The 288,358-nt window shown below is 31.8% G+C and overlaps 3 protein-coding genes across 3 annotated transcripts; all 3 read left to right on the top strand.

The window, feature by feature from the left end:
- Positions 1 to 70,080: 70,080 nt before the first annotated feature.
- LOC129221000 (neuronal acetylcholine receptor subunit alpha-7-like) lies at positions 70,081 to 211,212 on the top strand. Its single transcript, XM_054855436.1, has 9 exons — positions 70,081 to 70,140; positions 96,410 to 96,454; positions 98,632 to 98,676; positions 104,443 to 104,552; positions 138,379 to 138,635; positions 144,830 to 145,024; positions 148,975 to 149,061; positions 177,010 to 177,119; positions 210,640 to 211,212. The coding sequence occupies exons 1-9, from the start codon at positions 70,081 to 70,083 to the stop codon at positions 211,210 to 211,212; spliced, it is 1,482 nt and encodes a 493-aa protein (XP_054711411.1).
- Positions 211,213 to 239,938: 28,726 nt separating this feature from the next.
- On the top strand, positions 239,939 to 240,460 carry LOC129220999 (acetylcholine receptor subunit alpha-type acr-16-like). The gene has a single exon (XM_054855435.1). It carries the CDS (start codon positions 239,939 to 239,941, stop codon positions 240,458 to 240,460), a length of 522 nt encoding a protein of 173 aa, XP_054711410.1.
- Positions 240,461 to 264,182: 23,722 nt separating this feature from the next.
- LOC129220998 (acetylcholine receptor subunit alpha-type acr-16-like) lies at positions 264,183 to 269,860 on the top strand. Its single transcript, XM_054855434.1, has 2 exons — positions 264,183 to 264,303; positions 269,535 to 269,860. The coding sequence occupies exons 1-2, from the start codon at positions 264,183 to 264,185 to the stop codon at positions 269,858 to 269,860; spliced, it is 447 nt and encodes a 148-aa protein (XP_054711409.1).
- Positions 269,861 to 288,358: the final 18,498 nt, after the last annotated feature.

The raw sequence follows: 288,358 nt of genomic DNA, 5'->3' as shown, positions 1-288,358 counted from the left end.
CTTTTACGTGTTCACTTTTCATAGTTATAAGAAAATTTAAACGATTTTTAACTTCGCGCTACGCATAAGCTCAGCTGGAATTAGGGATTGAGTGTTTGGTTGTTTAAGTCCATATATAGATATAAACTGTCGTATTAAAATTCGGAATTTTTGTTAAAACCAGAGGTTTTGTTTGTTCACCCTCAAAAACCATTGTCGCAGAATCCATAGGAGTTTCTTCGTAGCTCTAGCTATTGCCTTTTGCTTCTATTTTGTACCAGTGGGGGAGAAGGGGGTGATGAGATAAGGATCGAAATTTTTAAAATGATATATTTACATTTAAATTTTGAGCAGTTTCTATTAAATAAATGTTTTTGGTTAGTGCAAACACCTTGCAGATCGTTTACAAAATGACTAAAAGAGAGTTTAAGTGGTCTCTTAAATTATCTGGAATTTTTCGCAGATAAAGATTATACAACACACTTAAAGCTTTTACGGCCTTCGTTATAATTTTTATTAATTATAAAACAAATGACATCGGTTATGCAAATGTGATCATTTTTTTCTATTGTAAAAATAACTTGTATTTTATTTAACTAAAATGGCAAACTTTTTATTTTGACAATTTTGCATTAATATTGCGATTTTGCTTAAAATTACTGGCGTGGATCCTATTAGCGGGAGAAGATGTGGTGGAATGGTTAAACGGGATAAAATGGGTCAAATTTAAAACATTTATTACAACAGAAAAATATAGTTACATTTTTAGTGAAAACAATCCAGATGTATTTACTTTTGGTTTAATTTAATTTTTGCTCAAGAAAATAATCAACGGTTGTAATTGCTTTCGTGCTATTTTTTATAACAGAGAGATAAAATCGGTATTTACTGCAATTTCTAAAACTACTTTTAGAATTTTCATACATTATACGCATTGTTTTTGAACTTTTTTTTCCGTGAGACAATGCCATTTATTTCAATTAAAAAAAAAATGAGAATGTTTTCGTTAGATATGAAATATATTCAAGATATTAAAGTTGGAGGGAGGAAACAGGTTAGCTTACTGATAAGATTTTTTTTTTTGGAATTTAGCTGCTTTTATTCTATCAATAAACGTCTAAAAAAACGGAATAGTGAACACAAAACTCGTTTAAGGATTCTTTATGCAGGAAGAAAATTTCAGCGCAGAAACTTCAGTTCCAGTAAGACAGAACTTCTACGCCTGTATGGTTTACAAATTCAAGTACTCCATTTAGAAGGCATACTCCAGTATCAAGATACTGGTACTTCAGTATCACTGTACTCCCTACCCACATATGTTCAAGGTACTCAAGTATCAAGGTACTCACCAGAAGTAAACGCAACTAGATGTCTTCATTTCGAACAATCCGCCACGACTTTCGCTAGTGGCAGCTGTGGCAATGATAACGATTTGTGAAAATTGCTAAGATGCCACTAGGAAGAGTCGTGGTGGTATGCCACAGGGATGGAATATCACCTTTCCAAAGAGGTACTTCATCAATCTTCGTACAAAGCCAGCAACAATCGATCCTTTTTACGGAATAAAGTTAGCGTCTAATTATGTGGTGGTGCATATCAAAGAAAAGTTTTCCGTTTTTAGACTAGTGATCCTTTTCCTTACTGTGTATTACATGCAACAATAAAGATTTTGTAATGTTTAATTGTGATTTAATGTGTGGCTTAACTTAATTTTCGTCTGTTGATTATTATTATTTACTCACGGAGCGCATAGTACGGTTTATGTTTTGAAAATAAAGTGATGCCAAGTGATACATGTTAAACACTCAGGCCTATATAACAGAGGAAAAAATTGATATAATGAGTAATGAAATTGGTCCCAAAATATACACATTACAATAAGGACATCCACTATAATATTAAAATCTGTTCGCGTCTGTCTGTCTGTCTGTCTGAAGATCTATCTTCTCGAGAACCTCTGCGAATCGAGAGTCAAATGAGATACCGATCAATTCGAAATTTTCCAAAGAAAACAATAGGACCAATCTCGTAATTGTGCGACTTTAATTAGCGGAGATATTAATTAAAACGTTAATTGACATAACGTTATTCAGGAATTTTTATTTCTTTCCTGTTGCCATTTTGCATATGCGTGAGCAAGTAAAATTCTAATAATTCTTTTAAAAGAGATTTTTTGGCTGCTGTCCAAATCTTAAAACAACGTTTCCATCTAGAATTTTTATTTTAAATTAGTTTAAAATTGGTTGCACTATTCGGACATAGCCTTTATTTTATCGTCTGTCTTTTTTTTAATTTTTACATTCAACGTTCTTAACTTTTTTCAGCATAGGAAAGTTGTTTCTTTAGCTATCTTTATTGATTGAAGTGTAAGTTTATCATTCGCCGGCTTCATAGTTTGGTACATTTAGGAGATGTGACTAATTATGTTTATTTTATTGGACCTTTTCCCGTCACATGGGTGAGTTTTCGAATTGTAATAACTCTCTTTTTCCTTCCTGTTTCTATTTTTGAAATACAGTTTGTATCGTTAAAAGAACATGTTAAATTAAGATTGTTTGGATTTCTTTAAGTGAAACAGAGTTGAACAAAAATATTGTTTTTAAGGATTTTAACTAAAGCTTAATTCGAATCTGATGACTTGGTATTATATTAATGCTGATTGGTATTTATTAAGTCTTGGTGCTTTAGTTTCAAGTAAGCAACCAAAAAGTATGTGTCATTTTATGTAAAAAGCTGATCTTAATTGTACATACAAATGTTTCAGGTATAGTCTATCAGATTTCATTCAGTTTAAAGTGAGCACAAATTATAATTGATAATGCATATATTTTCTTCTTTTGTGCTAACTGAAAATACTCATAACTTGCATTATTGATAACTATGATTAACTTTAAAGAGATTTTTGCCAAAAATATGCTCTACTGGTGTTCTGCAAACCTTGCATTACGCGTATTTATTTACTCCTTAGCGCTTTAGAAACTGATGTCAGAGTAATACAAAAACATCAATTGGACATCACTAACAGTTTTTAAGTAGCCCGTGCAACGCCGGGCACGCAGCTAGTAAGTCACTAAAAATTGACTTTCAAAAATGGACAGCAGTTAATGACGTAAGCCAACGATCCCTTATAATTCTTTAATAAAAAAAAGACTATTAATCCTTAATAATTCCCATTTGAATAAGGATCACTGTTCCAGAATAAAGAAAACATTCATTGGAAGTTCTAATCTCTGTCACTATGTACTCGGCACCAGGGGCGGATCCAGAATTTTTTGAAAGGGGGGTCAAGTTTCAATGGTCTGCTTGTTATTCCGTTTAAAAAATCAGTTAAACAGGGGTGTCAGTCCCCCCCCCCAAGGGTGATGAAATACTCCCTCATAGGTTACGACCCCGCCCCCCCACCAGACAATTAGATCAAAACCCTTTCAAATTATCTCCTGCCCCTAAATTTTTCAATGGCGTAACCTGTGACATGGATCATATTCCCCCAAATTTTCACTAAAAGTCATATTTCATTGGCAGACAGACTGGTCACGTTACCATATTAAATAGTTGAATACATTTACATAAATATTTTATAGCACACAAAACGTTGTGGTTTGAAGTGGAAGAGTGTTCTGAAAAAACTTTAAGCTCATTAGAGGTGATTGTTTTTTTTTTGAAAATGAACAAAAAAAACTCATAATAGCAGTAGCCCAGTAAACGAATTCAGTCATATCCATTGGATTATGACGTATTGGGAAAAAAACGTTAGAGAATGAAGCAAAAAAGGGAAAACATTAATTCCAGATACTATTTTTTTGGATCTAAAAGTTTGAAGTTCGAATAATAATCATGAAAAAACTCTTGTCACAGGGGGGTCAGCTGACCCTTTGACCCTCCCCTGAATCCACCCCTGCTCGGCACTGAGTGGCAATACCGATTGTTTCACGGGTGAAAACTGAGCAATACAAAGTAACTGAGTTTAAGTGACGTATGAGTAACATTTTCACTTGACAAAATAAAAAGTAATATACTTAAAAAATTCCGATGGAAAAGTGACATTTATCTCGAAATAAGTCCAACATACCCTACACATCCTCATCAGAACAAGGACAACACTTTCCAAAGAAGGTGCACTTTCACCCCTTATACAAATTAGACACTACTCACCATCATTAACGTGAGCACAACAGTCTGCAAAAATCTTTAATAAAGTGAGAAAAACAATGCCTAAATATCGTCAACGATGCCGTTGAAAAATACTTACTTACGGTTGAAATACCTTTAGAATTCCGATTAGAATGAAGAAAATAGTCCCCAAAACTTTGAAACCAAAAACAGGAACTTCTTTAGAAAAAGAAAATATCCTAAAATGTTTTTATTAGAAAAAGGTCATTGTGCCTCAAAATTCCTTATTAGAATAAAGATAACAGTTTTCAAGTACCGGCAATCATCCCTTAAAATTATCTATGCGGACAAGGCAAAAGTTGGGAGAAAAAAAACACTTACAGAATAAGGTAAACTTTGAAATTAACATCAACGGTCCCTCTTAAAACGGTCAATAGAATTGGAGCAACGTCAACAAAAAATGCCCTTGTGAGTAAGGAAAATAATATGTATGTATCATTCTAAAGTAATCTAATAAGCAAAGAAAATATTTAAAACAACTAAAATTATTGCATATCAGTTCTGGTTTCATAGAAGAAAATTGTTCGTACGTATTAGTTCTGGTTTCACAGAAGCAAGATGTTCGTGGATATTAATTTACAAATCACAGAAACAAAATATTCGTGCATATTAATTAAGGATTCACAGTAACAAAATATTCGTGCATATTAATTAAGGTTTCACAGTAACAAAATATTTGTGCATATTAATTAAGGTTTCACAGTAACAAAATATTCGTGCATATTAATTAAGGTTTCACAGTAACAAAATATTTGTGCATATTAATTAAGGTTTCACAGTAACAAAATGTTCGTGCAATTCAAGTTCCACAAAAATAAAATATTTGTGCAAAGAAATTTAGATTTCACAAAAAGAGAAGGTTTGGACATAACTGACCACTTCAACAATTGATGAGTACTGGTTATTAACTTATTATTTTAAATTTCTACTGATATTTTATTTTAGTAGCATTTTACATTTCCAAATTTCAGGCAGTGAGAAACAAAGGAATGTAAGTGGCAAAATTAAAAATTTGGAGATAATCAGTACACATGGTAGGTGAACCTCTCCTCTATCTTGGGGCAAGAGATAGCACTAGTAGCCCTGGTAGTTGCTGCTATGCAGCATGATTTAGAAAAAAAAATTCAATGAAAGCCTACCTAGGGTTGAAAATATTGTTTCCTTGCTTATTCCAAAGCGCTATTATCATTAAAATTGACGTAAAAAGGTAGTCATGTGATACACACATCAGCTAGTTTCTCACTGCCTAGTTTGTAGTTGTTAAATCAAACATATAGCTATTCCAGAACTTGCCGGAAAATAGAAACAATTTCTAGTACGATGTGAGAAAACTAATGCAGGTACTGGGTTAGAAAATATGTACTCCTATCTTTTAAGAAATATGTGACAATTTTTCTCTTGAGCAATTTTTTAGGAAGTGCGGACGCAACATTTCGACGCTACTTCAATAATTAAATCTTAAACCGTAGTCGGAAAATTATTCTAATTCATCGAAAGCTTTCTTCACTGAACATAATTTAAACATATCAATGCGTCTACGCGAAGCATTTGAGCCTAATTTGCATATAAATAAGTTTATAACTCAATTTTAGTTCAATTTTGTTCTTATGGCTGCATGAAGTCAGCAAATCAGCAATAAATTTTTGTCGCTTACATTGTACGTGACACGCGTTTTGTTCATAATCAAGTTGCCTGAGTTTATTATTTTTTAAAATGCATAACAGAATACACTAAAAAATAGTTTTATGTTATGTGCAATCATTATAGGAAACCAAGGGCCTTAATTTCTATATTTTAAGCTGTGCCATACATATTTTAAGAGTTCTGAAAAAGCAAGTCAACAAGAAGTTTTTCTTAGTCTTTCGAGATTTGTCGGAACTTGTATGTGTGTGTACTTATTTGGAGCTCAACGCCAAATGCTTTTTTATGTACGATATGCGATTACGGTGGCGTTGAGTAACTTGTTTTTACTCTTCAGAATAAACTACAACACCTAAAGCGGCTTTGTTTTCTGACTTCATTGCTTCCAGTAAGTACTGAAAAGAACATGTGTGGAAACTTAATGGTGCATTTATAGTATAATGCATAACACTTCTAAGACTATTTTAAGAAACTATAACCGACTGTAAAGAAATATCTATGCGTTGAAAAAACATGTAAATACCACTTAAAAACATGTGTAGGGGAATGTGGGGCAAAGTGAAATGGTGAAGTGTTTTCTCTATTTTAAGAACCATCATTCCGGCAATATGTTAACTATGTTCTTAATCATATCTTTGATTCCCGTCATAAAATAAACTATTCTAACTGTCAAGATATATACAATTGTACAGTCGTTTTCAAAATTCTGTACACATAGTGTACTATTTTATGATTTCTCAAAAAAAAAAAAAAGGTGTAAAATGATAAATGTTTTCTTTACTATAATTTTAAATAGTAATTGAGAACTACTGCCATTCAATGCAGAACTTATTTGGTTACTGTTAGATATTATTTGGTTTTAAAAGCTTAATACAATTTTGCACGTCCACATGAGGCAAATTAAATGGGTTAACGTGTGGACTAGTTCATTTCATTTTCTTATTCATTCATTTATTACATCACTAGCCGCCTGTGGCGACCAGCTGGTTCGCCTTCTTACGCCATTCACTTGTCTGTGCAAGCAGCCACCTACGGCGGCTGTTTGGCTAACTTGTCATTTACCTTTTTACTTCAAGTTTGCCGCCTTCGGCGGCTGTTTAAATAAATTTGGCAGCAGTATTAATCAATCCATCACTTTTTTTTTTTGTGCCATTCACATTTTTACGCCAAGATTGCCGTCTTTCGCAGCTATCTACCTCTCCGATCTATCTCTAAATTTTCTTATCCATCTCTATTTATTTTAACCTCCCCGCTCATTTCCTAATAAAAACAAATATCACTCAAAAAACCGCTTTTTCTAAAATATTTAAGCAGAGCAAAAAAAAAGTTATCTTCAGAATTCCTCGTAGTGTGCAAAAAGTAGCGTTTGACAAAGATAAAAAATCTCGCTGTTTTTATTGAATTAAATGCGCACAACTATGAAATGTTACGTAATATTGATCCAGCAAAAGGTCCAGCTTGGGGTGGGGGGAATCGAAAAAGAAATAAATGCAATCCCAAAATGAAACAAAAAAAGGAAAGAAAAAAAGCAAGCGCTGCCCGAAAAATATGTGGTTATCACGTTATAAAATGTCGAAATTCGCTATATAGTAAAAAAAAAAAAAGGTTAACTTTGGTGGCGATTAAGATGCCATCGTAAATATCGAATCGAAATCCAAGTAGTGATGTCAGAGGCAAAAAAGATTGAAAAATGCTTTTTTCGACCAATGCGTGAAAAGACGTAATGTGTTCAGTATTAAAAAAATTGTAAAAAAAAAAAAAAAAACTATTGTGAATTTTTAAGAACTTTTTTTTTCTGAAGAGGACGAAATGTTTTTACTATTACCAACATAAATTTTAGAAATGAGGCTTTGATACTTCTCGCAGGATGATATTAGAAAAAACAAAACCCAGAAAAAAATGCAAATTAAAGATTTTTTCAAAAATTCATAAAAAAATACAAAAATTGCTCAATTTTCAAAATTTTTTCGTTCATCATATTTAGGATTAAATTTTCTACTTTATAGTACAAAAAATATTTGTGTGGTGCGATTGGTTCGGGGTCTGTGAGGTAAAAAGTGCAAAAAAACACATAAAACATTAAATAACTTTTTTCTAATTAAAATATCAAAAATCGAAGCCCGAGGTGCACATCTTCGGCAAAAACTGTATCTGTATACCAAATTTCAGCTTTCTAGGCCTTACCGTTTTGCCGGGAAGCGCGCCACACACACACACAAACATCTTATTTTATTATATGTATATATTTACGTTTTCCTTCATTAGTTTATATACATTCCTTTATTTATTAATAAACTTAAATTAATAAATAAATAATTCATTTACTTTTTTATTTCACTATTTTTTGCACTCACTTACATTTTCTCACATAGTAATTAATTAATTTATTTTAATAATTGTTTTTTTTATTTGATCATTAAAGCATTCTTTTGCTGCAAAAAAAATAAATAAGCAAAGACAAAAGATTTCATTGGAAAAGTGTTTTTATTTTGCAATTAACCTCATGTATGTTTAAGCTAAAAATTTTCCACTTCTAAAAAATTTTGTGTTAAGCAACGACATGGAGCAGTACAAACAAAGAACAAAATATTGGATTAAATGCGAAGTTATTAAATGAACCATTCATCACCGTAACTTACCTTATAAAAAACAAACTAGATGTTTGAAAAAAGAGTCTTGTTTCATCACAAGAAAAAATGTTTTGCCCTTGCATTTGTATTTCTGTTAGGAGGAAAATTTTTTAAAGCGTTTATATCTTTTTAAACATAAAATATGAATACTTTCTGTGCTGTTACAATTTGAATTTTGTGCAAACAGATTCAGATTTCCTTTTCTTCCTTATAGCTAGTGCTACAGAAAATAGGTTTCTAAATAGGGTATGTTTGTAAATAGGGTATGTTTCTAAATAGACGCTTTTCAACTGTTGTAAGAATAAGTACAGTTACTTTGTAAAGTCTTAACGTTTTCTTTAGAAAAGTAGAAACTAGGCTTGTTTCAAAAGCACTTATAGTACAAAAGCAAATAACCCAGTATTTACCAAATCCTTCTTCAGAGAATTAAAACTTTATTACCTAGAATTCCCTACATTTGACTATGGAAATAACAAATTCAACAGAGATTGTTATTAAGAATTAAATGCTTAAATAAATGCTCCCGCAGCTATTTTCTAATTAAAGATGAAAATTATATTCGACAAAATGGTTGCTAAGCCTCAGATTTGGAAAGGGTTGCATATTTCGCATAAATTGAATTTCTATAATATGCGTCGGAGTTAAGAAGATTTCAGAAATTGTTTTTCAATATAGTAAATGATGTTTCAGAATGATCCTGATTGAATCAAAATGAAGGTATTTATAATTAACGTTCCTAATTTGAAAATAACATCAAACTATACTTAGGTGAGTTGTGTTTTTTCCCCTGATTTTACTTAGAACTAAAAGCAATAGTAAATACCGAAAGTAGCTTTTTATACTTCTTATTTTGCTGCTTTCCTGATAATTAGATTATTAAATTGCCAAAAGGATTTCATTTAATATTTGGCCTGAAAACATAAGCAGAAACATAATGAGCTCTATTTGTGTCCGATATTTAACTGCAATAGGTACAACTGATGCTGTTTTGCAAAATATGAAAAAACAAAATTTAGCTCTTGCCTCCTTAACGATAGAATATTAGTTGAAAGTTTTAAAAAAATCATGGCTTGCTCAACATATTTCACTTATTAATTATATTATTATTATTATTTAAATACTATTTTTGTTTTTATATGAAAATTATTATATTAATATTATTATTATTTATAATATTATTGTAATTTTTAATATTCTTCTTTTATTTTTATCGTTATCATAATAATTATTATTATTCCCAGGTTTATTTTGTTGTGAAACAGAAGAAAATTAGGAGAAAAATTTCAGAACATGTCAATAGAACCATTAAAACATTTAGATGATATAGTCCAGAAATATCGTTATTCATGGGTTCCCTGGATATTTTGTTTTTATTACCAAAAAAAATTTTTTTTTTATTTAAATGCAAACTTATCAAAAACACTGGTACAATTTCAAACACAAATTTATAAATTGTACCTTTATTTTTTAAAATAATGTCTTTTTGTTACATCTTATTGAACTACCTTGTTTTTTCTTCTTGTTTTGGACAAAAAATGCTTCTTGAGCTGTCATTCAGCGAATATGGCGCATCAATCATTGGATGTAATTATATATTCATAACCACGGGCAAAGTGTCCAAGTTAACTAAGTAATGATTAGATATTGTATTTGCAGCAATCCATGCAGATTACTCAATCATGCGTGCCAGTTATTCTACATACGTTAAACATTCAAGCTTGGAAGCATACGTAGTCATCTTTAATAAATGTCATTTGGAGCTACACAGTTGTCAATGGAACCGTTAAGCACGACTCCCGGTGACGCTTCATATATTCTTGGAAATGAAGATGGATGCTTGATTTGATGATAATACTAGACATCTATAGATTTATTAAATTACTAGTGGTACCCGCACGACTTTGCCCGTAATAGAAAAATTAAAAGATCTTTTTGTTCGCCTGTATATTTACAAATAATGTATGGTGAATCTTCTCGCCAATTGGCTTGTACCCATGTTACGGTTCCACGTTATGATAATTTCGTATCTCGCCCATTAGCTTGTGTCCATGTTACGGTTCCACGTCATGATAATTTCGAAATTTACTCGTCCGTCGTATGATAATTTGGTTCTTAAAATTGGAATAGAAAAAGAACCACATCGAATTTTCGAAAAATCGCTTCGAGATGCGCACTCCCATGCTACAAACTAACTTTGTGCCAAATTTCATGAAAATCGGACGAACGGCCTAGGCGCTGTGCGCGACACAGAGATCCAGACATCCTCAGGACATCCAGAAAGAGAGACTATCAGCTTTATTATTAGTAAAGATTTTCAAGCTGCGAATGATTTTTAAAAACAGATCAATTAGACGTTATTTGGGATGATTTTACATAATGAAAACTGTTTAAAAGGAGTTTAGTATTGATTGATAGTTAATTATTATTTATATTGCTACTTTCAATTGTATCTGTTATTATTACTTTTGTTATTTGTATCAGTATTGTCATACAGGTACTTTTTTTTTTATTAAATACGTCATCCTTTTGTACACATTCAACAATGTTAAATTTCACAAATTATGGGATGACGTCATACAGGTACTACCTTACTGTAAAAGTTAAAAAAAAGGAAATTACCGATTTGCCTTTTCAAATTATAAGCATCTAATACAAATATTTTTATATCTACAACAGAAGTTATTGCATAATTTTGGAGCAAAATGGTTTCAAAATTCTTATGTAGGGGATTGTTGTGCAAAGTGAAATAAGATAACTTCATTTTTTTTCCAAATGAACAAATTGGAAATTAGTTCTAAAAACTACGGTACATAAAGAAAGAACAATAAATTTTATATTAAAACTTTCATAGAACATTTTTTTTAGCAGTAAATTTGTACCTCCAAAAAAAGACGAAAATTTTGCACTTCAGGCAGCAAATTGTAAAATAAGTCGTTTTCCGATAAAATATTTTTTGCTCGATTGTTATGAAAATTTTTGATCAAATGAATGTGAAAAGAATGAATGAATAAATGAAAAAGAAAGAAACATTAGACGAATAAATTAATCTTTACTAATAATAAAGCTGAAAGTCCTCTGTCGGGATCTCTCTCTCTCTTTTGTCTGTAAGGATCTCTGTGACGCGCATAGCACCTAGACAGATCGGCCAATTTTCATGAAATTTGGCACAAAGTTAGTTTTTAGCATAGGGTGCGCACCTCGAAGCGATTTTTCGAAAAATCGATGTGGTTATTTTTCTATTCCATTTTTAAGAACAAAATTATCATAAGATGGACGAGTAAATTACGAAATTATCATAACGTGGAATGGTAACATGGGAACAAGCCAATTGGCGAGAAAATTCACCATACATTATTTGTAAATATACAGGTGAACCAAATGACCTTTTAATTTTCTATTACGGGCAAAGCCGTGCGGGTACCACTAGTAAATAAATAAGTTAATACTTGAGAAAATTAAATGAATGGATACAATACTGAATGAATAAGAAAATAAATGAATGAATAAATAAATAAATAAATAAGGGAATTATTTAATGAAGGAATGTGAATGAAAAAATTAATTAATGCATACGTAAGTGATGTGATAAAAGATGGAAAAGGCAAATGAAATGAAATATTTTACTTTGTCTCACATGCACTTCACAAATTGTATAAAACACCAAATAAAAATACGCTTAATACTGCGTGGATAATTAGTAGGTTCAAATTAATATTTTAAATGTTAATAACAAGAACTTTATCATTTAATGATAAAGAAAATAATTTTTACTTTCAAAATATTACAATATGAGTATCCATATTTTATAAGTGAACTGAACTATTCAAGTTGTATGATATCCTGAATTGAATGCATGAAACGCATAAAATGTCTCAAATATAGAAGAATGAAGTGTTAATAAACATTCAAGTACAATTTTGTTTTAAAAAATGCATAACGTTGTTGAAATGTTGTAGCTTTTAGCACATGGCAGTAATAATATCTTATATAATTAAAAACTATAGTATATGCACCTATGTATGTATGTATGTCCGAGTTACTTCTCCCGAACGCCAGTAAACTGACAATCAAACCAGGTATCGATGGATTCGTAATCTTCCCGTCTTTATGTTTGACTATTTAACCTAATCCTTCGATAATAATTAGCGGAGATATCAATTAAAAACTATATATATTAATTATGCTACTTAGATTTCGACATAAAATCCCTATTTTTCGAAGGCTTTCCTCTATTCAAATTATTATTCAGCGCTTCAGCTCAACTTTCCGTAACAATGCTTTTACTCGAATTCGCAACTCCAGCGCTCGAATACGCTACCTTGCGGAGGTTTACAAAACTGCCGACAAAACTAAAACATTGCGTTCCATGTGTTCATTTTGGGCAAAACAAACAGTTTGTTATGTGTATTTTTTTTATTTGCGTAATTCATCATTTGGAATCGTCAACCGCAACAGCGTAACATCAAAAATATCTGATATAAACTGTGAGTACACATTTTATTTATCTTGTTCTGAGTGAATTTGAATAAATATCAGTTTTTCAATTCGATGAAAAAAAAACGAACTTAACAACATTGACTGGACACTTTTCCTTAACCTAATTCCACATAAATAATTTAAATAACCTTTGTTACTACAGTATGCTACTGAAATAGACAGTATGCAAATAAATTTTCTTGAAAATATTTATCGCAGAACAGATTGAAAAATCCAGAAAGAACGTTAAGAATTTGAACAATAAAAAATAAAAGTTCGCCGAAAATCTGTTTATAGGGTTATGGTTTTAAAATTGTGTGAAAGAATAATGTATCTTGATAAGATTTTGCATATCAGTTAAATCATTTCCATGACGAATGAATTAAATGCATGATGATTTCTTTTGATAACTAATCATATAGTCATAGAAATAAATTATCTAGTGTTAAACGTTACTCTTGACAGTCTGTCACGTATGTGCACTATGTGACAAAAATGTCAACAAATGCCGGAAATGTCACGAAACTGAACTTAATATGTACTAATGTAAAGAAAAAACGGTACAAAATGAAAATGCCGTTCGAAGCGAACCAAAAATTTATGAATTCCGAATTCAACATCGTGAAAATGGCTGCTTCAGAACAACTTACAGTGTGTTCTGCATAATTTTTTACTTTCGTAATACTTTTTGATTTCTAATCTCTTTCTACATGGGTCAGAATAACCAAAAGACTTTGAAAAATCTTTTCAAATGAATAAAAAACAAAAAATCATACATGCGAACAAAAATATCTATCATTTCCTAAGTTTAGAAGCAATTTATATGTTACAGCGTGCGTTTGTTTTAGTTTTTTCATCGGCCATCGGACTGTGGCTGCAGCGCCCCCTATAGTTTGTTGGAGTTGCGAATTAGTATCGTGAAGGAAATCATTGAGAAGAAAGATCTGTTGCTGATTTTTCTCGAATATGATCAAATAAAATTCTGGGTTTTGTTTCGAGGCTTTTCCTTTAATCGGGAGATTTAAAATGTTTCCTTTTTGGTTATTTTTTCAAGAATCTGCCACAAAATTTTACTAATTTTATTTATTTATTTATTTATTTTATTTTAATTTAATTTTTTTTTGGTTCAAGCGTGATTGTTCAATACGCGTCGCTTGACATAGCTTTTATTTTCGAGGTAGACCGTGCAAAGCCGAGTGACGCAGCCAGTTGTGTATTATTTGATGATATGATTGTTATATGTTCTTTAGAAAAGAAATTTGAGAACCTTTACGATTCTGTGTTAGTTATTTAGGGGGGTGGAAGTAAAAATGTGCAGCAACCCTGTAATGAACACGTACAACCAGTAGCTGAAATGCAACATTTTGTAGTCATTCTGATTTTGAAATTGCCTGGAATAGTACTCTATTATTGATCCAGACGGAAAAAAAGAACCTGGTCCTCAAAAATTCTTTACCTATCTGTTTACAACAGTTCTGCTTTTTTTTAAAAAGTAAATAAATAAAGGAAAAAGTAATATCAAATACAGAACAAATAAATAAACAAAAGTAAAATATTTTGTACGATATTGTTTACGCTAATTTGGCAATACATTTCCTATTTTTTAGGGATTTTTCTCAAACGTTAATTTGCAAAAGCACAAAAATAATAACTTGTATTCATGTTTAAATTGTTGTGTGTAAATCATAGAAAAATTTTACGATTATCTTTTGTAGTAGGTCTTTATTACCAACTAAAACGTTTGAAAAAACTATACACCGGTCTGCAATACTTGTCAAATACTTGTTTGGCAAATTCTATGGGTTAATGGGACAGAAAAGATTGAAAAACGCTGGTATAGACGGAAACTACTACCATGCATCAAAAAATTTGTTTTGATTTGTTAAGTTTAATTGAGATCTTTAAAAACTAATTAACGAGCACATTTATTTCGAGTGCAATCATTTTATGCCGGATTTTTATACTTTAAAGTGTCTGATTGCGTTCGAAGACCTTTTTTTTTTTAAAAATAATGTTATTTTTAGCTACATATGTTTCAAAACTATGAAAAAATGTAAAAAACAAGCTTTCAAAATATTGTTTTTTTTTAATGGAGAAATTTGAAGAAAAATACCAAAAAAACGTGTCTTACGGTAACAGCTATGGACAACATGTGGTTCTAATCACACATAAATCCTTGTAGTAATACATTTGTATGACATTAATGTGTGTATTGCTTTTAAAGGTTTCTTATTTAAAAAAAAAATCTGAAACAGAGCCAAACAAAATCCTATACTGGTATTTTTTCCTAAACATACTCCTATGTTTAAACTTATCCGCAAGAACATATTACTTAATAATGAAATTCAGCTTAGTTTTTAGAGGAAAACATCAAGAATATTACAGAAAATTATCTCAGAAAATTTCACATCAATACTCGAATAACTTTTTGAGATATCATTCTAACAGTAGACAGCTTTCTTCAAAAAATATCGTTCTTCAGAAAATGCGTTTAAATGCAACTTCCGGTCTTGAGTTCAGTGTACGACTCTGTAATAATATAGCTATAACTCCAGTTGCAATTCACGTAGAGTAAAAACAAAGACAGTTTTGGAAAGGTAATGAATTATACCACAAAATGGAATCATAAAACAAATTACGAATATTTCATCACAAATGTCGATTTTAACGCAGTCGGAAATATAAAATCTTTATTTTTAAACATTATCTAGCTGTGCACTATATAATAATTCACATTAAGTTTTAAGAATTCATAATTGTCATAAATTTAAATCCACTTCTTTCAATATTCAATTTTATAAGCTATCTATATTGTGAATACTTACTATGCGAAAACTCAGTTCGAAACCAAACGTTAAAAAAGATAATAAATAAAATATGTCTGTCTAAAATGTGGAAAAATACATTGAAATTTTAATTTTTATAAATTAAAATTTTAACTTTTTCTCATGATTAATAATTTTTCGACAAAAGCGTAATGAAAAGCTCATTTTTGCAAGTAAACTATTCTAAAGACAGAAGCAGACATTATAGTCACATCTGACTTAATCCAACCGATTTATAAAAGTACTAGTGTTACCCGCACGGCTTTGCCCGTAATAGAAAAAATAAAAGGTCTTTTGGCTCGCCTGTATATTTACAAATAATGTATGGTGAATGTTCTCGCCAGTTGACTTGTGCCCACGTTACGGTTCCACGTTATGATAATTTCGTATCATGCCAATTGGCTTGTGCCCATGTTACAGTTCCACGTTATGATAATTTCGTAATTTATTCGTCCATCTTATGATATTTTTTTTCTTAAAATTGGAATAGAAAAAGAACAAAATCGAATTTTCGAAAAATCGCTTCGAGGTGCACACCCCCATGCTACATACTAACTTTGTGCCAAATTTCATGAAAATCGGCCGAACGGTCTAGGCGCTATGCGCGTCACAGACATCCTACAGACATCCTACAGATATCCTACAGACATCCAGACATCCTCCGGACAGAGAGACTTTCAGCTTTATTATTAGTAAAGAAGATAAACAATTTTTCCCCACTGAACTGTGCCTTATTACGTTAAAGTCGCATTTTCTTTCAATTAAAGAATCAAGAGAAACGATATTCAGACAATGTTTAAATTAAATACTGACAACTGACAAACGGTTTATTATTTTTCTCTTTTTTCGTTATTTTTGTTTTAATCTAACAAGCGGAATACATTTTTGTTGCTGATATTTTCAAACATTGTCTGCTTCCTGAAATGTGCCGACATTCATTTAACGCTAGAGAAATAATCTTACTGACACATTTTAAGTTGAATTTTGAAATACTAAGTTACGCTGTGCCATTAGATATTTGGACATAACTGATCTTTTCTTAAAGTCGGGTTTCGCTTCCGACTTAAAATCTTTTTAAAAAATCATGGAGTTTTGATATTCTTTCACCAGGGTTAAAAATAAATATAACTTAAAGTGAATTTTATTTTATGATTAACATTTTTCTTCCATCAGAAACAAACTCGGTATTTTAAGTCAAATAAGAAAATACAATGCAAGAGGTTGATAGAAATCCGATCAAAATGTCATGACGCTGAAATAATTTAGGTTTTCTTTTCATTGCAACGAGAGTAACGCATTTATTTTAGAAATTAAACATTTTGATATCAAACTTGCAATAGTGCCTTACAAATAGTGATGGCCAAATTATTAGACTAAAGAGTTGTTTTTTTTTTGTACACTATTTGTACTAAAATATTATTTATTTTACTGTTAAAGTACAATACATACTGTACACTGATTATTACGTTATTTTAGCATAATTTAATGTCTGCAGGTGGCAGCAATGTCTGCTTTGTTTATCTACTTACCATGAACATAACCTCAATCAGCTTAAACAGTTCACTAGTTCTTTTTATTAGTGTGTTCTGTTACATTTTAAGTTAGTTTTAGGTAATTAGTGAGTATGTGTATGTTAGTATAAATAATAGTGAGTATAAACACTTTTTTACCTCATTTTTTAAAAAGGTTAGAAATGGTGTAAACCTTGTGAAAAGTATGCCAAAAAGACTTTAAATGCTCATCAAGAACAAGGGAATGCATACTAAATGTTAGATAATTATTTCACTGTTCGTTAATGTGTCTATAGTTATGTAATCAATAAAGAATTTGCTTTTAAAACAGTCTTAGTCTAATAATTTGGCCAGCACTGCACAGTGTTTTTTATTATTTACCGTAAGTAAAATTTCTTAAAGACTTAGAGAAAAAACTAACAAATATCTGAAAAAAAGAGTTAAATTGTATTTTTCCCTGCTGTGTGTTTTTTTTTTTTTTCTTTTTCTTTTTTTTAATGTTAATTTCTTGCATAGACGACAAAAAAGAAAATAATTTGAAGCTAAGTGCCAGTAAAATGAAAATCCAATTCAAAGTAACTATCATTCTAACTTCCAGTTACCATCCTTTCCTTCTAATCAAAAACCACTTCCACAAGCAAATAGATTCCTTACGGCGCATTATCTCCCCCTGATACTCTTGCATACGGGATATCCGGGAAGCAGCCCTGATGGAGAACACTTAGCTGATCACCTTTCATGTACGCAAACACTGCTAAACACACATTATACCAAACTATACAATTCATTGTATTACTGGCATGAACACTCCCGAGATATGGCTTTCGGATGGTGAGTTTAAAGGGATGTGGAGTGCTCTATAGGTGAATAGATACAGACAGTACGCATGCAATTTGGAAATGGGAGTCGGGTTGTTTGCCTATGCATTGTTCAACAAATACAATCTGACTTCTAGATAACAGAATTACGAAATTTATCGTCAGATTTAGATAAACTGAAGATTTGTTCAAAGGTGATGTTCATCAACTACGAAGGTAGAAAGTTCTTGAAAAGTTCAATGTCTGCCATGTTAAGTATAAATTATATCAACTATTTAATTTAAAATATCTGTTGTTGATTTTTTTTTGTAAAATCTATTATAAATTATATACGATTTTAAATACTAGTTACATTTAATAATAGAAGCGGGTATGGTACATCGTATAAAACAGTAAAAGGTTATTTTCTTCTTGTAATTACCAGTCCCATTTTTTTTATTAAAAAGTTATAGCTCACCAAATATAGCAATTAGTGTATGTAATGTCTTAACAACAAAGGCCTTGGCTAATAACACTGTATAGTTAAGTTGATCTCTAAGTAGGAGAATGTGAAGCGAAGTGAAATAGTTAAGGCAAGAACCTTTTCCAAAATGAGCAAATTGGATGCTTGTTTTGAACTTAGAGTACACAAAAAAGAAAAATTGTTTTATTATTTTTAATTTAAAGCTTTGTATTATTTTTTGGCAGTAAATTTGAACATTTAAAAAATGTGCTAATGGCCAAGTAAATAAACAAATGACTGAATAAATAAATAAATATTGAGATAAAAACCGAATTAATAAAAAAATAGTTGTTATAAGAGAGAAAAAACATGTAAATAAAATAGTGCGTGAATAAGAATATAAGTTAATGAGTAAATAAATAAATTAATTAATTAAGTATGCAAAATAATTAGCGATTTAATAAATAAATGTATAAGTAAAGGAACTGAAACTTTTCACTTTGACCAGAGTGCAGTTGACAAATGGTATTAAACATTTAAAATCAAAGCGTGCATTAATAGCAACTAAATAAGTAGTGCACTAAATAGCAGTAAACCGCAATTATGGTTTTAAATGTTATAGCAATGACTTTAGCATTTTATAATTACAAAAAATATTTTTAATACATAACGATGCAATAAAAATATGTAAAATCTACCAAGAATTTGTCTCTCATTTAAAATCTGTGCCAAATATTCCGATGCGTATTTATATACATATATATTTCTGATTTTCTAGCAGCAGTTTGATGTTACATCATTTACCGGTGGGCTTAAAGCAGACAGTGACGAGAATATGTGAGACTAAAATTAAACATAAAATCATGACACAGTACACCCGAACAGTCACGCCAGAGAGACTTAGTCTACAGCTTGCAGTTTTGACATCTTCCCCCTTTTGTATATATATCCTGGTAGGACTGGACAGATTTGAAGATTTTCAGATTCCGTAATCGAGTTAGTTTTGCAAAGAGCACAGGTCGGGATTGGAACACTTTTTAGTTTAAAAAGGTGTTTCGCCTAGCGATCATGTCATGTTTGCAATAGAAAATTTTTAACTTTAATGTATTGTACTATAATTAATATTGCACTTCTTCCTTAAGGAATGATTTTTTAAAAATATTTTTGTGTTTAAAAAAATAAAGAAAAAAATATGTGACTATTTTTAGTTACACATAAAGTTTTCTGCAGTTATTAAATCTTCTCTTTGAGGGAAAAAAAACAAATATTTACTTGCTTAGCTTCCAGAAATAGTGCCATCGAAATGTAGAAAAATAAAACTGTAATCATCCAAAGTACCTACAAAATGTGCCTACAATTTAATTATGACTTCAATCAATCAATCCAACCAAGAATTTCACTGTTACTTAAAATTAGCACTAAATTATCCTATACAAATTTATGAATTAAAAAGGAATCTTGAAAATCGGTTCACTAGGTGAGACTCTGTGAGTGGACAAACAAAAAAAAAACTATAACGCTACATCAATACTGTTTTTAAGAATTAATTTTTGTTTTTTCTGTACCGGATAAAACTAAACAACGATGATATTATTTCAATACACAAGCCAAAAGCTAATGTCTACAGTTTTTAAGTCTTTTATTTTGAGGAAAATAATAAATGGCTAATTGGTAAGTTACGCATCCAGAAATAGTGTCATGGAAATATATAGCATAAAACACTGAGCATTTAATGTACCTGCGATTTTTTTTAACTCAGGCAAGTATCTACAGTTTTCAAATCTACCGTTTCGAAGAAAACAAAATGTTACAACTTGGTCAGCTATGTATCCAGAATTAATGCCAACTAAATGTTAAAAAAAACGAGCTGACGTGTGCATCACATGACTTCCTTTTACTCGATTTAATGTCATTTTCTCATTATTGGCAGTTTTGATGTGATTCAATAGTTTACTCTCTAAATATCACCAACAGAGGCCAAATTGAAACCAGATTTAAAAAAAGAATAATAAATAAAAAATATTTTTAAAAAATCCCCAAATTTGTCGCCAAGTTGGCGACAAAACTTGGCGACCAAAAGACTGGCGATATATCACCAAGTGTCCGCCAAATTATAACACCACTTGAGTTTACATCGAAATTAACAATGATCTCCCCCCAAAAAGGGTCAAAAGACCCCCTTTGGAGCATCCGAATGCAACCAAAAAAAGAGATGCACAACTAGACCCCACTAGAAGTCTACGTACCAAATTTCAACTTTCTAGGACATACCGTTCTTGAGTTATGCGACATACATACGCACGTAAGCACATACGCACATACAGACGTCACGAGAAAATTCGTTGTAATTAACTCGGGAATCGTCAAAATGGATATTTCGCGTGTCTATAAGTTCTTGGGCACTTATCCACGTCTGGTCGAGTCGAAAAAAAAAAAAACTCGATATTCATTCGGGGGTGAGCAAAATGGAAATTAAGGTCGATTTTTGAGTGAAAATTTTATCGTGAATACAATACTTCCTGTTTTTGTAAAAGTGCTTGAGCATTCAATGCCTTATGCTGACGGAATAATAACAATTGCAGATGGAATGCCCCATATGAATTCTATCAAGTTCACAGACGTGATTGGAACGAGAAATGTACCCCTTAAATAAGTTAGCCTTTCCCTCCACCCCGCATAGCACTGCTGAGCCCAAGGATCAGTAATTTACACGGTCCACCTTATGCAATTCACGCTGTTCACCCTCTCCCAGTGGTAAACATACCTAAATAAGCACCTTGCGTGACTCTACTAATATCAGTCAAGCGACAAGCGGCAGTCCGTTTGTTCGAGTGCGGACTAAACTATGATTAGATAAACTGCAGTGGGTAGCTGGAGTTGTTATGAATTCCCTTTCGTACTATTTTCTAATTTGCATGGTGAAGATGTTACCACATAGGGTTTTCTTTTTGAATGTTGCGTACTCTCTTAACGCTTTCAGCAGATAATTTCACTTGAAGTGTATTTATTGTCTTTAATAAAAAAAAAATCATTTACTGGTTAAATTTATGCAACATTCGTGTATTTTTTCAGCAAGTGAAAAACTTGTTGAATGTTGATTTAATGTGTCAAGTACTTGGATTATAAACCAATTTATTCCATGATAAGTATTTTTTTAGGATGAATCTAACTGTTCCCACTTACTGAGGAAACAGTGAAACAAAATTGCATTTCGTTCTTATTCTTCTTCTCATTTGTGTAAACTGGTAGTTTTTTTTTTTCTAGATCCACTTTTATAATACCTATTACAGTTACAAATGTGGTACCATTTGCAAAAAATGATTTCTATGTTTATAAAAATCAAAACTATAATTTGAATTATTGCGTCTCATTGTACCCACTCTTTCCCTATTACATTAAGCGGGACACTATTTAAACCGATATTCTAATAAACGGACTCAACTGTACCAGCATATGCCCCCAGGAGAGAAAGAGGGGTTAAAGGGAACGGAGTATCATGCCAACAAAAACATACATTATGCCCATCTCATAAAAATCTACATCCAATGTATTTAAACATGGTTATTGAGTAAATTAATCTTATTTTCTGAATATTTTCTTCTTGTTAGATATTTTCTTTCCAAGGTATTAAGCAGTCTTTCACGCTTTATTTTTTTATTCACTTAAAGGCTCGAAAGTTAAATTGAAAACGTAGTCACTAAGTTGCTTCTATTTAAATAGGAAATTTGAAAATAAACATGTAAATAAGTATGGGTTGAATTTAATGTGTGTGTGTGTTTCTTACAAAGTCTTCAAATCTGAGTTTTCGTCAATCAATTTTGATATTTCAAATTAAGTTCGTATCACAATCGTCTCATTCGAATGCTTAAAGTGTTCAACGGCACTCTTGTGCTCCATCTTAATTCAGTTCGGATCTAGGAATTAAGGTAGAACATTAAAGTTGGTTTCCTGTTTAAAAAATGTAGTTTTGTAAACTCGCTTTTTAAATAACTCGTAAATTAAATTCAACCTGCACAACGTTTTTCTTCAGCTAAAATTAACACAGTCACTAGATTTCATATTTCGCCTTCCAGTGAATTTTCTTTAAACTGTTGATTAACAGCATGGTTATGAGTTCGCATGTGAACATGCAATTTTTAACCTTTACATTAACTCATATAAAAGTATAAAAGAATTCTATCACTATGGCCTACATCAAACTTACCATTTTATCCATTATGATATACTAGTGGCACCCGCACGGCTTCGCCCGTAATAGAAAAATTAAAGGTCTTTTGGTTCGCTCGTATATTTACAAATAATGTATGGTGAATTTTCTCGCCAATTGGCTTGTACCGACGTTACAGTTCCACGTTATGATAATTTCGTATCTCGCCAATTGGCTTGTGCCCATGTTACGGTTCCACGTTAGGATAATTTCGTAATTTATGATAGTTTTTTTTTTCTTAAAATTGGAATAAAAAAAGAACCACTTCGAATTTTCGAAAAATCGCTTCGAGGTGCACACCCCCATGCTACATACTAACTTCGTGCCAAATTTCATGAAAATCGGCCGAACGGTTTAGGCGCTATGCGCGTCACAGACATCCTACAGACATCCTACAGATATCCTACAGACATCCAGACATCCTCCGGACAGAGAGACATTCAGCTTTATTATTAGTAAAGAAGCCGAAGTAATCAAAGAGTATTTACGCGGCGTATAATGTTATCGGAAGAAGTATAATAAAACAAAAATCTCTCTTTGACAGACAATAAACAGCCTCTTATCAAAGAGTATATGAATATATTTATCATCATACAATGAGCTTAGCTCGTCTTTATCTATTTGTTTTAGTAATAATAAGACTTTTCTTTCTTCCAGTCATATCTTTAATAAATAAGAAATCGATCATACGTGTCCAGACGTTATCCTTATTCTTAACGGATGTTTATCTTAAGAAATGTATTTCCAGAGTAAGAGAAGGTGTTTTTGATGCTTCTCAAATACATTTTTCATGCATTTAATTAGATAATTCTCTGTTTAAATTTATTTTGAGCAATAATGTATCTTTAGGCAGAGTATAATTTTGTCTTTATTAACGTCTTGCGAAAATCTTAGTTGATTTTTATTACTTCCTTTTACAAAAAAGGAAGTATTGTATTCGCGAAAAGAATTTCACTCAAAAATCGATCTTGATTTCCATTTTACTCACCCCGAATGAATATTGAGTTTTTTTTTTTTTTTTTTTTCGACTAGACCAGACGTGGATAAGTGCCTAAGAACGTACAAACACTCGAAATATCATTTTGACATTCCCGAGTTAATTACAACGACTTTTCTCGCGACGTCCTTATGTACGTATGTACGTATGTATGTCGCATAACTCAAGAACTGTAAGTCCTAGAAAGTTGAAATTTGGTACGTAGACTCCTAGTGGGGTCTAGTTGTGCACCTCCTCTTTTGGTTGCACTCGCGTGTTTCTAATGGGGTATTTTGCCCCTTTTTGGGGGGAAATCATTGTTAATTTTGATGTAAACTCAAGTTCTGTTATAATTTGGCGGACGCTTGCCGATATAACGCCAGTTTTTGGTCGCCAAGTTTTGTCGCCAACTTGGCGACAAATTTGATGGATATTTTTTTTTTTTTTTTTTAAATCTGTTTCAATTTGGCCACTGTTGGTGATATTTAGAGAGTAAACTATTGAATCACATTAAAATTGCCAATAATGGGAAATGACATTAAATTGGAGTAAAAGGAAGTCATGTGATGCACACATCAGCTCGTTTTAAAATAAAATGTAGCCACCAGTTTATCTTTAGGCAAAGTAAAATTTGATCTTAATTATCATCTTTAGAAAATAAAAGTTTATTTTATATGTATTTAGCTGTTTCGATGTTTTCAGATTTTTAAACAAAGAAAGTCATACCTTAAGAATAAGTCTTTCTTAATTAAATTAACACAAATATAAATCTCGTATAGGTTTAAAAATAAAATTTTAAAATGTACCAAAATTTTAAAAGAAGTAATTTTCTTTAAAGTTTGATTTTTAAGTAAAATTTAGGTTCATACCATATAGATAGGTCACGCAAAAATACTTGGAAGTATATGAAAATATTTGGAAAAACAATTGCACAATTTCTAAGAACAAAAAGGCAAAAAAAGTTGGCTGCTGACAAGATTCTCGTACGGAACTTTTACGGTTTTGCAATAACAGAAAAACAGTAAGTATGGTAATAAATAAGGTATCATGCATAACACGAATTTTTTTTTTCAGAAAATAGAAAATTTTAAAGGTTAAATGTCCTTTAACCCCTAAGGGAAAATTTAAAAAAAAATCCGATCTTCTTTAAAACCTCATCAATACAAATTATATTTAGATGTAAATAAATAGATTTAACTGATAATTTAAAAAAGGCAAACTAAAATAAAGTTGTACAACACAAAATATTCAAACGGAAGTTAATTCATTTGGAAAAATTATCTGAGAAAGGTGTCACCTGTTTTTTTCACATGTATTTTTTTTTTTTTTTTAAGATTAAGCTGGGCATGTTGCTGAATGTCTTACTTGATGTAATGTAAAAAGTTGTGACTGAAATTTAACATCAAATTTTATTATGGGGAAAAGTTTACCTGTAATGAACACTTGACACAAATTAAAACAAAAAAAATCACCGCACCCAGAAGCAAACATTCGATTGCTTTGAAATATTGTAGGCATGAGTGTTTTGACCAGATATGCAAATGATTAAAATTTGGTGTCCAATGAAAGAGCGCATCCGGCAGATCTATATAAAGAGCAGTTTTTCAACAGTTGTTAAAACTTTAGGTTTGATTGCGATTCATATTACCTTTCAAGAACTTAAAAATGCCTCGCCGCGTGGTTCGTGTTCATTACGAGCAACTGTCAGAGTTTGAAAGAGTTCGTATCATTGTATTGAAAGAGGCCTGTTAGTCAAATCGGAGAATCGCTCGTCTTTTGAGCTGAAGCGATGCGGCGATTCGAAGATGCTGGGAAGGATGGTTGGAAAATGGCAGAGTTCAGCGTCAGGATGGTAGCGCTCGACCTTGGGCCACAACAGATCGTGATGACAGAGTGATTGTCCGATCAGCCGTCACAGCGCTTTCTTCATCTCTATGAAGACTATCAGACGTTCAACCCAAACACCAGTGTTCATCTTGACCATTTTCAGACGGTTGAGACAGCGAAATCTACGTTCGCGCCGACCGTTACGCCACCTGCCACTGATGCCTACCACACTGCCAAGCCAGATTACAGTGGTGCATGGCTCGATCAGGTTGGAATTATACCGACTGGGGAGGTATAGTCTTTAGCTACGAATCCCGCTTTCAACTGTGTCATGTCGATCATCGAAGACGTGTTTGGAGACATCCAGGGCAGAGGGGGATCCTGGCTTCCCTTTTGCACGCCACACTGGCCCTAACAAGGCATTATGGTCTGTGGTACCATTTCCTTTGATAGCAGGACCTCCTTCATGGCAATTAGAGGCACACTTACTGCAAAGCGGTACGTCGACGATATCCTAAGACCTGTTTTCCTGCCGTTCCTTTTGCGGCACCCTCGGCTGGTTTTCAGCAAGACAATGCCAAATAAAATACGGCACGTGTTGCTATGAACTGTCTGCCAGCTTGTCAAACTCTTTCGTTGCCTGCTAGATCGACAGATCTCTCTCCCATCAAGCATGTCTGGGGTATGATGGGAAGGCGATTGCATCTGGCAAGGAATGTTGATAACCTCGTCCGACAATTGGAGCGAATTTGGCCGGAAATACCGCAGGACATCTTCCGGGAGCTTTATCGGTCTTTGCCAAGTCATGCTTCAGCTTATATCCAGGCTAGAGGCGGGTCAACACTTTATTGAACTTGTTACTGTAACTCTGACGAATTATTCAGTTGCTCTGAGAATTTGATCATTTACTATTCTGTGCATTGTCTACCTATCCACCAATTTTCGTCTCAATCAGACCACTACTTCTTGTTGCGTCGATTGTTTTGTTATAGAGTGTATTACAAAAAATGTCTTTTAATGTCCTAAAATATCTCTTTCTCTTCAAATAAAGTCAAATTAATCAATGAGGAATGTTTGAAAAATATAATACTTATATCCTAATTTAGTCATGCTATTTTAGTCGTCTTTTAAGTAAAAAGGGAAAAGGCAATTATTATATTATTAAAATACAATTATTTTCTCTCTTGCGTAAATTTTCTGCATTTAAAGGTCGTTTGAGGCAGTGAGAAGCGAAGGGTTTTATATGGACGTTTTAAAGCTTCGAGTGAAACGCTTTTAAAGTTCAGATCCTAGGCAGGCTTCCGTTCATTTTTTTTTCTTTAAATCAATCTGTCAAGCAGCACCTTCTAGGGCTACTATTACTATGTCTTGACGCGAGCCAGAGGAGAGGTTCATCTGCCATTTGCACTGACTTTCTCCAAATTTTCAATTTTGGTATTTACATCCCTATGCAGCTCACTCCTTCATTTAATAAAGTATCGGTACTGTAGCACTCCCAATATCGATGCAGTACTAAATAGCATTCCTTGTTGTTTCATCCCCTTCCTACATTTTTATATGCCTTAAAAATAAAAATATTTTTTTTTGTCGTAGAGTAAATTTTTAATGCAATTATTGTCGTCTAGTGTTATTGTCGTAGAGCAAATTATTGAAGCGATTACTAAAGCAAATTGTGATTTAAAAAAAAGATATGCTATTTTTTCAAAGAAGTTTTGATGTAATTCAAAAATGCTTTTACATGTAACTTTTGCTTATTGCTCACTTTGAGAAAAGGAGAAACTTTGATCTGTCATTGAAAAACGTATTTTAAGCTTCTCTTTGAAAAAGCTCTACTGTGTGGCTTGACATAAATTTTAACAAATGTACTCCTCTCTTTGATTGTCCTAAACTCCGTTACTTACCAAGCGACGCCAAATTAAAACTTGAATGACAAACTTTGCATGTCCTCGCCAACTCCAGAGTCCCTCATTTCAACCATCCTCACGCTAATCACAGACATCATTTTTCGTTCAGCCTTCAGGACGAGTCCTCTGCATTAAAGTGGACACTCTAATGAGGACGGCGAGAAAAGCCAACTGGAATAATGACCAAAATGAAGGATCCATTTTGATCTTGACAATGAGAGATAGGAACTATCGCTCTATTATGGCCGGTGGGGGGAGTATGAGGATTGCCGGGCGAATAACATGCAATTAATTACTGTTACTTTGATGAATGACTACGGCGGTGAACGAGTAGATCAAACGAGCCAAATTGTGATTTGTTGTCGCTACTGGGATGAGTAATTGATATGAAAGGCAGTCATGTTGTTGAATAATTCAAAAGTAGGGTTTTTGAAGGAGCTAAGGCTAGATTTATCTAGCGTATAAAAGTGAAAATTGCAACAGAAAGTACAAAAAGAAAATTGCTTCTACAAGGAGAACATTGCCGCTTTAATAAAATGTATAAATTACTTGCTATGATCTATTCAATAGGCCTTATGAATTGTATGCCTCCTTTTATTATTATGGGACTAATACTATTTGTATGAACTAGTATTGTTTTCATAAGTATTAAGCGAAATTTGTTTTGAAAATATTGCTACTACGAGATACATTGTTTTATAAATATAGACCAATGTAATTGATATGAAAGGCAGCCAGGCTGTTTAACACTTCAATTGTAGGGGTTTTGAAAGTGCTGGACTTATTACTGTTAGCGTAATAAAAGTGAAAATTGCTCCAGAAAGTATAAGGGGGAAATTGCTCATACGAGGAGAGCATTGCTGCTGTAATAAAATGTATAAATTATATTTATTATGCTCTATTTAATAGGGCCATTCCACCGTGACATACGGGACAAAATGACGCTTAAATTACATTAACATTTTGTCATATCTTTTAATATTTTATTTGAACAGGGGTAAGCAAATTTCTTTGAATTTGAATTTGATACAAAAGATACTCCTGGCACAGTTATATTTTTATTAAACATTTTTTTACTTAAAAATTTAATTCATTTGCATGCGTTACGTGCGGGACACCCAAAGTCAATCTCTTGAAACTAGCTGTATGAATTAGTTGATATTTTTGCTCTATTACAAGTGTTGAAATAAGTTGTATATTTTGCGAGTAGAGGCTCCAATGAATAGGAAACTTATGTCATTTGTTAAGAAACAATAGTTTAAATCATTGAAAAAATAATGCATTATGCCGTCCACAAAAAAGTAGTCATTTTGTCCCGCACGTGACGGTTCATACATTTTATCAAAAAGTAAGTATTTAAATAAGTAATGGTGAAGTATTTTGCTTGAGGAATCACACACTCATTTGTAATTTATTAAGCAATAAAATGTTTATCATATTCCTTTTAATTTTTAATGAAATATATGAGGCGTCACTTGCGGGACAAAATGACCATTTTCCGTGGAATGGCCCAATATTGCTTATGAGTAGAATGTTTCCTTTTATTTTTAAGGGACTAATACTAATTGTATGAACTAGCATTGTTTTCGTTAGCATTTAGTGATATTTGTTTCGAAAATATTGCTACTACGAAATAGATATATTTTTTATGAGTTTACAAACCAATCATTCCTTTTTCAAATGAAAATGTAACAAAAAAAGTAATTAAGGTTAATTTGGTGAATGACTCATTACAATATATCAAACGAATACGTAACTCATAAAGAAAGGTAATACAGCAAAGTATGTGTAAAACTATTTTTACTTCCTTTTACAAAAAAGGAAGTATTGTATTCGCGAAAAAAATTTCACTCAAAAATCGGCCTTAACTTCCACTTTGCTCACCCCCAAATGAATGTTTGAGTTTTGTTGAGTGTACAGACATCCGAAATATCCATTTTGACGATCCTCGAGTTAATTACAACGAGTTTTATCGTGACGTCTGTATGTACGTATGTATGTGCGTATGTGTGTATGTTTGTCGCATAACTCAAGAATGGAATGCGTTAAATTTATAACGTAAAGTTGAAATTTATTACGTAGGCTCCTAGTGGGGTCTAGTTGGGCACCTTCCTTTTTGGTTGCATTCGGATGCTCCAAAGGGGGTCTTTTGCCCCTTTTGGGGGGTGGGTGGGATCATTGTTAATTTCGATGTAAACTCAAGTGATGTTATATTTTGGCGGACACTTGGTGAAATATCGCCAGTCTTTTGATCGCCAAGTTTTTTTCCCCAATTTGGCGACAAGTTTGGCGATTTTTAAATCTGGTTTCAATTTCGCCACTGTTGGTGATATTTAGAAAGTAAACTATTGAATCACATTAAAACTGCCAATAATGAGAAAATGACATTGAATTGGAGTAAAAAGAAGTCATGTGAAGCACACATCAGCTCGTTTTATCATATATAGATTAACACGCCATTGTTTTATAAGGGCGAATAGGAAAACATATTTTTATTCAAGCTGAATTTTAAACTAAAAGATTAACTGCACTTTTTAATTCAAATTATAAGGAAGTTTTAAAAATACATTTTTTCCCCTTAGAAATTAAGCTGAAAGATCAACAACGCACGTAAAGCACACGTCCCTTGATTTAGACTTTTTCCAACAAAGAAGCAAGAGTAAACGCCGTAAGCATTTATTTGGACAGTTGTCTTTTAAAAATAAAAGGCGTTTCTCATAAAGTATTCTTAGTTGACTGAGATTCCTTATCGTAAGTCAATGTCTGGCCTTCCTCCAGGTTTCTTTAGACTTTGTTAAATAAACTAAGTTCTTGCTTTTACATTTTTTTTATTTCCAACTTTTACACGAATATTTTGCATACTTTGAAACCATCTCATGTTTTTAATGGTTTACAGCTAACGGGAATATTAATCTTCAGGAGAAGGAAGTTATTAAAACTTTTCGACAAAATAGTTGTTTTTTTTCCTCTTTTAGCTTCTTGTAATTAATGATATAGCTAGCTAGCATGAGATTTTATAATTAAGTTACATATATTAATAGATAACAAACGTAGCTTTTTGCGATTGGGATGCTGAAAAGTTTTTTTTTTTTTTTTAAGTATTATTTAGAGTAGTAAGTATTATTTAAAGTAAAAAGTATTTTTTTAAAAAAGTATTTTTTTAAAAAAGTATTTTTTTAAAAAAGTATTTTTTAAGTTAGCTGTTATGTGTAAAACGAATTAAAAACATAGGTTTTTCAATGAAAACTAGTTACTTGCTTAAGAAACAATATTTATACATTGAAGAAACAGAAAAATTCAGAAATGCATTCCATTTTCCCATAACTCGAAGTAAAAGCTTTCAAAAGGGGGAGAGCCCTTCAAGTACTAATAGCTGCATACACAATAAAAATAACAATTTCAGTAATGACGAAAAAGCATTCAAACATGAACATATCGCGAGTTAAAATGGCTCCGACTACGTGGAATTCAAATTTGAAACAGTCAAGTACTCATTAAATACTCAAATCAACATGTGTGCTAATTTTTGAGGTATTTCTGCTCATTTTTGAATATGTAATAATTTCAGATCTAAGTATTATGTACTCATTTTTGAGTATGAAATAATTCCGCACACTATTTGAAAACATGGGCACTCATATTTGAAACAAAAGGTTTCAAGAAAATTTGAAAGCATGAATGTACTTATTTTTGAAAACTTCATTTTTCTCAGTGTAGTAATCCATAAAAATAACCATCCTGAAAACATTTTTAAATTGCTCAGATTATCACTAAAGCTGTACGTTTTTCTTGCGCAAACGTTTTCTAATGAAACGATGAAAAATAGCTCGTTGTAAATTTACAATTAAAAAAAAAGGAAAAAACGTCAAGAACTCCAATGTTCGAATTAATACGTGTCCAAACATTTTAGAGACTTATTTCGTCAGATAACTGCATATTCTTCTGGAATTAACAAATAATGTATGGAGTTTATGGAGGGGAAAAATTGAAATTACGAGTCTATGTATGGTAAGTGATAAGTTTAAAGTACAATACGGTAGATTGCAGAATTCGCATCAGCTGTTATTTTCCCAATCTTAATATATTTTTGTCTTCTTAAATAATCAAAAAAAAAAATAATAATAATCAAATGCGTTTCTTATAACTATTAGCTAGCTTAAAATTAGGTTAAAAGTTTTCTTTAAAAAAATCTATTGATTTCCTAGTCATGTGAATTGTAATTATAGATTTCTTTGTTTTGCCAAGTTTCTCAAAAAGTTACGGATCATTGAGAAATCTAAATAAAGGTAGTAACCTAAACCGTTTTATACGAAAACAGACAAGTCTTTAAGTGTATTGGTAGTCAGTAAAAAGTATATCCGATTTAACAATATAACAATTTAAGTCACAGTCCGCTGGATAATTACGAATAAAATTATCGGCTGCAGAAATTAATTCGCGTGAAAGATCTCATTGATAAGAAGTTAGCTGATGCCATTTTTCTTAAGTTTGAACAAATAAATTCTTTCTTTATTGTTTTACGGCTTTTCATGCAACGGGGGGATTTAAAACTTTTTCTATTTGATATTTTTAGCGACTGATTGATCTTGCAAACTGCGTGAGTACAAAATTTGAGTATAGTCACGGCTTCACTTGATACCTGGACCGATTATTATGAAAATTGCTATATATATATATATATATATATATATATATATATATATATATATATATATATATATATATATATATATATATATATATATATATATATGTATTTTTCCACGGAGAAGGTGCATAATATGCTCATTGAAGCCACTCGCCACCAGGTGGCACTGCAGAGTAGCAACTTCTGCCCCGTTCAACCGATTGTCATGAAAATCAGTATAATGATGTATTTTTTGTTAGCGTAGCAACGCGCATCGGGTACAGCTAGTACATATATATATTTATTTATTTATTTATTTATATTTAAGAATAATTTTAGTAGTAATGCTGATATATGTTTCATTTCTTCCATATACTTAGTATTTTTTAAGATTAGTTAATATAAAATTCCACTTAGCACGTAACTTTTCGTTTTTTTTTCAAATTACTTAGAAATATTTCATTGACGGAAAAAAAAATCAATAAATCTCAATAATTTGAACGTTTTCCTTATTAAAGTTGAAGTGTAAGAAAAATCGCTCTGCTACATAAACATGTCCGTCATCAATCATCCCACTCTACTTAAAAAAGCTTTTAAACATAAAATTCTTTTATTTAATTTTAAAGCTTTTTTGTCTTATTTCTAATGGAAAAAGAAAATACTGAAAGGAAAAGTCATTGTTTCGAAGAAAAATCAATTATTCAAGGGAAAATGGTTCCTTTTTTTCAAAGGAAAATATCGACCAAAAAACTGAAAAATCTTTGCATAAACTTTCCTAAAAATAAAAACAAGTTTTAACTGATTACATGAAGTAGAAGTAAAAATAACACGTAAAAACGTTTCGAAAATTTCGAAAGGAAAAAAATGCAATTCAACATATTTAAAGAGTCAAATATGTTGTGAAACAAATATAAAATTTAAATGAAAAAAAGTATATTTTTGCTAAAGATTCTTGTAGAATAATTTTTTTCTCAGCAAATTATTTTATTCATTAAAATATGTTTCGTTTTATTTTTATTATCATTAAGAACTTTTTATTTGTGAATTTTAATTAGTAATCGGACAATAATGCTTCCGTTAACTGCCATCAGTGTGCATTTTGTCACAAGAAAAATAATGGTTTTCTTAGGTGCTATAGGTATCGGAGATTTAAAAAATAAATAAATAAATAAAAATTAATTTGACTTTTGACATCTGGAATTCAAATTATGTTTTTCGCAATCACGAGTGTGTGTGTGTATATGTAGGCATGTGTGTTTGTGTCTGTGTGCAGGTATGAGTGTGTGGGTAGTTGTGTGAATGAGTATTTGTGGTAGGGGGGGAAGTGTATGTGTGTAGGCATATGTGTTTGGGTCTGTGTGCAGGCATTAGTGTGTGGGTAGTTATGTGTAGGTGTGTGTGTATGTGTAGGTGTCTGTATGTATGCGTGTTTGAGTGTGTGTATGTGTCTGTGTGTAGGTGTATGTATGTGTGTGTATGTGTTTGTTTGTACGTGTGTGTATGTATGCGTGCAAGTGGAGGATATGGACGCAACCTGGAGACGGTTTTCGCTATAGGAGCAGCATCGTGAGGAGCCGGTCGACGGTGATGCTGCAGAGGGTGTTGGCGGGAAATTAAAATGATAGCACATCAAAACAGTCAAATGAAAGCAATAAGCAATCGTGATTGCTCGAAAAAAAAACATTCACCTTCATTGCTACAAATGATTTGTTGTCAAAACAAGAAAAAAATATCAATCAAAAGAAGAATATATTATTTAAGACTTAGAAAACAGTAATTTTAAATATTTTTGTATATGCAAAAGTTTGCAAAAATAATAATTATTATTTTATTACTAAGAATATTTTTGATTAATTTTCAATCAGTAATTGAAGAATAATGCTTCCGTTAACTGGCATCATAGTACATTTTATCATTGTGAAAAAATATAACTTCTTATATGCTACGTCCATTGCCGTACAAAATAAATAACCTTAAATCTTTATTTCTATGTCTAGATAAACTGTCAAACTAATATGATATCGAAACAGGGATGACATACCAATTGAAAGAAGATATTGTATAAGACTCAGAAGAATAAAAAAAATTGATATTCAAAAGATTACAAAGATTATTATTATCTTGACAATTCGTAACTAAATTTGAATCAGTAATTGTATTATAATGCTTATGATAACTGGCATCAGAATGCATTTTATCATTGAGAAAAAAGGGAAACTTCTTATATGTTACGTTCTTTGCTACTGGAGACATAAAATGACCTTAAATCTTCATTGCTCTAGATGAACTGCCAAGGTAATATGATCTCAAAACAAAGGTATTGTTTAAGACTCAGAAAAAATATACTTTTTAATGCTTTTTGTGTGAAAAGGATTGTAAATATTACTTTTTTGTAATTAAGAACAATTTTAGCCAAATTTAATCAGCAATCGTATTATGATGATTATATTCACTGGCAAAAGAATACATCTTATCGTTGTGAAAAAATGAAATTTCTTATTCTCTACGTCCATTGAAACCATAGACGTGAACTAACCTTAAAACTTCTTTGGCTTAGATGAACTGAAAATCTAGTATAATATCAAAACAAGAATAAAATAGCAATTTAAAAGAAGATTTGCAAGATTTGGAAAAAAATACCTTTTATATGCATATGATTGCAACGATAGTTATTATTAAGAACATTTTTCAATCAGTAAACGTATTATAATGCTTATGTTAACTGGCATCAGAATGCATTTTATCATTATGAAAAAAAAAAGAAACTTCTTATATGCTACGTCCATGCCATTAGAGACATAAAATGACCTTAAACCTTCATTGCCTCAGATGAACTGCCAATTAATCGTCAATTATCCAATTCCAACTTCGCTCCCAAAGTTTGAAAAGAGGATGCGGAGAAATGAGTCGAGGTGCGAAACACGCTTATCAAATGAACTCGAAATTTGCGTTTGAGAAGATGTGCCGCAAAACTCGATTTTTCGTTTCCTCCGAATAACGATCGGTCTCTGACCGGTTATTACCGGTTTGCAGCGATCATGTGATTTATGACTTGGGGGCATATCTCTGTGTTCTTGGAAAGGGCCATGGCGGAGGAGTCGTAACCTGACTGCAGGATTGCATAATAAATGGGAATTTTGCCGGTCCAACGGAAATTTTCTGCCGCAAAGGATTCGGAAATGCATTATTAAATGCGAGGATGGGGGGGGGGGGCTGCTCTTTTGAACAATTGAGATTAGTTAATTCCCCCGCTGTTTGGGATCATTCTCTGGAACGTAACAGGATGAGGGAAAAGTGATAGTTGGGTAAGACTGGAATTAATGTTTTGAACTATGGTTTCATGTATGGATTAATATAACCCGCTAATGACCTAACAGTTAATGAATTGGGCACCACAGCTTAAAATCTACTGGTTATTCAAAAGTAGTAATGAAAAAAAGCAAATTTTTAAATTTAGTAACTTATTTTTACACAAATGTATCTAAAATGATAGATGGGCAAGACTGGAATTAATGTTTTAAACTATGGTTTCATGTATGGATTAATATTATCCCGTAATGATCTAACAGTTACTGCATTGAGCACCCCAGCTCAAAATGTACCGGTTATTCAAGAATAGCAATGAAAAAAAAGCAATATTTTTAAATGTAGTAACTATTTTTTTCACAAATGTATTTAAAGTAAATTTACAAACTGTATATAGTAGAACCTCTTTAACCCAAGTTCATGAAATCCGAAACCTGGTAGCTGGGCAAGACTGGAATTATGAGCACCACAGCTTAAAATCCATCGGTTATTCAATATTAGCAATGAAAAAAAAAATTATTTTTAAATGTAGTAATTCTTTTTTATCCAAATGTATCTGAGTAAATTTACAAACTGTATATAGTAGAATCTCTTAAATTCGAGACTGGAATTAATGTTTTAAACTATGGTTTTATGTATGGATTAATATTACCCGGTAATGATCTAACAGCTAATGAATTGAGCACCACAACTTAAAATGTACCATTCAAGAGTAGCATTGGTAAAATTCTAGCAATATTTTTAAATACAGTGATTCTTTTTTTACCCAAATGCATCCAAAATAAACCTTTATTATGTATACAGCAGAACTTCTTTGATCCGAGCCCGTGTAATCCGAAACCTTGTAATCTGAAGCTCCACTAATCCGAACACAGCCGAAATGAAACGCAGATACAGTAAATAAAAATAATAAAGAATGCCCAGTAGTATAGAATTGTAGGGTAGACCGAAACACGTTTACGCACTGCCCTTTTTTCAAAGCGAATTATTAACTGGAAAGCCAACAGTCATAACATATTGATGCTGCTCTCTAGCACATATTCTCACAAGTTTTTGCGCATCAGTCGAGCTTCGGTTTAGCATGTAGAAATAATAATCTGTTTTCTACCAAGTTAAGTAAGTTTTGTGTTAACGTTTTAAAACTTATTGTGAATAAAAATTACTTAGTTAAGAAAGAACAGATATATAAAAAATAACAGAATTTTATCCTTTATTGAGAATTGTACTTGTATGAACTGAAATGTTATTATTTTTTTCATGATAAAAATAAATCCAAACTTGGCGATGGGGCAAGTTTACGCGTTGACGTCAGAGCACCTTTACGCATGTTCTTACGGTGCCTTACTTTTAAACGCCCTAACGCTTTCTTCGCTTCGAAATGTCTCAATCCTTTCTATTTTGTTTCAGGCTATTTAGTCTTGAAAATCACCATTTGTATTTTAATTGAGATACGAATTCGTATTTTATAGGTTACAACCATGTAGTGGTGTCTTCATACTCATTCAGATCTTATTTTATATCCTATTCAGTCTGTAATTAAATTGCTTCATTTTAACGACGGTAAGACATTATGTTCTAAACACTAACAGAATCACGTTAGGTGTCAAAAAAATATGCTTTAACGTGTCTTGTATCCGGGGCAAGTTTACGCAATTGACTTGGACTCAAAAATAATTTGTTTAACGGTTAAAAGCAAACTGAGCAGCGACTGAATAAACCAATTTTGACTCCATTTATTGTTGCATAAAATCGCCATGTCTAAAATTTCCTAAGTTTAAACATAAAAATTAGAAAATTCGTTGAAAAAAATCCGCGCAAACGTGCCCCGATCTTCCCTACTGTACTGAAAAAAAATATTTATACTAATAATTTTTTCTGCTGTACTATTGTTGTCTTTTTCTGCATACTATTAATAAAACATCCAAATGTTACACTGCAAAGCTTTTTTTTTCATGCTTGTGATTCTTTTTAAACCACATTTCAGCTGTTATGTGCAGAATATGTGAAAAGCGTAATAAGTTTCGTAATCCAATCCCACTTCCCCCTTCCCAGTCCTAATTAATTCGGATTAAATGGGTTCTACTATAAACAACATCTATAATATGTGGTCATCATTATGATAAAAAAACTTGCGAAACTTTTTTGGAATCATATTAACAAAGTTTAAGGTTCCAGTACTCGAAATATCTGAAAAAGAGATTAAAAAAATATGTCGTGAGTACAGGAGGAAAACTCTACAAAAATTACTTAATACTGAAAAATTAACTTTTTTTCTTTCTTTCTTTCTTTTATGTGTGGCTGGCTCTCTTGCTTAAAGAAATCATTATTTCTGTAAAATATTTTGCTATGTCTTTTAAATTGCTTTATATAAATGTTCCCCGTAAACTCGTTTTAACTCCGAAAACTTTAGGCGAAACTAGAAAAGTTTGCATCGTTTTTTAAAAATATAGTTTATTTTTCTTTCCTAGCCATAAGAAAATTGACTTTATTTGTTTCCTTGTGATGTATGACGACTCTTTACATTTTTGTTTTTTAATTTTAGCTATACATATATTATTTGCTATTACGTAGTAATTTTCCAAGAGGACTCAAACTTAGTCAAAACTCCTTACTTAAAGAAGATCGGGATAGAGGTAGGAGTATCTGTGAAAATTCTTGATTAGGTACGTTTCCTACCACATTTTACAGTGACACGCTCAATCAAACCCTCTCAGAGAGAGAAAATAATTTTCCATCAAAGGGTGATTAATATTAAATTGGAGCATGTGAGACAATAAATTAGGTCACTAATTAAAATCATTAAAAAATTATGACCGATCTTGTTTTAAACTAAGCCAAATGCTCAGCTGATTGCATTACACATTTTCGTTATGATATAAACTCACTATAATAGTTTTCGCCTTTTTTTTTTTTTTACTTTTCTAAGTCTTTAAATATATATTCGCATTTTCTCAGTCGTAATCTATATCATATTTATTTTTTATTTATTTTCTTATTTATTAGAAGAGTCATAATTTCATAGTGCAATGTAAATTAATTTATCGTTTCTAATTTATAGTACATCATCACTTTTCATATGACTAACGCATAAAATATTGCATAGGGTAGCGATACACAAATTTTACAAATTGCTATGCAGTAGGTCATTCGAAGCTAAATCTTTTTTATCAAAAATATGTGCTCCCTCCTCAGTTGAATTTGCAAATAAATGTTTTGTATTGTTCTAAAATTCTACATGCTTGTTAAAGGTATCCTGGTTTGAATACAAATAGGAAATAAAGCTCCACAATTTAGGAAAAGATTGTTTTCCGTTTCTATTTGTTTCGGCAATACTATTTATTTTCGACAGCTAATGAGACCATGGCACGGAAAAAGGGACATTTTGTCTCGCACGTGACCTCTCATATATTTTATTATAAATAAAAATTTGAAAGGATGATGATGGTGTGTATGTGTGTGATGATGATGAACGATGTGTGAACGAAATTTTTGCATAATTAATTACACACACTTATATATCTTTTGAGAAAAACAATTGTTCATCACCCTTTAAAATTATTACTTTTAAATACAACATGGCGGTTTTATCGTGGAATGACCCGAATGAGATTTTTGGAATGAATGTTGAAATTTGTTTCTACTAATTGACTCGCACGGTTTCTGCAGAAATTAATTCGCGGTTTCTTTACTAAGTTAACAAACAAATCCTTTTCTCGCGTTCTTTCAATTTATTTTGACAAATCCGCTGTCAACATATTATTTAATCTTTTTTTTTAAATTGAAAATATTTGTAGTTTACCTTTTATTTTACACTGATAATGAGGCCATTCCACGAAAAAAGATAAATTTGACCTCGCACGTAACAATTCATATATTTTATTAAAAATTAAAACGGGTAATGGAGGAAACTTTTGCGTAATTAATGACACATACGTTTTGATCTTTTACGAAAAACCAATTGTTCATCACCTTTTGAAATTATTACTTTTATATAATACTAGCAGTACGCGCACAGCGATGCCTGTGCTAAAAATTTAAAGAAAATCCGTTGTCTTAAAGAAAAACAAATTACGTCAAAATTACGTTATGCAGTGAAATTACTGCTATTCACGTCGTTACATTTGCAGTAGCTTTCAAGTGTAAAAAAATACCATAATTCATCGCCAAATTCGCCAAGCGACATTTTAATTAAAAATAAAATCAATTAACGTACGCACAATGAGTTTAAAATAAAGTAATAGCAGTAAAGTATTCATAAGCAACATAGGCAACTTCCCCCAAAATGTTTAAAAAGAAAGTAATTGAAAAATTGTCTGGAAAATGGACCTAGTGTTATAGTTGTAAATTGTCTGGAAAGTGAACCTAGTGTTATAGCAATTTCTCGAAAGAGAAGCCTTGAAAATTGGCTCAATTAGAATCTCTTATACCTCCTGTTTTAATTAATTGAGAAAAATGGAACACATATCATCTTGTTTAGGAAGGAAAACCCTTTCCAACGATACATAATGTTTGGGGATGGGGGGATTTTTTACCCCTTTATTAGCCGAAATTTATCTTAATTAGTTAATTAGAAAAAAACTAATTCAAAATTTAGAATTTCGGCTTCGAAGTGCACGGGCCCGGGATGCGTTCGAATTTTTGTGCAGAGTTTCAGGGCTGTAGGTGCTGTGGGGTCTTATGGCCATCGAGTACAAACAAAGAAACACCGTCTCCATAATATATATAGATCATAGTCACATGTGAAACAACATGGCGGTTTTATCGTGGTTATTACCCAAATGAGGATCTAGAAATAAAATACCATTTGTTTTCACTAATTGACTCCGAACGATTTCTACAGAAACTAATTCATCACCTATCCTTTACTAAATTAACATCCAAATCTTTTTACTTGCGTTTTTTCAATTGAGTGTGACAAATCCGCTTTCAATAAATTATTTTATCTTTTTCTCACTAAAAGGATATGTAGTTCACATTTCCGTTTCTGCGAAAAAAACAACTGATCTTAAGCTCTACTGCTACTACCAAGTATTTATCAGCAATTTAACTGGGCTTGTTAAATGTCGATCACGTGTTTTTCTCTCATGGTCACAAGACCTAATCGCATGTCACAGCCACCTGGTGGTGACATTAAGAGATGATGAATGGACGTTCCGCGCATTTTATTTCGCTTTTTTCTTGCATACTTTTCTTTATCTTTGCACTGCAGTTACTTTTTTTTCCAAACACACACCGTCTGGCTTCTTTCATACTACCAAGCTAAGTTATTTCACAACTTTTTTCCTCCTAAAGGATTATTATTTTCATCTCCCTTATCCATGAGTAGAATTGCTTTGTGTGTCGAACAAAAATGGTAATGGAAATTTTTCGTTGGCATTCTTTTGTCGTGAGAAATATTTTTGGTCCATTGAACCTGCCTACTGCTTAAAAAAGGAAACGCAAAAGCATGTTGAATATGTAATAAAATATTGGTACATACGTATTGAGATAAGAAAACTAAAAATTAATTTTTTTTGTTGGCTGATATGGTTGAAGAATTGTTTATGCTGCATTAAAAGTAGTTTTTGCTTTACTTGCTTAAAACAAATTTAAGTATTTTTTTCTTCTGATGCTTAAATTTTACTTTCAAAAATTTAAATTGTTGACTATAAAGTATTGCGTTTATCGTTGTGTATATGAATATACATTTAATGTATGATGGGTAATTGACAAGGGCACCGTATGCAAAATTTTAAAGGGGGGGGGCTCAAATATTTTCCCCTTGGTTTGGCAGAATATTTTCCCCATGGAAACCGATCTCAATACACATTAGAGATGTTAAAATTTGACATTTTTAGTAGCTTATTCATTAATGGCTGAAAAGAAATTTTTATACATTTTTGCAAAGAAAAAATCACAAAAGCAAGAAATTCTCATTTCTAAGGGGGGAGGCTTGAGCCCCCACTTGCCCCCCTATATGGCGCCCATGGTAATTGACATAATAAATTCCTCGTAAAAGACATTTAATGCTTTATTAATGCATCATTAAAATGAGTGTTTGATTGATGTATTTGAAAACAATGCAACTGTTTCCTTCCAATACTTAAAAGCTTAAAATCTTCTAAGTAAAATTTAACAAAAAAGAACTGTTCAGAAACAACAAAAATTTTGAATGGATACTTATTTCGGCTAATATTTCATTACATTTTAAATTTCTTGAAAAGAACCAGGACAGAAGCAAATGATTTAGTGTTTCCTGGAGAATATTGCCGAAGTATAACATAGTAAATTAGTCAGACTTGTGAATTAAGTTAATTATCTGCGAAAAGAGAACAAAGGATAGCGATTTGCTAAGTCAAATCTTTTCGCGGGTTAAGAGACATTCCCTGCGCTCGAATTCATTAGGCTTCAGAATTCCCTATAGAAATAGTTAAAGCATGAGCCAAAATAATGCATGCCCCATTTAAAACTAAGCAGTTTGTTACTGAAGCATGTTTGCGCCTTAAGGGAGCAAACTTGAATGGTAGTGGGGATATTCTTCCGAAACACAATTTGTTTATAGCAACACTGATAATCCTAAAATAAAGGCTCTAGTCTTACATGATTTAAAAACTGACATATGTACCTATGTCCGAGTTACTTCTCCAGAACGCCAGTAAACTGACCATCAAACTAGGTATCGAACGATTTATCGATGGATTCCTAATTTTCCCGTCTTTATGTTTGGCTATTTAACCTAGTCCTCCGATAATAATTAGCGGAGATATCAATTAAAAACTATTAATCATGACACTTAGATTTCGGCATAAAATCCCTAAAAATGTTTTTATTAAATTTTGTAGCGTGAAGAAAATTATTGAGAAGAAAGATCTGTTGCCTTTTTTTTTCGAATCTGAACAAATAAAATTCTGGGCTTTGTTTTGAGGCTTTTCCTGGAATAATGAGATTTAAAATGTTTCCTTTTTAATTATTTTCCCCTAAATTTTCCGTTTTTTTTCCCAAGCCTGATTGTTTAAAAAGCGTCACTTGACATAACTTTTATTTTTGAGGTAGACCGTGCAAAGCCGGGCAACGCAGCTAGTATGATAATATTATGCGATGAAACTTAGAATATAAATGACTATTTTTTTTAATGAAAATGAAACTTTAAGACTTGATGTAAAAGTTGTGGAGAAGGGATTGATAAAATAATATTTATTATATACAATGTGTAATTTTCATCCCTAAATGTAATAAATCACCGATAAAATAGGTACTTTGTTATACAAGTATAGATTTTCGGACGAACCATTCATCTTTATTTATTAATCTAGGAAATTACGTGAATGCCTAGCGTCAAAACACGTGCCTTAAAAAGAATCTTAATTTGTTCCTTTTTTGTTTTATTTATTTATGTATACATTTTATTTGTTTTATTTTTATTTGTTTTATTTTTTATTTAATTTTATTTTCTTTTATTAATACATTTTATTTTTATTATCTATTTATCTATTTTGCTAACGTAGAAAATCGTAGATAAATAAATGAAAATAATTTATAATCGTTAAATATTTAAAGTCAGATATTTTTTAAAAAGGGTTTTCTTATTTTATGTCAAGAAGCACATAGGGTTCAACTTCAACAAACAAAATTCTAATAGTTTAAATATTAGATAGAATACGTCATCTTGGCATTATTAGGGCTCATGTAAAACGCGTTGACAGTAACACTATGTAAATTTTAAAAAGATTAAAAGCTAGATTTTAACAAATGGTATTTATTGCGCTTGTGTTGTGAATTGTATACCTTACGACAGAAAAGATAGCCCAGATTACAGAAACGCCCCCCGCAGTCATAAAACATGTTATAGTTGTATGTTGGTTCCTATGACGCAAGGTAAACGTATAGGATATAACAATACCTGAGCACACTGGTCAATGTATTTACACGAGTAACTTAAAGATATTTTTGATCTTAAGGCTTCAAGTAGCCGCCTGAAAGCTCATCTAAAGCAGACTTATTAGCAGATATTAAGCAGCTTGTTAAATCATCCAGAAACTTAGCTTCTAAGAAGTACTAGGTTTTTCTACTGTTTTTTTATGACTTTTTCAGACTGATGAGCACAAAACAAATGAGAAACAGCGGTCTGACCTTCCGGTGGTACCTTTTAGCTTTACACCCATTTCATCTCCTCTTTTTGAGAGGAAGTCGTACCATGCTTGCGGATTTCTCGCTAGTTGGATGAACTATGTTTAGCTACCAGTGAGAAGATACTCTTAGCTTCTGTATTAGTTCACTTTTAGCTTTGTTATGGCTACTTCAGACTGATGACCCTAAATCAAGGCGAAACTGAAAAATCTGGATACCGTAACAAGCTGTTTTGTTTTTGTTTGCAATATTGCCTTGATGTTATTTTTTATAAAGAGGCAGGTTGCCTTATATACGCGTTAACAGGTATTTTTCTAAAATATTATTATAGCATACGATATTGCTTAAAGCCCTTATAGTTCATTTCTATGAACTGAACTTATAGTCTCAATGATGAGCTAAAATTATGTATATACAAAAACTGTATCCATAATGCATTTCTTATACAAATAGTTAGTTAGTGTTCTTCTTTTGAATTGCGTGTTTCTATGCGTATAACATAGACATAGAGAGTATTAAGGAATAACAGTAATTTAACTCATGGAGCATTATTTAGGTTCCGGTATTAACTTCACAAGCAAAAGTATTACGCATTCCAAATTGTTTTGAATATGAAAATAATGAAGTTTAGCGAAATTATAATGATGCTGCAGTTAGACGGAGGGGGCCTGTGTGGCCCCTCGCATAGTTTGTTGTTTAATAACTCGGATAATGTCTAACGGAACGTAATGTAACTTCCTGACTTTTCATTATATGACACTATTTGAATGCTTGTTTAATCATTTTATCACACGCCTCATAGTACTGTAAATATTGATCCTTATACCTAGAAAGACGGGAGGAGCCACAGGGGCCCCTAAGCTTTTTTTACAATTAAAACAATTTTTTTTTCCTTTCTCCTAATTGTTCTAGCATAAAAAAAGGCCATTCTCTCTAGTTTAACCTGTAACTTTCGCTTTATACAGCCAGTTGGATATCCAAATGCTATAAACAGTACTGACTGCTTACCAGTCTAATGGTAGCCATTGCTCTTGACAAGAAAAACTGATCCAAGCTTTTAGCCAGTATAGAGAGAAACACTACAAATAATTGCATACTAAGCTTTTATTTAGTCATGAAAGAAGGTGCATTGGGCATGTGGACACACTCAGGAAGAATTTTTAAAATAATTCACCCCAAAAATGGGTAGGGGCCACACTGGTCCCTTCAGTCTTTCTAGGTATACAGAAAATGTCAGTCGTTCTAGTGTTAATATTTGAGATTCCTATTTCTACTTATGCTAATAAAGAATAGGCAGTCTCTTATATAAATTGGAAAAAGAAAGAAAATATATATATAAAACTCGTGCAACGCAAAAAAGCAACGTAAAGGAGCTTTTTTTTTAATTCGGAAAAATAAAAAATAAATAAATAAACGTATTTGATAAAATATAGTAAAGTTGATGTCAATATTTACTACACTATTAACCGAAGCATGTCGTAGACTAATCATGACATAGTATTTAAAGTGAAATGCTAAGAATTCATCATCCTCTCCATATTTTCATTCCTCCAAAACCAAATACTTATTTTTCGCAGTAAATGTTTCATTAGCAGCTGTTTACATTTCTTTTAACGCTGCTTCAAAAAAATTTACATAACAAAAAACGTGTATGTTTTAGAGAGAGAAAAAACTTATAATAGCACATATAGCTTCAACGACAAAAACGGAGCCCGCAATTAACAATGCGTTTCCGAACAATGCAATAACCTTTTCAAGCAACGACGAGCAGACGATGAATAAAATTAACTCTTCTGAACACATCATTAAATCCTACCCAGACAAGCATTACCGCTCTAAATTATGAGACATATGTTGCCTTGAGATATGGACATTTAATACGGTATATTTTATTTAATTAACATCACATTCGAGAACTGAGGCAGGAACAGGTAGACTGGATACTTAAAGAACCTCCCAAAAAATGCAAAAGGAAGAAAAACCATTGAAAACCCTGGGAGAGAATACTAATTAACTGAAGCATGAAATTAGTTTTTTGAATGCGAATAAATTGCGGTTTATTCATGGATTCCTTTATTTTACGAAGGCTTTTCCACCTTCAACATTTTTAAAGAACTATGTATGAAACTAGGCATTAAAATCGGGAATCATCTAAGAAGAAAATTTCCTGCCACTACCTGGATGGTTTTAGTGCGATAATTAGTGGTTTTATGAGTTTTTTCGTTCGGTGCCCCGAAGGATGTATTTCATGTGGAAAGTGCTAATGAGAAACGATATTTATTCTAAAGGGAATAAAAGAAAAGTTTTGTTGGTTGAGTGTTCACTTTTGGGGTAAAATTTTGAAAAATAATTTTTAATGCAATTTCTTTAATAGTTAATGCAGTGTTTGAGAATTATTTGTTTCATCAATGAATGAATATCATGCATTGATTAACTCAACATGAAAAAATATTTCACTTTGAATAGGGTTTTACGTATTTCAAATGTACACTCTTAATTCAAAAGAGCGAAAAAATAACTCTTAAAAAGAGTGAAATCTATTGCGGGTGCATTCATTCTTTCTGAGTGCTAGCTTTATCGAAAAAAGACGCTTTACGAAAAAACCAAGACTAAAACTTTTCTTTATTCGCGTGAATTTCCAAAACACTCCGTTGATGAGCGAAATATAAAAACATTCTTTAAAAGAAGGACTCAAAAACATTTTCATTTGTTCGATTCTGTCACGTGATTTTGTTTAGGGAGAATCTTCTTTACCTTCACGTTAGGCTTACCCAACGTTGGTCGCGAGTAACAAGTGGATGTCGCATTCTAAATGTCTTCATTTAATGAATTTAAACAATATTTGTTGCCGAATGAGGTTTCTGAAGGAAGTGCACAAAAACTGCATGGTAAGTGCGAAGAATTTTCTTTTTTATTAAAACTTGTAACTGTTAATATTTCTTGAACTGCTCGTATATCATTACAAATCATCCACGTGCAATGTTACGGCGAACTTTTTATAACTTTTTCTTCCGAATGAATGAAACTTTCATCAACAATTTTATTTCGATCATCGAATCAAAAATATGACATTTGAAACAGTCGTTACCTTCTTTGGTGAGTGTGTACTGTATATATATTTTAGGCAGGTGTTACAGACCCGACCATGCGCAAATCTATAGGTCGGATACCGAATCCGCTCCCGATGGTCGGAGCTCCAACCACTGAGTATATTTTAAATTAATCAAACATTGTTTTTGTGTATATTAAACTTTAGAGTATCATAAACTTTGTATAATACACTCATTCATATGTGTAACGGGCCATTCATTAATTCAGGGTCCTGAGGGGGAGGGGGTGGAAAATTCTCTACATACCCTTGCTTGGAGGGGGGAGGGTAGATCCATTCTTACGTAATATTTTCCAAGCCGATATTTTATATTAGAAATCCGCGGTCAAGTGGTTTGGCAAATATTATATTTCATTTGCTTCAGGAAGGTTAATTATTATCGCATCATATACAAAAATTATTTGTCAAAAAACATTCGGTCTAGATTCCTTAAAAAAATTTTTAAAAAATGATAGTTAATTTAAGAACGATCCCAGTGATGTAATATTTGTTATTTTATTATTGTGAAGAAAAAAAGAATCTTACCTAAGATGGGGGGGGGGGGAGTCTTACATACCCTTACATAGGGGGAAGGGAAGGTCAAAAATTGCCAAAATTGTCCTTACGTAATTAATGAATGGCCTCGAAGAAACAAAATTGAATTCAAACGTATCTTGTCACAATTTATGAGTGACTTTTTAAATTAATTTGAACTGATGTAACTTTTAAAACATTATTAATGTTAAAAGGCACACCGAGAATATCAATATAGAGTTTCAAAATTTTAAATCTATTTATTTGGAACTGTGTGGGTTTTTTAGTTTTATTTCAATCTTTAGATTCGGAAATGTACGTAATATTGCACGTGGGTGATTTGTAACGATGTACCAGTAGTTCAAGAAATATTACCAGTTAAAGTTTTAATAAAAAAGAAAATTCTTCGTATTTGCCATACAGTTCTTGTGCATCCTCTTCGAAAACACTAAAAACATTTTTTTTTTTTTTTTTCATTTTTTAAATTAAAAAACTATTTTTTTTTTTCAAATGAAATAAGTTTTAAAAACAGTTTTAAATTCAAATACACAGCATAAGCACATGAAAACACGTTTAAAAAACAATTTCACCAAAGGAAAGTGAAATGATTTTACCTATTTTATTCTAAAAAAAGAGTGAAATAGCGGCTTTCCAAAACAGAAAGCAACCACTCATTTAGGATATTAATTTAGTCTTAAAAAGAGTGAAAAACACTTATCAAAAGGGAGTGAAATAAGCTTATCCAAAAGGAGTGAAAATAACCGCTCCGCAAAAGGAATGAAATTCACTCCTATAAGGAAAGTGCGTTTTCGACACTGGAAAAGAGTGAAAATTTACTCAGTCTGAGTTTAAATCGCTGGAATTTTTTAAGAGAGTATTTTTAATGTTCAAAAAACCTTCTGCAACTACGATACATAAACATGTGATCAAAGATTTAAATGTTGGGACAACTAATAGCTAACGGGACAAATTCTGTCTTTTGAACTTGTAAAGTCTACATCTTATCATGTTTTTTATTTATTTTATTTGTTTTTTTATTTTCTTTTTTATTAAGTATTGCAAACAAAGTCTCTAGTGATAAGTTAAAATTTTCAATTATAAATTTTTGACAGCAATTTGACTTATATTGCTAAAATACAGTTTGTCTCAATGGTCACGACTCTGGGTCGATTGGGGGAAGTGAAAAAAACTACTGCACATGAAATCAATGATAAATATATTGCTTCACAAAAGTAAGTTATTATGATAATTTGGAATACAATCTCACATAATTTTTAAAAATATTTTCTAAAAAAATAATTAAATTTGCATCGCATTGTGTGACGTGGTCAATGTCTGATGGTGTAATCCCTGTTTCCACGATATTCGCTTTATGATTTATAACAACGAATCTGGTAGTCTAGCAGTTTTCATTCAAACTGTTCGGCTTTGTCTATTGAAACGACACGTTTCTGTACTCAACAGTTGTTAATCCATGCCGACTTCGGAAGGCAATAATTAATTATTATGCAAAAGACATTTCTTGTTCAGATGTAAATACCTGACTTAAAGCCCATTGACGGTTCAAAATAAGTTTTCCCATCAGCAGAATTTCTCATAACAGCAGCTATTTATCTATACAATGCTGACTTTTTTACTATATTTTTCAGTACCAACTCTTATAAGGATATTGTCATCCAATATAATTTTGATTGCTTCTTTCATTACAATATCAGATACATTTTTCCTATTAGTTTCTTTAACTTAAGGCATATAAATAACTGTCATCTCTTATTTATGATCAAAATAGGATAACAATTTCAACATCAATCAAAAATTAAGGCACTTATAATGTTCTTTCGAAAGACAAATAAATTCAGTTACATATCAGATGTTATATATCCAGTTATTTTAGTTAGAGGACTAATGGGACACGTCTCGTACGTAAAGTCCCATTAGTATCATGCCATTTTTCCTAAATAGTATTAGGCTTAATTTGCCGTTAATTTTTCACAAATAACGCAAAATGAGAACTGTAACAGAAAAACATGAAATAAAACTCCAAAATAGCATGCTATGAAAAAAATATATGATTACAGCTGACAGAAGCAGCTATTAAAAAAAAAAAAACCTGATAAAAACGTTACTTTCATGCTGGAACAAGTTCTCTCTCAAGCTGTCCAAACAGCTAATGAAAACGAAATGAATCAAGTGCCAAGTAATAACGATTTTTCAACAGATAAATTGAATTATTTCTTGAGGAAAACTCGCTTGTCAGGTTAGTCCCATGTCACATTAGTCCCCAATCTCTCCAATATATAAGGTCAGTAAGAATCGTTAAGTTTACTATTCTCACTTAGAATTTGTGTTTAACGCACGAATAAACACTCTGTATTTAATGTAGACGTAAACAAAATATGACCACCGTATATGAGAATAGGAATTTCTTAGAAACAAATGTGTAACTGTAACTCAAACAAAGAAATGGACACCATTCATTCGTAGGCTGCAGCGCATTCAACTCTGGATCCATTCGCAGTTGTCTTGATATCTGCTAATGGATATATATATATATATATATATATTGCAGAGTGTACTTTTACATTGTTATATAGAGTTTCGCAATCATAAAATGTACGTCTAAGGGTTTGTTGGTCTATCCATAATATAACTTTAATGGGAATAACAATTTTTGAGCAAACCATTGTTTTTTTTTTTTTTTTTTTTTTTTTACCAAAAAAAAAACACATGTGTAAACTGTAACTCCAACAAAAGTAAGGACACCGTTCATTCGCAGGCTGCAGAGCATTCAACTCTGCATCCATGTGGAGCTGCTCATATTGCAAGGCTAGACACAAAATGAGTAAATAATAGACTGAACTTGCGATTGTTTTGTTTTTTGTTATTTGTTCCCTTCGCTGTTTCTTATTTTGTTTATAGTTGTCTTGATATCTGCTATTGGAAGTGTATATATATATATTATATATATATATATATATATATATATATATATATATATATATATATATATATATATATATATATATATATATATATATATATATATTATTGCAGTGTAATTTTCAGATTGGAAAAGTTCTGTCATACCCCCTACGTTTCATTTAAGTCTTTTTTTTTGCGTTCCTCTTTTACGATAATCCTCTTTTCTACAGTAATATTTTTAAGGCAAAGAAAATTGATTTTTTTCACTAAAGCATCATACCTGATACTATATCCTACACGACGTTGTTTTAGAGACACATTTATCGCACAGCACACAAGGGAGTATGAGTACAATTTTGTACGCAAATGATACGAAACCTTGAATTAAAGATTTTTACCTGTTTTTCATTAAAAATTTCAACGAATGAATACAGGCATAAAAAAGCTTACTGTAATACAAAAATATCACTAAAGACAAAAAGAAGTTAAAAAATCATTGAATTAAAAATATATTGAAAAATAAAATAAAAATTAAATTAGTTTCGCGGTCAGGGGGAGGGGGGAATGTACGTCTAGGGGGTTTGTCGGTCTATCCTTCTAATAACTTTGGTAGAAATAACAATTTTCGAGCAAATCATTTTTTTTTTTTTACCAAAAAAAAAAAAAAAGGTTTCTGTCAATTCTTTCCATCTTTCTTTGCGATTCTGTTTTTGTTTTCCATGTTAAAAATGTCTTAATATTATTTTTCATAGTGCAAAAAATATATTTTAATGTTTGATTTTTTTAGGTTAATGATAAAGAAACATACAACTACAATGAAATGACATGACGAAATAGAAAATTCTAAACAAAATTGTTCAAAGCTAAGTTACTTGCATTAAAAATAAATTCTTAAACATTTCCTTATTTTCCATGAACGTGCATACAATTAGTCTTTTGTTTGCAGAAAGTGAGGCAGAAGAGAAAAATACAGGCTTCTAATCTGTCATTAAAATATTTTCCTTCTTCATTCGTTAAACTTTACTAGTTTATAAATGAAATTTATTTTGAAATATTTTTAAAACTTAGTGTATTTTAATTCATTTTAGTATTTATTTTGGAGGAAACATTTTTTAACAATGTTAATTACCTAAAATTAAAATTTATGCTGTTAAAAGCTTTCAAATGATCAAAACTGTCGTTCTTACAATAATTTCCGCTTAAAAATGAAAGTTTCTCTTTTTGGGAACTTTTTTTTCTTTCAAATTTTCTTACGTTTCTTATTTCTGCGTCATATATTCGCAATGAATGTTTATTAATTAATTTAATTTTTAGCTCTTCAAATACCACATTCTTCTTCAAGTAGAAGTTGTGCATCTATAATCGGTGCTTTATGCACTGATGTTATTCCCGTATACGATTTGTCTCCATAGTTTCTTGGTTTATGTTTTGTGTAGCGTTTTGTGGAGCCATAAGTTCCTTACTATTTAATCAAACTTCATAAGAATGACAACATTTTTGACAGATTTTTTACCCAGTATCAGTTAAAAATAAACAAATAATTTAAACTTCTGTTTTTTTCTTTTTGAAAAATAACCCTTAAAATACAGGATTTTTGAATTCCCCCTGTCCACATATCCTTCTCTTATCGAGAAACATCGAAGTCGAACCATTTGATGTTTTTATTATTTTATCTATATTCAAAGGCAGATGAAGAGAGGGAGAAAATTTGGCAGTAGTGTGCTTGCGCGCAAATACTTTGAAAGGGTCGGCTAGTTAGAAACAAGGTATTACCAAGAAAACATTTTTTTTTCTGCTGCACAAAATTGTGAAATTTCACCTAAACACGTCAGAAACCAGCATGAATACATTTTTTTTTTTTTTTTGAATTTATTAAGTGCAATCTTTTAGCATGTTTCACAAATTCTTAGTGCTTTTTTTTTTCTCTTTTTTCTTTTTTTTTCAATAGAAACAGTTTACGCACAACTTTTTTTTTTTTTTTGTTATTTGAATTTTGAGCGCAGAACAAATACAAGAAATTTCCTCGTTAAATTTAGCATTTAGACAGTAAAAAATAATATATTTAAATATTTTTGCTAGTTTAATGCATTTCTTAAAATTACTACCATTAATTTCAAAATTAGAGTCGTTGTTACAGACATAACGTATAATGTTTTAAATTACTTAAGAGCCATTGTCTGTTGGCAGACAAAGCTCATATTTTGCATAAACATTTCATTCATGATAAGGAACAACATATGTGAAAATAAGAAAAAATAAAAATGTCAACAATCACAAAAGCTGTAAAGTGCCTGATTCTTAGCCACAGACAGTGGCTCTTAAAGAAAACCTTTTAAGTTCCTTTGTACTCGATTTAGATCATATATGTTCTAGTGTGTGGGGGGAGGGGTGGGGGGTGTGTATGTTTATACCTATACGAGTGTATTTTTCATTATAATCTAAACCTTTTTTTTTATGTAACTTATTTTTGAACTTTTTTGCTTTTAGCACTGTTTTTGCAATTTCATCTTGATCTTGTTTTTATTTTACTTTTTACAAATACCCTTCTTGATTATTTTTATAAATTTATTTTTCTTATAGTTATTCTTATTTTATTGCTTATTTATTTGCCTTACTGCAATATAATCGGAAGCAATGATATGTTTTTCAAATATATTGCTTTTGTTTGAACTCTCTGCTCGCTTACAGAGTCCAACAAGTGAAGACATTTTCAGTTTGATCAATTGAACTTCCCTTTCCGCTCAGGCTTTAACATTAATAAGTGCATCATTGATTTAATTAATAACTTCGCAAGAATACTAATGAACTTCTTTAAATTGTTTAATTAAAGTAATTAAAAACAAACATAATATTTCTCCAGTGTAACAAACACATTTACTTTATCTGAATATTTTATTGCTGGTATAACGAGTCATCTCGTATTTCTAGCAGTTCGCTTCTAGATAAGAGTTAATAGGAGTCTGTATCGATTTTTGCGTGGAAAAAAGAGGATAGTAACAAAGTGCTCAAATATTAGAGCCGGAGAAGATTCTTTTAATGTCATGGTTAAATATCATGATTGAAACCATGTTTGAGGATAAAGAAGGAGGAATTGTTTATCTTGAGAGAGAAATCACCTTATGGGATATCAAATCACAAGATCTATGAATTTTTCTAAGGGATCAGTGTATTGTTAGTTGGAATTGTAAAACCGCATTTATACATGCATTTCGTTTTTCTTAAATCAAAAATGTAGGTTAATTGATTTCAACTCGAGCAGCGTTTAAAAAGATAAATTAGTAATATAAAATTATAAATGTAATAGGTCGTTTTTATTTTTTATTCATATATATAAATACTAGGATTCTATATTACGATATTTCTAAACATAATTTTATTCTACCGCAATAAAAATAGTTGAAATTGCTATTAAATCCGAAATATTAATTACAAAGTTTTTTGTTTTCACGCTTTCACATTTTCATTTTGCTAAGAAAATTAACTTGCGTTCATGACATATTGCTTCTGATTAAGGCTAATGAAAAGTTTTCATTTTAAATGATAACGACTACACAAATTCTACAAAGATTCATTTATAATTTCTCAGGTGCTTTATATTTTATCTCTGCACATTTATTTAAAAGCTTCCAGAACTTCGTCTCTTAAACTGCAAAAAAAAAAAAAAAAAAAAAAAAAAAAAAAACCTAGCATGCATACCTACAGACATACAAGTACATACATACACAATGTATACGGAATAATCAAAGCAATTAACGGCATGCAGTGAAGAGTTAAAAAAACTAAAATTGTTACAAAATCGTAAAATATACGAATTACATTGAATTTCATAAGATGTAAAATACCAACAAGTAGCGTATTATATTTCAAATACCATTTTGAAATTTTACGTATAATTGTCAAATATCGAGTAATGCGAAATAAAAGAAATCAGACTGAATATCATATCTATCAATGTATTTTTTTATTGTCAGATTTCTGTTTATCACTGAGTTCATTTGCTTCCAAAGAAAGATATTTTTAGGCCACGAATCGATGCAGTTTCAAATGGGGAGTCGTAAAAGACTTTCAGACAAAGAACATGATAATAAAAGAAAGTAAAAACAAAGCAAAGAAGAACATTACTCTTTGGCAAAATTTGCTGCTGCTGTGGGACTCCACCATTTAATTAAGATGTGGTGAAGAGTTTCAAATAAAATTCACTGTCTTACTTAAAGCTTTTATGTCTCTTTTTATCTTTTTCAGTATTTCTTCTTTTTCGTTTGTGAAAATGTAGTTGTGGTAGCGTTTTTATGTATTTTGTGATATTGTTTGAATAAAGGGAAATCTTCTGAGGATTCAATTTTATTTGTTTATTTATTCATTAGTTTTATTTATTTGTTTTCTTTTGACAGTGAAAAACCTTTATTTTATTGCAATGGCTCGTTCAAATTATTCTGCAAATTTTCGCGAAAGAGAAAAAGTAATGGAGACAAAAGGAAAAACATAAATATATGTAAATTTGTACAACTAAAAAAAAATTATTTTGAAAATCCAAAAAATTAAAAAAAAAAATTATCAGTGTATTAAAATAGTTTTATTTCTGCGGAATAAGCTCAAATGCATAACGCGTTACGGTAAATTCGCAATGACACTACTGCGAAAACAGGAAAGAATACGTTAAAGTTTGAAAATAATAAAATAAATACCAGTATAATGTATGGAGACTTTTGGCATCATTCCGCATTGAAATCTCTACTAATAATAAAGCAAAAAATTTTGGATATCTGTCAGTTACGCGAGTAAGACGAATGTTGTTTGGTTGATTTTCATGCAATTTAACGCAAAATAAGTTTGCAGCATGGGGGTGAGAGCGGTTTTTTGCTTATTTTTTCCATAATATTTATGATGTGAAGGAAGCCAGTTTCGTGCACATTTTTAAATTTTAATTCATTCGAAAGCTTGGAATTTTTTGTTTAGATAAATTTTGTTCGAAGTTTCCACCATTATTAGTAGAACAATGAGAATTGTGTTTGGAAAACCTGAATTCAAGGCTTACCTCAAGCAAGCCAAACGATTCTAAATGATTGAGTTTATGAACAAAATTAAAAGTCAAAGATAAATAAACTGAAATACTTTTATTGAAAATAAAAGTCGTCTGCTCATTCCCTTCAATTTTCTTGGTTTAATTCGGAACTCCAGCGCTCGAATACGCTACCTTGCGGTGATTTACAAAACTGCCGACAAAACTAAAACATTGCCACGTTGCGTTCCATGTGTGTCTGTTGACGTAAACACAGGCAGTTTGTTCTGAGTATTTACTAACGCAATCGATGTGTCTTAGTTTGCTTTCAGCTAGAGAAATTAATTCGTCCCTTAGTAGTATTCTCGAGCTTCTCAAAATAATGTTAGTTTTCCTTATTTCTTTCAAAAAAGTATTAAATGGTGGAAGCGTAAACAAGAAAACTCTGGATTAACAAAATTGGATAACGTTATACCAGGTAAAATTTTTTGTTGTTTTGTATGAATTTGTAAGAATATGAGTTTTTTTTAATTTTAAATTAATTTAACTAATCATATTTTACAGCAGCATTTAGTTGGAATGGACAGTATGCAAAATATTTTCTTGAATTTATTATCGTAGAACAAAATGAAAAATGTTTAACCGAGAATGAATTTATTCCTTTTATTCTCAGCTGAAAGGTTTCGCCAAATTTGTTTAGGGTTATAGTTTTAGTATTGTACGAGCAAAGTAGCCTTGGCGAGATTTCGCGTTTTTAGTTAAACCATTTTTAATTTTTATCATGAGTGGAATAAAATGATAGTAAGATTACAGAATTCGATAAGTAAAAAGAAATAATGGTCAATCAACTGAAAAGAAAACTACCACCATATATAAACTGTGAGTACACATTTTATTTATTTTGTTCTGAGTGAATTTGAAAAAATATCAGTTTTTCAATTCGATGAGAAAAAAAACGAACTTAACAACATTGACCGGACACTTTTCCTTAACCTAATTCCACATAAATGATTTAAATAACCTTTGTTACTACAGTAGCCTACTGAAATAGACAGTATGCAAATAAATTTTCTTGAAAATATTTATCGCAGAACAGATTGAAAAATCCAGAAAGAACGTTAAGAATTTGAACAATAAAAAATAAAAGTTCGCCAAAAATCTGTTTATAGGGTTATGGTTTTAAAATTGTGTGAAAGAATAATGTATCTTGACAAGATTTCGCATATCAGGTAAATCATTTCCATGACGAATGAATTAAATGCATGATTTCTTTGGATATCCAATCATATAGTCATAGAAATAAATTATCTAGTGTTAAACGTTACTCTTGACAGTCTGCCACGTATGTGCACTATGTGACAAAAATGTCAACAAATGCTGGAAATGTCACGAAACTGAACTTAATATGTACTAATGTATAGAAAAAACGGTACAAAATGAAAATGCCGTTCGAAGCGAACCAAAAATTTATGAATTCCGAATTCAACATCGTGAAAATGGCTGCTTCAGAACAACTTACTGTGTGTTCTGCCTTAATTGTTTACTTTCGTAATCCTTTTTTTTTCTAATCTCTTTCTATATGGGTCAGAATAACCAAGAGACTTTGAAAAATCTTTTCAAATGAATAAAGCGAAAAAATCATACATACGAACAAAAATCACAACACTTTTAGCATTTTCTTCGTTACCACATGCGTTTGTTTCAGTTTTTAGTCGGCCACTAGACAGTGACTGCAGTGCCCCCTATAGTTCGTTGGAGTTGCGAATTACGTTTATTAAATCATTAAAATAAATTATGCCTTATAAACGCATTTGAAATATTGTTTTTAAAATGTTAAATTTCGTAAAAACCTATAAATTCGCTTTGTAAGCAAGATAGTTTTTATTTTTTTGCGAGGCTTCTGCTTAATTCTTTAAGCAACGAAATGTGCTATTTTTTTTCCTTCAGTTGTCTAATTTTCATACTAATGAAATATAGTAGAATTATATGATTGCTGGGGAATTCTTTGTGTGGTATTGGTTTACTACTGTTGCTTCTGATTTATAATGTTAATATTTCTTTTAAAAAAAAACTAGTAGTTTGTATTTCCAGGAATAAATGTCCATTTTGTCTTTGGTTTGAAGTTTGTACAAGTTAAGGTTTCGTGCTTGAATTATTATTAATTGAACGCATTATCAATATCCAATATTGTATTTCCTTTTAACCGAGCTTTTCTAATGAATTTAAATTCAATACGCAAAACAAACCGCTTTGAAATTAAAAAAATCTAAAATTATACTTTTTTTTGCCCCGATGATGGAACATTTTTTATTTTCATTTGTAGTAAAATTGCGAAAGTAATGAAACGGCAGTGATGTCTTGAATAGGGAGCATTTGACGACAACTTAGAGACATCTAAAAATATTTGAAGCCGAAAATGGTGCCTCAAATACAGTGACAAGCGCATATGAGTATATGCAATTATGATTTTGTTTTGTTTTGTTTGCAGTTTTCTCTTAAAAAATATAACTGTTGACGAAATAGAAGCTAATCGACTGGTAGTCATAGGTAGCAAACTTCCAAGTCTGCCTAATATATGTAGATATCTTGGAAAACAAGATTAATGAATGTATAACAGAAGTTACTAGTAAATATACAAGCGAAGCAAATGACTTTTTAATTTTCTAAAACGGTCAAAGCCACGCGAGTACGACTACTGCAGTAATAATGTAATTCGTGACTTGATCGGCATTGAAAAAGACAAGCAAAAAAACGTTTCTGGACGTTAGGAGAGGTTTTTCAAAGTAATTTAAATCAATTCATTACTTTCTCTTACCTAATTTTTTTTTCTCGAAAAAAGTTATAACAAATCTGAGCATCAAAAAATGCTTTAAATACACTAGATAAATTTTGTGCTAGGAGTTGTTAGGGAAATTCAAAAAAAAAAATTTCATTTTCAACAAACACTTAAATGACCTCTACTTTAAAAACATTGTAGTACTCTCACTCATCTTTCAGTGCAAAGCTATTGAAACAATAGAACGTGTACTTCAACATCAAAACTTTTATACAAAAAACAATTGAAGAAAACATCGGAAAATAAATTTTTACGACAGAGTTCTTTTGTCTGTAATATATACCACAATGCAAATAGCGGATATATATTCCATGTTATCACTAACATACCTCTTCCGGAATCTATGCAGGAACAAAAATAAAAACTACTAAAAATGAACGTTCCACAAAAAAATGACACCTCAACAGCACCCCTTATCACATTGTCATAAGTGATATCTTCTTTAATGGGGAAGATAACAGGAGTGGACGACGACATAAAAAGAAAATATCAGATAAAATTCTTCCAACTTTTTTTCCTTCCATCGCCAAGAATGAGTATGACGGTAGCACCCCTAATTCGTGGCCGCCGTTAAAAAATCGCCCGTAAAAAAAATCTCCCGCATGTAAAGAAAAGGTGAGGGTAGTGAAGATGCTGATTGGCTGCCCGGGAATCTCCAGGATCGATATATCCACTAACTTACCACGCTGCAGATAGTTTTGGAGGGAAGGAAGCGCTTAGATCAGTTGTGAACGTTAATAGAAATGGTAATGAGTAGCAATCGCGAGACGATGTTAGCTGTGGGAGACGAAGAGGTTGTGGGAGGCAGGATTTTTATTTTTTGGTACCTTTTTCATGGATGTTTTAGTTTTCTTTTGTTCGCTTATATTCTTTGTCATTTTTCTCCTTTCCTTCTTGCAGCTCTTGATAATTTGATCGTATATTTTAATGAAAAGAAGCTGGAAGTTGATTCAATTTTCTTTTCCTTGTTACATTCTTTCCACGAGCTAAGCCAGTGAGAAGTTAATTAGCCCTGCTCCTGATTTGCGTGATATCTGTAGGAAAATATTTGCTGTTCAAGGGGACAGTTTTTAGATGATTTCAGGAAAAAAAAACTTATGAAATATTTGAATGAAAATATTTGAATTCTGTACTGCTGTGGAGAGATAAAGCGCAGTATCTGCAGAAACGAGTTTTTGAGATGGTTGAAGAATCGCGTTTTGGATTTCCCACTAGAATTACTGAAATGCTAGAGTTTGACGTTTCTCGGTGCTGTATTTTCAGTGGAATACCCATGAGCAAGCTTGAATAAAAAACTATGCTGCCATGGGCAGAATTGGGCAGTAACTGCAATTTTTTCATTTGTCTTTTTTTTCATATACTATGTGTTAGCTTTGTTGCACAAGCTTGCCTATTTCTTTTCTGTTGGAAAAATGTTTTTTTCAAAAAAATCCAACATTTTCCTATTGTTCGTATTAAATTGAAAACGCTTTTCTTTATATATTCCTAAAATTCATTCCATCAAACACTGCCGTCTACTAACCGCGGCAGTGTAGTTAAAAATATGAAAGAAATTACCAAAAAATAAATAAAACAGGAAAAAAATGCGGATACTGCGCTTTTACCTTTCCACGGCAATAGTTAAAAGTTAACCGTTAATACTTTTATACCATATTCATGAATTCAAAAATGTACTATATACTAGATTGACTGTTAAAATTATATTTAAAAACAACGAGGAAAGTATCAAGTCTTACTTTACGTTTGTGCGTTTTGAAAAATGGAAACGAATGGATATTATTAGAAAGCAAACACAAATTGATTTACTCGTTCAACTCAGAAATTTACTACAGGGAAAAATAAATTTCATTAACATTATAAATGAGTTATAAGATAAAAAGTTATTAATTTTATTTGCAACAGTTAAATACTCGAATATTTAAAGATTGAACAGTTGTTAAGTGCCAATGCAGTCTCATTTTAATTGTTTGGTATTAACTCTAAAATATCACTCATTCAATCTGTAGCTTATTTGAACATTGACTCAATCTTCATAACGGAGTGGAATGAATAAAATATGGCACTTGGCGTAAGATCATGAATAAGTATTTTTAAAACTGAGTGATGTAAGAGCAGTTAAAATATATAACGCGTGAAAAAATACATAGGACTAGAATGAAGCACTAAGCAAATAACTAAGATCATTGGTTAACATCTGAGAGAGTAACAAATAGTAAACATGAAAACGCTTGCTACAGATGCTCAACTATGCTAGAGTTAGGCATCTCATTAAGAGCTGTGATTGGTCTCAATCCGATTTTTAGTTCGGATAAGCATTAAATATTTTACCTTATATGCTAATGTCTCCTTAAAAATTCAGAAATATACGCGTAAATAATAAAACTAACGCTCCATTTATAAAAGTATTCTTTGTCGAAAGCATTGTAAAATGCAGTTCCCTTGGTAAATAGCCGCCTTTTAGTTATGATTTTAAGTTGTCTTAAACTTCTCCACGCACTATTATATTGATATACAGATATTTTAGCTGTTCAAAATAAAAACAAATAGTACGGGATAATTAGGTATGCTGACTGAGATCTGTTGAACAAGGAAAGGTTCATTCAATTGAGCTGTTTCCTGAAAAGTTACGTGAAGGATGGCAGATAGACACCTATTTCCCCATTTTATAATATTTCTTTATTTTCTCCTTAAAAATCCATTTAAATATTTATTTTTTTTCTTTGTTTTTGTAATAATTTTACCATGCATTCAACCAGCCTTCATTGCTTTTATATTTTTACTTTTACAAAAAAGTAGACTAAAAGCTGAAAACATAACACTTTGGAAAATAACTTGACTTGTGTATTGAACAAATTTATTATTTTCTGAAACAACTATATTTGCCAATCAGTATGCGATCACATTTCCAAGTAAACTACTCCAATCCTTAAATTGGAGAATTCCTTGCGGAAGACACATTTGTCAAGCGAGTCTTCCTTCTGACCTTCATATGTTCTTGTTGCCCTATACCAGGTTCACTCTTGAGTTCGTCATCATCAATCATCCCTGAAGATATATCGCAACGGAAAGAAATATTTCATGCTTATTAAAAGCTCTAATGTCTAACTATAAATCTTTCGCTAAAGATGGCTTGCTCAAAAGATAGAGAATGTGTTCCCGAAGAGGAAAAAGTTAATGCATCCTTCATTGTTCTTTGACAAAAACGAAAATTGTACCCTTTCGGAAAATTTAGTTTTTTTCCCGAGTTTTTCAGATTTTATAAAATGTTAATAACATATGTTGGTTTCCTGAGTAATGACAGCATTTTAAGAATTACTGCTGGCTTTTTACTCCCGTTATTTTCACTAATGGAAAAGAAGATATGAGGCGGCGAGAAGCAAAGGGATGCAAGTGGACATTTTCAAGTTTTGAGTAAAACGCGTTTAAAGATTAGCTCCTAGGTAGGCTTTCTTTGATTTGTTTTTTCTAAATCATGTTGTATAGCAGCAACTACCAGGGCTACTAGTACCATCTCTTGCCCCAAGACAGAGGAGAAGTTCACCTACCATGTGTACCGGTTATCTCCAAATTTTTAATTTTGCCACTTACATGCCTTTGCTTCTCACTGCTTCATATGACATGTAAACAAGTCACAATTTTGTAATGTTGGCTTCTTAAGCGAATTTAGGTGCATCAAGGGCTAATGATCAAAAATTTGTAATTCCAAAACATTCAAGATTTAGGTATTCGTACTAGTTTTACAACAACAATTATGTTATCATGTTGGAAGTTTAACTAAATATTTTTTTACTTTTTAGTAGGACTTTTAATTTCTATTTACCGATCGAATACGGTGCAAATCCTTTCCTCTTTCATGACTATGCTTCATCAAAAAACACTGCGACTTTTAATCAGATTTTACTTAATCAACAAGTATATTTGAACTAATACTTCACATGCGCTGGTAACACTGTTGTACTAGTAAAAGAGTTTTCTTTTTATCATGCCAACTCTTTATATTTTTTTATAAAAAATTATGTGACGGAAATCTAACTAGTATCATTTTATAGTGAAATATTAGCTATTTGTGCACTTTGCAAGTTAAGTATCTGTAGAAAATAAATATTTGAATCATTATTTTTTGCCAGCTAGTCAGCGCAAAGTATTTGTCCGCTACAGAGGAAATTCAAAAACCCGGTTTTTAAAGTATTTTTTTCAATTACAGCAGAAACATGACTTATTTGTTTATTTTTCGCTCACAGCAGAGAAACAATCTTTAAAATGATATCTTACTTTTAAACTTTGATGGAGCATCACTAAAGCTTTGGAGTACCCACAAAAAACACCTTTGAGAAAACCTATGTGTGCTGTATACTAAAGCAATGCGCAATAAAGCAACAACATAAATTGAAATCAATGTCTCTATTCTGTTAAAATATGTTTTAAAGATATACTACGATCTACTATTCTAAAATTAATATCTTGTTTCCTGATTTTAACAAAAAACAAATCTGTAGCTCATAATCCTGGAATGTTTATATTCTACAACGCATGGAAATTTGCATCAGAATTCTGCTGAGAAAAATAAGTGGTTAAAATGAAATCCGTTGGTCTATGGGGGGGGGGGGGATTCGAGTTTATGATCTTAACATTATTATCATGACGAACGCTCTAACCAAATAAGTCGCTGGGTCTCCCTTTCAGGTGGTGATGCATTGAAGCAATGCGTAAGAAAAAACAAACTAAATCGGGGGGGGGGGGGTTTCGACAAAACAACTAAATTGTTTACTGTTTCTTTATTTTTCGCCCGAAGTGGTGAAAAAATCTTTAAAATGATTCCTTACTTGTCAAGTTTGATAAAGTACTGAGGGAGTTATGGCATTGTCACTAAGAACACCTCGAAGAAATAATTATTTATGAACACAGTGCCGCCGTTTATAGGAATCACATTTGATCTAAACAGTTTTCTTTACTAATAATAAAGCTCAAAGTCTCTCTGTCAGTATGTCTGGATGTCTGTGACGCGTATAGCGCCTAGACCGTACGGCGGATTTTCGTGAATTTTGGCAAAATTAGTTTGTAGCACGGGGATGTGCACCTCGAAGCGATTTTTCGAAAATTCGATTTTGTTATTTTTCTATTCCAATTTTAAGAATATTTTCCCCGAGTAAAATTAACATAAGATGGACGAGTAAATTACCAAGTTATCGTAACGCGGAACCGTAACATGGGCAAGTCAATTGGCGAGAAATACACCATACATTATTTGTAAATATACAGGCGAACCAAAAGACCTTTTAATTTTCCACTACGGGCAAAGCCGTGCGGGTACCACTAGTTATTCCATAAAGCGGCTGATTCAACAAAGCTGGATTTTGTTCTGCTTTTGACCCTTTAAATCATTAAAACGGTTCATTCAATTAACCACTGATTCAATTAACCGGTGTCCATTGTATAATTTTAACTAAAAATAGCTTCCTCATTTTTCTCAGAATTCCATCGTTTTCAGTTTACTCATTTGATCTCTTCAAATGCGTCCAGCAAACAGGTTTCGTTTTTAATCACGTGCGACTTTTTCGCTACAGTATTAGAAGGTTAATTCTACGGGTAACAGATTGAATTTTTTTTCAAGCAAAACAGCGTGTATTTTGCAATATTTAAAGCAAAATATAAAAGTAAAAAAAATATTTTCTCCTTGATTATTGTGATTTTTTAGCTAAGTTTAATGGTATAATTAAATTTTCAAAACACATTTTGGATGATTAAAAAAAAAATCAAATGCTTGGTAACTGACTGACATATTACGCTTTTAAAATGTCAGTCAGTTACCGTGTTTTTAACAAATTTTAAAAAACCATTCAAAATGTGTTTCGAGAATTCAATTGAACCATTAAATTCAGCTTAAAAAATAAAATAATCTATGATATAAGAATATTTGCACAACGTATATTTTGCATTGCACGTTACGAAATTCTTAACTGTTTTGCTTTAAAAATGTCAGTCAGTTACCCGTGGAATTGCCCAGCAATAATATTCAAATCTCAAAATTATTTAGTTTTTGTTTTTCTGTATTAGTAAATTCAATAGTATTTTAAAAATACGTTCACAGTTCCGAAGTATATATATAAATCTCTTTTAAACAAATTATTTACATTTTTGAAAAGACGTCCAGATTTCTTTTTTAGAACATAACAAATTATAGTAATAAAAATTTCAACTGCTAAGCTTTTTTCTCTCTCAATCTGAAAGTATTTTCTCATTTTCGCAAAATATCTCATTTTTAGTTTTCTCTCCGCTCCTCGGATGCGTCCACGTACCAACTTTGCGTAATGTGTGAACTCGTTTTGACAGCTGTGTTGATAAATTTTGTCCATGTTTCGAATAAAAATTCCTCCGGAAAAGTCCAAGGAGAGAAAGTTTTGCGGTGATGAATGGCAACCCTTCAACACAATGACCATTTCAAATCGAGGCCCATAATCAATCAATACTCAGTTCCCTCTCCTGTGCCAAACTTTATTCTACTTTTCGCGCCTGAAATCTGTCTCCATCCGGGTAGTCCTGCTTTTGTGGGACCCAGCATGGGGTAGAATTAATTATCATTTTCGTCATAAGCTGTCACCGACACTCAACGCTCATAAATTCCTCTGCATCTAGCATCAGAAATTATTTTTCTGTTGCCATTACGAATGAGAAATTCTGAAAAAAAATTATAATGCTATCTTTCTCAAGTTTTGCTGCAATGATAAATATTTTAGGGAAGTAATTACTTTTGAATACGTACATGACATTGCTCCCATTTGATACATACTGTCAAAGATGATAGGAATAGAATATTTTTCAAAAAAAGAAACATTTTTGTTACAAAAAGAATAAAACATGTTTTTAGTTAATTTTCATCAGACACTTTGTTAAACATTATTGCGGCTTTTTAATATATTACTTCTTGTTGAAATAATTTAAAATTTTAGCCTGAAAAGAAAAATCAAAGCAAGATAAAGCTCCAATTTACAAAACTTTCAAAACATTTTTTTTTAAATGTTAGCGTAACTGTTATTGTTATCACTGTTGTTATTATTATCTTAACAATACTTATTTAGTATTGCTATTTTTCTTCTTTTCACTATTTGGTGCTTTTGCAAACTCTTTTTCGTTTCTTTTTTTTTTTTTTTTTTTGAGACTTTCAATTCTGATGATTTTAGATGTATTGCTCTTTTTTTCCTTGTAACATTGAATTATTGAGTGCAAAGTACGTCCTGGAATCTTTTTAATCTGCAAGTCCTTAAAAATGGCATTATTATGTAAATATAATAATTTCCCTCTTTTGCATTTCTTTCTTTTTTTTCCATACAGAAAACCATTCATATATGTCCTGACCTTGCGACGTAAAGCAAAGTATTTTTGTTTTAATACTAGGTACAGCAATATTGCATTCTGTGGAGAGGTAACATAATTTACTGAGCCAGGGGATCTTGTTCCTAAATAAACGATCAAATTTTCAAAAGCCTATCTAGCTTTGCTCTTTGAATTCAGTCACTTTGCATTTTGACCTTACAACAGTACAGAATTACTTTTCGCTGTCATGTTTTTTTGTTTTGAAGGAAATCAGGTACGTCAAATCTTTCTTAAAGTACAGAACATAAACTTGTTTATTTGTAAAATCTGTCATATTTTTCTTCATGATTATGCATGGAAATGAGTGCATTATAAAAAATAATCATTAAAAGACTGAATTCAATGAATGCAAATGTTAAAAATTGCAATATTTCTTTTTTACGAATACTTTTTTTCATCGTTGAGCATTTGTAGGAAATTGCACATCGTAGGGGTTTTTATCTATTACATAGGCTAGAAAATGTACTCGTTCTAGTCGACCTGAGCCAAAAAAAAGAAAAGATATTTAGTTTTGAAAAGCTGTTTAGTTTTATTTTTCAGGGGTTAAACCAAAACTGAATAATGTTACCGCGGATATAAACATACAAAAAAAAAAAAAAAAAAAAAAACTGGTGTCAGTTGAAAACTGCAGTATAAATCGTCAACAGCAGAAATCAACTCATATGCAGATGAACAAAAAACAAACGTTAACACAAAACAAAAGCACATCCGAACATACTTTTAGAGTAAAAAATTATGTAGTTGCATACAAACTACTAGAAACATTCGATAATCCGTTGTTTTAATATTTAAATAAAAGAATCTACTAGTAATAAACACTGATTGGTAGAGTTCAAAAAACTCATTATTAAATGTTAGAAACATTATGTTTTGTTGAGTAATATTTATGTTGAATAATTTTTATGAATGATATTTTTTAATACACAAACTCATTCTTCCTAATTAGTTGAAAAAGAAAGATGTGTAATTTGACGAAAATTTAATAAATAGAAAGACGCGGAAACATCAAGTGCTAAGAAAAATTTAGAGTTATTATCTGGAGAGTATAAAAAACAGCACGTAAATTTAGAAGTAATGCTAGTCTTCTTAATGAATGTGTAGAATACCTTAACAAATATTGCAATTATATTTTTCAAAAAATATCCTGCTTCATAATCGCGATTGGTAAAACTTGAGTACACTGTAAGAAACTTTCAGTGCATTTGCGTGTCTAGTTAATTTTTGTAGCTAAGAATTGTTATTTTGACTATTACTCATGTGAATGTAAGATGTACCAAGTAAAAAATTAAAAACTTCTGTATTTTTACAATTAATTAGTGACTATTAGGGTTTCTGATACATATTTTTAAATACGTAGCTTAGCACTCAATGCCGCCAAATTTTATATCTGTTCAGTCAAACTAGAAGTTAAAATCGCAAAGCGTCATGAAGCTTTGATTTTTAATATGTTGTTTGGATCAGTTAAGGTAGTGGGAGTCCCAGTTTGCAGTTTTGAAAAACCTGTGCGTGCTGCATTACACGTAAAAAACTACAAAGTCTACGGATATTTTTTAGTTCTCACCATAAAAGCCACTAAACAATGTATTTTTTTTAAATCAGCTGCTGATTACGAATTTAAAGGACATTTAATTTTCAAAAAATAAATAAATAAATAAGTTCAACTGGTATTCTGAGCGATAATTAGTTCTTGAAATACTGCTCTTCAAAGGTTGGTCATTTTTTCTAAAAAAGGAACATTTTATGCCTAAGCATTCTTTTCCGGTCAAACACGGACACATAGTCCTATTTTAGAAAAAAAAACTGATTATAATGAGGTCGTTTCCAAAATTTTAAAAGTATTTTTTTCTGAAAGAGCATGCTTAAAAACATAGGATCTGACCATTTTTTAAATAATTTATTTAAGTTTAATATTTTTAAAAAGTTACTTAAATCGGTGAGCTTTCACTGTTTACATTTCTTGCCGATGACATCACAAATGATGAAATGCCATTCAATGTTGCCATTCACAGAACAAAATATTGAATTCGCATCTTTACTCACGTGCATTGGCAACGATATGTTAGATAACAAGCGGAGAGCGCAATTTTAATTCGATGCTTTATTATCATAACGTGGAAACGTAGTAGAAAGATGCGGCGAAGTGCATAATTCGTGACGTCATCAAGAACACGCCTTGTTTGAAAAATCGGACATTTTAAAAATTAAATTTAAAAAAACTGTTGGGAAAATGAAAGTATTTTCTTGGTCCATTTTATTAGTTTTTCTCATTCTATCCATTTCAATGACTAAAAGTAGTACTTTTGACTGAAGGAAAACACTCGATTCTAATGAAATAAATTTAATTGACTTTCGTTTAAGAACAAAATGAAGTCTTTAGGTGCCGCCTTTTTTTTGTAATAGCAATGAAACAAATAATCGGAAGATTAGTTTTTCCTCATTTCTTCAAAAAACAATCTCATGATATTGTGAGAGTCTTTGAAGAAAGTAAAAAGAAGGCAAATGATATGAAAAGACGAACATGTGCGCTTTCGTACGTTATCCGCGTTAGGAAAACCCACCGGCTATGTAAATTTTTACTAATAATAAAGCTGAAAGTATCTCTGTCTGGATTTGTGTCTGGATGGTTGTGACGCGCACGGCGCCTAGACCTTTCGGCCGATTTTCATGAAATTTGGCATAAAGTTAGTTTGTAGCATGGGGGTGTGCACCTCGAAGTGATTTTTCGAAGATTCGATTTTTTTCCTTTTCTATTCCAATTTTAAGAACATTTTACCGAGCAAATTATCACAAAGTGGAAGAGTAATTTACGAAATTATCATAATGTGGAACCGTATCATGGGTGAATCATTTAACATCTAGCAAATTGGCGAGAAATTCATCATCCATTATTTGTAAATATACAGACGAACCAAATGACTTTTTAATTTTCAACTACGGGCAAAGCCGTGCGGGTACCACTAGTAAATAATATTATCGGTTGTTTGTTGACAGCCCTATGTAGGGAAAGCAAGTATTCCTTCCCCTACGTAATTCTGAAGAATTTTCGGCCGACTTTAGTTTTATGACTTGAATGTTACCAAATGAAATGCATTTTGTGTAGGGAAAATTTTTGAAGAAAATACTTTCAGGTTCAAAGCAAATTACATATCCGGAGCTTAAGGGAAACCTGGACAAAATAAGAGAAATCAAAGTGATTTCGGAAATGTAAGCTATATTTACATGTAAATTTTATCAGTAAAACAAGCCTTACAAATTTGCTCACCTCAATATGTTGGTTTTTAAAGTGTTTTTGATGGGTACGGTAGCACTCCCGAAGTAAAGAAAAGGAAGGTAGTGTTTGGTCAATTATTTTTTTCATCCTTATACATAGAACTTCAAAGATGTAGTATCAAGTATTTTCAAATGGCAGGTATGCTCCATGAAATTATATTTATAAAAACAGTAAAAATATATATATATATATATATATATATATATATATATATATATATTAATTTGAATTTTTGGCACCTTGAATTCAAATTATGTTTTTCGCAATCACGAGCGTGTATGTGTATGAATGCGCGTGTGTATTTGTGTAGGCGCATGTGTGTGGGTGCGTGTGTATGTGTGTATGTATGCATGTGTGTGCGTGTTGTGTATGCAGTGCTGTGTGTGTGCGCGCGTGTGTGTGTGCAGGCTTTCGTGTGTGTGTCTGTGTGCAGGCATGAGTATGTGTGTGTAGGAGTGTGTTTGTGTCTGTGCGCAGGCATGAGTGTGTGTATGTGTGTGTATGCGTGTGTGTGTAGGATATGGACGCAACCTGGAGACGGTTTTCGCAAAAGGAGCAGCATCGTGAGGCCGGTCGACGCGACGGCGGTGCTGGCAGAGGGTGCTGGCGGGAAAATAAAATGATAGCACATCAAAACAGTCAAGTAAGAACAATAAGCAATCGTGATAGCTCAAAAAAAAAACATTCAACAATAAATGCTATATTGACTGCAAAAATGTTCTATATTCTCTGAAAGAAAAAACTGTGGCCATCAACAAGATTAATCAATTTTCCTTTGGAAGTTTTGCACATCTGAGATAGTAATGTAGCAAAATTTGGGAAATAACACAAAGCAATAAATTAATCCGAATATCTTAACCCCTTCAGACCTGGTGTCCGGTATACCGGACAACCACTTTAAACAGCTGCTAATCATTTAATAATTGATTTCATTAGTTGATTTTTTTTGTAGATGACTCTTTACATTCTGCTTATTATAATCTGTGAAATAATTTTTCGTTTTGGGATTGACAACACTGATATATAAGGATTTAGAGGTAGAGAGTGGCTCATTTTTCCAACCATGGATATTCCTCTGAAAAGCGAGATTTTTTCCTGATTTTTTAAAAAATATATAATCTTTAATTACTCGTTTCAAACGCTTATATTATGTATTATAATTGTTTGTAGAACATTTTATAATGAAGTTTGTTCGGTATTTTATCGTTTTTGTTTATGAAACATTAATTTCAAAAATATATGTCCGGAATATTGGACGTGCCATAACTCTTTTAATTTTTCTCCTACAAACTCAAAATTTTGTCTATAAGATACCTTTTACCATAGTACACTGTGTACCAAATATCAACATTTTTGGTCAAATATTTCATAATTCCGACTGAAGGGGTTGAAGGTAGATTTTAATTATAAAGCAAGCAAAAGTACGGATAATTAAAACACATAAACAGCATATGCATGCTATTCTCCAACTCCTTTAAGTATACCAAACACACAGATTCGTAAGAAAATTATGTATGCTCTCTACGTTTAATAGCCGACCCATTGCCCCACGAGGTTACATTCATTACTCAGTAGCCCCCAGAGCTCAGAATATCATTGTCTTTCCTCACCAAAATGCCATTTGAAGATCCAGAACAGGGATTTTTCCTTACCGTCACTGTTTCTTCAGAAGATGTAAGACCCGCTTTGTGTTTTGTTTTTTTTTTTTCTTATTTCCATCTTCTTTTCTCCAACCTGTCTTTTGTGATTTCCCAGGGGCTTACGCGTGAAAAGACGAAGAAATATGTTGCATAGCATGAGTTTTCTATTGTCATGTCAATTCATCAAGAACTGCATGGTTTTCATTTTTCATCTTATCTTTTGTTCGAATGAAAGATTCAAGCATTTTCCAACTTCATTCTTTATCTTTCATGAAGCCAACGTTATGTATTTTTTGTAGCTAAAAATTAATGACAGTAGCAGCTAAAGGTCAAATTTCATATTCAATCAAAAGTTAAAGAAAATTGAAAATGATATGTTGCGATTTTTAACTTTTTAAGAAATATTGTACGTATACGTGTGCGCCAAGTTAAGAAATAAATTTATAAATTATTGAATGCAAAACTTTTTTTCATGATTTTTTTTTCCAAGCTTTTGTGATCTCAGAATCTCAACATCATAAACAAATAATAAAACGAATAAATGTTTATTAAAAATGGAAAGTATTTTGACACTTATGTATTTTTCAAATAAATCTGCAAATATTTCTACTGTCACGCTTCTACTTTTATTCAATATTACAATTTTTTCTAGATTGAATTTTGTAATTGGACTATGTACCTTAATGTTTCAGATTTTCTGTACCTTTGCATCTTTAATGGACACTACACTTGATCCAATATACATAAAATCTACCAAACCGATTAACACAAAGCTAGACATAAAAATAATTTTAGTCTGCATTTAAAAGTTTAACTTAATACAAGTTTCTATACATTACCTCAAACCGTAATCGAAGAATAATTGTTACCGTAGCAACAACCATTCATGGTAAAATTACTCTTTGGTGGTAATGTAGTTGAAATTAAGAATAACAAATATAAATCACATATTGTACAAATGTCCAATTATTGTTTTCAAAAAGAACAGAAAATATAACATCAATAGGAGGTTTGCAGAATGTAAGCAGAAAGCAATTTTTGCAGAAATGTTCATCGTTAAAAATACGTTTTTTTTTTCTTAAATTTATAGTTAGAACTATTATGTTTGTGATCTTCTTTATTGTTTTAACTACTCTAAATTTTCAGTTTCTCATATTATACAGAATTGCATTTAAATAAATCAAAATCATTGCACTATTCTATACTTGTATTAGAAGTGATGATACAAGCATTAGACTCGAGTTTTTTGTATTATACATCATTTCGTGATCTAGTTCATTTGTTTGTTTTTTAAGAGACGTAAAAAGAAACATTCTTGAAAACAATCTTGTGCTGCCAACATTCAACGACAAAAGTATGGGAATATTCTAAAATTATGACAAACTTTGAAAAATTCCATACGAAACTTAATTATTATTTTTATGAGCCAGAAAAAAGTTTTAATGCGGTCATGCAGATTTTTTGCTTTGTAAGGATTGTTAAATTGCTCCTGCGACCGCTGTCTGTTATTGATGGTGCCAGTACTGCAGTTGAGAATGTCTGGCTTGGTACATCACTTATAGTGTGCTGATCTTCAACTTATTATTTTAGCTGTTTTAACCGTCTTCAAAAAGGAAGCGTTATCAGTCCATAGCGTTTGCTTTACGTTTTTTATATATTTTTTGTTTAACTCATAGCGTCTCGTTTTTATTATTCTTTTTTTTATTAATAAGGCGTTGAGTAACTTAGGTCCCATGCTTTTGATTGACCATACTTGAGGTAGTGAGAAGCAAAGGGATGTAAGTGGATATTTTCAAGTTTTGAATAAAACGTGTTAAAGATAATTTCCTAGGTAGGCTTTCATTGAAAAGTTACTCTAAATTATGCTGTACAGCAGCACATACCAGGGTTATTAGTGCTATCTCTTGTCCCAAGACAGAGGAGTGGTTCATTAATTACTTGTAGAGGTTATCTCCAAATTATTAAATTTGGCACTTACATCCTTTTACATCTTTCTGTCTCATTTGTTCCTATAGAAAACGATTTATGGACAAAAAAAGTCAATTTCATGTAATTCTACTATTAAACAAATACATATATTACCAATAGGTAAAGAAAGTGGTAGCCAGAAAACTATGATAGTAATGGTAATCAAAATGAAAACTTAGAATGAAGGCTTCTCTGAAGTAAACATGAAATTCATTCATTGTGGTCGCTCTTGTGGTCTTTTTATCTTCATTTATGTAAATAACTAACAAAAATACCCGGCGTTGCCTGGGTCAGTAATAATTGTGAGAAACAATCCCTACTTTCTTTTGTTTTATGTTTTAACTGAAAGAGCTCAAAACACACCGCTTTGACGTGATTCAAAATCGAGCTTTTTCCTTACCCATAAAAGTAAAATAGCAATAAGTAAAAAGAACGAACGAGTATTCATTTAGAAACGAAAGCACGAATTGAAGCATTTGAAGAATTTCCAAAATATGAACTAACAAAAACAAAGATCACTAAAAAACCGTGCGCTTTATTTAATTAAATAGTACACGCACACGAAAAGAAAAAAAAAGCTCTCTACTATGTTTCCCTAAGTGTGAAAAAAGTAGAGTTTCCAAATTTTTTTTAAACTCATGTTTGGAGAAGCCTTGATTCAAAATTTTCATTATGATTATTTTTAATATTGCTGTTGTAAGGCAACAAATTTTCGTAGCAATGGGTTTTATATTTAATCATTTAATCATTCATTTTAAATTACATGACATTTACTGTTTTCCATCATAGTTTCCATCCACTAAGTTTTTCAGGAATAAATTAAAGCCTAAGTTGTTCCCTAATATTATAGCTATCTGTGGTGAAAAAATGGTTAAAATCGGTCCATTAGTTTTGAAAAAATGGCATACAGAAGTAGCCATTTATGTATAAAGATTGATGCTGGTCAAATAGTAGACACAGGATTTTTATCTAGAGTTACGTGACACGTATTGTTGTGAAATATAAATTCGATTGGGAAACTGTTGATATTTAAATGGTTTAGTTAAGATTTTCACACAAATAAATCCCATTGAAGGATTGGGTTTTAAATCCAGTCACTAAAAATTTTAGACACTTCGATAGCTTTTCTTTATCGAGCGTTTGTATGAGAAAATAAGGTGATTTTTTGCGGTGGAAAAATCATTTTATTTCTGAAATCATTCACACAGAAAAGTATGAAATTACACATCGTTTTTCCTATCGTTTTTGCGCCGACTTCAAAAATTATGTTAAACAGAACAAAGGTATTTTTTTACTTTTCCATGCAATTTCAAGGAACAGCTTTTAAGTCTGTTCTGTTTTTTTTTTCCTTTTTTTTTAAAAAATCTAGTCATTTCGCACTGCTTTTCTCTATACATTTTTATGGTAATTTTACATCCTTCCTTTTCTATTTTTATATTTCCACTATTCCACTACCGATGAATCCAGTTATATATAGATAGATAGATAGATAGATATTAGAGGTTTTGATTATATATTCATTTATTTCGGAAGATATGATAGTATGATTATGCTAAATATTGTTTTCGTAATTTTAAAATAATCTCTCTTTTGGTTTCTCTTTAATACATAAGCACAATAAGTTCCCAGTATTCAAATATTTTAACTGGGTCCGGGACACATATTAAAAAAAAAAACATATTAAACAGCTTAGAGTTTTGATATTTTTTTTTTTTTTTTTTTGCCCCATTACTTAATAAGCAAAATCATGATAAAAATTTCTAAAAAAAATTTATATAAAGTTAATTTCTTTTTTGAAAAAAAAAGGTTGCTTTAAATCTATAAAACTCAAAATATTCTTGGTCAATTTTCAATTTTTTTTCAAATAATTATGCACAAATATCAAAGTTTAAATTTATAATCGGCGATTTAAAAAATATTAATTCAATAAAAATAAGAAAAAAATCGAAGTAAAATTCGAAAATACGTTTTTTCTTTTAAATTGTATTTTTTGCAGAAAACGGTTTTTTTTTCCCCTCCCTTCAAACTGTCCAAGCAAAAATTGAAGTAAACTTTTTGAAAAAAATGTGTTCCAAATATCATTACTTTATCAGCTCTAGACTTATAAGAGTTTCAGTGCAAAAAATCGGGAAAAATTGCATCGTCGAGAAAAACGCGTTTAAGGTTTCAAATTTTAATATAATATTAGTTAAATACATTTAACTTAATTAATTATATCTTTCGTTCTAATTAAGATAGAAACAAGATTCAAACATCGTTTTAAGAAGAAAACAACGGAGAAATTTTTTTAAATGTTAAAAAAAATTGCAAAATTTGACGATTTTTTTTGTCCCGGACTCCCTTAAGGGGAACATTTTTTGGTCTTAAGAATTTTATAGTGCATATAAGGTCAGATTATTATTCCTATAAATACTGCTTTGGGTGGCAACACTCAGTTATTAAAGCATTAAAAGGACTGTTCGCACTTAATGGACATTTGTATTTCGTATTCGTTCTATCTTAAAAATATGCTTTTCTATATTAGTTGCTCTCGTTCTATGGTTTAATTTCATTACATTTCACTTTAATTTATTAATTTCTATCTTTAAAATATGCTTTTCTATATTAGTTGCTCTCGTTCTATGGTTTAATTTCATTACATTTCACTTTAATTTATTAATTTCTATCTTAAAATTATGTTTTTCTAGATCAGTAGCTGTCGTTCTACGGGTATATATTTAAGTTCTTCATTTTATTTCAATTTTATTTTATTAATACCTATCTCAAAATTCTGTTTTTCTAGATCAGTAGCTATTGTTCTACGGGTAATGTTTAAGTTATTCATTACATTTCACTTTAATTTTATCAATATCTATCTTAAAATTCTGTTTTTCTATATTAGTTGCTCTCGTTCTATGGTTTAATTTCATTACATTTCACTTTTATTTTATCAATTTCTATCTTAAAATTATGTTTTTCTAGATCAGTAGCTGTCGCTCTACGGGTAATGTTTAAGTTCTTCAATCCATTTCACTTTTATTTTATCAATATCTAATATGCATTACCATTTTCAATACCAATGAGAAAGTCATACACTTCCTTCATTAATATTTCGTTCCGGTAAGCCTTCTGTCATATCTGTTCTCACATTCAGCTGCAAAACCTGGAAGGCGTGTGGGGCTCGATGGCCCATGAACAAATTGGTTCAGCGGAAATTTCCACAAGGGACTGAGATTCGCTCGGAAATGGAATTCACATTAGAGCAAGCCGATTCCTCCTGATAATTGAACCGCTGACGCTGTATTTAGTTAGTAACTTCGTAATGAGATTGAAACGAGTTTCAGCCGGTTTACGGTAGATCGAAAACTTGTCGGTGTTGCCTTGTCTGTAGAATCCTCTATTGTGTGGACCGACCTGACAACCGGTCAGCCTCCTAGGAAAAGCTGATTTCGTTACGGAGGTAAGCCTTGAACATTAAAATATCAAAGATCTAAACGTGTTAAAATTATGCATTCACAGTAAAATGTTTTCACTTATGTCATGCTTTTGCTAAAAGGAAAATGTGTGGCGAAATATATATATTTTTTTAATTTCTTTTAGTCTGTAAATAGCGATTTAAAGGTCAAAATAGTTAAAATCATTTAGCATTTCTAACGGTGCCTCCCCAGTTTCGCGTCATTTAATCCCCCCCCCCCCGTTTTTCAGTTTTAAGCATAACTTGTGATGTATTCAAGTTGGGATAAAATTTGAGATGTCGGTGAAACCGGGGATCCACCTTTCTAACCTTTGCAATTGTCGGTATGTTTAATAAAAATTGAACTAATAATAACAAAGAAAAGTTTTTAACTGCTTCCCTTGTTAATAAGAATGCGGGCTTCTGAAATATAAAGTATACAAAAGTCATTTTCCCTTAAAATTTGTTCCTTTTTTTCGCGCTTTTTTTTATATTAAAAACAATTTTTAAAATGATTCTTTTTTTTTTTACTGTGACGCCAAACACTATTGCATTTTACCAAAACGGCACATATTTTTTTCATAATTTTGATTACTTTTTTTTAAGGTTGAGACATGGCTAAATTCTTTTTATGATGCTTTGAGCATCCCTCTTTTCCATTCATGTACTCGTGTCTAATATTATCTGCAAGCTGCATGATTTATGTTTTGTAAGTAAGAATACTTTGTGCAGTGAAATGGGAAATACCATGCATTATAAAATGTTTAGTAAAATCTCGTTACAACTAACTCCAAGGGACCTCAATGTTTCTTTTTCTAACGGAATTACGTGGGCAGATAAACCGGTGCTCACTTTTTGCTAGGCAAAGAAGGTAAGTATAATCTGGGGTATTTAAAACTTCGACAAAAAGTTTTAATTTGCGGGGTTTTTTTTAAATACGCTTTTATTAGCTTCACTTGTATGTTTGTGAGTATTTCTCTTTTGGACTAAGAGCTAGTTGCTTATTACTGTGATTACGTTCCACCACTTTATGAGCGTTCGTGGCCGAGAGGTTTTAGGCGCTTTCGTAGTAAAAAGAGCAAAAAAGTAAAAAATAGAATAATAGTTTAAAAAACTAAAAACACACGCTTTAATAGTAAAAGGAACTAAAAAGTTAAAAATAATCTTTGGATGACAAGTATATAAAGCAATTGACCAAACACTTAATTTTACTGTAATAGAAAACAGCGTGGGGGGCTTCTTATCAGTTGTCTTAAATTTCTTCCACTTTTTATCCATGTAAAAATGTAAATAAGCAGCCCCCACGCTTTTTTCTATTACAGTAAAATGAAGTGTTTGGTCAATTACTTTATATACTTGTCATCCAAAGATTATTTTTAAAGTTTTAGTTCCTTTTTGCTACTTAAGCGTGTTTTTTTTTTTTTTTTTTTTAGTTTTTTAAACTATTATTTTATTTATAGAAATGATCTATAAATGCTTCGATGATTGTGACTGATTTTTCATGTCTGCAGTGCTTAATTTCAATAAATGCAATTCTCATTTTGTAAACTAGCTTCGCTACGTTTTAGTTACTTAGTTGAAGCACAGCTTTTTCTCTCTTTACAGTTGTTCTGAAATCAAAATGATGTATAACCACGATATATTTTTTGAGTAGTGAACTTTTGCTCTAGTTCAAGCTTTTGAGCTTTAGCTTTTTTACACCCTTTTACGTTCACCTTAAGTAGTTCTTACGTTTTAGACAACGTTCTGCCGATATTTGTGTTGACCCTCTGATACCAAAAAAGGCAGTGGAAACTTTTTTTAATGGGGAAACCATTTAAATACAACCGAAAAAAGTATTATTCCCCTTTTCGCAAACAATTTCAGTTTTGATCAATCCTGAAAATCTTTCGTAGAAAGAAATCAGCGACATGACTAAAGAACAATTGATTGAAACGTAACTTTTTTTTTCCATAACTTTGTGCGCTGCGACTCATAAAATAGTATATCCCGGGGGCGAGAATGGTTGTCTACGGCTGATTTAGGTGTTTTAAAGCCAGATAAGTAACAATTTTAAAAAAAATAGCAGATCCGAATGCAGCAGCTAGTGTTTAATAAATTTATTCATTATTTTTGTAAAATCTCTACGCGAGTCTGCCAAACCATTCATGCTTTATTTTTCACATTTTTTAAAAATTTAGCAAGTTACAATAACAAGTTAAAATAATATATATTTTTATGAAATACCATGCTCACACTAACCCCATTGATAGCATGTAGCAAACATATGAAACTCTGGACATAAAAAACAAATGTTTCCCCGTCTAACTTCATGTAAGATTAAAAGCTCGTTTTTAAAAAAACTATTTTATTATTTTACGCCCTTATGAATGCTTCCAAACGGTTAAAAATATTACATTTCCTGACTTTAATTTTCAACTGGTTAACTAATCGTCTTTTTCAAAGCTTATTTTTTTCTCCTTTCCAGATGACGTTGCATAAAACTTACCCATAATTCACAAATATAGTTATGTTCAATTAAAGACGCGTGAATGTAAATATCCAACCAACAAAAACAAGAGAGGAAAAAAAGAATGATGGACTGAAAAAATCTGCAAGGGTTCCCTTCTAAAATTTACAAATGAAAGTACGAAGCAAAAAATCTTTAAAGATCTTGTACCGTGAGAATATTTTAAGAATTTATACCAACTAAAGTCTCAAGAGGACACGGAATAATAAGTTACTTAAAAATCCTAGTTTTATTTAAGTCATTTGGGAGCAAGTGAGGGTGCAGATTTTCCTTTGCTTAATTAGTCTTATGTTTGCTTTCACGAACCATCGGTTTGTAAAAGAAAATGAGTTTTTTTTTTCTCCAGGCTGTTTTTGAAAGGAAGGACTTAAACGAGCTAAAATTGTTAAAAAATAAGAATGAAATTTGATCGTTATTATTATTTTTTCACTTTCTTATTTTCTTGTTGCTTACGCCTTTTATGTTAATTAAATGCTTTTTTTTCAGTTTAAATGTTAATTCACTTTGAAAAAACTAGTTTTAGGGGCCCTGTCTCATGCTTTCACTCACATTTTTACCGACTTCAAAACGCATCCGTTTATGATCTTGAACAGGCGCTTTCTTCAAGTATATTTCGTGTACGCCCGAACGACTTTCACAGCAGAAACAGATATGTGACCCCCCCCCCTCCCTCCCCCCCACACACAAGAACCCGAATATTATTTTTTTTTAATGTATTGCTATGAAAATTTCACTTTTATTCAGTCCTGCAGGTCGTAAAACAAGGGTGAGTTCAAAAATGAGGGAGTGAGAAGTAACGGAATGGTATCGTAATGTAACCGTATGGCAACAGAATTTCAGATTGTAGCTAGGAGTGAATTTATAAGTTTTTCTAACTCTCAGTTTACAGCAGCAGTTACCGTCAGGGGCGATCCAATCTCAAATTTTTTGAGTGGTTGGAAATACTCAATTTGTCAAATAAATCTTCAAATTTGTTCAAATGATGATAATTTTGCCGAATAAGGAATATTTTGGAAGGTCACCGAAGCCTCCCGTGACCTCACATCGAGGTGTCTCTGATTACTAGAAACAATCTGGTCACGAGTTCATAGAGCAAATATTTTCTACCTCACGTTGCTTCACGCCTTTTGGCTAGCAGAACTTGTAAAATTCTCCGTTTCCCAATGCAGCCCCCGCCCCTCCAATGGATCCTGGTCATCTCCTCCTTTCTCCTGGGCCTCAAAAAGGGAGATCGGAACTCAACTTTTCTTCCTGCCTTGACATATTTGACCTTATGGAGCTAGTCTAGCTTGTTGACGAGACCAGTTAGGATAGGAAACAACAAGTACGACAGTAACAATATGTCCCACTAACTCTCGTCTCCTGCTAACAGATAAGCTTTAGTTCTACCATTTTGCGCTCGTTATCTTTATTTTTAAAATTTTGACAACAACGCCCCTTTGTTTTTAAACGCTTCGATATCGTGATTAATTTTTTTAATGTGTAATCTTTCAAGCAACGACCGCGACGACTTTTTTTTTTGCTTCAGTGTGACCGTTGCAGAAGAATTTTGAGTTCCACTGTTTGTCAACGTGCAGCCGTGCATGTACAGCATGCACTGTAAAAAAAAAAATATGTATGGTTGGCAGTATTATTAGGTGTAACGTTACACGTATTCTGGAGTGGGTAGTATGATTGTTTTGAAAACTTGTTGGAGGAACCAAGCACATGGTTTGTGTAAAGTCCCAGCTGCAGTCAGAAGAGTTCAAAGCGCATGCGTAAAGATAAGCATTGGCGCTAAGATGGGTAACTTTTATAAGTGAAACGAAAACCGGTCTTTGTGGCCTAGCGGTAAAAACTTTGCGACCTGTCCGTGAGACTTATGTTGTGTGTTCGGACGCCACTCAGATTATTTTCTCTCTTAGTGCAATGCAAATGTTTACGTATATAAATATATCTATATATATTTGGTGTATATTGGTCGTGAAAAAAGCATGAACTTGATAAATATTGAATTAGCGAATGATTGAATGCAAAAGCTGTAAATAATACAAAAACCAAGGGGATTCTAGCTTGTTATGCTGCTATAATGAAATTTCAAGCATTGTAACCTACTAATTTATTATTTTTATTTTAAATTTAAAACGTATAGAAAGAAAGTATTACTTGATCATTTCGTATAGCTGGATAATTTAAACTATCGAGTAGTTAACTTGCAGTCTAAGTCTACTAGTAATTAAAAAGGAATATCCGCTCAAAAAAGTCAGATGAAATCTTAATTTTTGCTAATGTGTAATCTTTGAAGCAATTTCTCTCTAAGCATACATAAAATTCTGGTGTAACCTTACGCGGAAATTAGTAAGACGTTAAGCTATAGTTACATTACCATGGTTTAACCTTTCACAAGCGATGTGTAACTTTACACCAGTTATATTGGTTAAGTTATTCCAGAGCATTGATGGCATCTATGCTGCCACCAATTTTATGAAGTAAGGTTACACAATTGTTTTTTACGTAGTCCCTATACAGTGGCGGTCCACTCATCGGAGTTCCATAAACCTAATTATGACTGCATTGTCTAACTTTGTTTTAACTGACTAAACATATTTTGACCGATCATATAGTAGTTGGTAGTGATAAAGTCAATATTTTCTGCTCCTTACACCTTATAAAAAAAACGAAAAAAAAAAAGAAAGGAAGGAAGAAAGAGAGAAAAAAGAGCTAAGATAGTTCCAAATATTTTTTATTCAAATATTTTCGATATTATAGACGGACATATAGTCCCTTGAGTGCATGATGGAACATTCTTCACCGACTTTAAAATTTCAGCTTCGAAAGATACGTCTAGAAATTTTCAAAACAAATTAATACTTCCTTGTGTCTCGAATGTTTCAAAGCTTAAAACGTAGATTACTGTACCAAGTAGCAATTGTATCTGCGAAATCTGGGACATCATCCAAAAACAGGATAATTAAATAATAACTGCTTAAGCAGTTGAGCCAAACTGGACTTGTTCCAGGAACACATTTGTTACATCAAGCTTTTTAATAATTTACTGTTACTCCTACCTTTTTGGAGATAGTTTAGACACATTTGTAAGACTTTTTTTTACTATTAAAATGTTTGTATTCAGAATTCAATGTGGTAAAAAGGCACCAAAAACAAAACAAACAATTATATTCAAGTTAATGTTTAAATACTTATGCCCGTTATTTCTATTTCTTTAGATTTACACTATTATCAATGAAGCATTTTAATGTTACATTTTAACCTTATGGAAAAATAACCTTATTTAAAGTTTTAATTATTTCTTTCATCAAATTTATCAGTTTTTATTTTTTTGTTTTAAGAAAAAGTAAGAAAGACAAATAAGAAAAAAAAATTATTATAATGTGACGACAAGTGATTAGCCAAAATTCAGTCTTTCTGTCTCCAAAACGTTTTTTAATAAGCAAAATTTCTTTTTTTTTCTAGTCACAATCTTTATTTACATTGAGAAATTTAAACTACAATAAACTGCCGATTATCCGCGGAGCGGATTATCTGCGAGTCAATCGACAGTCAGAGTTATGTACTTTCGCAGCAAATACCAATAGCTGTATTTTTTTTTGTCAAAAAATTGTAACTATAAACCCAGTTGTTTTTGCTTTATTTATTATTGTGTTTTCTTCAACGTACAATCGTACATGTACTTGATATTTATTGATGTTAAGTTCTGCTGTGCAAAAATACAAAACGTTTTTACTGTTTGTGGAAAGTATTATGCATCAATACAGCAAAGTTTTTAAGGGAGGACAATTTTTACCTTATTTGTCCCTCATTTTAGCCTTTTTGCGGTTTATTCGCGATTTTTATTATCCGTGGCACTTGCGCCACTCAATTCCACGGATAATCGGGAGTGTACTGTAGCACGACATAAATTTGAAAATCCATCTCTAGTATTGTGAGGCTCTGAGAAGTTGAGCTCCGACTCTTACATTCCTTACCCCTGTTCCGGAAGAAAAGGAAGGTTAATTGGCATTGAGTTGAGTTGAGGAACTTTCGAGTTTCTCAACTCAACTCTCAATTTTCAGAGTAGTAATTTCAAAAACATTACTACTCAACAGAGTAGTAATATTTTTGAAAACTACTACTCAACAGAGTAGTAGTTTTCAAAAATATTCCAACTAAAATTCGAGCCGACAATACGTCTATTTTTCACTAAACTCTCCTAAAACAGGTAAACATAGTCAAGGGCACAGCTCAACTAATCAGAGCTGCACTATACAACTTTTTGTCAAGTTAATTTAAATATACCACTACTGTTTTTTGCTTAAATTTCTAACCCAGAAAGCGTTTTAACACAAAAGTATTCTTTAAATATCCAAATAAATAAAATTTTGAGGAGGATAAACGTGAAATACAGGGAGGATGATAAAGGGTTAATTATTTACATAGTGCCAATTACATTTCGGTTTAATTTGACGTTTGAGTCCTTTCATCATTCTGAAAAACGCTTAACTCATTTGAAATCATCCTGACCGATTTTCAAAGGCTGGATCTAAATTCTAGAAATTTTGGAGTAATTTCTAATGCAAAAGGTTCCGCAGCACTTTTTTTTTTACTTCCTTTTACAAAAAAGGAAGTATTGTATTCGCGAAAAAATTTTCACTCAAAAATCAGCCTTAATTTCCATTTTGCTCACCCCCGAATGAATATTGAGTTTATTTTTCACCCCGACCACACGTGGATATAGGCCTAAGAACGTACAAACATCCGAAATATCCATTTTGACGATCCCCGAGTTAATTACAACGAGTTTTCTCGTGACTTCTGTATGTACGTATGTATGTGCGTAAGTGTGTATGTATGTCGCATAACTCAAGAACGGAATGTCCTAGAAAGTTGAAATTTGGTACTTTGACTTCTAATGTGGTCTAATTGTGCACCTCCCTTTTTGGTTGCATTCGGATGCTCCAAAGGGGGTCTTTTGTCCCTTTTTAAGGGGAAATCATTGTTAATTTCGATGTAAACTCAAGTGGTGTTCAAATTTGGCGGACACTTGGCGATATATCTCCAATCTTTTGGTCGCCAAGTTTTGGCGTTTTTTTTTAAATTTTAAATTTGATTTTAATTTGGCCACTGTTGGTGATATTTAGAGAGTAAACAATTGAATCACATTAAAATTGCCAATGATGGGGAAATGACATTAAATTGGAGTAAAAGGAAGTCATGTGATGCACACATCAGCTCGTTTTTTTTTTTTTTTTTTTTTTTTTTGAATCTTTTGGAGTCCAAATTTGGCGCCCTCTTGCGGGACCCAGTCCGCCCCTGTTTCAGTCGGTGTACTTGGCATAGAAGCTTCAAAACAATTTTACTTAGTTAAAAGAATCCTTCCTTCCATTGTTGAAAAACGTCAAAGTATCCAAAGGATTATCTTCTCACAAAATAGGCAATTGGTTTTAAAATTTCGTTAAAAAAAGAAAAACATTATGTTTCGTTTTTCACTTTCTTGCTATCTTTTTGTTTTACTGCAACTTAAGTCCCCCGTATTACCAAGTTTAATCCTATTTGGTCAGTACCTCCTCTATAATGGTCTAGTTTCCTCTCTCTCTATATGTATTTTTTAAATATTAGTTTGGTTAACAATTTGGATATCTCCAATAACCAAGCAATATGCTCTACCATCCACTAAAACTAAAAAGGTAAAAAATGTTTTTCAAGCCTCAAAAAGAATATCCGACTGGTCTCGTAGGATTTCGAACGCTGCATCAGATCATCCTCAAGGGAAGGAGGAAGATAAAATATTGGAGTGATGTATAAACACGAGAACGTAGAATACAGCTGGAACGAAACAAAAGCCATTTTCTAAAAGATGGGAGCTGCAATGTAAATGGAAAAGATAAAATGTTGCTGTACGGAAACGTTTTAACGTGCTGTATGTGTAAGGATGCTTCTCCGAAAAAGTTCTCTTTTGATGGTACTCCCCGGGGAATATATATTTTCTTATTTGTGACTGACGATGTTCCCGAATGAAATGGTTTTATCAGTTGATTGGTTCGGAGGAGAATAAAACTTGTGTATACAAGCTGAATTAATTTGAAATGTTGGCATTAACTTCGGCAAATAATTTTCCACTCACGGGAAGAAAAGGGATTGTTTAAGTACTATCAACTTGGCAAATAACGCTTCGATTGGTTTTAACTCCGCATTCTCATTAATTGCTTAATGGGAAAATCTAGTGAATTTTAAGCATTTTAAATTCTTTAACTGAAACGTTTTGAAGCAGTTTACGGCAGCGGGGAAATTATTATGAGGCTAAAATGTAGGTACCTGAAACAATAACCTGTCTTTCCCTCTTACTTAAGTTTGATGCTTGATTTAGTCGTAAAATTGGAAATTTAAGTGACACAATAATTTTAAATACTATCGCAATCACGATTGGGCCAAAGTTTTCATAATTTCGTGTTAAAAGATTTAGAAAAAAAGCATACAGGATGTTCCGTTTTAACCTGCAAGACCTTTATTTTCGCAACCGTTAGTCCTAGATGTATACTTCCTATTACAAAAATATTCAAAATCAGATGTAGAGTTAAGATACTGAACGTTTGAAGCAAAAATAAAAATCAGTCAAAAAAAACTTTTTATGCGGGCCCCAGGTCCCCTAACTCATATTAAGAGAAATAATCTCCATTGAAAACTATTAATGACGTAAAAGATTTGACAATTGTGTGACCAAAACTCAAAGAGATATTCCATTTCAAAGTTTTAAGGCAGGCCGATTTGAACTTATCGCCCTTTCAGAAGAATGGCAGGCCGTCTAAGTAAGAAAAATAAGATCTTCATAAGTTTCATTGCAATTAAAAAAAATAATAATAATAATTTGAATTTTGACATCTTGAATTCAAATTATGTTTTTCGCAACCACGAGTGTGTGTACGTAGGCGTGTGTGTTTGTGTGTGGGGGTATGTGTGTTTGTGTGTAGGGGGTATGTGTATGTGTGTGTACGCATGTGTGTAGGCATATGTGTTTGTGTCTGTTTTCAGGCATGAATGTGTGGGTAGTTGTGTGCATGTGTTTGTATATGTGTGTTTGTGTGCGTGCGTGTGTGTGTAGTTGTGTATGTATGCGCGTGTGTGTAGGACATGGATGCAACCTGGAGACGGCTTTCGCTACAGGAACAGCATCGTGAGGACCCGGTCGACGGTGATGCTGCAGAGGGTGGCGGTGGGAAAATAAAATCAAAGGACATCAAAACAGTCAAGTGAGAACAATAAGCAATCGTGATTCCGCAAAAAAAAAAATGCAAATGTTATGCCGTGACACGTAAAAACACACTACAAAACCTCGAACAATTTGTAAACCACTCTATGCACACATTTCATTTTAAACACTTGTTAACTGCTATATTTTCCCCCAAAAGGTGTTATTGACGGTGAGTGAAAAATGGTCTAAGTCACAAAGCGCTACGTGTCATATCTCGGTAAATATTGGCCGTACTAATTTCAAACTTTTTATGTTGGAATTATTTTTCAATGGAGATTATTTCCTCAAGTATAAGTTAGGGGAACTAGGACCCGTATAAAAAAATAAAATTTGTATTTTTTGAGTTATTTTTATTTTCACTTAAAACTTTCAGTACTTAAACTCGGCACCTGATTTTGAACATTTTTGCAATTGGAAGTATACATCTAGGACTAACGGTTGCGAAAATAAGGGTCTTGCAGGTTAAAACGGAACAACACCCTGTATAAGTCATTCCACGTCAACTGACCTGATCATTTAAATAGTCTCCACTTGACCGTCAGCCAATTGGAGGAAATTTTTCAGAGATGCAGAGATGTCTTTAAAATAATGGGGTTTTAAGCTTCTGAGATCCAAATCCTGAAGATCTAGGATCTCCCACAAAAGTGCACCAAAATGGCGGATCAGTAACGTTATACGAATTGCCATGTTTAGGACAGAGTTGCCGAAACTTTATCACATGACTGGAAGCATGGGATTTCGTTAGCTAAAAGTACATTTAGCTCTGAATAGGTTCTAGTATTTTCACTTTCTTTTATATTAATAAAACCATTGGTTTCACGCAAATTTTCGAATTTTGCTGAATTTGAATTATTCAACAACATACTAGCATTTAGCATACTAGTTTTCTAGTATGTTGCACAGCTCAGTACTAGTACTAAAATTTAGCATACTAGTCGCATGCAAGAGATAAAATTAGAAACTGTGTGAAATTTATTGGACCTTGATTGGAAAATAAAAAAAAATCGAAATAAATGCAGATCCACTACAAAATCAGCTTTACCCAAGTAATTTGTATCTGTAAATAATTAGATAATGGAGTTAATTTTAAAAAGGAAATGAAAATAAAGTCTTCTATTCGTATAAAGACGTTTATCAAATGAAAAAAGTCGTTTGAAAAAAATAGGTAGGCAGAGCGTGATTTTTTTTTCTTTTTCCTTGATCTGGTTTATTATACGAAACGCTTCATATAAAAAAATTAATAGACGACATTATGAACTTTTTTGGGTAGACATAGTAGACACCAGAAAACAACGCGTACGTGTGTTTGTTTAAACAACAAATAAAATAAACAATAATGCTAAATTTTAAAGCATATTCGAGTTCTTTTTTTGGAATGTTACCACCCCATCTCAACGAATGACATTTCTCTAAAGATTCTGACGGTGGAATGTTTTCCTAAATTCTTTTATGAGGTACTTTTAGTTTAAAATATTAGCCGTTTCGTTGCGCCCATTTTTTTTTTCACTCAACAGCCACAAGGCTCTACCGCCCCCAAAGTCATTCAAACCCAAGTGAGTTTATCAGCAAAAAAATTTCATTTCGGTAATGGTGTTTGGGGAACGATGAAAGTTTATTTCCGGGACGTTCTATTTCCCATGTTTGGAAACTTTTCCTTTCACCCTGTTCACCCATCCGACCCTCACTGATATCCAAGGAGACATTAATTCAGAGGGCGGCTTTTTCAATCGCCTGAAAATTAAATTTATCTCTAAAAACTCTGCTTTAAAACTTTATGATGTTTTTAACGATACTTTCAAAGAAAACGTGTGTTTTAATCAAACAAGAGTTTATGGGTAGTGCACAGTCAAGCGCCTGAATAAATTATGCATAGCAATGTTAAACGTGTGACAAACTGGGTACATTTATAAAAGAAAAAGAAGAAAATTAAAAACTAAAGCGTGTGATTTTGAATTGAATTATAAAGTAGGAGTTTCAACTTCTTTGCTGATATAGGGCCATTAAACCGTCACGTGCGGGGCAATCATACGCTAAAATTTCACCAATATTTTATCGTATTTCTTAATATTCTTTACTAATAATAAAGCAGAAAGTCTCTCTGTCGGGGTCTCTGTATGTCAGGGTCTCTCTCTGTCCGGATCTCTGTCTGTCAGGATCTCTGTGACGCGCATAGCGCCTAGACCGTTCGGCCGATTTTCATGAAATTTGGCACAAAGTTAGTTTGTAGCATGGGGGAGTGCACCTCGAAGCGATTTTTCAAAAATTCGATGTGGTTCTTTTTCTATTCCAATTTTAAAAACAAAATTATCATAAGACGAACGAGTAAATTACGAAATTATCATAACGTGGAACCGTAACACGGGCACAAGCCAATTGGCGAGATGCGAAATTATCATAACGTGGAACCGTAACATGGGTACAAGCCAATTGGCGAGAAAATTCACCATACATTATTTGTAAATATACAGGCGAACCAAAAGACCTTTTAATTTTTCTATTACGGGCGAAGCCGTGCGTGTACCAGTAGTTTTAAATAAACAGGGATAAGCATTTTTCAATCTTTATATTTGATACAAAGATACTCATGACGCAGTTATATTATTATTAATTATTTTTTTTATAAATGTATTTAGTTTGCGCACGTCATGTGTGGGACATTCTAAGTCCTCCTCTTGTAACTTGCTGTATGAATTAGTTAGTATTTGTGCTTTATTAATATAGTAATGTAAAAATAATTTGCATAGTTTGAGAGAAAAGTTCCAATGCAAAGGAAACACATCTTATTTGTTAAGAAGCAATAGTTTAAATCATTGAAAAAAAAAAAAACATGTATAGGGCCGTTCCACAGAAAACTAGTCACTTGGTCCGCACGTGACGGTTCATATGTTTCATTAAAAAGTAATGACTTTAAAAGTAATGACGAAATCTTTTACTAAAAGAATCGGAAATACGTTTGTAATTTGTTATGAAAAAAATATTTTGTTCACACACGCATCACTCTTTCAAATTATTATTTTTAATAAAATATATCAGGCATCACGTGCGGAACATATTTACCATTCCCATGGAATAGCTCTATATGGTATCCATACAATATTTGTAAAGTAGAAGAAAATAGTATTGTATTGGAGAAAATTTTCGAATTTTCAACTTATAGTGATTTTTACGTTTGATGGTTCACTGAATCCATTTTGGCCTTTTAACAGTGTCTCTCCGTGCTGCGTATTTACGCAAGTTTGTGTGTGTGTGTGTGTGTGTGTGTGTGTGTGTGTGTAACCGACGTTTGTAGCCATTCTTTCGCAAAAACTACTCCATAAAAATAGAAAAAAAAATGCATACACGTTCCCTCTCCGATATGAATTAGCACTGATTAGTTTTTGCAGCAATTTCTTCAAGCCGTTAGTCGACTGAAGATTTTCTTCGTTATGTACGGCGGCTATATCTCAAGAAATAGTGTACAGATTTAGAGAAAAATTGGCCGTTTATTAGACTTCAGAGATTGTTATATACAGCTAAGTGAGGATGGGGGGAGGGGTCTGTCAAACGGTGTTTCTTTACTTGTCACGTTTTTTTTTTTTTTTCAGGAAGTAAAGAAAGGATTCAAATAAAATTTGGTATTTTCGTAGGCATCGGTAATGATAGGTGCTTATTTGCATTAATCACCAAAGTGTTTAATGAGGGATGAAGCTTTCGAGCGTTTTTTCTCGTTCCTAGTGACTACGATTTCTCAAGTATGGCGTACACGTTAACAGACACGTGTGCTAATTGATTTTTCGAACAAATTGCACAAAGGGGTTAATTTCTCCTTGGTTTGGTAGAACTCTAATCAGTCTTAGTTGAATTAACAATACAACACTGAACATTTCAGTTTACAATTTCCTCAAGATATATCAAGCCATATCAAGGCCAAGAGATATGAGTCAAGCAAGATATTAAAATGTTAGGAATTATGCAAGGATTTCGTGAATAGTCGTCTTATTAGGACGTAAATTACGGTAACTACTATACAAAGTTCCAAGTAGAGTTCTTTTAGAGGTTTTCGTTATACTTCCTCCACATATAGAATATTGGTGCCAACCAAAAGACCGAATTTTTATGAGTATTATGGAACACTTTTAGACCTCAGGAGAAAATTTTAAAGTGCATTTTAAGCTTTTAATCAGATTAGTTTTGATTTTCTTGTTTACAAATGACTAGACCCCCCATCGGATAAAGCTCAATAATTTAAAGTTTTCCTCTAGGGTCGTATTATATTTCCTTACAAATAAATTAGTGATTAATGTTAGTATATAAACACAACCATTAAAAGAATAATCAATTTTTCCTATTGATTCTGCTCTTACAACTAGCAAAACTTTGTAGTTGTGATTGTACGTAATATCCAAACATTTGTACGAAATAGTTAGAAGAAAGGTTCGTGCCGGCCATAGAACACTAGTTTTTAGTGTTACCTAATAGTGTAATGCATATTATTTTTTTTAAAGCAATAACTCGTTTCAATAAACTGAAAATCATTTTGCCTGCATTTGTATCATTACAGCCTGAGTAAAAACTTTAAGGCCAGTATAATTTTCTTTGAAAAAAGGAAAATGAAATTAAAGGGATTTTAATATTATTGTATTATTAATTATTAACGTTCATAGGTAAGAAATACCGCAACATACAGGATTTGTAAAGCATGCAATAACCAGAAAAGAAATGGTTTATTCAAAGTTTGCATTTCAGCTTGAGTGAAAACTTTAAGGCCACTAGTATTTTTAAAAACTGCAAGTACTTATACAGTAATAAATGGCACCTCAGTTAACAAGATTGTGGAAACCCTTCAACTTGCAGTTTTGTGATTAATTTCTTCAAAGTTTTTGTCCTAATTGTGACGATATCGTAAGGTAAAAAGTTAACTGTTCAAGAAAGAGGGCAGATTGAAGCTTTTTCTTCAACAAGGATAAGTAGGCGTACTATAGCAAAAAAATAGGAAGATCGAAGACTGAAGTCAACATTTTTGTTTGATTTAAACACAAGGGTAAAAAGAAAACCCGGGAAAACTTAAAGCTTTGTCCTCGCGTCATGAAAGAAGAGTTTGGAAATTAATACATTGCCTGAAAAGTACTCAACTAGGAAACTTATTCAGACGACAGGTTTAAATGTTTGTCAAAAACGATATGTAAACACAATTAAAAGGTGTGGCAATTTTATTAATGCTGCAAAATTGCTTAATCTCATTTATTGAAAATGCACAATATAGAGCGTTTCAACTTTAGCTAGGAAATCATGACCTGGGATAACCAATGAATACAAATAATTTTTTCTAACGAAAGAAGTGGAGTTTGGACGGATCAAACGGACGGAAGTACTATTGGCATGATTTACGAAAAGAAAAATAAATATTCTACAAGCGCCAAATAGATGGAGGCTCTGTCACAACTTGAGAGTGCTTTGCTTACAATGGTGTGTGCTCAGTTGCGTTTGTTTCAGGTAAAATGAACTCACAACCATATCAAAATGTCCTCCCAAGTCATCTTCTACCAAATGCTGAATTTATTGCTAGAGAAAATTAAAAATATCAGCAAAACAATGCGTCTATCCATTCGAGTAACAGTGCAAAAAATAGGCTCCAAGTAAACAATGTTGAAACTTTAAACTGACCATCTAAGTCTCCAGATCTTAACCCAATAGAGAACTTATTGGGTGACTTAGCAAGAAGAGTTTAAGCAAAAGAGAGACATTTTACTTCATGAATAGAGCTGAAATCTACCATCGAAGATGAATGGTAAAAAATACATCCCGAATTTTATCAAAAACTAGCTTCATTCATGAAAACAAGAATATTTGATGTAATTTAAAGGAATGGCTCCCACACAAGCTTATAAATATTTGAATTTTTGTCCTCATATGCTTTTTTCTATGTTGTTCTTAAAGATTTTACTCAGGTTCAAATATTGATCTGTAATATTTTCTGATAATGAAACACTTACAATTACATTTTTTTTGTCTTTTTTACTTGTATTTAAGGTTAATAATTATCACTCATATGATTTTTTGATCCTAAGATTAAGGTATGTCCAATTTCTCAAAAAAGTGCACGGGACTTAAAGTTTTTACTCAGACTGTAATAGAAAAATTTCAGTTACTCAAAAAAACAATAAATCTGAGGCTAATTTACAGCCAATCGTGTACAATTAAAGCTAAAGTTGAATCAATACATTTGTGTGTAAAAAGTAAAATAAGAAATAACAGCGTTAAATAGAACAAATTGCAGTTTTTTGCAGACACGTGTTTCGTCGTTACAAGGAAGGCCAATTCAAAAGAAATGAGCTTTTGGATGAAAATATATCCAACGAAAGTGATCCGATAAAACCGTCGGATGAAAAGACATCCGACAAAGCTTTTGTCGGATGTTGTTTCATTCGTAAGCTCATTTCTTTTGCATTGGCATTCCTTCTAACGCTGAAACACGTTTCTGGAGTAATCTACAATTTTTGCTTTTCGACGTTGTTATTTCTTACCTTACATATAAAGTTTACTCCTATTTTCACAAAAAGTAATTTTCTTAGCCTAATTACAATTTAGTGAAAAATTCGACTTATCTTTTTATTCGTGATATATCTGCTATAAACACAATTTCCTTTGTCTTGTCCTAAATAATCATCGATTGTCAAAAAAATAAATTTCATTCTCCAATGATATCGTTCGAAGCTGTCACCAAAGCAGCAAAAAGCTGAGGAGAGAATGTAGTGCAACGGAAGAAATAAATGGCGGTTAAGAAGGAATAAGAATAAAAGATGGAGGGACGAAAAAGAGAGATGAGCAAATTTTACCCTTTCCTTAACTCAGCACAGTCATTTTTTCAGTCATCAATCAAGAGCCCATGAGACTTGGGAAGCAGAAAAGGATAGAAAGGACAGAAAAAGATAGGAAGAAAAAAATGAATTCCATTTTTACAGTTACATTAAAGTAATAGTCCACAAGAATGAACCTATATTGATTCATCATATTAGAACATTCGTTTCGCATTCTGAATTAATGTCACTGTAAGAGAGGGTGGTTCTGAATAATTGAGTTAAAAAGCAATACCTCTCATACTATTTTTCCCGTTCGCGAAGATTTTCCGATACTCAGAAAATGTGGAAAAGAAAAGTAGAGGAATAGTCATAAGTTTAGTTCGACACAAATTAAACTAACATCATAAATTATTGTCATTATTGTGCTGTTAGTATTTCTGTTATTTCTTTTCCATTTCTGTTGTTTTGTTCAAACTGAGGACACGAAGCTAATGTAGACAATTTTTCGAAGTAAACTTTGTTGTGGAGGTTCTTTGAAAATTTTTTAAATAAAATGCGTAAAATGAGTTGTTTCAAGCTATAAGTTTCGTTTGATCATAGGTTCCGTTAAACTGTTGTCTAAAATTGTTATTTCGTATAATTATAATATTTTCAGCATTTTTACTAGTTTCCTAACAACAGAGTACGTGAGGTATATTCAGAACTTTTTCTAACGTAAAACAAGTAATATATCAAAGTCTACAAAAAATGGACTTTTAAGAGTTCGTTTTTTAATAACCATTCAACATCTTGCTAGCTATTTCATTTAATATTAGGGTCTAATTTACTTTTTTTTACAAATAATTTCTATTTAGTTCATTGAAAAAACACATTCCAATAGAAATATTTACTTTTGCTTGTTTTTTTTTTCTCGTAACGCTGACAAAGTTTTTTTCAACAGACCCCAAAAACTATAAATTAAACAAATTTCTACAAAGAAAAAGCATATCTACTTTGCGTAGCACACAAATAAGTTATTTCGAATCGTAATAATTGTAGAAGATTGAAAAATTAAGACTGTCTTAATATTACTTTTCTTTTTCTATGTGAAAAATAAGTCAAAAATTGTTTGCTTGCGAAATAAATTTTAAATATAACAGTGTTAGTACATTTAGTGTTGAAAACTTACACTATTTTCAGATAGCTCTTGAATAAGCTTTTAAAAATCTCCATAAAAATAAAATCAAGAAATGTTTAAAACGCATCAGCTATTAAGTACAAAATATTTTGATCGAGGTAAGATATAAATGTGAAGTTACGTCCATTTAATGCCGAAAATATTCTTCATAAATAAACTTTTCAACGATTTGGAATGTTTTAATGCTTTTTCACTACCGATTTTCAAGGGGTTTTTTTTATGATACTCGAAGTAAATGAAAACAGTTTACTTGTAGTGATAAAATATCAAATAAAACGGTTAAAAAATAAATTATTTAGTTTTTTTAACATCAATAGAAAAACTGTCTAAGATAGGTATTTAAATGATTAATCTAAACTTTTCATAACACAGAAATATCCTAAAATTGCGGTGTATAAAACGTGTTCTATGATTTTAAATCACGAATAGCAACTGAAATTTACTTTATGAATGACTAACATGCAAACAATAAAAATATAACCAGTGGTGTTTCCATTGGGTATAACTCCATATATGCCGTATGCCCTCTAACATTTTTAGACGTATAGCGTATACCCTTAAACTTCAATATTTTTCATATTATAACGTATTATGTATATACTCGCATGCACATATTGTGCGTAATGGATTACTGGGAGCAAACCCTCAAAAAAATTGATGGGAACATCATTGAATATAAATCATTTTAAAACTTGTATTCATAGAAAAAAACGAGCTAATGTGTGCATAACATGACTTCCTTTTACGCCAATTTAATGTCATTTTCTCATTATTGGCAGTTTTAATGTAATTCAATAATTTACTCTCTTGATATCACCAGTGGACAAATTGAAACCAGATTTTTAAAAAAAATCGCCAAATTTGTCGCCAAGTTGGCGACAAAACTTGGTGACCAAAAGACTGGCGATATATCGCCTAGTGTCCGCCAAATTATAACACCACTTGAGTTTACATAAAAATTAACAATGATTCCCCCCCAAAAAGGAGCAAAAGACACCCTTTGGAACATCCGAATGCAACCAAAAAAGAAGGTGCACAACTAGACCCCACTAGGAGTCTACGTACCAAATTTCAACTTTCTAGGACATTCCGTTCTTGAGTTATGCGACATACATACATACATACGGACGTCACGAGAAAAGCCGTTGTAATTAACTCGAGGATCGTCAAAATGGATATTTCGGGTGTCTCTACGTTCTTAGGCATATATCCACGTGTGGTCGGGTTGAAAAATAAACTCAAAATTCATTCGGAGATGAGCAAAATGGAAATTAAGGCCGATTTTTGAATAAAAAATTTTTACGACTACAATACTTCCTTTTTTGCAAAAGGAAGTAAAAAATCCATAAAGATACCTGAGGTATTAAAATTCGTCATAAATAATTACGGTAGTGTAGAGGATTAATATTGGATATGAAGGATAGCAGATGTTGGTACAGATTTAAAGGGAAAACAATGCAGTATTTATTTTGTTGTCCATTGCATCATAACAGTTATGTTCAATTCTGCAGTGATGGGCATATATGTCCTTCTATGAAGCTACAAAATTTTCAACACTTTAGAGTATTTAGAAGTAAGCAAGAAGAAATTAGCTTGCAAGATTTTTTTTGTGGAATATAAATACAAAAAGTCTCCTTGTATAGAAAACATTTTTAAAAAATCATGATAAACTTTGACATTGTGTACATGAAAGTTTTCCTGTTTTCCTTTTTCTTTTTCTTTCTTTCTTTTTTTTTTTTTTTTTTTTTGAATAATAGCATATGTCAAATCGCTTATGCCATAATAATAGCATATGAGGCAATCAGTAAAAACATTTAGCAACTACTTCACTTTAAGTTTAATATTGTTAACGAAACAAAGAAAGTTAAGAGTACTTATAGCGTATTTTTGGTACTATACTTGCTCAAAGCATTAAAAATTGATTATCTTATATAAATGATTTGTAATATCTTCTATTGTTTATTAATATTCATGTGTGGTATTATTGATGATTTTATACCAATTCTTCAATTAAGGTACATGCTTCTATTTCCATTGATAAAAAATAAATAAATGAAACATCATTAGAGCTGCTTTGTTCTAAAATATAAATAAAATGAAAAATAAACAAAGTAAATCCAGTTGAAACTGAATTCAAACATTTCTTGACATTTTTTTTTATTTTATTCACGTTGTTTCATCATTTTAATAAACATATAATTTGTTTTGTTTGTTGAGAAAAATATATTTGAGTTTCACTATTGCTTACTTTACTGTGTGATGAGGAAAATGGGTTTAACTTTTTCCAATGCTTGTTTTTCTGTGTTTTGAGTTATTGAAAATGTCGATGTTATTATTATTGCCTTCTAAACTATTTTCCAAGTAATTTTGAATGACTTTTTTTTTCAATCAAAATTATTTGTGCCATGTATTTTATGTTGTGGTTAAAATTTGCTGAATTATTGTAGTACGAATCAAATGAGTATTTCATTTCAATTATTATGTTTATAGTTCTATGATTTTTTTTTTTACAATTCATTAATTTCTTTTTTTAAACTAGTTATTTCGCTTTTTTGTTTATTTTTGTTCAATTAAACTAATACTTATTTTATTATATTTTTTTCTTCAGTTTAGTTTTAATGATCATTAAAAGAAAATAAAACTTAGCTACTTTGTTGAAAGTCATTCAGAGAAAAGAAATGCTGACTTTTCAGATTTAATAAAGAGTTGGATTTTAAATTTTTCCTCTTAATTTTAATCTTTACCCCCTTTTTTCCCTTAAATTTGTATTTTTTCAAATTTTATATTTTTTGTATATTTAATGTGTCGTGTGAGTTTCTTTAAAAAATATATTTTTTTCTGTATCCATAGTATACTTGATGATTTAAAGACTTATTGTTCCTAAAAATTTTATATTTATCTCCCGTGGTAAGAACTTTGTATAAAAGAAACTAAATAAATAAGTAAATTATAAAATAACAGAAAATTAGTGTTCTTACTCTAAGATCGTTCCTTCTTTAAAAGTATCCAATATTTTTAAGACATTTATTTTGAAAAATACCCTTAAGTAGTTGAAATATCTTTTTGTAACTTTTTTGGATAATGAGAAGAGAACGGAAGACAGTTTTTTTGTTCTATTTTGCAGCAAAGAAGAAAAAAATTGCACATATCTTTTTTTCTTCTTCTTTGAATGTTTTTGATACTTTTTTCTTGTTTTCTCTTTGCACCTTCAGGATGAAAAGAATCAAATTATAGTGACAAACGTTTGGTTAAATCTGGTAAGTGGTTTCATTTTAAAAAGTGAAAACACAAAAAAAATAAAAAATAAAAAAGGCGACAGAATTCTTAGCAAAAAGCGAAAGAACCAAACCTGATCCCGAAACGCTCTCACTATTATATGTATGCAGAGTGGGCGAAGGAGATTATGTAAACATTTTTGTTTTATGTTACTTTAATAAACTTTTATTTGATGTAGATAAGTGTTATTTTTACTATGTGTTAAAAGTTTTTAAAAATAGAAACTAGAGTTTGGTCACGGCATATATACCTGAGATGCTACGTTGAGTGTTTTACAAAACAAAATCAATAGATGAGAAATATAATAATAGTGACACTTATGCTGGCAAGATATTAAGCAACATTACATCACGGTGTTTAACATTTTGAAAGTTTCTCAATTGGTGTCAAATAATAATAATGTATTAAGGGACACAATTTTGCACATATCTACTAGGGAATATAAGAAAAATAATAATAATGGTTAACTACTAAACAATAGTAATTCCAAAACTACTAAAAATAGTAATTGTAAAACTAATAAATAACAGTAATTCTAAAATTAATAAATTATAGTAGTTCCAAAACTACTACATAATAGTAATTCTAAAACTACTAAATAATAGTAATTCTAAAACTACTAAATAATAGTAATTCTAAAACTACCAAATAAATAGTAATTCTAAAACTACTAAATGACTAGTAATTCTAAAACTACCAAATAAATAGTAATTCTAAAACTACTAAATGACTAGTAATTCTAAAACTACTAAATAACAGTAATTCTAAAACTAGCAAATAACAGTAATTCTAAAACTAGTAAATAATAGTAATTCAAAAACTACTAAATAAATAGTAATTCTAAAACTACTAAATATTAGTAATTCTAAGTTTACTAAATGAAAAGTAATGAAAATCTGCTAAAGAAACCTATACTATTAACTGCTGAATAAATTGATAAAATTAGTTTGTTTGCTAAAGGAATACTTAAATACAAAACCAAAATGTAAACAACAACTGGATTATAAATACAAAATGATGTTTTAAAAGAGAGAGGAAAGCAGTCATTCCTGATATCATTTGCTTAAAAAATGCTGCATATAATGAAAAAAAAAATGTAGCGCAATATAATCAGTTTGAAAGTAGAATAATAATCACAAATTTTAGAAAAATATGATAACTTTGTCCTTTTTGCAAGATTTAATCACGGGGAATTACAGAGATGTGTTCAATTAGCTAAAAAATCACTCATATTTAAAACATTTGCCGTACTAAACAGTTTTCCTTTCTTTTGTTTTTTAGTTACTTTTTTAAGTGATTGTATCGCAATCCTTAAATTAGAACCATATGTTTCTGAAGTGCAAACCTATATTTCAAGCATTTTATGAGAATTTTTCATTACAATGGATATTTTTCCCTGAAAATATTTAAGGGGCTAGAAAATCTTATACACTCCAAAAACAACTTTTTAACCAAAAATTATATCTTATCTAAAATAAAATTAAAAAAAAAAAAAAAATTAACTATCATGCTCTTCGATCTTCTAAAACATTATTTATATCTTTGGCAAAATGTAACAGACATATTTACTTGAATTTGAACTTTTATTAACACAATGTAGTTATATTAATAGAAGATTTATAACTTAATAATTATCCTCATCATTTTTCATAATTTTCGTGGAATGTACAACGCCAGTGTTTTAAATTACCAAAATGTTAAGAAAACTGATAAATACCGAGATAAACTATTTCAGAATCTACTGTAATGATCAAATAAATAACGAAACACGACTCGTTTCAATAAAAAGATATGTTTCTATTTTTAAAAATCCACCAATAGCAGAGTCTTTTAAAATCAGTTTCGAGAAACAATTCTAAAATCATGTATTGTCGAGTGACGTATCTGAAATTCCGAGTAGTATATGATATTACTTCCGCATTTTTTCCAATAAAATAGTCTCCTCCATCGACTCTGCTAGTCTATAGAACCAGCTGTTACTTTAGTTATCTCCTATTGAGAACCCAATTCTCCACTTCCCCCTGTTTATTTATAATTTTTTGCGTTCCTTATTTTCAGGCCTGCACAAGAGCAACTGTGTGCTTGATACAAAAAAAAAGTTTGTGTGTTTGGAATGATTCTCTTCTTTATATTCTTTTTTTCGTTTCCCCTCTTATAGGACGAAAAGAACCAACAAATAATTTCAAATATCTGGTTAAAATTGGTAAGTTTGAAATAATGGATACAACAGCTCAATTGGAGGATAAACTACGTTGAAAGTATCATTTTACTGCCAAGCAAATGATGAGTAGTTACTTAGAGTTTGAACATTTCATGACAACTACTTCATTTAAAAAGTGTCAAAAAAAATGTCAACTTATTTTATCCTCTTTGCTAAGCATAATCCGGCCCTATCGTTATCAACTGCATGGTGGCATCCTAGTTTATTTTAGCCTTTTGCAAACCAGCTAAAGTAAAAAAAAAAAGTATCTTGACAGTAAAACTACAGGGATTCACGAAATACTAGGCATGGTTGCATGTTAGGGCTAAATGCAGATACGAACCGCTCAAAGGATGCTATGTAGATGATGAAGAACTTGACACTAGAGTACTTGAAAATAATAAAGCATTATTATAGAAGCGTAGTACGAAAATTTTGCATGATTAAAGCATAAGAAAGATGTAGTTATCGAGTTAGTTACTTAAAAACTGCATGAGAGTAAAAAAATAAGTTCAACTTCCATAAATGTTCCAGCATTATTTGAGGAAAAAAGAAAATGATTAAAACAAAAAATCCGTAATGCTTTTAATAGCTAATGTGACAAAATTTCGATTTTCTTATACATCATTTAATGGATGTATTTGCGCTCTCCGATAAATTACTGAAAGCTCATTCCTGATTTAAAACAACTTGGAATGGCCCAAAATTGTAATGAAAATTACTTGTAAAACTTTGAAATCAATATGTAGTATCCTTACTTCTGGGGAACTTCTTCCTAAAACTTCTTAAAATAATAATCCTCAAACAAGGTACGGAAATGATCTTATAAATAAATATGCTAGGCAAAAAATGAAATAAACTATGCAAGTAAAAAAAAATTACACTTATGGTTAGTGCATTTAGTATTGCCTTTTTAAAATAATGTGATCAATAAAATAGCACACTTTTTCGTTAACTGCAAAATAGCAACCAACTAGCATTAAACGTTATATTTGAGAAATTGTAGAAAAAGCTTTTATAGTGCTTTTTTACGTAATGAGATGTTGAACACTAAAAAAAGTCCCCCCCCCCGCCAATAAAAAAAATTATAATAATTATATGGGTCAAATAAACAGCAGTACAGCACCTACACCGTGCGTGCTTTTAAGTTCCACATGTAATGAATCAAGATACAGATTTTTCACAAAATTAATTTTTGCTAAATTTCTATTTAGTTTTATGATGCTAAACCCCCAATATCTTATACTGCATCAAAAAATGCGATTAATATCAATGAAAATTTCAGAAGACATTTTGAAGATTAAAATCTAAAAGGATCTCTTGATTACAAAAGGTTACGAAATTTTAAGTTTTATACTTCATAAACATTTCAGGGTTCAAAACAAATAATATTCATTGTTCAAATTTACATTGATAAACATACGACGAAATGAAGTGCTTTAAATACGTAGCCAAAAGAGCCAGATAAAGTATATCTTTGTAATCTATTATGTTTCATCAATTTTTAGTAGAAATTTAGTAGCCTTAGAAATAGTTTCAGTAGATAGAAGGTTAGAATAACGATATAAAAACAAAGTGCTGGTTTTCCAAGATCACACTGAAACTGCATGTCCCATTCATTTGCATAAAAGCAGGATAAGAAAGGTTTTTTTTTTGGAAAATATATTTTTTTAGCATTAACAAAGGAATCATGATTTATTCTGTTATGAAATTCGTGATTGGAAATGTAACTTATTTATATTTAGTTACAAAACAGTAAAACATATAGAAGTGGAAAATATTATTTCTATGTAAATTTAATTCACAAATAATAAAATACCTTAATAGGTAAGCAGATATATTTCTGTATCACTTTTTTATGAATTCAAATTTTATAGGTTGATTTATATGCCCATTTAAAATAAAAACATTGTAAAAAAAATCGACTTAGTTAATAAAATAATATTTGCTTTTTTTTAGATGGCTCCGTTCCACATATTAGCGAAGAAACGAAGACTGAAAATCAATGCCGTTTCAAAAAACAAAAGAGCTTTGCATAAAAGTTTATAGAGATGCCGTTTTTAATTGAAAATAGCAGTTTTTAATTGAAATCAGGAAGTTCAGTGAATTAATATGTAATATGGAAATAGATTTTCCAAAGTAAATAACTTTAAAAAAATTCTTTCAAACCCACTAAAACTCTTAACATTGAAAACACCAGAAAAAAACTAAATAAAAAAGATGAAAAGACAATTTTTTTAAGGAAAAACATTTCAATATTAGATACTACTTAAAATTCACTCTAGCGATCGCCCACACAAAATCGAAGCAACTTTATGAGCGAAAAACTATTATTTTGTCATGAACATTTTTTTTCTAGTGAATTGCTATATTTTCTATTTATGAATTGAAAATTGTTGAGGAAATATGCAAATGTGCGAAGTATGTTTTCTTTTCAGTTAGCATTAATATAAATTTTAAAAAAATATTTTTACCTTATCTTTTACAAAACAAAAAAAATAAAAAATAGAAAAAACCGAAGACGTCAACAGACAGAAGATTTGACAGTTAAATTATTGGCATTGAAAAACTAGATTTAAAAAATGTTTTTCGCACTAACTTAATCCTAATAAATGGTTTACCCACGAGTTAATGTGTTTTGCAAACTTACAAACATAGATAAACACCTAGGTCGGATGTCACTCATAATTATATTTAAAAAATCACGTACTCCATATAGACATTTAGGAGATGCAATATTGAAAATTTGTTAAAGGCTGTGGAAAAAATGTATTGTTCAAATTTATTCCTAATAAATAGTTAACATGTGCAATACATGTGTTTTGCAAACTTACAAGCATAGCTAGAGACCTCGGTAGGATTTCACTCAAAATTAAGTTTACAAAATTAGTATAATATGTAGACAAAAATTGAAAGTAAATTTATTAAAGAAAGGCAATTTTTAATTACTAATAAAGGCTGAGAAAAAAAATATATTGCTCAATGCTTTATCGTTGTCATCAAAATACAAAACCAAGAAATAGGGCAATAAAGTAATTTCAATAGCACATTAAAAATAAGCTAGGCATACATTAACTTAAAGCAAATCTAAATCTTAACTGATCTTGCCACTTTGATGGAGTCCTACCTGTCACCTCATCATTTCTTTATCGCACTATGTCGTCTGCCTTGCCGCACATTTTATATCTCTTCACTGCTCCACCCTCAGCATGCTCACTTCAGTTTACTGCTCTGCATGTCCTGCTCGAACTACTCATTCATTCTTTTTCTCGCTCGCTTTTTCTCACTTTTGCTCTCTTCTCGACCCACCATGCATGACATGTCTGCCTTTACAACTCCCGGTCATCTTCACCAATTTTACATCATGTATTTTTGACATCAGACTATCTTGTATTGTTGAAGTGCTTATTTGTGTTGCAGAGCTCATCTAAAACGATTTTTTTTTTTAAATTAAGTCTAAAGATTTGAGCATTGAATTTACACATAGAAATAATAAGTATAAATATTATGCACGTATAGAAAAGTAGAAAAATAATGTGCATACATAAATATTAATAAATATCATGCACTTATAGAGAAGTAATTCACATATAGCGCAGAAATGTACATATAAAAATAAATATAATGTTCTTATATGGAGGTGGGGGGGTAGTAAATATTTTTAGTTTTTTTTTAAATTTAAATAATACATTTTAAAATTAACAAAAGCTTTTAAAGTGTAGTCATAATGAAACCTTTTTTGAATTTATTATGAAAAAAAGAGGGAAATATATGAAAAAAAAAGCTGATGCGTAATTTTAAACACTATATTTTTATTGGAATTCTACTTGACTGATTTTAAATTTTTTTAACACAATAAAGTTTCTCCATTACCAGAATATGAATTGTTTTCGATGAGTCCTGCAGATGTAACTTGTGTGTACACCCATTCATAATCACTATCATAAAAATTGTAAAAAAAAAAGAAAGTTTTATGACTTAAAATCGGGTTTTCTAAAAACAATGTCGTCGATTTACACTGATTCTATTTCAAAAGCAAATTACCCCCCCCCCCCCAAGCTACATAGTTTCTTTGTTAATTAAATTTTGAACAAAATACCTAAATTAGAGTCAGTCAATTAGATTAGTAAAAGTAGCTATGAACAACGTTTTATAATCAATATCTTTTTTCTAAAAAATGGTAATGTAACTATGTAAAGAGTAATTTAGCTATGCAGATATGTTTCAGTTTAAAATACAATTTATGATAAAAGCTCTCGAAGTTCCTATTAGATGTAAATTGTAAATGAATTTACTGTTAAGTACTAGCAAAGTGTGAAACTTCTAGTATTTTCTACAAAAATAAACATTTAAGAAGAAAATTAATAGTTAAATCCAATTTCAGTGACATAGTGATTTTGAATGAGTGTTTATTGTATAACATACGTACACTTTTTCCATATTAACTTAATTATTCAAACAATGTTAATTTCATAAATCCCGATAATTTCCAATTTCTTCTAAAAACATAGTAAACTTTAAAAAGAATTAAAAACGAATAAATCTAAATATTTATCTCTAATTATTATTAATTATTTTAAAGTAATTATTATGACCAGAATCTATTTTGCAATCTTTCGCTAGTTAACAGTTGCTGTATGGATAAAATTTAATTAACAAAGATTAACAAAGATTATATTTTATTAACAAAGATTAATCGCTATTATAAAGTTCCATAATTAAAAATCATAATCCCAAAAATTCATGATTAATAAAACAGTTTAAAAAACATTTAAGTAATGTTATAATTGATGTTTTATGCAATTTAGAAGTATATTCCCAAACATTCATATTGAGATCGAAATAAGATTTTAGTACGTGTTTCTTTTTGAATAATTCAGCCTCAAATTTTGTATTAATCTCCTTGGTTTCACACACAATCCTTTACATTTTAATACGGATTTGAAGGCAAATTTTCATTTTTTTTGTCATGTCGTGCAATTGTGAGCATACAATTTTTTTGGAATTTTGAATAATTCTTCGTTTTTAAAAATAAAACAAGCAAATAAGCAAGTGGAGCATTTACGTGTTTCATACTCATTCTACCTTTTACTCTTTTATGTTAAGATAGACTGGGTATGGTAATGTACATTTAAATCAATACGTTGAGTAAAATACATATTAAAGTATAATTTGCAAGGATACTCCCTATTTCTCCCCTGTCTTCAGCTATTTGGGTCTCCTTAGCTTCATGCTTATTCCTCTGAAGCTGTTATGTAAAACAGAATCTCATTATATTCCCTTAACTTTTTTTATTTGTTGCAAAAACTTGACTCTTTGCAAGTTTTTTCTGCTCTCGGAGAAACTTAAATCATTTAGTAATACGCTTTAATTTACCATTCTCTAAATATGACTTACGTGAACATAACAAAGCATTAAGTAGAAGTAACTGTTACATAAACACTAGTTGTAAAGCATCTTATTTTCAAAATTTTACAGAATATGTCCATTTAAAATGCTATTGCACAAGAAAGTTCAACTATGTTCAATTATTTGGTAATTTCGTGTTCTGAAATTTCATTTGATCGCTCACTTAATACTAAAGAAAAGTTACCGTGTTCTGATTAATTTCAACTGACTTCTTTACATTTCTTTCAATGAAAAACACAGCAACATGTAGAAGGAAAATCTTATTTCGATCTCCCGTTAAAGACCTTCTATTTGGCCCTTTTTGACCAAAACCACTTTGATCAGAGCGAGCTGGCTCATTTTTTCTCTTATGTGACACAGGAGTGGGTGGATGTCAACCTCAGGTGGAACGCCTCAGAGTTCGGGGGCATACAAGACCTCAGAATACCTCCGCACAAAATTTGGAAACCAGACGTCCTTATGTACAATAGGTAAGTGCCAACTCTCTAGTTTGTTTCCTTCTGATATTTACCTCAGTAAAAACATTTGGTCAATAAGAAGATGTTATAAAATTACAACTAATAGTTTTTCTTTTTTTATTTGCGAATAAGATTGTTTATTTAAGTGCTTCAACAAAACTGGGATCAACTGGAAACAATTCCACTGTCAAGTTTGATGTTTTGAGCAAAAAAAACTTTAAAACAGCGGAACCATTTAACTTATAAGGTTTTCCATATATGTATTCATTGAAGAACACATAATAAAACTCAAAAAAGAATTCACACTTTTAAAAGATGGTCTTTTCAGGTAATAACTCATTACTTGAATAGAATGTTGGAAAATTTGAACAATGAGGGATAAAGACTGGGGCAATTCCAGCTAGAAAAAAACGTATTTGTAAAAATTATCAAGCCACTCTGTTACTATTGGCAGAACAAAACGAACGTCAAGAAAAATGTCTTTTGGTTTTTCAAAATGTATTAATATTTTTTTCGACTGAAATGAATCGACACAGGATATTGCCTCGTGGGGTAGTTTCAAACCATGTAGTAGAAGAAATGGTAAAAAAATATTCACAATACCTAAGAAAACAGTGTAACTTTTAATATTTCCCTTAAACTGTTTTAAAAAATTCCCGATTATTGAAGAAGACACTTCACTTGATAGGCACATTCCATTTCTACTAAAGTAAAATTAAAGATCGAATCGATAACTATTCCAAACTCAAATACTTCCTTAAATGGAGGTTTACTGTCGATTTTAGATCTTTTTTATTGCTATAATCTTTATTCATCATTTCCCATCCTTACGACATGTCGGGACTGCGACCATTCATAACCCATGGACAGTATACAAATAATTCTACATGAATAGATCCTCCTTCACTCCAGAGGACAATGCACAGTTCTGTCCCCTCCTTTCGAACAGATACTGGCAAAAAGAAACAAAAAAAAAGTCTTCTTCCAACAAATATCAAGTTATTGATTAAAATTTCTTTTGAATCACTACGATAACCCATCTGGCGTACCCTATAAGAAAAAGATATTTTACACCCGAAACTTCTCCTCTTATCAGGTTTGTATTACGCTCTTAATCGCTACGCAGCTCAAGTTTTCTTCCGTTTCTTTTATCGCTTCGTCAAACTCCATTTATTTTGAGCTTTCGCCCACCTTTTTTTATTTCTTTTCGATGCGTATTTCTTCCCATTTTTTGCCCCTTATTTTTCAATCTACCGCTCATAGAATTTTTTGATGACAAGGCGAATTTCGTTTTTTTTTTACTTATATCTTTAAAAGCTATTTGGCTCCAGTTCTTCATCTTCGTATATGATTTTTTTTAACAGTTTGAAGTATATTCTGTTTTGAAATAGCTTTGAAGTTATTGTTTCATCTTTAAAAATGTTAGAAAGAAAGGAATATACAAACTTCATGCCAGAAAAGTAATATGTATGCTGTGAGTTGGCAAAAATACAAATTTTTCTTTGAAATAAAATAAGAAATATATCTTAAAATGTTACTTCATTTTTCCTTTCTCAAACAGCTCTACCATCGTCAAACTTATTGGTTGCAATTACATGTTGCATACGTGTGTAGTTTTAGCACACGAAATGAAGATATTTAAAGTTTTGAGCCGTCACAAATCATGCAAATAACTTGTTAGATGATGATTGTTAGTTTCCTTCAGATTAATTTGTGTCGACACTCAATACATACGCAGCTTTTTAAAATAAAAGTATTATTGCTTCCTTTCTGTTTTTCAAAAAATAAATAAATGAATACATAAAAATATAATTAAAAATAATTTCAAAAATATAATGTACATTCTAACCTTCTGGAAAATTATTTTATGAAGCATTTGAAAATAAAAGAAATAAAAATATTATTCCAAATTACATCAAATAATTTAATTACATTAAATTATTGTTAATTTACAATTAACAATAGTTCCTTATTTAAAAATTTTGGAAATTAATAAAATATGTGATTATTTTTAACTCATAGTTTAATTTTCAAGAAATAGTAGATTTTGCAATATTTTCTAAACAATCATGCCATTGAGCTATCTCTAAATATTTCAGTACATTGTTCAAACTTTTCATGTATCTTTTTAAAAGCAAAATATCCAAATAAAAGGGTGAGACATGCAAAACGTGGGAAAAAAATCACAGGTTTTAAGTTTTACCCTAATGCGCATGTATAAATAACGAAGGAATATAATCCAAGAAGTAGTAAAACAATTTTATCAAATCCTAAATGAACGGGTAATTTTTTCATAGCAAAAATTTCTTTGGTTGCTTTTTTTTTTTTTTGTATTGTATTGCTCTCATATTTTCTGAAATTCGTCTATGCGTGGTTATTTTTCTAAATTTTGCATTTCAATTAAATTACTTTTCCTTAAGTGTATTTCCTTTTTTTTACAAAGGTATTTCTTTCAATTAAAAATACATTTTTGATTCTGCATTTCTTTTCGTTGCATTCTTAAGTGTGAGGATACCAAGAGTGGTTGTGTAAATTTGAGAAAAATAGGCTTATTTATTAGAAATATCTTTCTGAAAAGTTTCTTCAAAAGGAATCGTGGGCTCAGCCAATGCACCAACTTCGCTCGAAGATTATTAACTTCTTAGTTTATTTCCAAAATTTGAAATAAACTGTATTAACTTAAGTTTATAATTAAATAAACTTTGTTAACTAACATTTTTTGCACAAATTTTCTTAATGTAAAATATGTGTGCAGGTGTTTCTTTTCTTTTTCTTTTAAGCAGTTCTTTAAAAGGATATTTTATTAACGAATTTCTATGCCGTTCGCTCTCTAAAACAATAAAAACATTCCTAGACCATTGACAGATCTTGAATTCTAGTAAAATAAGGCTAAAGTCTACAATTTTCCTTCTTGGCCTGCTAATGAAAAAACGTAAATAAATTTCTTAATCCAGTTAATTCTTCTGCATCGTTCTTTGTTATGCCTTATAACAGTTGAACCAAACACGAAAAAATCTCTATTTAAAACAAAACTGACGAAATTAATAATATGTAGTAAAAAAATTACTGATTATTTTCCCTTATCCATAAGTTTTATGTTTTTCTTTTTATATTAACACATAGCAATTCCATTTCAGCCGTGTGATGGAAAACAAAATATCAAGTTTATTCCCCCCCCCCCAAAAAAAAAGCATACCTAACAACCAATAGTCTCTGATTTTCCCCCCGAAAGAAGCTTTTCGAATTACGTTTCGTCCTGGAATGTTGATTGCTTATAAATCGTTAAATCGATACTTTCGAGCTATTATCTCCAGTACAGATTATATCAAGCACTAAGCCCCTGCGTTCCCGCTGTTAAAGATGTAGTAGAATCTTTGGTACACTTGTTTTGATTGAGCTTACTTGTTGAAAAATATTTTTCAATGCTCCTTTTTTTCTTATTTTGTTATATTTTCGGCATATAAACCAGCGGGGAAAAAAACGAAACAAAAAATGAATGAAACAAGGAAACTTATGGCATGATATTTTTTAATGATGTAATACTTTCCTCCATAAAACCAGTTTATCGTCTAATATTGGTTTCTTACAAACTTATTTCTCAGCAGATAAAACCAACACCGGAGAAAACAACTCTTTGTGAGAAAAAAAATGGTTTAGAAGAACAAAAGTGTTAAAGGATCAGAATGAATAATTTACTCAAATAATTTGGTATTCAATATGACGTTGTAGGAAATTAATTAGGCAGCTTCATTTTTAAGTTTTATAAAAGTTATATATAATTGTATTAAATTATAAAACTTAAACATAGTTAGATTAAATTATGAAAATTAATTATATTAAGTTATAAAAATATCTATAATTATATTAAATTATAAAAATATATACATATAATTATATTAAATATATACATATAATTATTCACAGGTTCTATTCCCGGGTTGGGCATGGTTGACTCAGCCGTTCATCCCTTCAGTTGGTCGAAAAAATGAGTACCAAATGAACACTGGGGGGTCCGCGTTAGGTTGACCACCTAACCGGAACATCTGCCTTGCACCCCAGAGTCCCTGGTGGGGAAAACTGAGTTTACTGGCACAGTAAACCTTGGCCCTCACGGGCTGTCGTACCACAGAGTTTGGTTTTATATTAAGTTGTAAAAAATATGTATAAAAAACATATATAGTTATAAATGTTTAAAACTAGCATTTTTCCGATAAATAGTAATCAACAAGTGTTATAACGCACAAAATTAGCAGATTACTTATTTTGTGCTTTATAATGCTGTTGATTACTATTTACTTTTCTGAACAAAGGTATCTATTTATTTCTTATTTTTCGCATGTTCGTTAAGAGAAAAAACTAAATAAAATGCTTGTAAAAAATATAATTAGAGAATAACCTTTGAAGAAGTTCACAAGTTCACATGTTTTCCTAGTCGTCAAATGCAGACACAAAATCACATTTAAGTAGGAAGGTACAGTATCTTACACCAGCTCAAATAACACCTAAAAATCCTTGAAAGAAAGTATGTTTAATTTTTCCAAGATTTCCTTACCATTAGTTACTATTAATAATGTCGTAGAAAAATTTTACTTTAAATCTCTGGTTTATTATGACGTAGACACAAGTTTTTATTATTATTATTTTCTTTTTAATTATTTATTTATTTATTGATTGATTGATTTATTCATTTATTTATTTTTAGAAACGCTACGGCTGCAAGATTATGTTAAATTTTAAACCGTAGAGTTAAAAAAAAAAAAGACAGAGAGAATAGTGGAATTGAAACAGAATTATTTTATACACAATGACGCAATTCATCAATTATTCTAGTCATTGTAGAAGAAATTGTTTTTCTCTTCTCAGTTGGCCAAACCATCAAAATGCAAATTGCCTGCCTTACCTCAAAAGCAGGACATCCAACTTTTTATTTTTATTTTTTGTAGTAAACTCAATTCCTAGATTTATTATGATAATATATGTTATACTACAACGCTAGAAAGCAGTAAGAGCACTAAAATAAGAAGAAACTATAAGTAGATTCCCAGTGTTTCTACGTACTTAAAGAGCTTAAATGCTCGTTTTCTCGAAATTAGCAGTTTGGGATATACGGTAATGGCACCAGTAACAGACAATGGTCCAATAACACACAGACGTAGGTCTGGATTTAAATAATAAGAATTTTAGGCGGGTAAAACTGATGTTGCTGCGACTCATGAATACGGGGCAACCATCTAGTGTTATCAGAGTGAATTTTATGAACCAGTTGGTATTTACAAGGCAGTGAGTTGTGGAAGGCTATGAACAGTCACCACGAGTTCTGCCGGTGTTTCATGTTCATTTGAATTTTATAAAGTTTTTCATCTAAAAATAAAGATATTTTGCACATTTTGAAGAGAAAATAGAGGAATTCTGTCCATTACTCATCCTATCTGTTACTGGGTATCATCGTAATTGTCGGTGTCTGTTACTGGGGGGTCAGACCTTTTTTTTTCGAATTTGAGCAAATAAAAATAGAATTAACTAATTCATAGGATCCAGAAGCAGCCAAACGTTTGATGAGATGTAGTTGCATGAAAGAAAAAAAGTCTAAATACATTGAAAGGTTCAGAAAATTGAGTTAACCTGAGAACGATGTCCTTAAGCATGTTTGTTACATGTGCCATTAACCTAATGCTTTTTTGCTTTGATCGGTACCATACGTTTTCAAAACTACGAAGATTAAAATGAAGTGTATTTTCTTAATTATCTAAAGCAATGTAGGCTAAATTTTCTCATGTTTTTATCGTTAGAAAAAGAATGCTTTTTAGAATTCTGACTTAATAGTATTTAAATTCGGTTTCAAAATAGCGTTTTTTTTTTTAAACGTTCAATTCTTTGAACCTATAAAGGAGGTAGACGAAGTTTTAGTTCGAAATTTTAGTGTAGTCTATGATTTTAGAAGATAATGAAACAGATAAAAAGAGACAAAGAAAAAAAGATTACATTCATATAGGTTCTTCATTGGTTTATAATTTCCTCATCGATGTTTGGTTAATCCGCTATTTTCATTTTTTAAGCTGCCTGCTTATCTTTTTATCCATAAGTTCATTTCTTTTGCATTAAAAAATCGTTTTTTGTGACGCTGAAACTCGTGTCTGTTGTAATTAGCAATTTGTGGTATTTGACGTTATTTCTTATTTTCCTTTTTATGCACAAAGTTATTTATTTAACTTCTTAAAAGACGCGTGCTGCATTTCTTTCGGACGTTTTTGCAAATGACGCTGATTCGATAAAATTGCTTAAACGAGTTTAAGCATAGAAGTAGAACTATCAAGACATATAATACACTATTTTTATGAAGTATTTCATTCCTTTAAAAAACCAATCACTTTTTTTTCCTTATCCCTTGTTTGTAAATATGTATTTTTTTTTTCATACTTAAAAGATTCTTTGAATTTCTCACACCCTCCTACTTTTTCTTGTATATTCTCAATGAATTTTCCAGAATTTCAAGTTAAAAATATTTGTTTAGCGACTGATTATGTTTCGTTATTTTTCACAAAAATCTTTTCAAAGTAAAGTAATTAATTTTTCCCTTTATATAGAAGGAAACGTCATTAGAAGCCTACATAATGCCCAGAAAAAATATCAAGAGCAACTATGACGAAAAGGGTGGGATTTTTATCCATCCTATATTTATTTTTTTGTAAAACGGGGTGTAATAAAGCGATGAAGCATCTTACACCATTTGCCATAATAAGTCCTGAAATTTTTACTGCTCTTTAATCTATGTGGTAAATATTTAAGCTTCTCGTATTCAAACTATTTAATGTATTTCATATTTTTATTTACAAAAATTTGCACGGAAAAAAACGAAAAAAGTCTTTTTATTTGGAAATTTATTTTGCATAAAATAAAAAAATAGCATACCATAGCAAACATAAATGGAAAAGCACGAAATTGGACGAGAATCTTTGACGTAAATAATTATCAAAAGTGGTAAGAGAAAGTTGTAGAGAAAAGTGGTTTTCTATGAAACAAGATACCGTATAAAGTATTTCAATTAATGAAATTTTCAGAAGAGAAAAATAAATTTAAATTTCTTGTAAAGTAATTTCCTTTGAGTTTTCAAGAGAAAAAATACTCAATGACATTTTCCGATTCATCGCTAAAAGATGCATGACTGTCAACTAACAAAACCTAAGAAACACAATCATAGCAGGATCCCAGGTTCGCTTACCTTTGTAATTGATTCATATCCTGCATCTTTAAGGGTCATTTCACAGTTTTTTTTACAATTATGTGTAGAATTCGTAATGAAACTTTTTTGCTATAACTTACTAATTAATTGTTTGATTAGCACATTATTTAATATTTAGATTTTCCTACCAACACACAAACTCAAATTAAAATAATGTACTAATCAAACGGTAAATTAAAGAGCTGTGGCAAGAAAAAAAGGATTCATGTTGCGGACTCGACATTTGTCCCAAATACTGTGAAACGACCCTTTAACGATTAGATCGAGCTGATAAGAGTGAAGCTATTCAAAGTTATCTTTGAGTTAATGATTTTTAAAGTGCAAAAAAATTCTACATTGAAATTAAAAAAAATATATGTATATTGTTTTTTTAATTAAAAATAAGCATAAAAATTAACCTGAATTATTCAAGACGAGCCTTTATTATTTAAGACTAATATCGGTAGGCTCCTTTCTTCTGACTACAGAATGAAATCTTATTTTTTTATTAAAAGCGGGAAATCATATCCTTTTCAGCCGAGTTAGGGTATAAGCTACTAATTTTCTTGTAAAAACACTGATAGTTAATTTTAAAAAACTCATCTTAACTTAAGTGATGAATGTTTCATGACGCTTTGCAGACACACCAATCAAGATTATTTTCCGTTAAAAAATCTTAAACACACAACTAAATAAATAAGTAAGAACTCGATTATTGTCATGCCTACCCAATCAACGTCGGGGAATGTAAAAACTAAAACATTAAATTTAGAACCCTTTTCACTCTAACAAAAGAATAACATTTAAAGCAACAGATTTAAAAGGTATTTGAGAAAAAGACTTTACTTAAGTCCTTTACATCAAAAGCTTTATCAAACTTTAATAAACATGTGCGTTCTAAACACTTACTTTTTTTAACAAAACGATTTAATGCTCAAAAACTTTGCAAGTATTCGACGTTCTTTTTCTTCGTTTCAAGTACATAAAATATGCAGCTTCAATTCAAAACAATTTCTTTTTAATGATGAAAGTTACTGAAATATTCGTTTCTGATGTTTTAACGAAAATGGCGCTAACTTGTTCATTTTGCACTTAAAAATCTGCATTCTTGCCAAAAAGGCAATTAGTAAAGGAAGTTTTCTTTTTACGAAATTTTAGATGCTTGAAAGTGGATGCAAAATATTTAGTCTGAAAGCATTAAAGTGTTTGTTTATATGGATTCTTTAAAAGAGATAAAACTAAATATTTAAATAGCATTTTATGAATCTCTAGGCCACATTTGCGCATTTACATACATCCTATTATTATTTTCAACACATTGATATCCCTCTTCTTTTACATTTAAGATATGTTTTTTTACTGGTGAACAACTTTTGTAATATTTTGAAAAGCAAAAGAAAACAGTCAGTACTTTTGACAAGGAAACAAATTAAGTCAATAGACTGTTTCGTAAAAAACATTAATAACTAGATGGGGGTTTTTCATATTTATGCTGGTATAAAAATATCGATACGTATTATTTCATTCTAAAACTTTAAAATTATTACAAATCGAGCCAAAATATTTTAATTTTGTCTGTAATTAATAATCTTGAAAACTTTAACAAATGTTTGAAAAGGTATGGTGTAGAGCGCACAAAAGTCATTTATCAAATAGAAATAATAAGAAGGAAACAGGAGGTAAATTGATTTAAATATTTTTGCGAATTTATAATAAAAAAACTGCACCTACTGTGGTATCATGCAGTATTTTCCTACTATTTAAAACTTTATGTACAAAGAATATCCCTGAATAAAATGAACTCATGTTGCACATTTTATGTGTTAAAATTTGCGTGAGAAAAATGAGTATTTTTGGACGAATGTATTACCGATCTCGGTTCAAAATAAAATATTCATCCTTAAACTAGTCCTTAAGAAAGATTACTTTTATCACCGAACAAACTATTTTTGAACAAATCCCGTTGGTATGGAGTGATACACAAAAACACCCCAAAAATAAGCAAGTTTTATCCTTGGAAAAAAATCGTTGGAGACCTTTAAAATAAGTTTCTAAGAGGATTTATGAAAATTAAAATTCTTTTTGGAGTTACAGTTAATTTTGTTGAAATAAACGCTTTTGCTGAAATGAGACTGCAAACTTTAAAAGCGTTTTTCTTGAAAATACTTATTTTGATACGGTTGACAAGATATTTCAACGTGAAATACACCGCCAGCTCAGTCATTTCCAAATGAGGACTGCAGTTTCGTGCTTATTAGCACTCATCAGCCCGGCATAGGAAAGTGACTGATCTGGAGATGGAAAACCTCTTAAGGAAGCCAAGCGTGCGAAACAAACTGGTAGCTAATATAGAATTAGCAGACCAGACGAGTGACCGAAGCAATGGTTGTATTTCACGTATTTCTGCTTTAGCCCTGGCTAATTGGGCGGTAATTTACTGAATATACCTTGCCTCGCGTTCAATCTTCGAGTTGAACCGAACCATTGCTTCGGTCACTCGTCTGGTCTGCTAATTCTATATTAGCTACCAGTTTGTTTCGCGCTCTTGGCTTCCTTAAGAGGTTTTCCATCTCCAGCTCAGTCACTTTCCTATGCCGGGCTGATGAGTGCTAATAAGCACGAAACTGCAGTCCTCGGCTGGAAATGACTGAGCTGGCGGTGTATTTCACGTATTTCTGCTTTAGCCCTGGCTAATTGGGCGGTAATTTACTGAAAGATATTTCAAGTTCTAATACACCGATGTACTTGAAATTTGGTACAGACTTTCTTAGTACTATCAAAACTGTCCCCACGTAAAGGTTTTTGAAGTTTTTTAATTTTTATTATTTAAAAAAAAAATACCAAAATTCAAAACAGGAGCCAAAAAATGAACTTTTTTTTCAAAAAGACGCCATTTTGCGAAAAAGAAAAATTTTCAAATCGGCTACGTCCAGACAATTAATTCTACATCCTTTTTTAATAAGAATCAACCTTGACTTTATGTTCCAGATCACCTGGAGGATTGGAATCACGTCAACCAGGAGACCCCCTCCCCCCTTTGTTTTAGAGTCCTCACTTTGCCAGCCTCCTCCAACTACAATTTTGATTTTTTTTCAACTATTATGCATTTTTATACTTTTAAAGTATTGACAAAGTCTTGATAAAAATGGATAGTGAAATTAGCTGCTGTTTTTTGTTCTATTACGCCTGTAAAATCACCTTAAAATTTAGCCTCTAGACTAGAATACCCCCTTAAATCAATACAAAAATCTTATCTATAACAAACAATTTGCAACAAACAAAGATGATAAAAACCAAAATCCAGGTATCAGTAAAGTTACTGCATAAAACATGAATATTTTCTAATTATGTTTTAAAACTACTTTCATAAATAATGATGCACTCTAGAGAAGCTTATTTAGAAAAACAGCAATCGTATTTTTTACACCATATTTATTGCTCTCTATTGTTCTCCAAACTAACAAATGAATCCCTAATAATACTTAATCCACAAGAGAAATAGTTGCAGCTGCACATGAACGTTGAAATTTATTTCAGTAATTTACCAGTGAAAAACTAATGACTACGTATATAAACTTAAGGAAACTTATAGATAGTTTTGTTGCCAAGAGCTAAAATTTCACTCCGTTTTAAAGAACGTTATTATTCGCTAAAATTATATTTTTTCTAATTTTGTAATTTCCATTAATTTCACATTTTTATTTACTATTTCTTAAATTTTAGCACTACTTCAACAATAAATTTTATTGTCAGAAAAGATATTCCACACACTTAAATGGATATCGTTTTGAGTCATTTTTACGGTGTGGAACTCCGCGCTGATAACACTAACCTGAAAAATTCACGTCGTCTCATGGGTTCTAACTTTTAATAACTTATCCCTACGCATCATTTATAGCTAATTCTAACTCTCCTCCGCATTGATAACACTAACCTGCAAAAGTCATGTCGTCTATTGGTTTCTAACTTCTGGTAGTTAATCCTTACCCATCATTAATGGCTAATTCTAACTCCACTCCACATTGATAACACTTACCTACAAAATTTATGCTTTATCATGGTTTCTAACTTTTTAAAATTGATCCTTACGCATCCTTCAGGGCTGATTCCAAGACTAACTTTCATTTTTGCTTTTTTTAAACCATTTCAAGGCTTTAGAATCGTTACTTCGGAAATTTGTTTAAATTCCAAAAAAAAAAAATACTCTTTTAAAGTTTATTTTTGTGTACCATGCATTTTGTTTACCATGTATTATTATATTAATGCAGATGCGGATTCAAATAACAGAGGTCTTAACTGTTATCAAAGATTTTCTCGAAACGAGCCAGAATTTCATTTCAGTGTGCTTTTTGATTCATTAACTGGATTAATTTCAATAGAGTACCTCATCGTTCAAGGAAATGTTTCCTAGTTTTTCTTACTATAGTTTACTTCCTCACTAGTTCTTATTGTAAAACGTAAAATAATTAAGCTTTTTCCAAACAGTAGTATGATTTTATGCATAACAACAGCATTCAGACTAAAGAAATGGAAGAAGGATCGATCACTGCTGGGCATTTTTGGCCACAATTACCGAAGTTAAGGCGAAGCATTGTACATAAATATTCAGTAAGTTACCGCCCTATAGCCAGGGCTAAGGCAGAAATACATGAAATACACCGCCAGCTCAGTCACTTCCAGCTGAGGGCTGCAGTTTCGTGCTTATTAGCACCTATCAGCCCGGCATAGGAGTGACTGAGCTAGAGGTGGAAAACCTCCTTGGGAAGATAAGAGTGCCAAACAAACTGGAAGCTAATACAGAATTAGCACAGACAAGACGAGTGACCGAAGCAATGGTTGGGTTCAACATGGTTGGGTTCCTTCAATCTTCGAGTTGAACCGAACCATTGCTTCGGTCACTCGTCTTGTCTGTGCTAATTCTGTATTAGCTACCAGTTTGTTTGGCACTCTTGGCTTCCCAGTCACTTTTATGCCGGGCTGATGAGTGCTAATAAGCACGAAACTGCATTCCTCAGCTAGAATTGACTGAGCTGGCGGTGTATTTAATGTATTGTATATAAATCTCTTATAAAATATTTGATTTTCTGCTGTGCATTTAAGCAAATAAAGTTTAATTTTCAGATGAAAGGAAAAAACACTATATTTTTCTTTTGGATGTTGTTTGTAAAACTAAAACAAGGCTTCCAATCCGTAAAGCATATAACTACTGTAGTTTGCCCAAGAAATGGGGTGAGACGTGAGGGCGTACTGTTCCCCGAGATACTTGATTTTTTATTATGAGCGTAGAGCAAATTTAATCTAGATTAGTTTTAAATAGTTTCTATATTTTTTTTTAATGTGCTTGCTAAGTATTCTGAAACATTTTTAGCTTAACAAAAATCTGCCGATCATGACATCTATCCTAAAAAAAGGGGAATTTTCCCAAATAGTTTCCTCGACTTTAACACAGGAGTCGTAAAACACAAAGCAAAACACAATTGCTGCAAAGTAGCTTCGACACATGAAGAACAATTGTCAATGTTCATCATACTTACGTCATCAAGGAGCAGATATATAGAGGTGGGGGGGGGGACTTTTTGAGTTCACGAATTATTTCACAAATTAATTAAGTAAACTTTTATTAACTCATAAGTGCATTTAGAAGCTTTTTGGGGACATGTTTAGAAGAAAACGAGTGGTAAATGAGCCCCCCGCCTCATCTTTTGACTAGTTACTTATTTAGATAACATAATGAATAGTAGTATAAGCCAAAAAATGAGTAAATTATAAGAAAACAACAATTTAAGTCAATTATAAAGTTACGATTATTGTTTGTATTTTTTTTAAATTAGCATTCGGTTAAATTCCCTAACCTGACAAAAGAAAAGTGCAAGATATTTCCAGATTTAATACAAAAATGTAGGTAATACAATTATCAAAGCCTAAAAACTCAACCGTCTCAGGTTGTACTTCTTAAAGAAGGGAATTGGTACAAACCAAAAATATACTTCTGATTTATCTCAGTTTTCTTCTAAAGCAAAAACCATTGACAGTGAACTCTCGCACATAAGAAAAGCATTTTTTTTTTTTTTTCAGAATTTTCAGAAGCATAAACTTGATCTTCAATTTCACTTAATAGTAGGGTAAGGTGGGGACAAAAAACAACCAACTAGAATAGCGTCAACAATTATGTTTTAATCAACTTATTTTTGGCGTGAATACAAACTATAGCAATATCTCATTAAATCAAGAAAAAAAAATATTTTCATTTAATTAAAAACTGAAGCTAAAAATTAAAATGCCTTTTTATACTCTGTATGAAACTTAGAAAAATCTTTACATAATAAAATATTCTTTTTACCATGTAGTGTTTTTTTTTTTTTTTTTGAGCAATCACGATTGCTTATTGATCTCACTTGACGGTTTTGAATTCCTATGGTTTTATTTTCCCACCGCCTCCCTCTGCCAGCACCACCGTTGGCGGGCGTCACGATGCTGCTCGTCTAGCAAAAACCGTCTCCACGTTGCGTCAATGTCCTACACTTACACGCATACATACACGCACCTACACACACACACACACACGCATACATACAGACACGTACACACAATTACCCAAACAGTCATACCCTCACACAAACACAAACGCCTACACACACATACCCTCCCCCTATACACAAACACACATACACACACATGCCTACACACACATACACATACCCCCCACACACAAACAAACATAACCCGTCTCCCACAAACACACACGCCTACATACACGCACACTCGTGATTGCGAAAAACATAATTTGAATTCAAGATGTCAAAGTTCAAATTATTATTATTTTTTTTTTTTTTTGTGACTTTTCAGTGCATACGGAACAGGATACGAGACTTGATAAGTTGACAGTCAGCAGAGTTATACATGTTGGAAAAAACATTTTCGTAATGACAACACAATTACTGTACTCTTGAAACTGACACAGTAGAGGTAACACCTGTAGTTGGTATATTCGTAATGTTTCATATGAATTTTTTTTTTCTTTTCAATATGATGCTTGTCCTGCATTTTCTAATGGTGTACATAGGCTGTAGGCCTGTAAGGGCACATGTGATAAATTAAACTTTTTTTTAATTACTCTTTTTTTTAATCTCAAAAAACTCTGGGATACAAAAAAAAGACTATTCAATCATGGAAGCATTTTTTCGCCGAAAAATTCATAACATTTTTGGAAAAATAAAGAAATGGAAAAAAAAATTATATTCACATATGACCACCCCCCCTCCCTTCCCCTACTTATATAGCGGTTTCCTCTGCATTTCGCTTTTACAAAATCTAGCTAGCAAATGAAAAGTTTGCAGTGGCATTTTGCATAACCAGCTGCGCAGTTTTCAAAAGAATGAAATGTGCATTGGTTATCATAAATTAAGGAAAAATCACAAAAATAGCAATAACTCTCCCAAAAATAAACCAAACCGTGTAAAATTTGAATAAGTTGCTGAGTAAGAATTGCTCAATAAAAGTGCAATATGCAAATTAGTGGCACTGAAATTGGAGTGCGTCATCTGTGAGGAGCATAAGAAGTCCACGTTTGAGAGCAAGCCTATAAACTGCGCTATGATACTGCCATAAGAAATCCGAGATAGCCATTTTGTAACAATGACTTCCAGGCAGTATTTGCCTGCAGAACTACGATGGAGAGCCATCAGGAGACTAGAGGCCGGGCAAAGTGAAACAGAAGTAACCAGATCGCTAAATGTGAGTCCTTTTGTGTTACACAGACTTTGGAGCCAATTTCAAACGATAGATTCAAACGACAGGCATCCAGGAGGTTCAGCCAAGGATGGCCAACGGCTACGACGAGCGCCGATGACCGATTTTTGAGGTTATGTGCAGGCAGGAATAGAGCCGCTACTCTGACTTATTTCAGATCCTCCCTTGCTGCAGCCACCGGAAGGTTGGTGTTAACGTCAATTGTACGTAGAAGGCTTCCCGAAGGTGGTCTGTATGCGAGGCGACCAGCCATTTGTGTGCCACTCACACCTAAGCATATAAACAGCCGTTTACAGTAGACACGACAACATATCCACTGGACGCCTGATCAATGGAGGGCTTTTCTCTTTATGGATGAGTCTAGGTTTAGTCTAGGAAGCGATAAGAAGCGTTATTTGGTACGGAGATAACCTGGAACCCATTATCATTCGTCAAACGTTCGCGAAAGAGAAAGATACAAAGGAGGCAGTGTCTGTGTTTGGGATGGCATCTCTTTAGGTGGACGCACAGACATCCATGTCTTTTAAGGGATACCGTGAATGCTCAGGTTTATGGAGATGACATCCTTGATGCAAAGCATCACCTATTGCCCATATGCCGGGGCAATAGGTGATGCTTTCCTGTTACAGGACGATATCGCAAGATCACACAGAGTTCGCATTGTAGGTGATTATATTCAACATCAACAGGCTACAATTCTCCGCATGTAGTGGCCAGCTCGATCCCCGGACTTGAATCCTATCGAGCACATTTGGGATGCTTTTGGGAGACGTCTAGCTCCTCTCAATCCGTCCCCTCAGACCCCCCTTACCGCGCTAGATACTGCTTTGCAAGAGCAATGGCTGCCGCTTCCTGTGGAACCGATAGACCACATAATTGGCAGCATCACACATCGCTGTATGTGCTGTATTGCTTCTAGAGGGGAACATATTCCATATATAAGGTACTTTTCTTATAGCAAACTGACACTTTCGATTTGTTCATTTTAGAGATGTGTTAATTTATATACCGCCATAATTGTCTGCTAATTTCTTTTTATTTTATTTTATATCTTACTATGTGCTGCATATTGTGGGTAGGTTTCAAAAAATTCTGCATGTGACTTTTTGAGTAATCGTCACTTTTGTGATTTTTTCTTAATTTATGATAATCAGTGTATATATATATATATATTTTAACTGCATAACGCATTGAAAATCCGTATCATGGTAGTATGTTTGACCAAAGAAATAAAACACAACTACACAAACACACTAACACAAACTACCATGGGGGTGTTTCCTTCAGTCCAAAATACTACTTTTAGCCTCTGAGCATGATGAAACACGCCAGAAAATACTTTTATTTTCCCAACGTTTAATTTTTAATTTTTTTTTTTAATGTCAGAATTCTGAAACAAAATGTTTCATTTTGTGACGTCACAAGTGAGGAAAGCCATCTTGAATCGGAGCGCGTGGTTGTCTTTTCTGGCAAGATATCGCCGTTTAGTGATTTTTTTTTCAGTGCGAGAAATTGTTAGCAGAACCAAAATTATTAAATAAATGAAATATTCATTTGGCGAAGTTTGGCAATGTCTTGAAACTTTATTCTGGTAATCTCAGCGACTCGCTCACTTTCTGACGTCAGCAGCGAAAATGGAAACAACATCTCAACGTCTTTTAAGATTATTTTTTTACGAGAAAAAATAAGTCGAAATTACCAAAAAAAGAAACACACCCCATGTTTTTGACCATGCTCTTTCAGAAAATAAAAAAATATTTTTTTAAAATGGAAAAAACCCAATCATGTATTGATTCAAAATCCTACACCCACTTCATAATTCTACTAGATTACAAATAGCTCATACAACCGTTTAATCAAGGAAGGCAAAATTAAAAGAAAAAATGCTTTGTACGAAACTACTTATTTTTCCACGAGCGTCGAACTAAATAACTCATACGAAAGCAGATCAGTAGCAAAGCTTTAAAAAAACCGAAAAAAGCGTGTTTATAAAGGTTGCGTACATTCAAAAGAAAAGAAACTCTCTGGCACGAAGTCATTCACAAAAACTGACATACTTCATTTTTTTCCAAGCCTAAGTAATTATATGCATTTAACACAACATGATAGTTCATTTATTACCTTTTGATTTATGCCTAAACAATAGCCCTGCATAATTGTGTTTGACGATTGTTAAACGACGCCTTTAGAGAAAAAAATATATATTTGGCGGATACGTGTGCTTTTGAAATATGATTAATTTATGCAATTATACTGCTCAAGCATCTACAGCTCGGAGATTTAAAAAAAAAAAGATGTTTCCTCGTATAAAAACGTGCAAATTAATGTGTTCAGAAAGCAAACAATTATTCCAAAAATTAATGAACTAGTATTTCACGTATGATATAATTTAAACACAAAACTTTTCCTTTCTAAAGTAATATATATTTATGGTTAATGTGAAATTTAATTCACAGCTGCTCAAAACACATTCCATATATATATATATATATATATATATATATATATATATATATATATATATATATGGGAAAGCGGACACACGTAAGCATGGTATTAATTTACTAAGATAACTTCTAGCCTAAAATCAGTAAAATCAAATCGGTAATGTCAGTATCAGTCCTAACTCCTGATCAAAATGTTAGAGCGATGAAGCCATTTCATGTTACTGTGGTGAGAACTACTTTGCTGTAGTAAATGTTGTTCATACATTTGTCATCTTCAGGTGAGCAAGTAATTTAAGCTAGCTAATTAGTTAAATTAAATTATTGCAAACCGTTTTATGAACATTCAAGTAAATTTGTGACAATGTTCAAATGTTTTTATTAGATTAAGAATTCCTTATTTTTACAAGTTAGTTCCAAAAGGTACATAGATGATAGGGCACTTGTGAACCCAACCTCTAGGAGCACATGTTAACAGTTGTTATATCCTCTCCTAAATATTAATATTATTTATAATTAATAGTTTCCTATTTTATTTTCTAAATTTATTGTTTATTAGTCTGTTATTATTATTAGTAAACTCCCAATTATCCGCGTTCGGATTATCCGCGGGTATTTTCACATTTCCGTCAACAAAGACAATTCCGTTGTGACGTCAATCCGTAGTGCAGTGCTATCGATTTTAGTTTAAAATAAGGGTCAGTTAAGTGATCAAGGACCCTTAACCTTTAAAATGTTCGATTTTCTGGAAAAAATATATGTTATGCCTAATTTAATTTTAAACAATTTTATACCTTATTTATCACCATACGCAAAAAACCTTTCAAGTTATCGAAAAAATATGTATACTTTCCCCATAGCGATTTATGTTAACAGCTGTTTAAGCCTCTTTTTCTCAGATTGAGTTTTCTCAGGTTTCTCGTTTTGCGTGCATAATATCTCAGAAAGTTTCTTGTATATTTCCGTAAAACTTTTTGTGCATGTTTGTTCGGTTTATTTTTATGATCTGAACCTAAATTTGTTTTTTTTTAATTAATTATTTATTTATTTATTTGAAATTTTATAAGTTAATATCAAAATTTTGGATGATTTTTTTTAATATTAACTTTTATTTTGAGTTAAAATGTAAGTTCAGATTATAAAAATAAATCAGACAAACATGCATGAAAAGTTTTACAGAAATGCATAAGAAACTTTCTAAGATACATATCACACACGCAAAACGAGAAACCGGCACTTGAGAAAAAGAGGCTTAACAGCTGCTGTAAACATTGGGGTCTATATGGGGAAAATTTATGCATTTTTACGATAACTTGAAAAGTTGTTTGCGTATTGTAATAAATAAGGTATCAAATTGCTCAGAATTAAATTATTCATGACAGATAATTTTTCCAGAAAATTGAAAATTTTGAAGGTTAAGGGTCCTAGACCCCTTAAATTTTTAGCTTCACATGCTCACTTTTGCCTGAAAACTGTTTGAAGTAATGAGCTTTTGCTTTTACATACATTTTTTTTACATTCAATATTGTTACAAATTTTGTAAATTAGTAATTGTTTTTATGATTGATTTGTTGTAATCTGGCTAATTTTGGCGTTTATCCTATTAATTTTCATCTAAAATTATCGTAGTAACCTAACCTGTAAATAGTTTCTCGTAATGAACATACAACCCTCTCACATTCGAATGACGTATATGATCCACTGATAAGATCTGTGAATGGAAAAAAAACAAAACATCGAGGAAGAAATAGATTTTCGTGAAACGCGGCGAATCGCGTAAAAATTTCTCTTGGTTTATAAATCGCCGTGCGTCCTGTGAATGAAGAGAGATAGTTTGGTTTTAATCGACTCAGATGTTGTGCTGGAGAGCTTGCATAAGTTCAGTTATTGCAGCTCCTTTCCGCTGTGTTTTTGCATATTTTGACGTAAATATGTGTGCTACCGTTGAGTTTACGGTGTTAATTAATATTTGCCTAATTGCTATGGTTAATTTAGCAGTTGTTTAGTACATTGCTTGTACATAGTTATTAATAAATCTCCTGTGTTTTCTCAAGAGCTGTATCGTCATTAAAGAATTTCTTGAAAGGGCCGAACTGGTAACAATATTATCGTTTTTAGCTGCAATTTTTTAGCTATTGTATACACTAGCATCGTTTTTAACCTATTATTCGGATAATCCGCGGTATTCGCTTATCCGCGGTTACCATGCCACCCTATTTCGCAGATAATCGGGAGTTTACTGTATTATTAAATTTATTTATTGTTTCAATATTCTTCTTCTTTTTCTGTTACTAAATAATTGGTCAATAATTTTATGTTGTATAACTTACATGTTATAAAAACACACGCAATATTTTCATTCAATTAAAAACTAAACTTTAAAACCGTTTCAAAATACATTTTTTTTTTTCGGTATGAAGTTTTAAAGCAATATAGAATAAGAACAATATTTACGCAATAAAATGTCTTTTGTACTACATATGTAGTCTTACAAGATTTTTTTTCTTCCCCATCCAATGATCGAAACTCTTTACGAAACGTTCAAATTTGACACTGAGCAGAATTATATGTTTTGGAAAAAAAAATATTATCCTAATGACACAATTGCTGGACGATTTAAACTGACACAATATAAATAGGCGTCAAACCCTTCAATTTAAGTGTTAGAGTAAAGGTGCCATAATTTATTCCCCCTAAGCTTTCTATTTTTTGTTTGAAAAGTATTGCACACTACAAGGAAAAACTAACTACAGTAGCAAGTAATATGAAAATAGCAATTAAATCAAATTATACATTTAAAATATTTAAACACCTAGACTTAAAATAATGAAATGACGAGTACAAAATATCTTAAACTGATTTCGTTTGCATTGAAAAGGGCGTTCCTCGTAACGCCAAAACACGTGTCTGCAGTAATCAGCAAGTGCACTATTTCATGTTGTTAGTTCTTATTTTTCTAGGCATCAGTATGTTTCATTTTACATTAGATTCCATAGAAACTTTCGAATTTTACGTCTTACGTCAAAATGTTTGCTGAAATAAAATCCTCAAAAATAAGCTGTGTAAATTCCACCATCTTAATGTTACAAAATACTAAAATGAATGGAAATTTATTCGATTCTAAAACTTCTCCAATAATAAGCTAGTTGGAGAAATATGCATCAAAACTGTAAAAAAAAAAATGTGTAACGGTTTTTTATACAATCGGTAGCAGCATAGCTGTCTCCACTGGTCTGGAGTCATCCCTTGTGGAAAGTTACACCGTGGCAATCTGGAGCAAAGGAAAGTCAGAGGGGACATGGTTCATTTATTTAAATTTATCAAAATGAAAGATGTCAATGGATTAAGTTTTTGCACGGAAAGTAGGACGAGGGGTCACCGTTTTAAGCAATTTAAATCTCACGCTAACTTGGATATCAGGAAAAACTACTACTTTTGTAGGGTCGTGGGCACTTGGAGCAGCTTATCGGAAGAGGCGGTCACGAACAAGAGGATGGATAGCTTTAAGAGGGCCATTGCTCTTCATTGAAGACTAGTTAATTGACTAGGACCAGCCTAGCTGGGCCCAGAGCCTGTTGCTGGTCGTCACATTTGTATTTGTATATTTCTGCGTAAGGTTGCACCAAAATTTTATGTATGCTTACAGATAAATTGTTTGAAGGGTTACACATTGGCTTTCTTCCGACTTTCTTGAACGGGTACTCATTTTTAATTGTAATTAGACTTATACTTTGAATTAACTATTTGAAGATTTAAATAATCCAGATATAAATAAATAATCTTATTTTTTTCTGTAATTTTTAAATTTAAAGTACAAAAAAAAAAAAAAAAAAACAGTTGGTTAAAATACTTCAAACTAAAAAACCCTTGTTATTTGTCTCCTTTAGAGCTTTTGCTTTTAATCAATCTTTCGCTGAATATTCATTCATTTCATGCTTTTTTACAATCAATTAACATCACTTATTTATTTATGTTATTATACAACAAGACATTTTCATTGCACTGTGAGAGGAAATAACACACAGGACACCCGATTGGTGTCCGAACCCACCACTCAAAACTCACATTCAGGTCGCAAAGCAAGAGTTCTCACTGCTCGGTCACAAAGGCTGGTTTTCGTTTCGCTAACAAGAGCTTACCAGCTCTGTGCCGATGCTAATCTTTACGCATGCGCTTTGAATTCTAGTGAAACCTTAGTGCATGGTTCCTCCAACAATTTCAGTTCTTAAAACACTAATATTTCTCCCTTCAGAACTCGTGTAACGTTACACCTACTGATACTGGTAACCTTACAGACTTTTTTTTTTACATTGAACAGCTACTAAAACTTAATAAATGTAATTTGCTTCAGTTGTTTATTTACCATGGTGCAGTTACTGTTATTTAACGTTTTTCTTACTTTAAATAAAATACAATCTAAAAATGTTAATCATTTCAATGCCATTTATAATTGGGAATTAAAATGCCTCTCGCCTTATCTCAACTATTTGCTTAAAATATGCTTGACAAAATTCCAGATTTAGAATGTCCTGCCGATCATAAAGCATTAATTCATGACTTCCAATTAACAAACGAAAGCATCACTGCATTTGCTTGCAATCTGCAGCTCTCACATATGACGAAGTGATTAGCAGTCGCGTTTATTAAGCTTTAAATTAATGATTCTGATAATACAGAGTGCACATGTAATGAGACTCATCACGACTTTGTTATACGAAGTTCATTTTGCTATTGTACTTATTAAGACAAAGCTTGAAAGACTATTTAATGGTTAAAGTTAGAAATTAAACTTTATTGAAGACCATATTTTTAGAACTAAAATATTTGTAATACATTAGCCTAAAATGCATTGTCATCTAAGAAAACTATAAAAAAAAAAAAGAAAGGTAATACATTTTTCAGCTTTTTTTTTTTAACATTCATTAGCATTTTTTATTAGGATTAGCTGGAGACATAAACAAGAGAAGAACAGGTAATTACTGACAAAAAAGAAACTCTAAAAATAGCTTCAAAAAGTTCTTGTGTGCGTATAAACAGTTGACAGTTGACCTAATGACAGTTCATTACGAAACTATGTTGGTAGAAATGTAAAATTATTATAATAAACTAAGTTTTACACATTATCACCCTTAAAATTCATCTCTAAACTTTATTTTAACTCTCTTTTAATATTTTCTATTTATGTGTTATCCCTTAACTTTCTTTAAACTTCAATTTTTTTTCTGCTTCGAGTGATAAGTATATAAAGTGTCATGCTGAAATTATGTCTAAAATGTTTAAAAAGTATGAGAATGATAACCTATAAGTTCGTGACACTAAAATTTAAAAAACAAAAAAAAAAGAGTTTTGCTCTAAGTTAATTCAAGCAAGAATCAGTGGATCATAATAAGTTAGGTCGAGTTGATAATATTAAGCCTAAATGGCATGTAAACGGGAGCGAATACAATTCATCAGAAACGTATCAAGAGTGTTTCATAGTGGTATAGATCAAAATTCCTCCATTCGGAATATTTAAATTATCTTACCAAATATTTCCCTTTGTTGCTTAATGGAGATATAATTGACTTCCTAATTTTAATTTAAATCAATTGGTAAAAATGATTATGTGTGATTAATGTCAGTTTCAAATAATAATCGCAATTTATTTATCTGAAGAAAAACATATGGATCATCATAGTTTAGGTTAGGTTTATATTATTTAAAAAAACTTTTGGCATTACTACTGTGTTTTTTTTTAGCTAGCTCTCATCTCATATCTGAAACCAAATACTTTCAATACAGTATTTATTAAAACAGGATTTATACTAATAAAAACATTATACTTGAAAATGAAGTTCTTTAAACAATTTAATTAACAAAGCAGAGCTTTAAAAAAGTGATCGATCTTATATGTCGCATTTACATACCTCCAAAAAATAGAAAATGCTCCCTACTCTTCCGAAAGTTTTTTTTTTTTTGGTGAAACATGCAACACCAAAAACGAAAAGTAAAATCAGGGTACGGAAAACAATATTGGTAAAACAGAATATTAAAGTTAAACAAAGCCAAATAAATTTCAGCAGACCCGATTACTGAATCACAATACTATGTAAAAAAAAATATGTACAATGGAAACGAAATGTCAATTTTTTACGTTTTTATTTATTTATTATTATTTTTTTTTAATAAGTAATATTACAAATGCTTATATTACAACACGGCTACAGGAAAATTGACCCCGATACCTTTGCATTCATTCTTATGCAAAATAACTCTATGAATCTAAATTTTACTCCTGTTTACCACACCTCTCATTTTTTTAAAATACTTCCCTTACGAATGGCTCCCTTTACGCTAATTTAGAGGCGTGACTTTGATTTGGAGAAGAAAGGAGTACTATTTTAATCGTTAAATTTGTTTGAAGCTAAGTAGGCGAATCGGGGAAAAGTTTTTTTTTTTTTCATTAATGTATTTTTCAAATTTTATAAAAAACAATATTTTTCCTTTTCTTTCACAGTTATTTCACATTTTTCTACTGTAAGAACCAGAATATCGACAACATTCGTGTGAGCACTATATTCGAAATAATGTTCACAAAATAACAATGATGGAAAAAAAAATATTGAAACGTCACACTACGAGTGGGAGCCTTTTTATCAGAACTGCAATCAAGAATCATGCCATAACAGTTATATTTATTCAGGTTACGAGCGCGCAGGTTATATTATATAATCAATCAAAATTTGTAATAAGCTACTAAAAAAATACTTTCATGGCACAAGTTCTCAATCTTTATATATTAATAGGCAAGCCGTTTTCTTTCGGTACCAATTTCTCCTCTGTTTGATAACCGATTTCCTTCATTCTTTTTTTGTTCGGTAGCTATTGCCGAGTTTCAGTGTCATCAATAAAAATTTTTGAAATCGAACGCTCACTAGCGGAGATATCAATAAAAAACGCATTTTCGTCCTAAATGGCTCTTTCTACGAGAACGGATGGTCCAATTTTTTTCGAATTTGATATGGTTGGAAAGGTCTTTAAAAAATACTCCTAACGCAAAAATTGTCAAAGCGCCCAAGGTCCAATAACCTAAATCCACTAGAAAAAAAATTATAAGCGTTTTTTAGTTAGCGAAACTCAAAAATTTTAATTTGATCTCTTTTCCATTGTTGAAATGCATTGTTGGAAACGTGAAACATTAAGTTTTAATTCATTTTTTAAACCGCTTTTTCTGCACGAAAAATGCATTTTAATGGTTCGAGCTTGGTATGGTTGTAAAGATCGCGAAAAATGCTTTAAAACACGTTTTACCCGATTTACCGCGCGAAAATAGAAACCTGCTAAATTGGCTAGAAACAGCGCTAGAAGCAATTAAAAGTTAGTGAAAATTCATTTTTATTTGCTTTTTCACGCGACATAGTTAGCGTGAAGAAATTGCTGGATAATGTTGTGGTGTTGCCAATTCTCACTTGAGCATAAGGAAATGAAATACTCGCATTTGTTTCTATTATTGAGGCTTTTTGGGTAACTACGGGCATTTAAAATATTTTCATTTTGATTATGTTTTCGCGGTTTTAATATTTTAATAAATTATTTTACGGAGCGAGGGACGACTTTCAGTTCCAGCTCCCAATAATACCTGCATTTGCTATCACCGCAAACAGATCTCAAGGTGAAACTTTTGATAAAATTAGCGTATTATTACGACGTATAGTGCTTTCGCATGGACTATTATATGTTGCCGTGAGTAGAGTTCGTTCATTTGACTGTTGGAAATTTTATATTTAACGGCAAGATCATGCCTACTTTTACGAAAAATATTGTTTGTACAGAAGTTTTACGTATTAAGGGAGTTTTGCGGCATCACTTTATTTAGAACAACTTCCATAATTGTGAAATTGGCGAACTTCATCTATTTTGGCACCAATGCCAGGACGAGAAATATTTTACTTACGCATTCGTAAAAAACGAGTACAGAAATGTCTATTTGCAAGGAACTGACTACGAATGAAGTCCCTCTTTAAGGTGGGGTTCATTAAATTGTAACCGTTCGTGGAGGAAATAAATGACAATAGGAACATACAATGGGGAGAATGGGACATCAAGCTTTTTTTTTATAAGAACGTTTATGAAAAACAGTGTGAGATGTGGCAAAGGGAAGAGGGGTTATGGTGAAATGTGAAACTTTGCGACAAAAGGGAGAGAGATCAAATGTTTTGAAAAGCGTATTTGTCAGTTTTCCCCTAAACCGTAAACAAATCACAAATACGATTTTTTTTTAAAAATTACACTATTATTGCGACCTCCAGTGTTTTTGAATGGACAATTTTTAATGTAGCAAGTAGGATCGTTCATTTGACTGTTTGGAATTTAATAATTCTAACGGCAGAGGTCAAGGCAACTTACTTAATAGTATTAAACTTATTAAAAGAAACATTGTTCATGCAGAAGGTTTACGTATAATCTGAGTTTTTCAGGATCATTTCATTCGGGAAGATTTCGACTGTTGTTAAATTGGCTGACGCTCTTCATCTATTTGCGTCAAATTTTTGGCACCAATTGCAGCTTGAGAAATGTTTTTAATTTGCATACAAAAACAGAGAGTAGGGAAATGTATATTTGCATACGGTTGCCACAAAATAGGGGCTGTCCACGAATAAAGTCCCGGTTTAAGGTGGGGTTCACAAATAGTATAACAGTTTGTGACAAGGGAGAGGAAACACATGACAAGAGGGGCATACAATGGGGTGAACGTGACAACGAGCCTTTTTTCAATAGGAACGTTTATGAAAAACAGCGTGACATGTGACAAAGGGAAGAGGGGGTATAGTGAAGTGCAAAACATTGTGACAAAGGGGGGGGAGGTCGAAAATGTTGAAAAGTGTGACATCAGTTATGCACCGCCCTTAAACATAAACAAATGACAAAGTCGACCTTTTTTAAAAATTGTGCTATTATTACGACCCAGTGTTTTTGAATGGACAGTTTAATGTTGACACGAGTGGAGTTCGTTCATTTGATGTTTGGAAATTTATATTTCTAATGACGAAGAAACAACTCTTACTCAATAATAGTATACGTTTTATAAGTAACACTGTTCACACAGAAGTTTTACGTATAAATTTAGTTTTGATGCTTCATTTCCATACAGGAAGATTTCGAAAGTTGGATAATTGGTGATTTTTATTCATTGGCGTCAATTTTTTTGTTTCAATGTTTTTCCTTCGCATGCGTAAACAAAGAGTAGGGAGATATTTATTTGCATAGGGTTATCACAAAGAAACATGATATCCAAAATAAAATTATTCAAGCCAGCAATTTATCGACCACACCAATTTCTCAACGGGGTTGTTTCCTTCAATCAAAAGTACTACTTTTAGTCATTGAAATAGATAGAATAAGAAAAAAAAAATGTTGAGCCAGAAAAATCTTTTATTTTCTCAACAGTTGTTTGTTTAAAACTTTTTTGAATGTCCGATTTTAGAAATAAGGCGCGGTCTTTATGACGTTATAAGTGATGTACTTTGGCGCGCGTTTTCAGGTTATGATAATTTGCGCTTTGCGCTAATGGCATCAGTGAGTGGCATTTTATCGCTTTTGATGCCGGAAAATTAACTTCAATCTGCGCACCGATTAAAATAGTTGTTAAAAATATAAAATTTATTAAATTATTTTTAAAAAATGAATAAAACCCTTGTTTTTAAGCATCCTCTTTCAGTAAAAAATATTTGAAAATTTCGGAAACGACCCCATTCCCTAAATATCCCCTTTCATCCATTTACTTTGAGATTAACAGATAAAAAGCAAAATTGGAATAAATTATTACTGTTTGTTATTTTGTGTAGATATAAAAATTGTATGTTTTTAGATATGCAGTAAACATGAGTAAGAGTAGAACTAAAAATGTTGTAATAGTTAAATTCATACAAGTTTTCTCAAATATTCATTTATGAATATGGTCGAATTTCAACCACTGGGCGAAAACTAGTACATATTATCGCATAAAAATTTTAGAAGTTACAATCTTGAAAATATTATTGTATTAAGGTGAAAAAAAATAAATTTCTGCGGGAAGAAGCGTGTTCTCTCTTGTAAACCCCGAAATCTTACAAAAGCCTGGATAACGGTGGCACTTTTCCGTAATAGATATGTCACGTCTCATTTTCATTATTTTTTAGCTTGTGGTCGGAACGAAATGCCTAGTAGTGCTCAGGCCCGACGAGAGGCCATGTCCGCCTTTTCGGTAACTAGGGGACCGTTGGCACTACTGACGCAAAAAAGGGGGGGGGAAGAAGGGGGGGAAGAGGACTTAAAATAAGCGAAAACATTAAGATAAAGTTTGTTGTTTTGGTATTTAGTGTTACGGAACTCAAAATAGAGTTAAATAATTTCTAGTACGCAGTTTTGATTTTTTTTTTCTTTCCTTGTGTGTTTTTTTTTTTCCTTTTTTCTATTGGGGGGGGGGAGCTGCAACATAACTGACAAGGTCCCACATTGTTTCTAGTCGGCCCTGGTAGTGTTCTCTGATATCCCTGTCAAAATCAATATCGTTAAAATTCAAAATTTAATATTTATTTTTTAAATAAAGCAGTCTTTCAAATGAGACTAATAGTTGCATTAAAGTAGAAAAAATATCCCCCAAAAATTGAACTAGGCCGTTAAATATAAAATATTTAGATGTCCCAGAAGATTGTTACTAATGGATCTGTTGATCTGTTTGATCCTTGATGAAATTATGATTTATTGAGAAGTTTGGAATAAATGTTAATTATTCAAAACTTGCAACTTCAATTACATTAACAAAATATGTTACATCTGGTGTATTATATGTAACTGTTAGGGGGGAACTGTTTTATCCTTGAAATTTCAGGGAGACGTTCACAAGCCCCACGAACTGAGAGTTTGGGAGAGGTGGCAGATTAATAAAACACTATTCTCGCTTATTTCTTGCTATAAATGCGTCATTATATCCGCAGCCTTTCTTGTCAAGGTCAAGCTTATGTGATGCTGCTTGATACTTTTTCTAAGAATAGTTCATATTTCGCCAATAATATTCAATAATTTATGCCCTTACTAAAAAGATTTTTCCTTAAGACAGTTTTAAAAAAATCTTTTATCTTAACAATGCTTGTTGCACAAAGTACTAGATGATTCACAAATCTGTCATTATTTCTCTGAAATTTATACATCATACTGATTCAATAGCGTAAGTTCAACAGCATAAGAAATAACTTTTGAAATGGCGTATCGGCCAAAATATTTCATACCGATCGTTTTCACTTCGAGGATCATTTTTCAGTAAAACTAATGTGAAAACATCGGAAGAGTACTGCTGCTCGTTTGTTGCAGAAACTATTTCAGAGTTAAAGAGGAAATAAAGCACTCAATAAAAGTACTTTATTGCATATAATACATTATATTTTATATTATAGTGAAGCATAACATTTCTAACATTAGGTAGTAAATTAACGGGTTAAAATAATATCTGGTATCCTTCTAAATCAATCACGGATATAAAAAATATTGAAAAGGAAAAAAACAATTCACTCGCTTTAGTCTTTAATCTTTAATATATTTTCGAACATAATTTGAATACTACAAGTTGTTTCACTTAACATCTGAGATGCATAGAGCAGAGCTTCCATTACTACCATTATTATTTTTTCAATCTGAACTTAATTTCTTAAGCGGCGCTTACCCAAGTGAAGCTGATACAATGACACCATTTCGTAGTAAACAATGAGAAAACAAATTGTTTTTTTTTTACTCTTTACGGAAGAAAATCCCCCAAATCACTCTTTGTTACTTCTCTAGTCCTTTAGAATAAACTAAAAAAAAAAAAACTCCCCTCACCTTCAGATTATAGAAGTTAATGAAAATTAGAAGAAGGACATGTCGCCAAAAAACGATGTTTGATTTGGGGAAACGGGAGCCATTTAGATTCAACACATCATATTTTATACGATTCAACAAAATGGTGTCGGGATGCGGTTTTTTCTTATTTTTCTTGCTACGCTTTATAATTTATAACAGCTTAAATAGCAGAATTGTTAAATTACAAAACCATAGTCGGTTACATAATTACAATATGTTCTACAATTCAAAGAACGGAGAGTTTATCATTGTTTGTTAGCATAGTTTTTTTTTTTTTTTTTTTTTTGCTCTTGCATTTTTATAACCTTTAAGGACATATATTTAAATTTTCGTATTTTAAATTAAATGGTCAATTTTGATACACTTACTGAATTTACAGCATCTTATTCTTAATAAAAATAAATAATTCTAATTTTAAATTAAATTTTGAAGATAGCGTCCTCCAAAATTTTGAAAACAAAATATGAGTTTTAATTTACGTATTTTATGAATATATGCAAAAAAAAAAGTGGAACCATGCATAGATTAGCAGCTGCAGAAAATAATGTGAGAAAATGCTTCGAAATTTCGTTTCAAAATGTTAACTCATGTTTTACACAAAACACTGAAACACTTTTACCGATCAAAATTATCGGTTTTTTATATTATTACTGCAATAATTCCAATCCAAAGCCACTTTCTGTGCAAACATTTAACTGATAAATATTTTTGGAGCATTCCTGTGCAAACCATATCGTTTCAATGTAAATAGCTCAGTAACTACAAAATCTTTAAAAGTCTACTGACTTCTGTATCACTTCGTATACTACAAAGTTTCAATCATTGTATTGAACCATGGGGCTAGAAAGAAAGAAAGAAACGCTCTATGTGTAGACTGCAACTATTTAAGTTTTACTTTTACACTTTTTTACTGGTGATTCAAGAAATGCTTTATATTTTTAATTAATATTTTTTATCTAACAATTATAAACATAAGTTAATGCTGAAATTGGGGTTATTGCATTTACTTAATCAAATCTATAAATTTCAATCATTTTATCGAACCATGGCTATTTGCGATCGGCCTGCGATATCCATGATCGAACTAACACAAGAAGGAAATAAACACTCATTTGTAAACTGCTACTGTTTAAGTTTTACTTTTACACTTTTTTACTTGAGTTTCAAGAAATGCTCCATAAATTTAATTAATATTTTTATCTAACAATTATAAACTTTAGTCAATGCTGAAATTGTGGTTATTACATTTACTTAATCAAATCTATAAATTTCAATCATTTTATCGAACCACGGCTATCTGCGATCGACATGCGATAGCCATGATCGAACTAACACAAGAAAGAAAAAAATAAACGATCTATTTATAGACTGCAAGTATTTAAGTTTTACTTTTATACTTTTTTACTTGTGTTCCAAGAAATGATTTATAATTTTTATAAATATTTTTTCATGTAACAATTACAAACTTAAGTTAATGCTGAAATCGTAGTTATTACATTTTCTTAAAATACTCTGACAAAAAGGAAAAAGAAAGTAGTTTTAAAATAACCCTAAATGGCAGCAAAACTTTTTGAAGATTTTCCACTTACTATGTCTCACAAGCATCCTCCCACACAAGCTCACTTACCGAATACGTATTATGCTGGGAAGTACGAAGAGTTTCAAAATCTTAAACTGTTAGGAGATTTTTATGGGTTGAAGTAATATTTCTCGCAAAACTATTTAAAGCGGAAAAAATTTTGTAAAAGATTCTGAATAAATTAACAAAAAAGTTTAAAACTAACTCAACGGCGCAGAATAACTAACCTTTGACACATTTTCCACTAACTATATTTTACGAAAATTCTTTAAAAGGCTCGTTTAAGGAATAGTTATTGTGTTAAAAAGTGCTAGGAATTAGAAGTTCTAAATTGTTTTTAGATTTTTATGCTCAAAGGTAATATTGCTTAGAAGAAAATTAATTTAATGAGGATTTAAATCTGTATTTTTAAAAATAGCTTTGTTTTATTAACATTGGAACATATTTAAATGATTGTTTTTACCCCTATATAGCTAAATACTCCGAATAAATCCAACCTCTTACAAATATTAAAATGTCGATATAATTACATTACTTTTTCACTATCAAACTATTAGTTTATTCCCAGTTCCGCCGATATTTCAAAATTTCTTCCCCTTTTACATTTCAAAAGGTATGATTGAAACTGAAAAACCGGGGGAGGGGGGATATTTGTTTCGACGAAACTGGAGAACTACCGAAACATTGATAACAAAAAAAATAGGAAAACAATATTTAAAATATTTGAACTAAAATAACTTTTAATCGTCAACTTTGTTTATTTAAATTCATATTTTCATATCACTAACATATTTCAAAGCTAAACCAATGTTAAATCTAAGTTTTTGAAAAATATTATACGTATAAGCATTTTATTCATGTTTATAAACCCCTTAAAAAGTCTTCTTTTTTAAAAAGAAAACAGCTAGAAGATTCTGCAAGTACACGTAAAATAATCAAAAAACAAAAGGAAATTCTCTGAAATATTTTTTAAAAGCATTTTAATAATGCGTCCGAAATTACGAAATTTAATTAGTGCAATTTGCATGTAATTAAATGCGCTGATAATTTAGTTTTTGTCCTTCAAATTAAGTGTAAACTTCTTACTAAATTAAGCAAACCTTTCAAAAAACAGGAGAATATATTTTGGGTTAACAATGTAAAAACAACCACTAATTATCATTGTTTGCTAATATAATCGATTTTTCTGCACGTGTTTTTTTTTTTTTTTTTTTTTTTTTCATATAATTTCACAGACTAAAACTTTAACATTAGTATTATTATAAAGATGATCAATGTTGACACCTTTTTTAGATTCCCTGCAGCTTCTTATTAAGTAAAATGTAAAGAAGTATCTTACGTTACAATTTGTTTTAAGATTTTTTTTTTTTTTTTTTGTAAACCAGTGATTTTTTGTTTTACTTTGGTAAAAAATATGTTTAGTTAGAGAATAAAGCAGTTTTTAAGAAACATGCTATTTATATTTTTGTTAATTCAAAATTTCCATACTCTAAGCATTTGGATTATGCTCTTTTGCATTGTTGGGATACCATATGAAATGAAAACAACTCGGTAAAGTGCTTCTAATAAACGTAGAGCATAATCGTAAACACACAAAGGAGTACAAAAAATATATATATGTTTTACAAGTTCTTACAAAACAGAAACAGTGTGCGAAATCTTTTTTTCAAATGACTCTTCTCATTTTTTGCAAATATTTTTTTTTTTACACCTACTTAAAACCATGATTGAAACCAACGAAAATTAAGCAAAAGCACTCTCAGGAAAGTGTAAAATATAGCTATTTTGACGGTTACAATAAAGCCTCTTCCCCAATTTAAAAAAAAAAAAAAAAACTCAGCACGCAACAGGAAAGTCGTACAAGAACTGAACAGCATCGCGTGGACACCGGTGTTTGTACCAAATGGGTCAACCAATAGGAATTCACGACGAGAAACGACAACAAAACAATCAACTAGCTACAAGTCAACCCCGAGGCGTGCAACAAGGGGATAGACAACCAATCAGAAGCCAAGAAACAAAAAGAGTGAGAAAACGAACAAACCGAGAAAGCAAATTATAAACATTGCTTCTAAACACTTGGAAAAAATGGAGTTCAGGAAAAATCATTGACTAGAGAATGAGAATTTTTTCAACCGCAGTAAGCTTCCCAAAAACCGAGGTCATAGACAGAAGAACGCTTAACAAATAATTCAGGCAGATGAAAAATAAAAGCAGTGCCCAGAAGTCCAACAGTGCTGAGTGGTGGATGATCGAGCAAGTTCCTTATGTTTAACATAATTGTCATGCTCTTTCAGACGGTGCTTGAGAGCACGTTTGGTCTGACCAACGTAACCACGTCCGCATTTGCAGAAGGTACTATAAAAAAATCTAGTTGCTATGGCAATCAATGAGATACTTCAACTTTGTAAACTTAACCCGAGAGAGATCGCGGACCTAATAGTGGCAAAAGAGATCGCGCCGGGTGACTGAGGTACTCCAATCAGTTTTATTAATAATGTTCTATTAATCACCATTCTCTATATTTTCATAATCTGCAGGTTTACATTTTTACGCCATTATTAAGAGCGCAAAGTAAATAAGCAAATGTAAATGCAAAAAGAGATCTAGAGAACGTAAAATTGATGAATAAGGTGATTAGAATGAGAAATTTCGAAGCAGGAACAGTCGCGAGGAGAGATTGAGTTGATTGATCGCGCAGAATTAAAATAAAAGTGATAATAACACTTCGCCTATCAAGAGGACTGTTAGATAGGGGGATACTGAAAGGGTGATTGACTACAGATAAATATTTACTCTTCGACAGGTATCTGGATAAGAATGGATTTGACTGTGTGCCCTGCGAGATCTCTCTCGGGTTAGTCATATTTACAGGAGAAAAAACCAAGTTCTTTTGTAAAGCGTAACATTATTATAATGCTAGCAATGTGTAAGAGACTTTCGGTACACGAGTGGCGTAAGTTACTGACATTTTTCATTCCTGTCTCTTTACAGCGCCGACGAAAAGATCGACAGTACTTTCCCAACGAATGTCGTAGTGAGGAACAACGGTAGCTGCACCTACATCCCGCCCGGCATCTTCAAGAGTACGTGTAAAATCGACATCACATGGTTCCCCTTCGACGATCAGAAGTGCGAAATGAAATTCGGTTCGTGGACCTACGACGGCTTCCAGCTTGACCTTAGACTAGCTAGCGAAGAAGGAGGGGACCTGTCCACGTACATCACCAATGGCGAGTGGATCCTGATTGGTAAGTTCTACAGTTGGTAATTCCCTTAGGGGGGTTCCCCCTATACCCTTATCTATGTATTTTTCATTCAAAGGGGTCCGAGACACAAAACTCTTAAAATTTTGCTTTTTTTTTTTTTTTTATTGATTTATTTTTTTTATTTTAATGATCCAAAAAAAAAAATCCGTTTTTTACTGCTTAAAAGGACGTTGGAATCTTGTCTCTATCTTAATTAGAACGAAAGATATAATTATTTTTGTTGCATGCATTTAACTAATATACTTAACGTTACAACTTTAAACGCATTTTTCTCCATGATGCAATTTTGCATTCAAACTCTTATAAGTCAAAAACTGATATAGTAAAGAAATTTGAAGCATATCTTTTTCAAACAGTTTATACTTTAATTTTTATTCGGCAAATTTGAAAAAAAAAAAAAAAAAACGTTTTCTGCAAAATATATGATTTTTTATACCGTAAAATGAGGGAACATTGCTCCAAAATTTTTTTACTGATTTTCGAGAACTTCAGTGACAAAGTGGCTGAAAATATGGAATTTCTTTCAACTAGGTAGAAGATAACAGTAAACAGGTGGGCAAGTCGCCAATTCAAAACCAAAAATCAGTAAAAAAACTTATACACTTTTTGGAGCAATGTTATCTCTACAGGAGCAATGTTCCCCCATTTTACGGTATCTTCGAATTTTTCGAAATTTTTCTTCAACTATTTTCTATTTTTTATAAAATTAATATTTTTTAAATCGCCGAACAAAAATTAAAACCTGAATATTTGTGCATATTTTTTTTAAAGAAAACTGAATAGTGACCAAGAATATTTTGAGTTATAGCGACTTAAAGCAACCCCATTTTTAAAAAAAATTAAATTTAAATAAAAAAATAATATTTATGTAATGATTTTGTTTATTAAATTGATGGTGAATCAGTGAAAAAAAAATTCAAAACTGTAAACTATTTAATAAAACTTTTATTTTTTTCAAAATGTGTCCCGAACCCCTTAAACAAATAAAGGAGCATTTTATTTATTTACAGTGGCTCCCAAAAGTCTTCGTACACCTACGACTTTTAACGAAATAGTCCCCAATCAATTAGTTAGAATTAATGTTTCGGAACAAGTATTTAATTATAAGATCAATGATCAATTTTTAACAAAACTACATGAAAAGTTTTTAAAAAATATTAAAACTTATTTTTTTTAAAATCAAAAACCAAAAAGTGCCGGAAATTTTATCTCACAAAAGTCTTCGTACACTTTATAAAATGTCAATATATTATTGAATAATCTAACTTTTGATTAAGTTATTAATTAGTAGAATATCATACAGTATTCATAACACCTTTTAAACGTCTGGGAATAGATTTCATTCTTTTTCTTTCTTTTTTTTTGCGTAATTTCTGAGTAAGTGTTCTACCACACTTCGAGTCTTACTGTTTCTAGCTCTATTTTCGTTTTAAAGCCCTATTTTCGTAATCTAGCCTCCAGATATCTCTAAATACGTTACATTAAGTTAAAATCTGGAGATTTAGGGGGTATTTTCTAAACTTTAGGACACTTTTCGTGGCATTAGACGCAAATGTTGAAAACCGTGTGCTTCTTATCTTTATTTTGATAAAAAACAAAAGTTGTTTCAATAACCAAATTTTTGGCTAAGAGTTCAAAATTGGTTTTTAAAATATTTAAAGGAACAGCATGATTCATTATTTCATCAAAAAATTACAAACTACCAAGTCCTGATGCTGATATGCACCCTCACACTAGAACACCTCCACCGTCCTGATTAACTGAACCAAATAAGTTCTTAAGATTAAGTGCCTAATTTTTTCTTTTACTTACAGTTATACAACAATTTAACCAAAAATGTTGAATTAATTTTTATCTGTAAGTAAGACGTGATTCTAAAACGTTTTTAGCTTATTTATAATTGATTTTGCGACGAAAAGCGTAAGCTTTCTGTTTTTCGCACGACCAAGAAAATTTCTGCGGGAAGAGGTCCCATTTAATCCAGCTAATCAGAGAACTTGGTGAACAATTTTAGGTGAAAATTAAATGTAATATGTTTCATTTAACTCTGCAGAAACGTTTACAGCACTCAAATGTGTATTTTTCATAAATTTTTTAACTTTAAATCTCCGATCACGCTTTATCAACTTTGCCGGTTGACCTTTTCTTACCTTGTTTTCGGTCTGATTCCTTTCTTTAAAGCATTTTATCAAGCACTTTACTATACAAACAAATAAATTAGCTAATTTAGAGACATTTCAAACCAATTTACCACTACTGTGGGGAAAAAAATTCAAATTTTGAATGGTGTTTGCGGTTTTTTACGAATACCAGCCATTTTACACTAATAAGCACAATATTAAGGAATAAATAAACAAAAAATTAAAGCCAAATGACTTAAAAGGGTCAACACAATGCAAAAATATTAATAAAATGGCATATGATAATTTTAATTATGAATTTATTCGAAAATATTTGAGTGTACGATGACTTTTGTGGCGTGTTATTTCTCTGTATCTTCGTTTTCTGATCCATTTCAAAAAGAAGATCCGTGAATATTTTGAAAAAACCAATGGGTTGTATTTAGAATGACATAGGAATGATGTGAAAAAATATTGGACTTCATATTCGAATTCAGTTTTGAGTTATTTACTAAAAAATTTCAAAGTGTACGGACACTTTTGGGAGCCACTGTATTCATTTTGCTTTTTAATACTTGTTGTCCTTGACCAAAAATGATGCTGCTCTAATTTTCCAAATTTCCATGACGACGAGAATAGGCTAACTGTTTTAATATGTATTAAGAGGACAAATTGTCGTCCTCATGGTTACAAATCATTTGCGTTCATTCAAGACTTTTTTTTAACGTTTCATTTATTTTTTAATTTAACAGATCTGCATACAAAGTGCAAAAACAGTTAAGTTGCATATTATGTACAACTTTAATCTAACTATAACGCTTAAACTAATTTAAATTTTAAAGTGCAGCACAGGCCAATAAAGTGTACTCCAAGCGAACGCATTGTTAGCTTTTGTGATAGGTCAATTTTTCAAAAAGGATTTAAAAAAATACATAAAAAAGAATCAATGACAAGGATATGAAATCATGGAAAAGCAAATTTACTTTTCCTAGTAAATGAAACGAAACATAGAAGTTTAATCCAAGAGGATTTTGTTCGTTGCGTTCAATAACGCTCGTTTTGTTTGTCATAGACATGGAGAGCTGAAATGAGGAGAGGAGGGGGGAAAAAAACATTTTTTCAGTCTTCAATAACAGTAGACGATAAACATTGAGTCGAAGAATAACTGATGATTGTTGAGCAGAAATTCCAATAGAGGCTAGAGGAAAAAAAGCTGCAACGAACAAAGGAAGTTTATTTTCCCAAGAGAGGAAGTAAATTTATTTACGTTGCTGAAGAAAGTGAAGGCAGATTTTTATTTCGATAACACCTCAGATTCGCAGCAAGGTAAATTCAAGAAGCGATAATCAATAAAGAGGATGATGGAATTTTTTATTTAAATTAAATATTCACTTAGATGGAGATTCCCGACGTTTGAGCTATTTGAATTGTTTTGTAAAATAGTTTTAACTATTTGATCTTTGTTTTATAAACCAAAAACGAAAAAGAAATGCAAATATTCAGATGTTGGACCGGTGCTGGTATTTGCGAAATAAATCGCACCTGCTTAGTTAAGGGTTCACAGTACCTTTTGAACATTTTTTTTTAATTCATGTAAATTTTGTTTTTCATTGAAAACATATCAAGCACACTCCTTTCGCAATCAATAATTTATCTTCAAAATCTTAAAATATTGACCACATTTTTAAAAAATTCAAAAAATTAAGGAACATTTCAATTTTTTAAAAATTCTTAAGGCTTTTTTTGTTTTTGCACTTATTTAAAAAAATATTTTTGCTAAGTAATCACAATAACCATCTCTAAAAAACTACGTTCATTTGCTTTCATATGTATTAGAAACTTTTCTGTGATTAACTATGTAAAAAAATCATAGTTTCCCTTTTTAAATTTTGTTTTTAAAGATATAACGTGCTCTAAACTTTTGAGTTATTTATGAAATGCTTATCCAATGCAGTTTTGTTAAATATATTATCCTGACTGCAAAAAGTATTACTTTAAAGCTGTATCTTTAATAGAAAAAAAATCCTTAGGGATTCTAATGACATGAAAACACTAAAAAAAACGATCACGGAGAAAAAGCCATTTAAAGTTTTTATTTTGCATAAGAACACATAGTGAGCATGACCTAAAACTACTCATAACTTTTTAAATATTTGTACTAAAGCGATGAAACTTTTTCCCTGTGTTTGGAATAATTTGTAGTTTTGAAATAAGCATTTTTTTTTTTTTTTTTTTTTTTTTTTTTTTTTTTTTTGATTGTTTGATCATTTTTGAGATACTGTAACCCCTTAAATATTTCATTCTTTAGAAAAAACTGCGAAGACTCATGAACGTTTTTTTAACTCATTACTTTTTGCATTGAAAAAGGCGGTCCCTGTAACGCCGAAACACGTGTCTGCTGTAATTTGCAATTTGTGCTTTTTTTTGACGTTGGTATATTGCATGTAAAGTAAAGAAAAAACAGACAGCCCGGTTATCACATCCAAAGACTGCAGTTTCGTTCTTATTAAAACTCATCAGTCTGGAATAGTGAATAGCCGAACTGGAGGCAGGTGTCATAACATTGAGGCTGAGAGTGCCAATGAAGAAAAAGAAATGAAGCAATGAGATGACTTTTGCCTTCAGCTCGGCTATTCACTATTCCAGACTGATGAGCTCTAGAACGAAATTGCAGTCTCTGGATATGCTAACCGAGCTGTCTGGTATATTGCATGTAGTTCTGCCTTAACCCTGGCTTAGTAACTTACCCTGGTGGTAACTTACTGCTAAATATTCAAATTTTTTTAGGCAGCAGATGATAATAAACAGCAATTGTTAATGTTCCTTCAGTTTCAAAAATATGCACAATGGTCTAATAAAAAATGCGTGCATGCGTGAAACTTAGTTTTATGAACATTTATTATTTACCAGTAATTAACCGTAATCCAAGTCATTTACTTGATTTTCATTCTCTAAATTCGAGGTTTATGAAGTAAAAAAAAAAAAAAAAAAAAAACATGCCGATATTTTTGAAGTAACTAGACGAATATTACGTATTATACAACTCATGCAGGAAAAGATGTCGTTTTTATTTTTAACTCTATACTTTAACTATATTGAATCCTAGGACTTTAAATTACGAAGTCTTTAAAAATGTTAATAGTCTTTGTTAAGTGGTCTCAAGAGATGACACCTTTTATTATGATATAATTAAGGACCCACAAATTGTATGTAACACTGAATATGTTTATTTTATGTGATCAGCAAATTAATATTAAAAACAGCTTTTTTAAAAAATGTGTATTGTATTATGAAATAATTAAGAATATAATACTTATATTGTTTTAACAACTTTTTTTTTTTAATTTAATGCGATCACCTAATTACTATTAAAAGCAGCTCTTGTCCAAAAAGGGTTGCTAATGAAAACTAAATTGAGATAATATAAATATAGTTTTTTACTTTTTACACGAATAACTATAATCACTTATAATAATAACTAGTTTTGGTGATAAAATTCAATAATACCTCTATTCCAAGAACAGCTTTATAAATTCGTGTTTCTGTTATAGGTGTAATTTATGTTTCTTAAAAAAAACACTGATAAACATTCATCCTAAATTTACTATAATCTTTCTTAATAGAAATAATACCTGTTTAAGTCATCCAAGGGTGATAGTGGACTCAAGTAAAATTTCTTTAAGATGTGAATTTTTTGAATAGCGTGAACTTTTTGAAAACTATGAGGAAGCTTCACTCCCTCCCCCCCCCCCCTCCCGAAAAACTCTTCAAATATGCATACAAAAATCATTGCAATATTTGAAGGGGGAAAAAACGTTTTAAAGGGTTTTTAAAAATAATTTTCCAGTTTTAAAATGTGTTTTCAGCCCAAAATTTTCAGAAATTTCGGATCACAAGCACACTTGTTACCTCATGTCTCATGTATGTTTAATACCAATAACTGCAGAGTTGAATTGCTAACCTACCGTACTTTTTTTCTCGATCAGTAGACACTCTCTTGCCGATCTTTGTTTGCGGAAACTCAGGAGCACATAAAAGGTTTTTTTTTTCTTCCAGGCCTTCCAGGAGTGAGAAACGAGATTTTTTATGCGTGTTGTCCGGAGCCTTACGTCGACATCACCTTCACAATCCATATTCGGAGGCGAACCCTCTACTATGGATTTAATCTCATCATCCCCTGTGTTCTCATCTCCTCCATGACCCTTCTAGGCTTCACCTTGCCGCCGGATTCGGGAGAAAAACTAACCCTCGGTTTGTTTCCTTCTCCTTTTATTTTCATTCTCCGTGTGCACTTTATTATTTCTTTTATGCGCAGCATTTCAATTCTGTGTGATACAATTGACGGGAAACAAGGATTTTAAAATTTCTGAAACAAATTACGTGTTTGTATAAGTGTGTTTGGATGTAATTATTTGATTCATGAACTATATACAGCTAATTATGCATTAGTAAATTTTAACAATCGGGGAAATTTTGATTGTTAATATTTTTTTTTAACTGAATCAAGATGAAACAGTTTTTTTTAAGGAGTATTTGTTAATGATCCCTGTTTATTTTTTTTTTATTTTTTTTTTATTATTATATAAAAATCTATATTAAAAGAGATAGATAATCACAATCCTTAGTATTTTATCAATATTTTACGCTCAAAAAGAACGGTAAATACAAGTAATTTTATAAATAATTAACCTTGGTATATGTTATTGTTGCTGTTAATGACTTTTTTTTGTGAAAAGTTGTCTTTCATAGATATTATAAATTGTTATTACTGCAGATGATGACTACATGTATGTATGAGGTTTCTTACAGCATTCATGCAACTAAAACAGTATGAGCATCATTAAAAAACTTAGACCTTTTCCCCCGTTTTTTTAAAAACAATGTTACTATTAAACTTAATTATATATTCATTTTTTAACTCAAAACTTCAATCTTAAATAAGTGCCTGTTATCAGTAGAAGTTTATGAGAAAAATCGGAAGATTTTTTTAACAAATAAGATTTGTTGTTAAAGGATTGTTGCAATTTCATTCTTAAAGAGATCCTGTAGCGTAGACTTCAATTAAAATGCAGCTTTAATCCAATTTTGAGATGTATTTCTTAATAAAGATTTACTTTCCGTCCTAGTCATTCTTAGATTATTTTGAAGTGAAGTTTATATGTTTCCTTTGCTTCACTCCAAATTTTATGAGCCAAAACTGTTTGCCACTGCTTCCTTTATATATATGAATGAACCAATTTATATCACAGGTAACTACATTTTTTTCCTTTGCTTCTTGTCTGCAAGAACTCATACAAAAAATACACACAGAGACAATTATCTACCTTTCTTGTCAAAGTAATCAGAATTCAACTTGTGGTTTTTAAATAAATCGAAAAATTTTGGAAACGCAGTCTTAACAATAGCTGAAAAAAATACGCAGTAAATGCAAGATAATTATTAATTTTATTAGCATTCTAAAGCGTAAATCCCATGAATCTACTGACAAAAGTGAAAGGGATTCAAAAGCTAAAAAATACCATGACAGGAAAAGCTAACACCAAAATGTTTTTAATACACTTTGTTACGACTTCTGTTTCATTGTTCTTCTAATCATTAGAAAAGGACATAAATCAAACAAAATGTCGCTTAATAAAATATGATGTGACACATAATTTTTTGATTTCACTTCTTACAAACAGTTTATTTGAAAATAATAATTTGTTTTCACTATTATCTAAAAGACATTTTTGTTATTCGTAAATTTATCTGATGCCTCGATAATTTCATTCTCAGAAATCCTGGCAGAACTCTTACTACTAAACCAAAACCAATTTTCAAAACTTTAATTTATGTTACGTTCAGAACAAGAAAATGATTTCTTTCTCTCTCTCTTTTTTTTTCACTGTATTTCGAAAATTCAAAGGAAGAACTTTTTCCTCCCAAGTTTTGTTGGCAACTTATTCTTTATCGAAATTAAATTTCCTTCCCTCCTGAGGATTATTATAAAAACTCATGCGTCTCTGATTAATCAAGAAGTGCCTTTTTATGTAGATGAAGAAGAAAAAATATATTTTTCTTTTGAACCCATCTCTTCTAAAAAGGACTAAAGTGTGTTTTGCTTTTTTTAACAGAGAGATCTAATGCTTTGAAATTACTTTCTAGAAAAAGTCATTTGTTTTTTGCTTAAATAAATATCACAAACTGTGTTTGTTTAATGTTTTTGGCTTGTGCTGAATTTATACTGTAGCGAGTTATTCAGTATTTTCAGACTTAATATAATCAGGATCTAAGATGGAGACAGTTTATCTGTCCCATCTATATTTGTTTATGTTCACTTTTTTCCACAAAGTAATTAACTAAATTTATTGCTGAGAAATCTTTTCTTTTTAAAACCACATTAGTTTTGTCTATGGCAAAAGTTCTTTTTTATTATTATTTAGATTTGTACTTCAAATTTCAGGTTTAAGGTTTCTAATAGGTCAAAAGTAGACGTATATAAAGAGAGAGTAGCCTTTTCTCTGTTTTCTGATATCAAAACTTAGAAAAGTACATATGAAACTTTTTAATATGATGCCGTATTTCGTACAATGACCATAAAATATGAGCTAGAATTTCGATAAAAAGCAGCCTGAGTGAATCTGGTATATGTTTTTAAACAATAGTTTCCCTGTTATATTTTCTTTTTAACGTAGTTTTACTCAATTAATGTGTAAACTTTTTTACAACATCCTCCTGAAGTAAGGTAACATGTGCTTAATATTTTTTTTATTGTTGTGTTAACGATGTTTTATACTTGCATATAACTATCTTTTTGTTACAATTTTAGTAATATTTAAAACTTATTCACATATGTTGAGAGAAATTTGCTTATTGTTTAAGAATTTATTGTTTAGTAATTAAATTTTGGCTATGCTGAATAAAACCTGGATGTGAATCTACAAATGTTGTTTAAATTGGTGATTTAATAATATGTTATTTTCAGAACCTTATATCAGTATGGTTTAAAGTGCTATAACTGATTTAAATATGAATAATCGGTAAAAGTTTTTAGTGTTGTATGTGATGTATGTATGAGGACTATTTTTTTTTACATTCAAAAGAAAAAATAATAATTTTCTGACAGAGATTCATCAAATTTTAGCACCGTACATTTCTATAATTTCAAAATAATCGTGCTTTGACTGTTGTCAACTGTTTATCTCAGGGCATGACTAAATTTAAAAAATTTAAGTTTGAATAAGTGCTTCCGTTGTAGAAAAAAAAATTGTTACATTACACTCTGTTGGATTAAGGTAGTTAATGGTTTTATTTGAAAGAAAAAAACATTCCATCAAGATTTATTTTTTACGGTACTTACCAGCTAAGTTATAAACTGAAAAGTGTACAGTCGTTCCAAGAAGAAACGCCAATAAAATTCTTATTAATGCAAGGCTAAAAATCATTTCTTTGAGAATTTACAAACGAGGAGATGTTTTACGATGGTATCTCCTTTTATTCAGAGCCTCGCTGTTTGTCCATAAAAAGACATCCATTAAAAGAATCGTTCTCAAAGCACTCTGCTGCTTTTTCGCATTTCGACACTTGAAACGAAACTGAGCAATGCTAAAATAATTATAAATAGTCCTCATACTAGTGATGGGCATAATCGAGAACTTTTGGTAATCGAGATCTCGGGAATCTAGTACTTTTCATAATCGAGCGATTGCAATCGAGATCTTTCGAAACCGAGAACTCGAGCGATTGTTACTCGAGACCTTTTGAAATCGAGATATTTCGAAATCGAGAACTCAAGCGATTGACTTCTCGATTATTTTGAATCGAGATCTCGGAATGTGATAATCGAGAACTCGAGACCTGCTGATCGAGAACTCGAAACGTGATAATCGAGAACTCGAGACGTGATAATCGAGAACTAGAGACGTGATAATCGAGAACTCGAGACGTGATAATCGAGAACTCGAGACGTGATAATCGAGAACTCGAGACGTGATAATTGAGAACTAGAGACGTGATAATCGAGAACTCGAGACGTGATAATCGAGAACTCGTGATACGGTAAACGGGAACTCCAGATCTGATAATCGAGTTTTCGAATGATCTTAAACAATCGAGTGATTCGATTACGAGAACTCGACTACTCCCATCACTACCTCATACATTAGAAAAGTGAAGCAGCGTGATGAATGCATACTAATCACTGTGACTTCAATCCCATTCAGGTGTCACGATTCTTCTGTCCTTGACCGTCTTTCTTCTACAGTTAGCTGAAACGATGCCACCCACATCTGATGCAGTCTCAATCATAGGTGCGAGCCCCAACACACGAGGGCTTAAATAAAACAAAAACCACACTATCTCCCCCTTGCACGTTGCTATGATCCGTATTTGGTGTAGTTTGTTTTTCGCACGCTGGCACGCTATTGTATTTGACTTAACTGCACCTGGAGGCATTTGTAGTTTCATTTCCAGAGATGGCCTGGATTCCAGTACAAAGTATGAATACCATAGGGTTTTTGTAGGGGGCTTTGAAGTGAAATAAAACTTTAAAACAACCTCGACTGTGTCGTAAATGTAAATATTAAGCCGGAAAAGGGAAAATTCTTTTAAAAGCCTTATACTATTAAAAATCAATAACAAGTATTTTATTTGCTAACAAATAGAACACATAAAAATTTGACAACACATAAAAATTTTAAGTAATTTTGTTTTCTTTCCTTGTTGACCAACAATGAATTCGGTTACCAATTGCTTGAATAGATGCTTAAAAGTATTTAAAATCTGCTTTGAAAAATAACAATTCGAATTCTGTGTAATATGGAAATTGAAAACACATTCTATGACGATGAAAAAATTACTCTTTATTTTGGTACTAAATTTTAAATGTTTAGATATGTTTCCACTGCAAAAATCGTGAAAACTTTTCAGAGGGTTTTAATGATTATCTTCGCTGATTAATATCGGCCAAAGAAGCAACCCAGCTAAAAACATTCTCAAAAAACACTCCTTTTGAATAAAAAAAATTAAAATCGCTTCATCCGTGTAAGAGCTAAAGTACCACAAGCATATACATAGATATGTCAAACTTATTATAACGCCTTTCCTTTGTGTGTCGGGTGGGGTTGAAAAAAACGTTTTCAAGCTCATTCATAGTATTCTTGTCAAAGTTTCAACACTTTCAATCTCCTGAGTAGTAAAATTTGATAAATTATTATTTTTTTCTTTTTTTTAAAAAAACTACTTCAACAAAAAATATACGTATATAAATTCGGCAAAACTACATTTTTTGGTCTTTCAAGAAAATTTCAAAAACTTTTAAGCTTTCTAATTTTTAGCAAAGCAAATTTATAATTCCAGCAACTAAAAAATGTGCTGGGTTCATGTTTCTTTGAAAAAAAATCATATTCGATATAGATTTATCGATAATCAAAAAAATCCATTAATTTTGAACTTTAAACAAAAACGTTGAACACATATTTTGCTATCTTTCACGATATTATTGAATTAAATCCTTATAAAAGATCTATAATTGATACAAAAATTTTATTTTCATATATATATATATATATATATATATATATATATATATATATATATTGCAAAACAGGTCTAGTTGCTTCAAGAAAATTTTTGACAAGATCACATAGTGCGAAAAGATATACCTTCCATGTTAAAAATCACCCGAGAGAACAAAAAAAAAACGAGAATAAACATATAAGTAAACACTATTTTTAAACAGTTCCAAAGTATGATGCTGTGCAATGAATTTTTTCTAGTTCTTTTAATGATATTAAAATTAAGAATGAATAGGTTGAGCCACGTCGCAATTACGCCCATTTCATTCTGACTCTTCTAAACGCAATCAATGCTACAACATTAGGAAATAATAGGTTGGGTTATTTTTACAGCTGCGCCCCAATAGGCGCCCCCATACTGCAATCCAGGCCATCGTAGTGTTGCTTGTTTGTGAATGTTTTTTGTTTGTAACGAAGCTTCTGAAGAGATCTGCTGATCGTTTCAGGTGTAACAATCCTCTTGTCTCTGAGTGTGTTCCAAATGCTCGTGACGGAAACCTTGCCTCCTTCTTCAGATGCAGTCTCCATCATAGGTGCGCTTGTATCTATGCAACCAAAACCCCTATATCTATATATCTATCTATATACATAGAATTATTGTGTTAAAACCCGCATCTACTCAACCCCTAGCCCACCTCTCTATCTCTGTCTTCTCTTTCTATTGCCTTTACTCTTCGATGACATAGCATTTGAATTCACCCTTTGCCAGTCACGGAATTTCGACTCTTCCAGTTACCAAAACTTAAAACACAAAGGACGAAACCCTCGCTTGTAGAAATTTTGAGGCTAGAATTGGGGGAAAGTGGAACACACAGTGTCTGAACTTTTTTTTTTTCTTTTGAGGTATAATACAAAACGCATACAAGAAGATTTTGTAAAAATTATAGCTGCACAAAACGCAAATGGAATGTAACGTCTTATAATGCTTGTCTAACTTGAATGAAGTATCCGATTAACGAGGGTTTTTCGGGGTTTTTTTTTCTTTTTTTTTTTGTATCTCAAAAAGTCTTAGATGTACCGGAAGAAAATTCTTTCATTCCCTTTTTCTTTCAAAACGTACGATACATTTCGCAGTATAAAAACTGCAAATTACTGCGGTAATTTGAAATTTTTGTACTTCTTAATTACTTCTGTATTTTTCATTTCACCAAAAAACATAATTGAAGCTTAAGCTTTTTCTTTCCATAGATAGGATGTTTATTTTCAATTTCGAGCAAAATTATCTTGAAATAGTGAAAGTTTCAAGTAATGATGCGTTAAAGAAACTTTTACGGTCGTTTATGTATTTCGTAATTTACACTTGTATACTTTGCTTGGAAAAATAATGAATCGTTACAACTTAAATTATTGTTGGTTTTATGTTTAAAAGTTTTATTAACACAAATTATGAATACTGAGGTTAGACCGTTCTTGTTTCTAAATACTTGATTAAAATTTTATCAAAAAAAAAAAAAACTAACAATTTATCATGTAGGTAATGTTTGTCATATCACAAAATTCAGCAATGATTTTTTGAAAATGACATGTTAGATATTTTAAAACTATCTTTTATTTATCGTATTTATATTAATGATTGGCACATTAAGCAGCTTTTCCATGCGTCAAAAAAGCACTTTTTTCTGCTTCTAAGATTACAAATTTCATCTGATTTTATTAATTATCTCTTAGATTGTGTAAAAAACTAATTAAAATATTACAACCACGGGAAAAAATTGTCCTTCCTCTAAAAACTAGATATGACCAAAAACTGATTTAAAATATCCGATATAAAATATCGCTATAAAATACGCGGAATGTCTAATATGCCTTTTAGAACGACCTAAGAAAGGCATTATTTGGTAAAGAAATACATAAATGAAAGTAACATTTTCTAAATCATCTTTAAAATTTTACATAATCAAATGTTACTGACTTTTTTTTTTTAATAATTGAGTAGAAAAAAAAAATATTTTGGGTAAAAAATGAAGACATTTTAAATAAGTTTATTCTAAACGGACTGAAAATTTGAATAAGATGACTGTTCTAGTTATCTCGGGCAGGTAGTTAATCACGTAATGGATAATAACTTAAGTAATTAGAGACAAGTAACACTTTTTTTTTGTAGCTCTTTCGAACGCTTTTGACTGATGCACGGTTACTTGAGCATTCAAATAGAAACTGCTGACTTTTGATTGGTCAAGAACGCCACTGTCATTTTATGCGGTTACTCTTCTATCAAACGGTGCAGTTATTCGAATTACCTCATGTACGCTCGAGCAACCAATGTTTCAAAAAAAACGCTTCTGGCTGTTGCCCAGTGAGACCAGTTTGCTTATTCCAAACCTTCCTATACATTTTATAAACAAGGCATTTTAACCAGCCAATAAGCAATTTTTCATACATAGAAAAGTTGGAAAATCCCCCCCCTCCCCAGTTTTGAGTAATATATTTATAACAAATTCGAAAAGGCAGCTTGGTTTGAAACAGCTTTTTCACAACCCAGAAAATTAAATTTTGATTTTGTTAGCAAATGTATAGGGAAGAGCTTAAATATACTTGTTTACGTGTTTACTATTACACTGTAACAAAAAAAAAATTGCGAAGTTTCTTTTACAGCCGTAAGTACAGCTCATACAAAGTAATTAAAGTATTTTGAAGAATTTTTTGTATCAAAAAATTTTCCAAAGTTATTTTGTTTAAAAATAAGAATTAAAAAAATATTTTTGGGGCTGTTTTCTTTTTGTTTTATATTAGTGAGTGTTTAACAGAAATACTATTCCTTTACTTTCGATTACTTTAGACTTTCTTTTTCAATGTGAAATTACTTTTCACAAAGAATCAAAATCTAAATTCTTTCCCCAAGTTGTTTTACTACAACTTGTAATATCGTATAGGTAATCAAATGGACACAGGTTTAAAGATCAAAAATTAACTTAGAAATTTTGGATGACCAAACATTTAAATACGTCTGTGTATAACACAATTTTTTGGTCCAAAACACTAAGGGTTTTTGAGTTCACTTTGGTTCTTTTTGAAATTCCTCAAACTTCAAATGCTGTGTCTTTTCTTCTGTCGCTTTCCATCGAGCATTAATGTCGTATTTTGTGGCGCTATGCATGAAAAAATTTAGTTCCGAAATTATGCTTTGGAGTAAAAGAAAAAATGAAACGTTTTGATTTTAACTGAAATGCGACTTTCTATGTTACAGAATGGAAGAGTCTAAAATCAATACACATTAAAGGGGCAATTCTACGGATAACTGACTGATATTTCTGAACCAAAACAATACGTATTTTGTAATACTCAACGCAAAAAATACATTGTAAAAACACTCCTTTCCTGTGAAATATTGTATCGTTTACGCTGAATTCAATGGTGTAATTCAATTCTCAAAATACATTTTAGATGAATTTAAAAAAAAACTGACATTCTTATTTTTAAAACGTCTGTCGGTTACTATGTTTTTAATAAATATTTAAAAATCATCTAAAATGTATTTCGAAAATTCGACTATACAATTAAATTCAGCTTAAAAAATACAATATTCCAGGGCAAAAAATGGTTTGCATAACATGCATTTTGCGTTGAATGTAAAAAATAAAGTAATATTTTGTTTCAAAAATATCAGTCAGTTACCCGTGGAATTTTCCAAATATATTGCTTCATACTGTTCCGCTGACGCATTATGTATGCGTGTTACATTCAAAACAAACATCACACGTTTCGCTGAACTTAAGATTTCTACTTCAAAACTTAGGTTGTTCGAATCGAAGAATTTTAAATGTAAGTTTTATGTTTCGATGTCAAAAATAGCAGATATTTCAATAATCGATATACTTCAATCCGATATACTTAAGTACGATGTAAAGATTTGTGAACTGTGGTTATGTTTGTTTATAGCATATTGATGCGTTTTAACTTCGTCTTTCCTTTATTAAAGTACCATGATTTGGTACGCTTTTTTGAAAAAGAGGATCTTACGTGTATCCGAAAACCACTTAAAGCGGAAGAAATAATAAAAAAGAAAATAAATTTGTGAAGAGAGAAATAATAAATGTATGAAAAAGTAACTTCGTGCAAAAATGATTCAACATTGTTATATTATCCAAGCGTGCAAACTAATATCATACATGGGTTTCGGAGTAACAAGCAGTGATGTATTGGGGGGGGGCTGGGGGATGCAACCATGAGAATTATTTGATTTTTATTGTAAAAAAATCGAATGCGATGTTAATTGGTTTCAAGCCACCCTCTACATTGGGGAGCCCAACAAAGATTTTTTTCCAATTTCAGTGGTTGCAACAAACCCCTTGTAAATGCACGTGATATGAGCTTATTGACAAAAAGACATTCGGCAAAAGTCAAAGCTTGCTGAGCCTTGAGGATCTTTGCTTGCTCACCTTTGATTTGAATGTCAATGCCATAATTTAATCCCTAAATTAAGTTCTTTTCTGAGTGGTGGGAGCTAGTCTGGTTATTGTTATAACCTTTACTCCCACCCACTCAATCAGGGATTTTCAAATGGACAGGGTGAAATATACTTCTGTTAGTATTTTCTTTTATTTTATCTGTGAAATGCATGTTTGTAAAAAATATTACCCTGATTGAAATAAAATAAATTCAATTGAATTCGTAAATGACAACACTTATTCGCAATCTTTTTTTTTTCTTTTAGCCATCACAAAAAAAAAGATTTAAACAATAGTATTGCACTGAAACCCCCCTCCCTCCCCTTTTTCAGAGCTCCATTTATATTTTAACAGCCATCACGCAAGCCTAAAATCTATAAAAAACGTTACAGCGCAATTATTAAATGTTGTGAACGTTAGGTATATGCTGCCATGGGCAGGTAAAGCGCAGTCAATGCAATTAATTAATTTATTTATTTATTTTTATTTATTTATTTTTTTATTTATTTATTTTTATTTATTTATTTTTATTTATTTATTTATTTTTATTTATTTATTATTATTATTTTTTTTTTTTTGAATTTTTATCATCTGTTATAATTTAGCTTTATCAGTCAAGCTTGTTTATTTAGTTTCCGCTGAAAAAAAAAGCACGAAAAAAACTTCTAATTCCAACATTTCAAGATTGGTGGTATTGAATCTCGAATGAGTTTCTTCAAGTATCATAAAAACTCATTACTGCAGTTACTCCCGTTTAACTGCTAAATGAGTACTGTATCAGTAAACTAACTGTATACTAACTGTATCAGTAAACTTATTTATTTATTTTTTTTTAGAAATAAAATAATGTGTTTTTTGAATTTTTCTCTCCGTTTTAACTCTCTACTGAGAGCATTATGCATGCGATTATTATTGCGACTGACTATTTCGGTTAATTAGCTCTTGTGCTGAATGTAGTCATAGGCGAAAGTATTCCTTAAGAGGCCAAAACATTTCAACATTGAAATATTCAACTTCAGAGCGGTATTTTTGCATAAATTAACTTCTTAAGAGATCAATAACAGCAGGAAATAAGACTAATAAAAAATTTCTAAACAAAACATTTCATAAATATTCGATCAATGGGGTGCTTTCCGAAATTGTAAAAGTATTTTTTTCTGCAAGAGCATGCATAAAATCATAGGATCTGACCATGTTTCAAATAATTTGACTAAGTTAAAAAAAAAGAAACATTTTAATCGTTGTGCTTTCATTGTTTATGCCAGCAGAGCATCACAAATGATGAAATGCCATTCGCTAATGCCATTAATTTAAAACTATGCTTTGGAAAAATGATTTTTTTTTTTTTTTTGCTTATTATATCAATTTTAGTGACTTAAAACTATAACAAACTTTTCGACTGAAAGAAACAACCCCATTCAATAATAGTAGGAAATAAGACTAATAAAAAAATACTCTGAAATATCTAAACAAAACATTTCATAAATATTCGATCAATTGCTGTGATTGAGTGGCTTTAAATCACAATAATACGCTTCATTCCGTATAACGCTTGCTGCTACTGCAATATAACTTCTGCATGTCGCAGAGGAACATTTACGAGATAATACCTTATTTAGCTCTGAATATGCCATCTTGCAGTTTAGAATTTTAATGAACGAGCGTGGTTAACCAGCCCAAGATTAGCCATTTTGTAATCTCACTGATAACCGGCAATTCTCAAGAAAGATAATTGGGGTGATAACGTTAAACCCAACATCCTATGGTCCCAAATGGCCGAATAGATCTTAGCATGTTTAATAGAACTTTGGAACAAATATTAACGAGAATCAATGGTTTACGATGAAGACATGATTTATGGGAATGCGATTTACAGTTATCCTTGAATAACCGATTACCGATGATTGTTACCAAATGAATTTCATGGAAAAGGGTTAAGAGGAGATAAATCATTAATTTCACAATTTCGGATTTCTCGACTGTCGGTAGTTTGATTAAGCTAAGGCTTTGCTCAAAATTTTAGTCACTTTGAACTTCGCAAATAAATAATAGTTTTAGGTAAACCTTTACAAGTTACCCAATGAAATGCATCCAAAAAAAAAAAAGCGCGAACTTTAATGATTTAAATAACTGTGTTTACGTAATAGTTATTAGGGAAAATGCTTCGGACATAGAATGTGTTCGTAGATATATATAAACTTTTTTTTGAAACTTTTGAAATGTAATCGTACTGTTATTTACTAATTTCCGAAGTCAAAATGTAAAACGGATTTAATATAAAAGCTGAAGAATTTTTCGTTTTCGAGCAGTTTTAGGAAAACGTACTGGTGAATTGGAAAAACAGCAATTTCATGCCAACACACTGCCAACTAAAATTTATTTGCTAAGGGTTAATTTTTAAAAGAAGACAACTCACATCGCATTAAACATATTTTAAAAATTAACTGAGCTATAATAGTTCAAATTCCGCATTGATTCTAATTATCTGGAAGGTTCAGTTTCTGCTTGGTCAGAAGTCTATTTGTAAACTAAAGAAACTTTAAAAGTATTCCGTGCTTCTATAGATAACCTCTTTTTTGGTAGGGGCCAGTTTTTTTATGACCCTGAGCATAATCTCAATTGAATTTGTATCAGAAGATCTCTGTCACAGTGAAAAATCAGAGTAACATTAGTCTCAATTTCACTAGACGTTAAACAGCGGATGACACAAACTTGCCGTTTGAACTGCGCGTGCGTACGGGCTTTTCTGTTTTAAGATTTCGTGTTATTTGATTTGATCATGGCCCCACTAAATACGTTTACAGATCTTGACAACTTTTGACTTTTCTGTGTTAAACCAATGCAGCTCATGCATCCATCAATCAATGTCAACGTTTTAATGCAGCTCATGCATCCATCAATCAATGTCAACGTTTTAATGTAGCTCATGCCCCCACCAATCATAATCAATGTTTCAAGGTTTGTTCATATTTTTGATTGGACGTCGCCCATTTTGACCGCAATAGGCGCCACTAAGAACCCCTTCATCCACCAATCAATGGCCAAGTAATTGAAACAGGGGTGACATATAGCGCCCTCTTTGTTGCCATGGGTTTCAGCAATCGCCGCGGCCCGTAAATATTCAGTGGGGCCATGATTAGATTAAAGCAGATCATCAAATTAATGAATACGGTTAGAATATGTTCACAGCGATTGCGTGATATATTATATGAAACAACGATATGAATGTGAATATTTTATATAGAAATATACATGTAAACACATCTAACTGATAGACTTTATAATTGAAAGATAAAAATGACACTTCAATATTTATTGGTTTGCTTGAATTCTAAATCAATGCATTTAACATAAACATAACACATAGCGTATTTTAAAAATGTATGAAATATGAGATAGATATCCGGCTCATGCAGCGATTTGTTATCGGATATGTTTGTAAATCAATTTAGCAATACTTTTGAAATAAGCGAAGTCCAAGCGCAGTTGCCGAGGCAAATTTGTGATTTTCGCGATTTAACGTCTAGTCTCAATTTCGAGGTGAACAAGTAGTAAAAATATCATCTAATTCCATCCTCCAAATCTGCAAATAAAACAAACGGTTCCTGGTAAATATAATGGCCTTCTGCTAATCCAATGCTGTACGCAGAAGAAAAGGCAAGTCTTTTTATGACATACGGTAAAACATGAGCTGCAGTACAATAGATTTTCTTAATTCATGCCTTGATGCTCATTTTTGCAATTTCAACGAGAAGCGCGGTGACGTGAATTTAGTAAAACGCATCTTATTGGTGTAATAGCATGCACAACAATATAGTGAATATATTATAAAGGGTGTTCAGTGGAAATTAGCTTCATTTGAAAATCCCAAAACCAGCAGCTGAACGAGGTTTTTTTTTTTTTTTTTTTTTTTTTTTTTTTTTTTTTTTTTACCGTCGAGGAGTTGCATTCGCCGTTTGGCATCTTCATGAAACTGCCTTAAACATCTGCCTGGTAGTGAAGAAATGGACAACAAAATTAAATTTTCTTGATAGAAAACTAAACTTCACATGGTTGGAAGAAACTTTTCTTTGCTGGCTAATATGTTGTATAACAATATGGTTTAATCAATCAAATGCAAGTTCTAAAGCATTCAAACTTTCTTCGGATGTGTTGGTTTAATTATTTTTAATAATCTGGTCCTCAAACTAGTTGTATTAATGTTGAACTGAGCGCGGAAAACTAGAGATAAAATTTAGCTGTTAAGAGTTCAAGCGAACTTTCCAACTATAAAAGCCAACCACATAATAAAAGATCCATATTCAAATGTTTTCTTACTTATTAATCGAAATTTTGAGTGTAAGTTTTGCAGAGAATTTGTTTTTATACAAAAAGAAAAACTTAATGTGTATTTTTTTCAAAAAGACAAGTCTTTTACCAGCGCCACTCCCTCCCTCAGCTTTCAGAATATTTATCGTCTAAACGTTTATTATTGAGTGTTGTCATGGAGTTTAGTTGTTAAGCAGCACCGCAAATGTCACTAAAAACAAGTCGTAAGAAGAAAAACTAAAAACTAAAATTGTCAGTTGGAATTATATATTTTAGGTTCATTAAATTTCACAGAAATATGCTTAAAAATGTTCAGAAGGAGGGTTCTATTTTGCAGGATTTTATAAATATTTAAGCTCTGATGTTGCATTAAGGCAATTTATTACTAAATCGTACGAAAGAAATAAGAGTTTAAACTTCAAACTTTTTTCCGTGCAATTCACAAAAATGTCTGTTAGTTGCTTAAGAGAAAACATAAAACAGGCACAAAGTGAAGCTTTTCATGTAGCATTCACCAGTGTTTTTAAAACAAAATGCTGCCTAAAAGGGGGAAAAAAGGATAAGGCTGTATATCAACTGAATCTGAAGCCACAGTGGATGAATCAAGAAAATGGCACTATTTATTTTTTACGTAATTTAAGCAATTTTCTCAGGAAAATCTAGGTGCATTTTTGTATGTGAAGATTATAAATGAAGCAAATTATCGAAATATTTCAAAACTTGGGGAAGTCACGTACATTAAGTTTAATGGATATAACTACGGATCTTTAAATAGCCCTGGTTACGTCAAAAAACATTGTAAATTATGAAGAGTTTTTCGGAATCACAAGAAAAAAAATGAAAAGAATTTCTTCAAGGAATTTGAGTGAATAAGAATAATTGTTTTCATTTGTTTCATTATCTTTTTTTTTTCTTTCATTACTCCACTATGCAAATTGAAAGTGAAGTAAAGGATAGATGGACTAAACTTAATGTTTTCGCGAACAATGTTCACGGTAGTGGCATTTCTTTTATTAACTTTATTTCTTTTTTCAGAACTGTTTCATATTTTACACAAGGTGTTACATAAATACTGGGACAAGGTTGTAGAGGGTGTAGATGAGTCAATGGTGATTCATAATCACAGAGCATCACAAGGTTCAGAATAGCTGCTTTATGCTGCAGAATAGCGGTCTGCGAGAATTCAAAAACACAAAAGTTTTCCCTTTGGGAAATTCCTTCATAACAATTCAATTCAAAAGCTGAAACCAATGTTATTAGGGCACAATTTTTTGTAAAAAATGTTTCATGCGCATTTTCTCTATGCAGGAGAAGTCTTGAACTTAAGTCACTTAGTAGCAATCGTTAAAGAAGCTTGTTTGATTGCGTTTAAGAACTTTATATACTCGAACCTGTATTTTGCGGTGGGACCGCATAAAAGAAATCGTATTAAAAAAATCGTTCGAAACTTTACGAGTAGCTAAAACATAGTTTCCGAATTTTTTTTTTTTTTTTTTTTTTTTTTTTTTGCGGTGGATAGCGATCGCACAAAAAAAAGGTTCGCGTAGAAAATAACAAAAAAATTACGAAACGACTAAGAAGGGAAACACTTGAACTGTCCGCATTTTAATTCAGTTGTAAAAACGAGGCTGCAAGTTTCTTCTTTTTCCTTTTTTCACTGCAAACGCTGCAAAGGGAATATATTCTGCGTGAATAGACGAAATACATTTTACATCACATAACTTTGTTTTAAATTTTAATTGCTGGCGGAAGAACTGATCGCCGTAAATGAGCTCGGTGTTATTCTGATGGTAGGCCGTTGCAATTTTCGTGGAATAGGGAGTGGCGGGAAAATTACGAAAATAATTAGACAATTAACAGCATAAAATATTTTAAAATTGTAATTACTTTTTAGGAGTAGTAAAATCATTCGTATAACACTAACTTTTTTACTTTTAAAATTTTTCATTTTTCTCATCAGTGTTGTTCGAAAAGTAAAAAAAATGAAAACTATTTTGTTTCCAATCCATTGTAAGAAAATAACATTACGATTTAACCTAATTTAATTTTGGCAAGCGATAAATATGAAAATGCAGCAGGGAAAAAATATGAAATAAAATAAATTATATAATTTCAAAAGCAACCAAATTATTCAAGTATTTTATTTCTGAGAGAGCATGCTTGAAAACATAGGATTTAACCATTTTTTAAATAATTTGAAAAAGTTTAATTTTTTGATAGTTATTTTAATCGGTGCGCAGATTCAATTTCAGTTTTTACGCTTCTACACATGATGTCACATGTGATGAAATGCCATTCACTGATGCCGTTAGTGCAGAGTGCAATATTTCATTCGCTTCTTTATTCACATGTACTGGCAATGCGGTTTACAGCAAAGCGTAAACATTCCGCGTGCCAAAAGTACATCGCTTGTGACATCATAAAGACCCCGTCTTTTTTCTAAAATCGTACATTTAGAAAAATTAAATTAAATATAAGTGTTGAGAGGATAAAAGTTTGGTCTGGTTCCATGTTATTGTTATTTGTTTTGCTTGTTCTTTCAATTTCCATGATGAAAGCAGTACTTTTGAGGAACCACCCCTATTTTATTTAGCTTATTTTATATTTTTTTCGCTGTTGTTGTTTACAAAAACTTAATTGCCACAAAAAAAATTCAGATTTTTTTCTGATATTGTAAGTTTCGTTCTTAGTAAAGAAAGTTATTCTGTTGTGCATAGTAGTTTTAATTTGGGGTATATAAAAGAATTATATTCTACCTATCTTTTATAAGCAAGTCTAATTTTGGATCAGAGGGGCCGTTGTACGTTTTGGTTAATAGATTTCGTTAGTATGTTTTAATAAATCGAAATTTCAGTAATTATAAAACTTGCATCTTAAGACTTTCGATATAACATGGTACACATTGCTTGATCCGCTTTACCTAAAAGTCTCGTATAACCCGGTTTTGACATAACACAAAACAAGATTCTATACAACACGATACATTTTGACCTGATTTATGTTATGCTTATGATTAAAAAGTTTAAAAAATATTTAAAAAAAAATAACTTTAAAAAAAGTATTGCATAACATGGTTTTGATACTACATGTTGCGATATCACAGTATTATATGAAGAACAGCTGTATCTTTAAAAAAAAAAAAAAGCTCGTCTGTTTTAAGATGTTTATCGGCAAATCTGAACCATAATAGATGAGACTTGTAGGGGTGTATACTATATACTTAACTGCATTTACTTGAATAATTCTACTTCGCAGCAGGATTTCTCCTTGAAACTATTATAGAGCAAAAAGACGTAAGAGCAAACTGAAATTGATCATCAAGCCAAAAAAAGGGGGGAAATTAATTCATTTTTCGGTAGTACGTTTGGATTAAATCGCTTCTCTCTCAAAAAGACAAAATAGTCTAAAAATCCATTGGATATTGTGGCATTGTCCATGCTGAATGATATAAAATAGCTTAGATCTAAATCTTTAATGGCTCATTCATAAAAAAAAACATTATGAGTAGCTACTAATTTAAAACTGAGATCAGCAATGGAAATTCAAGTACGGGTTCTTCCCGCATTTACAAGAAGTATCATTTTCAGTAAGAAGTATACTGAAAATACCATGCTTTGCCTTCAATCTTTGAGCTGAACGGAACCATTGCTCATCTGGTCAGTGCTAATTCTATATTAGCCACCAGTTTGTTTGGTACTCTTGGCTTCCTTAAGAGTTTTTCCACTTCCAGCTCAGTCATTTGGCGACAAACCTTGGCGACCAAAAGTCTGACGATATATCGCCAAGTGTCCGTCAAATTATAACACCATTTGAGTTTACATCAAAATTAACAATGATTTCCCTCCCAAAAAGAGGCAAAAGACCCCCCCTTTGGAGCATCCGAATGCAACCAAAAATGAAGGTGCAGAACTAGAGAACACTAGGAGTCTTAAGTACCAAATTTCAACTTTCTGGGACATACCGTTCTTGAGTTATGCGACATACATATGCACATACGCACATACATACATACGTACATACAGATGTCACGAGAAAATTCGTTGTAATTAACTCGAGAATCGTTAAATGTTATATTTCGGGCGTCTATACATTCTTAAGTATATATGCACGTGTGGTCGGGTCAAAAAAAGAACTCAACATTCATTCGGGGGTGAAAAAAATGTAAAATAAGGTCGATTTTTGAGTGAAAATTTTTTTGTGAATACAGTACTTCCTTTTTTGTAAAAGGAAGTAAAAAACAGTTTAAAGTGTATTTGTCAGAATAACAACAACAGCCGCTAAATATCCGTGTTGAGTATCACAACAGATACCTCGACTCGAATATCTCGTTGCTCTCCGAGGTGTGAGTAAAACAACACCTATGTTACGTGACAAATGTTTGATGAGCAATCTTAAATAAAAGAGAGAACAGTTTGAGTTTAACTTAACATCCGACCAATTATAACTCTTCCTAAAAACAGCACTTAGTGCTGTTCGTGCTATGCCTAAAATGTTCCAAAATATCAACAGCTTTTAAATAAAGTCAACATTTCCGTTTAAAATCCCAATCCCCATTATATTGTACCTGGCAATGCACCGGCTATCAAGATATTTGATTGCTCCCTGGGGGAGATCGCATGCACATGACCCAGCAGGGAGAAATTACGTAAAAAAATTGTATACAGGCGTCCCTCGTATAACAGGGTACTTCTACAACATGGTTTCGATGTTACTCGGTACCAAATTTGGGATTATTATCACACTGTTTCGATATTACACCGGTACGAAGCTTAAATTTAATACTTCATGGTTTTGATATAACTCGAATGTTATATTTAAAAAAGATGGAATTTTATTCTAGTTTAATACATTCTGTTAAAGGTTGATAACTCTAATACGTTTTTACTTCGTTTTTATGAAACTTGGTTTCGATATAACACGATATATCTTATAACATGATTTCTTTGATGCACATGCATAATTAGTATTAAAAATAAGTAAAAATGTTGTTTTTAAAGAAGTCTCGTATAACACGGTTTCGATACTACACGGAACGAATTAACCGTGTTATATGAGGGACACCTGTATGCTATGAAATATAGCTAAAATTGCTACTTTAGAGTAAAGACAATACCCAAAATAGCTTAAACAGACTTTGTCGCCAAGACCAATACTCACCAAGATTCTAAAAAATGGGCCGTGACGTACCTCAAAGGAAACCGATGCGATAAAGTTAACAGTTTTGGAATAACGTCGGCTTGAGTCTAAAAATCTTTGTATGGAATAGTTCCGAAACGGTTCATCAGAATACGTCTAATAGCATCAATAAATCACACAAAAAACCAATGTTCCCCAACGTTAAGATAAGTCTCGCAAATCTCTCAATAAGCAATTCTCTAATAGATAATCGCCGATGTTCGAGTAAACCGTAAGTTTCAACAATTAAACTCGGGCCACGGTATGAAATTTATAATATGTTTTGGCTGAACTGGATCCGGTAACTTAATCATTTTACTGGTAAGACTGTCATTTCAGGGGAATGAAGAAACAAAAAGTGGTCAACAATGAACGCTACCTACTGGAGCTTAGGGTTCATCCACTGGAGTTAGGGTTACAATTTCAAATATCAAAATACCACCAAACAGGCAATGGCTTCGTTCAAATGTAGAAGCCATTTTCAGCCGTCATACATTAACGGGCTATTTTCTAGTTAACAAAATAAACATTAATAGGTGAAAACCTGATCATAAAAGAAAATGCATTTACAATGTCCTGCTACTGGCAAAGCCCCAAAGCATTAAAAACTGATTATAAAACATTTTATCTCTAGATCTTCAAGCCAGAAATGGTAACAAATAATATTGTTCAGTTTTTCTTGGAGGAATGGACGAATTAAAATTCTTTGTGAAATACATTTATTTTGACTTCAAACGCTTATAACTTTCTTTGTAGTTGTTTTTGAATCTCCGCGCTGCAAACCTTTGTGAAAATTTTTGAATAGATTATCTTTCATGAGCTTTCCAACGCTACAAAAACCGAAAAAATCAGACCATTTTTTGGCATAGATGTATGTTTAAGTGGACGTGAAAATGAATTTTTTATTAATATATCCGTTAATTGAATTTGAATTGAGAAAATGTCCCTATTTTCAGCTTACGTATTTTAATTCGCATTTTGATGAGGTAAAAGTACCTGTAAAGTAATTAAATAGAAAGTTGAAAATTCTTAGATCATAAAATAAATTTTAAAAAAAAGAAAAAAAAAACATCTTTTTTTCGAATCAGGATTAAGGATGGGGCACAGTGAGAGTGTCCCACTCTGCCCCAACTATGTCTGTCTCACTGTACCCCACTCCGCCCCTTTCTTCTCATTCAACATTTTAAGGAGTTCTTTTAAAGCCTATCCTAAAGTGTTTTAATGATAACTAGCTGCATAGGTAGAACAATGAAAATGATCAAATGGCTATTTTTTATTCATAAAAGAAAATGGTATAAATCGATGCTTGCAAGAGTCAAAAAAGAAACATTGCTGGCCTGAAATCAGGAAAACAACGATCATTTGATTGCAAACACGAGCAACAACTTCATATCTCAGAATCCAAAAGGTCAACTGGTGCAGATTTAGAGGCTCATAGCACCATTTCCCGATTATAATCCAAAAATCCAAAAAATAGCTCATTCCCACTCCACAACTCGTCTCAATGTGCCCTACCATCCCCTATAGATTTAAAAAAAATGCTTTGTTAAAATGTAAGAGTTCCTTACATTTAAAATGTATTGCTTCTAAAGGAGGAATACTTCAAATTAAAATGTTACCTTTTTTTCTTCCGCACCGCCTCTAAAGTTAGTTGCACGATTTTAGAAAAAAAATAGTCTGATAGCCAAAAGGTATTTTGATTCGATGTTTTCCTTAAAAACTGAAAACTGTTGCCATTTCTACGGAGCGATTATTTCACTTAAGCTAACAATCGTGTTTGTTTTTGTGCAAGCTTTTTTTTTTCTTTAAACATTATCTAGAACGCAAAAGTTTTCCGAAGAATTTTTACGTTGAACAAAACGGCTTACGTATTTTTGAAAAACATATGCATTTCATACGTTTCTGTGAAAGTTCAAAATCTGGTAGGTGTTTGCATTGGCTTGAGAATATTAATCCGTAAAAACACACTAAAGAGCGCTTTTCATGTGAGAAAAAAAATCGATTTATTAAGCCCACATTATTATTATTATTAATATTATTATTTTTATTATTAGAATGTAAAAAAAAAAGTTTCTTCTAGATACCAGGATACCCCTCAATATTTGTAGACTTGTGAATAGTAATATACTGAAAAAATTCTCGTTTCTTATTTCAACTGAAAGAGGGTGCTCAACCCCCCTCCCCCAAACATCGTAAGTATGGGGAAGGGGCTAAAAAATACATTGAACTTAAAAATCAATGCTATATTATTATCTACGAGAGTAATATGCATATGCATTACAATAAAATAATTATTTACAGAAAAACCTCGGAGGAAATTAAGTGTTTCTAAATTTGACATTTTCTATGTTACGGCTAATGTTAATATAAAGAGTCATTGAGCACCCTCTTAAAATTTGAGTAAGAAACCAAAACTTTTACAGCATAACCTATTAGTAAGTCTAAAAAAATAGGGGGTGTCCTGGACGCTAGCTGAAAAAATGTTTTTTTGAACAACCCTGATGTAGAAACCTATTCCGCATTGAGCCATATGAACGCAATTCTTAAAGAAAAAATCCTTTTCAATCTTTTACCAGAGTTAAAAGAGCGCGCGTCCCATCCTTTGCAAGCGCCCGGAAAAAAAGTGTTTCCTCCCTCCTGTAAAATTATCATAATGTGGCTTACGTTCCTCTGGCTCTGAGGTACAGATATTGCCCTTGAAAACGGCGAGTGAAAAGTGGTATAAAGCAAAAACGCGGAGTTTCATATCTCGGTGAATATTGGTCATACTAATGTCAATTTTCTTGTGTTTGAATTGTTTCTTGATGCTTGTGATTTTACTATGTATGAATGGGGGACGTAAGGACCATATAAAACGTCAGTTTTCGTATTTTTTGACTAAATTTTCTTTCGCTTCACAAAGTTTAGTGTCTTTACTCTGCATAACGTTCAATTATGTGCATAATTCACTGTTTTATCTAACTCCAAAACCAATAAAATATTGTTTTTTTTTTATAAATATTGTGTTTATCATTAAAAATTGCAAGCTGAAGCATATCTTTATGCAGGATTTAAAATTAAACATAACAGTGTTCTTCTGTTACTTTTTTCCCCATAAAATATGAAAACACTTTCTTTTTAAAAACGTGTTTATCGATTTTGCTTGGTCTTTTCCCCCCTTTTTTTAAAGGTACTTTCATTTTTAATCAATTAGCCTCAAAATATTTTTTTTTTCACTTCATGTTTGATTATTTGCATCGACTTTTTAAAACAGCTTACAAATGAGCGAACAAAATTAATCAAGCAATTTTTGCACATTAGCAGGCATGCTTTTTTTTTTTTTTTTAAACAAGAACTTGAAAATGAGGCATTTTCTCAAAGTAGATAGTTTCCGTAAAGTAGAATTATCCGTCATTCAAAACTAAAACCTTATCTTAGCGTTTAGCATTTTCCTTAAATTGCCCCTAAAGAAATGATAATATACATTTTTGAGTTTCAGTGAGGGATTCAGTAATTTAAATTTTCAAGCCTATGATGTGGCTGGAATGTTTATGTGTATCTTAATGAACATTTGTCTTAATGAACATTTTATCCAAAAAAAAATCAAACAATGATTAGCATTTTTAATGAACTAGTAAAATGGGCGACCTGGTGAATTTTGGTCACCAAGCTTTGACAAAATTGGCACCAAAATTTAGTTTTCAAATCTGATTTCCATCTGGCGCTATTGGCGATATTAGTAGAGTGGACGACTAACATTTAGTCGCCAAGCTTTGACAAGTTTGGCACAAAAAATGAGTTTTCGAAACCTGGTTTCCATTTGGCGCTATTCAGCTATGAAATCCATTTAAACGTGTTAAAATCGCGGAAGTTTAAAAAATGAATCTCTGTAAAACACGTTTTCGCATCTGTTCGTGAGAAACCGAGGCTGGTATAAACTGTTGGACAAACTGAATTTTGTATGTGTGTTCTTGCTCAATCTAAGACACTATTATATTGCAGCTTTACTATTTATACACGTTTCATGTAGTATTGTACAAATTTAAATCACGGTCGCTAATAAAAACTTACGTAACGTTTACTTTTGGAATAACTATTGTCTAACTTCACCATATTTTGTGTGTGTAAGAAAATATCTGAAAAGCTATTCATAATAGACGTGTTGCTTCTAACGCTCGTTCAGGAGTACACGCACTCATCCATTCTTTTAACTAAAAAAAAAACATTGATTATTTAATAGATGTAAAAAGAAGTAGTGTGGGGTCTAAACCAGCTTTTTTAAATCATGCGATGGCAATTTTCTGTATTGGCAGAAAAACCGTTTTGTGAGATTTTACATCGATTACATAGATCTGTGACTTGGAAGTTTTTTGCCTGTCTGTGAGCCTAAACCAAAGTCAACCGTACCTACCGTGAATAATACAATGTAACAATCGATATGGGTTGCTTACTAAAATAAAGAAAGTGTAAGAATAAATTTATGCAACATAAACATTTAAGTCCACTATAGGTCCTTGATTAAAACTTTGAGCTGATTCCCCCCCCCCTCCCCTTTTTTTAAGTATCGATTTGTATTTATGTTTCATTCACAAAGCAAAACATCAAACAAAACCAAAAAAAAAGCATTTTAACGTGCTTCTTTTTGCAAAGAAAGCTATTCTTATAAGAGGGTTTGATAAATCCTAATTTCTCGAGAGAAAATAAGAACAACGCCAAAAAATGTTAACTTAATTAAATGCTTAATACACATTGCTTAATTGAGGCATTATTTATTGAATTAAGTTACGGAAAATCTATTAATTTATTACTGAATTTATTTTCTGAGGTAGGAGAATGTAGGGCAAAGTGAAATGGTGAAATATTTACTCTGCTTTCGGCTTCACCCATCTGGTATTATTTTATTTATATAGTACCATACGTAGTCTATTCCAGTTAGGAAAAAAATACCGCAGAATAAAGCATTTGGTAATACATGCAACTTTAAAAAACTGATACTCATATTGTAATAATTTGTTGTAAGTCAAAAATTATTTTTGTTATTATAAAATGATTAATTACTTGTTATTAACGTTTTAAATATTAATAGAGACCTTCTAATATTCAATGCAGAAAAAAGTTAATATTGAGCTTATTTGTATTTAAAATAAATTGTACAATTAGTCAAGTACATACGGGGCAAAGTAGATGGGGCAAAGTAAAATGATGTGTTTCCTTTACTCACTCAATCATTTAATATAAATCACTTATGTTTTAATTTATAATCCATTTACATTCATTCATTTGTAATTCACTTATTTATTCATTCATTCACTTGTTTTCTTATTCATTTATTCTTTTACTCGCTCATTTATTTTTCTTTATATATTAATTGATTTATTAATTTAATTTATCGTTTTTTGTTTTATTATATTTTCATTTATTCATTCAAACTTTTATTTACTGATTCTTTTGATCGAAAATATGTTTCTTAATCAAATAGAAAATATATCATTAGAAAAATATTTTATTTTTCACTTTGCCCCTATGGAAATAAAAGTGAAAATTGTCCAACTTTTTTTGAAGGCTCAAATTTACTGCCAAAAATAAAAAAAAATACCGTTTCAACGCAAGTTTTATTGTAAAACACAATGTTCTTTCATTATGCACTGTAACTTTCAAACTAAATTTCCGATTTGTTCATTTTGAAAAACCTCAGTCATCTTATCCATTTCACTTTGCCCCACATTACCCTACTTCGCTAAAAAAATTGAAATGCTCTTTAATTTCTTCACTTCTTTATCGATAATGAACGTAGCGTTTTGGATCAACTACCCTGATTTTTATTCCATTACGCCTCCACATGGTCGACTTTTCGACCAACGGATATTAATATCTTCGAGTTGCCAGAAAATTTGTGGCTTAGAAATTTATTTATGATAGGCTTATATAGTTTAAAAGTAGTAACAACGTATGCCATTATTGCAAGGAATGGCATTTTGATAAAACGTTTTTCGTTTATCACCTGTAATGTATCAAAGAATTTCTTGTTTCTCTAGCATTCTAAATTTATAAGAATGTATCCAGCAACGCCATATTGGTGTTCACCTGGCGAGAATTTTTAAAGAATATTAATAGTTATTGCGCATCTTCAGTTCGAACTAAACCATAAAACGTTATTAAAATCACATAAAATTAAACTGTATTAATACAATTTGAAGCAAATATATGTGCTATCTGCGAAAAATCAAGTTATGATTGTATAAGACACAAAATCTTTTTCTGAAAAGTTCCGAGTTTTCGACTTAAAGTTTGAAATATTAATAAAGTTAATCCTTTCAAATAAATAGATGATAGTGTTAATTTTAAGAACAATAATTTTCGTAAGATGTCTGCAGAAATTTATACAAAACAGGCTATTCTAAGACAGACCAATCAAAAATTCCGAAGATTTTCTCGATATCGATGTAAAAAAGTAAAATAATACTTCAAAAATTAGTCTCCACAATGAACGCACGGACTTTGATTTCAACTTTAACATCATTTCTTCAACTCACTTCACCCACTTGCCTTAGTAAAATATATTGTTTTAAATATTATACTTCAGTTCCTTCATTGTAAGAAAATTTGCTACAGTGAAAAAAATCTGGAAGCTTTAATCAATGCTGCTCTTAAAAGAATCATTAACCGATAATCTAAGCAGTGCATAAGCACTCTTGGTAGGTTGCTAACTTTGTCAACTCCTAGGTTTGTCGGGATCTTAGTGTCTACAGATTTTCCGCTTTTGAATTAATTTTTGAGTGTATTCCCTTTAGAGTATGATATGTGATACACTTGCAGACTCCCACGTTGATTTATAAAGAGTTCAGAAAATGCCCATCTTTAAGGGGGCTCAATTGCCCCCCCCCCCCCTTAGGCTTTGAAAAATTAATGTTTTTTCATTAGTGGGAGGGAATTTGGCAGTTTTTCGATCAAGTTTGCTTGATTGTACACCTCCCCCAGGAAACCGGAAGTGAGTCTTGATCAGGAGGTTGAGTCGCATATTTTTATATTTAAGGCTAGTAACGCCCACAAAAATGTCTTGTTTAGGTCCTTCACCAGGTGAAGCCTCCTCTTGAGGTGGCCAAAGGGGTTTCAGGATTTTTGTTTGTTGTCTGTGCTTCTTTTTTAGCATTGAAGTTCAATAAAATAATTTCTGCTCTGCATCGAATGCAAGTAAATTTCTAGCACCGTGTGAATGTTTACAAGTGTTTTTTTTTTTAAATATTTCTCGAGTTTTTTATCGATTTCTTCTGTGTATTTTAATTAAACTCTTGATTTTTTATCTTCTGTTATCTTTGTTCTTGATAATTTTTAGGTGTATTCGGAAGTTGGCTTTCCCCCTTTTTTTTGTTTGCTGTTTGGTAGTACAGAAAATTTAATTTGGTACACAATGACAGCATTGCTTGCCCCACTCATTTTCTGTTTGGTAACCTTAGTGACTTAAGTTGGTACATGACTGCAGCATTGTTTGTTCCAATCTTTCTTTTTTATTTCTGTTTGGTAACCTTCGTGACTTTTAAGTTGATACATGATGGCAGCATTGCTTGTTCCACTCAATGTTTTCTGCTTAGTAGCCATCGTGACTTTTTAAGTTAGTATTATGATGATAGCATTGATTGTTCCACTCTTTTTTTTCTTTTTCTTTTTTTTAATGTTTGATAACTTTTGTGACTTTTAAGTTGGAGTTACATTGTGCCTCCGAAGTATCTCCACAAAATGTCTGTGAGAGCATGGGGCAGAATGTTGCTATTTTATGACATACGTTGTGTGCAGACCAATTTTATGACTTTTAAGACTGCAAGGAAATTTTGCATAAAAACATTCCCCTATAATTAACATAATGTTGAAAAAAAAGGAGTAATCCCACTTCCGGACTACTCAGTATATAACAGTAAATCTCCAACATTATTTTGTACAAATAAACAGATTACTGAATGCACGTGTTTCGAGATTACCGGGAACCCCTTTTTCAATTCCAAATTGTGAACTTTTAGCTCAGTAATCTGTTTATTTGTGCTAAACAACGTTGGATATTTTCTGTTATTTCTCAGCTCGAAGGTATTTATTAATTACTCTGTATAACACATAAGTTAATAGAGTCAATACTTTAAATTCAATTTCATAAAAAAAAAGGTTTAACTGCTTTTTTTGAAAAAAATGTTCAACCAATTTTACAACTTTTAATAAAAAAGGAAATTTCTAAAAAATATTTTTCTTTGACTCATAGTCAAGGGGTTCCTCCAAAATACAGTCCTTATATTTACAATTCTTTGAGGGGGTACAAAATGGCGGATATGTAGCCTACTGTCTATATCTAATGAAGCGCCTAACCAGCATGAGCGTAATGCAGCGTCGTGATTACGAAAATGGCTTTTGGGGGCAGCGGAGTTATTAGCAGGTTGCAACCTTTCAAGAAAAGGCTTTAATGCAAATCGTTGGGACAATGAGTTGTGACAATGAACCATCAATTATCCAAGAACTTTATTTGTGGTATTCAGTACTTAAGAAAGTAAGAGAACAGGACGAGAGGCAATTTGGAGTTTCATAAAATATTTGAACAAAGGATGCTCGCTTTTTTCTGCTGCGAAACTGAAGTTCATTAATTCGGTCCCTTTGTTGGTGGGAATATGTTGAATACAACAATGATATCCTAAACAGTAAAGATGTCAAAAAGTAATAATCCAGTACTTAATAAAATTAATAGTGCAGGATACGTTTTAAAATTAATGGATTTGAGATGGCAACATACAAAGAAAAATATATCATTAATGATTTCCGTCGCCTCTTAGGAACTTTTTTTTTTTTTTAAAGAACGTAATTTAGTAGGAAATTATTTTTACGTAATTAAAGCGTAATAGTAATTGTTTATCATCAAAATATCCCTCAAAAAAACAACCTTGATTACAAGAAATTTAAAATCTGCTTTGCGTATGTATATATATATATATACAGGGTGTCCGCTAGAGCCCGTGGCCAGCTCAATTTCTGAGCAGTAAGTTATAAAAAGAAGTCAAGGTGTAATAAAGTTGTCATGCAAAGTGCAATTAAGTCGCTTGCAGCCCCCTCTCGTAGTAAAGTTCGAACTTAGTGCTATTATCTCAGAAACAGTACGAGATACTAGAAAAAAAAACATCTACAAAAAGCTGTTTAGCTGTATGAAGTTAAGAAAAAAGTAATCTTTCATTCAGTAATGTTGCAATAGTGGGCTTAAAGTCAGCTGTGATCGTGTTGAACAACGCTGCACTTGCCAGAAATGAACCCCCTCTATCTGCAATGCTCAAAGTGGTGCATTTCAGCAAAAACGCACATTTAGATACAGGACTGTACTTTTCACTGCGCATGATTCGACGTCGTGGGAACACGCTGACAACCTAAGTTATTCAAAGTACCTGCAATGTTGGTAAAATGTCTGCATACCTCCACTCTGTGATGTATTATTACCAAAAAATGTCTAAGTGTTCACATCAGATGAACATGGAGGCCATTCTCAGCAATTACCATACCCGACTACGTGTATCATTAATGTAAAAAACGAACACTATTTTTAACATTATTGTGTGGAAAATCTTTCTTTTTTTATCTGATTCTGCACAACTCTTCAATTGACATCTTTGACAAATCTCGTACCACCGTTTTTGAGATAAGAACGCTAACTCCAAATTTAACCAACAGATGACGTTGTAAGCGGTTGTATTGTGCAGTGCATGGTAACTTTACTAGATAAGAGCAAAAAAAATGCAATTTGTTTTGCATTCTTTCTGTCAGTGAACTATTCAAAACATAGTATGTAGAACTAAGATTTTTCTTTAAAATATCTATTAAACCTCCTTTGTCTCCAAGCATATTTAGTTTTTATGTCCCCGTCGCTATTGGAAAAAAAAATCCCTTCAAAAACGAAGATTTATACTCAGCTTTTAAAACTCCAACTACTTCTTCCAAAAATAAGATAAATGAATGCTCCTAAACATAGGTGCTGTTCCAATGAGTTCGATTTTGTCGGAAAGCCGTGACCAGCGATTTGATGTGGCTGAAGGGAAATATTGCTACATCAGTCACAGCTCAATCAGAGAAGTTGTATCGTTTCTTTTCAACTGACCTTTAAAAGTTCGATTTCATTACGGTTACGTGATGCTGCAAAAGTGAGAAGGTTTATCGCTGCTGAAAGTGGACGAAAAATGCTTTGTCATTTCGGGAACTATTTTCTTCCGCAGTTTAGATTTCGTATAAGATGGCGTCCGGCTGAGGAAATGGCGTAAAAATCCAACCGGAATTCTAAAGCGCGTAAAGAAATCGTTGAGAATACAAAAATATCGTTTTACTTTTAAATTATTTAATCAGAATTGTTTTATGTCGATATAGTATAAACAAATTGCAGTGATTAAGCATTCTTAACGCATTAAAGTAGTCAAAACAAAAAATTAATCTATTTAATTCCATAGAAATTTCATGTTGATGTTACCAAATATTATTTTCCAGTTGTAGCAAGCAAAAACAATGAGTTAATAACAAAAATTAGGATGTTTCAAGGCTTTTTAAAAAGAAAAAAAAGTTTCAAAAATATTTGAAAAGAAATTAACAAAAAAGTAGTTCTTGTTTGTTTGATGTTTCATGATGTAAAACTAAGCTCATTTTTCCAAGCAATATTTTCTTTGAAATGACTATTAATATTTGTTTTGTACAGGGTGTTTATAAAATCCTGTACTGTTAAAGAAAACTCTTCAAAAAGAAACATACTTTCGATTATAGCATATCTCTTTTTTTTTTACTTTTATCCTTTTTCATAGAAATTTTCTTTACAACTTTAATGCACATCTCTAAGTATTTTTTTGCAGTTCTGAGAGGATTTAGATGTCTCTCCTCTTCGCACCAGACACGAACGCTGCACCGTTTACCTTTTGGGTGTTGAGGGTTTGTTCTATAAGGATCCTTATATCAAAACACACTCTCATAATAAGATTAGCCATATGTGTTAAAAACCAAAGGTAGTCAGGGTTGACTCTTAAAGCCCCTCTTGCGGCGCTCGTTATTTTTTTTTTCTTTTATAGACGCCATTTTCAGTTTTCGATGTTAGCACCACCTACACGCCTTTGCAAATATTGTACCAATGGGGGGAGGGGGTGATACGCTAAGGATCAAAATAAAATATGACAGTTAATAGTTTTCTTAATCTTTATTAGTACAATACTTGCACCTTGCAAAATAACACCCTATATATTTCTCAAATAACATTTATTTGCTAAATACAGTCTCTGACCACAGATTGTATGTAAAGGCGAACATCTTGTATGCAGGCGGAAATGAACGAATCTATTAGTTTTCAGGGATGTAAGATTTTCAGGTGGATTTTAGCATCTAAATCAAGCAGAAACTAATTCAAATGAGCGAAACACGCGCATCAAATTTTTACTTTTCCCTCTCATTCTGATAGACTCGTCTTAACTGCACGTTGGCCAATTCCGTACACTCCGTGGTTAGATTGTACTAGTGCTTAAAATTATTTGTAAGTTTAAGGGATAGTCTTGCTCATTGCGTTAAAGCTTTCACACAGTTTTTACATGCGCTATCTCTTCTTCTCGAATATTAATAATACGACTACTGAATGTAAAATAACGACCAGTGTTATAAATAAAATTACTCAAAAACACTTAATATATTTCAAATCAATTAACAAGTTAACAAACAAAATTTATTAAAGACATTACTGGCAATTGTGGTGACGCAAATTCTTCCAAATTCGCAATGAGTCTTACCGGCAATTAATCTTAGTAAACGTTAACATAGAAAATATCCTAACATAATTTTGAGTCAGTAGACTTTTTCTTTGCATTTGTGATAAATCCTTTACAAACAAAAAAACAAGAAAGTGTGACTGTAATTCATCAAGATAACTGTATATATTTTAAAAGTAACCTGTTTTTGAAAGACCAAAAAATATTTTGTTTAGACTGTTGCCTCCTTAAAAATAGCACCTTTTGGGCAAGTAATTTGTGTTTCACATAGTTATAGAAAGCTTGTACTTGTATTACAGTGATGCCAGCTTCTTTAGCATGGTTCGTACAAATAGATACCCCTTGTGTTCCTGCATGCTACTTGCATGAACAAGATAGCTGTATAGCATTTGTCTGGTTTTATTGTGTATTTACGTGTAATTTTAAATAGCAACGTGAATAGCAAAGGAAAATGCGATATTTTGAATCCAAGTGTTAAAAACAATTAAATTTATACAATTTTAGTAATTTTGAATTTTGTAAATTTAACAATCCTCCATAATGACTCGCAATAAATGAAATAAGTTTTTATGGGGGTTTTATATCAATTAAGTTAAATCCGAAATAGTTTTGAAAAGTAGAGTTAATTTTATCTCTCCTTAAAGTTGCAATGTTAAAAGAAAGAATTAAAATACATAACCCCCTTTTTTTAATCTTTTTAAATGCTAAATATAAAATGCATTAATTTTAATATCAAATGCATTAAACACATCTCAAAAAATTAATACAAGATATAAAAAGGTTGTTCACTTACAAAATAGACCCTGAAATATAATAAAATAAAGAATTATGAAAATAATGAAATGAAGATTAATTGAACGTAATGACATAATTTGAAACTAATTTCCCTTTATTAAGCTTTGGTCTAATTGGCCCATCCATTTTTCAAATAAATACAAAAGTTTTAAAAAACGTGTATTCTTTAGCTAAATTTTAACTTCAAGAAGTAAAATTACAATAAAATGGAATGCACAAAGTATTTTAAACTGTTTATATTCTTGTAATCAATAAGATGTTAATTTTAATGTTCTTATTCTCTAATTCAGGAACATATTTCGCATGTATAATGATTATGGTGGCATTCTCTGTTGTAATGACGGTCGTTGTTCTAAACTACCATCACAGAAATTCGGACACGCACGAAATGCCTGAATATGTAAGTACTTTTCAAATTTTCATAACTCAAGTTTACTTACCACTTGTCAGCGTAATGTATTCCATATTTTTAGTTTGTGCCTCTGTTTTGTTTTTGTTACTATTGAACCGACTGAAATCAAAGTGTATAAGGAAAAGAACTCAAAATGTTTCTGGAAAATAATATATTAGTCGAATTTTAGTCAATAAAAGTAAAGAAATAAATACACTTAATATATAGTATCTATGAAGCAAAAAATAGTTTGAAATATTGGTGAATTGAGTATTAGAAACATAGGTGTTGATTGTTCTGATGTCATTCATCTTCTAATTTCCTTATATCATTTTAATTGCGTTGTTACGATATTAATAAAAAATCTTGTCGGGGATTCAAAAATTCACTAGTTAAGAACACTATCGATGCCAAATAACAAACTGCAATTCCACATGCCATTATAATTAATATTGTAACTTTACATACCACATACTAACTTCAAAAAAATGCATTCCCATTTTAAAATACATTTAAAGCCTTTCTTCTTTTTCCTGTGCGTCCTACAGTTACAAATCTTTACCCTCCCCACCACGACTTAAAGAAAAAAAAAAGAAATGTTTTTTCAACTGTAAATGTTGTTCATTCTTTTACGAATTTAAAAAAAAAAAAGATAAAATGCCTGCAGAATATACCTGGTCCTGAATTGAAAGAATACACATACGAATCAGAACGAAACACATACACTCATGCTATAGAGAAATTTGTAACTAATATTTTAAATTAATGAATAAATTTAGTATGTTAAAGAAAACTGTTTAGTTATTATAGTTATTTTTAAAATAAAAAATTAAATATTATTATCCGTTTGCATTAAAAATAACTTTTGTTTGTCATACTTCCTTTTTTTTTTTTTTTGAATAAAAGAGATTCATATAAAGAAAGATTTTAATAACAGCTCTTTTTCCTAAACATCGCAAAACATTGTCATTTAAATTTATTTCGAGAAAGCTCTCTTAAAATGCATCCAGAGAAAAATTTCGAAAATAAATGAAATTTCCTTTTTACACTTCAAAACAATCAATACCTTTTTTTTTTTTTTTTTTAATTATTATCTTCTTTTTTTGTGTATTATTTCGTTGAAAAACAAACTTAAAATAAAATTTTAATAATAATTTCAATAATTCTTTTCATTTTTGAAGGCCGTTAGCATTTTAAAAAATAGCCTTTTAAAGACTTGATAATATTTAAGGAACGAATTCAAATGAATTTTTTGCGTTGAATCACTTATTTTTTTCCTACCTCATTATTAGCCAGTTTCAAAGTCATTATTTAATTGTATTTTGTAATGAAATTTTGTCGGCATTTTTGTGGCTTTTAATAAAGCATTCTTTTTTACCGCGTTTTTTAACAAACGTTTGTTAAGTATTTACCTAAAATCTAATTGGAAACGTCATTCCTTGAAACGCAGAAGTTTTTTCAATAATAAATCATTTCGACACTCTATTATTGAGCATAAAAATGAAATATAAGTAACGATTAAGTAAAACTGTAACTTATCTATCAATGGAAGTTTTATAATTTCACTTCAAGGCATCATTCAAATTTAAATCAACGAGTGTGTGCAAATTAATAAAGGAACAAAATATGTAATGAAAATAAAAGAAGACTTTTCAGCTCACATTGAAAAGTCATCTATTTAAAGCAATCCCTTGTTAATAAAGATAGAGATCGTAATGAACAAAAAATTTTCTATTTAAAAAAAACGCAAATGTTTGACTTGTATTTTTGGAATATGCATCATCGTAAACGGGAATATACGGCTCAATTTGTTGACTTTAATGTCATCTAAATGCGATTGGAAACTCCTCTAGCACTAGTTTTAGATGTCACATATCAAGACTTTAAAAAGTATAGTGCTATCATTTTTAAAAATGTTACCTAATTTCAGAATGAAATGACAAAAAAAAACTTTTTTCTGTAGTCATAGCATTAATATAATATTTTGAAATTTATAAATATAAACATAGTTTACTTTAAAAAGGAACAATTTTCACATAATGTACTGAGCACTGTTAACATTTTTTAATGCACCTTCAATTCAGTGGGCATAGTGCATAAATCAAATATTAACTAATCAATGTATTTGTTATATTTTTAATCCTCTTGCATTTTCAAAATATTAACATAATTTACAATTAGATACTTAATAACATTAACATAGGAAAGAGCGTTGCGGAAAATTAGTACTGAGAAAAAAATAACTTCAATTTCAAAGAAAGCATCGTATTTGTTAGATTGCAACTCGTCTTGGAAAGCTCAAAAACGAACTCTACAATAATGTCTCGTTTCATTTAGAATGAAATTCTTGTTTCTGTATCATTGCTATCAAAAATCCAAATTTAGTTCATCCTGCAAATAACACTTCCATTTTGGTCGAATGAACAGGTTGCTTTGTACTTGAAAAGGCAAGTTTGCTAAAACAACAAAAGGACTTAAAAGTACTTTTTGTAAAAAAAATAAATAAATAAATAAATAATTTAACAAAAATGAGGGATATTTTTCTTTAAGCTCATTTTTTCTCAATAGTATGCAAGTTTTGAATTTTGTATTAATAAATCGCTATTTTAAAGTCAAAGGAGATTATGTAACGGAGTTTTTGCGCGTAGATTTTTTTAATTTGATACGAGCGCAAAATATCCCGATTAAAAAATTGTTATTTTACAATTAGAGATTTTTTTATTTTAAGTTGAAAACCTTGGGAGTTGTACTGAATATAACTGACTACTTCAAATATTTTTGGTAACATTTTCATTAACTCAATAGTATAATTCCGTTTTTCTTTTTGATTTTTTAGTTTAGAATTATTTTTTGCTACATAAATTTAAAATTGTACCCTTTTCGAATATGTTTTGCTGCTACTTTTAAGGACGTATAGAAAGTTTATTTTGCATTTTACATCAGTAAAAAATAAATTCATTTTCTAAAACAAATCAATACAACATTATTCCTACGACTACATCATAATGACATTGCAACAATAGTTTCTTCACATAAAATGCGTTTACTAAACTATTAATACTCACAGAATATCATTCATGCATATATAATGAATTTTTGCTAGAAAACCTACTATGTTTTGCAGAGTATTAGAAAAATAAAGGAAGTTGCAATAATTAATTAGTTTCCTCGATATTACGAAAATCGTCCTCTACTATTTTGCTCTACTGTTACTGTCTGTTTGGAGTTCTAGTTCTTGTCGAAGAAAGAGAAAATCGTGAACCTTATCTTAATATACTTTTTAACCTAAGTTTAGCGTTAAGTTTTAAAATAAAATAATATTTTTTCTCGTATTGGCGTGTACTGAAGCTTTTTTTTTGACGGAAATGTAGAGCTCTTTGTATAGATGAACTGTATGAAAATAAGCCATTAATTTGAAGAAACAATTTTTCAATTATAGCTTAAGAGAAAGTTGCTCTTGAGAAAAGAATGACCACAGGTTTCATTTCTAATTTAAGAGCATTAGTTTCAAACAGCTAATATTAAATATAAAAACTGCGATTTAAAAAAATAGAATGAATACTTCTGCAGGAAACCGATTCTCTAGAAACATCTAAAGCGTATTTTAACCCTAGCAACAAAGATCACCGGGTTTATTAAATGACACTTAATTTTGTGTTTATATCCCTTACTATGCCATTACTATAAAAATAAAAACAAGACAGCATTTCAATCTACAAATGCTTTAATTATCATTTTTATGCCTCATTTGATTGATATTTATAGAGGAAATAACACAAGATGGGCTAATTAAGAAGCTTTATAATTACCTTATACTAACAAATCAATCCTAATTACCGATTTATCACAAAAATGGAGCAATAATTAAATCAACTTCAGCAGCGCTACGCATAAACGGAAAACTTTCATAGCATTTTCTAAAATACATCGATCAATTTATGTCATTAGTACATTATTTTATTTTAGTTTATTACGGCATAAGTTATGTCTTTTAAATACTTCCAGCCCAATTTGTTTTCCATATACTTTATCTACAGCACTCTACATTTTTAAAACAAAAGTTTTAAGCATGAGTTTTATAACATGTTGGTGGTTTTAGAAAAAATGCTGCTTATTGTTACTAAAAAAATCCAAGGCATTTTATGCTTTGAGATGGGGTCATATTATTATTTGTCATTTTACGCCAAGAAAGAACATCTTTATTTTTCAGTCGGCTCTAGCAATCCACAGTATTTTTAAACTTTGTTATTAATTTTATGATGATTGCAGCATTGAGCGCAAAAATTGAGCACATGCTTTAAAGTAATATCGATCTTCTAATTGTAAATGAACACATCTAGTGTTGCTTCAAATGGAATACGAGTTTTAAAAAAATATGCTTAACAAACAATACAAGAGAAATGTGTTCCTGATTTTTCCCCCCGATACCAGCATTCAACCTTTTTTCTCTTGGTGTTATTTTTTGTGCTTAATGTCATGATGTGTTGAATATATGTTTCCTTTGGTCATGAGCCGTTGTGTGTTGTCTGAAATGTAACTGTAACTGTACCTGGTAGTCTGTTAAAGTAGAAAATGAATGGCGCTCTACTACTTCTCTCTATCTTTCTGTCTCTGTCTGTTTCTCTGCACCCGACTGTGTGTCCTCCTACTACCGAAAAAAATATTCACATTAAATTTGCGATATCTTCATCTACACTGTGGAGCCGTTGCTGAAACAAAAACGGGTAAGTTTAAACAATTTATGTATCTATTTCTATTTCACATGTTTAGTTTCCTGTCCTTCACTGTATACATGTTTAAGTATTGCTGCATGTAACTGTAATTGTGGTTTCCCTAGCATGTATTGTGGATGTCACATGAATCTTCTAAAATGTTCATTTCTTTTTCAAGCAACAGAATTAGGTTAAAATGCTGATGAAAATGTGATGAAACTGCTACGTTCTTACTCCATAAAATTAGATAAATGTATTTGATTTAGAAATGACATGCATAAAATTTATGAAAAAAAAAACATATGCAGATATGAAGATAATAAAAAACTCCGTAGACATATCAAAAACTATCTCAATGAAAATAACAGAGGAACTTAAACATGATGCATTAAAAACTTCAGTAAATAAAGCGCACATAAACTCAAAGAAAATGACAATCAAAGAAGTTAACATTTTCGACCTTGAATTAAAAACGTGCTGCCAAAACCAAATGGCACGCACGGATTCCTTTAAATTTATATGCGAAAGCTCACGCTGCAAAGGGCAAATCCTATGAAAAAAACTATGAAGAACATGGATAAAAAAACCCTACTAAATATAAGCTCTTAAAAGAGTACATAAAAACTATAAAAAAAACAAGAGAACAGAAGAAAAAAAAGTATATTTGCACTAATCTAAAAAGTAAAAAATAAACTTTATTCCTGAATCTGCAATTTATAAAATAACTCTAATTAACTTTTACTTGCGTAAAAACGCATTGAAAGTTACAAACGTAAAAGCGATGCGTAAAAAAAACTAATGAATATTTATGAAGATTTGCTAAACACGCATTTGTTTAAAATTTCTAATTGATTTTTTTAATAATACAGGACCCTAAACTTGTAGAAAAATATATACTTTATTAGTATTAAACGTTCATATAGATATACCTTTCAAATGATTCACCAATTTATAAATTGTACAAGAATTAAAGTAATTTTCATTTCAATGTCCTCTCTTAAAATACAAATGAGTTAATTCACACTGTAGGCAAAGCTAGTTTAGTAACTTATAATAGAAAACTGAAAATTGACGCAATGACGAGAGATAAAGTTTTTTTTTTTTTTTTTTTTTGTACTTGTGTTTGAGTTTCATGTAACGTCTTTATCAATTCATAAAGTTTTGCACTCTGTGACGAAATTCCTCTGAAAAATATATCAAATGCTTTGGCATAATATATTTGGCATAGTTGCGGTACAACTGTCTGCATATTTATATTTATAAATACAATAATCTTGAAATGGAAATGAAAATATACGTGCATGTAAACTTGTCAGTGCATGTTGCATGATGCATGTTCAGTTTCATATTTTTAGATTTAAAAAGTCGAAAATAAATAAATTCACACATCCGTTTTTTTTAAACGCAAAAACAAATCCATTTATATAATTTTACATTCAGCTTTTAGCAAAAAAAATAGTTCATGAATTTTATTTTAAGAACAACCTCTAGTTCTTGAAAAATGTGAATAAATTATGCATTATGTGTTATCTAGCGTACATACAGAAATGATTAGAAAACTATGTTACGGACGGGTGAAAACTTATGGTGTTTTTCCAAGGATAATTTATGATATATTTTCATCAAATCACATTTTGTTGCTTATGTTGTGCATTCATTTACGTTCTTGAAAAAAAAAGTTACAGAATGTGTCGGTTTTCTTTCGAGATCAATAGCTTTAGCATTGAGCTGTCTTTATTTGTGTTATGAAACATTCACTTTTCTTTCATTTAGAAATTTCATGAAGTTTCTCTAAGCATGTATTTTTAATGATATAATGCGCTTTATAAAAAGCAAGTGTGTCGTGTACCCCGAAAAATCCGTTCTAATGGCAACTGACGTGGTAATAAATAAATAGAAAAATCGTATGTAGGGTATTAAGAAATAAGTCCCTCCTGAAACATAATTCTAACTATCTAAATGTTTAACTATATTTCGGCGCAATCCATTCTATTGTGGAGTTCAAAGCTGTAGGAACACTATGGCGGCGACTCCGTCAACAACACACCAGTGTCGGTTTTTGCATTGAAGTTTTTGCTCAAACGATTGTACTAACTGACCATCGATTACATGGAAAGGCTAATATCCGTTTTATAGGCGGAAATGGACGTATCTATTAATGTACAGGGATGTTGGTTTGTTTCAGATGCGCACTTTTGCCTCTCAATAACTTGGCCTTAGTTTTGTAAAAATGAAAATTTGCTTACACAGCAACATTTTTTAAATCTAAAGTACATTCTATCCATATTCTCACGGCATAAATTAATTGATTTATTTATTCACAACAAAGTTTTGAGCTTACCATTTTGCTTTTATGTTCCTGAACGAAATGAAAATATTTTATTTTCGTTTTGTTGTTTCCATGGTAACTATTTTTGTTTCCCCTTATTTTATTTTTGAGAATGCAATAAATGAATAAGGCACTAGTGACATTATGAAACGCGTGCATAAAAATCTCATCGTTATTTTCCCTTCTCTCCTGCTAGATTCATTCAGATGGAATCGTCTTTACTCGGCAGATTGCCGAATTACATACAATCCGTGGTCAAACAGTAGCAGATTGAAAACTTGAGTAGGCATGGCCAGGTCTGAATTACAATTAGGCCTAGGAAGCCCGGCTTAAGGAACGTCTAGCTCCAAAAGGCCCCTAAAATTTACAAACCATGCAAAAAATGATACCAAAATGTGACTTTAGTTTGCTTGTTAATGGTTTTTTAAATCAATAACGTTACATAAAGTGTCTTGCAATATGACCCTTAACATCAAGACACACTTTTTTTTTTTTGCTATCCATAACATTCTACTCCGATAGTTTACACTCTCAATGTACCACAAACAGAAGCATATGTAATACAGTAAAACCAGTGAAGTTGACGTGGTCAATTTACACAGGTTTCACTGTAACAGAAAAGGTGTGATGTTGCGCCTCTATGGCACTTTCTTCGATTGTACTAGCTGCTCCTATGCCGGATTCGCTGTCCTAAAATTTCTAAATCAGGCGCTGGTCACGTCTGTGGTAGGCTACTCAGGATATAACGAATAAGATCTTAGAGTTGTTGGTAATGTTAAGGTCACTGTATTAGAAGAGCTGAGACTTATCCAACATTTTGGCTTCTAAACTGTATGTGTCATACCATTACTTTGTGTAAGATCACTGCGTTGAAGAAAACCTGTGACTAAACTTTAGATCAGTTACTTCATTGATGTTTGATTGTTTCATACCATAAAAAATATTTTAGTTTAGTACGAAAGTAGGATTTATCACAGGAAACATTTCCCAATAAGCTATTATTTAATTTAAGAAATCAGCAGGAAAAATCAGACCACCATTACTCGCTTCCTCTTTGAATATTTTATGTGTTTAACATTTATTGGGGGATCTAAGCAGTTCGAAACTAGCATCAAATGTTGCTTTCTCCTAAACAACATTTTTGCATTCTTTACTCTCCAGGACTTGCTCTAAAATTCATTGTTAGTGTTGGATTTCTGTAGGGTGCAGATATTCATGGATCTAATCTAGCAATTCTAGTATTCGGGGTTGCGTACCAACAAGAAATCAGCTAACATGCTATATTTGCTCATAGCGGCGTTTTTATAAACTTGTTGTCAGTTCTTTTTTAAACTAAAAATAACTGACGAGCGACTATAATTTCCTATTGCCAAATGTTTGAAACAGGGCTGAGATAATACACAGAAGTCTTGTGGAACCAAAATGTCGGATAGGTTGGTCTGTTTTCTAAAGGATTTGTAGGTTAGCGGCGACTAACCTCTTCGTTTATCCAAACTATCATTAAGAATTCCGCATACACTAATGTTCGTACTCCATTCAATCCACTAAGCATTTTCCTGCTTAGCAACGCACCCTGTCGTGGAAAGGTAGAGCACAGCATCTGCAGAAATGGAATTTCACGTGAAAAAACTTGTTCTGCTGTATAATATTGAAAATAAGCTAGCTTGCACAATAAATTTAAAGTAAAATAGATGGCAAAATTGGAAAAAAAATGAAAATTAAAAAATTTGCATATACTGCGTGTGCCTTACCTTCCCACGGCAGTACCGTTCTCTTTTCCTTAAAAAATAAATGAACCCATTGCATGGTTCGACACAATTTATGCCGCGTTAGTGAGAACTCGAAAGTATTTTTTTTTAACTGCGGGCCCAAGACTATGCAGTACACATAAAACAAGTACCTACTTCATCTCTTTCCAGAGCTAATTTGCTGTACACCATTACATATCGTAAAGTGAATGTTAGATGTACGTAACTGAAATTCAGTTTTTTCATATTGGTTGGAGAAAAACAAAATAAAACAATGATTTTTTTTCCTATTTTTGGGAAATGTGAAGACTTGATTAAAATGTTTTTAAACTACCACTAATGAGTTCAATTTAATTTAATTGGAAGCATTTATGTTTTCTTTTAAACAAACATTTTCAATAGAAGTGAAATCTTCTGTTTTACAAAATATGTATTTATCTATCTGTAGACGATATCGTTTTCTATCATTATAAAATAATGATGCATTCTCATATAAAAAAATATCCATGCGTACAAAATAGGGTATTACTTATCACCTACTTTGTGCTTATTTAGATTTAGTCAGTTCATTTTAGCCAGAGAAGAAGCTTTTGCAACAAAACTGTCTGATTAGACACCAGCAGCAATTGTTTCTCTTTCCTATGCTCTGCTATCATTTAGTAACATGAATTGAATATTGAAGTTATAATCTTTAAAGTAAACGTACATTCAGTGGATATATAGACTTCTACTTTTAAAAGATTAGATATGAATCTTATTTTAGGACATTTGTTGGAAGTGCCAATCATTGGTGACCTGCCAATTACTGGGGTTGTTACCCTACCGTCATAAAATGATACTGATAATCTATTCTCGCGCTGGAAAAAACAAAATTAAGTAATGCGCTATTTTTACAAGCTGTAAATTTTTTCCAGCTTTCAATTATACACCGAGTGGACACACGTGATACATTACAATTTTAATACAAATGAAAATATTACGATCATTTTCAAAATAAGAATGAATACAATATTTCGTTTAAAATATTTACAAATTTTCAAAGTGGCTATCATTAGCCTCAATACAGCTTTAAACGTGTCACAAAATTTTCGGCTCTGAGCCGCAACTCACTTACTGATGTTTTATCCCATTCTTTGCATAAGGATTTTTTTAGGGGTGCCAAACTTTTATGAGGTTTAGTACACATCCTTATCTCCAAGATGGACTAAACAAAATAATCCATTGGGTTCAAATCTGGGGGGTACGGTGGCCTTGAGCTCTGATGAAGTCCAGAAAACGTGTCTTGCACCAATCTTGAGTGCCTGTAGCTCTGTGTGCAGGTACGGAATCCAGTTGGAAATTCCATCTTTTGTTTCGAAAGAACGTTTGCGACCAAATAAAGATACCATCTTCCAAAATGAGTTTGCGATATCTTTCTTGATTAGCATTCATCCCTTGATTAACGTACACAAGTGGCATTTTCCCACTAACACATATCCCACCGCAAACCATTAGATTGGGATCGTTGATGCAGTTCAACAGTGCAAGAAGGTCCTGCAGACAAGGATGTGCGTTAAACCTCATAAAACTTCGGCATCCCTAAAGAAACCCTTATGCAAGGGTTGGGATAAAATACTAGTTAGTGAGTTGCGGCCCAAAGCCGAAAATTTTGTGACACGTTTAAAGCTCGGTATTAATACTAAAGGCAGCCATTGTGAACATTTGTAAATATAACTGACGAAATAATGTATTCATATTTATTTTAAAGTTTGGACATAATATTTGCTTTAGCATTAAAATTATATTGTATCATGTGTGTCTAAGCTATTTCTTGTCACCCTGTATATTGTGGGAAAGTACTGCCAGTGAGTCAATTGTGGATGTGAAAATTACAAACATAGTAAGGTGTAAAAAAAACATAAAAAGAAATTACTAGATAAATAATGGTAGCATCTAAATTAGCATATGTATAAAATGAAAATAGAAGGAGTCAGTTTGGTATAAGAAAACTATATTCAATATGGATTATGATCGCCTCTTGAAGCAATTCCGAACATACAGCGATGTGTGATGTTGTCAATTATGCAGTCTATCAGTTTCATAATAAGCAAGAAACATTGCTCTTGCAAAGCAGTTGCAAGCGTGGTAGGGTATGAATGGGTGGATTGAGAGCAGACAGACGTCATCTATGACGTCAATCTGTGTGGCCTTGCGTTGCCGTAACAGGAGAGCATCACTTAATTCCCACCAGATGGTTACACATAAGCAGCAAGGATAGTATCTCTATAAACTTGAACATTCATGGTTCCCTTTGGAAAGACGTGGAGGTCTGTAAGGCTATCCAAAGCAATGCCACTCAAAGCACAGAAACTGCCTCAACCGTATACAGCTCTTTCACGAATGTTTGACGGATGGTAAAGGATTTCAGTTTTTCTCCACTTCAAATAGGAACTATTATCGCTTTCTATATCAATCCTGAACGCTTCTAAAAGGAGAACAGGCCTTAATTGAACAGGCGTCCATTGGACATGTTGTCGTATTCAATGCAAACGGTCGCTCCCGGAACTTTATGTGATCGACACACAAATAGCTGGTTGCCTCCCATACAGACCACTTTCGTGAAGCCTTCTACGAATGGATGCGCATGGGTACGTATAAACCTTTCGGTGACTGCAGCAAGGGAGAATTCGAGATGAGTCGGAGAAGTGGTTCTACTCCAGTGGTCACTAAACTCAAACATCGGTCATCGAAATTCGTCGTAGCCATTGACCATCCTTGACTGAAACTAATGGATGCCGAATCTGCGGTTTGAAATTGGCTCCAAAGTATATGTACCACTTATACTTTACTACCACATATACTACTTACCACAGAAGGATTCACATTCAAGGCATCTGGCAACTTCTGTTTGACTTCGTACTGCCAATAATCTCCCAATAGCTCTCCATCATAGTTATGAATGCAAAACAGGTCATTGTTACGAATTGGCTACCTTAGGTGTCTGGTGACAGCATCACTGCAAAATTTGAAGACTTGCTCTCATACATGGACTTTTCACAGTTGACATATCCCAATTGCAGTGGCACTAGTTAGATTGCAGTTTTACCTGGCAACTTGTACTTGGTAACATATCGAAATTTTTATATGATTTGGTTCATTTTTGAGGGACTTATCGCTATTTTTGTGCTTTTTCCTTATTTTTTGATAATTACTGCAATTAGAGCTGAAACAATAACTTATTCCTACAGCAAAATATGAAGCGGAAATTCTCATCTCTTTCCATAGTAGTCAACAATCATCAAAAATTGGAGATGAATGGATTTACCATATTCGCAACAACAAACTGTTTTATTGTTCTACACAGTGACATTTTCACAACATGTGCAGTCAATTTGCCTTTTCTACCGAATAGCGGTCAAGAATTATTCCATAACATTGCTATCCCGCTATTCGGTTAGAATTGTATCGTTATAACTAGATGACTGCCTATATTCGCATGACCTAACGCACGACCATGCGTGTCAAGATATTATTTATATGTAACGATATTATAAAGCTGTCTGTTTATGTAATAAATGTCGCATTCTGTACTCAAGAATATATGTACTTGACTATTTTTACGCTAATTCAAAGCTAGTTATTAATGAAAACATATTGAAATATTTGTGGAATAGTATAGTAATTAAAACTAGCAATTAGAATTTTTAAAAATTGGTTTTCTCCGACAGTTATTTTTCTGTGAGCTAAAGAAAAAGATTTTCCTAAGTTAATGTACCTACTTGTTGGTAAAAATTCACGCCTCACAAGATTTTCTTTATTTAATCTAAAATTTAAAATCTATTTAACCATAATAATAATGTTTTCCGAAATGATTTCTTACTTTATATTAAGGCATAAATTACATAAAAAGGTTTTATGGCATAAGTAAAACACAGAGACAAAATGTGTAGCTACATTGCTATTTTAACGCAGTTTTAGTAAAGAATTCAAATAATAAAAAGTCGATTAAAACCACTTAAGTAAATAAGTGATAAATAATATTTGAAATATTTTTAGCATCTAGTTCTTTGAAAAAAAACTGAAATCTTATAGATACCATGTTTTACTTTTTTCATGTATCATTCGCACATAAAATCTAAACTAGTAAACAAAACTTGTAAAATACTATTAAAGTAAAAACTGCTTAACGTTTCCGCTTTACATTTTGCATTGTTAGAATAAACGCATTAATATTTAATGAGCACATAAAAGTGCGTTCAATGCTAAAATTTATGCAGTTTTCATGCTTTTAATAAAAATATCTTGTTAGTTACGAGGAATATAAAATACAGCTTAAATATTGAGTGAAAGAAAACCTGTAATAAAATAGCTTGGTTATTAAAACTACGAAGCTTCAATCATTGAAAGCAGGTGTAAATGCGGAACAGCAAAAATATTTGTGTATTTTATTTTCCGTAAGACTTTCACTACTGTTAGCTGCAAAGTGTTTTATCTTGTTACTAGCAGTACCCGCACAGCGATGCCCGTGCTAAAAATTTAATGGAGGTTCGTTGAATTAAAAAAAAAAATGGCACTCCCTCCCCCTCTTATGTGAAATGATCATTTTTCTTTGTGTAAAATGCGTACTCACCTTTTCAAAAGAAAAAAAAAACTATCTAAATTTCTCTGGAATTTAAAACTTTTCGTCAAGTGATTAAATTAGATTTACATTTGCTTTAAAACTCTATTTAGCGAGTGAAACGGTTTTTACTGCAATATAAAATATTTCGCCAAATAAACAAAAAAAAGACATCAAATAATATCTTTCAAATGTAAAAATAATTCCATAACTCTATTGTTTATCGCCAAACTTGCCCAGCAACCACGCTATCACAATCCATCCGTCTAACGGAAAAAAAAAAACATGCCGTGGACCATTCAAAAATCATCGTCAGAAAAAAAGAAAATGTACATTTCACTCGGATAAAAACAAATCAAAAGTTTCTTAAACTTCAAAACAATAAATTTCACTAACGGTTGCATTAAAACAATAATCCTAGACTGAACTGCTCAGGGCCAAACGCGCCAAGCGACCACGCTACCGGAAGCCAGTCCTTTTGCGAGTGAAGCCGTTACCGTTGCAGCAGACGGTAACGGTGTGTTGCGACGGCATCGGTGAAGCGAATGTTTTTTCTTTGGCAATAATAAATGTTTCGGCAAACAAACAAAAAGGTATATGATCACATTAACAGTAACTTTCACATCTTTATATATTAAGAGCTGCGTTTCCCGGCTTTGCCCAGTCTACCTTGAGAATAAAAATTGTGTGGAGTGACATATATTCAACAATTAGGCTTAAATAAAAGAAAAAAAAACACAATGAAAAATTACCCTTCCAAACATTGACGACAGATATTAAAATACTTTTAAGAAATTAAAATGCGAAAGATGAATTTTGAAAGCGTAACCGTGGAAACATGAAATAGAATAAGTTTAAGATATTAAACTGAGGAAATATAAGAAAGCGTAACCGTGGAAACGTGAAAATAAAATAGTTGACAACCTGAATCAAAATGACATATTTCGAAATTGATTTAAAAACGCTTGTAACTTTTTTTTCCTTTGAAGATAGAAGCTAATGTTTTCGACCATAGGTCGAGATATTTCTGGAGTAAAAAATGTCGCTTTTTTCAATGGTGTTAAAAAGAAAACTGTGGGACAGTTCTTTCACTTTTTATTGATAGATTTAATGAAGAAAGTAGTGCCTAAATTTCAGGTAAGCCTAAAAAAGTTCGAGCTAAACACGCAAATTACTCCCGTCGTAATGAAGTTAGAGCATCGTAACAAATTGCTTAGAACGCGGAAAATTCTACCCTTTTCAACGATCTATAATATAAATATGTGCAGGTAATTTTTCACCCCTTTAATACCCAATAATATACAATTTACGTGAAATGTGGGCCTAAATTGGAATAAAAAAAGAACTATTTATCGGATTTTTTTCGACTTATAGCCTATGTTACTCAGTGAGAAGGCACTTTTCATACAGTGAAAGAATTTTTCAAATAGGTGCAGTGGTTCCGGAGATTACCTCGAACATATAAACACACAAAAATTCGTCCTCTCTCTTTATAATATTAGTAAAGATAAATATTGCGATAATATTGAGAAAAAAAAATAAACAGAAACCATATTTCGAAACTGATCACGTAGGAGTATAATTTTGTAACATTGTACACTGTGAAAGCAATTCAGAAACGTTTGTGGAAAATAATGGGCGGCTGATGTGCCCAATTTCTACACGTAATATATCTTGCAAAACGCAGAGATGTTTTCGGCTAAAATTTAATAACCTTCCCGAAATTATCGTGGAATCTTTCTGAAGAATCCAGTAATTTCCCCAGTTAAAGCGATTCATGTGTGTGAAAACTTAGATTGGTTTAATATGATGGATTGGCACCTTATTGCTTTGCTTAAGAAAGCTTCAAAAGCATTAGGCAATCATGTTCAAAGCCAAGACAGAATTGCAAGCAAGTAGAATGAATCTAAATCGCCTGCAATTCTTGCAAAGCTACGGAATTCAGAGACTTATTCCCTCTCATTGAGAGCTTTGGCAATCTAGAGAGACCGTAATGAAGCTGAAGTTGATACAATTATTAGATACGCTCAGTTAATACTTATACTGGCAGCTAAAAATATGTTTCACAACAGTGAGAAGCCCGCATTCCTGCAACTTGCGGCAATTTAGGAAATATTTTGACAAAGATACCTAACTTTTTCGGGAAGGTGAAGAAAAACTGAAATCGCGAAACGCTCCACGGAAATAATCAGTTACGTTTCGGAATATTTTTACAGTGTATTTCTTTAAGGTGATTCATCTCCTTCCGATTAACTGATCATGAATTCTATAAAATGGGTAGTCAAGATAAGAGCTCAATTCTTTTCGAAATTAGCTAGACTTAGGAAAAACGCGGGGAAAACAAAGAAATTCTTATTCTACTATACTGAGCACAAAAGTGGCTAAGCTTAAAAACATCAGAATTACTTTTTACAATTTCACGCCTCCATACACTTGATTCAGAAGCCATTTATTTCCTTTTTTTTTAAATGTGGTATTCACAAATGACCACAGACATTGTCTTTTGGCAATATGTGCTCCTAAGAATCCATTGGTAACATTAACTCAATTTGGCTAAAAAGTACAGGTACGAATTATGTGCGTAGCACGACAAAATAGCAAAATAAGCATTTTCGTTTTTGCATATATTTCCGTACATATCTATATGCGTAATCCAACTTCTGACTCAGGAAGTCAAAAAGAAATAGGAGTTGTCATACCGCTTTATTTAACTCTGTAAAATACATAGACTGCTTCTTCGGTGTTGAAAATTCATAAAATTTTTACGACAAAGTTGAGCGTTTACAGCACGGAGACAGTTTTGTATTTAATTTTACTAAACAAAGCAAGCGATTGAGGCCCCAACCAGTACACCAAGTGATTTACGGGTCGAAGTACTTGGTGCATTCCGGGAGACTTGATAACGGAAGTAAACAGACGGTTCCTTTTTAGAGCCCACATTGACCACTTTCATAAAAAAACTCATTGGACTGGCAATTATCTTATTCGATTGGCACTGTTTTCGACATTCCATTGTCAATCAGACAACGGTATCGCCAAGTTATCACGTTACTTTGTTTACCTCACCATCAGTTCAGACTGAGTTCACTACAATTTTTCCCTTAAGGGCATTTCACACGACGGCCGTCCATCCCGTTTTTTGACGTGACGAACTGCCGACGAAAAGAGAGTAGCATTCACATACAATCGTCGTACATTAATCACGTGACTGAATTCACGCACCAGAGAGAAGAGCGCGCTGCTTAGCGGAAACCAATGAAATGCTGTCCTACTTTTGACGGCCGTCAGATATGAAGGTTCGTCTGAACGAAACCGGTCCCGTCCAAGATGGCTTGCTGTCATGGCAATCAGCAAAGAAAACCTGTTTCGGATGAAAATAAACGGGATGAACGGTACGAACGGCCGTAGTTGAACTGCCCCTTACTCTCCGCGAGCCCTTTTGCCGTAGTGGTTAAGACGGCTGTCTTCGACCGAAGAGATCTAGGTTCGTCTCCCGCTGCTCAGGACTTCTTTTATTTAACACAAAAAGCAGTAGCGATCTTGCTCTTTTTTTACCATAAAATTTTACAATTAAATAGGATTTTACGGTAAAGTTTACTGGCAACATGGATGTCAATACTTTTTACCGTAAAATTTCAGGATGTTTCTTAAACCGTGTATGTAACCTTTACGTGATACGTACAAATATAACTATAAATACATTTCCTGTTTGCTAACTTGTTAAGTGATTTTAAATTTAGTTGAGGTATAGTACTTTGGGGTGATTCTAAAAAATCTAATGAGGGTCGATTAAGCAATAGCTCTTTTACTTATTTATGCATTATTTTTTTTGTATTTAAACTATTTCAAAAATGTATGTTAAATGTAACTTTCGTTCGATAAAAAAATATATTTTAACCAACGTTTTTTGTGAAGTATTAAATGCTCAATTTATTTGCACAAATGAGTTATTTTTTAACGTGTATTTGCATTTTATTCCAGGAATTTCATCCTAGCCTTTCAATTGTGATACATTTAAGTATAAAGAGTTATTTTGTATTATAATATGATGCATCAACTTTCCTTTTGTTTTATCTTGAAAACAAGGGTTTGTACGGATGTGACTAAATTTTTTAGATCTTTTTTTTTTTTTTTTTTTTCTGAAACCCATAATATTGGACTGAGCTCTAGAATCGTATTAATATTCCGTTGTCTCTATTTCCGAGCAACAGTTAAAGGTTTTTTCGGATTATTTTATAAAGACATTCCCAAGCTATTGTAATTTGGCAAATTGGGGCACATGGCGAATTTTTTTTAGGGGTTATTGTAAAAATTCGTAAACTTACCGCAAGTTACATTTTTAAAGTCAAGAACGTTGAATAATTGAAATATAAATTGTCTACAATGCTAGTTTCCATAAGTTATTGTATTGTTTATACTACGCTTATTTCTTACGCGAACGCATTAACATGCACACTGCTTGACAATTGCTAAGGAACAAGTGATTTATGCAAATTTGTACCTCAACCACCTGGTCAATGGAAATAAATTTAAGTTCAGATGGCGTAGTAGACCAAAACTCGTTATCTGTATAAAAGACAGTGAATACACGCTCAAAATTCGTACGAAAATTCACGCTGTTTGGTTTTTAACCAAAATAGTGATGGATGTTAAAAAAGGTTTTTCTCTGAAATTCTGTTTGGTTCTTGAAATTCTTAAGAGTAAAATGTCAGCAAGACATCATTTGAGTATCTACGATCGTGGACTAGCGGTTGGACGATTGGAAGCAGTTCAAAGTGTCTCACCACTGTGGCTGCTGCAATGGGTGTATCAAAAAATGCCATCTCCTGATTAAAGACGGCCGCTGAAGGTGGAAATGTTTTGCAAAAGCATGCCAGGGATCGTGGTAGGAGCACCACACCTTCAGAGGATCGCTATGTAGCCCTCGTGGCAAAAAGGAACAAAAATTTCACTCTTGGACATATAGCTGCAAATCTAACAACCGCTACCGGTACGCATGTTTCTGCAAGAACCATCTCACGGCGAGTAAATAATGTCGGTTTGTATGCACGAAAGCCCGTACGTTGCATTCAAGTTCAACCACGCCATCGTCGAGAGAGATTACGCAGGTGTAAGGAACATGTTGGTGGGATCATCAAAATTGGTCTAGAGTGATGTTCTCTGACGAATCTCGTTTCAGTGTGACAAGTGATTCTGGTCACCAACTACTGTGGAGAGAACGTGGAACACGTTATGCACAAAAATTTGTTTGCGAACGTGATCGGTACGGCCCAGGCGTCATGGTGTGGGCAGGCATCAAGCACAATGGCAGAACACCGCTTCACATTTTTTAATAAGAAAGCGATACGTCGCAAATGTATTGTAGAGATGTTATACTGGACCATGTTCGTCTTTTTAGAGGGGCTGTAGGTCCAGACTTTCTCGTTATGGACGACGATGCACGGCCACACTGGAGCATTGAAGTGTCAGACACACTGCAAAGTGAAAACATTCTCCGTATGCAGTGGCCTGCTTACTTTCCCGACTTAAATCCAATTGAACTTGCCTGGGAAGCTCCTGGCAGACGTGTTGCGCGAAGAACCGTCCCTCCCAGAACGGTAAAAGAACTCGAATCTGCATTGAGAGAGCAGTGAGAAAACATCCCCCAAGCACTCCTCAATAATTAGTGGGGAGTATGGAAAACAGATGTAAATTTTGCATCAGTGTCCCTGGTAATCATACATCATATTAAGGTACTCATGTCTCCATCATTCTGTCCTAGATCATTTTCTTGTGGTTGTATGAAAATCATTTAAGTAGGATTATTTTTTTATTTTTAGTTTTTACTTCATTGATGCAGTAATATCTGTATTATTTTGTACTTATAATAAACGCACATCCTCCCTACTAAGTATATATTTCGTTCTGTTTCTTTAATCATTATCTATTCTTAACTATTCCAAAAAACGTAATTGTTCTTTAGCAATTGTTAAGCAGTGTACTTGCATTATAAAAAAAGAAACGAACAAAAACCTACGAGGAGAAAATTCCACATGATGTAATACTACGTTTAACAAGAAACCATGAAAGAACACTGAACGATTTTGCAAATTGATTAAAATGAAGAAGTTAAAGTTTCAGTCAGATTCAGTATTAATCACATAATTCCAACAACCCAATGCTGTTATAAACCTACGTCATCTCAGAGCAACAGTATGGCATCTAATACCAGAAATAACAGTAAGATATCATAATGGCCAGTAGGATCTGTCTGTAAGTCTTTTAAAAGTGTATAGCACCATTTTAAAAATCAATCGAAAATCACTGGCGGGTTGAATATTGGATGTAATTTTTGATGGTAAACATTTCAAGAAAAAATATGACGTCCCAACAACTATAGAATCCTGTATTTATGAAGGGATCTAGATCAATAAGCAGCAGACTTGTATTGAACTTGGAATAAAGTAGAGCTGGTAACACCAGAACTAGAGCAGACTTTTTTTTTTCTTCAAAAGCCCAAATATGTTCTCCACCTTATTCCATGAGTTTTGATCCAGTTTATGGTGGTACTGGGCATTGAGGTCAGAATATTGCAATATCTGCTTCTTCATTCACTAATCGCAAATCGGGTATGTCACAGGAAAATATCGCTTTGCCTCAGTTAAACTGACATGTGTCTTGGAGAACTACACCAAATCAAGTTTGAAAATTACATGATGTTTGTCCTACGGCAGGACAGTTGAAACCAAAAACGAAGAGAAGCGAAAAGGTCTACAACAATAATTACTAACACTCCTGTCTAAAAGGCTCTTGAATAAATATAAATTCTGCAGAAAAACCAAAATCAGTAGAACTAAAAATCCTCAAAGACAACAAAAAATGTAAATCTGAAAGTAAACTGAAAAGAAAGGCAAAAAGAAGATAAATAATTTGAGAATCATGACGATGCAATTTCCCTGCCATTTGTTTCAAAGACAGCAGATGTCAAGAGAAATGAACACAGTGTCGAAAATGTCACATTTAGTCCTGCAAAATGTGTGCTACATAAGCTTAAGTTTTCTCTGAATGTGAAAACAGCAACGCATTTGACAGTGCAGAACCCGCTTTAACGATGTTCTATTAGGGCCTATTTTTACTTTTATATTGTAGTCTACTTAATGCACAAACATTTTTTTAAACCATTGAAGTACAAATATAAATCCAAAAATTCAATGCACCTTGTTCAACATGTAAGTTAAATATAAAATGTAAATATTATGTATGGCGTAATACCTGCTTTGAAAGTAGCTTATAGTCAAATTTAATTTTATTATATTCTTGGGTAAATTTTTCATGCTTATATAAAACATCTCTGAGGCATATTGTAAAGTTTTACAAGTCTATTATGAGCTATTTTAAATTTGGTCTCTTACCTAACGAGCAGATTGGATGGAGCAGGTTGACGAACACATACTGCTCGCCAACCTACCCCGTGATAGCGCTAGTGTGCGAACGATATAAAGTTTGTTTTTTTTAAGTGTTACTTAAGCACAAAAGGAAAAGAGTCGAAAAAAAATACAACTTTATTGTAAACACTAAGCTGACTATTCAAGCAATAAAGAAACGTTTTTCTGCTACACTTAAAAAAACATAATTTTAATCGTTTACTGATATGTTCCGGTTTTTCCAACTGTAATGTTTCAATGAAAAAACCCCGATTTGAATATAACACAATTTATATGTGTAATCTGTTATATAAACTTTATTTTTAACAACTGAAAATAAATGGAGGTTCGTGTACACTCATATAAGAACATTACAAGTTATTCTTCCGAAGCTAATTAGTTTTTATGAATTCTTGGTTACTTTCTTACTTTTATAAAAAGATGTTTTTTAGGAACACGGATATTTTTCTAACCAGAAATTCAATAACAATGATTAAGTTTAAATCTTAACAAGAGATCAAAATAAAATGTAGAAACTGCCTCATTGTGAGAAGAATAGTTTTGATTGTTCCACTCCAGTTTGCCAGGAACCGTTAGCACGAAAAGGTTTTCGAGTTTTACTGAGATTCATACTGAAAATATCGACCAAAATAATTTTGGGTTCTTTGAGAATCTTGTCAAACATTGCCAATATCATCAAACGGACCCTGTATTGGGTAGCAATTTTGCAACTGAATGGCCTCCTACTTATGTCACCACCTAACTGGGCATCCCTTCCCTTCCCTTTTATCAGGAAGTTTTACCTTCATCATATCAAAATAAACAGAGCTTCAAAAATGTTTACTATTAAACTGTTAAACACAAAGATTTTTTTTTATTTTTTGCACTAAATAACTTCTACGTCTCTCGTAAAATACAGCAATAAAAATGGAAAGCCGTATAGATGAAATAAGCGAGGTCCTGTAGAAAGCCTTTTGATGCAAAAGCGGTTAGAAGTTTAGACATCGATTTGTCACAAGAAAACTACAACCGATTGCAAACTAAATAGCAAAAAAAAAACAAACATTAAGTCTTGAAGATATTTCCATACATATCTACTGTATGTATTGTAAAAAGGCAGTCAAAAACTTTGTACTGTGGAATAAGGAAAATGACAAAACGTGTATAAAGTACAAATGAAAGCATTTAAAAGAGAGTTACAAACTCAGCAAACAGCTGTTTCGGGACTATCAAGGGTTGAAGGGGCTTGAAGGGACTGGAGTTTGATAATCCGGAAACAGTTGTTTGCTGAGTTTTTAACTCTGTTTTAAATGCTTTTATTTGTACTTTATACACGTTGTGTCATTTTATATACTGTATGTATTATCCAACTTCTGACTCAGAAATAAAAAAGAAAAACGAGTTGTTACACTGCTTTTTTAAGTAGGTAAAATACATATGCAGGGTGTACCGTTTTAACCTGCAAGACCTTTATTTTCGCAACCGTTAGTCCTAGATGTATACTTCCATTTGCAAAAACGTTCGAAATCAGATTCAGATTTAAGATATTGAAAGTTTGAAGCCAAAGTGAAAATGAGTCAAAAAATACAAAACTTAACATTTTGTACGGGCCTCAGGTCCTCTAGTATTTAGAGAAATAATCTCCATTGAAATATATATTACTGACACAGAAAACATGACATTTGCGCGACCAAAACTCAAGGAGATATTCCACTTCAAAGATTTAAGGGACCATACAGAAGATGAGATTGGAACTTATCGCCTTTTCAGAAGAATGACAGGTCGTCAAAGTAAGAAAAACAAAGTATCTATATACGAGTGGACAATTGCAAAGGACGGATTCCAATGGGCTATGTTGCTAGTTGTTATTCGATGCTAAGTGAAATAAACAAATGCCAGAATTCTAGAACATTGCAATGGCGATACTTTATTGTGCTTTGAGATCCAGAAGGCGTTGAAAAGTGTTTAAAGGACGAAACTGTCATTTTGGGCTGAATATGTAAAAGTGAATAAATGTAATTATCGCCACCAGGCGTTCCAGCGTAAGATTTCAATATTGGATACGGCTACCATGGAGAGCGATGCATGATTCTACACGTCATATGATGCTTTACTCAACATTATCCAGCAGCTGTTGGGGTAATTTATCCCATTCTACTGTCAGTCACGGATAAGGGTGTCCTTGCTTATTGGAGGGCGGTGTTGACCAGCAAGACTGCTCCCCAAAGCATCCCAAACATGTTCAATTATGATTCAGATTTATAGAACGCACTGGCCATCCGATGGGTTGAATATTTTGAGTGAGCTAGACACTCTTGGACGGCGATTGTTTATGACATGTTACGTTGCCATCATGAAAACGAATTTATCGCCCACAGCACCACAGAACTCGTGAGGCAGTAGATCAATATCAATGTATCACTAACCATCATAGTCTTGTTTGGAAGCAAACAAACAACGTACGGTCATTGATCATAATCCTACCCATACTCTGCCACAACTTGTAGGATACTAGTCCTTTTCTTTTATGTTTGCCGACTTGTAAGCTGTACCACTCTCATGCCAGGTTAGTTGCTGTCCACAATTAGACGACAGACTGAACCTGCTTTCATCTGAGAATAGTACACAAGCCCAGTCGACTTCTGTCCAAATGTGATGCTTAAGACATCATTACAAACGAGCAAAACACTGACTTGTAGACAATGGGATATACAAAACAAGCTAACGGGCGTATAGTCTTATTGTATTCAATTGTCTGGCTATAATTTTTTGGCATATTTGCTTACTAGTAGCAGCATGAAACTGCTTTGGTACCTCAGTAGCTGTGTTTGCGCCTGGTTCTTTTTTGTTGCTAGCACTAAGTACCAATCTTCTGCTGACGTCGTATTGCGTACACGACCTCCCTCGCGACATTTGCTACACGTTCCTATTGTTTAAAATGATTTTCATACTCTGGAAACAACGCTGTGGCTGATGTCGAACACCCTGGCAACATCTAAATTTTTCTGACCTTCTTCGATGTTACCAACCACACGGCCACCCATTAAACCATCTAAGAGATGTCGGGAAGACATACCGAAAAATGCAAGTTCGTCAATTCATTCTTTCCCGCCAAACATTGCTTTTAAACAACAATGATCATCACGTGCCCAGCAACGTCGTGCGTCTAAAATTTGCATACTCACAACACGTCCTACTGTGTCCCGAACGTATTCTAATTTCCATATTTCCTTGCCTTACATTTTGTCGTTGCTAACGCTGCTATTACCATCTGTCCTTAACAATTGTCCAACGGTGTATTTTTCATTTCTATTCAAAACAAATGCAAATATTATGCCGTGATACGCAAAAAAACACTACAAAACCTCTAGCAATTTAAAAAACCCCACTCTATGCACACATATAATTTTAAACACTTGTTAACAACTATATTTTCCTCCAAAAGGTGTTATTGACAGCGAGTGAAAAGTGGTGTAAGACATAAAACGCTGCGCTTTATATCTCGGTGAATATTGGTCGTACTACGTTCATACTTTTTGTGTTAGAATTATTTTTCAATGGCAATTATTTCCCTAAATATAAGTTAGGGGAACTGGGGCCCGTATATGAAGTTAAACTTTGTATTTTTTGAACCATTTTCATTTTTACTTTAAACTTTCAATATCTAAACTCTATATCTGATTTTAAACATTTTTGCAATTGGAAGTATATACATCTAGGACTAACGGTTGCGAAAATAAAGGTCTTGTAGTTTAAAACGGAACACCCAGTATATGTATATGTGTGTGTTGCTATGTAGTTTTTTTACGTAATGCGTGAAAATACAGCTATAAAAGCATTCTCCGTGTTTGTTAACGTTTTACGTGAGCTAAAAAATAGTTCATGGTATAGTACTTTAGAGTGATTTTTAAAAAATGATGGGGTGGATTAAGCAGTTTTCTCTTTTACATATTTATGTATTTATTGGTGAGAGGAGAAGTAAACGAAATACTTACCCCACATGAGAAATGTCAACTGCCTCCCACTTACCGTTTTTGAGAATTTTCGGTATACATACGCAAATGTATACGAACGCCCATACTGACGTCCCGACACAAATGCGTTAAAATTAGCCCAATGATAGCCATAGGAAATGGATATTTTGCTTGCCAATATGTTCTTAAAAACATATGTTAAAATTTATTTAATATTGTCTCAAATAGAAATTAGAGTTTGAATTAAATTGAGAAATTTTCCGTGATTGTTAACATTTCCCTTACTTCGCACAAAGAAGTGAAAACGAGTTCTTATTAAAATGAATTCTAAAATCAAAACTTAAAAACCTGCCAAAGATGAGTTAATAACTACAAATTTTTAAGCCTTCCTGAAATCACATAAGTTTTGTCAAATAACATAATATATCAACGAATTAAAATAAATCAATTATATGTAAGGCAAAAATTTGCATTAAAAATGAAATTTATGGGCTTCAGATTTACAAGCAGTTGTTCAGTGCAAGAAAACAGAGCGGACCGTTATGCATAAATTTATTCAATTTATCTTTTTTTCGGACTATTCTTAAACCTATCTGCAGAACGATTTTCCCTTTTCTTTTCATATATCTTAATATTTCTTGTTGCTGCCAAAACACATGTACGAAGTTTTGATTAGAAATGTGTAATGTATTTATGACGAATTTAAAGTGTGCCCTCGACACAGAAGTAAATTTTCACCATCGAGATTATTAGTTTCAATATATTGTATTTTGTCAGATTTATTCAGACAGTAGTAAAAATGTAATTAAAAGTTGTAAAATAAAAAAAAGTTACATGAAACAGTACGGTAAAACTGGGTAATAGGAACACTTTTCAACTTTGAACGTAAAAAAAAAATAATAATCAATAAAGTTTTTTTTTTTTTAATTTTTTTTTTTTTGGCTAGGAAGGCTTTGTTAAGAAAAAACAGTTAAAGATCTAAACAATCAGTAAAAATAAAGACAGATTTTAAGTAAAAACAAAACATTTTGAACAGTTTATATTTATATATATTTTTTAGCGGTGCTTTAATTGATATCGTGGAAAGGGATCAATTCGAACAAGTGGAAATCTTCATTTGCAACGATTAAACCGTTAATAGAGTTTAAAAAAACCCGAATAATAACTATGAGGAGGGGTGAAGAAGAACAGGAAGTGACTTTTAAACAAAATACTTTTTTTTCTGCAAGTAAATCTATAATTTGTCAGAAACAAAAAAAAAAAAAGAAAGAAAGAAAACTTTTAAAATGCGTTGTAAGAAAGAGATATTTTAATTTAGAAATACAGAAATCAATTTTTCATGTGGTTTATAAAACTTATCACCTACCTGAAACCATCAAATATTTGAATTACTTGAGTTTATTTGCGTTTGCACGTGCAGTCTTGTTAATTAGACAAATTTACTTCCGAATTAACGAATCTCGACTTCTTAAGTTCTCGTTGTATTTACCTTCTTTTAGAAAAAATGGTAGTGCAAAATACTTAAGTGAACATTTATGGGAAATTCCTTGCGAAGTTTATTTCCGTTTCACCCAATTGTACCCTTTTTATAATAGCACACACATCAGTGTAAATAAGATGACATTTTAAAGTGCGACAATTTATTTTTATATTCTTAAAAAACCTTTTTACTATGTAATTGATATTAATAAAAGATGGGTACTTCTTTTTAGTTTGTTGTTTCTTTGCAACACTTCGTTCAACAAAAAAATTATTTTATCGCACTTACTTTAATCAACGACAGAACGTAATTTCAAAGCTACTTGCAACTCGAATCAAGGATAGTCTTTGGGTGCACAGTTTGCACCCAAAGTTTCTCCGTAGACTTTTATGGATCAAAGCAACACGGGTTTTCGAAAGAGCCGAACAGTTACCAAAAAAAAGTCAGTTTCTGTTGACCGTACAATGCTTTATAATTTTTTTCAAAGCTTACAATGTAAAGAAAATATAATTTAGCACTCGAATTTCCGTTGAATGAATATTAGATATTGCTTCAAAACAAAAAAAGTGTAACAAATCGAGGCAACTGGTGAAGTAGTAATAAATAGCAAAAAAAAGCGTGCCCGTGGTTATCGCAACATTTCATACCTAAAAACACTTCGTTCTGTACTTTTGGCACAAAAATATATTTGCGAATGCATTATACGCAAACAAATCAACTGCTAGCGCAGGAATCATATTGTAACTATTCACAAGTTGCAGTACTAGTAGAGATAATTTTTGTGCGTATTTAAAAAATTTTACCCGTTTTTCCTCTTTTTCTCTCTAACTGATGTTAATATTCAGTAGAATGTTACTGCATCCATTTCTTCATGATTAGGATCGTGGTATTTTTCACACAATTGTATTATTATAAGTAAATACAATTTTTTTCTAGATCAACCAGGGATGTAACGTGATTTCACTTTTCCGGACCTTGGCATTCGTTTTATTCGCTTTGTCATTTGTTGATAGCGAATCACGTAATTCATAGAATTATAGGGAGATTATAACTTAGCAAAGTAACCACTTTAGCGTGAAACTCAAAATAAAGCACCAGTTTATCAATATTTCTTTAACCATATATAACCACGGCTAGAGTCTCTTTATCAGACGTTTCACTATATAACTTAAACTGATTTTGACATAAAAATTCCCAAACCGCAAAAAGCGCAAAATATTTATATCTGTAATGAGCTATCATTTGCAAGAACAATTTATTTTGTTATCGTAAACAAAATATTTAATTTCAAAAAATGATGAATGGAGGATAATACGGGAATAGACGGTAATTTGGAATAGGTGGTTTGAACCACAGATAAGCCCAAGGTTTATTTTGCTGTTTTGAAGTTTCTAATTCTTTCATTTCATAATATCTCTTAGTTGATCCATTAATGATTTTTATATGGAAAGTATGTTGCTATACATGGGCGTATAGCAGTACCCAGAGGGAGACAAGGAACGGCTGCTGTTTCCTTCAAAAATAAAAATAAGAAAATATGTAAAATAAAATCAAAAAAGGAAAGAAAAATACAAGGTTTTTTTATGAATTGATTGATTGACCGTTGCTTGAATTTCTGAATTTATCGATGAGTTTGGTTCCAGTAACTTAGCAACTGAGTTTTCAAAGTTTATACTATTTTTGGGAGCTCTAAAAAAGAAATGTTATTGAGGTTTAGTGGGTAAATATTGCAATACCGATATGAAGTTAATGCAAAGTAATATGTCGACCAAAACACTTCCCTCATCTATAAAATCCCGTCAAACGGGCTGATGACTTCCTGTTACTCCAATATAAAGTTATTTCCCCATTATTGGTATTTTTAATGTGATTCAATAGTTTACTCTCTAAATATCACCAACAGTAGCCAAATTAAAACCAGATTTAAAAAAAAAACAAATCGCCAAATTTGACGACTAAATGGCGATAAAACTTGGCGACCAAAATACTGGCGATATTTCGCCAAGTGTCCGCCAAATTGTAACACCACTTAAGGTTACATCGAAATTAACAATGATTTCCCCCCAAAAAGGGGCAAAAGACCCCTTTAGAAACACCCGAATGCAACCAAAGGGAAGGTACACAACTAAAGCCCACTAAAGTTTACATACCAAATATCAACTTTCTAGGACATACCGTTCTTGAGTTATGCAACCTACATACGCACATACAGACGTCACGAGAAAACTCGTAATTAACTCGGGGATCGTCAAAATGGATATTTTGGGTGTACGTTCTTAGGCATTTATCCACGTGTGGTCGAGTTGAAAAAAAACTCAACATTCATTCGGGGGTGAGTAAAATGGAAATTAAGGTCGATTTTTGAGTGAAAATTTTTTTTTGCGAATACAATACTTCCTTTTTTGTAAAAGGAAGTAAAAAGTGCTCCTTCTTTTCCATAAGTGTTATTACACACGACCCCCACCCCGTACACAGTGAGTTTTGAAAATTGCCTTTCACAGGTTTCGTCGTTTCTGAATATTCTATAGGAGTGTCAAAGTGTATATACAATGCATTTTATAGGAAAAAGCCATGAAATATGTACAAAAATAAATAAATATTTTGTTGGGGAGGGGGTGATTGAATCGTTTTCCGATTATCTAAATTAAATCACTAACCTGTGCCTATCCCATGTCGAGCTGGACACGCCCTTGTGTCTATAATCAATGTTCATGTCACATATGTACCAGTACATTAAAAGGCTTGAAAAATTTCTTGCAGAAACTCTCGACAATCAGAAATCACGCTGTGCACTTTAGCGAGTGGTACAATAACTACAAGAGACCACCTTACTGCCGTACATCATAGGAGTTCTCTCTAAAATTTTCAAAACATTCCCGCATGATATCGACTCCAAACAAAACTAAAAACCTCGGTATTCTACATTGCAAGAATATTCCCCATAATACCCGCATTCTTTTTTTTTTTCATAATATATATTTTTAGCGTGCAAATTCGAGAATGTAGATTTTCATTGGTATAATTCGGTCTTTCGCCGTTTTTCTTTGGTATGTGATTGTTGATGTTCATCACAGCTAATTTCGACATTTACCAAATTTCGCACTTTCAGTGAAACACGCACACACATATATATTACTGCGAAAGAATGTCGACAATCATCGTTGATTCATTAGAAATATTCGGTCTTTCGCCGGTGGCTTTGGCATGTCAATGTTAAAACTCATCTATTAATATCGAGATTTACCAGATTTTGTACTTTCAGAGTAGAACACGCTCACTCGTACGCACTCACATATACAGGTAGTCATCAAAATAATGGAAACACTTGAGATTTATAAAGAATTCTTTATTAGTATGGTGTAAGACCCCCTTAACGACGCCGAGAAACCGATTTATTCAAGTGTTAAATAGTGTTCAGCGTAATTTTGTACCATATTTCATGGAAGAAAGCGCTGGATGTTGGTGGAGGATATCGATTACGAAACGGTTGCTCTAAAATTGACCATAACGGTTCAATTATATTAAGGCCAGGTGACAGTGCTGCCCAAGGCAGATGTTTAACTGCACTCTCGTGTTCATCAAGCCATGATTAGACAATCCCGCTGCATGGATAGTTGCATTATGATCTTGAAAAATTCTATCTTCTTCAGGAAACAAAGTTTGCATTATGGGATGGATCTTGTCAGCTGAAACGTCTCTATACTTGTCCCCAGTGATCCTTCCTTTCAGGGTGAAGACTGGTACAGCGAAAAACCACGATATGGCTGCCCATATTATGACAGATCCTCCACCATGTTTGACTGTTGGAAGGAGAGAACCACGATCGTACACTTGGTGTTGATGTCTTCCAAACGTGTATCCGTCCTATAGTACGGAAAAGTGTCAAAGACGATTCGTCAGATTATATTACTCTTTTATACCCATTAATCAACCAGGATTTGTGAGTGTGGCACCCCTGTAGACGACGTTTAGCATTAACATCAGCGACAAGTGTTTTGAGAATCGCTACTTTGCCTTAAATGTTCGGTTTATCATGATGCCTTTTAACTGCAATCACTCACATTGGTGAATCCAGATGGTGATTGAGTTCTGTGGTCACTTTTGCTGTTGTTGTTGTTCACTTTTCAGACATTACATTCCTCTTCAATACCGTCGGTTTCTTTTACTGAGCTTCTCTTTCCGCCAACTATTTTGCTTTGCCGATCTTGCCTGACCGCGCTGCGTGTGTACTGTCATGACTTTAAATGCTATACCTCTAAAAACGCCAAAAGGTTGAGATTTTTCAGTTACACTTGCTCCAGTTAGACGTGCTCCAACAATTTGGCCTCTTTTAAAATTTGAGAAGACCGACATTTCCCGCACCTGAAAAAAAAAATCCAAGACTTCCAGAAGTTCAATTAACCCACCATATAATAGCAGATTATATAATTTGCCAATTATAAAACACCCAGATCTCTAGTTTTATTCTTTAGTACGTACGAAGTGCATTCAAAAATGTCACTTTTATTCACAGGCGTGTTTCCATTATTTCGATATCTACCTGTATATATGTTACCGTGAAAGACCTACATTAGAAAATGTCAATGTTTTTTCATCGGAAGTATTTGGTCTAGTCGCCGGTGTCTATGGTACGTGAATGTTGATATTCGTCGACTAATTTCAACATGTACCAGATTTCGTACTTTAAAAGAAAAGCACGCATATACCCTCCCCTAACCCCCTCCACACATATATGTTACCACAAAAGACAGATTGCAGACTGTTGATGTTCATTAGGTAATAGCTACACATAAGAGATTTTAGACTTTTACAGCAGTACTAATTTAATAATATATAGTACAATTACTTGGGTATTACAATGTCTTACTCGATAGATATTGTGCCTTTTGATGATTGCTATATCTATTATGTTAAGATTTTTAATTTATTTCGATTTCAGAGTTTTATTTCATACGATATTAATACGGATTTTAAAACCTGAAAACATTATATATATATATATATATATATATATAACACCTGCCTTGTGTAATTATTAACGATATAGACTATTTTCTTATTCGTAACTTCATACTTGCTGATGAATTCCGCCTATTAAGCTTCTATTTTGTCATCGGTGTTATACGCCTTACATAAAAAGTCCGTATTGAACGTCAGATCGTTAGCTTACACTAGAGAAATTCGTAGAACATTTAAATCATTCTCAATTTTTAACATCTCAGCTATTTCAAGTTCTTGTTACAACTTTCACTGCATTGTTGAAGAGGATTATTTTCTTACTATAAACATTGAACTTCTGCATCCGTTAGATACTGTTCACTACTTTTTAAACTTCTAAAAGCTGCCGATAAAATCTTAAACTGTTTAACCTAAGATTTTTAATTTTCATTAAATTTGCCTTCCATTTTGGATGTCTCACTAAATTTGAAGCATTGTTCTTTAGATTAGAAGTACAGTACAAATATCATAAGTAACAAGAAAGATAGAAAGTTGCCGGATTATCATAAAAGTTTTTCTTTCTTAATGTTTGATCAAGATTACGAAATCTCTGTATAGGCTCGATCCGGAAATTCGGGAGAAAATCATTTTGATTCCGCAGATATTTATTCCTTTATTTTAATGGGTATCTATCGGGATGCATTTGGGATGTGTACACGCAGTTAAGATAGCCACACATAAAAAATGTAATTGTTCTCACCTCACACCTATAATTTGGTCCTGGACATCTTTTCTATAACTATATTCTTTTCTAGTCCTTTGATATTATTTCCATAGTTTCTGTTGTTCTTGTCGTGTATGGCAGAGTGCAAGGTGAGAGAAAAGAAAAAGTGGGAAGAAAAATTTTACATATTTCTGAAGGCGTGAATCACAGCCTTAGAAATTTCGAAGATTCTATCTGAGTACAAAATGTCCCTGTTGCAGTCACTGTCCATTTTGAAAAGGGCACGAACAATGGAAGGGTAGCTTAAAAGGTGTTAAGTGTCCAGTTGCGTGCCAGGGCAGTGCCTGCATCCTCATATATACTGGAATCGTCGAGCAGGATCTTCATGCCCTTAAAATGCTTTGTCCTCAGTATTGTTGATGTAATTTCTCTGCCATAATTCAATTCTGGCAGCGAGAACTTTTGCAAGTGCAATAAACTTTCATATTTAAGAGAAATAATTTTAAAAAATACTTTGTGTTGTTTTTGTGCCCGCTCGTGTTATTAACGAATTCAGAAGTCCCATAGAAGGCAGAAAAAGTTTAAAACTCATCTCCTCAGTGATAAAAAGTCACGAAAAATTATTTCAGTGCGACTGCATATATATATATATATATATATATATATATATTGGTTGACCTTCTTTTAAACCTTTTTTCTGCAATAACCACAGTTCTTGTCATTCAACATTTTACGTTTTAAAAGGTATTTAATTATAGTATCATCTTTATTGCATTTGCTTTTTGTTGTCATTGCTTTTTTTTAGGCTGTAAAATGACGTTACATTAATATAGATATCAGTTTTTTCACCATATTACCAAATGTAGTTGTTGATAAATGAAATGTTTGTAGCTATGAAAGTTGTTAAAACATGTGTTAGCCATTTTGTGTATTACATAATGAGTCGTAGAAATTTTTAAAAAATGTTCATATGTGGTAAAACGCAAATGTGTCAATTGTGATTGTGCTGAGTTTGTCGCTAAACTGTAGATTAGCAATATGCATGTACGTAATCAAACAAGTGTTAGTGATAGTTAGCGAAAGAAGAGTAAATTGTTGTAACATTGTCAAAATATATTGTTGATGTTATTGTTTTTGATCGCAATGAATAAACTTTACATTTGAAACTGAAATTCCTTTTTTTCTCATTACTTTAATTTTAAGTGACAAAATCTCAATCATTCTTAGTTAGTGGAGCGAGGCCAATTTAACCTCAAAGCAAGATAAGTATAAATTAACAGAAGAAATCCACCACCATTATTATTCACTCAAGTGCATGCTGAAAGATGATTTGAGCCGAAATATCATTTGAATTATAAATTGAAATAGAAAACATTCTTTGGGAAAAGAAGAATTCGGCCTAAATTTAACATAATATCAGAACAAAAAAAAAAATCAAGCCATGCCCGCTGCAAAATGGCTGATCTGATATAATCGAAGATAGATTGAAAATTAAAAGAAGAACGTATAGGATTTTCGAGAAGAATGTATGGTATATTCATTGTGGTGACAGTATGACTGCATGAAAAAAACAAAATTCCAACCCTTACAAAATATACCTTCAACCTGTTTTCTTCTCACCCAGATCAAAAGAACGTTTCTACTGTGGCTTCCTTGGATCTTGAGAATGCACCGTCCTGACAAGATAACTGCCCGGCTCAATAACAAGAAAACCACGGCCTTCAGCTCTGGCCGACAGTCCTCCTTGAAGTCATCGGTGGATCTCAGGGAGAGGTCGTCTAAGAGCCTCTTAGCCAACGTGTTGGACATAGACGATGACTTTCGTCTGCCGCGTGGACGAAATAACAGCACTGGTGCTACTGCCGCGACATCTGGCGGGTGCGGCAGCTCTTCGAGTGGCTACGTGCAGCTAATAGGCGGTCCCAGCCTGGAAGGGACTCCAACGGCAATCCCTTCTGCCACTGCCAACCCTACCACCACCTCTTGCTTGAGCTCGCAAAGGGAGCTCTCGGCCATCTTGCGCGAATTGCGCTACATCACGAAGCGAATGCGAGACGATGACTCGATGCAAGAGATCATATCCGAGTGGAAGTATTTGGGTATGGTTGTGGACAGGATATGCCTCATCCTCTTCACTGCCTTCACTGTCATCTCGACGTGCGTGTGCCTCTTTTCGGCTCCTCACCTAATGGCTTGACGAAGCTGAAGAACTTAAGGGTAGCAAATATATGATGCAGTTCGTTTTCAGCAAAAAAAAAAGAAACTTTACATTCAAGAAAAACTTTTAGAAGAATTTTCTGATCATAATTAACCTACAAAACGAAAATTCGTAAAGGTACAAGGTGCTTCATTTATCGGATGCGAGTCATATCAAGACAGATTTGGTAATCAAAATTAACCTATTATTACCATTAGAGTTATGAAATTGTATGTTTAAAACTATATTTCCTTAGAACCATTCTTTTTTTTTTTTTTTTTTTTTTTTGAATTTTTCGTTACTTTGGTGCTTTGCATAGGATTTTTTTTACAAATTTATGGGAAGAAAATGGATATTTGCTAGAATGGGCAATGTTTGAGAAAGATTGTAAATGATTTGTTTTTAGAAACTAATATTATTCTAAGTCGCACTTAAATGGTGTACTTTTAAGCATAATAATTAGTTTCCGTTTTACTTATTCGATAGTTTATTAAAAGTAATACTACGATTAAATTAGGTATGAAAAAGTTTCATTAATTACCAATTGCATTACTTAATTAATGATGCATAACTGGAAAAAAAAACATTTGATTTCAATAGCAAATACATATTTTAAATATTTTGCTTTTTATAGCTCCCCCCACCCCCACCCCGTAGCAAAAAAACGAGTATTTTATTTTGACGAAAGTTGTACTATGTGAATTTTTTATCTCAAAACACGGATTTGATTTTCGATTTCTTTTAATCAAAGTATCTTAAACGTCTTAAGCAACTGATAAATTAAATAAATTAAAAAATTTTATTAATAGCCATAGCAGATGCAATGACATGTAGATATATATGCTTAGAACTTTTTTTTTCTATCTTGACTAACCACAATATTTATGTCAAGGACAATTTATTCGCCAGATTATACTTTTGAAGCATTTGAATTAAATTTATTTTTTGATAGTACGTCCTAACTTCAAACAATCGCTTGTGTACATATTTTGAGCAATCAATGCCTGTTTTATTTGTGCAAATACTCGACAATGTTATACATTAAATACCGAACAAAAGACGAAAATTTTATTTCTTGTTATCGAAGCTGTAAAAAATTCATTAAGAAAGAGCTCGTCATTTAAAATAACTCTATTTTTTTTAAAGCTAATAAATCATCAATCTATTTGTACAGTTGAGGTACATTCATAACGAAACTTTGACCATCCTTTTGCCTTTGGGTTTGTTCTTTCATTATAATTTTTAATGAGACAAAATTTAAAACATTAACTTAATATCGAAAACATAATCCGCATTTTCGTGACAACTTAAAATAGTGTTCTGTCAAAAAGATCTGCGATACTTTTAAACGTTTCTTAAATATCCTCTGAATGGTCAATTTCAATTAAATGCAGTACTTGGGATAATATTTTACATCGTCTGAACATTCTTTGAATGTAAAAGCAAATGATTCCTCTTTTTTCCCATTGGCTGATCGATTTCCATTGGCATCTTTCCATTGGCTGACTTAAAGTGATGGAATCATGTTTAAAAAAAAATGTTATTCTCGCAGAAATGTTTATTACACTATAGCTATGATAAAAAAAAATTAGATTTCTGTTTTTAACTTAACACACTCCGATACATATCATGTACGCCACGTAATTTCAGGAAAAAATAAATTTTTAACAAAAGTGTTGGGGCCAATGCATTTTTCGAAACGAGTTCAAAGCAAAATAAATGAAGCATCGCGAGCTATAAAAAGTCAAAACTTATCTTTTTGAGCTGCCCCAGCGTCGTGTGTTCGAATTACATTAATTTAAATATCGATCAAATAATCTGCGTTTTTAGAGGTGATATTACTTTTATTTTCTTTATATTTAATTTAGTTTATCTTAGCAGCATAAAATCAACTGAATTTCAACAAGTATTGCAATATTTAAGCTGTACGCTTAATATTTAACCGTAAGCCTCTGTGGCCAGACGCATTGCAACATGTTCACTATTTCAAAAATATCATTATGAAATGAGACATGAGTTTGAACATAATTGGGAAACACAGTGTGTATGAGAGAAAAATACAACTCCTACTTCTTAAATTGATATCTGATAAACATATTCCTACTAGAGATGTCCCAAAACTTATTTCCGAGTTGACCATTATTATTTCTGTTTTAGTAACTCTAAAATCAAAATACATTCCATTTCGATATACGATTCTCATCAGTATCAGAGCTTGGAATAATAAAGATTTTCCGAAAGTTTTATATAAATTTTAATGAAAAATTAAAAAATAATACTTTTGGGGGCTTTCACTAGAAAAAACGCCCATACGACCGCCAACTTGTAAAGCCGCCAAAGTACGCGTGTATTTCAGCTGTTTTGTAAGGATATGAAGAATTGCGATGTTTTGAAGTTTTCAGTCATAATGGAAATTTTAACTTATGCACTTACAGATGCGTAATTATGATCGGGCAGTTTTGCATCTTTTCAAAAGTTTACAACCTGTGTGCATCTATAATTTGAAACAAAAAAACAAAATATGTTTTAATTTTACAAATAAGAAGCAATTTTTTTCAAAAGCACCATATCGTTAAAGCAAAATTTAATTTAGGAACTTAATCCAACAACTTTTGTACCGAAATAAAAGCTTGACAGTTATGATGAAGCTCAACTCTAAACTAGTTTTTTGATGGCCACGAGCTGGAGCAAGTAATCTGGCGCCGGCTTTAAAAAGTAACGTTAGGCGCTACAGGTAAACGTTTTGATAAAAAAACTTAAAAAAATGTTATAAAAGTTTCCGTTTAGTAGAGTTTATTTAATATAAATAGGCGAAATACTTACAAACCGTGTCTCTAGTTTTTGAAATAAAACTGGCGCATACAAAAAAAAAAATATATCGAAGGTAGTTACACTGAAAGAAGAGTGACTAAACAAGTTAATATTAATGACCTAAGGTTAGTTTTTGTTGTGATTTATTTGTTCTACAAACAATGGACAAAGGTTCCCGAATAAATGATTGTAAGGGACATATTCCTTCTATTATGGACCATGAAGTCATATTTTTTTCATTTTAAAACTGCACATAATTATTTAAAACATATTCATCACAATGACCCCCCTGTACATTATTATAAAAAGGGGGAAAAATCAAAACAAAAATTCTGAAAAACTTTATTAAAAACAATGACATTATTATAAATGATATAAAAATGAGCTCCATTTTTTTAAACCATATTTGTGATGAAAATTCTGGTACGATATATCAGTTGATTAAAAAGTGATGAATTAAACTGAAAGTTGTATATTTTATAACAAAAAAAATTGCTGAATTATTACACCTTTTAAACGTTGCACTATTACATAATATATAAATGAATCACGTTTTAAAAGATTATCTTATATAAAAATTATAAAGAAGATAATATATATATGTATACAAAACACGCAGCGTCATGCTCAAACGTTTGCGCATATCTTAGCGAGCTTTTATCCTGCGATTTAAGAAACGCCAAACAATATTTATATTTAATCTATATTTTAAAAAGACCTTCACATTTATGTATTGTAAATGCTATAACAAAGAACATATCTTTGACTCTATTTAATATAAAATTTCTAGTGTGATTTATGAGTTTATTAAAAAGTGACGTATTTTAATCAAAATAACTGTTGCTAATGTTTATCTTTGTTGATATTAATAAATCTAATATGTACAAATAATTTTAAAGCATTCATCTATTGTCTTAATTATATGATACTCAAATGCATATTGTGATTACGGTTTTCCAATTTGTAGTTTTAATAGGTGTAGAGCGGTTGATTCATAGTGGAAACAATGGTTGATTATATGTAATAAATATTTACTAGCTATAAAGTAGCAGAACTTTGCTGTAAAGGAATGTTTTCTTTTTCTGAAGTTTGTAACATCGGAAAATTTTTAACTGCATAAACATTAGAAGTATCTGGCGTTATCTTTCTTTAAAAACAATAATACTACTGTCATCTCTACTAATAATAAAGCTGAAAGTCTCTATCTGGATTTATGTCCGGATTTCTGTCTGGATCTCTGTGACACGCATAGCGCCTAGACCGTTCGGCCGATTTTCATGAAATTTGGTGCAAAGTTTGTTTGTAGCATGGGGGTGTGTACCTCGATGCGATGTTTCAAAAATTCGATTTTGTTCTTTCTCTATTTCAATTTTAAGGACATTTTCCGGAGCAAAATTATCATAACATGGACGAGTAAATTATCAAATTATCATGACGTGGAACCGTAACATGGAAAGAGCGAATGAACATAGCCAATTGGCGAGAAAGTCATCATCCATTATTCAGAATAAACCCAGTAATGTTTGGAAGAAATAATTGTTGGCGCCAAACCAGTGGCGTAGCTACAGTTTCTGCCGCCCGGGGCGGTTCCCCTTTTTTGCCACCCTTTCATTGAGACACATCTAATACATTAAATCATCGAAAATTATTGAACTTAAAATTGAAAACTCCACTCAGGGAAGAAAAAGGAAACTATTTAATTCCGTATTCTTAATTCTAAAAATAAAAAAAAGAGGGGGGGGGAGTATCAGATGCCTATCTCTGAGAAATATTCAAAATTTACATTAAAAATCGCATTTAAAAGTAACTTTGAGAGGGATGGGTTTCACTCCCGAATTTTCAACAAAACTGAAGTCAGTTTTAGCCTTTGGTGACGTTACGAAGTCAAGGTATTTTCTTGAATATTTTTCGAAACTTAAGTTTTAAAATTACAATTTAAGTCTGTCTTAGATTATGTCAAGGGAATGAGGAAGGTTCAGGGGCTCACTACGGATATATTTTAGCTTTGAACACTGAGAAGCGCAGTTGTAGTCACAAAAAAACCTTTTATTTCGAAGGCTTTTTTTTTTTTCTTTGCCTCCAGTAATAGATTTAAAGTATGATTCCCTTATCTAATTTTTTTTTCACATCTAAAATGCTAAATCGCCGCCCCTGAAGGTATGCCACCCCTCCGCCCCACCGGAGCTACGCCCACTGGGCCAAACACATAAACAGTTGTTCATTTACTGTTGTCTGAAATTTTAATCCCTGAATTCGCTCTCTGCTTTACTACATCAAACATTTAAATACAACAGAAATTACTAGAAATGTAGATTTTTATGTTTCAGAAATGATTCCTGTCACAAAATATTCCAATTTAAAGTATAAATATCATTCTATGAAATGTTTTATTTGTATCTTGCAAGAAATAATCTAAGAATTTTTTAGAATTAAATTAATTTCATATGCTTTAATAAGGTACTACGGCAGGTTTTACTTTCTTATACTGTTGTCGTAACTACAAAGCATTATATGTGTAAAACAGTTTTAACGAACATTTTTGGACTTTAAATGGGAACAGTTCAGGACTGTTTTACGTAGTAAAGTAGTATGTAGCTAAGCGAGCCTCGGAAGCAAGTACGGATATCAAAGTTTCCAAATCGTGTTCAAATTATAACGTTTAGATTCGTTCAATCAAAATGCTTAAACATGTTTTTAGTTCGAGTTAATTGTTCATTTTTTTTCGCTAATCTGTCAATTTGTAAGAAGAAAAAGGAACAGACTATTTTTACAGACTTTGAATAGTAGCAAAGTTTTTACCATGCCCTTAGGAAGACGAAATTTTTACCCAAAGCAGTTCAAGACTATATTTGATGACTAATATTTACCTAGCTAAATATGTCTAAAGGTTAGAAGAAATCGTTAAATTGTTTGGTGAGGAACTAGATAAAATTATAAATTAAATATGATATTTTCATTATCAACAATTTGCTTCTGGCTGCAAATGTAACAAGGAATTTAAAAACTAATTTTAATGCAACCAATCATAAAACAAAAATAATATTATCAGTTATGGAGATCTGAAGCAGTTGAATAGCAATGTGTTTGTCAAGAAAATTGATTTTTTTTTCCCTATTTCTTATTCCACTAACCATTCTTTGGGAAAACACTTTTGTTCCATGGCGAATTCCAAACTTCAGCAAAGGAAACACATTCCTCCGTTTTACAATTCCAATTTAATCTTAAACGTCATTTTACTCTGTCATATCTCCAACTTAAACTCCGTATTTAATATTTAATGGTAGATTTCAAGACTGGCTAGAACACCAGTTCCTATTTGCCAATCGTTTCTGTATATTTCTTTCAGGGTCAACTATTTGACACTTATTTTTAGTGCATTTTCTTATGAATTTCCCGGGTGAAGCTCATTTATGGGTATCATATAGATATTGTGTAACAGAGAATTTTGTATTTTTGCAAAATAAATAAAATAAAAACCCTACGCTTTTGAGTGTTTCCTTTAAATTGTAAAGCACATGTTTGATGATTTATATAAGAAAGTATATTAACTATTTTTGTCCTATATAATTTTTTGCACTGCGTGGGAACGCAATGGGGAGAGGGAAGGGGCACCGTCAACTCAGTACGCTGCTACACTTTAATCATGTTCTCAGAAATATACTTTAAATTGCCCTAAAAATAAGATATAATTTTTGGGAATTCCGTTTTAAGAGGTGTGTGAATATAAGAATTTTTCTACCCAAATATACTTAAAACTCAAGCTAAAGTAGTTAACGAAGTTTTGCTAAAATCTGCTTTTAATTATTTGTAATACAACCAAGGTTAACGTTCGTGAGGAACAGGCGTGAGCTCAACTGCTTCACTTTTTTCTTTTTTCAGTTCATGTAAAGTTTTGCACAATAGACTAATATCGGATTATTTACTTTTAAAAATAGGCTCTGAAGAGTAGTTTTCCAAAGTTCTTTTGTTATAAATTAAACCCTGAACACAAGATTAGCAAACAGGAGTCTGTTATGAAATACACGCCAGCTCATTCAATTCCAGCCGAGGACTGCAGTTTCGTGCTTATTAGCACTCATCAGTCCGGCATAGGGAGTGACTGAGCTGGAGGTGGAAAACCTCTTAAGGAAGCCAAGAGTGCCAAACAAACTGGTAGCTAATACAGAATTAGCACTGACCAGACGAGTGACCGAAGCAATGGTTCGGTTCAGCTCGAATATTGAAGGCAAGACAGGTATATTCAGTAACCGCCCTATAGCCAGGACTGAGGCATAAATACATGAAATACACCACCAGCTCAGTCAATTCCAGCCGAGGACTGGTAACCAGTTTGTTTGGCACTCTTGGCTTCCTTAAGAGGTTCTCTACCTCCAGCTTAGTCATTCCTCTATGCCGGGCTGATGAGTGCTAATAAGCACGAAACTGCAGTCCTCGGCTGGAATTGGCTGAGCTGGCGGTGTATTTCATGTATTTCTGCCTCAGCCCTGGCTATAGGGCGGCAACTTAATGAATAAGAGTGTTAGTTTATAAGTAGATTTTTTGTCACGAATGTTTCGTCTAAAAATGATGTCACTCCTTAAGAGGAATTGATAATAGTGAAATTGTGACAGTTTGAGACAAGCTGGAGGCAGGGGATAACAAATAAAATGTGCTGTCACTCATCATATTATAACAATATGCTTTTAAAAACATCCTAAAATGTGAAAAAGGGGTGTGACACTTTGAGAAAAGAGGATGAGGGTCAAATATGTTGAAAAAAAGTGTGGCAATATTTATAGATAGCCAACAAAATATTGGATTGGGATATTAGAACTGGCGCATTTTTAAAAGCTTGGATTCTTGTCGCAAAGGAGAGAGGGTTTTTTCTGATTTTTTTTAAATACATATTTTTTATATTTTTACCGTTTTAAATGCTAATATGTTTTATTATTGGTATGAAAAAAATTTACAATGAAGTTTGTATGATATTTCATGTTTTTTAGCTTAAATATTTATTTCAAAATTTATGTCCGGTACATTAGACCTATTATAACTCCTTTAATTTTCCACCTACAATTTTAGAATTTCATTTATAAGACTCTTTGCCATAGTAATCTGTCTATCCACTTAAAAAAATATTTAGGTGGTTCATAATTTAGATCGAAGAATTAAACAACCATTACTCCACCAGATACCTCCGAAAAACGAGCAGAACATAAATTACGTTTGGAACACTTTGATAATTTTAAAGTCGGGTTTCATCCATCGTAGTGATTTTCTTAAAAGTAAATAATATATATGTCCTCCTGCAGCGAAATATTAGCTCGTCCTGAAACTTGGAATTGACTCCGTTTTCCTTTGTGCCAATATTTACTGTAGGGGTCAGTTAATGTCAAATCAACGAAAATAAAGCCACTTTTAAGAGTTATGTCAAGTAATTCTTTTTAAATTTAAAGGTTTTAGTTGGCCCACGTGATGATAGGAATGAAAAATTGTCTAATTTTTGAACGTTAGTTTTTGTGTTAGATCCTTTAAAGTACGTGAAAAGTGGCAAAAAAATGGCCTTTATGTTCTTTTTCTCAGCTTCTATGGGAAATAGAGTGGCGCCTCTATTTCCCATGGAGGTTGCATTTTGAATCTCTAAGAATAGAATATTACATGATATGACAGTGGGCAAGGTTATGTGACAATCATTCTTCACGGCCATGAAAATCACTATTTGTCCTTGAATGTTTTTAAGAGTATATTTTAAAAATCTGGTAATTTGTTTGCACACTAATGTGGTCTACACGTGCGAAAAATTTCAGAATGGAACTGCATATGGAACATACTGAAAATGAAATATTTCAATATCGCAGAATAATGCAATTTTTCCCAATGCGGTTGCTAATCGATAAGGAATAATTTTAAAAAGTGGAAATGTATTTCTGTTTCACATCTCATGGCAAAATTTAGTGAGAAGATGTGATTGGAAGATTCGGATTACTGAATTTGCCAATTAGGGCGTGTTCTATCGTCCCCACTTTTTAGACGCCTGCATTTTTTTTTTTTTTTTTAATTGCTTCAGTCATTGCACTGTTAAAAAAAATCTGAAATTTTACGGTAAATGTTACTGGCATTCGTGTTGCCAATTCTTTTAACATAAAATCAAATTTTACTGCAAAAGTTTACGGTGAAATAAACGAGAGTTAAAAAACTCAACATGCGAACAGCATGTTCAATCTCGGAACCTTCGTACTGGGAGGTGGCGTAGCTGACCACCATACGAGTGGGGAACGTCGAGTGAAGGGAAATACGGTGTTATGTGCTTCGCACTGTAAGTCACGTGGTGTATCAATTGGCGTTGCAACCGTAAATTTTCATCGGTGCATTTTACTGTATTTTTTTCTATCCATTTCTTTTCCGACCTATACTAACCTGGTTATGACTCTTCGACACTAGTTTGGTAAAGTAAATAAATTAAGCCAATACATCTTCAGTACAGTACCATTTTGCAGAAAAAAAGGCAAATAGGCTTTTAAACTTAAAAAACGGTAGCAATAAGATGTTCTGTGAGATTTAACTCTTATATTCCATTGAAAATGAGCTGGTAAAAGGGAAAGCACTTATCTTTTAGAAACATGACACAATTTTAAGAATGATCCTTAACGCTCAAAAATGGTTGGATTCTGAAGATATGATGGATATTTGTGACAAGGTTGTATTTAGATTGTGACAAATATAATAAAAATGAAACTGTGCTAAGGAAGTTTTTACATTTACAAAGACCTTCAGGTTCCTTCGACTAGCCGAACTTATGGATTGTTCTTAATGAACCAATAAATGAAATACTACAAAAGCTTACCCCAACAGAAGCCCAATAAGAAGGGTCTAGGACCTCTCAAAGCAAGCAAACCATAGGTTATGAAAAGCGTTTTCCGGTTTGCAATTTTTTTCTGCAAATATCTTCAGATACCATTATTGTCTGTGGCTAACAACTCAATTTCAATAATTTAAATGTTGAGACGGTGAAATGTCATTTCTTTTTCACCATGAGCCGACTAGAGTGTCATTCAGATTTTCTTCGCACATTAATAATATTGAAATAAATAGATTTTCTATTATTTTTTATCGAGATTAGCAACCGCATAGTGGGAAAACTTACATTATTCTGCGGCCATCAGAATATTTTATAATTCATTTTCAGTATGATCCCACCTGTAGACCACATTAGTAAGCAAAAAAAAAAAAAAAAAATATATATATATATATATATATATATATATATATATATATATATTCAAATTTTTAAAAAATATACTTCTTTAAACATTCAAATAAAAAAAGGATTATGACCTTGAAATATTAATGCCACATAACCGTGTCAAGTGGCATGTATGTGAAATCCTATTCAAAGCGTTTTAAAATGACATCTAGTGTGACACTCTAGCGACCGTAGAAGCTGAGAAAAAGGAGTTTTTGCAACTACCGAAATGTCACTTTTTGCCATTTTAAGAGTATTTTGAGGGGAGGGATGGATCTCACACCAAAAAACAACGGTTATTTAGTCAACCAAATTGTTTTTTTTTCTATCATCACGTGAGTAGACTCAATCCTGTAAATTTTGTAAAAATCGATGATTGTCAGGTTCTGCAGCTCGTTGATTTGGTGTGGATGACTCATAGTTTTAATTCCAACAAAAAAGCTTAATGTTCTATTTTCAACCTGAACAGCATTGAGGCAGACTCGCACATAGTTTCACGTAGATTTTGAAAAACTTAATTAGTTTCTTCCACCCAATATGTAATTCAATAATTCTGGAAACTTCTAAAAATTAGTTTAAAGTAAAAACAAACTCTTGGAACAGCATTCGAGAGCTATGGCGCTCTAATTAAATCGCAGTTTTAATGCACAAAAATAGATCAATACAAGCGTTAGTGTAAACTACTATTTTGCTAAAAAATATTATGTTGAATCTTAAGTCTCTTCTTTTCTGAGATTCAACGAAGATAAATTATCTTTCCTTCACCAGTCTACCTTGCTTGTTTAATGCACGTTAACATTCATTGTATAATTCTGAGTAATTCCGAAAAATGTTGCGAGGATAAATTAGAAAAATTATATCATGCAGGCTTTCACTCAAAGCATTTTAAATTTAAACTCAAGAACACTAAACTACCATTCCTTCATACGTTACAGTTCTTCGAAATTTAACTTCTTAAGAGAAGATGCATATTTTCTCTCTCTCATAATTCTATCTCTCTATATTTTCGTTCGTTTTAAAATACCAGAAGCATTTAAGACTAAAATGCGTGTACTAAGACTAAAGTACCGTGCTTGTTTCAGGTATATGAGAAAAATTGTAAGAGTTATATATGCATCTTTTTATTTATTTTTTCTTTTTTACTGAAAAGTTTATATAGTTGTCAATATTTAGTTACAAGCCTCAACTGTGTAAAATACAGATTTGACTTTAAAATTCCAGCCGATTTTGATATTGAATAGTCGTTATAGACAAAAGGGCTACGGACTGTCCTGACATGCAATCATCAGGCTGATTTAAACCCAAATTTGAAAAGGTCTATGGTTCCGGCACCCGAACTGTGGCAGATAGACGAATGCGAGAAATTCCATTCTGATAAACGTTTTAATTCTTACACAAAATTACCTACAAACACTCCAAATGTGTTAGATCCTTGCTTCATTGAATGAAGTGCATGAAGCAGATGGACTCGACTACTATATACAGGCGTCTCTCGTATAACAGGGTACTTGTACAACACAGTTTCGATATTGAACGGTACCAAATTTGCAATTATTATAACTCGGTTTCGATATTACACGGTACGAAACTTGTATTTGATACTACAAGGTTTCGATATAACACGAAAGTAATGTTTAAAAAAGGTGGAATTTCATTTTTGCATAATAATTTCTGGTAATGTTTGATAATAACTCTAATAAGTTTTTACTTTGTTTTTATGAAAATTGGTTTCGATATAACACGGTACACTTCCCTTGATTCACATCCTTTCGAAGTCTCGTATAACACGGTTTTGATATAATACGAAACACAGTTTCGATACAACACGATACATATTGACATGATTAATTAGTGTAAAAAATAGGTTAAAACGTTATTTTTTAAAAAGTCTCGTATAACACGGTTTCGATACTAAACGGAACGAATTAATCGTGTTATACGAGGGACGTCTGTATTGCAATTTAATTTTGAAGATACCCAGAAATAATATTTAAATAATACATTTTTGGCTCAGTAACAAATGCATCGTGTGAGATACGTCCAAAACTGAGCAAAAATGGTTATTAAAGTATTTTTTATGGAAATCTTCACAAATGTAACTGCGTAGAAAGGAAAAGAATTCGTGTTCTTCATATACTTTATGCATTGAAGCAATGATCTAACACATTCCGAGTATTTGTAGGGTGTTTTGCAACGAGAGATGAACCATCTACCGTGGTGTTGCCCTTAGATTAAATTTAAAGATTAAAAGTTGTTGAAGCTGTGTCAATGGGCAGAAGGGGATCTAAAATGAACATAAAAAAAAAAAAAATAAAAAAAAAAACAATCCAAAAAAAAAAAAAAATCAGAAAAAAAAGTGATTTCAACTTTTGAACTACTTTCCTGTATTTACATCTTTGAGAGATGCCATTATTTATTAGTTAAATATCTTACAATTTTAAAGAAAAATATTTTTCAAACTGTATATCGTCGGCACCATGCTAAACTAACGAATGTGAAAAATCGCGTTTTTCAAACTCAATGTTTCCCGTCACATAATCGTGATTTTATAAGAAAGAGGAAAGTCTACAGGTTATAACTACTTCAAGAGATTTTTTTTTCCCACAAAAAGTTATCGATAAAGATTAAGACATTGCACATAACTAAATGCGTTAGGCGGGGAAAATTATATTCTGTGATTTGGCTCTCCTGAAAAGTGCCAATTTTCACATTCGTTAGTTTTGAGTTTTTTTTTACAAAATACATACTAACACGTTTCAGGTGATTAAATTTTTTAAAAATGTTTTTTTTTTTTTTTTTTTTGCATTGATTCTAGTAACTAAATGAAAAAAGTAAATTTCTACTATTTTCATGATTTATCGAGAAAGGGTTTCCCTTTTTATACCAACCGTGGTCGTTTAAACTTGCTTTATAGTCTAAACAAAAATAAACTGTAAAGCATATAATTAACTGTATCTCAAAGCCAGAACAATATAAGTCACATAATCGTGATTTTATAAGAAAGAGAAAAAATGGTTGTCTGGCGTATGCAAAAGGCGGCACGCGCGCTCTTTTAACGCTGGTTAACTCTAGAAAGACTGAAATCTCCTGTATACCCAGAAAGACTGAAGAGGCTACTATAGCCCTTAACCATTCTATTAAAATTTTTCCCTGAGTGGGTCCACATGTTCAATGCACCTTCTTTTATGACTAAATATAAACTTAGTACGTGAGTATTATTAGTTTTTCTGTCTTTACTCGCCAAAAGGTAGAATTAGTTTATCTTTCGAAGAGCAATGGCTACCGTTTGGCTGGTAAGCAATCGGTACTGCTTATAGCTTTTGGATATTCAACCGGCTGCATGAAGAGGAAGTTACAGGTTAAACTAGAGTGAATAGCCATTTTGTAAGCTACTACAATGGGGTCGCTTCGAAAATTTTCAAAGTATTTTTCTCTGAAAAAGCATGCTTAAAAACGTAGGATCTGACCATTTTTTGATAAATTTGTTTAGGTTTTTTATTTTAAAAAAATACTTAAATCGGAGCGCTTTCATTGTTTACGGCTTCTGCCGATGACATCACAAACGATGAAATGCCATTCAGTGCTGCCATTCACAGAGCAAAATATTTAATTCGCATCTTTACTAACGTGTATTGGCAACGATATGGTTGATAGCAAGAGTAGAGCGCAATTTTAATTCGCTGCTTGATTATCATAACGTGGAAACGTAGTAGAAAGATGCGGCAAAGTGCAGCATTTGCGACGTCATCAAGGCACGCCTTGTTTGAAAAATCAGACATTTTAAAAAATTAATTTAGAAAAAAACTGTAGGGAAAATGAAAGTTTTTTCTGGGTCCATGTTTTTTTTTTTTTTTTTTTGCTCATTCTATCCATTTTAATGACTAAAAGTAGTACTTTTGACTGAAGGAAATCACCCCATTAGGAGAAAGGAAAAATAAAATCTTTTTTGATTGCAAAAATTTTCAAGGTCACTGTGACCCCTCCCGTCTTTCTTTCATTGTATAAGGATCAATATTTAGAGTACTATGAAGCGAATCATTAAATGTCTAAACAAGCAATCAAGTAGTGTCTTATTATGAAAAGTCATAAAATTCCATTAAGCTCCGTTAGATGTTAAACGAGTTATTGAGCAACAAAGTACGCGAAGGGTCACACAGGTCCCTCCGTCTTTCTAGTGTTGAAGTATGAAGTGAAAAGGGGGGCGCTTGAAACCAGCGCGAGCACCGAGACCACAGGTCTATTGTACTATCCCTGCTTAGACTACTAAAGGAGCCCAGTAACAGAAATAAATCTCAGAAGTTGCCTAACCGAAATTCTAGGCAGTTCCCAGGGATCTACATAGTGGTATCCCAAGTGCTCAAATCTTTGTGCAGAGTAGAAGTCACATTCACATAGCACATGAATTGAGCTTTCATCAGCCATTATGACATCCTCTACACGAAGGGTTGTCGGTAACACCCATCAGATTAAGGTGCCTATTGAGAGAGCAGTGTCCAGTTAGTAACCCAACAGACTTCTTGATCTCATTCCTGCTCAAGTTAAGCAGTTCCTCGGACCTGAGCCAGGGAGGCTGCTGGTTCAGAGTCTTGGCCTGTCTTTCTTTCTAGTGTTAATAAATACAAAGATTTTTTTTTTTTTTTTGAATTACATTTACATAGCTCGATACGGAATAGTATTCTACATACAATGCTCTAATACAGCGTTTCTTAAATCCTTTGATAGGGGAACCCTTTTGAATCTCAACTTTTCCGTGGAACCCTTGGCTTTTCTTCAACAGCTTGAACACAGTTCGAACACAGAATTCTGAAGATGATTCACTTGCATTAAAAACGAAAATTACTTTAAATAATATTTGATGTCTTCAAAACGTAGCTTCAAAAATTGCTTGTGACGTCAAATGGCATAGGAAGTGACGTCATGCGCTCTTCCGATAGGGGAGAAGCCGAAGGTCACGCATTCGACTTCGAAGACGAAACTTATCTCCTCGGATTTAACTCCTTGCGTTTCTGGAACATTAAACCTCTCATCCTCTCGGAAATATTCGAATATCATCATTGATGTTACATGAGGAAGATTATTTAGATTGTGCTTTAACGAATCCGGTCTCCATAGTGTGTTCAAAAGGATTATCGAATTTCTAAAAAATATAAATATCAGCGCGTCCAAATTGTCCCTAGCGAAAACATGGGATCTTCGGCGGAAGGCTGCCCATTCGCGCCCTGTGACGTAGGCTCGTGACATTTCAGAAGAGCGCACTTTTGCGCGTGGATTTTTAAAAATTCATTCGAAATCAACCACTGTGTTTTAAAATTCGGCGATGGTGAATTTTTTAGTTTTGAGGGTCAATTAACAATATCCAATAGCCAAAATATGAACATTTAATAGGTTGCAACTTCCCTATTGTAAAAAACCATGTTTACATAGAACTTTTCTCTTTTTTTTGCGTTTTTGGGGGGGAGGGCGTGACAACACAAATTACCGTCCCGGGTGTCTCCCATGATTGGTACGCCACTGCGTACATCTCATTCAGTCTTTTAAATGTATAGTAAAACTATTTATACTATGAAATAAATACTGATTAACAATTCAGCGACTTTAATGATAAGTGTATTTGCAAAGTATCTAGATTTTTGCTTTTATTTACATAACTTTTACGCTTGTTAGTCGTAGATTTAAAACTGCCAACTTTTAGACATTAATAATTCAACGAAAAAAGTTTTGATAAATACTTTTTAAAGAATTTAAATGCAAAATATTTCGAATAAATAACACGTTTTGAGAATTATGTAAATGATTTGTTAACTTTTGTAATATTTTATTTCGAATTAAAATGTAATGTGCAAATTCTTGATAAGGAAAAATGTTTTTCTTTTTCCGAAATATTGTTCGATGGGGAACTTCAAACGTTTTAATTTTTATTTCAGTGTTTTAATTAGTTGATTCTTTTGTTTTTTGGTTGGACTTTTTTTTTCCATCATCCAACATTTCAAAAAATTTAAAATGACAATGCGGGCGAAAATCAATTTATGATGATTATTGAGTGGATAAAGAAAACTAAATTAAAAAGCGTTTTCACAAAGTACTATACAAGGATGAAGTTATTTATTGATCAGAAAATGTTCAGGCTATTTTTTTTTTAATCTGTTAAAAATAGCCCAGTTCTTTAGTGTTAGTCTAAGCACAACAATTTTTACGCATTGCTAACACTAGTAAATAAAACTTGTATATACAAAAACTATTTATTATAATAATAGGAGAAAACATTCCTATAATAAAGATGGAGAAATTTACAGACTGAACTTACGCAACTAAAAATATGAAAAAATTGCCTTCGGTTTTGTCTTGATAAGCGACGATACGATTCTGTCTTTTTTTTTTGTGTGTGCAATGTATCTTTATATATCTTTCTCTAACTCTTGTTTGATATATTGTTTAAATTAGAGGAATTATAATTGTGTGTATTAACCTTTCAACATATAATTTAACTTATAAAGATTCATTAAAACACGATCTTTTTATTATTTTATTAAAACTATTACCGCTATTATTTGATTTCTAATTTTTTTTGCATAAAATGCTTTTCTTACAATGTTTCATTTTACGTACTGATTTGTTACGCGTTGAATTCATATTTTATTTATATTTTTCCCTTTATATTTACATCTACTCAAATATTATGCTTAGAAATGAATTATACTCCCATAAAATCATAAATGTTAGATGAGATCGATTCGTTTATTTTAAGACTGTGTTCACATCGCTTATGGGGCATTCCACGGTATTTTTGACATTTATGTAGAGTCCGTAACGTGACCTTTTTTGCCATAACTTTTTAATTTACTGCTTGATTAGCATATTATTTATTTTGATCTTTTCCTACCACCAGCTCAAATTAAAATAATTTGCAAATCAAACGGTAAATTAAAAAGTAATGGCAAAAAAAGGTCACGTTACGGACTCTACATAATGTCAAAAGTACCGTAAAAAGCCCCTTATACCAAAGCTAAAAGGGTTTTTTCCCCCAAATTAAATTGTTCGCTTTTTTTTTTTTTTTTTTTTTTTTTTTTTTTTTTTTGACAAAATGGTTGAAAATTGGTAGCAAAAAATGCATGACAAAAAGTATAATATGTTGGCTTTCAATATATAGTACCTTAAAATTATTTTTTTCTCAAGTTGTGGTAAATTATTTTCTCAAAGAGAAGTAAAAGAAGAAAATTACAGTACATGCATCACCAAAATCATTAAAAAAAATATTTGCTGTTAAACATGCATTTAGAATGAAACTAAAATATTTGTTGTACTAAAATATTTGTAGCATATTATAAAATTCAACGCCATAAATGATTAACTAATTAATTAGATAAAAGCAATTCCTTATTAAAACTATTTTAAATTGACAAAATGCTAAAAGCCCAATATCAGTGGGTTATATAGATTCGCCAAAAATGCAAATTCAATACAAAAAATTATAGAACTGTATATGTAATATTAGTAAGATTTATGATTTTGAGTAGTGGCGCAGCGTTTTGTTTCGAGAACGAAATATGGCGAATATTCAGAAGTTTCTAACTTCATGTACCCATCTAAGCTTTTACCACTAAACGTTTTTTCTTAATTTGTTCTTATGCGGGCGATATCTAAAAATGATAGGATAATATTTCCATTTCATAGTTAAACAGTGCATTCATACGATTGGTAGCGCCTCTTTAAGCGTGCAGTAGGGTGGAACAAAAAATTGAAATTTGGAAAAAAGAACCTGCACGGGGTACAAGTTGTCTTTTGAACAAACTATAACACAAGTAAAATTTGCCTCCATTCCTAAAGATTTTTCTTTATATACTAAGAAGATTTATGCATCGATATTACCACATTGATTGTGCTGCTCGGTAATGAAAAAATCAAGTTCAGAGTCTTCAACAAGCTGAAACCCTTATTAAAAACAACAATTACAGTTTCACAAGTTTTTAAAATTCAACTTTGAAAAGTCTCGATTTTGTAAAATGCGGATCTTTATATACATAATAGCGAATGATCGAGTAACGCTCCTAACGTCATCAACATTGAAACTCACTCCACGTCATGATAATCTGATAATATGTTTTGTAATGTTTGTTATGCAGGGAAATGCTTTATTTTGACGAGACTGATCTGTATCCGGTATCTTAACCGTTTTACTGGTAAGACTCATTTTAGGAGAGTGAAGAAACGAAAAAGTGGTCAACAATGAACGCTACCTACTGGAGTTTAGGGTCATTTACTGGAGTTAGGGTTAAAATTTCATCTATCAAACTATCACTAAACAGGCAATTGCTTCGTTCAAACGGAGAAGCTATTTTCACCCGTCATATCCCGGCGGGCTATTTTCTAGTTATAAATATTAGTATAAAGTTCTCTCTTTTAACCTTGTTAAATTATATTTAATTGCTAAATTCCTCTTTTATGAGAATTTAAGTTTCACTTTTAACCTTAAAACATAAAATGAACTTACTTTCATTGATGAAAAACCAGTTCTCGTTCTGTCGACAAAAACGTAATTCGATGATAGGAAATGACAAAAGTAGAATTTGCAGTAAAACATGACTTCATAGCTTTCAAAAAATGCGAATTTTTTTAACACACAATGTGGTCTAATTCACATAAATTCGTTTAAAAACACACATAGCTCAAGAAATATTCGGTACTCCGCTACGAATGAAAAATAATTGCTTGAATTCGATTCCAAAGTCTAAATTAATAAATTAATCTATCTGTTGCCATAATTTCTATACAGAAAGCATAAAGTTAAATAAAGCAAAACAACACAGGTGAATTAATAAAACCAACATTCGTTGCAAAAATTTATAAAAACTAAATTTACTCGAGTAATATTTTTGCAAGTACTTCGAATAATTTCACATAATTTTCAGTAATTGTAGAAGTCACATAAATTGAATTAAAACGCACGATGGAACAACGCCATTTTTTTCTTGCTTTTAGTGATTGCTACAATTCGCAACTCCAGAGCTCGAATACGCTACCTTGCGGTGATTAACAATACTAAAGAAGAAGGTAAAACATTCCATTCCACGTGCTTTCTTTGGGGTAAAATACAGGCTTCAGACAGTTTGTGGTGTAATGTAATTTCCGAAGAATAAAAAAGAAAGCTTCAGACAAACACGATGAAAAATTACTGTTATTAACTAAGCGTCAAAGCAAGTTATAAGTTACGTCATTTGTTAGTTTTATCTTTTTCATCCACCATTAGACAGTGGGTGCAGCGCCCCCTATAGTTTGTTGGAGTTACGAATAGAAACAATTTGCAACTCCAATAAACTATAGATGGGGGGGGGACTCAGTCACTATCTAATGGCAACTAAGAATGGTAAAACAAACAAATGCCGTAACGTATAAATTTATTTTAAGCTAAGTGAACACGATTGCTTATTGTTCTCACTTGACAGTTTTGAATACCTATGATTTTATTTTCCCCCCGCCTCTCTCTGCAGCACCACCGTCGGGCGGCCGCCTCACGATGCTGCTTCTCTAGCGAAAACAGTCTCCAAGTTGCGTCACTTACTTGCCTACACATATACACACACACACCTACACACACAAACACATACACACACGCATACACACACACACACATACACCTCCACACACAACTACCCACACATACACATACCCACCCCACACAAACACACAACTACACACACACGCCTACACACATACACATACCCCCCCACCCCATACACACGCCTACAAACACACACGCTCGTGATTGCGAAAAACCATTTGAATTCAAAATGTCAAAGTTTTTTTTTTTTTTTTTTTTTACGAATTCTTTAGTCTTGCGGATATTCTTACCCATGTAGAAAGAAATGAAAAATCAAGAAACATTACTAAATGTTAGAAATTAATGCAAATCACATAGCAAGTTGTTCTCAAGCAGCCATTACCAAGATGTTGAATTCGATATTCATCTATTCTTGATGGAAATCGAACTACATTTTTAATTAGTGAGGTTTTTCCCGTACATTAGTATCTTTTATGTCATTCTGGCATTTGATTTTTCAGCATTTGATGACGTTTTTGTCTCATTGTGCAATGATGTTGCAACAAGACTGATTGCAACAAAAATAACGTTTAGTTCAAGTAGATAATTTATTTCTATGAGAATATGATTTCATGGTCAAAATATGACGATATTTCTTTGTTTCGTTAGACTGGCGTAAATTGCTCCTATTTTCTAAGTCGAGATATTTCTCAAACTGCCGAATCTGTTGATTTTAATTCTCGTTGTTTTCGTATGTTTCTAATTTAATGAATTGTTTCTGTCATGCAGTGCAAGTAATCAATGAAATGCTGTTATAACTTATCGAATTATGTAATTTTCACACCTTTTCGATCCATTCATCATATAAATAATTTAACCGATAGGCGAAACCTCGAAAAATACATCAGGGTCTTTTTTGACACAACGCTAAAACAATAACCAGAAACAAATTTTTGACTCTTCAGCGAATATTTAAGCGTTTGTGAATAATTAAGTATAGTTGGCTCACAATGTAAGTGCTTAAAATTCTCAGCTTTTATTTTTGGTAGTTAAAATTGAATTAGGCAGAGATGACAGCCCTAATTCTTCAGCTAACATATCCTTTCAAGCTTTAGTTAAAAAAGCTATAATCCATTCACTCAAAACAATATGAATAAAAAACTTTACCTGGTAAAACGTAATCCTCTTTCAAAAACTGCTTTGAACAAACGGCATGTTCTTTTTATTACCGTCTAGTTGATTTAAAGTTTGCTAATCCAGAGTTCTCTTATGTTTGCACTATTGTCAATTAGACAATTATCCCACTTTTTAAGGGGAAATAATGGAAACTAACATAATATTTAGAAGCTTAAGAATGACATTTAGGGACAATTTCTGTTGCTAAAAGCAAATTTAGTGGTATCGAATAATGAATCACGTTGATAAAATATGCATATCCAACTGCCTATATTTTACACCAAAATGTACACGTGGAACACAATGTTTTTCCTTTTTCGGTACTCTTGTAAGCCACCGCAAGGTAGCGTATTCGAGCTCTGGAGTTAGGAAAAAATACTTTTCATTCTTTCTTTATTCACCTACATATTTGCTGCTAAATAGCAAATAAATGAACGTTATTAGTATTACCTATTAAATCAGCCATTTTTCTATTATAAATACTTTGATGCCAATAACAAAATATCTTTGAAGATTTTGAAGCTACGAAAGTATTCTTTGAGCACACTAAATAAGAATGAACAAAACAGCATATAAGAATTTAAAGAAATCAGAAACATATAAATCGGAAAATGTCCTTTGATCTGTAAAATTCAAATTCCAAGCAAGGTCGTTATTTTTTTTAATTACTTTTACGTAGCTCGGAACTACAGGGAAGTTTCTCTCAAAGCAAAAAAAAAAGTCAGCTAGTGGATGTTAAGAACCCGAGAAAAGCCAGGTGAAAAACCTGTAATTTTCACGTTAATTGAAGAAACTTTTCAGCCGGAAGTATCACGGTACTTGCTTTCTTTGGTATCTTCTTATTTAATGAGGATTAAGTTAAAAATATTTATTGTTTAACAGAAATTCTTCGCATATAGAGTGGTATCGTTTCAACTCACAAAAATCTAACGAGGGCATCACACGACTTCCCTGTACGTCAATTAAATAATCTATATAAATTAACAACTTGATTTGTGTGAAATGGATTTTTGTGCGATTGTACGCGAGTTAGAAATTTTATTTTAAGTTAGGCACTGCTAGTTTGATCAATTTTTAGCTTTTTAAAGGTGTTTATAACATATATGCACACAATCAAAGGAATTTAGGTCTTACTTTTGCTTCTGTTGCACTTTCTATTTCGTTATTGCGACTGTAATATCAATTTTCAGCCGCTAGCATTTTTTTTTTTGTAGTTTGAATAAAGTTTCCATTATTAACAGTACTTCGTAGATATAGGTGAATATTTAAAACTAATTTTCGAAACAATTAAAGTGGGTTTTGAAAAATATAAATTAAATAAAAATTCCATTGCGCGTAAGACATGTTGTTTATTATATTTGCAAAAAACATTTTTTAAATATATCATAGACAAGACACGTCCCAGACAAAATGTCTGATTTTCTGTGGTAGGGCTACTACTAGTCCCCTTATAAAATTCACAATAAAATATAATTAGTAGATATATTTTTTAAAAGGCGTGACAGTAGATTTAGCTTTGCTAGAATTCAGAAGTCTAAAACCGATGCTTAAAAAGTTGGCCTCCACTTACAAACCAACTTCGTTCAAAAATATCAATTAAAAAGATATGAGAAAATTTATTTTGTTTATCAAATCGCACAAGTAATGTACTTTCTCTAGTTTAACAAATTTGTAAATTTCAGCTCTAAATCTTTGTATTAGTATAAAAATATAAGAGAACAGGTAATTTGATTTGCTCCACACGTGACTGTGAAATCACCCAATACCCGTTATATTTTTATATATGCCAAAAAAGAACTACATACACACAAAATGTTCTCTATGAGTAATATTAAAATAAACTATATTTTTTTACAAAATTTGAAACACTAAATAGTTTGAAATAAAACACTTGACTTAAACATAACTCAACGGCTCAAATCTTTTTCAATCTTTCATGAAATGTGTTTTATTTTTCTAAAGGTTACAAATAAACAAACAAAATCGTACTAAACTTCAGAATTTTCAACGCTTTACTGGTAGAAAAATGTTTTCTTCAAAGAGCAAAAGAAATCTAAATGCAGACATGCTAATCGCGACATATATGGACAATACCCTACAAACCTGAAATTTTACCTTAGCAAATTTTTTCTATAATATGACTTATACATTTTTAGAACTTCATTGAGTCTTTATGAAGAGCTTAAAATGGAAAAAAAAAAGAGAACTGTGCTTTTCTTGTATAGAAAATGCCAGGAGAATGAAATTGTTCTTATATAATGCTTATCCAGGCGCAGAATTATATTTAAGGTTTAAAATGTAATTTCTCCTTATCTATTATTCCAACTGCAAACAATACGTACAAATAAAAAACATTTTGTATAGAACAGAGATGTTGGCCAAAAGAGCCAATGAATGTCAATGAAAATGTTAAACCATATCTACAAAATACTTGACGAATCCAAAAAATGCTATGAATAAACAGTATATTGTTGGTATAGCAGATTCAAAATTCCTCCTCTTCGCTTATAATCATTGAACACAATCCTGAACTAGGAAAGTGACATAAAAACCTTGGAACAAACTTAAAAATGATGTAACTTAAGTAAAAAAATCACTAAATATATAAAAGTAATGTTATTTTATCTCTTTAAGAGTACACAATTCTCTAGTAATACAGAGGGTGGCCAAATTATTAAATTCAAATACTTTTTTCTGTATTTTTATTGTTTTTGATTGTTGTTATATAGTTTTATTATTTGAACACAATTTAAAGTTTATTTAAAATATGAATTAAACATATTAAACGTACCTTCTGATCGATACTGAAGTAGGTAAAATATTATATAATATTTAGTAACTCCGCCTTTTGCTGCAATCACGGATTAGATGCGGCGTGGCATGCTTTAAATGCATGATTTGGCAACTTGAGTTAAGTAGTATTATATATAGAATAGTTTTTTTTTTTTTTTTCCAAAAATCACTTACAAGAAGAAACATGTAATTTGAAATTTTAACACACACTGACACTGACGCTTGGCGCATTAAAAATAATAATATAAAAAGATAAGGGTTGCCAGAATAAATTTCAAACTTCTAAAATAAACTTTCAAATGTGTGTAAATAATAAAACTATGTAACAACAATAATAAAAAAAAACAAGAAAATACAGAAGATTTTGTTTGAGTACAATAATTTGGCCAACATCTTACTATAACTTATTGATATAAAATTTTTAAATAGTTTGAGTTCATTTATGATATAGATTCGGATAGGAAAGGAGAGTGACCTCGCGATAATTTAACAATTTTCTTAGAAAAAAAAAATGAATGAGCTATATTTTCTACACGAATGGGAAAAAGTTGAAAAAGGGCATTTTTTACAATTAAGAATTAAAAACAACTTTTTCGGTCAAACAGTTCTATTGCTATTCGTCTCAGATACGAACCTGTTTGGTTTTTGTAAAATCGCCCGTATGCACTAAAAAAAGCTAAAGCATTACAGATTAGTTCCAGCAATGTTTCGGAATTTCACGGCATCTATCAATTTTCGGCGTAAAGCGAGTAAACTGATGTTAGTTATGCCTGCAAAAATTTTATTTAATTTGATAATTGCATGTTTTCTTTTTTTTTTTTTTTTTTTTTTTTTTTGCGTCTTTTAGTATCTATACTAGGGCACCCATATGCAAAATTGTAAGGGTAGGGGGGGCTCAGATATTTTCTCCACGGTTTAGCAGGATATTTTCCCATGGAAACTGATTTCAGTGGAAATTAGAGTTATTAAAATTTGACATTTTTAATAATTTATTCATTAACGGCTGAACAAGAAATGTTTTTACATTTTTTTCAAAGAAAAAAGTACTATAAGCAAGGAAGATCTAAATATTAAGGGGGGCTTGAGCCCTCACCTCCCCCCCCCCCATATGGGCGCCCTTGTATCCATATGTTTTGTTTTAGAGCTTTTTTTTTTTTTGGCCCATGTTGTTGATTATTGATCTGGAACAGTTGTAAGACCGCAATAGGGAAACACTTCTATAAAGAAGATACATATATCTTCATACGGTCTCAGCATTGAACTGCTCCACCAAGGCGAACTAAGATAAAAGCTAGGGAAGGGTAGTCTGTCTGACCATTGCATAAATGGTTCGTAAGTTGTTTTTAAATACAAGGCACTAAAGTTTCTCATAGATAAATAGGAAAACTTTACTTTATTCTATATGATTCCAAACAGAAAATGACAAGAAAATGATATGTTCATCCACCAGTGGGACGTGATCATTTGCTGGATTGCACCAATGTTTTCATTTCATCTACCCAAACAAATATAACCAGAACGATTCTCATAGGTTCTCTTAGTTTTATCTTAAGTTAGTTCTCATAATTTTATCTCAATAACTACACACATCATTGAAAGTGTTCTTAATTACCTAAACAAAATACTCTTTAGTTACAATTTTTTAGATTTGGGCAATTCCACGTGTAACTGACTGACATTTTTGAAGCAAAACAACACTTATTTTTGTAACATTCAACGCAAAATAAATGTTGTGCAAACGATCTTTTACCCTGGAATAGTGTATTTTTAAGCTGAATTTATTGGTACAATTGAATTCCCGAAATATATTTTGAATAAATTTTAAGCAAATTTTAAAAATATGGTTACTGACTAACATTTTAAAAAGAAGTATGTAAGTAAATTATCATGCTAGATTTTTTTTTTTTTTTAATCGTCCAAAATGTATTTTTAGAATTTAATTATATAATTTAATTCAGCTTAAAAAGTGTAATATTCGAGGGGAAAAATATATCTTTACAATGTATATCTTGCGTTGAATATGACGAAAATACGTATTGTTTTGCTTAAAAAATGTCAGCCTGTTACATGTGGAATTGCCCATTTATAAACATTTGATTGGGCTTAATTGATCATTTACTGATCAAACAGCCCTATAGACTATTTCATATACGAAAAGATTGAACTTATGATTACTCAGATTGTTTATCAGGCATTTTGTTTTCAACTCGACTGTAGGTGCTCCAGATATGCAAGGGCAAAGTTGTAACCTCTGAAAGCTGTGTAGATGGGCAAGAATTGCAGACCTATAATGAGATGTTCGGCAATTTTGCTCTAGCTTTGATCAGAGGTTTTAAAATGCTTTAGAAGTCTTTCTGGTAGATCAGAAAGGTATCAAATTATTGCTGTAATTATACCTGAATTTCTTTAAAAAGGTTTTGATCCGTTAGATAAACGTGACTGGTTATTATCGGGTAGATTTCTGAATTCTTTAAATCAATCCTTCAGATTAAATTTGGGAAGGTTACTACACACTGTTATCGGGAAACTTTTGTTTTGCCAGATATGTTGCGAGCAGAGTTAACAACCCGAGAAAATTGATAATAATTGAAGATCATTATACACAAAAATCAAACATAGTTCAAAATTAAGAGTTAACCAGCTTCCGTATTTTTCGCTGCAGCAATGTTCCTCCGTCTTTTTGCGATATAGTTCCTTTCAAAAACATGCAAATTATCTTTATAAACAGTTTCAAAACTTTTTCATGTAACTTGTTCTCATTATTCATGCACAAATCTAGTTCAAAGAAAATTATGCGTTTTAGTTTTGTGATACTTAAAAAAGGAGTCTGGCTTTAACAGAAATCAACTCTAGCATGAGAATTAGGCAGGACATTTTATTCTCCGGCAAAAAGTAACCTAATTTAAATAATCGAAATTGTTAATATGAGTAAAAATACGACAGTGTGCATACATGTACAAATAAAATCAATTAAAAAGTGTTTAAAACTTTTCAAACAGCTGTTTCGTAGTTACAAAAACGTACCCCTTCATCAGTGCATAAAAGAAAAACGGTGCACTAAGTCCAGAACGGACAAGTGAACGAGAAATGTAAGATGAGAATGAGTAAATAGATGTAAGTGGCCGGAACCGGAAACGTGACGTCATCAAAAAGAGCAAGAACAAATGTACGTAGGAGAAAGGTTTTTCCTAGGTAACTAGGTTTAACCTAGTACATATGTCCTTGCTGCTTTCGATGACGTCACATTTCCGGTTTTGGCCACTTACATCTATTTACTCATTCTCATCTTACATTTCTCGTTCACTTGTCCATTGTCGAACTTTGTGTACCATTTTTCTTTTATGCACTGATGAAGAGGTTTTTTTTTTTTTTTTAAATCTTCGAAACAATTTTTTTGCAGAGTTTTTTTTAATCTTTTTAAATGATTTTATTTGTACATGTGTACACGTTGTCGTATTTTTACTCATTTCATTGTACAAAGTGTTTGACTGCTTCTTTTACAAATTGCTAATACATTATAATCAAGCTTTACAATGCAACTATGCTTAAAAGAGTGCATCAAAATGGTTATTTAAACCTCGTACTAGTCCGCAACAGCGCACGATTGATTTCCTTAAGAAGTCGTGTAGTTAAAAAAAATCCTTCGAAATAAAAATCAAGTGAGGAATAAAACTGTCACTCAATTTTGCACTGTAGTTTTGTTTTCTAACCCATTTGGATGCTTAATTTTTGCTTATAACCATGTAATAAAACTCCATAATTTTAACATAATTCCCAACTAAATGTTTCCAATCAGAAGAAAAACTTGATTTTTTTCCATTACATATCTATAAAAAAGGTTATGCCTACTTGAACTCTTCTCTTTCTACATTGCCCAAAGATTACCACACAACAGCTATTACAATTTTTTTTTTTTTTCAAAACTTCCAATCCATCCTTATTCAGACCTCTTGGGTGGCTTTGTTGTTCATTTAATAAAACTGACATTAAATTAAAAATTTCAAAAATCCCGACTAAAATTAGCCAAGCCAAAAGAAGTAATGTCCAACATTTTTTCCCTGAGGGCCGTATCCTACACTAAGATGAATCTTGCAGGCCAGAGCACTTTTAAATGTAAATATCTTCATATTCTTTCTATGTAACTTTCTATATTCTGACTACTTGGCTCAAAATTGGCAGCAACCGTACTTTGAACCGAAGGAAGTTAATAGTTGTTTCGGAAACTTCCGAAAGATAGTTTAGGGTATCAGGAAAAATAACATTGGTTAATAAGAACAGGCTGCATGAATCGGCTTCTAGGGCCCTATATTTTTTTATGGGACGTAGATCGGACACCATTATCTCACTTTAGGACCTCTATCACTATAAGTGATTTAACCGGTTGGATGGAACCCTGAAGACAGCTCTGTTTTTTTTTATATAGACCAGAAGCCGAGAAATCTCTGATCAGGCAGTTCCAGAGGTACCGATTTCGAATGGGAAATTGAAAGACTTTGTGACCACGACATATTTAAAGTGTCCCGGTCACTAGTAATGAACACTGAGGAGATACGGCCTGCTGGCATTGTACCTGGACCCTCCAGTTACGAGTTCGACGACTTTTCGAGGAGGTCACTATGACAAGAAAGTTGGACACCACTGACAAAAAGCACCTGCTATCAATACACGTCTGAAACAAACATAACGAGCCATATGGGTCTCGCGGATACGGTATGTCCTGTTAACCGTGGGTTGAGGAAAACGTTTAAGAAATCTATCAATCCAATCAATATTTAAATAAAACACCAAATTCGATTCAGTTAGACGTTAGACGCTACGATGCCACAGAGATATACAAAAACGCACATATACACACATTAAACTTATAGCCCTATGTCCTTTCTGCGTCGGGAACTCAAAATCGAAATTAACCCTTCTTTTGTTTTCTTGAACAAAAACAACTTCCTCAGCAACAATGAACAAGAACTTTACGGACTTTTCATTTCAATATCATTATTGTTTTCTTGAAACCTACCAACAAAAAAAAATTTAAAAAGCTGTGCTTTCCATTTATCCGAGGACAGAAAACCCTGAATGACTGCACATTGCTCATTATTTTTCATCACCCTTAACTTTCGTTTTCGTTTTCCCTTGCATTTTGTGCTTTGCATATTGTACTTCCCCATTCATATCTGTTTTGATGTGCAAAAATGTATGAGAGGCATGAGTGCGGCACTGACCCGTTGGCGTCTTTGCAGGTGAAGACAATCTTCTTGACATGGCTACCGTTTATCCTCCGTATGAGTCGACCGGGAAAGAAAATCACGCGCAAGCACCTCTTCATGAGTTCCAAGATGAAGGAACTCGAGCTAAAGGAGCGGTCCTCCCGGAGCCTTCTGGCCAACGTACTGGACATGGATGACGACTTCCGTCAGCAGAACAGCACTTCCGGGGGGGTCGGCTACGTACACACGGTGAGCGGCGGCCGCTCGGGGGACGAGACCCCCCTCTACCATCCGTGCCTCAGCACACAGAGGGAGCTGCAGAGCATCCTGCGGGAGCTCCGGTTCATCACTCGGAGGATGAGGGAAGAGGACGAGAACCAGGAAGTCATCTCGGACTGGAAGTTCGCGGGCATGGTCGTCGACCGCATCTGCCTGTTCGGCTTCACCCTCTTCACCATCCTTTCGACGTGCGTCACAATCTTCCAGGCGCCGCACCTAGTCGCGTGAGAGTGCGATTTTTTCGTGAGAGTGACTACGACAACAACAACTAGTACCGACTCGAGACTTGCGATTCTTTCCCTCAATTTCTGCGATCACGAGCTGGTGCGATCTGCGATCCGTGAATGATGCACCGGCATTACACGAGCAACTTGCTTATCACCAGGACCACCTTAAAAACAAATCATCAAACGGTTTTTTTTTTCTATAAAAATTGATAGAAATATCGGGAAAAGTATCCAAGCATCCTTATCAAAAGAGTTAACGTACAGCTAGATCCCAAAAATAATCGGCTTTGAATTTGGTTTCCCATAAAAACCAATAGAAACGACACCCGAGTTTGCTTAAGTGTAGCTCCCATCAGCAAGTAGATATCAATTTTTTTTTTTTTCCTGTAAAACTGATTGAAACGTCGAAAATAGCACCCGAGTTGACTTATAAGAGTTAATGTTGCAAAGCCCAGCAATAATCGGCTATCATTTTTCCCCCTTGAAAATGATAAAAACATCGAGAAAAGCATCAGAGTTGACTTATCAAAAGGGTTAATGTACTAGCTTCCAACAATAATTGGCTTTGAATTTAGTTTCCCTTAAAAACCAACAGAAACGGCACTCGATTTTGCTTTAGTGTAGCTCCCATCAGCAATCAGATATTTTTTTTCTACTCTAAAATTGATAGAAACATCAAAAACAGCGCCCGAATTGGCTTATCATAAGAGTTAATGTTTCAGCGCCCAACAGTAATCCGCTATCATTGTTTTCCCCTTTAAATTGATAGAAAAGTCGCGAATTACACTCGAGTTGGCTTATGAGAAGTAATATTTCAGCGCCCAACAGTAAATCGGCAATCATTTTTTTTACCCTTAAAATTTTACAGAAACGTCGAGAAAAACACCCCAGTTGGTTTATTTTAACATTTAATGTGTAACTTTAAACAGCAATCAGATTGCAATATTTTTCCTGTAAAATTGAGAGAAACATCAACGAAAGCATCCTAGCTATCATAAGAGTTAACGTGTAACTCCCAACAGCAATCAGATTTTTTTTCTGTAAAAACTGATAGAAACATCGAGAGCAGTACCCGAGTTGGCCTATCGAAAATGTTAATCTTTAACTCCCAACAGTAGTATGTGAAGATATTTTGATCTTTTCGAGTAAGACCAAACTTAAATAGATTCAAAAAATGTCAAAAGATGTTCATTTGCTTTCTTATAATTATCCTAATATTCAGTTTGCTGCTTTTGAATCGGGTTTTAATACAAAACACATCTTCAAATAATATGTGCATTCTGTTTCTATTTATAGCACTGCTTGTTGCGGTAGAACAGAAAAGCATGATTTATTATTATTTGTTTTTTAATGCATTTTTTTATTAAATATATACATTACAAAATTTAAAAATATGTACACACATATATACAATACAAGAAAATGAGTTAATCAGCTTGTTTGAGAAACGATAGGAATAATTCTGTACATTTAAAAGGAAGGCTATTTATTTATATTTTCGGAAAAGTTTTTAAAAATCGATTCTTATGATACAATATTTTTTCTAAGAATCCAGCAAAAACAATTGCAATCCTCCGTAAATAGTCTTGCTTATCGTTCCTCGGTATTTCTATCAATTTTTATGTTAAGCATATTTCGACTTTGTCAAATAAAATGTAACATGCGCATTTAAGTTTCTCAATTAACTTAATTTTTACTGGGGAAACGAAAATTAAATATTAAATTGTCATTAAAAGACTCATTTATATAAAACCTTGAAATTCTATCTCGTTTCAAGTAAACACACCATTGTGTTTGCAGTCGAACAAACACGTTGTTGACATTGTTTCTGATTTAACTACTACGGCCAAAGTCATTATATCTTAACTGATACTGTACAATGTGATAAGAAACATTTAAGAATCTTACATTGGAACACACGGTGTCTAGGTCGACGGGGGTGTTGGGGGACGAAACATCCCTTTTCTACCTTTATACCGTACTGCTCAACTGTTGTTCCATTTGAACCAAAACACAACGTTGAAAACTATTTTCCTTTTAAACTAACTGCATAAGAAACTATCACAATGTTAGTGCCCCTCACACAGTGCCAAAGTATGTCTCTAAGAACTGAATTGGGCCATAAAATAGCAATAATCTTTCAACATATTTATACTGTCTTAATCCGGAAGAATGAATTTCAGCAGATTTAAATAATAAATTTCATGCTACTACTTGCATAAAACCAAGCAAAATAGTTATTATTTAATAAATTATGTAATTTTTTGTGTGCCTTCTTTAAAAAAAATCAAATTAAAATCATGATTTTTTTCATAACAGAGCAGTATCAGTTAAGGTAAAGATTGCTGGAAAAATCAGAATGTCAACAGGCCTTTAATCATGTTGTAATTCACAGATCGTACCAGCTCCAAAATACATGAATACCGAAACAGTGAACATGACCTATAAAAAGTGTGGTCTTTCATTAAGTTTATTTATGAAAAAGACGAACAATACTTAGAATGTAACGTAGCAACTAAAGAGCATTAATTATTTATAGCATATATGGATAGAAGTTAAAGATCATGACGGTATGTAACATATTGGAATGTTCTACAATACTTCGACAATAGTTCTTAATTTAAAATTTTTATACATCGCTTAAAAACTGAAATGCACTGTACTGATGAGACGAAATGTTTTGGATTTTTTGGGACCTATCGCTTTGCATTGCAGTTTTTACAGCAAAATTGATGTTAATATAGTCCGACCACGAAGTTGAGACACATGGACGCATTTGCGCATGGCAAAAAAGGACAAATTCATTCGACTTTTGAGGAGATCCGTTTAGTAAAAGCATTGATTAACTATCACATGAATATGAACATTCGATCTTTTGTTATAAGCAACAAAAATTATAAACTCGAAACATTTTTCAGATACTTAATTTTAATGATTATTAATTTGAATATAGTATCACATTGAACTGGGTTTCAAGTGCTTCTTTGTAGCAAAGCATCAAGACATTATGCACTATTGTCTTATGAGCTCTACCCAAAAGTTTCATTCTTCTATTTGTAGAGGTTTCTGTATCCATGTGTTAGAATACTATTTTTTATAGAAGCACAGCAAAAGAAATTCCCATCAACCCTTAAGTAAGAGCTTTTTTAGTAGCAGACGATCAGTTAAAAAATATACTTGAAATTTTAAGTATGTATCGTCTGCTTTAAAAATAAATCTTAAGTAAAGCAAAATAAATGAAAATATATATAAAGACGAAATTCTAACAGAAAGTATAGCACGAGAGCTTAAAAATACAATCGAAAGAAGAAAAAAAAAAATAATAGAAACAAAACAACAGAGATTACATTACATACTTACGATCTATGCTTACTATCCGTTTCTGCCTTGAACATGAATGAATTTTTCTTGGCACTCTGCCAGACAAAGGTCTTAACTTGATGGCCGCACTGTATACTTTCTGGCTTTACCAAGAAAAGCTCCCGCCGTCAAGTCTGAGCCCGTCTACTGCCATAGAAACGGACTTTGTTCATTTTCTGCAAGGGTTAGCAGGAAGGCTTTCTGGCACCATTTCGTCACTCGTCTGCTCGCCTTTGTGCAGTCGTACGGGTTTTTCCAACATTAAGCTTCCCTTGGAAAAATGAGACGCGCCTCGTTGCTATAGCAATAGACAGGCGCAGACATTTCGGTGGTGGCTTTTCTCCTGATGGTCGGACAGTACATAATTGAAATGACATGAAAAGCAAGGAGGCAAAGGTGTTCAACAACATAACATTCTGTCCTTAAAAATGATTTGTGGAAGCTATATTTTGAGCACAGTATTAGAAATGTACACTAAGATCGGTGATACGCGGATTGCACTAACTTCACTGCCATGCACTTGACGCATCAACTAGCAAGTCGCCACTTGTGCTCCTTTGTCAACACGACTTTTCAAAATCTAAACTAGAGAAAAACCAGCAGAAACACGTAAATAGTTTCTTTTCATTTTTCCCCCGTGGTCACGTTTGATTATGACTCACACCTTTACTCAAAGTATTTGAAATGTTACCAAATTCGATCTAAGTTTATAAATATTTTTATTAAATGTATTTTTCAGGATATCAAAGTGAGTAAATATAAAATTGTAACCCCAGTGAACACTAGAGGAAAAACGATATCGTTTAAAATATGAAACAACTGTAGACATGAAGGAAAAAGTTTTAGAAAATTATTACAATTCATTGTACTACTGCTGGAGTTATAATAATTCTCAAACCCAAGAAGTGTTCTAATTTTTTGAAATTAAACTCTCTTTATTGAAGGAGTAAATTAAATTCAGTTAAAGTTTTAGTTGTATAACAGAACTATTTTATTTTATTATCATGCTTATTTCGATGAAATAAACATGATTATTTACCGAAAAATACAGCTAAATACTGTTCCTATAAATTAGAACTTTTAATCATATTAAGCGAAGATTAAACAAAGATTAAACTTATTATTACTAACCAACTATTACATTATTTAAAAAAATTATTTTTACTAATAATTATTCTATTATTTCACTAACTATGATATCAAAGGCATCAAAAACAGAAAAGAAATTGCGTATTCGACAAAAATGTATCAACGGTTAAATTTCTTAACGCGCACAGATTCAAAAGGATATATCTATATCAAACTGTACATAACTGCGTGTTTATACAGTAAAATTAATATAAATATTGCAATTTATTAATAAAATTTTATTTACTATTGTTATTAAATTTATAAATATTGTTAGTATTAAAAAAAATATTATCAGTCCTTTATAATGCTTTTGTAGAAATGAAGCAACTTAAAAATGACAGAATATTCAGATGTTATTCATTATGTTTAAATACTATTAATTGTTAAAAGTTTTTAAATGTTGAGAATTTGATAGGAAAAATGTGACGGATTTATTTTTTTAAATTCGTTATCGTTACACAAAGAATCATTGGTCAGCATGTTTCGTATATTCCATTGAATTCATAAAGTAATTAAATTGCAACTGTTTTTTAACCATTATATTCTTTTTATCTTGAATTTAATTATAATTTTGACGTTCAAAAAGTTTTTCTCTTGATAAAGACTTTGATATAAGTAAATACGAAAGTAAAAATAATTTAAAACCAGAAGGGTATTTGCAGCCAGTTCTTTATCAGTAAATTCGTCAGAATATCTTTAATATAAAAATTACTTAAAGTTAGGAAAAACGAAATCATTAGTCTTATAATCAAAGATGTGTTATAAATCAGAAAATTGATTCATGTAAAAGAATAACAAACTCGTGTTCAGTGTTAGTTTTTCAAAAATATTTTCTTGCGGCTGTTATTGCAAAACGAATTAACGGATAAGTCAGCACAATTGAACTATTTGCAGCTTTCAAGATAAAATAATTTGATACAATTGCTTCACCAGACCCACTGAAACATAAAAGATGAATAAAAGCGCAATCTTTGTCAGTAGGTAAGCTAAGTAAAAAATTCTGAAAGCAAAAAGAAAGAAACTGACCATAAATTAAACCATAAACCTCATACGTGCATTTTTATTGACCTCATTGCTGGTTTCACAGGCTTTTTTAAGTTACTTGTCTCCTATTGAGTTTATTTTTTACTTGCAAGGTCTTAGTCATAAATTTCTCTTCTATTTGATTTAGAATAACCAGATACGCCATTAATTAATTCCCAAAATGATTCTACTTTTTTTGAATTGCTTTCTTGGTTTTTTTACATCTCGGAAGGCTAAATTAATAATACACTGTTTCATGGCAACACATCAGTAAAAAAAAATGATTATGTTTAAAATGAAATTTTCAGGTAGAGAGAGAGAATTTGTGAACATTTATTTCTAAATCCTTTCTCTTCACTTAAGTTTGTACACAAAGACTGCTTTATATTTTTGAGTAATAATATTTTAACTCACTTAATAAACTATTACTATAATGTGAAGTGAAACCATAAGCACTTATATGCACGTAACGCAAAATGTTCTTTTCTGTATTTTATACAATTCTAAAGAATTTGCTGTAAACACTGGAATAGTTTTGAATTTGAACAATACATGTTTCCTTTGGTAAACATTTGAAACAGTTAGTGGCAAACTTGAAAATGGCAAACAGAAAAACTTGTTTCGATGTAGTTCTAACCTATCAGCAATAAACAACAATGATGGATTAAAATAAAAGTCAGAATGTATGGTTAAACATTTATTTCAAAGCAACTATTTGATAATGAAGCGACTCAAACTCTTTCCTGCTATTGAAAAAGCAATAAAGTACATATCTAATACACATATAAATTTTTGAATATTTTATAACGTGTTCAGTGCAAATGAAATTTAGTTAAAAATTATGCTTTCCAAATGAACTCACTAACATTTTTTGATCGTTCAACGTAATTGCACTACACTGAATATAATGAATTTTTCTTCCACAACTTTCAACTTCAGAGAATGAAGAGCAGTTAACAGTGAATGGTAAATATAGTCTGACAAAAAAAATACCAACTTTCTACTTGCTTAATAATTTAGATAGTTAGGTAAAAATTTCTGGCTCTATAACATTCCCATGCCCTGTACCCTAACGCATAGATAAAGAAAGTAAACTGTAACGTAGAATATAGAAAATTTTAATATACTCTGATTTGTTATAATAAATAAGTTTTAAAGGTTTTTTCATTGATTAAAAAAAAACATATACCAGGATACTCATTTCATAAATGTATCGTTTAGCGCCATTTCACACTTGAACGATTTCGGGACTGTGATGATGAATTTTAGCGAGCATATTTTTAAACTTTTTTTAGAAAAAATAAGATAGAGTTTTAGGTGTGTGTTCATTTTTCTTATGATTCCTTTATTTTAAAATCAGCACCGCACAAAGATGCTTAAAAATGTATTTAAGAAAGAAAATAAAACACTCGATTAATTGACTATTAGGACGCCAAAATGAAGACACAGGAGGATTTTCCACAAAATGGAGGGCTCAGTCTTAAAATACTCCAGCATTTAAACAAGCTTCTGCACATTGGTAATTTGCGTTGCAATAATTAATCTGTTTAATTTAATCTGTTTATAAGAGGGAGTAGTTTTCATATTTTCACTACCTTCAGTGTTTAGTATGTGACAAAAACATTGCCAAATCTAGAGTAGTAAGAATGTATGTGTTATTGCAGAATTTTGCACAAAATCTAACCTCTCTGATGATAAGTAGAAGATTTAAGAAGTAGTCACTTCTAAACTTTTAACTACGTTTCTTCTAATAGTTTTGATCTAATCACACACTATCAGGAACTATGACGGAGGCAACAACCATGTATCTAATAGTGCTACTAATGTGACACACATTAATGTGAGTAATACACACTAGTGTGACACATATTAATGTGAGTACACACACATGATGATATATTAATGTGTGTGTATTGATGCGACACCTGACACATATTACTCGCATTTCGCGGATAATCCCCCTACTGATCTCATATCAATGGCACACAAAAATGTTGCTGCATTTCAGTTCACTTCAAGTGACGAGCAAAATAAGTAAGATATTTATAAAAAAAAATAAAAAGATTTACGAAAAGACTGAAGCGACGTGAGACGTTTCGAAATTTCACAAAAGTAGTTGAAGTTGTAAATAGGTAAAACTTAGATTTATAACAAAAAATATATTGGTGGATTTGGACGCGGGTTTGACGCGGTGATGCGAAACACGCAGTTGCGCATGCGCAAACGCAAAAATCATGTGCGGTAGCGATCATGCGGATTTATATGGATTTTTAGCAAATAAATATATTCACTACTAACCAAAATGGCACAATGTAAATTATCGGAACGTCTCACATCGTCGGTCCCTTGTACAAGTGCTTAATATACTCTTTAATACTTATTTCCTATGTATCATAATTGGTATGTCGGAGAAAAATATGAACTTTTTTTTAAACTCATGGTGTTATATGAGAAACAATGGATGCGATTTGCACATGAAACTGGAGATGATGTAAATCGTTTGTTTGTGTATCAGAAAGTTCAAATGATTTGTCATTACCTCTTTTTAATGAGTTTGAATGTAGATTGTCATATTTTCAGTGTTTTGTAACATTGTGTGAAAAAAAAAAAATGTACCGTATTTAAAATGGTGCTATCAAGAATCCTAGTCTAGTGTTTACGAAAACGAAAGGCGTTTTAATAAGGCTTCAGTTGTGTTATTGAAGTTAAATAAAATGATTTAAAACACTTTTGTCTTTGGTGTCATGATTTTGGATTCAAAATGTTTGTTTTATTTTATTTCACATGACTTTAGTCAGTGAGTCAATTATTTTTATTTTAAATCAATTGTATGTGCATGAATGAGAATGAAAAACTTTGTGAGTGACTCAAAGTGTTTTAATAAAATTGCTTACAGGCCAAAGTCAGAAAAATATGTTTCGACTTTCTCTGAAGTGGAAACTTTTTTAATTAAGTGAACCACACTTTTTAGTATCACAAACATACTTTATCCGTGCTCTGTTTCAATGGTCAGCGTTATTCGATATTCCTTTATCTAAATAAATACTGAAGTGTCCGAACTTACTATGCTTCAAACATATCTATGTTCCAATGCGTATTTGAGATTATATTTAGAGCTGAATTCATTTTAAGGAAACCCCCAACAGTGCAACTTCGTGAACTATGCTTTATAAATATCCAAATGCATAATGTATAAAGAAATTGTCTGTAAAATGGACACTAACTTTTTATTGTGATGCTATCTGCTATAGGAAATGCACCAGCTTCTGGTGCAACATTTTTTTTTTTTTGTCAAAAAGCCCTTTAAATATAAGTGATGCTATTTGCATTCAACCCCTTAGTGACGATGGCAAAAGAAAAAAAAAACCCACATGTTCAATGTTAATTAAGATTGTTAAATGCAAAATCATACACATAAATTCCAAGTTTGTGTTTGAAAAAATGCTGAGTTTTACTGAAGTTATTGTAATGGAAATTCCACCACATAATGCATTTGCAATTCTTAATTCTTTGGTGTATGTGTCGAGGCTCCTGTAATTCTTTGTGAAAGGTGATCATTGTTTGCTTCATTGCTTTGTGAAAATTGTATTTCTAAAGAACCATAATTTTGAATAGCTAGAGAACAGTTTTAGCTCATAACGTAACCGAAAAAACTCTTTTGAATCGTTTATTTCGATTCCTTTACTAAGACCCTTTTTAACAATGAACACCAGACAAAAAACCAGGCTCATTCCGAGCACTGTTCAGGACTATTTTCTGAATTCAGCCACTATCAAGTTTATAAACTTAAAAAATATATAACAGCAATTAGTACCAAGAAATTTCTATTGTTCCAGAAAAACTTTAAATATAAAATTATAGAAGAGTTTTATTTTGAATAACATTTTTTAGCTATTCAAACAGTTTTGATGTGACGCCGAGACATTTTCTTTTTCAACTACAGCATCAAACCTTATTCCTCATTTACTCAAAAGTTAGTAATATCCAGTTCGAATTTGACACCTGTTCAACGCTCAAACAGAATGAGATAAAATCAAAAACCTAGGTAATAAGTTAGTTTTTCCTGATGAAATTCATTCAAAGTCAGAGTTAAACTGTGTTCAATTACTTCATAGCGGATCATACAGAGATCCTACATTGAGTCTTAAGTGTATAATAATACAAATAATATTTAAATATTTTTGTTTCAATTTCTTGCCCGGGAATTTATTAATAATTTTCATAAACATACGTAAAACGTACTAACTGTTGAAAATGTCTTTTGAAGTTTTAAAACAAATTAAATATAATTCAGTTATTTAATAGTTCACATTTCTCGAAATTTTTGTCGATAAACAGATGTAAATAATATTTGAATTGTATTTAGTTAATTAAGAAAACCGTTTTAAGAGAACACTTGAGTACTTGAATGTATAGTATAATTAACAGTAATTCAGGACATAAAAATTGGTCCTTTCTAAAATTACACGACCAGAGAAACGAGTAACGTCGCAATAAAGTACTCGAAAATTATACTTAAGCTACAAAGAACACAACAAAAATGGAGAAAAAAGATAATAATGAGCCTGTTTCAATGACGATGAGAGAAAAAGTTGTTTGTGTCAGAAACAAATGTTTCAGAATATTTTAGGGCTTCTAGTGTTTTAAGATGTTTTTTATTTCAACATATATACCGACAAAGTGTGTAGTAGTTTTTATTTTTGAAGCATGTCATCATTAATTATTCTCATGATGAGTAAAATAAAGAAAATTTGTATTTCAAAATAGGTTAGCTAGTTTTTTAAATATAATAGCAGGAGTAAAATTTTAACTTGGGATTTTTCAATGGTGATTTGTAAACGGTAAGCCAACTTTTAACAATATACTAGATGCGCCACCCGGATTTGCACGGTCTAATTCGAAAATAAAAATTATGTCAAGTTGTCAAGTGACGCGTGTTCAACAATCAAGGTTAAACAAAAAACAAAAAAAAAACAGTAAAATTTTGAGGCATATTTCAGGGAAAAAAAACCCGAAAAGTAAACAGTTTAAATCCCCCGATTACAGGAAAAGCCTTTAAAACAAATGCCAGAATTTTATTTGTTCATATTCGAGGAAAAAAATGGAAACAGATCCTTCGTGTCAATGATTTTCTTCACCTATACAAATTTTAATAAAAACATTGTTACGGAAAGTTGAGATGAAGCACTGAATAACGATTTGAATGGAGGAAAGCCTTCGAAAAATAGGTATTTTATGTCGAAATCTAAGTATCATAATTAATAGTTTTTAATTGATATCTCCGCTAATTATTATCCGAGGATTATGTTAAATAGACAAACATAAAGGCGGGAAAATTACGAATAATCTATCGATACCTAGTTCGATGGTGGCGTTCAGGAGAGGTAACTCAGACAGAGATAGATAGATACATACATAGATACGCTCAGTTTTTAATTACATAAGATCTTGCTGTAAAAAAAAAATATCAAGTTTTACTCTCTCTCTCTTTTTTTTAATTTTCTAAATAGCTTTTATCGGTTCCTGCAGATAACTAAAAGGTATTTATGTATGATTGTTTTTCTGCCTTTCTCAAAAAGCTCTATTTTCGTAAATTCCATGAGGTACTATACGCAACTCCGAGACACTGGTAGTGCACATTTATTTTCAGTTAAAGGCAATAAATAAATGTAGTTTTCTTTTTGATTCAAATACCACAGAAACACAATCAGCAAATAATACTATTTAGTAGAATATTTTATACATCTTAGATCATAAAAAATTGCGTCAAGTTTTACTTTTCAAATAGATGTTAGAATACTCTTTTGAAGAGTTTTGATTTTAAGATCCGTAACGTAGCTATTTTAACTTTATGTCATTATGAAACTTCAGGACACCAAGTAAAACAGTAGTCGAATATCTTTAAAGCATGCTTTTACAGCACAGATAATAATAATGCAGAGGCACTGTACAGATATTTTTATAAATATATACACAGATGATATTCATAACAAATTTTTTAAAAAACTTTAATTGTACCTTCCACGTTAGCTCAAATGTTATGAAAATAGAACACCAGCATAGAGTGGAATGAAAACAAAACATCTTTATCTTAAAAGTAAATTTCTCAATGATGAAAAAACCTAGCGCAAATGAAAAAACAACTGCAAAAATATGAGTAATTTTTAAAGATACCTTGAAGCAAGAAATGATTTTTTCTCGCTCATCCTTTTTTCATGATAAATGTTCTTTTGTCTTGTTTCCATTCTTGTTATAATCAGTTGTAAGCTTTCAAGTCATTTATTTTCGTTAAATTATACTTTTAATACTCTTTCGTTTCATTTCAGTTTTTTTCGTTGTCGTTTTTTTTTTTTCCCCTTTTGTGAAATTAGGAAACTTTCACTTGTATTTTCAAAAATTGGATCCAAGCCAAGTAAAATGTGCTAAGTTTCCTTTTATAAACAACAAAAGGAAAAAATATATGTAAGTGACAAAATTGAGCAACTCAGATGCAATAACAATTTGAGTCCCGATGGCAAAAAAAAAAAGTTTTTTTTCCATAATTACATATGCAAGAAACGTCAAAATGAACTAGACAGTAAAAAAAAAGTACTGGTTAAAATCTTTATGTTTTCGTTTTTCTACAAAAATATGGAAATTCTAAGTAATTGTTAAATAATTGCAATGTGTTTTAAATAGTCGTAAAGTTTCTGAATAAGTAATAAAATATATTAACTCTTTATAAATAACTATTTGTGAACTTTGCGCCAATGAAATTTTATACAAAAGGCATTGGGGCAAAGTGCAATAGTTAAGGTAACTTACTTTTTTCAAAGGAATCGAATTGGAAATTTGTCCTGAAAATTATTGAACATAAACAAAGAACAATTTATTTTTAACTAAAACATTATTTTGATTTTTTGACTATGAGTGTGTACCTCCAAAAAGGGAGGAAATAGTTTAAATTTTTTTTCATGGCGCAAGGGGAAAAATTTAATATTTTTCCAGTGAAATATTTTTTTAGACCGTTAAATATAGTTTTAAACAAATAAATTACTAAATAAAAGAATGAATGAATAATGAAAAGGAAATGAAAGAATAAACAAAAAAAAATTTAATAAATGAGTGAACAAAATAATGAATAAATAAGAAAATCAGTGAATAAATGAATAAATAAGGAATTATTAAATGAAACAATGTAAGTGAACTAATTAATAAGAAAAATACGTAAGTAATTTGATAAACGACTAAAAGCGAATTAAATGAACTACTTAACTTGGCCCCATTTACTTAGTTCCGCATGGACTTGTCTTGTTGTGCGAAAAATTTACAACACAAATAAGCTTAATATTAAACAAATGTTGTGCTGAATATTAGTAGGTCTCAATTAATATTTCAAGTGTTAAAAACAACTAATTTATCATTTAATAATATTTACCAAAAAATGAAATTTGTCTTACAACAAAATATTACAATATAAGTATAATATTTTAAAAATTGTGTTCTATGATTTTCAGAGGTTTTTTTTTTTTCCTAAACTGGAATAGACTATATGTGTTACTACATAAATAAAATATTAGCAAACAGGTGGCGCTAAAAGTACAGAAATTATTTCCCCATTTTACTTTGCCCCGGTAATTTAATTTGCCCCACACTCCCTTACTTATAAATGTTTTAGATGCTCAGCGCTTATCAAGAAGAAATATTCCAAAGTATTTTGAAAAAAAAATTAAGAATTGCGAAAATTAAACACCTGTTGTTTAACCACTTGCTTTTTGTGGAACAGATTTGAGCATTAAAGCTGTGAATGAAGCTCGCCAAAATCCCTAGAAAATATGTGCGGCAGTATGCAATAGAATTGCCGTACATATTTGGAAGTAGTTAAGCGCCTACCAAGACGGTTATTGAAAATATCTTAATGTGATGAATAGGTTATAAAAGGTGTTCTAAAATTAACGCAAGATTCGAATTTGCCACCTTTTCGTAGCAAAGTTTTAGCAACTATAAATAAAGAACAGTTTGACAGATGAAACTTTAGGGTTATCAAAAATGGAGCGTTATACTACACAATAACGCGCTTTCCATTATTGAACAATCACTTCAAAAATAATGAAAGTTTAGTCTGGTCAAGCAATTACAGCTATTGGCGCTCGATATCGTAACACGATATTGCATGGTTGGTTGTGGTCTTTGGTTGAGAGACATTTGACTTCAAATAATCCCATAAGAAGAAATCTAGTGATGTTGAATCACACGATCTAGGGTGCCAATTCTGATCACCGGAACGAGCGAGTATAAGACTAGGAAATGCCTTAAGCATTAAGTAAATTGTTTCACTGGCTGTATGGTAGAACGACATGACTCTCAGCTGTCTTTTTTTTTTTTTTTTTTCCTTTTAAATGGCTGCCAACCATTTACAGCAAAAATGGTGGCAAATTCAAATCTTGCGTTAATTTCGGAACATTCTTTAAGAAGTACTCAAGATGACTGACTGCTTGTGATCTAATTTTACATATTGCGTTTCAAAGTTATGTCTGATTATATTTCATGCGCTAATGTAACTCAAAGAAAAGTTAAATGCATTTTTTTACAAACTAGGCTCATCGTAAATAAAAAATGAGTAAATAAACTTGATGCTAAAATATAATAAATAGAGATCTCAACTCTCTCACGACTCGACTCTTGTTGTGTGTTGACTTTTTTGCACCGGTGAGAGGCCCCTGATAGCTTTGAAATTGCGATATGCCGTACTTTCTTGGCAATTTGTGCTTTCTTGACATTGGTTTTAACTTCATTCACCATGTTTGGGACAAAAAAAAAAAGGTAACTGATATGTAGATTTGTAACTTATCAACGCTTTAACACTATAACTACGGAAGGAGCCATTTTGACCCCAAGCTTTTTTTTTTTTTTTGGCTAATTGCTCCTCTGCATTTTTATAAAAAGCTTAATCCTCCCTTGATTTTTCCTAAAGCATCGTTCTGTGTAAAAACAAAGATTTGATGAAATTGTATTTCTTTTTAACCCAAATGGTTATACCAAGAAGGGTGAGCAGGTGCCATTTTGACTTTTTAAGGAAAATAAGTGCGAATACATTTACTGATGCAGAAATAGATCAGTAACGCAAAAATGCTTTTTGGAACACATCATTGCGTGAACTTGAAGCATTCATAATGTTTTAAAACATAAAAGAGAGCACTGCCGCAAGTCTCTGAAACATAACTTAATGCAACTGAAACAGTGTTGGTTATTTTAAAGGTATTTTAGACGTTTTTTGAATACTTCACTATATATATCTTTAAAAGCTCTACATCCTTTAAATAACACGTATTTGTCATAAACACGTTCATTTTTAGCTAACTTTAACAAATATATAACATTAACTAAGGAACTATGCAGATTTCCTCTCAGAAGGCAAAAATGAACGACGCCGAAAATCTAGGTTTAAATCTCGTTCTCTCACACAACGTAGGGTATTGCGGGGGAAGTGGTCAATGGGATAAATTGGTCATACATCAAATAAACGGCTGTAGCTTGTAAAGAAATGTTGCATGATTGTAATTTTTTTTTATTTCAGAGTTTAGAGGTTAGGAACTACATTCTGATTTTAAAATTTCATAGCTGGTAACGTTTTATTAGGCAAAAAAATTCGTTTTTTTTTGTACATATAAAACATTTTAAAATCTGAACACCTGTTTTAATTTCTCTAGGAAATTTTGTTTACTTGAACTTTGAACAGATTGACGACATGGGAAGCTTCCTACATGTCTCAAGAACACTTACTCATTAGCAGCTATCTGTATTTATTTTACACAATATTTTAGAGCAATTTAAGTAAGATGGGGTAAAGTGGTCATATAATTAGGCTTAAACGCAAATCGTTGTTCTATAGTCATTTAATTTTAACGTATGAGGTAGATATTAATTATTCATTTCACTAAACATGTATTAATTTAAAGTAAATGGTATGAAATAAAGTTTAATTTACGAACATATATACGTGTGATATTACTATATCAGTATATATTCCGGTATATACGTACGTAAACACGTATAATAGTATATAGATGCACATGTCTGAATGAATACTTTTTCTTAGCGTAAATACGTATATAAGCGTGTCTACACGTGTATATACTTGTATATACATATACTATATATTTGTATATAAAAATATATACGTGCATGGAAAGCATAAATGTAACTACATGTATATATGACTATGTACGTTTATATACTTGTCGACACGAGCATATACTTGTATATACGTGTATGCACGTCTATATACTTGTAAACACGTGCTTTTACCTGTATATAAAGATATATATACCGGTATTTACATTAATAAGTACAATAAAAAATGTATTTACATAATTGTAACAATAAATACGTACATGGGTGTCTACATGAATATTTCTATATAGGTATATATTCGTCTATACACGTACATACTCGCTTAACTGTACGATTATTTTCTTTGCGCATCTGTTTGTGTGTCCGTGTGTGTCTCTAATCTTATCTCATCCGTACTGGCAATGTCTACCACGTCAGTAGTGGAACCGTTGGATGCAGGACGTCCAGATTACACCATTCCACTCTGTCTCGCCCATCTAAACCTTAAGGGGGCAGATACCTGGGAGGGGATTATCAATAGTCACCCGCAGTCAGCTTTCAATCACCGCATGTCTTCACGAGACGAATGGGGTTGGCGAGCAAAACGAGCAGGGAGGCAGCACCCTACTCTATAGTATTAATTTACATGCGCTTATGCCTGTGTGGCTGTAACCCAATCTTCTCCGGACTACCGCAAACGTCTACCAGGTCAATACTGGTCCTGTTGGATGCAGGACATCCAGGGGAAGTCATTTCACCCTGTCTTACCCCTCTATAAACCTTAAGGAACCGGAAATAAGTCAGTTATTAAATCATTAAAAAACATTAAAATTATCAATTGTCACCCGCCCCTGGCGGCGAATAGGGTTGTCGAGCAGAGCGAGCAGGGGGTGGAACCTCCTCATACGCGTATATACACGTACCACGTAAATAGGGGACACACACCTATATACTCGAATACTCAAGTATACACGTGCATATAAGCATCTGATATATCCATGTATATAAACTTATATACTAGTTTATACATACACGAGAAGACACCTACATACAAGCATCTGATGAAGCGTACTGAATTCGTTGTTCGAATTCAGTACCTGTTATTATACAGTACTGCTAGCGTTCCTGTTAATGACAACGCGTTGAAACAATCGTCTGCACCCTTTAACCGATGTGTAGCAAAATAATTATATGAATGGGAAAAAAACTAGATGGCTAATGACTTAATGACGTGTGTCCAAAAAGCAGCAAGGTTATAATGAGCATGTTACAGAAATTTGCCGACAGATCGTATTCCTCCATTATCGAAGAATCCAGTGAAAGGTCTTTGGTTCACCTAAGCTTTGATTTTTGACGGACGCCCTTTGTGTAAATTAATCCAAAGCTTCATTTGCATTGACTACTTTCTAAGCAAAGGCATTATTGTTACGTTGTAAGATTTAGTACTCTCTTATAACAACCCCTGATTTAACGTGAACCCAGGTTTACTGAGGAACTCAGAACAGTTTGGTTGGTTCAATGTTAAGTTTACAGAAGAGAAGCTCGCTTTAAATGCACAAACCTCACATAAGTGAGAACTATTTTTGTGATTATAAAAATTTCTATTGAGTTCCTAGCTCAGTTTATCATTCCTGGGGAAAATGTATTCAACAATCTGAAGTTAACGGAAATTTAGTGATGAGTCATAAATCCTGAGAACAAGTGATGATGGCCCTTTTCTTTAATTTGAGGAGTAGAAAGCATTAGAAAAATATTTGTTGACTCTAGAGTTATCACTTCCGAGATGATTATTTCCAAGGATATTCTCCAATATTGAATTTTAAAGCAAAAAAAATAACAAAAACGACGCAGATGACATACGAGGGGGGACCCAAAAGGAACCGGACTAATAGTGAGATGCCAATCCTAGATGTGGTAGAGTGTTCTCCAGTTAGATGGCTTAAGTAGAGACCTTCACAAACCAGTTGTGCAAGTGGCGTCAGTTTAGTTGATAACGTCTGATCGTAGTGTTGGTTTTCTCAGGTGTTGTTACTTTCCACCTGTGAACTCATTATGGCAGATTTTAAAGAACAAACCGTGAACTTGAAAATTTGCTTCCTGCTTGAAAAGTCGGCAACGGAATAGCTTAGTTTTCGAGTGGTTTGGGCGCTTTAAACGTGGTAGTATGAATGTTGAAGATCATGCTCGCTCTGAGCGACCTTCAAAGTCTCGAAATGATGAAAACGTTGCAAAACTCCGCCAAAAAAATCAACGAGAGTCGTCGTTTTACGATTGACGAAACTTTAGAAGAAACAAGAGTGAGTTGGAGCTCGCGCGGGAGATCGGAGGAATGGTTCCTTCACCCCCCCCCCATGATAACGTTCCCATACACACAACCTTCACTATTAACTGCTACTTGGGCTCTCAGGGGTGGCCAGTCGTTCCTCAACACCCGTATTCGCCAGGCCTAGTCCAATATGATCTTTTTCTGTTCCCGAGGAGGAAAAAAAATTTTGAAAGGGAAGCGTTTTGATGATGTAGAGGCTGTAAAAACAGCTTCGCAACGGGCACTGGACATGGACAAAGTTAAATAGTTTCTGGGGAGCGCTCAAACAGTGGAAAAAAAGAATTAACAAGTGTATTGCATCTAACGGTGAACACTTTGGAAAAGACTAAAGAAATTTTGTGAATAAACAATTATATAAATATTTTAGAACAAAAATCTGGTTATTTTTGGGTCCCCCTTCGTAAAGTAAAGAATTTCAAGCTTGATTAACCTCAACATAGTCAATGACTTTTGACGTGCAGAAAAACTTCATACTATTTTCGAAGTCAATGCAAATAACAATGTTTCACGCGTCACGCGATAAGTATTTTTTTGAAAAGCAATAACAGAAAAAAGCAATTCAAAGCAAATAAGTCAACTTCTTTACCGCTGCTCAGAAATGTAGGAACAAATCAAGTGCAGTGAAACTGTTATTGAGCAATCACGATTGCTTATTGTTCTCACTTGACTGTTTTGATGGCTTATCATTTTATTTTCCCACCGCCACCCTCACCGTCGACCGGGTCCTCACGATGCTGCTCCTATAGCGAAAGCCGTCTCCAGGTTGCATCCATGTCCTACACACACGCGCATACATACACAACTACACACACACACGCACGCATACATACACAACTACACACACACGCACGCACACACACACACACACATACACACACATACACCTACACAAACATACACAAAAACACACAACTACCCACACATTCATGCCTGCACACAGACACAAACACATATGCCTACACACACATACACATACCCCCCATACACACACACACATTCATATACACAACTACCCACGCACTTATGCCAGCACACAGACACAAACACACATGCCTACACACACATACACATACCCCCTACACACAAGCGCACATACCCCCCACACACAAACACACACGCCTAAATACACACACTCGTGATTGCGAAAAACAATTTGAATTCAAGACGTCAAAATTCAAATGAATTTTTCTTTTTTTATTATTATTTTCACTAACCCGTTTTTTACGGTTATAACTCTCATAAAGCAAGCAAACAACACGGTCCTTTCACATTCTTTGTAAGCAAGTTTGACTGAATATCCAACAGAGAGTAAGTGTCCTGTTTTTATTTGGAATTAATCTAATTGTTGGTAGGTGATAAAAAGTAAAACGGGGCTTTGGGAAAAATGTTATATTTTGTAAAAAAACTGAGGTTTACGCCAACTTTTTTGCAGTTGTTTATTAAATGATTAAAAAATCTTTAAAAAATAGCATTTCTTTATCTGTAAAAATAAATTTACTAGCTATCAATTCAGTAGAGAAAAAAATAAACATTCTATATGTCGATTTTTAAAAAAATTTTCATGATTATTTATTTATATATTTTATATTTTTGAAATTAAAAATATCTTCTGGAACTAAAATGCAAAAGCTTTTTCAACACAATTACTTGTCAGGATATGCTATTAAGGTACTTTCAAAAATTCAAGTTTTAATAAACATAATAATTTTTCTATACATGTAACATAATATCATGTAATATAAAATGCGTTTACGATTGTTTTAACACTTATAGCTTAAAGAAAAAAACTTGATTGTGCCTGTGAAGTGTAAGGAGGTGAAATAAGTGAATGTATTTTTTAAAAGAATTTTGTTCTATTTATAAGCTCAATAATTAAGGTATACAATATTAAAGATAAGTCACTTAACAAAAGAAATTGCATGATAATTTTTACAGCATTGAAATGTGTTTTAAAAAGATGAATTTCCGAAGTTATGCTACACACTTTTCATATATTAAGTTGAATGTGCTGCCAATTATTTTCGTATTAATTTTACATTTACTCCCATCGGCGCTCAGCTTCCAAACTAAGCATTTCCGTTAATCCGTTTTGTAATGTCTGCAAAGGGAAAACCTAATAATAATTTTGCATCTAATTTTTGAGAGCCATCGAAATGGAATATGCAAATATAACTTCTCTTAAATGTGCCTTTCCATTTTGAAAGTAATTTGCGCGATTACATTTTATGTGATGTTTGCTCCTGACAATTTCGCTGTTCCGATGGAGAACAGTCTGCTCTAAATGCAAGTCAAATAAGACTGGTTCGGAGGGTTAATGTTATTTTGATGGCCCCATTGATTTGGCGGCTTTAGCTATATCATGGCGCTAATGTTCACTGCATTATACAAGGAAGAGAGAAAAAACGATTTAATATATTTTCTCCCTTTTTTTTTCTCTTATTTTAAACACTTATTAGCTTTTTAATGTGCGAACGAATGTGATGCATATACGGTGGTTAACAAATTGGTTTCAATTTGAAGGAGGAAATTGTCGTTATATGCAATCGCTTGCAGATTATATTGCTTTTATACCTGCCGCAATGGCGAAAAGGATAGCATTAAAACTTCGTCAAGCAGAAGATACGAAAGGGGGACTGTACACAAATATGCAAGAAAGCGTTACTGCAAGCATTACGATGACATTAGCTCGTCCATCGCTTAAGATCCCTCCCCCTCGATCACTGCGTATTTATAACTCTCATTCTTGCAATCATGTTTAACCCTTTAACCCTTCAACCCGGTGTTGCTTCATGTCCGAAGAAAATGATAAGTTATTTTTTGAGTCTTTTACATGCTTTTACACGAGGTATTAAACAGCAAAAACCCAGTCCTTTTATTGAACACGTCAAACCATTACGACTAATTTCATGTTTTAAAAATAGGGAAAACTTTTGTAATGCGAAAAAAAATGCATCTGAATAACACTGACATCACTATCGAACACCGGAACCTTGCTTTCTGATGATTCACTTTTAAAGCTGTGTCTTGAGGATTAAAATTAATTATTGCGACATAAATATTTTTTTTAAAAAGAAATTAATAAGGGAGTTTTTCTACTTAGGGTAAATATCTGACGAACCGAGGAAGTGTCCAGGTTTTATAAAGGTGAATATTCAGAAATTATTCAAAAATGCTCAGAATTTCAATAACATTCAAGCGCTAATTAAATTAAGCTAACGCTTTTGAAGGAACCTAATATTTTGCGACCTACTTTTGAATTTCTTAAAAGTATTTAAAAGGTAACACGTTTACATAACCTTAAAAATTATACCGTGCAACTATTTGCAAAACTATAAAAAAAAAAACAATTATTGTCTTCACTTTAGATATATCTTTTTTTTTACCTTTTTTTTTAGTTGTTAATCAACATTCCCAAATTATGGGGTATACATCTCAACATATAATTCATGAACAACATCTGATTATGAGCTAAGAGTGTTACTTGTTACGTGAATAAAACACAAGTGTTTTTAAGAGTATTGAGAAAACATATGATGCCCCTGGTGGGCATTACTTTAAGAAGTAGCAGGCGAGTAAAAATAGCTGACAACGATTTTGCTACATGTTTTTAAAAGAACGTACTTCATCATTTCATCTTCCCTGTTTCAAGAAGTCGAAATAAAGCCATACAGAGATTCTTAATGGGCCTCTACGGGTATCTGACTGACATTTTTTAAGTAAAACAATACTTATTTTGTAATAGTCAACGCAAAATACACATTTCAAAAACAATCTTTTCTTGGAAGATTCTATTTTTTAGGGTGAATTCAGTGGTATAGTTAAATTCTCAAAATGCATTTTAGACGAATGAAAAAAAAAATGTTTAAAGTACAGTAAAATTGACTGACATACTTTTTTTTCAAAATGTCAGCCAGTTATCATGTTTTTAATAAATATTCAACAACCATCCAAAATGTAATTTGACAATTTAATTATATTATTAAATTCAGCTTAACAAATACAATATTTGAGGGATCGTTTCTACAACATATATTTTGCGTTGAAAGTTACAAAATGCGCATTATCTTGCTTCAAAAATGTCAGTCAGTTACCCGTGGAATTGTCCTAATATATATTTATCTGTGAATGTATAAAACTGATATTAATACAGCAGTAATTAAACGATTTAGTTAGGTATTGCATAAATTAATTCACAAAAAAAATTGGTTTGTGTAATAGCTAAAAATAGCATACGTTCATTCAAGGAAACTATAATCAATAATTTTGCTTACATTTATAACAAGTCATATGTCAATAGTAATATTGAATCTATTGCCATACAACTGCATGAAAACTCCAAAGTTGAAAAGATTAAATATAAAAACCGAAATATAACTTCTCTCATTGGTCAGGCAGCTTGTATTCTTACTGATATCAACTGTATAACATAATTCCTTTAGTCACTATGCATAGTACTTTTAAACAAATTTTGGCGTTTCTTATGGCTACACATTTGAGAATATTGGACGTAAAGCTAGCCCTCTGGTGGAGCATGAATGAAAAAGCGATTTGTAAAGTTTCAATTGGCTATCACTAGATGTCTCGCTGCGGGTTATCGTATGTGTCCTCCTTGATGCTATTTAGTCAATTAAAACTTTAGCACTTTTTAAATTCCTCACCCCCTGGTCACCAGACTTACAACCACTAATATTTTCCTGTGGGGATATATAAAAGATACTGTGTTTGTACCATCCTAACCTGCTAATCTTAGCGAACTGAAAAACTAAATCACTGCAGTAATTGCTTCTTCGAATACGATCAAGCTACAACGTGTATTGCTGGGGTTTGAATACATGTGAGATATTGTTTGGGAGTCAGAAGGAGGGCACATCAAATATCTGTAGAGTAATTTAATTATTTAGGAAAAAAATCGCGTTTGCATCATTTTTTCTCTTACAAATATACACGTTAGAAGCCCCTACCATGATTTTTAATCACCCTGTACTTAAAATAAAACTGAGAGTTATTTAAAACTACTGTACATAGTGCGCTCATTCATTTCAACAACGTCATATCTCAAGAAACGCGATTTTTCAGGAGAATTACTTTAAAGATATCATAAAGAAAAGGACATATAAAGCCGTGATTGAACTATTTGTCGTGCATAAGGTGTTTTCCAATTATTTATTATGGTTTTTTTTTTCTGTTTTAAGAAGATTAAGTGTTAAAAGTGTGAGTTTTTTAAAAAGTTGCGTTTCATTAATGACGTTATTGCACCAAATTTTAAAAATTATGCTTAAAATAACTCAACATATGTCGTTACTGTTACTAACTGGTGTCCTTACGATACCAACAATACATACAAAATGTAAATTGCGTTCTTGATTAAAAAATAAGCATGAAAAATGCTCTTTTTTGCTTGCAATACTGTTTTCGAAATGAATAATACCATCTTCATAAAACGACACAGATGTCTCATGCCTCGTGGATCAAGCACAAGTCAAAATTTGGCCGTTCTTGAAACGAACTTTCCGGAAACACTTGAAAACGCAAATACTATATTTTTGCTTTCTAACGGCGAAACAGTATATCATATAACTGCTGGTCTGGCAGAGATATGCTACTCATTCATGTCAGTTCAAAGAAAGGCGTAACTCAAAATCGCTAGTTTTTGAGATATGACGTTTCTGAAAGGAGTCAGCGAGTTGTGAAAAGATTTAATTTTACATTACAGACGCCTCACATGTTTTATGCTGTTACATTTTTCTAGATCAGGAAGATATTTCTGCTATGGCTACCGTGGTTGCTCCGAATGCAAAGACCGGGCCACCAGATCACCAGAAAGACACTGTTCCGCAGCACTAAAGTGCAAGAGATGGAGTTGAAAGAGCGAGCCGCGTCCAGAAGCCTTCTGTCCAACATCATCGATACAGGTACGATTATCAGATCTCGAGTTCTGGATTATGGTATCTCGAAATCTCGATTATCACATCTCGAGTTCTCAATTATCACAGCTCGAAACCTCGATTATCACTGCTCGAGTTCTCGATTATCACATCTCGAGTTCTCGATTATCACTGCTCGAGTCTTGATTATCTCAACTTGAGTTCTTGATTATCACATTCTGGGATGTCTATTCAAAATAATCGAGAAATCAATCGCTCGAGATCTCGATTCGAAACCATCTCGATTGTCAATCGCTCGACTTCTCGATTTCGAAAGATCTCGATTGCCAATCACTCGATTTTGAGAAGTACCCGATTCCTGAGATCTCGATTATAAGAAGTTCTTAATGTGCCCGTAGCTGGTAAATTAAACGCATTTCCCCAAAATTAAACACCATAGAAATGAAAGGTTGTAATAGCAATATTTTAATAACTGACTGAACATAAGTCCATAAAAACTAACAAAATAAAAGCAGACGACTTTTTCTCAAGTTAAAATATTTCAACCGAAATCCACTTTAAAAAAAAGAAAAGCATTTCGATCACAAAACTAAGTTCGAATTTGAAAACGCTTAAAACAAAATTTTTAAAAAAAAGTAAAGAAACAATCAAAGGTAGTAAAATTGTAACCATGGTAACCTACAAAAGTTAATTCCGTTTAAAAAATTCGCAATTCCAATAAACTATAGGGGGCGCATCAGCCACTGTCTAATGGCAGATGAAAAAGGTAAAACAAACAACTGCCGTAACTTATAACTTGATTGACATTCAGTGAATAACAGTAATTTTTCATCGTGTTTGCGGGAAGCTTTCTTTTCTATTTTTCTGAAATTACATCACACCACAAACTGTCTGGAGCCTGTAATTTACCCCAAAGAAAACACGTGGAATTTAATGTTTTACCTTTTTCTTTAGTATTGTTAATCACCGCAAGGTAGAGTATTCGAGCTCTGGAGTTGCGAATAAATTCCATTTATCTTTAATTTTTGATTTTATTCTCGAGCTTTATCATTTAGAATCGTTTGGCTTGCTTAAGGTAAGGCTTCGATCTTTGTTTTTTTTAAACGATTTCTACAGCACTCCTAATGTTCATGAAAATTTCAAACACACTTTATCTTATGCAGGAAATTTTAAGCTTTCAAATGAACTGAAATTTAAAATTGCGAATAAAATATTTCTTCCCCTATGTTATCAAATTTATTGGGAAAATGGGCTTAAAACTGGAATATAAAAAGAGCAAAATCAAATTTTCGAAAAATCGCATCGAGATGCTATGCTACGAACTAATTTTTTTTCAAGTTTCATGAAAAGCGGCCAAACGGTCTAGGTGCTACGCACGACACAGAGATCCAGACATTCAGGTTTATTATTAGTAAAGATAAATTGTGCGAGGGACTTAACCAGCCCCTTTTGTCTTTTTAGTGTTTTAATTCTAAACATTGAAGAATGAGTTATTGCATTCATATCAGCTTTTAACGAAGAGCTGCTTTATCTGTATTCAAATTTCGAATATAAGTTCGCGCGTAGCATATTAAAATGATCAAATACAAACTAAATGTCCCGTGTCATTCAGGAATATTTTAAGAAAATAAAAAAATGTTTGTTATTTAGATTATTTATAGCTTAAATAAAAAATATCACAAATAAATATTGAGCTAACTCCAATTACACAATTATAATGATTTGTTGATGCAAAGTCAAAATTGAAGTCGAAGACGGAACTGATAACAAGGTATCTTTTTCAGCAATTCAATTATTTGAAAATCGAAGACAAAAACTGATGTAAGCCTCTTCTGTGACAATATTGATTCACATAGATTCTTCTCCAAACAACTTGACGAATAAAATCTAATTTTGTAGTTGCTATCTAATTTGGAGGATGGAATTTAATCTTTAAGATTAATTTTTCTGCTGAATTCGCAATACTGGACTACTTTAAACTATTGTTTGATGTTTCTATGGAATGGAATTGTAAACTAATAAATCTTGAAACAGATTATTTTGAGCATGCAGGTGCTAAGTTATTATAAAATTTATTTTCAATATATTTTCTTTCTGTTTTGTTTTGACTTTAGTGACATAAAAAAAATTTCAATTAAAAAAAGGAAAGATAGCCAATATTTGTATAAGGAGCACGGTTTTTGCAACGTCTGGAATGGAAAGTTTAATGTTATTTCTGCAGATAAGTAGGAGGGAAATAGATAGACGAAAAAATTGCAAAAGCTTGCGATGCGATTTACGTAAGATGGGATTACATTGGAGCAACATGAAAATTTAAAGCCGGTGGGATATTTTTCAGCAAAATGTGTACCTCTCATTTCTGCTTGTTTTTTTCATTTGCACTACTAGTACGTTCTTTAACATTCTTTAGCAAGCTCCGTAGTTTGTGTGAAATAAATTACTGAACATTTCATTAAATAATGGTTAACGTTAATAACATCAATAAAATCGTTATTCAGCATTTTAAACATGTTTTTATGTTTCTGTTGAAAAGGAAAGGGCGTCTTTTCTTTTACGAAACACCCAGTAGTGCCCACAGGGGGGATTATGGCGCAAGTTGCGGCACAAAAATTCGTTTGGGGGGGTAATTTTTTTAAATTTATTTATTTTAATTTATTTATTGATTTATTTTTAATTATATTTACTTTAGTTTATTTTGTTTAGATATTATTTCATTTATTTATTTAGTTTTTGTGTGTGTGTCGATGTCATTATTCAACATCAGAACTTTTCTAATAAAATAATAACTATTATTATTATTAGAAATGAATAAAAAATATTTGAAAAAATAAATAAAATAAAAAAGAGATAAAAAATAAAAAAGGAAAAGATGGTAGAGGGAAAAAATAGTGAGGGGGGAGAAATTTGCTCATTTGAACTTGGGGGGGATGGGCACCCCTGAAAACACTGATACGCATCAAACATCTATCTGGGGTAAATAGATGTTAAATAACGTATTATTCGTAAAATAACTTCATTTAAAGCTGTTTCGAAATAATCATTCAAATACATGAAGAGTAAACAAAGTTACTCAATTTTTCCAGATTTATAACAAAAGCATTTATTCTAATTACGAATATTAAAAGAACGTGCAAAATAAGAACAGTAAAAAGATTTTCACCAACCTTCAGTCTCGAAACTGCTTTGAATTTTCTACAATCTGACACATCTCGTAATATTTTCTTTTTCACGTTATTTTTCTGCAAATTACTTCAGGATAACAAAAAACTGACTCTTAAAACTTACTTTTTGAACTCGATATAGTAGCACGTTTCAAAGTATTTATTGTGGTCGATAGATTTTAGCATCAGGGGGCCTCGTTCTATTTACCAGGAAGGTTAATATCCCACACACTTTTAACACGATAGCTGCCAAAAGCATCTATGACGAATTACCGGTAAGCGGGAAGTGCAAATACACTATATGACCAAAAGTTTTGAGACACTTTCAAAAACTCACATTTTTACGGATTTTTCGAAAAATAAAAGACCAATTGCTCTGTAAGATTTTTTATACATAAAAAGTATACTTTAGCTGTCATTTTCCCATAACAATTAAGTCTGCTATTCATTTAGGGGACCAGCAACAATTTGAGGAAACAAAAAAAAGGTTCTTGATCTTTTTTGATTATAAATAGCTGGGAATAAGCTATAAATTTAAGAAATAAGTTAAAAATCTATCAAAAATTTATTTTTATATTTTCGTGAAAGCATCTCTTATACCCACAAACATTTCTTTCAAAACTGCTTTTTTTTTAAGGTTTTCGGTTAATATCACGCAGAGTTTTTCGTCAAACGTTACTAAACTTTCAGAATATTTGACAACATATTAGAAAAACATAATAAAATTTGAAGTAAAAATATTGAAAATTTATTGAAATATGAACGTTTAAAGCAATTAATTTTTCACCGTGCATGCGTGAAAGACAGCAATTTATAACGTTTATAATCCAAAGCTGAGATACATCTAACAACTCATAAAAAATTCCAACTCAATATCTTTAAAATTAAAAAAAGGTTGTCAGAGATCTAATGAGTCAAATAGATAGATACCGAATATATCTTGGATAGGCGACGAACGGCAAGGGGTCGTTCGTAAACTGGCAACCCTTTCCTCTTATCGTTGCAGAGTAATTCATGATAAAAACGGATTATTTGCGAACAACCCCTTACGATTCGTAGTCTAGCCAAGAATTCTTAAAATTCGGCGTATTAGATCGCTCATAACATTTTAGATTTTAAAGATATCAAGGGGGAATTTTTTTTTATGAGACGTAAGATATATCTGGGCTTCCGATTATGAAGATTATAAATTGCTATCTTTCTCGCATGCGCAGTGTAAAATTAATTGTTTTAAAGGTTCATATTTCATTAAATTTTCAATATTTTAACTTGAAATTCTATTAGTATGTTTAACTAATATGCTGTCAAATATTTTGAAAGCACTGTGGAAGTCGGGTTTCACACCAAATTACGGTACAGTTGGAAAAGTGAAGTAGCTCACTCCAAAGCAGAGATGGGCAGATTCGTATTCGTAAATCCGAATCCGAATTTGATTCACAGTACCTTAACGTGTCAATCCGAGTACGAATACATTCGTATTCACAAGTGTGAATTCGAATAGATTCATATTTGCCAGTGTGAATCCAAATACGAAACTCGGATTCATACCTATGAACCCGAACCTATTCAGATTCAGACCTATGAATCCAAATCATTTCTGATTCACATCTGTGAGTACGAATCTATTTGGATTCACACTTGGATTCACTGAAAAATTCAATTCAAAAGCTCAATGTAAATAAATAAATGTCTGTCTGTACCTCGCCACAGGTCGAGTTTTGGGTGCTAGTGAATTTCTGAAGAAAATAAAAGAAATCCAAGTGTGAATCCAATCGTATTCATAGATGTGAATCAGAAATGATTTGGATTCATAAATCTTAATCCGAATAGATTCGGATTCATAAGTATGAATCCAAATTTCGTATTCGGATTTACACTTGCAAATGTGAATCTATTCGAATTCACACTTGTGAATACGAATGTATTCGTATTCGGATTGACACGTTAAGGTGCTGTGAATCAAATTCGGATTCGGATTTACGAATACGAATCTGCCCATCTCTGCTCCAAAGTGCCAGCTTAGCTGGCACAAGACAACAACTTATTGTTAAATTTATCTTATATTTGTTACAAGGTAACTTTTCGTATGCTTTTCAGGTGGAGGGGAGGAAGACTTCCGGCCAGGCAACTTAACCTCGTCGTCATCGCCTGCTTTACCGCAAAGGGGTGGCGACAGGGCGTACGCCAACGTGCCGCCCATGCACGCCGGATGCCTACACGCCGACGTCGAGCTGCAAGCGATTCTCAGGGAGCTGAAATTCATCACTGCCAAGTTCAAGAAGGATGACGAAGACGCGGAAGTCGTCTCAGACTGGCAGTTTGCAGCCATGGTCGTCGACCGGATCTGCTTGATCAACTTCACCATCTTCACCGTGGCTTCGACTGTGCTGTCGCTGGGCTCCGCGCCCCACTTGATGGCATAACTCGATTCCCATGCTTGAATTCGTCGAACTCGTCTATAATCTGGTCTTTTGGGCAAAAAAACTCGTTGATTGGCTTTGCAAGGAGAGAGAAGAAAATCGGAGTAACTCATTCATAAGAATTTTTATATCTGTTTTGAAGCTTAATCTTTCAAATTTTCTGCAACATAATCTCTCGTTTCAAGAAAATTTTCAACTTCACTCTTAAATCTTATCCTCTCTCTTGCCTACTATGGAAATTTCAACCTGAGGGCATTACCGATGCCTTAGGACTCTTTTCAAGAAAATCTTTCTCCAAAATACCTTTGGAAATGATTCTATTTATGCAAGTTAGTTCTGACTGATGGACAGAAGAATCTTTCAAATTTGAAAACGATCGACTTTTGTCTTTTTTTTTTGGATAAGGTAAACACACCAGTAGTGGCCAGGGCTTTCAAGGTTTATATTTCAAAAAATAGGATTCCAGGTTTCTTAATGGATTTAAAAGTGCAGGAGGTGATATCTCCTTCACGTTTGATGCACTTTTGAATCCACTGGGAGACCGGGAAACCTATTTTTTCAAATATAAGCTTTGAAGTGGTGACTACTGAAGCACTGGCCACTGCTGGTGTGTTTACCGTACTCAGTTTTTTTTTAAACATTACACTTTTTTTAAAGAATTACGTGGGACTTAAACGGTAATTTAAAATGAAACTTTTTCTTGTTTTAAATGTGTTTTTAATCGAAGTACTACAAGGGAGCTTTCTTTAAGGAATATTTTTTTAAGACATAGAATTTGATATATGTTTCTTATTGCAGTTTTAAAACTCTTAGTTATAAGTCTAACAAAAAACAAAGTTTTTCCAAGAGAAAACCAATAAACTATGTATTTTCTCGTTTTTATTTAAAATAAAATTCCACAACAATTGATACTTTTATAAATAAAAGGATATTTTTTAAAAACTCAAATACAAATTTAAAAATATGTATTATATTTCATTTTTTTTCTATTCCAAAATTCAATGCAAATTAAGATTTTAATTTTAAAAAGAACTTGCTATACTCGAGTTCGACTCAGATGTGGTACATTTGCCTTCGTAATATAGGGGTATTTAATTTTAGTGTTTTATTTCTTGCATTTCATACTTGATTATTTCTTGTTACAGCATTTATATCTATTTTTGCATATATAGAGCAAGACATTGATTTTTAAAACATAAATTGCATCAATTAGTGAAGTATGAACATAATACTTCTCTTGAACTTATAAATACCGTTAAAGCTTGCAAATTATTGCAGAACGCAAATGATAAATGTTTTTTACCGCTTCCCAAATTTTCTATGGCAGCTCACTTTTAAAATATTATAGAAAATAATAGTGATTATGTAATTTTCTCGCATTAAAGTATCTCTTGAACGCGGTAATTTTTTTTTTTTCCTAGTTTCAAATGAAATTTTTCCAGGACTTCCCTGTAATTTCTCTTCGGTTGAAAATAGTTTTCGCAAACTAAAAATCTGTATTTTCTTGCTATGATTAAATCCGCTTTAACATTTTTTTCTTAAACTATCTTTGTCTTTTAGTGGAGAAAAACATAAAATGGCATTCTTAGTTTTCAAGATTATTAGCCGATTGTAGCTATATTACATCTTTTATTTCATTGGGTTAACTTGGGTTACAATATTGAAATTAGTTTTATTTACTAAATTGCTTCCCTAAGTTATCTTAAATTTTCAAAAAATTTTACTCCCACTGCTACGTTTAGATCAAATGGAATTTCCCGTGTCCGATAACAGATTTTTGTCTTTACAGCAATTTCCTGAGGGGGAGGAGCGCTAAATTGTTTTTCAATGAGCCTTGTTTTTTTATATCAAAACTGCTTGTCTTCCAGAAATTATACCATCCATTACATTTGCACATTTTTGCTCACACTTTAATAAAAAAAAATCAATGTCTTGATATTTTTGCATGTAAATTCAATGTAAGTAGCAATTCTCTCCGCTAAAATGATGTCAGATACATTTATCAATAGCAGCTTTCTTAAGTATTGCGCATGCATTTCATCAATTACTAGATAAGATGCCCCAATCTTATGAACCAGACCCTAGCATGATGAAACTAGAATATATAAGCACTTCCACACATATCATAATATATTTAGCAGTAAAATAACTAGTCCGTAAGTATTTTAAGCTAGGTTTCAACTGCACCCGACTTTGCTCACATTTCATACAACCCTATAGCAATACTGTCGAGTTTAGAATGATTCTCAAGCAATATTTCATATTTATCTTATCGCTTGTCTTCAATTTTCATGTACATAAATATACTAGTGCGATCCCGCAGTTATCTAGTGAAAAACAACTTTGACTTCAACTCTTGATGTATCTCCCATCGATTTAAACATGATCTTTGTAACTGAAGGGCGAGTGTGAATCTGATATCGTTAAATGAACATTTTGCGATTAAGCGCAGATAATTATATCATCTTTTTAAGATTTTTGTAACAAGCGTGAAGCGATTGAGTGTCGCACACGAAACAAACTGCCATGATGAAGTAGCTTAACAGAAATCGAACTTACAATTACCTAGTAAAAGTTCTGCGGCGTGAGATAGTGCATTTTTTATTTGTCGTTTCCATTTAAAAAGATAACTTTTCTCTCAGAGAGAAATAAAAAAGATGGGTAATTCCATTGTGCATAGTTGGATAAATTAACTACACTAAGATAATGAGACAAAATATGATTTTTTAACTAATATATGATTATCTTGTAAACGAACTATTGCTAGTAACATGTTAGTATAGTGTGGCTCTGATAGAATGAGCTATGACCTTGACAATATTTACCTCTTTCTAGTGCTTTCTGAAAAAGGAACGTGTTTATGCTCCGGACTTGAGTTGTAAACTTTCTCAAGACTTATGAAAATGACGCAAATTAACTCAGCCCAAATACCCTTCATTATTTCCCCCAAAAGAGATAAACATTGTCAATTTATCAGAGTCACACTATACTTCTTTTTCTTGAAAACAAATTAATATAATTTCAACTACAAACTCGACAATCAAAACTTTTGTTCCTCTTTAAAACAAAAAACATTTTATGATTTTCTTACAGTCAGGGTTTTATTCGCTTTTTTACACACAAAAATAATGAAATATGTACTATAAATATAGACGTTCAAGTGCTGAAATTTTAAAAACCGTAAAATGTTTCGCACCTACATTGCACAAAATAAAATTCTTGAAAATCTTATTTGTACGTCAAAGCAATTTTCTGAAATCTGCCTACATATTATAAAAGTCTACATTTCGGATAGCTTTTAAATCGTAAATACTACAACATTTCTTTAATATTGCCCTTGATAATAAGATAAATATAATCGATTCGCTTTGTGTTTATAGATGCAAATTCTTTTGAAATGTCAATTTTAAGCTGATTTTAGTTAGTTAGAAATATTTTCCGATGGAATTGCCCATGTTCAATTGCGACATTTACCTGTTATTAAGTTAAAGTGTCTAGTTACTTTAGATAGAATACTTATTTCTTGCAAGAAAATCTGAAAAAGTACACTAGAACTAAAAATTAGTCATTCCGCATTTGGTTAATGACAGAACACAATAATCATCACTGGTGCAGGTATTCCCTCGAAAAAAATTACTTCAACTTTTTAATATGTATTTATACAATAACTATAATAAAGTATGAATGTCCAATGCATTTATATTCCAAAACTGAGATAGAAGTATGTTTTAATTCTTAAGTTGAACCAGCGAATAGGTTTCCATATAACTATGTTTTGCACTAAAATTATCACCAACCGATTTCGTAAGAAATACAACAACAAAAAGCTATGGATACTTTATTCATTAGCCTAGCGGAAATGATGCATTGCCGAATTTATAATTTTTCTCATGAGTTCGGAAATTATCGCGTGGCAATGAAAAGCAAATCATTTCTTCAGAATAACACCATCTTCGTCTTTAAAGGCAGATTTCGCGCAGGGCTTATGGCGAAGTATTCATTGCTAGTTACTAAAACTTTGCTAGTTCCAATGAGAAACAAAGTAACCGACTATCGTCAGTTATAGGAATATAAATGTATTTATAGCGTCAGATATATCATAAGTAAAGCATAGATTTAGATATATCCAACAGTAGGCATAGCTTCGCAAGTGCATTTTTGGCGACACTAACGGCCACGAGCAAGCCGTTGTTGTGTTGTCCAAATAAATAAGGCAGCTAATAATTATCATAATATTAGATTTTGAAGTGTACTGGTATTTTCTATCTTAGGACTTAGGTACTTTAATCCTTAACCCTCCCTGTTTTTCGAAATAACCGATTGAAAGAGCTAAATCAAAATGTTGAATATGTTCCCCTATAGATGCACTAAGTTACTAGAAGTAGTCATGTTCCAGGGTGTTTGTATAAATAAAACCTTTTAACTGTTTTATTTTACGTCAATTCATTTTAAGTATATTTAATGAAAAATCAAACTCACAAATAGCAATAATAATGCATGGTTTGGGATTAACAAAACATTATTTTTGAAAAGGTTTGAGCTACTGGGAAGTCATTCAAAAAAAGTTCGTACAAGGACTCGCTTTTTACTGGGATGTATTTCATCCACACGCTCAAATGTTTATGGATTGATATTCGGTAGTTGAACCTGCTGTACCCACGGACGGTTGTACATACGGACGTTGGTCGGAAAATTCCGGGTATCGTCGAAATAAATCCTAATTGGGGTTCAACGTGTGTGTCACAGCCCTCTCCAGTACCCCCAGAAGTTTCAACGCCATCAAACGAACATTTAAGATTCTATCATATTTTTTCGGTTTTAGTAGGATCTAAGAAGAAAAACATCAGCAATTTCTTTTTCTTTTTTCGTTCGTCGTGGATTGTATTATTCATTTTTGTTGTAGGTATCATGATTCTCTATATTTTGAAGGATTTGTTTTTGATTTTTAATGTTGTAAAACTGTGGTCCTATCGATGTGACTGGCTTGCAAAACCAAAATGGCGTACCTTTGTACCCAAGGACACATAATCATATGCCCCACGGACGGCAATTTTTAGTCTCCTTGGGTCACACGTGAGTCTTCTTACCATGTGAAGTACCTCAAAATGGTGCCTTGTCTTCAAAGTCCGAAATTTGCTTTCAACAATGATGATGAATTTGAAGTAGGGCTTGAAGATATAGTGTTGAAGTAACTCCCACCTGTTGTAGGATCTACAGACCATCAACCATACCTGTTTTCATTTGAAATCGACTTTTATAGATTTTCGTTGAGTTAATCTGAGTTTTTTTTTTTTTTTTTTTTTGTAATGGGTTGATTTTGGTTTAAGGTTTCAATTTGCATATAAATTGAGGTTATTATGTAGGGACATAGAGAGCCATAATATCATGAATCTAGTTATTTTTTGTTCAAAAACATAAATTATTACATCATTAACTCTCTTAAGAGTAATAACTTTTTTAAAGAGTTCACTAATGTTAAAAATTAAGGAATTTTTTTTAAAAAAAAAGGGAAAAAACCTTCGACTAATTTTCAAAGTTTTATTTCTATTCGATATTTCATTTAATGGGTTTTTTTTTTTTTTTCAATAGTTGTTTGAAGTATTTCAATATAAAATGGGCTATGAAAATGTATTGAGTATAGCTAAGTTCCTCAGACCTATTTATGCTTTTTTTTTGTATGTCCATGGGTTTCAAAGGCACCTGTCCGCGGAGTGAACGAGGTGTTGTACCCACGGACAAAAAAGATGGGGTTTTTTTAGTTGAAAGCCTTGAGATTTTCACGTGACAAAAATTGCCAAATTAGATGATGAGTTGTAGATTCTGCCAGAAATTTTTTCCGATTGATTATCCATTCCCAGGTATCAGCAAAAATTGAAAAGTAAATTTTCTCCGTGGGTACAGCAGCTTCCTCTATCTTTGTAACGCTGAAATACTTGCATGAACTTTTATTGTCTTTAGTCCGTTTGTGTTTTTTTTTCCTTCTTCTTTTTCATAACTTTTGCCCAAAGATATAAAGTTATGCAAAATAATCCAAGTACTGGTGCATATACAGTAAGTTTAGTATAGGTATGTAAGTAATGGTGCTTTTGAGAATCATGCTCCAGTAAATAAGAAAATTTTTTAAAAATGTTTAGTGCCAAAAAAACAGGTTTATATTTCGTCTTTTTGTGTAAACATTTTAAAAAAACTTTTAAGAAAGAGATGTATCTTTCTTTTATTAATCTTTATTTAATTAATCAATAAGGTAATCAATTTTATTACAAGTCAATTCTTGTTTTATTACATTGTAACAATTGAAGGATTGTTAATACAATAGTTTGGTTTTATATTACTGTGCTATTTACACCTTTTAATCAATCCGAAAATACTTTATTCATGTGATAAACCCACCTTGAGCTGTATTTTTTAAAACCTCTGTGTGTAATAGATTTACATGTTTTAGTATAAAAGCTTGTATAAAGATGTTTTAGTTCAAAATTACCTTTTTTTGTTTGTTGTTTTTTCTTTTAACTTCTTGTTATATCTTTGCTGTGCTTACTATAAAATTGATTATTGAATGTGTTCCCAACGATTTAAAAATCACTTTTCTAACATGACTCAAATCTTAGCAAATTATTGTACGGTTTGTGCAAACTTAAATTCAATAAATATTTGTGCTGTAGAAATATGAATGACTAGTTTAACATTTTGTATTTTATAATGCATCCACATTTATTGAGCAGCTAGAACCTTTTTCCTCTCTTTTAGTTGTATGTCCTTCTTTATTGTAACCGTACTGAAATTTAAATTTTTCGATATAAAATATAAGTGACTTATTATAAAGTATTCAGTAATTAAAAGATCTCTTTAGATAGTTGGTTTAAAAAAATGAAATACGTCTTCTCCATATGAAATTATCAAGAGATAAGCATCAAATGAACTTAAGATTTCAATATGAAGTAACTGTTAAAAAGATATCAGATTCAGAAATATGGAAACAGTACAAATTCGTTCTTTAATTAGCTAATTATCAAACTTACAGTGCTAGCTAAATTATTAGACTAAGACTTTTAAAAGCAAATTCTTTATTGATTACATAACTATAGACACATTAACGAATAGTGAAATGATTATCTGATATTTAGTATGCATTCCCTTGTTCTTGATATGCATTTTAAGTCTTTTTGGCATACTTTTCACAAGGTTTACACCATTTCTTTTTTTTTAAAGGAGGTAAAAAATTGTTTTTACTCACTATTATATATACTCACATACACATACTCACTAATTACCTAAAACTAACTCCAAATATAACAGAACACACTAATAAAAAGAACTAGTGAACTGTTTAAGCTGATTGAGGTTATGTTCCTGGTACGTAGATAAACAAAGAACATAAATAAAGACAGTGCTGCCACCTGCAAACATTAAATTATGCTAAAATAACGTAATAATCAGTGTGCAGTATGTACTGTACTTTAACAGAAAAACAAATAGTATTTTTGTACAAATAATGTACAAAAAACAAAAAAAAACTCTTTAGTCTAATAATTTGGCCAGCACTGTAAGACTATTAAGTCACACCAAAGTTTTTATGAAATTTTTAAACGTGCTTATACAGCCATTTTCTTCTTTTAGCGAAAATAATAAACCTTAATATACGAAAAATGTTATAATAGGGAAATGTGGGACAAAGTGAAATGGTTAAATATTTACTGTGCTTTACAGCGCCAACTATCCAATAATAATTTCACTACAATGTAATAACATTTGTAATTTTCCCATTCAAGTAAACATTACCTCTGAAAATCAGAGAATACGAGCAATTTTCAAAAATTGATAATCGTATGGAAATATTTGGTTGTAAGCCAAAAATTATTTTTGCTTTTATCAAATGAAAAAATTCTTGTTATTAACATTTTAAATATTTATTGAAACCTACTGATATTCAGTGCAATATTTATTTGTTCAATATAAACCTAATTTGTATTTTAAATGCTTTGTACAGTTAGTCAAGTGCAGGCGAGGTAAGTCAAACAATTCATTTCATTAACTTATTTAATCATTTATCAAATCACCTGCGTATTAAATTAGTAACATTTACATTCCTTCATTTAATAATTCCCATATTTAGTCATTCATTCATTTTTTTTTCCTGATTCATTAGCTATTTTATTAGCTGAATTATTTTCTTTTTCATTTATTAACTTATTTATTTATTTGTTTGTTGTTTCATTTGCGTTTCATTTGTTCGTTCACTCTTTTGTTTACTCATTTATTTGATCAAAACTATCTTTAATAATCGAATAGAAAATGTTTCATTTAAAAAAAAAATTTATTTTTCACCTTGCCCCACAAAAAAAAATGAACAATTTCCACATTTTTTACAGGTACTAATTTACTGCCAAAAATAAAAAATAATGCTTAAATGCAGATTTCACTATAAAATATGCTGTTCTTTTTTTATGTACCGTAACTTTCAGAACAAACTTTCAACTTCTTAATTTTGAAAAATTATGTTATCTTAACTATTTCCCTTTGCAACCAGATTCCCCTGCATACTTTTGATTAAAATGCAATAAGGAAAATAAAAAGTTATTTCAATGGTTTAAGCTCTAAATAGACTGTAATTCGCATTAACTTATTCAAGGATAATAAAGAATAAGGAAAAACTACACTATAATATTTGTATGTAAATAAAAATAAGAGTAACGAAACATTTCTCTTTTCGTTTGGTCTTTCTACTTAAAAATACATTTTAATCAAACCTTTCAGCTCTATGAAATAATTAATGTATTTCAATATCTTACAGAGGCATTTAAAACCAAAACTTAAAACTCGAAACCTGAATAATCTATTACTGTTTTAATCAAATAGATTTATTAGGCGAGGCAAGCATTCAAAATTTCAAAACGATTTACATTCAATGATGAAAGTTACACCTGCAATTCTTACCGCAGCCACATATACCATACTCCTGTTTTAACAAGGTTTCATTTCATTAATACAACTTATACAATACATAGTACACCTTAATTAAAACATTTTTGAGACATGGCAAAAATACACGTGAGCACGAACTTTAGCTGCAATGAAATGAAAGTCAAGATGAATAAATTAAACTATTCTTTCAGGGGCTTTTGAACGTCTAATTTGTATTTTTGCATTTCGTTTAATCTAAACTATTACTTGCTAAATGTGATACATTTACATTTAATAAGTGAATTCCTACTGATTTTTAAAAGTAATTGCATCATTATTTTTCTCCTACATTTTAGAAATAACATACCATATTGCACAATAGTTTTGAATGACGCAGAAACAGCACACTACTTACAGAAAATAAAATGCTATTACAGAAATCAGTAAATTTGGAAGTTAGTAAAGTATAAAGTTTCCCAAACGGAAATTAGTTAAAGTAATGTAAGCGTAAAAAATATACATTAAAAAAGCAGCGCATTAGGAGTATAACTATAGGAAAACTTATCTGGAGGCGCTTTTAGGCTCAGAAAGACCATTTCTAATAGAGAAATGAAAAGAAAAATAAAAATGCATATTTTATATCTGCTTTACTATAATTTGACAATCATTAAGGCATAAAAGAATTTATGCAAGTTCCAAAGAATGTATAGTATTGGAAAATGATACCAACAGTAGAACGATATTATAATATATATAATAAACAGTATTAATTTTTTTGGAAAACAGAATTTTCATTAGCTTCTGTAATTTGTCTTTTCCATTGTCATTTTTATTGATTTTGTAATATATTTTCATTTTAATTGCTAGTTTATTTTTGTTGATATACTTTTCATTGTTTACGTATGCAAAACATTTAGAAATAAAATATATTAGATCAATCTTTTTCTTCTGGTTTCTTTCAGCTTTACTTTTACTGTACGTTAGACAAATATAATGCAGTGAAACCCCGATTTAACTTCCCCTGAATCTACGTTTTTTCTGCATTTAACGTTTTTGCATCAGGTCCCATCAGTTTTGCTGCTATCTATTCCCCGAATTTTACATTTTCCCCGAATTTAACGTTTTTAACCCAGTCCCTTGAGGAACGTAAAATCGGGGTTTCACTGTAAAATATTCAGTGTAAAAAAATACAGTAAAGTCCCGATTTTACGTTTCTCAAGGATCTGGGTTAAAAACGTTAAATTCGAGAAAATGTAAAATACGGGAAATAGATAGCAGCAAAACTGATGGGACCTGATGCAAAAACTATTAAATGCAGGGAAAACGTAGATTCGGTGGACGAAAATTCAGAGTTTCACTGGATTTCGTTTTCATTAATCCATGACCGTTGAGAGTGTACTAACTCTGACATGTACGAGGAACACATTTTTCACACTACCTTACTTTGTCCATCGTGGTATTTCTTTCACATTCGTATGAAAAAGTTGTTTTCCTACAAATCTTCTCTATCATAGAAAAGTGTAAATCACAGAGGTTCAAGTAAATAGGCTGGTTTTAGAAACGCTGGCTATTTTCTAGATAAATGCTCTTCAATGCTGACAGTTTGAAACTAATGTTGTATAAGCTCAAAGAAAATTGAGGCATCAAACAGCAGTAAAATGTCATAGCACGTTTTTACTGTTTCAGGAATTGTCAACAGAATATATTTGTACTGACAGTGGTTTGAATGGACTTACTCTGTTGAGTTATTTTTTTTTCCTCAAAAGTTTTTTTTTACATAAAGACTGCGAAATCTAGTAGTTAAATATATTTTTGAAGGTGTGGACAACTGAGTTATGGGTCATTCCATATGACGAAACGTGACATTTAGAGTAGTTTTGTCTCAGTATATTTCGTTTTATAAATACAAATAAAACAAGCTAGAAATTTTTACTTTTGCTAGCAGTAGTAAGGATTTGTCATAAGAATTACGTAGAACAATAAAATACATCGTTTTTAAATAAAATAGTCGAAGAATATGCAGTAAAATACCCGTGACGGAACGGGGCTCGTATGTGTCCCGCTCCGTCACAGGCATTTTATTGCATGCCGTTCAGTTACTTTCTTCAAACTGACTAACTAAAAAAAAAAGTATATTAATATATTTATTGATCAGTTTTATGAGAGAACGATTCCTAACCTTCGTATGAAGGAAACTAATGTTTTTACGTTCTCCTGAAAAGTAGTGAAAATGTGGCTTACGTTAGTCTGGCTTTGAGATCCAGATATTTCTTGAAACACCATACACTTGAAGACTAATCTCTCTAAAGAAAACATAATTTAACCCCGCCATACCATGAGGGGTTATTTTCTAGTTTGGTACTAATATAAAGAGCAAAGAAGGAAATGTTTGGAACTTGAATCTTGCCGATTGAGAGCATAGCTTCCTAAAGCCTCTGAAAAATGTTTTAAAAACCATAAAATCATAAGTTTCAATGTTAAGTACAAAAGCTTTCAAAAGCGGAAGTAATTTTGGAGAAAATATTTGACCGAAATTAGCGACTAGCTTGGAATGGAGGAAGTAATTATCAAAGCACAGAGTAAATACCAGGCTGCAATTCTTGATTGTAAAAACTTTCATTTATCAGAAGCAAATTTAGATGATTTTGGCACACATTTATATTGGTCCTTTATTTCAACAACATTCATCGAATCAGTAAATATTGAAGACTTAATTAATCTGCTGTCAAAAGAAAAACAGCATGAAAAAAAATCTGAATAGGGATTACATTGCTGTCCAAGTGCCTTTCTAGTATTTACTACGATCTGAAAAAATAGAGAAAAGTGCATAATCATTGTAAATTTAACACTACCGCTACAAGTGTTGTGTATAAGAAGTTAATATTTACCTACAACATTACTAGCAGCCTAAAGCACATATTAAATAACTTACTCCAACGTAGAAAAGAAATTTTCGGATGAAAAAAGTATAATAGAGTTTTACGAGACACCGAAATTCAAGATAATTTTTATTTGCCAGTTAGACTAAATGAATCAATTCTTTATTCAACTTTTTTTTAAGTGATTGCTCTCTTAGAAGTGTCAACAAATACAGGTTTTTAATTTATAATATTTTTTTCAAGTTAGTTAATCTTTATTTGACATTAAATCAAGAAGAGTATATCTTTCTTTGAGATGCAAATATAAACTAATTTGCTGCAAAATAAAGTGCAAAGTAACCCCCCCCCCCTAAAAGAAAAGTCAAACAACAGAACAAATTTGTTTCTAACTTAGCATAGCATTGTTAGGGCAAAAATGTTCCTGCATTGTTTCCCAATCTATGTTTAAAAAAAGAAAGACGAGAGACAAATTTAGTTAACAAAAATAAAAAACTAAGCAGAAGTACTACATAGATATTAATGACAATATAAATATTTATTGAATGCTTCCAAACTAGAACATAAAAAGAGGGAAAGATTTTCGTTTCATTTTTTCGAATATTTCCAATAAATGTGTACTGCTATTTTTGGAAAGGGGGGGGGCTTAATTTCATCTTGGTGAACACTATAAATGCATTGAAACAACAAAATAGTTTATGAATTAAACATCCTGAATAAATGCATTAATTAATGCAGTAAGAAACAAAGGGATGTTTCAAGTTTGCAGTAAAACGTGTTTGAAGTGCCAATGGTAGGCTTTCATTGAAATATTTTTCTAAATCATGCTGTATAGCAGAAACTACCAAGACTACTAGTACTATGTCTTGCCTCAAAACAGAAGAGAGGATTACCTACCATTTGTACTGGTTATCTCCATGTTTTAAATTTTGGCACTTACATCCCTTTGCTTCGCATTGCCTCAATTGTATATCTGTATAACTTCTTTTTTGGACGCACCTTTTTTTTCATGTATTTGCGAAACAAAATATGAAGGGTTTAATTAATAATAAAACAAAAAAAGTTCAAAAATCTTACACTATAAGCATTTAAAATAAGTTATTTATTTCGATTAAATGTGTAATACTCATCTGAATGTTCTACGCACATTTTTTTTATTTGAGAGGATTACATTTATAACAAAAAAAGAACTTGACCAGCCCCACAAATAAAGTGTAGTAAGGTATTAACGCAGAAAAGATGAATATGTGAAAAAACTTATTTTATAGCAAAAAAAAAAAACATTTTTCCCATTTAAGAACCATTTTCCACTATCATTTTCTTTTCACTCGACAAGAATCCCATATTAGTTAAAGCTTCTTATTATTTACTAGTGATACCCACACGACTTTGCCCGTAACAGAAAAATCAAAGGGTCTTTTGGTTCGCCTGTATATTTACAAATAATGTATGGTGAATTTTCTCGCCAGTTGGCTTGTACCCATCTTACGGTTCCACGTTATGATAATTTCGTATCTCGCCAATTGGCTTGTGCCCATGTTATGGTTCCACGTTATGAAAATTTCGTAATTTACTCGTCCATCTTATGATATTTTTTTCTTAAAATTGGAATAGGAAAAGAACCACATCGAATTTTCGAAAAATCGCTTCGAGGTGCACACCCCCATGCTACATACTAACTTTGTGCCAAATTTCATGAAAATCGATGGAACGGTTTTGGTGCTATGCGCGTCACAGACATCCTACAGACATCCAGATATCCTCCGGACAGAGAGACTTTCAGCTTTATTATCAGTAAAGAATGATAAAAATTATTACTGCCAGTTGTTGCATTTGATTAAGATTGAAATAATGGTACAAACGCTCTTATTTCGGCTGACCATCTTGCCAGCGAAAAAAATTCCGTGCATCGCACGCACATACTTTACAAATAGGCTTTTTTTTGCATAAAAATAGATTAATAAAGAAACAGCAGAGCAGAAAAATAGCCAAATAGAGTATTTGTTCTCTTCCTAAAGATGACTTAGTTATCATGCAAAAGGTTTTTTGGCCGCAGAGACAGCAATGCATCAAACAAGATGAAAACAATATATCTTTGCAAAGAGCTCCAAAAAAGACAATTCTGAATTCGTTTAAATAATACCTTTGTTCAAACAACGACGTCAAATAGCACAATTTCCAGATTACTGCAGACACGCGTCTCGGCGTTACAAGGAACTCCTTTTCCAATGCAGAAATGAGCGTAAGGATGAAAAGGCATCCGACAAAAGTTAATAGTCGCTTTTGTCGGATGTCTTTTCATCCATAAGCTCATTTCTTTTGCATTAAAAAAGCCGCTCCTTGTAACGCCGAAATGCGTGTCTGAAGCAATCTGCAATTTGTGCTATTTGACTTTGATATTTCCTATTTTACTCTAAATACGTTGTTTAATTTACGCTCCTTCATGTTCAACGCCCACCGTTGTCGTACCTAAGATTGTCCAGATTATCAGAAAGGTATTTAGTTAGTATACATTTTTCACTGACATGAAACTCAAATTAGAAAAACCGATTTTGATTATTTCTTTTGTTATCGATGCTAACCAGGGCTGCGGAGTCGAAGGTAAAATCGCCGACTCTGAGAACTTCACAGCCTTCTACTCCGAATCTGCAAGCACTGGCAGGGGGCCAGGCTTGCATAGACTTCGCGGAAAAATGATCGATTAAAACTCCGACTGGAGTTTTAAATATTCTACTCCCAACTCCGCAGCCTTCGAACGGAGTACCTTCATCTGACCATATTGAACCTCATTAGTAACTAAAGCTTGACCACGGATAGATGACGGGTGACCTTGGAGCAAAACATCATTTGTATCATTCTTAATAGGTAGAATCTGCCAGAAAGTACCGAATAGTAAAAAGTACGGTCTCGCTAATCCTATCTATTTCAAAATAATACCAAAAAACCTATTGCAAATGATACAAATGATGTTTTCGCTTCAATGTCAACCGCCTTCTTTTCGTGGTCAAGCTATACCTCTTCCGCTTTTGACACTGGACGGTTGGATTTAACAATCTTTGTTTTGATTTGTTTGAAGCTTTTTGCCCTTGTTTTCAAATACAAGGCAGGTTTTCGTCTTCTTTTAAAGGGTAGCAGGAGGAAGTTTTTAGGTCAGTTTATAGACAGTATGGAACTATATTCGACCCTAATATTAAATTTGGATTATTGAGAAGAGATAAAATGGAGGGACTGAAGACTTTCATTTTTGAAACCAAGACTCAAAGTTACGTGATAGATTTTAAAGCAAAGCATTGGAAGAAATTAGGTTTCTTCTGCTTGTTTCACGCAAAACGTACCAAAAACAAGTCATATGACTCAACCTTGTTGAGTCACATGACTTGTGGTCTTTGGGTAAGCTTTTGCTTAACCATTGATAGGGCTTGCTCCCTCCATTTTAATTCCTGCTCTAAGATTTGAATGCTTACCTAAAACAGCATTTGTTGTAAAAGATATGCTGTGCTGCAAAAAATAACAATACAGTAAACTCCCGATTATCCGCGGAATAGAGTGGCACGGTAACCGCCGATAAGCGAAAGCAGAGAATAATCCGAATAATAGGTAAAAAACGGTACTACAGTATAAAATAGCTAAAAATATGAATAACACGTACACTACACATAAATTAAAATTATAGCCAAAAACATTGCATCTACTAACATTAAATGTAAACGAGCTGATGTGTGCATCACTTAACTTCCTTTTACTCCAATTTAATGTCATTTCCCCATTATTGGCAATTTTAATGTGATTCAATAGTTTACTCTCTAAATATCACCAACAGTGACCAAATTAAAATAGATTTTTAAGAAAACCGCCAAATTTGTCGCCAAGTTGGCGACACAACTTGGCGCCCATAAGACTGGCGATATATAGCCAAGTGCCCGCCAAATCATAACACCACTTGAGTTTACATCGAAATTAACAATAACTTCTCCCCGAAAAAGGTGCAAAAGACCCCTTTAGAAACACCCGAACGCAACCAAAAAGGAAGGTGCACAACTAGACCCCCCTAGGAGTCTACGTACCAAATTTTAACTTTCTAGGACTTACCGTTCTTGAGTTATGCGACATACATACGCACATACATACGAGAAATTCGTTGCAATTAACTCGAGAATCGCGCGTCATTACGGATATTTCGCGTGTCTATACGTTCTTAGGCACTTATCCATGTCTGGTCGAGTGAAAACAAAAACTCAATATTCATTTGGGGGTGAGTAAAATGGAAATTAAGGTCGAGTTTTGAGTGAAAAATTTTTTGCGAATACAATACTTCCTTTTTAAAAGGAAGTAAAAATATATGTAAAAAGTAAAAACGAGCAATAACACAATCATAAGTTTAAAAAACATTTAATGTCAGTTACAAAAAAAATGTGAAAAGACCCGTGAACAATCCAACCGCTGAAAATCGGGAGTTTATTGTAGTTAAATCTTAAAAAAGCTCTACAAACTTTAAAAAAAGAAAGAAAGAAAGTTTAATATATGCTAACTACCATTCTTAATAAGTCTACCTAAGACTTTGAAGAGATATAACGTATCTTAATAAGTCACGTTTTTTCCTCTGTCACTACCAAAATGTATTTAAATTTTTAAAAAAACATAAAAATGCATGATTCGATGCTTTTATTATTTATCTTTAAAATACTGTATTTACATAAAATTTTCATAAGGTTATTTTTTAAACATACTGCTAAAAAGCTTAATTCATGGAATGAAAACTCCTTAAAGTTTAGACATTTTTTAATGGGAAAACACGAAACAAAATTTTATAAGCAGCAAATAAAGTTGCATGTAGAATTCGAAAACTTTCATCACCGTTAAGTTACTATTTAAAACAATAAGGAAGAAAAATGAAATTCTCATGCAAACAAAACTTTAAGAAGATGCAAAAAAGAAAGACAAAATATTATGCTGAATATTAAACAGAGCAAAATTTAGATATTGGGAGCATTCGAGAATATATACATGCCTGAGTAAAATGTAAGTAAAAATGTTCTTGGAAACAAAAACTTTTATTCAGAACTTTCCACGATCAGGCTGGAAAAATGCAATTTCCCGTTTTTCCTTTCCTATAAAATATCAATACGAAATAAATGCTCGCGAAACTGAAAAACAATTTCACGTTTTTGATAGAAATACTTTGAACTTAAAGTGCAGCACTCACGTGCACAGTTTCATCAGTTTCATTTTTCCTCCTCTGAACACGAAAAAAAATGTATTCTTTCCTATGAGAAAATCGACATGAATTTCAAAAACAACAGGACTAAAAGTAAGCTCTCGAAAACAAACAAATAGAACAATAGAGTGAGATATAACATGAAGTACTTCACAGAGTAAATGCATTAAAAAGGGAAAAACTTGCTTCAGCAGACATGAAACTATTTAGATGATTCACCTTTTTTGACAGTTAAAAAATGGAAGTCTGTTTGATTGAAAATGCAGCTTGCGTAAAAATAAAAAATAACTCAGACGAATTTTTAAAATATTATGTTCTGTTTTATCAATTTTGAAGCTATTCGAAATGGGCTTCGAAATCGGCAAAAATAATCCGCTTAAAGATATAAATTTACAAAAACTAAAATGCCAATTCTGTGAGATATGATTTATCTTCCATTGTTATATCGAGGTGTATTACTAAATTATTTATCCCAGGAAATAAGAAGAAAATTACCATAGATTTACGCAAACAATATAGAACTTCTAATTCGGAACTCCAGCGCTCGAATACGCTACCTTGCGGTGATTTACAAAACTGCCGATGGAACTAAAACATTGCCACGTTTCGTTCCACGTGTGTCTGTTGACGTAAACACAGGCAGTTTGTTCTGAGTATTTATTAACGCAATCGATGTGTCTTAGTTTGCTTTCAGCTACAGAAATTAATTCGTCCCTTAGTAGTATTCTCGAGCTTCTCAAAATAATGTTAGTTTTCCTTATTTCTTTCAAAAAAGTATTAAATGGTGGAAGCGTAAACAAGAAAACTCTGGATTAACAAAATTGGATAACGTTATACCAGGTAAAATTTTTTATTGTTTTGTATGAATTTGTAAGAATATGAGTTTTTTTTAATTTTAAATTAATTTAACTAATCATATTTTACAGCAGCATTTAGTTGGAATGGACAGTATGCAAAATATTTTCTTGAATTTATTATCGTAGAACAAAATGAAAAATGTTTAACCGAGAAAGAATTTATTCCTTTTATTCTCAGCTGAAAGGTTTCGCCAAATTTGTTTAGGGTTATAGTTTTAGTATTGGACGAGCAAAGTAGCCTTGGCGAGATTTCGCGTTTTTAGTTAAACCATTTGACACTAACAAGACACAAGCTATTATACAGCTTGAGGATTTTGTATTTTCCAGGGAGGAGGTTTTATTTCATTTGAAAAAGATTAAAGCAACTAAAGCTCCGGGACCAGATAATATTTATCCAAAAATTTTAGTTGAATGTGCAGAGGAATTAGTGGATGTTATTTTGAATATTTTCAATGCTTCTTATAACTCGGGGACGGTGCCAGAGGACTGGAAGCTGGCTAACATAATGCCACTCTTCAAGAAGGGGTCTAAAGGTATTGCTGGGAATTATAGACCTGTAAGTTTGACTTCGGTGATTTGTAAGATTTTCGAAACTTTGATCAAAATTAAGATCATGATGTTCTTAGAGACTAATAGTCTGTTGACTAGTTTG

This window comes from Uloborus diversus, chromosome 4 (genome assembly GCF_026930045.1).
Source record: "Uloborus diversus isolate 005 chromosome 4, Udiv.v.3.1, whole genome shotgun sequence".
Classification (NCBI taxonomy): Eukaryota; Metazoa; Arthropoda; class Arachnida; order Araneae; family Uloboridae; genus Uloborus; species Uloborus diversus.
This window is presented reverse-complemented; position numbering and strand designations above follow the sequence as displayed.

What these genes read in the sequence shown, in the direction of transcription:
- LOC129221000 (XM_054855436.1), top strand. Translation starts at nt 70,081, where the DNA reads ATGCCATTTGAAGATCCAGAACAGGGATTTTTCCTTACCGTCACTGTT. An exon ending in GACGTCCTTATGTACAATAG is followed by an intron (nt 104,553 to 138,378) that starts GTAAGTGCCAAC and finishes GTCTCTTTACAG; the next exon opens with CGCCGACGAAAAGATCGACA. An exon ending in CGCACGAAATGCCTGAATAT is followed by an intron (nt 177,120 to 210,639) that starts GTAAGTACTTTT and finishes CTTCTCACCCAG; the next exon opens with ATCAAAAGAACGTTTCTACT.
- LOC129220999 (XM_054855435.1), top strand. Translation starts at nt 239,939, where the DNA reads ATGTATGAGAGGCATGAGTGCGGCACTGACCCGTTGGCGTCTTTGCAG.
- LOC129220998 (XM_054855434.1), top strand. Translation starts at nt 264,183, where the DNA reads ATGCAAAGACCGGGCCACCAGATCACCAGAAAGACACTGTTCCGCAGC. An exon ending in GTCCAACATCATCGATACAG is followed by an intron (nt 264,304 to 269,534) that starts GTACGATTATCA and finishes TATGCTTTTCAG; the next exon opens with GTGGAGGGGAGGAAGACTTC.